General features: G+C 48.8%; 1 protein-coding gene and 1 pseudogene across 1 annotated transcript; one reads left to right on the top strand and one right to left on the bottom strand.

Annotated features, from left to right (window-relative positions):
• The first annotated feature begins 57,347 nt into the window (after positions 1 to 57,347).
• LOC128046288 (ferritin light chain-like) lies at positions 57,348 to 65,933 on the top strand (annotated as a pseudogene).
• A 16,626-nt stretch (positions 65,934 to 82,559) lies between these two features.
• Positions 82,560 to 267,931, bottom strand: TNS3 (tensin 3). The gene is made up of 32 exons (XM_052638481.1): positions 267,854 to 267,931; positions 260,574 to 260,685; positions 248,969 to 249,006; positions 228,655 to 228,693; positions 204,034 to 204,086; positions 201,942 to 202,113; positions 199,524 to 199,574; positions 197,904 to 198,026; positions 194,385 to 194,449; positions 191,254 to 191,337; positions 181,712 to 181,824; positions 181,557 to 181,617; positions 180,656 to 180,731; positions 169,323 to 169,452; positions 168,917 to 168,982; positions 167,874 to 167,978; positions 147,447 to 148,706; positions 145,961 to 145,969; positions 131,196 to 131,359; positions 130,167 to 130,293; positions 129,996 to 130,079; positions 105,446 to 105,617; positions 103,445 to 104,046; positions 102,252 to 102,338; positions 97,820 to 97,951; positions 94,598 to 94,693; positions 93,662 to 93,739; positions 92,826 to 92,903; positions 88,938 to 89,106; positions 86,770 to 86,838; positions 86,643 to 86,669; positions 82,560 to 85,320 (listed from the first exon to the last, which is right to left on the bottom strand). The coding sequence occupies exons 1-32, from the start codon at positions 267,929 to 267,931 to the stop codon at positions 85,176 to 85,178; spliced, it is 4,665 nt and encodes a 1,554-aa protein (XP_052494441.1). The 3' UTR covers positions 82,560 to 85,175.
• Positions 267,932 to 288,358: the final 20,427 nt, after the last annotated feature.

Raw genomic sequence — 288,358 nt, 5'->3', positions numbered from 1 at the left:
CAATCCCTGGTCAAGGAACTAAGATCCCACAAGCCAAAGTGAAGTGAAAGTCGCTCAGTCATGTCCAAACCTTTGCAACCCCATGGACTATATAGTCCATGGAATTCTCCAGGCCAGAATACTGGAGAGGGTAGCCGTTCCCTTCTCCAGGGGATCTTCCCAACCCAGGGATTGAACCAGATCTCCTGCATTGCAGGCGGATTCTTTACTAGCTGAGCCACCAGGGAAGCCCCACAAGCCAAGCATCAGAGCAAAAAAAAAAAGAAGATTGAAAATAGGTCAAATGCGATGAGGTCTGGGAATTCATCATAAAATAAATGCAGCAGGGGTAGGAGAAGTTGAGGTAGAGATGGGACAAGACTGGTTCTGCAGATAATTGCTAAGTTAGGTAAAGGAAACCAAATTTAATTTGTTAGAATTCTACAACAGTCTCAAAACTTGAAAACTATCATGACTATTTAAATGCATGTTAAAAATATTTTACTTAAATAATACATGCTGTGATAAAATGCAATAATCAAATGGATATATAGTGAATAATACACCCATTTCCCTCCAGTGCCTATGAACATTCTCTTGGTAACAGACAGGACTGTATTCTTTCAGAAAAATTTTGTACATACACAGGCAGGTACATGACAGGTGGGCTTCCCTGGTGGGTCAGTGGTAAAGAATTCATCTGCCAATGAGGGAGACACAGGCTCTATCCCTGGGTGCGGAAGATCCCCTGAAGAAGGAAATGGCAACTTGCTCCAGTATTCTTGCCTGGGAAATCCCATGGACAGAGGAGCCTGGTGGGCTACAGTCCATGGGGTTGCAAAGAGTTGGACACCACTTAGCAACTTAACAACATGTATCAGTTCAGTTCAGTTCAGTCGCTCAGTCGTGTCTGACTCTTTGCAACCCCATGAATCGCAGCACGCCAGGCCTCCCTGTCCATCACCAACGCACTCAGACTTGCGTCCACCAAATCAGTGATGCCATCCAGCCATCTCATCCTCTGTCGTCCCCTTCTCCTCCTGCCCCCAATCCCTCCCAGCATCAGAGTCTGTTCCAATGAGTCAACTCTTCCCATGAGGTGGCCAAAGTACTGGAGTTTCAGCTTTAGCATCATTCCTTCCAAAGAAATCCCAGGGCTGATCTCCTTCAGAATGGACTGGTTGGATCTCCTTCCAGTCCAAGGGACTCTCAAGAGTCTTCTCCAATACCACAATTCAAAAGCATCAATTCTTCGGTGCTCAGCCTTCTTCACAGTCCAACTCTCACATCCATACATGACTACTGGAAAAACCATAGCCTTAGGTAGCTCCATTTTACACAGATCTTTTTATGTTATCCACTGTTCTGTGCCTTGTGTTATTTTTAAATTAATATGTTTGGAGGTTACACTATTTCTGTATTCTTTATTTTCTTTTCAATAGTTCATAGTATAAGGATGATCTATGAATTATTTACCTTCTCTGCGAGCTGTGAAACTCTAAGTTTTCTCCACTCTTCTGCTATTTCCGAAATGTGGTCAACATTTTTGTGAATAAGTACTTGCACATATGTATATCTGTAGGAAGATTTTAAATAAAGAAATAAAAATATACGTATGTAGATTGTTGTTGTTCAGTTGCTAAGTTGTTTCCAACTCTTTGCAACGCCATGGACTTGTAGCCCACCAGGCTCCTCTGTTCATGGGATTTCCCAGGCAAGAATACTGGAATGGGTTGCCATTTCCTTCTCCAGGGGATCTTCCCAGACCAGGGATCAAACCTGCGTCTCCTGCATTGGCAGGTAGATTCTTTATCACTGAGCCACCACGGAAGCCCTTTAATTTAAATTCATACTGTCTAACCACTCTTCAATGATTCCGTACTGATTTATTATCTCACCAACACAAACTCAGATAGCTACGTGTGAGCAAAGTGAATGCTGACATGGCCTAGAAAACAGTAGTGCACAGAACAGCTGACTCAATATTTGATATATGTGTTAAAAGTCACATTCTAGTAATTAAACTTTATATGTTTTGTGTGTGTGTGAGAGAGAGTGCTTGCCTAATATTTCAGCCATTCTCATGACTTCTGGGAAAGAAGAAAGATCCATAAATCTTCCATGAAAATAACCACAGGAAACATTTCAAAAAATATTGCAAAGATTATGATGTGAATAAAAGGACAATCCAAATTTTAAAGTTGGCGAAGGATCTGAATAGAATTTCTCCAAAGAAGATTTGTATATGGCCAATAAGTACATGAAAAGATGTTAAACAACGTTAGCCATTGAGAAGATGAAAATTAAAACCACAAAAGATGCTACTTTGCATTCTCCAAGACGGCCAGCATCAAAAAGTCAGTGTCAGGTTGGCAAGAGAACACTCATACACTGCTGGTGGGAATGTAAACTGGTAGAGTCACTTTGGAAAACAGTCCAGAAGTTCCTCAAAAGGTTAAGCATAGAGATATCATGTGAACAACCATTTCTGCTCCTTGGTATATAGATCCAAGAGAAATGAAAACGTGTCCACCCCAAAATTTGTATATGAATATTATAGCATCATTATTCAGAACAGGCAAAAAGTGGGAACAACTTAAATGTTTGTTAAAGCATGAACAGATGGACAAAAAGTGATATATCCATAAAATAGAATATTACTTGACCATAAAAAGAAACACCTTTCTGACACAGGCTATTGCATGGCTGACCCTTGAAAACATACCAAGTGAAAGAAACCAGTCACAGAAAACATACACAGTACAATTCCATTTACATAAAATATGCCGAGTTGGCAGTAAAGACAGACTATAAATGAGTGGTTGCCAAAGGCTGAGGATTGGTGAGTCAGAGGTGGAGGGTGAGGATGGAGTTGCTGGGGAGGTGCAATGTTGGCATAAAAGTGGAAGCACAGCTAAAGGGTACAGGTTTCTTTTTGGAGTGACCAAAATGTTGTAAAATTGATCTCCATGGATGCACTACTTTGTGAATACACTAAAAACCATCAGACTATAAGATTTAAGTGGGTGAATGGTATGTAAATTGTATCTGAAGATGCTGTGACAATTAAAAAGGTAGGGTTTTATTTTGCTCTTCTAATCTTGTGAAGGTAAATCATCTAAAAGTTTTCCCCAACTTTAAACTTCATTATAAATAAGAAAAGGAATATTATTTTCTAGATGAACAATGTAAATATACATTCTATGCCAAGTCCCCAGGGCAGAGTCTGAAATGCAAGCGTTTGTCTCTGACAATCAGAAGTCGTAAGTACTTGTCAGAAACAAATTGAATGTAGCAACACATGCCCGAGGCCACGGTCTTTACCACAGTTTGCACACACCAATCATGGTTCCATGTACATGACGCCAAAAGCTGCCCACGTCTGTCTCCCAGTAGCGGTGCTTTGCAGCACTGACTAGCATGGCTCAGGTGTGGAGGCCTAACCAGACGAGAGGGACCTGCGTTGGTGGTGTTTCAGTAAATAATCCACTTATTTAGACTCACTGCAACAGAACCATGAAATCCAGCCAAGCAGCTGCTGGTGGCTGCTGTGGCCACGGGAGAGCCCCCCCTCTAGCAGGGCAGGTTAGCCTGTGTCCAGCGTCGGAGACAACAGACCTCGGGTCAGTGATTGGCCTCGCAGGGTATTTTTCATTCTGAACAGGTGGGTCTTCTAGAATGAGGGCAGTGCAGAAACGTGCTTTCCTTCTGCCTGACTCTTCCATCTGGCTCTTCCACTCTGCCAGAACTTTCCATCTTTCACAGCTAAAAACCCACTCTAGTTTCACTCTAGTTATATGGAGAGTTTTCAGTGCCAGTGATGGACAGTTACACTACCTGCCTTTACAAGGCACTCTTGTGTCCATTTGCCTCTCCCTGGTGGCAGGGGATGGTGTGGACTTGTCCCAGACACACATCCCTCGTAGTCGGTGACTCTCCTGAACATGCCTCTTCTGGTCTCTTCCCCTGAAGAGAGATGGCCTCAGCAGTAAAAAAAATAAGTTAAATGAATTGTGGCATTTAAGGTTACACTGGAACTAATTTATTCTAAAACACAAATGCAAATATGCATGAAAATTTAGCCATAATAATGCCTATATCTAAGTTCTTTGTACTAGGAAAAAAAAAAAGATGAGAATACTTAAGTGGCCAAGCAGACTGCTTAAAATAAAACTATGATGTAATACAACTGGATTTGTGTAGCTGTTTAAAGTTCTCCTGTAGAGCGACATTTAGTAACCTGGGGATCTCACATCCCATGAGAGCACACAAGTGGCATCAGCCCCTGCCATGTCACCAGGCCAAGGGGACGCTCTTCCTTTGATCACATTCTATATCCCAGCTCTCTCTTAGTCATCCTTGAGAACTTCACTCAAGGATGGACAAGAGAGATAGGAAGGTTTGAAGTCTTCTATCACTTCCAAGAGCCCCTCTTCCCTGAATCAAAATCTCCTTCTCCTCCTGCTGGTGGTAATTTCCAGCACTTACTGCCTCGAGCTGTGATTATATCTTATGTAGGCGGATCCCTCATACACTGAGAACTCACAGTCAAGGTCATTCACAAAACACAGCACATTCATCTGCTGGAGCTACCATAACAGAAGACCACAGCCTGGGTGGCTTAAACAGGAGACATATACTGTCTCGCTGTTTCAGAGACCAGAAGTCTGAAGTTAGGCACAGTCACCCTTCTTCAAACACCAGGGAAGGATCAGTTCCAAGCTTCTCTCCTTGTCTTTCAGAAGGCCAAGTTCTCCCTGTGTCCCTTTATCATCTCCTTTTTATAAGGAAACAGTCACATTGGATTAATGACCCACCCTAATAACCTCATCTTAACTTGATCCAGAACCCAGTGCTTTTGCATCTGTCTGCTGCTTTCAACAGGAATAACTGGGGCCACATTGAAGTTTACACATACAATCCTACTCAGCCAAGTACCACACAACTGAGATGTGTAATTTTAGTTGTGTGTGTGTGTGTGTGTGTGTGTGTGTGTGTGCGCGCGCGCGTGCACGCGCACGCACTAAGTCACTTCAGGCATGTCTGACTCTTTGAGACCTTATGGACTGTAGCCCTCCAGTCTCTTCTGTCCATGGGATTCTCCAGGCAAGAATACTGGAGTGGGTTGCCATGACCTCCTCCAGGGGATCTTCCCAACCCAGAGATCAAACCCACATCGCTTATGTCTCCTGCTTTGGCAGGTGGATTTTTTAGCACTAGCACCACTGGGGAAGGCTCAATTTTAGATATACCTCAAACCAAAAATTGTGGGCCCCTGTATTTCCTATAATTTCTGTTTCATTGTAAGTGCACAGGTGGAAGTCCCATCCTCTAGAGCACCTCCCAGTCAGTCTGATGGTGGATGAGGAGCTTCATCTGATGGTGCTGCAAAAATTTAAGGAGGGAAGTTGTATGATGTTTTGATGTGTGTTTCTATGTTGCAGACTCAGATGCACTGCTCTGATCCACACATGCCTTTGTAAAACATGCATGATTCTGCCCACTTTACGCATGAAGCCTGAGGATCCCCAAGGAAGCAGCTTTCCCTCAGGGTAGCCCAACCTCCAAAGCCCGCTCCACGGGGCCACTGTGCAGACATCCAGGTTCTGGACCACAGGACCACACACAGCAGTGTCAGGGCAGCCTGGACTCTGTGAGGATGCAGCCTAGGCCTGCATGTCAGCTGGACTCTTGTCCAGCGCTCATCTAGACCCGAGCAAGTGCCCCTCATAAACACAGGGAGCGGGGAGGGCAAAGCAGAAGCAGCTTTCTCTCTCATTCCCTATTCCTGCTCAACTTCTCCGCATGGGCTTTGTCTGGGGGTGGGAGGTCTGTGCTTTTTTGCTGATTTAGGGTCACTGACTGTTTAGGCTATGGCTTTTCCAGTAGTCATGTATGGATGTGAAAGTTGGACTATAAAGAAAGCTGAGAGCCGAAGAATTGATGCTTTTGAACTGTGGTGCTGGAGAAGACTCTTGAGAGTCCCTTGGACTGCAAGGAGATCCAACCTGCCCATCCTAAAGGAGATCAGTCCTGGGTGTTCATTAGAAGGACTGATGTTGAAACTGAAACTCCAATACTTTGGCCACCTGATGCAAAGAGCTGACTCATTTGAAAAGACCCTGATGCTGGGAAAGATTGATGGCGGGAGACAAAGGGGACAACAGAGGATGAGATGGTTGGATGGCATCACCGACTCAATGGACGTGAGTTTGAGTAAACTCCAGGAGTTGGTGATGGACAGGGAGGCCTGGCATGCTGTGGTCCATGGGGTCACAAATAGTTGGACACGACTAAGTAACTGAACTGAACTGAAGGCTCACTGACTACTGATAGGGACCACAAGAGAGGCAGAGCCAGTGCTCCCCTCCCATCCAGGGAAGCCCAGGCCAAACCAGAGCTACTGCAGTTGGGGATCTCAAAGGCAGAGACACCCCTGCCCTGAGGAAGTGTTCATCCAGGGAGGGAAACCAGTTAAACAGCACAAAACAAAACAGAGACATTCCAGAGACCAAGACAAGGAAAATGTGCATAATGTGACAGTAGCTGAGCAGAAGAAAAACAATGATGAGAGAGAGAGAGAAATGGGCTGATTTGGGAGCAGACCTCGTTTTGCATCCTTGCACAAGAAGCAAGGTGCCTGTCGTGAAATTGGAACAGGGACACCAGGGTCCTGCGGATAAGGAAGACCTCTAGTTGTGTTTCTCATGGGGAATATTTGAAAATCAGGACTGGACAATGGGAGCAGAGTGGGTGCTGAGTGAGTGTGCTGCTTGGATCAGACGATTTTAGTTAAGAGGTTTGAGTTGACGGGGGTGCTAAGAACCAAGACGGAGGGCCTCTTGCTGTTGTTGTTTAGTTGCTAAGACATGTGCAACTCTTTCATGACCCCATGGACTGTACCCCACCAGGTTCCTCTGTCCATGGGATTTCCCAGGCAAGAATACTGGAGTAGGTTGCCATTTGCTTCTCCAGGGGATCTTCCAGACACAGGGATTGAACCGGCATCTCCTGTACTGGCAGGTGGATTCTTTACCGCTGAGCCACCTGAGAAGCCCTGAGAATATCTTACTGTCTAAAAAACTTGACCTATTCTTTTGAGGGTGGAGAGAGCCTGTGGGGCTTCTGAGGCTCTCTCTGGGATTTGAGAAATCCTGCTACTACATACATTTCCCAGCTTGGAAGCAAGACAGGCCAGTCACGGCTTCCCTAGACCGTGGGTCTCGGGTGAAATAAACAGGCTGTTTCCTTTCCTTTAAACAAGTGTTTCCAGGGCTGGTGCTACCACACTCACTTCGTCAGAGGGTGCCCCTCACTCAGCACAGACACCAGGACATTTAAACCCCAGCCATGGGGAGAATGGGCTTCCCAGGTGGTGAGAGGAGTAAAGCACCCGCCTGCCAGTGCAGGAGACTTAAGAGATGCAGGTTCAATCCCTGAGTCAGAAAGACCCCCTGGAGGAGGCCATGGCAACCCACTCCAGTATTCTTGCCTGGAAAATCCCATGGACACAGAAGTCTGGTGGGCTACAGTCCATGGGGTCATAAAGAGTCAGACAGGACTGAAGCCATTCAGGACGCACTCACATAGGGAGAATGAATGATGTGAACCCACCGTTCTTACTAAGGCACATCCTCATGGCACCAGTCCTTCCCTCCTGCTACTGCAGAATCACAGAGCCTGGCTCCCACTGCAGCCCCACAAAAAAGTGCAAATAGAACATGAGTGAAATTGGGGTGGAGAAGGGGACAGAGAGGAGGGAGAGGGCAGGAGGGGTGAGGAGGGATCTTCCCTAAGATCCACGGAAGAGCCTGGTAGGTGGAGAAAGAAGACCTTTACTCTCTTCCTTCCTCCCTTCCTTCCTCCCAGCCAAGGAAACCAGTGAAAGCTGGTTCTCACAGCTCCCTCATCCCGTCCCTCCCTCTCCCACCCCTATGCTACCCCCACCCCTACTCCCAAGATTCTGCAGCAGCTGAGAGCGTATTCACTGCAGGTCTTTGTTAGCGTATTCACTGCAGGTCTTTGTTTTCTCTCAGGAAAGTAACCCAATCCACTCCCCACCTGGCAGACCCAGTCAGAGCTGTCCCAGTAACCAAAGACACAGTGCCTTTTTCTATTTTCTTAGAAAATGACAAGACAAAAATCAAGGTAAACCAGGAGAAGACATGCCTTAGATAACTTTATCACCTAGGTGACCTTGAATAAAATGTTCCTGAGATGATCTTTGAGAGTAGACGTGCGTGCCCTGAGACTCTGCATGAATTAAGGGAATCATGAGGAATTTGACATCAAAGGTCATCATGTTCATTTGGCAGAAACCAAAGAAAAGTATCCACATTCAATTGTGTGAGAGAAAATATTTCCTCTTCATTAGACAAGTTGTCCTTAGGGGATAATATAGAATGTTGTCTAATTTGGGTTTTCTTGGACATTCCCAGGAAAACTTCTTTTGAGGAAGCAGTTTCCCATGGTGGCTGGTCCATGAGATTCCTGGTCAGAGACCGCCATCTGCTGGACAGAGGATGTTGCCAGAAACTAGCAGGTTTTTTTCTGTTTGGGGCTCAGAGAAGCCAGTGATAGAAAACAGCCGCAAATTAGTTAATCTGGAGAAGGATTTAGGTAAATGAGGTTCGGACATCTGGCACCCAGCTGGGAGTTCCAAAATACCTGAGCTTCCCCACGGCAATGTTGTAGAGCATAAGCCTTCACGATGTCCCAACCACAAGCAGGTTGTTAAAATGAAGGTTCCCAAGCCCCTTCCTGAACAGTCCATTTCGAGACATCTGGCGGGGGCCTGAGATTCAGCATTTTGAGCACACTCCCTGGGTAATTCCATCATTGCCCAAGAAAGGAAAAGGGGTCCTGAAAGGGACAAGATATGGTGGGATCCATCTGAATTCCTGCCCCTGCTCTGGGATCTTGAACAAGCTAACCACCCCACCCCACCCCCCACCGCCGCCCCACCCCGCACCGACCCAGGACAAGGACAGAGATCCAGTCCCATCAGTCCTCTGCTTTTCTGCCCATTGCAGAAGGTCCGAGTTCCTCAGTGGGACAGACAGACTCATCTGATCCATTCCACCAACTCTGCCCACTCCCCTCTCCAGTTAGCCCCTGTTCCTTCCCCCACATGTCCATTTGGAAGACCAAGCCAGGGTATATATATGCAGCCAAGGTGGTGGCATGGATCTTCTCACAAAACTCGAATTAGGGAAACAGGTGGAGGCTGGATACAGCCCAGGGATTCAGGGTTCAGTTCAGTTCAGTTCAGTCGCTCAGTTGTGTCCGACTCTTTGCGACCTCATGAATCACAGAATGCCAGGCCTCCCTGTCCATCACCAACTCCTAGAGTTCACTCAAACTCACATCCATCGAATCAATGATGCCATCCAGCCATCTCATCCTCTGTCGTCCCCTTCTCCTCCTGCTCCCAATCCCTCCCAGCATCAGAGTCTTTTCCAATGAGTCAACTCTTCGCATGAGGTGGCCAAAGTACTGGAGCTTCAGCTTTAGCATCATTCTTTCCAAAGAACACCCAGGGCTGATCTCCTTCAGAATGGACTGGTTGGATCTCCTTGCAGTCCAAGGGACTCTCAAGAGTCTTCTCCAACACCACAGTTCAAAAGCATCAATTCTTTGGCACTCAGCTTTCTTCACAGTCCAACTCTCACATCCATACATGACCACTGGGAAAACCATAGCCTTGACTAGACGGATCTTTGTTGGCAAAGTAATGTCTCTGCTTTTCAATATGCTATCTAGGTTGGTCATAACTTTCCTTCCAAGGAGTAAGCGTCTTGTAATTTCATGGCTGCAATCACCATCTGCAGTGATTTTGGAGCCCCCAAATATAAAGTCTGACACTGTTTCCACTGTTTCCCCATCTATTTCCCATGAAGTGATGGGGCCAGATGCCATGATCTTCATTTTCTGAATGTTGAGCTTTAAGCCAACTTTTCACTCTCCACTTTCACTTTCATCAAGAGGCTTTTGAGTTCCTCTTCACTTTCTGCCATAAGGGTGGTGTCATCTGCATATCTGAGGTTATTGATATTTCTGCCGGCAATCTTGATTCCAGCTTGTGCTTCTTCCAGTCCAGCGTTTCTCATGATGTACTCTGCATATAAGTTAAATAAGCGGGGTGACAATATACAGCCTTGACGTCCTCCTTTTCCTCTTTGGACCCAGTCTGTTGTCCCATGTCCAGTTCTAACTGCTGCTTCCTGACCTGCATACTGACCCCCAATTTGAGGAAACTGAGCACACGTTGCCTCCTCCCTGCCTCTGTCTCCTTTCATGCCTGCTAGCTGTGTGTGTGATATCCTCTGAGGTGCAGGCTGAATGAATGGAGCAGTGTGGCTGGGTGGCCTGGTGCAGACGGGGCATGAGCAGGGGTTCTGGTTACTGCAGAAGGGGATGGTCTTGGCACTGATGGACAAGGACACTGGCATTACCGGGACGACCGTGAGGGATCCAGCGTGGGGGTTACTGCCTCCGCCTGTGCTCACACACCCTCTGGTTAAGTCAGACATGTTGAACCGATGAGGCTCCGAGAGTCTAAGCTACAAAGGACTTGCATGTGTGACTTCACAGTGTGTGTCCCCCTGAGCCCCTCCTCCCGTCTGAATTCTTCCTGAAGGGAGGATACCTGCCCTGGAAAGAGCACTCGGTCCACTCCCCCTCCACTCCAGCTCCCCCAGCTCAGCATTCCCATGACTCATGGGGGCCTGTCCACACAGACCTGATTTATAGCTTCCAAATGTTGGCTCTGGAGCTGCCTCCAGCGTGCCAGGTACTTTCTGAGGGAGAACACAGCTCAGTGTGCTCTTTCTTCCTCTCTCCCTCTCTCTCCTTCGCCCTCTCTGTCTCTCTGTCTCTCTCTATTTCTCTCCTTGTCCAAAGGCTGTTTCTCAGTCACCAGCCCTTTGCCGAGGGGAAGCCGGGACCACCAAGACCAACGCCAGTAATGTCTTCAGGTTTCCACCATTCTGAATTGAAGGGCACCACCATCCATGCAGGGTGTGGGATGGTTTGACAAACTCAGCATCTTTAAAAATCTTGCAATCAAGGACTACACGTTCAGGGAGAGCATTTCACTGACCCTCATGCAGGTGCTGGGATACCACCCAAAGGTGGACAGACTTGGTGGAGTCTTCTTACTTTTCCATGGGCATGGACAGCCCTCATGTTATGCAGGACTCACAGAGCCCAGCCCAGGCATGGACCACAGCCTGGGAGCTGCTGGATCCCTCATTTCCCCCCGGTCAGGAACTGAACTAAAAGACATGTTCCCAATGGGCCTGGTTTCCCGCCTGCACACTCATCACTGTGAATCCCCCCGTGCAGTCATTCAGTTTGAATCATCAAGTGGGATCTCAGCTCATTCATAAACCCAGGGCCTCATCTGTCCCTCCCTACCTATGTGTGTTCCAGGGCCACAGCCCATCTCTGGATCCTGGAGGGGCCTGTGTGATGACTGGACTCCCGTCCAACCCCAGGGCCAACCCACGGCCAGCATTTCCAGAACAGTACAGCCCACTATGTGTATAAAGGACTAGCCACTTCTCTCGGGCAATCTTCCAGTCTTTGCCCTCAGCAATAGGGATGCCTCCTAAATAGTAGTATGTTATGTCTAAATTGTATCCTCTGTTATGTCTCCATCTCAGAAGTAATGGCCTAGTCCTTTTCTCTCTGGTTGCCATCCTGCCTTCTCTCAAGTTGGAAACCTTCAGAGAATTCATTCTCTTACTACCAAAGGTAATATGCTGCTGCCGCTGCTAAGTTGCTTCAGTCATGTCCAACTCTGTGCAACGCCATAGACGGCAGCCCACCAGGCTCCCCCATCCCTGGGATTCTCCCAGCAAGAACACTGGAGTGGATTGCCATTGCCTTCTCCAAAGGTAATATGGTAGAGTAGAAAAACAAAGCCACTAGAGGTCAGTGGACTGGGTTTAAATTTCTACACTGCCACCAAGTGGCCGTGTAACATCAGCCAAGTCTAAGTGAATTCATGGACTTCAGGAAATAAATTACAAAATTTACTCTCAATTTCTTTTACATTCAGGGTGGCCGAATAGCCCCTAAAGACTGCAGGTTCCCACCAAACCAGAGAATCTACACCATGTTCCTACAAAAGTTATTGTCCATGAAAGCTAAGTTGCAGTTTCTTTACTCACATATGCTGAAAGAGAAGGAACAGCCCTGGCTTTCAGCTGTCTAGACGAACAGATGTGACCAGGCCCTTAGTCCCCATTTAGACCATATCAGATGGCCTGGAAGCTCCCTGGGAAAGAGAGGAGTCCTATAGTGTCTGATGGATGCAGACACTCAGCCAAGCAGCCCTGGGGCAGGGGCCATGCCTTCCAAATGCCTCGGAACCGATTCTGAGTAGAATGGGACTCAGAATGACCCATTCTTCAATGACCCTGTCCTCACGCCTCCCTCTAACAGTGATATACTGGGGTGGAGAACAGTGGGAATTAGATTAGCCTTCTTCCTGTAGCGTGAAAGGTTTCCCCTGAATTCAAGGCAGGCGGGAAAGGAAGATTCACCCCGTGTTGGCAGTGCAGGAGTCCCTTAAGCAAATCTCTGATGATGAGACAGGAAGGAGATCTCAGCAAGCGAAAATCACATGTCACACACTCACTGGAAAACAGCTCCATGGAGTCACTGCCACCTGAGTCTTGCCACTTCTTCTTTCTGAAAATAAATGAAATGCTGCATGCCTGGAAATTACAAATATGGATGCCCAGACGCCTCCAAATTTCTTTTTCATTTCTCCAGTCTGGAATTCCGCAGTCTGCATCACTGATTTGATGGAAACACGATGATGTGGTAAGACAGTAACAACAGACAGTAGACAGACGTGTCTCCCAACCAGAGAGGAGGTCTTCTAATATTCCATGGCGGAAGGGCTGCCTGCAAGGGCCACCTATGCAAAGCAGTTAAATTTTATCACCATGTCAGAGGGCAACAAGGAAGAAAGTTTTCCTCATGTTTGGACTTTCAGATCACATTTCAATAGTATTAGAGCTCAGACAATTATTCATATGATTTCTCAAAGCACATGTGTATTACAGAGCTCACTGCGTCACATGGTGACTTATTTTCTATGTCAGAGTTGCTGGGTCTGAGACACATGGGTCACCCCCGGCTACTTCCTATTTAGGCAATTAATTTATAAAAAGTCTTTCAAAAAGAGGAAGTCACTTGCAAAGTTGTCACAGATGAGGGCCACCCACATGAGATACCCTCCCACCCCATCTGACCTCCCTGATCAGGAGTCCTGTTCTCATCCATGCCTTCTCTCCTCTCTTTTCTCCAGGGAAAAAGGACCCTGGTTTCCAATGCCAACGTCACCTGTGTCGTTGGTATGATTTCCTCCCACATCACTCAGGATGTTCCTTTCAATCAATCACTTGTTGAGACAATCTACACAAATCAAGTGAATTGGATGGCATTATGGATTGAACTGTGTCCCTCCGAAATTCATGTTTTGCAGCCTTAGCCCTCAATGTGACAACATGTTGAGATAGGGTTAAATGAAGTCATCAAGGGGTCCATAACTGATAGGACTGATGTCCTTTAAAAAAGAGGAAGAGACCCTAGAGCTCCCTTGATCTCTCTGTCCACACACCCACAGAGGAAAGGCCAGGTGAGGACACAAGGGGACAGTGGCCATCCGCAAGCCGGGAAGAGAGGTCTCACCAGAAACCAGCCTAGCTCGCACCTCAGTCTGGGACTCCCAGCCTCCAAAACTGAGGGGAAATGTCTTGTTGAAGCTTCCAGGTCTGTGATGCTCTGCTGCGGCAACCTGAACTGAGCAGTATAGAGGGGGAGCATGAGAAGATGTTAAGAGAGAAATGCTGTCTAACTGAAGAGGAGGACTGTACTGCAGCACGTGAGAGCCTCGTGCTGACAGGACCTCCTGCATCCTCTGATTTCTCCTAAGACTTTCTTTCTATCTATCTATCTATACATTTGTCTGTCTACCTACCTGTCTAGTCACCTATTTGATCAATTATGGTTCTCCATAGTGAAGACTATGAGGAAATACTGGAAAAGATCAGTTTTCATTCCAATCCCAGAGAAAGGCAATGCCAAAGAATGCTCAAACTACCACACAGTTGCACTCATCTCCCACACTAGCAAAGTAATGCTCAAACTTCTCTAAGCCAGGCTTCAATAGTACATGAACCGTGAACTTCCTGATGTTCAAGCTGGATTTGGAAAAGGCAGAGGAACCAGAGATCAAATTGTCAACATCGGTTGGATCATCTAAAAAGCAAGAGTTCCAGAAAACATCTACTTCTGCTTTATTGACTATGCCAAAGCCTTTGACTTTACAGATTACAACAAACTGTGGAAAATTCTGAAAGAGATGTGAATACCAGACCACCTGACCTGCCTCCTGAGAAATCTGTATGCAGGTCAAAAAGCAACAGTTAGAACCAGACATGGAACAACAGACTGGTTCCAAATCGGGAAAAGACTACATCAAGGCTGTATGTTGTCACCTTGCTTATTTAACTTATATGCAGAGTACATCATGAGAAATGCTGGGCTGAATGAAGCACAAGCTGGAATCAAGAGTGCCAGGAGAAATATCAATAACCTCAGATATGCAGATGACACCACCCTTATGGCAAGAAGCAAAGAAGAACTAAAGAGCCTCTTGATGAAAGTGAAAGAGGAGAGTGAAAAAGTTGGCTTAGAACTCAACATTCAGAAAACTAAGATCATGGCATCTGGTCCCATCACTTCATGGTAAATAGATGGGGAAACAATGGAAACAGTGAGAGATTTTATTCTGAGGGGCTCCAAAATCACTGCAGATGACTATAGCCATGAAATTAAAAGATACTTGCTCCTTGGAAGGAAAGTTATGACCAACCTAGACAGCATATTAAAAAGCAGAGACATTGCTTTGCCAACAAAAGTCCATCTAGTCAAAGTTATGGTTTTTCCAGTAAGTCATGTGTGGGTGGATGTGAGAGTTGGACTATAAAGAAAGCCAAGCACCAAAGAACTGATGCTTTAGAACTGTGGTGTTGGAGAAGACTCAAGAGTCCCTTGGACTACAAAGAGATCCAACCAGTCCATCCTAAAGGAAATCAGTCCTGAATATTCATTGGAAGGACAGATGTTGAAGCTGAAACTCCAATACTTTGGCCACCTGATCCGAAGAACTGACTCATTTGAAAAGACCCTGATGCTAGGAAAGATTGAAGGCAGGAGGAGAAGGGGACGACAGAGGATGAGGTGGCTGGATGGCCTTACCGACTCGACGGACATGAGTTTGTGTAAGCTCTAGGAGTTGATGATCGACAGGGAGGCCTGGCATGCTGCAGTCCATGGGGTTGCAAAGAGTTGCACACAACTGAGAGACTGAACTGAACTGATACTCAAGACGCTCTCCAGATGGTGAAACTGATTAAAAGTCAGTACATTTATAGCATAAAAGACTAAGTGGTGGGGACTGGTGTTATTGGGCTGAATCTAAGCTTAGAGTTCTGATGATGCACTCAAAATGTCCCTGTGTTAAAGACCACCTTTGAGGATTCATCTGTTTCGACTGTTCCTGTCTCTCTTCTCTCAACCTCTTGGATTGACTGACTAAAGTGGCACAAGCCTCCTTCTCTATGGAAGGTGTCATGCTTTCTTAGATGTACTGGGCTATGAAGAACAGAACCAGTGATTTCAAAATCTTAAGGAGAGGTGCTATTCTCTTTGCTGCCTTGGGTTTACTATTTTTCAAAATCATAGTGTTGGACTCTCTAATGCTGTAAAACTGGATGGTAAGTAAGCACAGGGCGAGTAGGTGCACTGAGAGTCATGGCACTTGGTTTCTCCCATGGTGTCCATAGACTCTTCTGTTTCCTGACCACCAGGATAGCCTTAGCCCCACGTGGCTCACAGGGTTAAAATCAGAGAACTCTATCGGGGTTTGGGGCCAAAGCCTCACAAGTAATACAAAGTGCATATGTGTCTGACCTTGTCCACAGGGAATATATCCACTCTGAAAAGCTGAGTGGCAGTAGTTGGAAATTAAAAACCAAAGTCATTCTGAGTCATGAAATAAAAATCTGGATGACTTCAGTGTAAGAGCTGTAAATCAGAAAGATCAGCAGCACATCTTCTGATGGGACTCTGCATGAAATGTGTGGATCAGCCCTGTGCCTGGAGATGGCCCGTGACTCAGAGACCAGCAAGCCTGCCATTGCCTGGTCAACCCTAGCTGTGACGAAGCCTCCCGGACTCCTCCCTACTTCATTTCCTGGTGCCAGTAAGTGCATTTTTCTAATTCTTTGCCTTTCTACCAAGCCTCCCTGACTTGATCCCATGAAAAGGTTCTCCTTTTGCATTATGTTCTCTGGACTCTTTCTTGGTATGAACATGATATATTTCACATTCCATTCAGCCAAATAAAATGTAGCTGAGTGACACAGAGAAAATCCCTCACATTCCCTAGTCTAGATCAATTCGATAAATGTAGGCATTGAAATGTGCCCAGAATTTTTTTTTTTTTAGGCTGTGTCTGGCCTTAGTTGCGGCATGCAGGCTTCAGGAGTTGTGGTGCATGGGTTTAGTTGCCCCACGGCATGTAGGGTTCGGTTCCCTGACCGGGGATCAAGCCCATGTCCCCTTCGTTGGAGGGCAGATTCTTAACCACTGGACCACCAAGGAAGTCCTGCACACAATTTTTAAAAATAAAAAATAGTATAACATTAAAAAAAAAAAAACAGAGAAAGTAGGTGAGTGAGAAACAAAATTAAAAATTTTTGTTGAAGAGTTGATTTACAATATTGTGATAGTTTCATGTGGACAGCATGGTGCTGTTGTTGAGTCACTCAGTTGCGTCTGACTCTTTGACACCCCATGGACTGAGGTATGCCAGGCTTCCCTGTCCTTCACCATCTCTCCAGAGCTTGCTCAGACCTATGTCCATAGAGTCAGTGATGCCATCCAACCATCTCATCCTCTTCTCCTCATGCCTTCAATCTTTTCCAGCATCAGGGTCTTTTCTATACATAGTAATTCAGTAATTTTGCAGGTTACATTTCATTATAGGTTATTATAATGAATATAGGCATTATATTTCCCTGAGCTATACAGTAAATCCTTGTTGCTTATCTATTTTACATATAGTAGTGTGTACCTGTTACCCATATCCCTAATTTGTCCCTCTCCCACTTCCCTTGGTAACTACAAGTTTGTTTTCTATATCTGTGAATCTATTTTTTCGGAGAGGCATATATATCCCTTTATATTATTTTTTAAATTCTATGTGTGATATCATACAGTATTTGTCTTTGTCTCACTTATTTCACTAAGCATAATATTCCCTAGGTTCATCCACATTGTTGCAAATGACAGACTTTAATTCTGTTCAATGACTGAATACTATTCCATTATATGGAAAGACCCTGATGCTGGAAAAGATTGAAAGCAGGAGGAGAAGGGGACGACAGAGGATGAGATGGTTGTATGGCATCACCAACTTAATGGAGATGAGTTTAAGTAAATTCCGGGAGTTGGTGATGGACAGGGAGGCCTGGCATGCTGTGGTCCATGGGGTGACAAAGAGTCAGACATGACTGAGCGACTGAACTGAGCTGATATATATTGATGGGCATACATTGTCTTCGTGTTTTTGCTATTGTAAACAGTGTTGCTATGAACATTGGAGTGCATATATCTTTTCAAATTAAGGTTTTAACTTTTCCAAATATATACCCAAAAAGGGGGTTCCTGGGTCATATGATAGCTCTATTTTTAGATTTTTAAGGAACCCTCATACAATTCTCCATAGTGGCTGCCTCAGTTGACATTCCCACCAACAGCAGACAAGGATTCCCTTTTCTCTACATCCTTGCCAACATTTGCCATTTGTAGACTTGATGAAATATTGTACGTACTTTGAAAGCATTGTTGAATTATTTTCACTGTGTATGTGGTGTTTCAGTTTGACAGAGAAACTGGTTTTAGAGAATGTGTCACAGTGTCTTGTGACAATGCCCTAATTATACAACAAGAAAATAATCTGTATGAGATGCCTGGTGAGAGCACAGCATTTCTGGAAGAGTCTCGGGACTGTTCAGAGACAGGCTTCCCAGTGGGTGGGTTTGGGTTTTCAACCACAGCACAGCCAACACTGAAGTCTATCTTAGCAGAATAGATTATCACTCCTGTGCTGGTTCCAGATTTGATTAGATTAAATTTTGTGACAGAAAGGATATCAATACATGGAAAAGTGGAAAACAGCAGCTCTAATCCTGGGCAGGGTGTGTGGTAAAGAAATCAACTTCCAGCAATTGTACAGCATTCCATCTTTCCACACAGACCTAAGTCCCCAGGTTCTTTTTCAGATTAAGGTAGGGTTAAGGATCACAGGATTAAGATAATTTGTCTAATATAGATCACCAACAGGCACAGGAAAATGCGCTCTACATTGCTAATTATTGGAGAAATGCAAATCAAAACCACAAGGAGGTACCGCCTCACTCTGGTCAGAATGGCCATCACTAAAAAGCCTACAAATAAATACTGGAGCAGGTGTGGAGAAAAGGGAAAGTTCTTATGGGTGGTAGGAATGTAAGTTGGTGCAGCCACTATGGAAAATGGTATGGAGGTTCTTCAAAAACTAAAGAAAGAGTTACCATATGATCTAGCAACTCTACTTCTAGGCATATATCCAGACAAAATTATGCTTAGAAAAGATACATGCATCCCTGTGTTCACAGCAGCACTACTCACAGTAGCCAAGATATGGAAACAATCTTAATGTCCATTAACAGATGAATCGCTCCAAAAGATGTGGTGCATATATACGATAAAATACTACTCAGTTATTAAAGAAACAGAATGAAATAATGCCATTTGTAACTACATGGATGGACTTGGAGATTATTGTACTGTGAAGTAAATCAGAAAGAGAAAGACAAATACCATATGACATCATATATCTATATACATGTATATATACATCATATATATGATATATACATGTATGTTTATATAATATATATATACATGTATATATGGAATCTAATACATGACACAAATGAACTTAACTGTGAAACAGAAACAAACTCAGACATAAAGAACAGACTTGTGGTTACCAAGGGGAAGGAGAGTTAGGGAAGGATGGATCAGTAGTGGGATTAGCAGATGCAAATTATTATATATAGAATGGGTAAACAAGGTCCTACTGTATAACACTGGGAATTATATTCAATATCCTATGATAAATCATGATGGAAAAGAATATGGTATATATATATTTGAATCACTTTGCTGTATACCAGAAACTAACACATTGTAAATTTAAAAAAAAAAAAAAACTTCAAATTTTTTTTAAAGTGTGATTTGTCTGGTTACTTCCATTTAGAATTTTTTTCATATAGAATAAATAGAACTTAATAGATAATGACAAGGTAAAAAAGTTAGTGTTCATTTTCTCCAATTTTTCTCCTCTTAATCTTTTCCTCTCTCCCTCTTTTTCTCCCTCCCTTCTTATCTCCCCTCTCCCTTCCTCCCTATTTCACTCTCTCATGTTATTTTTTATGGAGACTTAACATGAAGTGAACTAATCTTAGTGCAGCTCTGTGAAATTTTACATATATCAATGTATGCAACTGTGGGTACGTCTACCCAGATCAAAATTTAGCAGAACACCCAGAAATTTGCTGTATGCATCATCCCAGTCAGTAATTAACCTTCCCCCACCCTACCAATGGGTAACTATTTTTCTAACATCTATCACCATGTCTTTTAAATATTGAAATCATGGAATAGTTTTTCTGCCTTTTCTTTTTCTCACTCAACATAAAGACTGCAAGATTCATCCATGTGTGAGACATATCATCAGTGGTATATACCATGAGTATATCAGTACTTACTACTTCTCCATTCTTGATGACCATGTAAGTTGTCTTCAGCTTTTGGTTATGATGAATAAAGCACATATGAACATTTATGTTCATGACTTTTGGAGGAAATATTTATCATCTTTCTTGGGTAAGAAGAAATGAACTTTCAAGGCAATAACTTTCCACTTTTTCTAAGAAAGTAAACAAGAAACAATGACCAAAAACAGTACTACATCCAGGGAGCCACAGACACTAATGCATATATGCAGTGCTGGAAGGAACTGGGAGAGCTTCCTATCAGCCCCGCCATCCCCAGTTTCACTCACCAGTTAGACCTTGCAGATTCCCAAGGACCCTGGAGGATGAGCATCATCAAAACATAACCAGGTGGTGACTCCAGCTGCACCTGCCCAGGTGTGTTTTGGAAGAATCTACTGAGACCTTGATCCTCTTGTCTTCCCACAAAACAACACTCAGATCCCTTTCCAAGATGAAATTCTAATCACTGCATCTCATACCGCTACCATGAAAAGAGAGGCACAGTCTAAGGCAGCAAACTTGCTATAGTATTGCAGTCAGAGATCAGTTCAGTTCAGTTCAGTTCAGACACTCAGTTGTGTCCCACTCTTCACGACCCCATGGACCACAGCACGTCAGGCCTCCCTGTCTATTACCAATTCCTGGAGTTTACTCAAACTCATGTCCATTGAGTTGGTGATGCCATCCAACCATCTCATCCTCTGTCATCCCTTCTCCTCCTGCCCTCAATCTTTCCCAGCATCAGGGTCTTTTCAAATGAGTCAGTTCTTTGCATCAGGTGGCCAAAGTATTGGAGTTTCAGCTTCAGCATCAGTCCTTCCAATGAACATTCAGGACTGATCTCCTTTAGGGTGGACTGGTTGGATCTCCTTGCAGTCCAAGGGACTTTCAAGAGTCTTTTCCAACACCACAGTTCAAAAGCATCAATTCTTTGGCGCTCAGCTTTCTTTATAGTCCAACTCTCACATCTATACATGACTACTGGAAAAACCATAGCCTTGACTAGACAGACCTTTGTTGATAAAGTAATATCTCTGCTTTTTAATATGCTATCTAGGTTGGTCATAACTTTCCTTCCAAGGAGTAAGTGTCTTTTAATTTCATGGCTGCAATCACCATCTGCAGTGGTTCTGGAGCCCCAAAAAGTAAAGTCAGCCACTGTTTCCACTGTTTTCCCATCTCTTTGCCATGAAGTGATGGGGACCGGATGCCATGATCTTAGTTTTCTGAATGTTGAGTTTTAAGCCAACTTTTTCACTCTCCTCTTTCACTTTCATTAAGAGGCTCTTTAGTTCTTCTTTGCTTCCTGCCATAAGGGAGGTGTCATCTGCATATCTGAGGTTATTGATATTTCTCCTGGAACTCTTGATTCCAGCTTGTGCTTCATCAAAGATGCTAGTCACAATTCAGTTCAGTTCAGTTCAGTCACTCAGTTGTGTCCAACTCTTTTCAACCCCATGAATCGCAGCATGCCAAGCCTCCCTGTCCATCACCAACTCCCGGAGTTCACTCAGACTCACCTCCATCATAAATCTATGCCATGCCAGGCCTTGTATTAGAGATAGGACAGAATTTACCTTTACAATGACAACATTATTAGCCCTATTTACCCCATTCTGAGGGGTTAAAACCATGTTCATATAAAGCCATCAAGGTCTCATAGCTAAACACTGTTTTGATTGACTCAGCCTGAACTCCCAACACTGACTTGAGATCTTTAAGGGCCAGAAGGATGTCTAACAATAATTGTAACAACTGTGACTATCACATTTCTACAAAGAAGAAAAGAAAAGAAAAACTTTAAACCTAATAATCTTTCAATATCTCATGGGTCAAGCATGAGACTATACATCTCTGCATTCCTATTTTATTTGAAAAATTCAGAATAGAGTTGAAAAGACAGAGGCCACTAGCTGACCACCATGGAGCATGATTAACCCCAGAATGAAAGTGTAACTCAACAGCTCAGAGGGTGTAGAGAATCAGCCCTCAGTCCCTGAGAGCCGTGTGGGCTTCAAAAGAGAAATCTTTGAACTTGGCTTTGAAGGGGACTATTCTTTCAGCAAAGAACGTAACATGTATTGACAAATTCAAAGGTTCAGCATGAGCAAGAATGTAGAGGTGCAGGAGAAAGCCTACAGAGATCATATTCAAAGACTAGTAAGAACAGCTTTCATAGTTAGTAAGTGAGAGAGGTAGTAAAAATAATGCAGAAAGTAAAGCCAGGTGAAAACTGCTGGCTTGTTAACCACTATGTGTTCTGCTTTTAAAAATATTCCATAATACAATATCCCATATTACAGCTGACCTGATTTTTATATTAAAATTTCACATCAATTATTCTCTTTAAGAATATTATTTAAATGTAAGTGAATTTTTGGAAGCATTGGATAAGTTTATTGTTGGAATGTACAATACTATAGAGAAAAGACATGCTATGTAATTTACAAATAAGGGCTTGTTTTTTAATAAGTGACTGATAATGGGAAATTTTACATTTATTAATTTAAAAAATGTTTTTAAAAGTCTGGCAAGCAGAGCATGTGTGGCCAAGTGGAACTGGGATGTATTTGTGTTGGGAGCGACAAAAGGAAAAGCAGGTTGGGAAGAAACTACAAAGTATCCTGAATGTCTTGCTAAGTAGTGAGTTTATTCAATAAAGAGATGAAGAATAAGGCAAGCAAACAGAGAATTTCCGTTAAGGGGTTATAGAGTTGCTTATACATACCCCTGACATTCCAACAAACACTGGATTAGTCAAGATAGGCTACTTTGTAATTGATAACAAAGAAGCTGAAAATGTCTGTGGCTTTACAGATCATGGATCTGAGCCACCACCTTCTAAGCAGTGGCTCTGAACTCCAAGCAGCTTCCAAAATGTGGGTCTGTCACCCCAGCAAGGACTTCCACAGGTGACATAGCCAGCAAGAGCTCTCAACTGCCACAGGTAGGAAGTGACACCTGGTAATTCTGCTTGCAGCCTGTGGGCTAGAAGCAGGAGCGGGGCACCACCTACCAGCGGAGGAGCTGAGAGGTAGTGTTTTCCTGTGCCCAGCAAGGAGTGGAGAATGGGATGTAAGTGGCATTAGCAATCTCTACAGCAAACACTGAGGAGTTAAACTTTTGTTTGACTTAGTCAACTGCTGACACGAATATCAATGTCAAACATTTCTCTAACACTTCTTTCCTCATAATTTTAATTTGTGGTTTTGGTTTCAGAACAAATCCTGCCTTTCACATATTTTGCAATTTAGTTATTTGGGTTAGAGAGTGACCTTCATTTACTGTTCACTTGGAAGGAAAGAAGTATTTTTGAACTGTAATTATGTTGATTTAGTAGCCACACTGTCAAATTAAAAACAAATTAAAACATTCTAAAAAAGATCTGGCCATGGGGTGCAGAGTGCAGATTCCAGCTGGCTTTGCACAATCTCAACACACAGAATCCAGCTCCCATGCATCTACAGCCTCTACCTTTCATTAAGCCCACATGGCCCTGCACCATATACTCACCCGCTGTAAGGTGAGCAGTGAACTCTCCAGATGCTTTCTTCCTCCTCCAGCTGATGTTTCTGTCCCTTGGTGCCCAACTCAACTGCCACCCGGAAGGTCTCTTAGTTGCTGAGTCCACCCCTGCTTCCATGGCTGCCTCTCCAAGCCTTCAGCTTGGCTTTGCTCAAGCTCGATACCAAATTTTGGAAGGCTCTGCCAATAACCCCTAGGATTCTACCCCAGCTGGTCACCTAAACTAAGTACATTTGGAAGCCAGATTTTCTTGCATTCATCAATAGACTCCAGGTCACTGTGGGAGTTCAGAGTAACAGTCAATACTCCTGGGAGACTGGAGGAGAATGTGGACTTCCACATTCATGACCAGGGCTGGGAGGGCTCCCAGTGCCTGACTCATCCCTGTTGTTCTAAAGAAACCCAGCCCTGAGCTCCCCTTTAAGAAAATTGGCCAGAACACCCATGTTATTCATTCCATCTCCCTTGAGATTCCCACTGGGTTGTTGAAAAACCAAGCCCAGAGCTCATATGCTTCTGAATGGGTGTGGTTCTTCACTCTTGATCACGTATCTTTAAAGGCCACATGACCTTGTTCAAAGTCAGCCTTTCCTCCTGCCCAGATGAGAGGAGACCCAATGGGATGCACCACCACCACCCCAGAGTCCCTCTGCTCAGTGACAGATGCCATAAGCATTTTCTGCAAAGCTCAGGACTGGGAGGTGGATGTCAGGAATGTGGAACCCTCTTTGTCATTTCCTTTCCTGCCCAGGAGAGTCCACATGCCAAATGTCTGGCTATGCCCTCTTATTTGAAAACCACCAAAGCCTCCTCTGATTGGATCTTTCTTAATTCTTCAATTCTTAAAGGGTCTGATAGCCCCAGAAAACAAATGAGTGGAGGGGTAGTTTTCACTTCCACCAAGGGCTGCTTCTAAACAGATGGACCATGAGAAGAAGAGTTGAGTTTGTGCATTCTGCTTTTTTTTTTTAAGATTTATTTATTAATTTTGCCTACACTAGGTCTTCATTGCTTTGCACGGGCTTTCTCTAGCTGCAGCGAATGGGGCTACTCTTGGTTGCAGCATGAGGGCTTTTCACTGCAGTGGCTTTTCTTGTTTGGGATCACAAGCTCTAGGCTTGCAGACTTCCGTGGTTGCAGCCTGTGGGTTCAGTAGCTGTGGTTCAAGGGCTCTAGAGTGCTGGCTCAATAGTTGTGGCACACGGGCTTCGTTGCCCCACAACATGTGGGATTTTCCTGGACCAGGGATCAAACCGGTGTCCCTTGCATTGCTAGGAGGATTCTTAACCACTGGACCACCAGGGAAGCCCCTCCCTGCTTCTTTAGTTCCTGCTCATCTCATCTCATTACTCTGCACCAGGAAAGAACTCACAATGACAAGACTCAGCACTTTTTCTTGATATATCCAACATATTCATCAGCATAGTATCTGGAATCATCACAAATGCCCTACAAGCATTCTCAGCTCACAGAGAGGAAAAAAGCTGCTGAACCAGTCCTGAGTCAGGGCCCACAGTCAGATGTCCCCACTACACAAGGTCTCAGGGCCTGGGACATTGGGACCCACTGCCTGTCTGCACCTACAAAAAACAAGAGGCCTTAGCACTTCTCATGTGCAGAGAGTCTCAGCTTCTATAGAGATAAGATGCAGAAAATAATTCTTATTGGTTCTCCAGAGAAACAGAACCCAATAGGAGAAAGAGAGACTGTAAGGAATTGGTTCATTACGACTGTGGGGTCTGGGAAGCCTAAAGTCTGCAGGGCAAGCCTTAGGTTGCAAATTCAGAGTTGAAGCTGCAGCAATGAATCTGAGAAACTGAAGCAGGGTTTTTCTCTCACAGTCTTGAAGAAGAACTCCTTCTTTGGGAAACTTTGCTCTGATGATCTTCAAACTGATTGATGAGGCCTACTCATATTATGGGGGCTTCCCAGGTGGTGCTAGTGGTAAAGAACCCGCCTGCCAATGCAGGAGACATAAGAGACGTGGGTTTGATCCCTGGGTTGGAAAGATGCCCTGGAGGAGGACATGGCAACCCACTCTAGTATTCTTGCCTGGAGAATCCCATGGACAGAAGAGCCTGGTAGGCTACAGTCCATAGGGTCTCCACCACAGTCTGACACAACTAAAGTGACTCAGCACACACACACACACATGCACACACGCACGCACCCACTTTATGAAGGGTTATTTGCTTTACTTTAATGTCAATGGATTGATATTTCAATCACATCTGGAAATATCTTTCCAGCAACATCTAGACAGGAGTCTGAGCAAATTATTGGGCACTGTGGCCTGGCCAAGGTGACATGTAAACTATCACCATCCCTATACAGTGCAATACAGTTGAAAGTGTTTTTCTGCCCCAGGTGGCTTCCCCCTGACAAATGTAGGAACCGCCTGGAGTGTCACTGAGGCCCAGGTACCAGGTGAAGTCTGAGGCAAGGACCATCTAGGCAGCTCCAGCCCCATGCCGGGCCCAGCCAGCTGTCCCTGCTCAAGGACAAGCTGTGGACACCTTCCGCTTGCTGGCTTTCAACTCTGGGATATTTTTCTTTCAGTGTGTTTGTTTTTGTTTACTAATCTTTGAGGATGTATTTATCCAGGTTGTTTTGTTTTGTTTTGTTTTGTTTTAGTATTAAGTTTTTTATTTTTTTAATTTTAAAATCTTTAATTCTTACATGTGTTCCCAAACATGAACCCCCCTCCCACCGCCCTCCCCATAACATCTCTGTGGGTCATCCCCATGCACCAGCCCCAAGCATGCTGTATCCTGCGTCAGACATAGACTAGCGATAAAATTCTTACATGATAGTATACATGAAAAGCTCTTTAACCCTTCTGACTCTGCCATGTTTCATAAATTCCGTGTTTCTGATTTATGCTGCTTCTGCTTTCCTTTTGCAGTCTTATCGTTTTACCATCCATCTTCCTAATTGTCAAGTTTGCTGATTTTACTTTTCTCCATTTTTTCCTCCTATCTCAAAAGGAGAGTAAAAGAGCAGTCTTTTCATGTTTATCAGTTTTTCTTTGTAATTATTTTGTATTCATTTAGTTCTTTTTTAGCCCCCACCACGCCCCAGGTATTTTTCCTTCCCTCAATCTCCTAATACTTTTTCTTTCATGATGGACTTCTAGGCTAATTTTCCATTTCCCTAGTTTTAGCAATATGTCTTCGCTTTTGTTGTTTATTTAGCTGATTCTTATTATAATTTTGCTAACTATTCCTCTTTTTCATCATTTGTTTTAGAGTTATCATTTTACCCACTCCAGTTTTAAAACATGTTCCCTTCAACGACTCTTCACCTTTCATTGCTTTGTTGGCAGTTCCTTTCACTATTTTCACGCATCTATCATCTGTCTCTGCCCCATGAGCATTGGGACTGGAGGCTGACAAACCTCTGGGCCTGGCAAGAGTCAAGGCACAGGCACTGGTACAACTTGCATTTCTTCATCTGTGCTTTTCAACTTAGATCTGCTCTGTATTTTGTTCTTATTTATTTACTTCATTTACTTATTTCACTTTTGGCTACACTGGGTCCTTGTTGCTGCACGCCGGTTTTCTCTGGTTACAAAGCACAGGCTTCTCATTGTAGTGACTGCCCTTGTTGCTGAACATGGGAGCTAGGCATGCAGGCTTCAGTAGTTATGGCACGCGGGTTCAGCCACCCCGAGGCGTGTTAGATGCTCTCAGACAAGGGATCAAACCCATGTCCCCTGCATCACAAGAAGGATTCCCAACCATTGGACCACCAGGGAAGTCCTGCTCTGTATTTTATACTTCGTATTCTCCTTAAGTCGCAAATATATATCCTCATGGAAATAAGCAAAGAGTGGTCATGAAGATTCTGCCCATGAAGAAATCACAACAGTGGACTAGCTTGGGCAATGTTTCTCAAAAGGGGTTTAGGGAGCACCTGCCTCAGGACCGCTTGGGGAGGATACCAACATGGCTATTCCTGCACCAGGACCTTTTTCAGAAAGTCCTCAGATGGTCTGCATGGAGACAGAGCTTGAGCCGCAGACTCAAGGTCCCTAGTTTAAAGGCCTCTTCTTCCCTCCCCCTGGCCTTCGGTCTTCCCATCTGCCTGCACCCAGAGGCCCCCAACCCACTTGGCCCCACTTCAGCAAGGGTATCTCTCTTCCAGGACATTCCAGGTCCTGGCCAAGCAGAGGGATTCCTGGACCATGAAAATGTACTGTTTGCTGATAGGGTGTCCTTTGGTCTGGTGGCTCAGACAGTTAAGAATCTGTCTGCAATGCAGAAGACCCAGATTTGATCCCTGGGTCAGGAAGATCCCATGGAGAAGGGAATGGCAATCCCCTCCAGTATTCTTGGCTGGAGAATTCCATGGACAGAGGAGCCTGGTGGGCTATAGTCCATGGGGTCACAAAGAGTCGGGCATGACTGAGCAACTTTGACTCACCACCCCTAGAAGGAGCTGACACCTGAACTCCCATCCATCTGAGTCCATGGCCCAGGATGATGAGCAGGCAGAAGTAGCAAAGAACCCCCCAGAGCAGAGAGTCTGAGGGCAATTACAGAGGTGGGGGGAGGGGCTGGCTACTTGCCAAGAGCTGTGCCATGTTATCAAGTCCCAGTGAACAAGGCGGGCAAGTAAAAGTGTGGCCAGGATGACCCCAGAACTTAGGGAGATACAGGGGCCCCCCAAACCCTGACCCAGGCTGAAGAGCTTCCAGAGCTGTGAGCAGACTCTGCTCCAACTGCAGAGGCACCTGGGCCTGGGAAAAAGCAGCGTCTTGGAGCTTTCAACACAACCTGGGTCGGGATCCATACCGGGGGCCTCATGGGGAGCCAAATGGTATAAAATGCATGTCTAGAATATACTATTCAGTAAAAACGAAGAGGAGGTGAGACAAACTGCCCAGAAAGAGATCTTTCTTCCTCAAATTTAACCATGAAGTGAGGAATCTCCCTAATTCCCCTAATCTTCTTGTCACTTCCCAGCCCCAACAACAGTAGACCTCTCTCAATGGTTATTAGCAGTCTTATATCCCTTATAAGAGGAGAAGGCAATGGCAACCCACTCCAGTACTCTTGCCTGGAAAGTCCCATGGACGGAGGAGCCTGGTAGGCAACAGTCCATGGGGTCTCGAAGAGTTGGACACGACTGAGCAACTTCACTTTCACTTTTCACTTTCATGCATTGGAGAAGGAAATGGCAACCCACTCCAGTATTCTTGCCTGGAGAATCCCAGGGACAGAGGAGCCTGGTAGGCTGCCATCTATGGGGTCGCACAGAGTCAGACACCACTGAAGCGACTTAGCAGCAGCAGCAGCAGCAGCAGCAGCAGCAGCCCTTATAAGATATGGCTACCACGGCCATAACAAACACCACAGAGAAATGTGCTCTCTCACAGTCCTGGAGGCTCAAAGTTTGAGATCAAGGTGTAGGTTTCTCAAGAGGTCTCTTCTCTTGGCAGATAGATGGCTGTCTTCTCCCCATATCCTCACATGGTCGTCCTGCTCTGCATGTCTGGATCTTGATCTCACTTTTTTTTTTTTTAAAGTCTGTATTGATTATGTTACAGTATTGTTTCTGTTTCACATTTTGGTCCTTTGACCATGAGGCAAGGAATCTTAGCTCCCTGACCAGAGATCAACCTGCACCCCCTGCATTGGAAGGTGACGTCTTAACCACCGCACCACCATGGAGGTCCCCTGATCTCCTCTTCTTATAAGGACACCAGTCCTATGGGGTTAGGACTCCTCTTCATCTTAATCACCTCTTTAATGACCCTGTCCCCAAACACAGTCACATTCTGAGGTCCTAGAGATTATGATTTCAGCATACAAATTTGGAGGTAGCATGATTTGGCCCGTAACAATTGCCAAATGCAAACTCATGGTGTTCATTCTCTGCCAGCTCAGGCTGATTGCAGGTCCATGAGAGTCTGGAGCACTGCTGTGAGTGGGCACTACACTCGGTCCAGGACCTCTGCCCACCTGTCCTGTAGGTGCTCTGCTTCCTTTTCCATCTCCCTTTCCTCTGCTGCTCCACACATGGCCTTCTCTGCAGCTCTGGTCTTGCCTCTCCTTATCTCAAAAGTGTGCTTATCTGAGGACTGTTTCTGCTTTCATGCTTTCTTCAGTCTTCTACTACAAAATTCCAGGCCAAGAATCTACAGGGAAAATAAATGATCCCTAAAAAAAAAAAAAAAAATCCCTAACCAGAAACCCTGTAGAAACAGCATATACTATTCAGTTGTCCTGGGAATGAGTGATCATTACATGAAAAGTAACTTTCAAGTAAAACTCAGGTTGAGTTTCTCACTCAGTTTGGTTCGACTCTGAGATCTTATGGACTGCAGCATGCCAGGCTTCCTTGTCCATCATCAACTCCTGGAGCTTGCTCAAACTCATGTCTATCAAGTCAGTGATGCCATCCAACCATCTCATCCTCTGTTGTCCCCTTCTCCTCCCGCCTTCAGTCTTTCCCGGAATCAGGGTCTTTTCCAATGAGCCAGTTCTTCGAATCAGGTGGCCAAAATATTGGAGTTTCAGCTTCAGCATCAGTCCTCCCAACAAATATTCTGGACTGATTGCCTTTAGGATAGACTAGTTGGATCTCCTTGCAGTCCAAGGGACTCTCAAGAGTCTTCTCCAACACCACAGTTCAAAAGCATCAATTTTTCAGCTCTTAGCTTTCTTTATAATCCAACTCTCATATCCATATGTGACTACTGGAAAAACCAAGCTTTGACTAGACGGACATTTGCTGGCAAAGCAATGTCTCAGATTTTTAATATGCTGTCTAGGTTGGTCATAGCTTTTCTTCCAAACACCAAGGGTCTTTTAATTTCATGGCTGCAGTCACCATCTGCAGTGATTTTGGAGCCCCAAAAAATAAAGTCTGACACTGTTTCCACTGTTTCCCCATTTATTTTCCATGAAGTGACAGGACCAGGTGCCTGATCTTTTTTTTCTGAATGTTGAGTTTTAAGCAAACATTTTCACTCTCCTCTTTCGCTTTCATCAAGAGGCTCTTTAGTTCTTCTTCACTTTCTGCCATAAGGGTGATGTCATCTGCATATCTGAGGTCATTGATATTTCTCCCAGCAATCTTGATTCCAGCTTGTGTTTCATCCAGCCCAGCATTTTACGTGATGTACTCTGCATATAAGTTAAATAAGTAGGGTGATAATATACAGCCTGGACGTACTCTTTTCCCAATTTGGAACCAGTTTGTTGTTCCATATCCAGTTCTAACTGTTGCTTCCTGACCTCCATACAGATTTCTCAGGAGGCACGTAAGGTGGTCTAGTATATCCATCTCTTTAAGAATTTTCCAGATTGTTGTGATCCATACAGTCAAAGGCTTTGGCATAATCAGTAAAGCAGAAGTAGATGTTTTTCTGGAACTCTCTTGCTTTTTCAATGATACAACGGATGTTGGCAATTTGATCTCTGGTTCCTCTGCCTTTTCTAAATCCAGCTTGAACATCTGGAAGTTCACGGTTCATGAACTGCTGAAGCTTGGCTTGGAGAATTTTGAGCATTACTTTGCTAGTGTGTGAGATGAGTGCAATTGTGCGGTAGTTTAAACACAGTTTGGCATTGCCTTTCTTTGGAATTGGATGAAAACTAATCTTTTCCAGTCCTGTGACCACTGTTGAGTTTTCCAAATTTGCTGGCATATTGAGTGTGGCACTTTAACAGAATCATCTTTCAGGATTTGAAATAGCTCAACTGGAATTCCATCACCTCCACTAGCTTTGTTCATAGTGATGCTTCCTAAGGCCCACTTGACTTTGCATTCCAGGATGTCTGGCTCTAGGTGAGTGATCACACCATCATGATTATCTGGGTCATGAAGATCATTTTTGTATAGTTCTTCTGTGTATTCTTGCCATTTTTTCTTAATAACTTCCGCTTCTGTTAGGTCCATACCATTTCTGTCCTTTATTGTGCCCATCTTTGCATGAAATGTTCCCTTGGTATCTATAATTTTGTTGAAGAGATCACTAGTCTTTCCCATTCTATTGTTTTCCTCTGTTTCTTTGCATTGATCAATGAGGAAGGCTTTCTTATCTCTCCTTGCTATTCTTTGGAACTTTGCGTTCAAATGGGTATATCTTTCCTTTCCTCCTTTGCTTTCACTTCTCTTCTTTTCACAGCTATTTGTAAGGCCTCCCCAGACAGCCATTTTGCTTTCTTGCATTTCTTTTCCATGGGGATGGTCTTCATCCCTGTCTCCTGTACAATGTCACATACCTCCGTCCATAGTTCTTCAGGCACTCTGTCTATCAGATCTAATCCCTTGAATCTATTTGTCACTTTCAATGTATAATCAATCGTAAGGGATTTGATTTAGGTCATACCCGAATGGTCTAGTGGTTTCCCCTACTTTCTTCAATTTAAGTCTGAATTTGGCAATAAAGAGTTCATGATCTGAGCCACAGTCAGCTCCCTGTCTTGTTTTTGCAACTGTATAGAGCTTCTCCATCTTTGGCTGCAAAGAATATAATCAACCTGATTTCACTATTGACCATCTAGTGATGTCCATGTGTAGAGTTTTCTCTTGTGTTGTTGGAAGAGGGTGTTTGCTATGACCAGTGCGTTCTCTTGGCAAAACTCTATTAACCTTTATCCAGCTTCATTTTGTACTCCAAGGCCAAATTTGCCTGTTACTCCAGGTGTTTCTTGGCTTCCTACTTTGCATTCCAGCCCCCTGTAATGAAAAGGACATCTTTTTTGGGTGTTAGTTCTAAAAGGTCTTGTAGGTCTTCATAGAACCGTTCTACTTCAACTTCTTCAGCATTACTGGTCGGGGCATAGACTTGGATTACCGTAATAATGAATGGTTTGTCTTGGAAATGAACAGAGATCATTGTGTAGTTTTTGAAACTGCATCCAAGTACTGCCTTTCAAACTCTTCTGTTGACTATGATGGCTACTCCATTTCTTCTAAGGGATTGTTGCCCACAATAGTAGATATAATGGTCATCTGAGTTAAATTCACTCATTCCTGTCCATTTTAGTTCACCAATTCCTAAAATATCAATGTTCATTCTTGCCATCTCCTGTTTGACTACTTCCAATTTGCCTTGATTCATGGACTTAACAATCCAGGTTCCTATGCAATATTGTTCTTTACAGCTTCGGACTTTAATTCCATCACTAGTCACATCCACAGCTGGATGTTGTTTTTGCTTTGGCTCGATCTCTTCAATCTTTCTGAAGTTATTTCTCCGCTGATCTCCAGTAGCATATTGGGCATCTAACTGACCTGGGGAGTTCATCTTTCAGTGTCCTATCTTTTTGCCTTTTCATACTGTTCATGGGGTTCTCAAGGCAAGAATACTGAAGTGGTTTGCCATTTCCTTCTCCAGTGGACCACATCTTGCCAGAACTCTCCACCATGACCCATCCGTCTTGGGTCACCCTACAAGGCATGACTCATAGTTTCACTGAGTTAGACAAGGCTGTGGTCCATGTGATTAGTTTGATTAGTTTTCTGTGATTGTGGTTTTCATTCTGTCTGCCTTCTGATGGAGAAGGATAAAGGCTTTTTGAAGCTTCCTGATGGAAGAGACTGAGGGGGAAACTGGGTCTTTTTCTGCTGGGTCGGGCCATGCTCAGTAAATCTTTAACTGAATTTTCTGTTCATGGACTGTTGCTTCCCTGTTATTTGATCTGAGGCCAAACTATGATGGAGGTAATGAAGATAATGGCGACCTCCTTCAAAAGGTCCTGGGCATGCACTTCTGCACTCAGTGCCCCCTACCCTGAAGCAGGCCACCGCCAACCCACACCTCTGCCAGGGACTCCTGGACACTCACGGGCAAGTCTGGGTCGGTCTCTTATGGAATCACTGCTCCTTTCTCCTGGATCCTGGTGCAAACAAGGTTTTGTTTGTGCCCTCCAAGAGTCTGTTTTCCTAGTCCTATGTAAGTTCTAGTGGCTCTTTGGTGGGGTTAATGGCAACCTCCTCCAAGAGGGCTTATGCCATACCCAGGTCTACAGCACCCAGAGCCCCTGCCCTTGCGGCAGGCCACTGCTGACCCGTACCTCCACAGGAGACACTCAAACACTCAAAGACAGGTCTGGCTCCGTCTCTGTGGAGTCTCCTGGGGCACACAAGGTTTTGTTTGAGCCCTCCAAGTGTCTCTGGTGGGTATGGGGTTTGATTCTAAATGCAATTTTGCCCCTCCTATTGTCTTGCTGGGGCTTCTCCTTTGCCCTTGGATGTAGGGTATCTTTTTCTGGTGGAATCCAACATTCTCCTGTCGATGGTTGTTCAGAAGTGAGTTGTAAATTTAGAGTTCTCTCAGGAGAAGATGAGCACACGTGCTTCTACTCCGCCATCTTGATTTTCTCACTAGCTGAACATAAATGAAAATAAGACAAAAATGACAGGGTCACATTTCCCAAATGAACAGAATAACTTTGCATCAGGAAACATTTGAACACATGCAACTGAAACGGACAGGAGTTTGAAGTCCAGCACCAGGTAATATAGGGAGTAACTGAGAATGTCACATCAAGCCTGTGGTCCCAAGACATTTTTGCTTAGTTGTGGAAATTCATTCTCTCCAACCTTTTCTAAAGACATCAAAAATAATGTTGCTATTTCAGAAATTCTGTATTAGTGCTTGTCCTCAGAACTTTCTTATTTCTGGACAGGTGGACAATGTCTTCCATTTTTGTCTTCCCTCTCCTCCCCCACTCCCCGCCCTGTGGTTCCCCAGAAACCCTGTGATTTCACTGGTTTTCAGTACTTGTCCTGAGGCTTCCCAGGTGGTGCTCGTGGTAAAGAACCCAAAGAACATTTCCTGCCAATGAAGGAGATGTAAGAGATGTGGGTTCAATCCCTGGATCAGGAAGATCTCCTGGAAGAGGCCATGGCAACCCACTCCAGTTTTCTTACCTGGAGAATACCACAGACAGAGAAGCCTAGCAGGCTATGATCCATAGGGTCGCAAAGAGTCAGACAGGACTGAAGTGACATAGCTTGTGGTATTTGTCCTAACCCCTGGGTTAGTCATGATTCAAACTCAGATCAAACATTGTATTCTTACAGTACACATGTAACATTGAAGTACATGTGGCAAAGAAAAGTAACTACTTGCTCAGATCAAATATTTTGTAAGCATGGTTGGGAGGGAAGTTGCAAGGCAGTTGTGAAGGAACTGGAGTGGTAGAGCTGACATGATCCAGATAACGTGGCCTTCCAGATCCGGTAACAGATGCCCAGAAGGAGCATCGTTCCCTCCCTTTTTTCTGTGTTACTAGTGCAACACCTCTCAGCCTTCCAAAAGAAGCTAATTCTGCCATATACAACCACAGACACAGATATGAACCTGGAGGACATGACACTAAGTGAAATAAACCAGCTACAAAGACAAATACTGCCTGATTCACTCCTCTGAGGAAGCTAAAATAGTCAAAGTCATAGGATGGAAGAGGAGAGTAGTGACTGCCAGGAAGGAGGGGGAGATGGGGAGCTATTAGTCATCAGGCATGAAGTTTCAGTCAAGTAAGATGACTGGCTGCAGAGCATCATGCCTATAGTCTACTGGACCATACTACTCACACAAATGTTTGTTAATGGGGAAAGTCTCAGGTTGAGTTCTTACCACAATAAATTAAAGTTTGAGAGAGAGAGAAAAATGGCCATGTGTTTCCAGGCTATGGGCTTGCTTCTCCCAGGGGCTTTCTCTCTAACTAGGTCAGTCTCCCTGCTTCTTCCCACTCCTATTCCCTGTTCCACCAGGGTTGCCAATATCCCAGCCTGCTTAACTACCATGCCTGACCCAGTTACAGCACTTAGCCATCAACGCCAGCCTTGGCCCCAGGGGCTTACATTGCCTGAGCCACCATTCTTGGCCCACAGCCCCTCAGCTCCTTACATGACAGTGTAGAGTCACAGTGTGGCACTCTGTGCCACTCATCTCCACCCCTGCCCCTCAACCCTGACATCCATGAGGCGCCTTGACCACAGGCAGCTGTGACACATCATGGTTATTTTCAGCAAAACGGAAGCCTGCCCCAAACCACTGATTTCTAGGAACCTCCGTTTAGATTCCAAGAATAATATTTGTGGCAGACATTATGACGATGCCATGATTGCTGGAAGCTGCAAGGCTTTGCAGCTCACAAGGCAGTGATGTGGTTTCTTCTTGCTGTCCCTAATTAGGTTCAGCCCCTTCTAACATTTAGTAAATTATTTTTATGGTGAGTGTCAGAGCTAACTGTACTCTGGAAAAGCATTGCTTCTCTAATTCTGGCTCTCCCTCCAGCATAAGCAAGAAGCTCAGCAGAGATCTCCCAGCCTTCACCTTCTATGAACCACTTTAGGAAAGACAGATGGTCCAGGAATGAGAAAGTAAATCTGCTTCTGTTCATGATGGGTCATTTCTATAGGACTGGAACAAAGGAGAACATATCCATGGACTTACTATCTCAGAATCACAGAACAGGCTCCATTATTTGAGCCGTCTTTAGGAAGTCTTGTCATCAAGAACAAGCATATTAACACATTATTCAATAAATACGTCTTATGTACTGCCTATGTTCCAGGTTTCACGCTGGCTCTTCAGACTTAAAGACCCTTCCCTTGCTCTAGCAGATTTTAATAGAATAAAATAATGAGCAGAGTAGACTTTAATGTATGTAAGAATTTAGTATATCTTAAAGGATCCATTAGAAAAAAAAAATGGGATATGGGCTATTTTACATTAGGAAAATGACTTGCAGTTTGTAACCAAAAAGATAATAAGTTCTTATCCCATATACCTATCAAAATAAATTCCTACCAGAGTTAAGAATTCAATCTAAATATAAAAGATTTCTGGTGGGCAAAGGACTTGCTAATATAAAACATTAAAATAAAGTGGAAATGAAATGATAGATTGGACATTGAGTTTTAAGCATCTTTATATGCTGTACGTGAAATACAAAAATCTTTTTTGAAAAATATGTATGCTATTGATAGATCATATAGAAAAATCTCAAATAAAGTTTATCACAGGCTTATATCCCAAAAAATAGCCATTCAGGGATTGGATATGAAGCAACAGTCAGCAGGAGAGAAAACATGGAAAGTAATAAAAATATGGATAAGCTATCCTGCAATTATTTCCTCTGCATGTGACACCACCCTGCCTTTCTCCACTGAGTTTCTACTCACCTTCAAGGTCTCTGTGATCACTATCTTTCCTGTGAGGATTTCTCTGACTCCCTCTGGGCCCCATCTTATGAGGTGAATGGTTTAAGTTTGATGGGGCAACTCTTCAGTCCTCAACATGGGGCTTCTGTTTGGGTCCATTTATCACCATTTTCCACTTAATGAGAAAAATAGGAAAAAAAAAAAGATTGAAATAAAAATAGTTGTCTTATCAAAAAAATTAAGCTAAAATTGTCAGTATCTGAATATGATACAATCATTTACATAGAAAATATTACTCATTAAATTAATTGAGAAAAGTAAGCAAGTTTAACAAGTTTCTGGATATAAGATTAATACCCAAAATGTAGCAACATTTCTCCACATTCTAATATTTAATGCAGAAAATATAATGGCAGATACACTACAGATTCAGAACACCAGCTAAAATGTATTAAAGTGGATTATTTTAATTCAATCAAGTGTTTTCTCATCAAGTTTTATCAACATAATGATAGAACTCAAACTTTGAAGACACTCTGCTGCCAGCCTGAAAACTACTGCAAAACTGTGCCAGCTGTGAACAGAAGTGTCTGCTCCAGGTGGAGACAGATTCCAGGTTGCTGTCTTGAACTTCTCCCACAAGATCGCTTCTAGGCTTCCCCAGACCTCACAGGAAGCTGCACGTCTGTTCCTTGGGCAGTAGTGAAACACTGGGTGTGTTTGCAACTGGCAGTTGCAAAGCTTAGCCTGATGTAGTGGATCAGCTAGTGCTAGGGGCCCTCAAGTTACCCATGACCTACAGGGACCATGAATGAGCACACCACATAAACCACCCTCTTAACCTCCTTCTGAGCAGCCAAAGATGGGGCTACCTGGGGCCAGAGGCTAGGAGTCCTGGGATTCCGGCCACACCAATCTCTGCTCTGCTCTGCTCTGCCATTCTGAGGACAGATGAACACCGCCCCCTCAACCCATGTGCTGTGATACCCATCAGGACACTGCTGAACCTCAACTTTACCCTTCTCACCAGTTCCCACATTGGCTCTGAACACCCTTCTAGACACTAGGCAGATAGAACACGTTTTTTAAAATCTGATCAGGTGACTGTTCTAAACACTCGAGCAGTTTCAAATCTCTCTTGAGTAAACACAAACATCCATGAAGTAGATGGCACTGTGTGAATGAAGCCAACCTTGCAGCATCCTCTGGGGCCCCACCCCCAGTCACTGTCTGCATTCAGGCTGCACTGCTCTTGTCCAGTCCCTTGGACACTCTTCTCTCCTTCCCATCACTGAACTTGCCCAAGAGGGTCTTCCCATGGGCACCACCCCATACCACCACCTTGGGCAAGGAAACCTCCTCTTCTTTCTGGGCTCAGCCCAGTCTCAATCCCCCAGGGCCGCTTCCCTGATCTCTCCACGAGACATCCTTTGTAGTACTTGTTGCAGTTATAACTTGAAACTCATATTGTGACTCCAAGAGTAACATTCATCCTCTTTGCTAGAATATGGTCCCATGCCTTAGCCAGCCAGGATTGTCATAACAAACTACAAAAGACTGGGTGGCTTAAATTATAAACATTTGTTTCACACAGTTCTGGAGGCTGGAAGACGAGGGTGCCAGCAGGGTTAGTGTCTGGTGACTGCACTTTTCATGGCTTGCAGACCATCTCCTTCTAGCTATTTCCTCACAAGGCACATACAAACACAGAGAGAAAACACACTTCGGTGTCCCTTCTTATTAGGATACTAATTATATCAGATCAGGGCCCCATCCTCATTACTTTATCTTAAATACTTCCTTAGAGGCCCATCTCCAAATCCAGCCATAGTGGATTTGGACCTCATAATCCACTATGAGGTCCTCATAATCCTACTGAGAGAGTCATTTCCTAGGCAGGTTGATAAGAAGTCTAGGGGTCCCCAAGGAGAGAGAGGTCTGGAATTCTCAAGGAGGAATAAAGGACAAACAATTTTTCCCTCTACATTCCTTAGGATTATATAACAATAATGTATCCTGCTTGAGGAGAAGGTGATGGCACCCCACTCCAGTACTCTTGCCTGGAGAATCCGACGGATGGAGGAGCCTGGTGGGCTGCAGTCCATGGGGTCGCGAAGAGTCGGAAACGACTGAGTGACTTCCCTTTCACTTTTCACTTTCATGCATTGGAGAAGGAAATGGCAACCCACGCCAGTGATCTTGCCTGGAGAATCCCAGGGATGGGGGAGTCTGGTGGGCTGCCATCTGTGGGGTCTCACAGAGTCGGACACAACTGAAGTGACTTAGCAGCATCCTGCCTGCGGACAGTCTCTGGAAAAAACCTTCTGGCTAATCCTATTATCTTAAAATGTAAATTATGGGAGTAGGTCTAGTGAGGTCTTAACAACCTCCAGACATTCTTTCGATTCACTGCAATGTCCTCAGTCCAGTAGAATATTTGTGACCCCATGAATTGCAGCATGCCACGCCTCCCTGTCCATCACCAACTCCCAGAGTTCACTCAAACTCATGTCCATCGAGTCGGAGATGCCATCCAGCCATCTCATCCTCTGTCGTCCCCTTCTCCTCCTGCCCACAATCCCTCCCAGCTTCAGAGTCTTTTCCAATGAGTCAGCTCTTCCCATGAGGTGGCCAAAGTACTGGAGCTTCAGCTTTAGCATCATTCCTTCCATAGAATATCCAGGACTGATCTCCTTTAGAATGGACTGGTTGGATCTCATTGCAGTCCAAGGGACGCTCAAGAGTCTTCTCCAACACCACAGTTCAAAAGCATCAATTCTTCGGTGCTCAGCTTTCTTCACAGTCCAACTCTCACATCCATACATGACCACTGGAAAAACCATAGCCTTGACTAGACGGACCTTTGTTGGCAAAGTCATGTCTCTGCTTTTCAATATGCTATCTAGGTTAGTCATAACTTTCCTTCCAAGGAGTAAGCATCTTTTAATTTCATGGTTGCAATCACCATCTGCAGTGATTTTGGAGCCCCCCAAAATAAAGTCTGACACTGTTTCCACTGTTTCCCAATATATTTCCCATGAAGTAATGGGACCACATGCCATGATCTTCGTTTTCTGAATGTTGAACTTTAAGCCAACTTTTCCACTCTCCTCTTTCACTTTCATCAAGAGGCTTTTTAGTTCCTCTTCACTTTCTGCCATAAGGGTGGTGTCATCTGCATATCTGAGGTGATTGATATTTCTCCTGGCATTCTTGATTCCAGCCTGTGCTTCTTCCAGTCCAGCATTTCTCATGATGTACTCTGCATATAAATTAAATAAGCAGGGTGACAATATACAGCCTTGACATACTCCTTTTCCTATTTGGAACCAGTCTGTTGTTCCATGTCCAGTTCTAACTGTTGCTTCCTGACCTGCATATCGGTTTCTCAAGAGGCAGGTCAGGTGGTCTGGTATTCCCATCTCTTTCAGAATTTTCCACAGTTTATTGTGATCCACACAGTCAAAGGCTTTGGCATTGCCAATAAAGCAGAAATAGATGTTTTTCTGGAACTCTCTTGCTTTTTCCATGATCCAGTGGATGTTGGCAATTTGATCTCTGGTTCCTCTATCTTTTCTAAAACCAGCTTGAATATCTGGAAGTTCACAGTTCATGTAACTGAAGCCTGGCTTGGAGAATTTTGAGCATTACTTTACTAGCATGTGAGATGAGTGCAATTATGTGGTAGTTTGAGCATTCTTTGGCATTGCCTTTCTTTGGTATTGGAATGAAAACTGACTTTTTCCAGTCTAGTGGCCACTGCTGAGTTTTCCAAATTTGCTGGCATATTGAATGCATCACTTTCACAACATCATCTTCCAGGATTTGAAATAGCTCAACTGGAATTCCATCACCTCCACTAGCTTTCTTTGTAGTGATGCTTTCTAAGGCCCACTTGACTTCACATTCCAGGATGTCTGGCTCTACGTGAGTGATCACACCATCGTGATTATCTAGGTTGTGAAGATCTTTTTTGTACAGTTCTTCTGTGTATTCTTGCCACCTCTTCTTAATATCTTCTGCTTCTGTTAGATGCATACCATTTCTGTCCTTTATCGAGCCCATTTTTGCATGAAATGTTCCCTTGGTATCTCTAATTTTCTTGAAGAGATCTCTACTCTTTCCCATTCTGTTGTTTTCCTCTATTTCTTTGCATTGATCGCTGAGAAAGGCTTTCTTATCTCTCCTTGCTGTTCTTTGGAACTCTGCATTCAGATACTTATATCTTTCCTCTTCTCCTTTGCTTTTCGCTTCTCTTCTTTTCACAGCTATTTATAAGGCCTCCTCAGACAGCCATTTTGCTTTTTTGCATTTCTTTTCCATGGGGATGGTCTTGATCTCTGTCTCCTGTACAGTGTCATGAACTTCAGTCCATAGTTCATCAGGCACTCTATCTATCAGATCTAGTCCCTTAAATCTATTTCTCACTTCCACTGTATAACCATAAAGGATTTGATTTAGGTCATACCTGAATCGTCTAGTGGTTTTCCCTATTTTCTTCAATTTACGTCTGAATTTGGCAATAAGGAGTTCATGATCTGAGCCACAGTCAGCTCCAGGTCTTGTTTTTGTTGTCTGTATAGAGCTTCTCCATCTTTGGCTGCATAGAATATAATCAGTCTGATTTTGGTGTTGACCATCTGGTGATGTCCATGTGTAGAGTCTTCTCTTGTGTTGTTGGAAGAGGGTGTTTTCTGTGCTCAGTGCGTTCTCTTGGCAAAACTCTATTAGCCTTTGCCCTGTTTCACTGCATATTCTAAGGCCAAATTTTCCTGTTACCTCAGGTGTTTCTTGACTTCCTACTTTTGCATTCCAGTCCCCTGTAATGAAAAGGACGTCTTTTTTGAGTGTTACTTCTAAAAGGTCTTGAGGTCTTCATAGTACTGTTCAACTTCAGCTTCTTCAGCATTACTGGTTGGGGCATAGACTTGGATTACTGTGATATTGAATGGTTTGCCTTGAAAATGAACAGAGATCATTCTGTCATGTTTGAGATTGAATCCAAGTACTGCATTTTGGACTCTTTTGTTGACCGTGATGGCTACTCCATTTCTTCTGAGGGATTCCTGCCCATAGTAGTAGATATAATGGTCATTTGAGTTAAATTCACCCATTCCAGTCCATTTTAGTTCACTGATTCCTCGAATGTCAACGTTCACTCTTGCCATCTCCTGTTTGACTACTTCCAATTTGCCTTGATTCATGGACCTAACATTCCAGGTTCCGATGCAATATTGCTCTTTACAGCATCAGACCTTGCTTCTATCACCAGTCACATTCACAACTGGGTATTGTTTTTGCTTTGGCTCCATCCCTTCATTCTTTCTGGAGTTATTTCTCTGATCTCCAGTAGCAATTTGGGCACCTACTGACCTGGGGAGTTCCTCTTTCAGTATCCTATCATTTTGCCTTTTCATACTGTTCATGGGGTTCTCAAGGCAAAGATACTGGAGTGGTTTGCCATTCCCTTCTCCAGTGGACCACATTCTGTCAGACCTCTCCACCTTGACTCGCCCCTCTTGGGTGGCCCCACACGGCATGGCTTAGTTTCATGATAACTCCATTGCTAACACTAGCAGGAGGGTACTCTTTCTGCCCCCTTCTGATGCCTATGTCTGAAGCTTTCTCTCTCTCCTTTATACTTTAATAAAACTTTATTACACAAAAGCTCTAAGCAATCAAGCCTCGTCTCTGGACCTGGATTGAATTCTTCTCCTCCGGTGGCAAGAACCCCAGTGTCTTTTCATGGTTCAGCAACAACCTTTCACTATGAGTTCCTCATAGGTTAGGACCTCAGTGTTATGAATATGAAAGCTGAGGGGACACTAACATTCATTTCAGAGGGTCCATGGGAGCAGAAATGATGTCTTGCCTTCTTTTGCTCATCATTTTGTCCTCAGCACCTAGCAGAGACCTGGCATTAGGTAATTAGTAAACATGTTGACTAAATACACCAATTAAGCAATACTTTTTCTAGATGACCCATAGATTATGTAATTTCCGTATTTGGCTCATCTGTTAAACCTGACATGGGGAAAGACCTAAGAAATATCTTAGATATTTATAGTTTCTGAAGGCAACCATCTAAATTTAGAGCAGAAGTCACAGGGGCAGACTTGCACCTTCCTATAATGTCTCCATGCTTTGTTATGGGCTGTGAGTTATCATAAGATTGATGAGAAAAGAATTGAATTAGAAAGATGGTATAGAACCTTGCAATGAGGGAAAGGAATTTTCTCTTACAAAAGCTTTAGTCAAATAAATATATTTTTTTGACTTATAATTAAGTTTCACATATGCTGCTCCATTGATGCTTTCATTATAATATGAAAAACTTTCCCAATGTTACATTGGGAATATTGAAGCAGAAAAATCTCCCACATTTACTGCTCACACAGCTACTTATTACAACAGGTAGCATGGGGTGAGGGGAGAGGGCAGGGGATTGTTCTGATGGCTCTAACTTTAATGTATAAAATATCTAAAATTTTGAACTGAACTGAGACAAAAAACGGGTCTGGTCTTGACTCATCCACAAACAAGCTTTGTAACTTTGAACAAAACACTTTACCTTTTCATCCAGCTTCAATGTTTTATAAATTTATGATTTTGTTTCTCTATAACATTTACAATGGTAAGCCAAAGCACGCATTTGTTTTCCTGAGAAAGCTCCAAATAGCAAAACAATGACATTCCAAGAGGAGGCCATTGAGAGAATGAGAAATTACTTAAAGTCACACTCTAGGATGAGTGATGATCAAATTGCTAAATACTGAAACTCTGTCTTCTCACCCTGCCCAATCTGCTCAATAAAGTCAGAGTCAGTTGTAGCAAAAGGCACCCTAAGCGGCAAGAAAAGATCAGCATGATCATTTGACCTTTGTTCTCTGCTCATCCACTCATCCAAGAGTCCAAAGAACGAAGTAAGAGGTGTCAAGGGAATTGGGGGAGTTTATTTTTCTGTAAACCAAGGGATTATTGTGATGGGAGGTGTTGAAATTTCAAGGGAGGCTATATTTTTAGTATTTCCTTCCAGAATAACAAGTGCCAACTCCTGAGAAAGAGAGAAATCTGCACAAATTCCGAGCCTATTCTGATATACTCAAAATTGAGATTATCGTGGGCAGATTAGAACTATTCTAGGTAGAACATGCGTTCTGGGGCAGTCAGACATTCATAGGACTTCTGTCCTAACGTGGTAAACAAAAATTCCCCTGGAAGGCTCTCTATCATCCCTTCAGATATATTTATATCCAAGAATCAATGGCTTGAAAACAAGAACTGAATGTACTGATTACAACAGAAGTGAATCTGCTCACTTAGGAATAAACAAGACTACCAGGTGCCTTGAAGAAACAAAAGCAAATACATTGTTTAGTCCACACCAGGTGCCAAGCAAATGGTACTAGATGCTTCATACATGTTATCTAATTTAACACTCATGAGAGTGGAGGGAGCTAAGACTGTAACTTTTATTTGATAGAGAAGAAGGAAGGACTCAGAACATCCATTGGCTCAGAGAGCACATCTATTATTAGCCCCACTGTGAATGTGTGACTTTGGCTGCTGGGAGACCTGAGAGGGCATAGATGAGATCAACCTGAAACTGACTGGTGTCATTTCAGGGCGTCTCCGAAGATCTCTGATACCATAGCCCTTTATGTCAGCACTGAGAAGAATTCAGTGAGAGCAAAGTAGTAGATAAGAAGTGATTTATTAGAATAGGACACTGATGAGGCTTACAAGCAGGTGGGTGAGAAATGCTGCTCCCCAAGAACTTAGTGGGCTTTAGTTTTATAAGGAAAGCAAAAGCAGGGTGCAGGAGGACTTTCTTTGTCTTTCTCAAGTAGACATCATTCTCCATCATCCCCCAGATAGGGTAGGGATGTTTATTTGTCTCTCCCTATATGGTTAGGCCAGGACTGTCAAAGCATTTTGGAAAAATATTTTCAGGTCTCAGTACAATGAGGGTTTTTCATTTTGAAAAGTCGTCTTCCCATCAGTGATTGTTTTTTGTGTGCACAGAGCCTGTTTTGAGGGTCATTAACTTATTGAGTCACTGGGCAGGATGTGGGTCTCATGCCACCATTGTTTCACTGTTTGGGGGCATGTCCCATGCTTCTGTTGCATGTTCTGTTGCTAAGCAAGCCTGCTTGGTTGTGTGGTTCAATAAACCTGCTTTCTTGAGTAATCATTAACTTATCAGAGTTTCCCATATTTTTCTACTTATAATCCCCTAGTGGGATTAACTATTTAATCACCTATTTTGCCCCTTCATCTTGTCCCTTTCAAACCCAATTGCATTACTTGGGAGAAGAAAAGCTAGCTGCCATCACTTATTTATTAACTCATTGAACACAAAGTTAGTGAAGCATTGATAGCATCAGCAGTTCCCAAAGGGTGGTTTCCATGTGAATCGCCTGGGCAAGTAACTACAGCAACCACCCCAGGGCAGCCAGCCTGGGTACGGCCTAATTATCTTCATTCAGTGAACTTCTGTGGGGGTGTGTGTATGTATGTGTGTGTGTGTGTTAGTCACTCAGTCGTGTCCAACTCTTTGTGACCCCATGGACTGTAGCGTGCCAGGCTCCCCCATCCATGGGATTCCCCAGGCAAGAATACTGGAGTGGATAGACATTTCCTTTCCCAAATGAACTTCTAGATGATGCCAATGTTTAGGGTCCATGGGTCACATTTTGAGTAGTAAGTACTAGCTGGCCAGTCTCTGGAAAGCCAGAGAGAACATAAAAATCAATAAGACATAGTTCTTAACCTTGAGGTGCTCACAAGTCTAACAGAGACAGACACATGTGACAAATAGGCCCACTGAAATACCAGACTCTTCAGGAAACCCCCAGCCTTCTGGAGTGAGAGGTAGAGAAAACCTCATCAAGGAGGCTTTGAGGCTGAGCTTGAGACAAGAGGAGCAGTCTTCTCAGAGACAAGCTGGGGTGAAGTTCATTCTGGCAAAGCAGCCGGATTAGGGACAGCAAGTTTAAAAGTTAAGGGACAGCAAGTTTCACGGAAACCTATTTCAAATGCAGTGTTAAAAACAGCACAAATCACAAGAAGGTCTGAATCCATGATCCAGATTAACAATGAGAAAAATATCAGACAAATTTAAAATTCAGGGACAGTCCACAAAACATCTAACCAGGGCTCCTCAAACTATCAGGATCTTGGAAAAGAAGAAGAGATTGAGATGCTGTCAGAGACCAGGGCAGACCAGGGAGGGAGCATGACCGAAGGCAATGTGGTATCTTGGATTAGATTCTGGAGCAATAAAAAAGGATATTAGTAGTAAAACTAGTGAGTGCCAAGTAATCAACTTTTCCATAGGTCTAAAATTATTTGAAAACTAAATGTTTAGTTTAAAAAATGTAACACTGCATGAACCATATTAATATCAGGAAAACCAGACTCAGAACAAAGAAAATGACCAGAAATGAATATGGATCCAACTCAATGAAAATAATGAATTCACCAAGAAGATATAATCATCCTAAATACAGAGATGTACCTAAAAACATGCTCCAAATACATAGGAGTGAAAATTGATATGTGAAAAGAAAAATAAACAAATTCACAATTATACTTGGAAATTTCCACACTCTAGCCTTAGTTCTCACTACAAAAAGGAAACAGAAATGCAGCAAGGATATAAAAGATTTAAAAACATTGTGACAACCTGGGTGGGATGAGGTGGGAGGTGGGAAGGAGGTTCAAGAAGGAGGGGACATATGTTATACCTATGGCTGATTCATGTTGATGTATGGCAGAAACCAACACAACATTGTAAAGCAATTATCCTCCAACTAGGAATAAATCATTTTAAAAAATAATTTTAAAAAACACTATAAAATAAAACTTGACTTAACTGAAATATATAAAACAATTCATTCCACAAAGCAGAAGACGCCTTTTAAAGCACAAGACACATGCACCAAGATGAAGTATATGCAGTCTCATAAAATCAACACTAACAAATGTAAAAGATTTGAATCATACATATTATGTTTCCTTGGTGGCTCAGAGGCTAAAGCGTCTACCTGCAATGCGGGAGACCTGGGTTCGATCCCTGGGTCTGGAAGATCCCCTGGAGAAGGCAATGGCACCCCATTGCAGTACTCTTGCCTGGAGAATCCCACGGACAGAGGAGCCTGGTGGGCTACAGTCCATGGGGTCGCAAAGAGTCAGACACCACTGAACGACTTCAGTTTCACTTTCACAACAAAGACAGAATTAACCTAATGTCAACTTTAAAAATATTTACAACCTAAAAGTTGAGAGTTGTTTTTTATTCAGCGGTAATTTCAGAACTTCAAGCCCGGGAGGCAGCATTTCAAGGAACCCTGAGAGAACAGCACTGAGGAGGCAAGGGGAGGAGCCAGCTTATATAGATGTTTTGCAATAATAAGGGGCAGGTAATCTGAACATCAAAAGATGATTGTTAATTAAAGAAAACCAGATATCCCAAGTAAAGGAATTTAAATTTATGGGAAGAGGCAAGAGTCTGGGCTCACTGAAAGCATTCCTTTCATATGCACCTCACCCATCTGGGACCAGTATCTGATTTTCAGGTCCTGAGCTTCCTTTCCTCAGGGCTTACAGTAGGCAGTGGCTGTAGTCTGATGGCTGTTAGATGGCAGGTATCCTTCTTCCTGCATTCCCGTAGGGCTCACCAGCTCAAATTGGTGGTGGTAGTCACTAAGTTGTGTCCAGCTGTTATGACTTGCACGGACTGTAGCCTGCCAGGCTCCTCTGTCTATGGGGTTCTCCAGGCAAGAATATTGGAGTAGGTGGCCATTTCCTTCTCCAGGGGATCTTCCTAAACCAGGAATCAAACCCAGGTCTTCTGCACTGCAGGCAGATTCTTTAAGCTACCAGGGAAGCCCCACAATCACTGACGACTGTAACATCCTTCTTTACTGATAGTAATTTCTCACTAGAAATCAAAAACAAAAAGAAATCTGGAAAAATTTCCCAAATACATAGCAACTAAATTACACACTTCTAAATTGTACGTGACCAACCTAGACAGCATATTAAAAAGCAGAGACATTACTTTACCAACAAAGGTCAGTCTAGTCAAAGCTATGGTTTTTCCAGTAGTCATATACGGATGTGAGAGTTGGCCCATAAAGAAAGTTGAGTGCTAAAGAATTGATGCTATTGAACTGTGATGTTGGAGAAAACTCTTGAGAGTCCCTTGGACTGCAAGGAGATCAAACAAGTCAATCCTAAAAGAAATCAGTCCTAAATATTCACTGGAAGGACTGATGCTGAAGGTCCAATACTTTGGCCACATGATACGAAGAACTGACTTATTGGAAAAGACCCTGATGATGGGAAAGACTGAAGGCAGGATGAGAAGGGGATGACAGAGGATGAGATTGTTGGATGGCATCACCAACTCCATAGACATGAGTTTGAGCAAGCTCCGGGAACTGGTCATGGACACGGAAGCCTGACATGCTGCAGTCCAAGGGGTCGCAAAGAGTCGGACACGACTGAGCAACTGAAATGAACTGAACTGAATTGAACTGAGCCAAGGGGAGAACATAGCAGGCTACTGCCTCAAGAACTGTGTGCTGCCCCACAAGGGGAGCTGAGAGACTTTATAGATAGGGCTCTCAGTGGGGAAGAGGAGGTGATAAGGAGCAAAGTAATAAGAATCTTGAATATTCTTCTTGCATTGTTTCCAAACAGTCATAGCTGGCATCAGGTAGTCCAGTAATTGCGTCCATTCATCTCTGGTTTATTACACTGCGGCCTTATTTCTGAGATGCAAAAAGCTTCAAGGGGTGGTCTGAAGAGATTGGTGAAGGACAGGACATAATTAACAGAGTTAAAGGGTAATTCTTAGTGGCTCAGACAATAAAGAATCTGCTTGCAACGCAGGAGACCTGGGTTTGATCTCAGAGTTGGGAAGATCCCCTGGAGAAGAGCATGGCAACCCACTCCACAGTCTTGTCTGGGAAATCCCATGGACAGAGGAGCTTGGCAGGCTATAGTCCATGGGGTTGCAAAGAGTCGGACAGGACTGGGTGACCAACACTTTCACTTTCACACTTTAAAGGATAGTAGGTGTGGATATAACTTACATAGAGTCAGGTTAGTTTTGAGGACCAAAAACTTAAGTTATAGACTACAGATGAGGAAGAGCTGAAGTAAAAACAAGGACTGATCAGGCCTGTTCACTGTTCTCTTTATCGTCTTTGTTCTCAGGAAAGGGAAAGAAAAGAAAGAAAGGATCATTCCTGAAAGAAAACTCATCCCCCTTTTATCCAGTTTCACTACAACAGTCCAGGGTCCAATTAATCTGTGCTCAGAGCATTGTGTCGAAACAGAGGCCCGATGGAACAGTCTCAAACTGGACACTGTCCATGCTGACTGCTCTGATCATTCCTCTGAGGTCCTAAGCCCAAAGTTTTTAAATATACAAGAGAAAAATGCTTTAAATTTAGGAATGAAAGTGTTGTCTACCCACACACAAACGAGCACACACAGGTATACGTGTATGTGGGTGTGTGCGGGGGTGTGTGTGTGTATAGTAGGATTTAAAGAATTTTCTAGGTCTCAGGTGATTCTGGGATTACCTTGGTCAAAGTCTTAGGTAAGAACCCAAAACTGCCGTGGAGAGTGGCCTCAAAGAGAAACAGATGTTGCAAGAAAGCAAAGCCGTGGGCCCAGTGAAGGGAGAGTGCGGCACGGAGCCGGCCGGCCCTCCTGCCTGAGTTGCTGTGGAGCGTGTTGCAGAAGGGTTTATGTATTCTGCACTGTTTTCGTTTGTTTTTTTGTTTTTTTGCTTTAGTTCTAAGGCCATCAGATTTTATTACAGGGGTTGCATGCCCCTCTGAAAAATATTTTTTCCTAGGTAGCAGTGAAGCTGATCCTCCCAAAATCTGAATTATGTACACAGTAGATGAGATTTCGGTTTTTCTTTCTTATTTATAATCCCCCAGGCATCAGTTAACTATATTTCTCCAAATCCCCAGAGAAGGAAATAGTAACCCACTCTAGTGCTCTTGCCTGGGAAATCCCATAGACAGAGGATCCTGGGGGGCTACAGTCCATGGAGTCAGAGAGTCAGACATGACTTAGTGACTAAAACACCACCACCATCCCTGTAGGGACACACTCCTTGAGCACTGAAGTGCAAATGACTCAATGTCCAGTATCCCATCTTCATTGCGAAACTCTGTCTGTCCCTTCCCCACCACCCACCTTCAGACCTGGGGTCACTCCCTGCTCCTGATATCCTCTGCTCTGCTCCTGTCAACTCACACCCTTTAGTTCTACAACAGGATGAGGCTGCCTCCTGGGACATGGGTTTCCCAAACGGAGTGGCCTCGTGGAGAACTACCCTCTCAGAGCATCATAGACAACGCCAGCTGAACTTCAGCAAGGTGCTGCCAGGAGCTGCCCCCAGGACACCTTTCCTGCAGGGCCTCTCTCCCAGCCAGCTCCAGCTTTCTGTGTCCCAGAAGCTGGCCATTTCACAAGAACAACTCACACCCGAGCCTCTGCAGGGCTCACGCTGTGCAGCCTTCCAAAGCCTCTTGTTATTGCCTCCAACTCCCCAGCACTCTTTTCTACATAAAAGGTGGAATACAATTGACATTCACCCTTGCCAAGCCATTTACATTTTACAGACAGTAAAGAATCCGCCTGCAATGAAGGAGACACAGTTCATCTCTGGGTGGGGAAGGTACCCTGGAGAAGGGAATGGCAATCCACTCCAGTATTCTTGCCTGGATAATTCCATGGACAGAGGATCCTGGTGGGCTACAGTCCACGGGGCTGTAAAGAGTTGAACACAACTGAACAACTAACAGTTTAACACTTCTATTTTACTTCCATCAGAAAATGTGCATCCCCCTTGATGAGAACATGTTCTGGTGTTTTGATGATGCTGTAAAGAGTTGAATTGCCATTCCTCACCTCTCCGAGAGAAGCTAATATTCTAAAACAGTACATACCTAGAGAAATGCATTAAGAGGAACAACTATAGGAAATATGCATCACACCTGTAATCTCATTTAGACATTCCCCATCACAACAGATAGCCCCAGGGGACAAGCAGTGGGTGGATGTCCCTACCTTGGACTGAACTCCACTTCTGAGCAAGCCTACAGGGAGGAGCAGCACCGCGCCAAAAGCATCCCCTTTCACAAGTCAGTTCAGTTCAGTTCTGTCACTCAGTCACGTCTGACTCTTTGCGACCCCATGGACTGCAGCATGCCAGGCCTCCCTGTCCATCACCAACTCCTGGAGTTTACTCAAACTCATGTCCATTGAGTCAGTGATACCATCCAACCACCTCATCCTCTGTCATCCCCTTCTACTCCCACCTTCAATCTTTCCCAGCATCAGGGTCTTTTCAAATGAGTCAGCTCTTTGCATCAGGTAGCCAAAGTACTGGAGTTTCAGTTTCAACATCAGTCCTTCCAATGAATATTCAGGACTGATTTCCTTTAGGATAGACTGGTTGGATCTCCTTGCAGTCCAAGGGATTCTCAAGAGTCTTCTCCAACACCACAGTTCAAAAGCATCAATTCTTCGGTGCTCAGCTTTCTTCGTAGAAAGGTAAAGCTTTCTTTGTTTACCTCCACCATAGTTTGGCCCCAGGTAAATAGCAGGGAGGGAACACAGCTTCACCCATCCACAGAAAATTGGGTTAAAGATTTACTGAGCATGGCCCTGCCCATCAGAACAAGACCTAGTTTCCCCCTCAGTCAGTCTCTCCCATCAGGAAGCTTCCATAAGCCTCTTATCCTTCTCTATCAAAGGGCAGACAGACTGAAAACTACAATCACAGAAAACTAACCAAACTGATCACATGGACCACAGCCTTGTCTAACTCAGTGAAACTATGAACCAGGCCTTGTAGGGCCACCCAAGACGGACGGGTCATGGTGGAGAGTTCTGACAAGATGTGGTCCACTGGAGAAGGAAATGGCAAACCGCTTCAGTATTCTTACCTTGAGAACCCCATGAACAGTACGAAAAGGCAAAAAGATAGGACACTGAAAGATGAACTCCCCAGGTCGGTAGGTGCCCAATATGCTACTGGAGATCAATGGAGAAATAACTTCAGAAAGTTATTAAAATTCTTAATATTCTGTTTTAAAATTTGGCACAAATGAGTAAACAGGAGAGTTTGTGACTGAGTGTTTGTATTTACTCATCAGTCACGTCTATAAAATGATCCTCATGCAGATTGTCATATCTTATTCATCATCTCCAGATGTTTTCCTTTGTTTGGTTTCTAATGGTTATTCTGAAATTGCTATCACAATTGACCTCTTTCAGCTGATTTTCAGATCAGTGATTTTTAAAAAGTCTAGGCAAGTTGCAAGTGTCCCAAACTGAGATGATCTGTTATTTCCAAATGTGTTATTTGTAAATGTGGTTTTTTCTTCCTTTCCTAAACTTTTCTCAAGGGGTTACATTGTTCCAGATTGTTCTACATTTGGAATAGAGTTGAGTTACACACTTAACATTCTTCTTTAATTATGAAGTTGAAATAAACATCAGTAGATGCCAGATCCAGTTGTTGATGGGGACAAAAGTGCATGGGCCAATGAGAAAAAAGAGTGTCGATCTTTTTGAAATAAAAATGATGAATAGTTCACGTTATCACCCTTTGAAGGAAGGACAAGGGGGAAAGCATTTCCATTTTGGCAGTTTCTTTGTTTACAAAAAAGGGAAGGTAGGAGAGGCCTGGGCTCCCACAAGCCCTCACAGTGTTTTGCAACTTCTTTGAAAGGCCACTAGGGAACCAAGGCCTCTGCTCCCCACTGACAATTGATGAGGAGATGGCACCCTCGTGCCACAGAAGACCCCAGAGCTGGCTCTGGGCTCCCTCTCGGGTGCTCCTTGGCAGAAGCATATGGGTGGCTAGGCACCAGAGAAACCTCAGTTGTCGTCAGACTGACTTTCTTCAACCATGAATCTTACCAAGTCTGTTCTCCCAGACTCTGGAGAGTCCCCACGCTCCACAGGTGAGATTCCAGGCCCTCCTCTTTCTCCAGTTTCATCCCATCTCAGCCACTGCCCTGCAACCTTGACTTTTGTGTTTTAACACCCATTCCTGTTCTATCAAAATAATCTCCCCTCCCTCGATCTTCCCTTTGGTCACCTCCTCAAGGGCCCATGGAGCTCTATGTCCCTGCCTTCTGGCAGTCTCCCCACTGCTGGATAATCATTACGGGCAGAATTGTGTCTCCTCCCAAATTCACAGGCAAATCCCTAAACTTCAATGTAACTATATTTGGATAGGGGACTTTTAAGGAAGTAATTAGGGTTCAATGAGGTCAAAAGGGTGGGGCCTTAACACAATAGGACTGGTGTCCTTATAAAAAGAGAGAGAGAGCAGAAAAATGAAAACACAGAATGCATTTTGGGTCTTGCTGCTGCTGCTGCTGCGGCTAAGTCGCATCAGTCGTGTCCGACTCTGTGCGACCCCATAGATGGAAGCCCACCAGGTTCCCCCGTCCCTTTTGGGTCTTAGTAGAGCACAGATTCTTCTGTCTTGGTGCGGAGAGAATTCAGCAAAAAGCAGAGAGATGGGTAAGGAAAGAGTTTATTAGTACAGGACATTTGTGAGAGATACAAGTTAGCAGGTAAGGGAGTGCCATCCCCTGAAAGCTAGGTGGGCTACATTTTTATTATCAAATAAAATTAGGGAGAGGAAGAAGACCACATTCTTCCTCATATTTGATGTCAAGTTTTTGTCATCTGACTTCCCCAGTGGCTCAGACGGTAAAAGCATCTGCCTACAATGCGGGAGACCTAGGTTCAATCCCTGGGTTTGTCATCAGCTCCTCCTCCACCTCATGCAGTGGAGTTTTCTTGTCCCTACATGGTCTAACCAGGACTGTCATGAAGCTATGGAAATGAGAAAAAAATGTGATCAGTTCAGTTCAGTTCAGTCCCTCAGTCGTGTCTGACTCTTTGCAACCACATGAATGGCAGCACTCCAGGCCTCCCTGTCCATCACCAACTCCCAGAGTTCACTCAAACCATGTTCATCGAGTTGGTGATGCCATCCAGCCATCTCATCCTCTGTCGTCCCCTTTTCCTCCTGACCCCAATCCCTCCCAGCATCAGGGTCTTTTCCAATGAGTCAACTCTTCCCATGAGGTGGCCAAAGTACTGGAGCTTCAGCTTTAGCATCATTCTTTCCAAAGAGATCCCAGGGCTGATCTCCTTTAGAATGGACTGGTTGGATCTCCTTGTAGTCCAAGGGACGCTCAAGAGTCTTCTCCAACACCACAGTTCAAAAGCATCAATTTTTCGGCACTCAGCTTTCTTCACAGTCCAACTCTCACATCCATACATGACCACTGGATAAACCATAGCCTTGACTAGATGGACCTTTGTTGTCAAAGTAATGTCTCTGCTTTTCAATATGCTATCTAGGTTGGTCATAACTTTCCTTCCAAGGGGTAAGTGTCTTTTAATTTCATGGCTGCAATCACCATCTGCAGTGATTTTGGAGCCCCCAAAAATAAAGTCTGACACTGTTTCCACTATTTCCCCATCTACTTCCCATGAAGTGATGGGACCGGATGCCATGATCTTCGTTTTCTGAATGTTGAGCTTTAAGCCAACTTTTTCACTCTTCTCTTTCACTTTCATCAAGAGGCTTTTGAGTTCCTCTTCACTTTCTGCCATAAGGGTGGTGTCATCTGCATATCTGAGGTTATTGGTATTTCTCCTGGCAATCTTGATTCCAGCTTGTGCTTCTTCCAGCCCAGCATTTCTCATGATAACATACACTAAAATATGGTAAATCATCTCAGGTTTCAGTAAAAAGTCACCTTTCCGTATATTTCTGCTCTTAGTACAAGCAGAGAAAGCCCCTTCTCAAGGAACATTCATTTGCTGACTTCAGTGAACAGGATGCAGGCTTCATTCCATTGTTTATGCTTGGGGGCATGTCTCATGCTTCCTTTGCATGGTTTCATTGCCAAGCAAGTCTGCATGGTCTGTTTCTAAGCAAGCCTGCTTTCTTGATAGATCATTAATCTACAGACGTCTCCATACTTTTTCTCTATTTATGAACCCCTAGTGAGAGTAGCTATTTAATCTCCCAAATTGTCCCTTTACTCTGTCCCTATCACAAACACACAGAGAGGAAAGGTCTCAAGAGAACACAGCAAGAGGACAGCCATCTGCAAGAAAAGAAGCTGTGGGAGAAACCAACCCTCTCAGTACCCTGATCTCAGACTTCCAGCTCTGTGACCCACGAGAAGACAAATGTCTATTGTTTTAAGCCCCTCAGCCTGTGGTGCTCTGTGCTGGCAGCTAGCACAAAACTGTCTGCCTCTCACATCCATGGTGGCCCCTCCTGACCATCATTCCAAATAATTAATAGAGCATTTGATCTTCCATAAGTACTTCTTCCCCAAGGTTTCCCAGGTGGCACTAGTGGTAAAGAATCCACCTGCCAATGCAGGAATATAAGAGACCAGGTTCAATCCCTGGATTGGGAAGGTCCCCTGGAGGAGAGCATGGCAACCCACTCCAGTGTTCTTGCCTGGAAAATCCCAAAGAGAGAAGAGCCTCATGGGCTACAGTCCCTGGGGTCACAAAGAGTTACACGAGTAAGCGACTGAGCGCTAGCACTAATCACCTCCTCCCTAGTGACAGAATATACTTGCTATCTTTCTTATAAGTGCCATCAAGCAGGAAAAAATCTTCCTGTCCCCAGTAAGAAATGAGCTTCCCTTAACACCTGACATCTTAGCTCTGTGCCACATAAGAACAGAAGTGGATTTAATGGAACGAATGGGTTAGAGGAAACCAGGTTGGTGTGAGGATTCAATAACCATGATGATGTGAAAAAGCACACAGTTGGTCATAGAGTGGGTGCTCCATGAATGTAAACGCTACCCCTCGAAGAACACACAACCCACCATGCCCACTGAGAGGACATCTACAGAGGAAGGACACATTTCTCACTTTGTCCATTTGGTCATCAGATATTAACAGAAGCCCAGTGTGGGTCAGCCTTGTGCAAACTGGAGGGAAACCAGTAAGAAGCAAAGCCAACTCCACCCTCAGGAGTTTACTTTCTTCTGGAGAAAACAGATGACCAACAAGGAGTATAATCAGGGTCTTAGCGACTGATAAGCACCAGACAGGGAAATGAGGTGGAGTTGGGGTGGGGTGATACTGGTGCTAGATTAGTAACATTTATTCCAACATTTGCCTGACACCCACTGTGTACCAGGGATCATACCGGGTGTTGGGAAAATAAAGGTGAACAAACAGCTTCTCTCAGAGGAATGGCCGTCGAGGGCAGGGGAACCCCTGCCTGCCTTCCTCAGTTGCTCCAGAAGCTCTGGTGGTAACCACCAGGGTCTGTCTGAGACTCCTATTGATACTCACAGACCTTGGTTACACTGACAGCACTGTTGGGTATGATTTTTTATTTTCCTTTTCCTTTCTTCCTCCACAATTAAATCTTGTTATTCGAGTGGCCTCAGACCTCTGTTCTCCACAGACAATATTCAAGATTAGGACTAGAGCAACTGTGGAAGAACTGTCAATTTCCCCATGAGACTTTAGAAGTCCAAAATAAAGAATTCTCTATATCCTAGTGGACACTTCTTTCTTTTATTCTTTTAAAGGGGACAAAACTAACTTAAGAAAATATCCTTTGCTTATGGTCAAAGGAAGAAAACGAAAGCATTTCCAGTGTACAATCATCTGACTTAATTTTCAAAGCACCAGTATCTTTATGGGGTCCCAGATGGTGGGTGAGCACTGGGCAGTGTTCAGAAGGACATCAGAAGGGACGGCTGGGATGACTGATGGACATGAGCAGTGATCACATGGGACTGAGCTCCATGAGGCTTGCACAATTCAAAATAAAATTGGAGGGAAAAGATTAATTCTGAGCCTTTTAGTCGCCAATGCAAATATATACTATTTATATTGGCTATAAAATTCACCAGGAGTGATCTGCCTGGTCTCAAAGTGGTCACTGACTCCAGGGACTAAGAAGAAAGTTTGGGTTCTGGACTCATCCTCCCCTCTTCCTGTCCCTCTGATTCTAACAGTGTGGCCTCAGACCTGGCTAATCAGAACATTCCTCTGACCCCAGGGGGAATCCAGGAAGGGTGACCCTGAATTGACTCAACATGAAGCAAAAAGACTTTGGGCTCCTGGGGAAAACGATTCTGATTTGGAGAAAGCTCGATTCTGAGAAGATGTGGGCTGGGCTGGTGGCCGTCAGCTCAAGAGGGGACAGGGTCAGTGCAGTGAAGGCGAGACCTCCTTTAGACACCCAATGTGGAGGCTGGGTCATTAACTCTTGGTCAGACCTGCAAAAGCAGAGCAACTTTGGAGTGCTCTGACCCTTTGCGGCGACCCTCTGCTTTTCTTTCTGTACCTCTGGCTTTCTTTTGTGTTCCTTTCTCAGCCTGGTTGAGGTTGGGGTTTTGCCATCAGCACCTGAAAGACCACATGAGAGTCTGTATCCTGGTCCCAGTTAGTAGGCCCTGGTCGTGCAAGGAAACTGCAACCCACGGCCCATGGCCACGCACGGGTCAGTGTCTGCCCTCTTAGATGCCCCTTGCTTCCAGGCCCAGCGGTGCTCTCCTCCTGTGATTTGCCAGGAATGCTGGGATGGGAGCAGGTGTGATAGGGGACCAGATTCAAGCTGATGTTGTCGGAAGCATTCAACTTGATGTTTGGTGCCTTCTTTTCCCTCTGCTATGAGAAGGGGATGTTCCAGATCCAAGTAAAGAGGGAGGCCCTGTCCTTGACCGAGGATGCAGAATAGTCATGGACTGGGGCCAGGAGGATCAAGCCACCATCACGGCCGACCTGCAGCTGGCAGGACAGAGCATTAGGACCCCCGGGAATGTGGAATGTGAGAAGGCAGCTTCTGTTGAGCAGCAGTCTCCCTGGCTTCTATCGCATCCAGTGGTAGTGGCGGAGGAACACAGCATCCTAACCCGATCCCACCGAACCCCGACTCCGAGCTGCCCTCGTGATGTGGTCCACTTGGGCACCCCTCACAGCTGCTCAGAAAGCCAGGCAGCCTGGCTGTCCCTGGAAGGTGCCTTGTCTTGGCAGGTTCCCCTCACCCTGGAAGAAGTGATCATAACTGACTCCATGGACTGCATCGCCAGCCTCAGAAACAGCTTGTAAAAACCAGATCCCGAAATGGGTTAAACATTTTCCCTTGCTACCGCCAATTCTAGGTTTTTATCCCATGATAGAAAGTTCTACCATCTTATAACATATACTTGTTTAGGAAAATACCACAGAGTGGTGGCTTTTAAGAAATACCTGTTTTCTGAGTAAGAGAAGAAAAGGCAGAAAACATGAAAAAAAAAGTCTATTACCGTACGGTAAGAAAAAGTAGGATTTATCTTTTTTGATGGCTCACTGGGGAGTGACATGATTTTATAGAACTGTACATTTCCACAGAGCCAAGCAATCATATTTTACAGAATTTGGTTCATTATGAGAAATATGCATAAAAGAGAGAAACAATTTGCCCTAAAATGGAATTGACTACATGGAGAAACTCAGAGATTTGTGGACAATCCATTCCAGGACTTCTCTACTCATGGCCCTGGAGTTGTGTGACACTGTGATTATATATTGTACATATATGTATGTATGTATGTGTATATATATGTATATATATGATTATATATGTATAATCATATATATATATGCATGGGCTTCCCTGGTAGGTCAGCTGGTAAAGAATCCACCTGCCATGCAGGAGACCCCAGTTTGGTTACTGGGTCAGGAAGATCCTCTGGAGAAGGGATAGGCTACCCACTCCAATATTCTTGGGCTCCCCTGGTGGCTCAGATGGTGAAGAATCAGCTTGCAGTGAGAGAGACCTGGGTTGGGAAGATCCCCTGGAGGAGGGCATGACAACCCACTCCAATATTCTTGCCTGAAGAATCCCCATGGATAGCCTGGCGGGGTCGCAAAGAGTCGGACACGGCTGAGTGGCTGAACACAGCACACAGCACATGCGTATGCCAGCGTGCTAAGTCACTTCAGCCGTGCCTGACCCTTTGCGGCCCAATGGACTATAGCCCGCCAGGCTTCTCTGTCCATGGGACTCTCCAGGCAAGCATACTGGAGTGGGCTGCTAAGCCCTCTTCATATATATATATATATATATTCGGGTTTTGTCCCCATCTCTGGCACATAGCTCCTAGAAACTTTGAGATTTCCTAAGTGAAGAAAGCAATAGGTGTTTCATTTTACATTAATGGAGTGATTTTGGAAAGCTTCTGGGAATGGGAGATGGCTGTCAATGGAGCCAGTCCTGTGATTAGAAGGTTCAAATTTTCAATTCCATCTCCCTTGACCTCTGGGGAATCAATCAGTTGGAAATAGCCAATGATTTAATCAATCCTGTGTATATAATGAACCCTCCAGAAAAATCCAGAAAGGCAGGGTTCAGGGAGCTCCCCAGTATATGACAACGTGGAGATTTGGGGAGAGTAGGCTCTTTGGAGAGAATATGGAAGTTCCATGTCCTTCCCCATGCCTTGCCCCCTGCATCTCTCCATTCTGGTTGTTCCTGAGTTACATCCTCTTACAATAAACTGGTGCCCTCTGAGCCACTCTAGCTAATTAATCAAACCTGAGGAGGGGATCATCGGGACCTCCCTGGAGCAGGTTGGTCAGAAGCACAGGTGACAACCTGAAGTTTCCACTGGAGTCTGAGCTAGGGGATGGGGCAGTCTTGGGGGATCTGATGCTGTCTGTGGGGACAGGGTGTTAGAACTGAATTGCTTGTTGGTGTGTATCCCCTCAGCTCTACCTGCTCCCCCCACACACACAGCAACTGGGGGCAAAGCTTTAAATTGCTGCGCACACCTTCACATCAATTCTCCCTACACATTGAGGGGTATGAGAACACACAACCCAGATCAAATAGTCCAGACTTCATCTTCTACAGACAAGGACTGAGGGAACCCACGCCGAAGCCTCCAGGGCAGGTCAGTGGTCCAACTGAGGTGTAATACTTCACAGGCAACAACGCTCAAAAACCCCATTGTTCTCCCCCCAGACGGCCAGTGAGCAGCACTCCCCAGGACTGATGCTGCGCCCACAGAAGAGGTGAGCAACTTGCTCACTTTGGGGGGTTTGAGTCCCAGGTGCAGCCTCTGGGTAGAGAATGCACAGGGGAAGCAACTGAGATATACAGCAGCCCCAAAGGAGGGGCTTTGCTACTAAAAGTACTAGCTTCTTTCAGAAACAGTTGGTGAAATAAAATTCATGTTTTATGGCAAGATGAAAAAAATCTAAACGAATTTTTCTTTGCCCCTTTGGGCCTCCTCCCTAACCTCTGGTGTGTGTGGTGCATCTGCGCTGATCAGACCCCTTAGGAGAGAACCTTCCTTCTTACCCTTGTAAAGCGCCATGGTGACCCATGACCCTCCATCACTTTGTTCATGGAGATCTGGACTGTTCAAATTGTCAATAATGCATCATGTAGTTTACAGCCCTCTGTCTCAAAAACTTACATAACTGTGCTTTGACCTCTAACAGGCAGAAGAGTTCCTGGAGCTTTCCTGAGAGGCTGTTCCCAGGTTATAATCCTCAGTCTGGCTCAGATAAAATTTTCCATTTCTGTCTTAGATCTACTGATTTTTTTCATTGACACAAGAAACGACAATGTCCCATGAAAGTAATGAAGAGAAAACCCTGGCAGCCAGCAGGGCCCAACCCCCAAGGCCAGGGGACAAGGGATCATCCCTGGTGCAGGAGGGATGGCCCAGCCCAGGAGCCAGGAGGACCTGCTGTCTGGACGTCACCCAACTCAGTCCATCGGGGAGAGACACCCTCCCAAGGCCTGGATGCAGTTGGGTTGGCAGGACCCAAATTCTCACCTTTGACACAGCACACAACTCCCTCCCCAAAAATACCAAAGGAAAATCTGATTTGGAGTCAATGAGTGCCACACCATCCCAGTGGAGGCCCCATGGCGTGGCCCCACAGGGAGATGGCCAAGTCCAGACACAGCTGAAGGGGCCTCCACCAGAAGAAGGACTCTGAGACGGCATTCAGGTTATCAAAGGCCATGAAACACAGCCTGGGCTCCGGGGGCTGGGAGAGATGACACTCAGGGAAGCAGAGATTATAGAACCATGGAGCGAGTGCGTTTGAAAAGAGCCAGGATTTTAGCGGAAAGAATAGCATCCATAGAACGGGGCCACAGAATCCAAGGGAGTTGCAGGTTGTCAGACACAGTCATTGGATAAAAGCAGAGCAGACAGCGTGAAATACAGACATGGACCAGACGCCGGAGAAGGTGGGAGGGTGGTAGCGTGAGAAGCCAGCTCCAAGTCACGACTGATCTAGGAGAGAACAGCGCGTCTCACAGAGTCGCTGGTGTCTGGAAAGAGGGAACCTGATTTAGTTCTCCCCTAACGCTGAGTGGCCCATCTCATCCCCCAGGCCGGGCCCCCTTGGAGCTGGAAAGGACACCACTAACCCTCAGCTGGGACCAGAGGCGTGCAGCAGGCACCCCCTGAGATCCATGACCTTCGTTTCAAGGGTGCCCGGGTGCCTATGTGGGCTCTTCACATGCCTGCCCGGCAGCCTCTTGTGCTAACACCCAAAACGCACCTGCCTCTACTGACCCACAGCTAAAATAAATTCCAGACTCTCTATCTATCTGAAGAAGACCCCTCTTAACTTTCTTGCAGGTGACAGTGTCCGGCTTCAGACACCCCAGCCCCACCTCCTCTCAGAGCCCGGAAGCCACGACGCAGGCAGTGGGGCAGCTGGTGCCAACAGGGTGCCTGGCTCTGGGGCCAACATGGGCAGCACAGATAGAAGCAGCAGGAACCCCACTTGGGCGACTTTGCTGGTGGTTAGGACTCCATGCTTCCACAGCATGGAGTTCAGTCCCCGGTTGGGGAACTGAGATCTTTAAGCCATGCAGTGCAGCAAAAAAAAAAAAAAAACTTAGGAAACACTGCCTTCCTCAAAGCCTTGCTCCTTCCACGGCCACCCACAGAAGGCACCTGGCTCACCAGGACAGCTGGCAGGGTCTCAGGATCCCCCAGCTCCATGTTCACAAACTTGAGCATTTCAGTCCCACATCCCACCAGGAATCAAATGCCTGCTTCCTGTGAGTTCAGCAAGCCTCTACAAAGGTGACCTGCCATGTGGTTCCTTTTCTTGGATGCCAACTCTCTCACTAGCACGCTCTTAACGATGGTCCCCAAAGGACATGAGTCTGGAACCTGTGACCCTGTCTCCCAGCTAACGGATGCTCTGAGAGCGCAGAAGGGTCTGTTCTCTCCCTCTCTCCTTCCCACTTCCCTTCTTTCTTCCCTTGCTTGCTCCCCTCCTCCCTTCCTTCCTCCCTCCTTCCTTCATTCTCCTGTCCTCTTTTTTTTTGGTCTCGATACTCTAAATGCCAGGGGCTCTGCTGATTCTTCAACATTTAATTTGCATCAAGCCGTGGCCCCTGGGCTCAGGAAATTCAGAGGTGGGAAGGCCAAGTCAGCCTGCCCCCCTAGGAGTTCCTGTGTGTGGACCTGGAATCGGGCCCAAAACAGCAGCTGCCTTTTAACCTAGGCCTACCCATGCCAACCTCAGCTCCAGCCCATTAGGGTCGCCAGAGTCAGCAAGGGAGAGTCCAAGAGGGCCCATTAAACTTGAATTTAAATGAGCCACAGGAGGTGTGGTCCTAGGGATTTGTCTCTTGCTTCAGCAGTGCTTGGATGAAACAGACCCAGGGATGCCCCTTGCTCCAGCCTCCGACCATGCCCCAACATTTATTCCAGTGGCAACTTTTGGCATCAGCTACTCTGCTGTCCGTGATTACTGGGACCAGCCACAATTTTTTGAGCTTCAGTTCAGTTCAGTTCAGTTCAGTCGCTCAGTCATGTCCGACTCGTTGCAACACCATGAATTGCAGCATGCCAGGCCTCCCTGTCCATCACCAACTCAGACTCACGTCCATCAAGTCAGTGATGCCATCCAGCCATCTCATCCTCTGTCATCCCCTTCTCCTCCTGCCCTCAATCTCTCCCAGCATCAGAATCTTTTCCAATGAGTCAACTCTTCGCATGAGGTGGCCAAAGTACTGGAGTTTCAGCTTTAGCATCATTCCTTCCAAAGAAATCCCAGGGCTGATCTCCTTCAGAATGGACTGGTTGGATCTCCTTGCAATCCAGGGGACTCTCAAGAGTCTTCTCCAACACCACAGTTCAAAAGCATCAATTCTTCGGCACTCAGCCTTCTTCACAGTTCAACTCTCACATCCAAACATGACCACAGGAAAAACCATAGCCTTGACTAGACGGACGTTAGTCGGCAAAGTAATATCTCTGCTTTTTAATATGCTATCTAGGTTGGTCATAACTTTTCTTCCAAAGAGTAAGCGTCTTTTAATTTCATGGCTGCAATCACCATCTGCAGTGATTTTGGAGCCCGCCCCCCCCCACAAAAAGTCTGACACTGTTTCCGCTGTTTCCCCATCTATTTCCCATGAAGTGATGGGACCAGATGCCATGATCTTCATTTTCTGAATATTGAACTTTAAGTCAACTTTTCATTCTCCTCTTTTACTTTCATCAAGAGGCTTTTTAGTTCCTCTTCACTTTCTGCCATAAGGGTGGTGTCATCTGCATATCTGAGGTTATTGATATTTCTGCTGGCAACCTTGATTCCAGCTTGTTTTTCTTCCAGTCCAGCGTTTCTCATGATGTACTCTGCATGTAAGTTAAATAAGCAAGGTGACATACAGCCTTGACTTCTCCTTTTCCTTCTGTTCCATGTCCAGTTCTAACTGTTGCTTCCTGACCTGCATACAGATTTCTCAAGAGGCAGGTCAGGTGGTCTGGTATTCCTATCTCTTTCAGAATTTTCCACAGTTTGTTGTGATCCACACAGTCAAAGGCTTTGGCATAGTCAATAAAGCAGAAATAGGTGTTTTTCTGGAACTCTCTTGCTTTTTCCATGATCCAGCGGATGTTGGCAATTTGATCTCTGGTTCCTCTGCCTTTTCTAAAACCAGCTCGAACATCAGGAAGTTCACGGTTCATGTATTGCTGAAGCCTGGCTGGGAGAATTTTGAGCATTAATTTATTAGCATGTGAGATGAGTGCAATTGTGCAGTAGTTTGAGCATTCTTTGGCATTGCCTTTCTTTGGGACTGGAATGAAAAGTGACCTTTTCCAGTCTTGTGGCCACTGCTGAGTTTTCCAAATTTGCTGACATATTGAGTGCAGCACTTTCACAGCATCATCTTCCAGGATTTGAAATAGCTCAACTGGAATTCCATCACCTCCACTAGCTTTCTTTGTAGTGATGCTTTCTAAGGCCCACTTGACTTCACATTCCAGGATGTCTGGCTCTACGTGAGTGATCACACCATCTGATTATCTGGGTCGTGAAGATCTTTTTTGCACAGTTCTTCTGTGTATTCTTGCCACCTCTTCTTAATATCTTCTGCTTCTGTTAGATGCATACCATTTCTGTCCTTTATCGAGCCCATCTTTGCTTGAAATGTTCCCTTGGTATCTCTAATTTTCTTGAAGAGATCTCTACTCTTTCCCATTCTGTTGTTTTCCTCTATTTCTTTGCACTGATTGCTGAAGAAGGCTTTCTTATCTCTTCTTGCTATTCTTTGGAACTGCATTCAGATGCTTATATCTTTCCTTTTCTCCTTTGCTTTTCGCTTCTCTTCTTTTCACAGCTATTTGTAAGGCCTCCTCAGACAGCCATTTTGCTTTTTTGCATTTCTTTTCCATAGGGATGGTCTTGATCCCTGTCTCCTGTGCAATGAAAGGAACCTCTGTCTATAGTTCATCAGGCACTCTATCTATCAGATCTAGGCCCTTAAATCTATTTCTCACTTCCACTGTATAATCATAAGGGATTTTATTTAAGTCATACCTGAATGGGCTAGTCGTTTTCCCTACTTTCTTCAATTTAAGTCTGAATTTGATAATAAGGAGTTCATGATCTGAGCCACAGTCAGCTCCTGGTCTTGCTTTGGTGACTGTATAGAGCTTCTCCATCTTTGGCTGCATAGAATATAATCAGTCTGATTTTGGTGTTGACCATCTGGTGATGTCCATGTGTAGAGTCTTCTCTTGTGTTGTTGGAAGAGGGTGTTTGCTATGACCAGTGCATTTTCTTGGCAAAACTCTATTAGTCTTTGCCTTGCTTCACTCCGCATTCCAAGGCCAAATTTGCCTGTTACTCCAGGTGTTTCTTGACTTCCTACTTTTGCATTCCAGTCCCCTATAATGAAAAGGACATCTTTTTTGGTTGTTAGTTCTAAAAGGTCTTGTAGGTCTTCATAGTACTGTTCAACTTCAGCTTCTTCAGCGTTACTGGGGCATAGACTTGGATTACTGTGATATTGAATGGTTTGCCTTGGAAACGAACAGAGATCATTCTGTTGTTTTTGAGATTGCATCCAAGTACTGCATTTTGGACTCTTTTGTTGACCATGATGGCTACTCCATTTCTTTTGAGGGATTCCTGCCCACAGTAGTAGATATAATGGTTATCTGAGTTAAATTCACCCATTTCAGTCCATTTTAGTTCACTGATTCATAGAATGTTGACGTTCACTCTTGCCATCTCCTGTTTGACCACTTCCAGTTTGCCTTGATTCATGGACCTGACATTTCAGGTTCCTATGCAATATTGCTCTTTACAGCATTGGACCTTGTTTCTATCACCAGACACATCCACAGCTGGGTATTGTTTTTGCTTTGGCTCCATCCCTTCATTCTTTCTGGAGTTATTTCTCCACTGATCTCCAGTAGCATAATGGGCACCTACTGACCTGGGGAGTTCCTCTTTCAGTATCCTTATTACTGATCAACCACTAGTCCCAGATTCCTCAGAATTATTCCACTGAGGCGGAGGCCGCCGTCAACCACCTGGTCAACAAGCATCTGGGGACTCCTACACCTAGCTGTCTCTGGGTTTCTGTTTTGACCAAGACAATGTGACTCAGGAAGGGTGTGGGCCACTTTTTTCCACAATCTGGCCAAGGAGAAACGCACGGGCAGCAAGCATCTCTTGCAAATGCAAACCCAGTGCAGCAGCCATGCCCTCTTCCTGGACGTGTGGAAGCCATCTCAAGATGAGTGGGGCAAAACCCAGGATGCTATGGAAGTTGCCCTTCTCATAGAGAAGAATCTGAACCAGGCCTTTTTGGATCTGCATGGCCTGGGTTCTGCCAGCGCAGACCCCCACCTCTGTGACTTCCTGGAGAACCACTTCCTAGGTGAGGAGGTGAAACTCATCAAGAAGCTGGGTGACCACCTGACCAACCTCTGCAGGCTGGCTGGTCCCCATGCTGGGTTGGGTGAATATCTCTTCAAATGGTTCACCCTCAAGCATGACTAGGAGCCTCTGAGACCAGTGGCCTTTGAGGAGCCCCCTGCTGATGTCAGGGCTTCCTGAAGCCCATCTCTGCAGCCACTAGGCAGCTTTTTAACACCCCAAGACCTCTCTCAAGCCTTGGACAAAATGGAAACAATAAAGGTTTTTGCAGCAAAAAAATAAGTAAGTAAATGAGCAACAAATACTGTTTGGTATAAGTACGTCCCACACACTGCATGGGACATTCTCACTCCACCCTAGTACAATGCCATGGCAGCCTGCCAAGAATCTCCTCCTTTACTTGGAGGGATCTGAGGTCCAAAACTGGTGGAGCCCAAACTTGTAACCTGCAGATTAATGTTCTGTGTTCCCTTCCAGGTCTGTGTCAGACAGTCACTGAGACCACAGTCTGGGTGAATCCTCACAACACCATCCTGAGGGCAGGTGGCTCTTTAATGGTGTCCAAAAGGGCTCTGTGAGCTCTGAGCTCTTCCAAAGAGATCAGTGACCACCAACCAGCGTATAATTCTAAAATGTTACAGAAAAGTTTAATCACAGTTTGAAAAATGAAAAGAAAAAAAAAAACCCACCCCCAGAGATTATCAAGTTTACAACCATGTTCCATCTTTCCTTATTGAAGACAAGCACACCAGGAATTAATAACACTAGCACTGCCTAGCCAGTCTTCATTCATCATTATAATTTTAGTCCTTAGAAAACTCAGACAGAGAAATTAAGCAACTTGTCTAAAGTAACACAGCTGGGGATGAGGGTGATGGAAGTGAGGGGCGGGCCCAGCACTTGGTGGCTGTGAGATACATAATCACTGAGAACACCTATCTGTCTTGCTCTTTTCATTGTACACTCTTCAGGGTCCTTCTTTCTTCTCCTCCTTTCCCTCTCCTCCCCCAAAAAACCAGTGTTACTCATCATCTTAAAGTAAACCAAGCATCTGTGCTTACATTTCAGTGGTGTCATCTCCTTTCATCCACCCAGAAACACTGACTTGCCATATATTTCAGGTAAGGAAACCAGTTCCAAGAGGTTTGCCCAAAGTCACAGAGAGAGGAAGTGGCAGAGTGGTAGTCAAATTATCCTACATCTAAAATCTTAGATCTTTCCACTGTACCACTCTATTTCTCAAAAGCCTAGCAAACGCCATTCATTTATGGCTATTGTCTTTTATTGTGGTAAAATTAACATGTTTAACCATTTTTAAGTGTACAGTTCAGTGGCATTAACACCTTTACAACATTGTGTAAGAAGAGCCCCTCTCTAGTTTCAGAACTCTTTATATCACCGAGAAAGGAAAGGTTGTGCCCGGAAGCAGTGACTTCCTGCTTCCCCTCTCTCAGCCCTCAGCAGCACAGACCCCATTTCTGTCCTGTGGATTTGCCCATTCTACACACTTCCTATGAATACAGTTCTATAATATGTGATTTCTTACATCTGGCTTCTTTTATCCACATAATGTTGTGAAGCTCAGGCACATTGCTTCATGTGCTGGTACTTCATGCATTTTTAGGGCTGAATGATATTCCACTGTGTGAACATATGACAGTTTTCACCCATTCTTCAGCTGATGGACATCTGAGTTATTTCCACATCTTCACTGCTGTAAACAGTGCTGCTGTGACCCTTCACGAACAAGTTTTTTCTTCAGTATCTGTTCTCGTGTCCTTGGTGTATAGACCCAGGAGAGGAGCAGTTGGGTCATGAGGGAATTTGAGGGCAATGGGAACCCACACTGGACTGTGATACTTGCACAACTGCTATGCATGTGTTAGAAGTTACTCTACACCTTTAGGGCTTCCCCAGTCCTTAGTGGCTGAGAATCTTCCTGACAATGCAGGAGACATGGGTCTGATCCCTGTTCAGAGAAGAGTCCACATGCTACACAGCAACTAAGCCCATGCGTCACAGCTACTGGGCCCACACGCCCTAGAGCTCATGTTCCACAACAAGCAGCCCCCACTCGCCGCAGGGAGCAGCCCCCACTCGCCGCAGGGAGCAGCCCCCACTTGCCGCAGGGAGCAGCCCCACTCGCCGCAACTAGAAAAAGCCGACACGCAGCAACGAAGACCCAGCTCAGCCATAAATAAACAAATAAGTCTTTTTTATTTTTATTTTTTTATTTATTATTATTATTTTTTTTAATTTTAAAATCTTTAATTCTTACATGTGTTCCCAAACATGAACCCCCCTCCCACCTCCTTCCCCATAACATCTCTGTGGGTCATCCCCATGTACCAGCCCCCAAAATAAGTCTTTTTTAAAAAGTTACTGAATACATTTAAATTGGGTGAATATTGTTGTATGTATATTATATATTTCCATAAAGGTTCTAACGCTGTTATGCAGTTTTAAGAATGACCATTTTAATCAGATAATATATTATAATATTTAGTATATTATATATTTAATATGTAATATTTAGTATATAGTATAATATTTCATCAAATGGATGTGCCCTGTTTTACTAGATAACTATTGAACTTTAGAATGAGAATATTTTCAATCTTTCATTTTTTAAAATACTTCAACCAACATCTTTGTTCATAAAGCTTTCACTCAAAGCTGTTTTTTAATGATTTCGTTAGAGCTGGATTCCAGAAATGGAACATGGGACAATTGGAATGCCCATTGTCATGGCCCTTGCTGTGTATTAAGGCTTCCCTGGGAGCTCAGCTGGTTAAGAATCTGCCAGGAATGCAGGAGACTCCGATTTGATTCCTAGGTCGGGAAGATCCCCTGGAGAAAGGATCAGTTACCCACTCCAGTAATCTGGCCTGGAGAATTCCATGGACTATACAGTCCATGGGGTCGCAAAGAGTCAGACACAAGTGATCGACTTTCACTTTCACTTTGCTGTGTATTCACACTTCTTGTTCTTTAACATGAAAGGCGAAAAGCAGTCATAGAGGTGGTTGGAAGCATATCGCATGTGTTAAAAACTGAGGAATTCAGAAAGGTAATAAAACAAACAAAACTCTACTTGTTCACCATGGGAGGATTCTAAGAAATAAACTCATCCTGAAAACTGTAAGTAAAAAGGGAAGGAGGAATCAAGTATTTATCCTGATTTTCCTGTAAAAACTGTACTTTAGAGTCATAATGTGATTGCAGTGAGTAAATGCCTAAGGTAAATAGAGTCCTTGTAGGCAATACACACAGAAGAGATAAATAGAATATTTCCATTTTGTGACCATTTTGGTCACTGTAATGCAAGGTCTTTACTTGTCATAAAAGGAATGATCCCAAGTGTTCCTTTTTAACACCAGAGACAGAAGACAGGAGGAAGGGCGACACCTGGAGGACTCTGGGTGGGGTTCTTGGCAAACAGAAGCAGCTCAGAGGAGCCTTCAGAACTCAGCTGGATGACTCAAGACAAGCCATCTGATTTAGAAGTCCTCGTGGGGGCCTGTCAGACCCCCAGAGACTACAGCATGGGTATCATCTCACACACAAAGCCATCCACCATGAGATGGGGGAGGAACGGGTGATGTCCCAAAGGAGAGCCATGCCAGGGCCAGGTCACAGGACTCCTGTGCCCGCGGGAAACAGTCTTTACTCAAGTTGTTGTTGTTTAGTCTCTCAGTATTATCCAGCTCTTTGGGACCCCAAGGACTGTAGCCCACCAGGTTCCTCTGTCCATGGGATCTCCCAAGCAAGAATGCAAGAATACTGGAGTGGGTTGCCATTTCTTTCTCCAGGGGATCTTGGCAACCCAGGGATCCAACCTGCGTCTCCTGCATTGGCAGGCAGATTCTTTTACCTGAGCCACCAGGGAAGCCAAATTACTCACAAGAAGGGGAATCAAGGAGCTGATCGCCCTGCTCTCCGGACCGGCGCCCTCTGGGGTTAGTTCTTACAAAGGACCTTACAGGGAAAGGAAGACTTAGATGCTCAGCAAACCCTACAGCTTCACAACCACAGTCATTGCGCACAGAACGCCCCCTTCTGTTTCTGTACTTAAAACTCACGACACGTCTAGGAAATTGCTTTTCTTCCTCGTTTCTGCAGAGCTGAGGATGGGGGAGGTGGAGAATGTATGCCGTCCCCCGACCCAGGCCCCTGGACGGCGAAGGGCCCCCAGCTGCCGGGCCTCCCCTGTGGAATGGAGACGCCATGTGCAATCCCGCGAGCTAAACCTGCAAAGCACCGACACGTGCCCTGCCCGAGAAGGCTCTGAGAGGACCCACCACCTTCTCTCCTCGCTGAGCGGGTCCCTGCTGGGTTCGGGCGAGTATGAGGACTCCTTAGGGCTCCCGACTATTCTGAATGCCGGTCTCCTTGCCACACCAAGCATCCCGTTTCCCAAGCCCTGAGGTCTCAGCTGGAGCCCCCTCTCCTCCCCAGAAGGCTCTTCTCAAGGCTGGGCTACTGCCGATACAGTGCTCAGGACCGAGTGGGCTGTCCACAGATTCCCCACCCCTCCCCCGCCTCCGCTCGAGATCCTCGCTCCCTACTCCTAGCCCCGGTCCGGGTCCCGCGTGCGAACCTCCCCGTAGCCCCACTGCCCCACGCGAGTCCCCGATGGCGCGCGCCCCCTACCGGCCACTCCGGGACCCTACGCAGCATAGAGGATTTTCCTTAATAGAAAGCATTTTATCGTTGTGTTTAGTCGTTCACTCGTGTCTGACTCTGAGATCCAATGGACTGTAGCCCACAAGGTTCTTCTGTCCATGGGATTTCCCAGGCAAGAATACTGGAATGGGTACCTATTCCCTTCTCCAGGGGATCTTCCCGACCCAGGGATCAAACCCAGGTCTCCTGCATTGAAGGCAGAGTCTTTATCTGCTGAGCGACCATTCTGAAAATACTCCCCCACACACAAAAAAAGAAACAAAGAAAGAACAGAAAAAAAGGGGAACCCTCCCACTCTAGCACAACTACAGGTACCATTTTGTGTTTTTTTCTGAAGCCTTTCTTCCACGGTGTTTGTGCTTCCACATCCTCCAGCAATGACAGGAAAGCACACACAGCCAGCCAGCCCGCAGGCGTCGATGGTGGACAGCAGTTTACCAACCCTCAGGAGCCTGCAAAGGTACTGCACACTTTCTCTAAATCAATGTTAATATGTCTCCAACCCCCAGCCTCCTCCTGGTGGTTGTGAAGTGCAGGCTGTGTGAGCATTTCCTTACCCAGCTGCCAGCAGCAATGAACGTCCTGGGGTCCCAGGTGACCCTCCCAGCCTGGTCCCTGCTGACCGCTGAGGAGCAGGAGGCCCTGAAACTCTGTAGTCAGTGTCACTCCTGGCCCACCTTGGTCACTCACCTGTAGGTTTGCGGGTGATAAGGAAGAGCTCAGATGCACAAGCACAACCACACATACAAGCAAACACGCACACATTCACAGCTGCTCTATAGAGCAGAACCCCTCCTCCAGAATCCTTGGACCCAGTGGTGGCCAGGGGAACACTAGGGGCCAGGATGCAACCCTCTGAGCCGGGGGCACGGTCCCCTCCAGGAGCAGAAGCTCCCACAAAGCCAGGAAGAGAAGGGTCTTCCCACAGCAGTGCTTGCAGCCCTGCTCAGCGTCGCTTCTGGGAGCGCAAAAGACCCTCCAAGTCACAGAGAGCTAAGATCTGCGATTGCCGTGACTTCCTTCCTCCTTCTCACCCCAGTAAACTGTCTGTGCTTGTACAGAGTGTATGCAGCCCTTGTCTGATACCCTGGCCTGAAGAAGTACACCTCTGTCACCTCCCAGGTGAGGGGGTCCCTTAAAGCCGGAGGGAGAGGAGGGGAGGGAGCATGCAGACAGCAGCATAGGGAGCGCTGCTCAGGCTTAAGCTCAATGGGTTGTTTTGAGGCTTCTAGGAGTTAATGTCTGACACAGAGTAAATGCTAAATAAATTTAAAGACTAATACTGCTCAGATAGCTCATGGGCCTCCGTCCAGAAATGAGGCCTTCCTTTCTGCTGCGTAAGCTCCTAAGAGCAGGTTTGGTGGGTTATACGGTAAGTGCATGTTTAACCTTGTAAGAAATGTTTCCTAAGTGCTCACACACTTCTTGCATTCCTTCCAGCAATGGGTTGGAGTTCCTCTTTGGCATTTTTAAAAAAATTTAACCGCCTAAGAGTGATGGAATGATATCTCACTGTAGTTTTAATTTGCATGTTTCTAGTGCCTAATGAGGGCTTCCCTGGTGGCTCAGTAGTAAAGAATCCACCTGCCAATGCAAAACACCCGGGTTCAGTCCTTGGGCTGGGAAGATCCCCTGGAGAAGGAAATGGCAACCCACTCCAGTATTCTTGCCTGGGAAATCCCATGGACAGAGAAGCCTGGTGGGCTACAGTCCATGGGATCACAAATGCCTATTGATGTTGAGATGATTTTCATGTGCTGATTTGCCATTTGTGTCTCTTCTTTGGTAAAGTTTCTATTCAAATCTTTTGCCCATTTTTTTTTCAACCTTCACTTTTACAGTATCTGTAACGATGTCCATTCCCACGTATCTTTTCCTACTTTTCTTTGGATAACTAGGTGGATAATAGGCCGATCTAAGAGGCTAAGCACATGTAAAATGCAAACACAGGTTTGATTACATGCCACGACATCCAGTAATTCTGCGTCCTTGCCAGCAGAGCAAGCAGACACCCTGGAACTACACTCACACCGTGTCAGGACTCCTCAGATACTTCAGTTTGGTTCTCTTTCTCTTTCCATTCAACTGGGCCTAACAGAGGAGGAAACCAAGTGCTCCCAATCTGACCCCCACACTCCAACTCTTAGGAAGCAGGTTTGGGGGCTTGTCACACCTGACACCTAGTAACAGGAAAGATGACGACAATAACGCTGATGTTGATGGCGATGACGGTGAAGATGCTGGTGGTGGTGGTAATGGTGACGATGGGGATGATCACCATGTTCCAGGCTTTGCACTGGTTCTTCTTATACAGAACCTCATTCCATCTTCATTGCAACCTTTTGAAGACATGGAGTCTGATGCCCACAATCACAGAATGAGGACTGATCAGCCCAAACCCACCCGTGTACAGAGCACTGGAAAAGGGGGAGACTCATCAGTGCATGCCTCCAAAATACGTGTCCACGCTCTGCCAAGCACAGTCACCTTTCTTTTTAAACGTGTGTTAAAATACTTTTGTTGGTGTCTCCTTGGCTTGTTTCCTCTCTGCTCTTAAATGCAGTGTGATCTGCAGCTGTGCCTCCATAGCTGTTGCTTGGTTGGCTCCACCATCCAGAGAGGTGAGCTTCTTGGTACTTTCACCTTACAGAGGAGGAAAGTCTTCCTTACAGAGGAGGAAAGTCTTCCCCTCCGAAACTCTTCTCCTCAGCCTCTGGCAGGTCCCGAGCTCTGTATGTACAGCACACCCGCTGGGATAGACACATATTCCTGCCTGTCACCTGCCCACCAAGGTAAAACAGAAGTGGAGAAGGCAAGACTCATGGAATCATGCCACAAGTGGCCTTGCTTTTTTCTTTTTCCTTCATGTCCGCTCAGGGGGAACAGGTGCTAGTTGACATCTCAAGCAGGCCCAGTAACTGCTCGTGTTTATATAGAAAATGCCACTCTTGCTTATGGAAAAAGCCAATTGGTGTTGAAGACATGCAGGGCCTCCTGAGAATTCACTTTTCCAAGCTAACTCAGAGTTGTTCACCTCCCCTCGGGTTTTGTTGCTGGAGCCTCAGGCGGGGTCTTGGGAGAGAAGAGCAAGGCAGAAAGGTGCTCATAGCTGGACTCTGAGCTCCCCGTGTCTTTCTGCAGGGTCTTCACAGCCTGGATGATCCCACTGCCCTACACTTCCATGGACATGGGCAAAAGTCCTCCCTTTCGGAAATCACTTCCTCCCTCCTCAGCCCTGATAAATCCTGACCGCTTTTTCCTGGCTCGGACCCATCCATCCTGCTGGGTGGTTGCTGAGGTAGGTGCGAGGTTGAAGGTTCTCTCCCGGCTACAGGTCTCCCCCTGCAGCAGAGCCTGCAGCCCAGGCCTGAGCCACACACACCATCTGGTCAAGCCTGAGCCTCTGCCAAATTTTCCCAGTCTCCTCTTCACTGTGCTCGAGCTCTCCCACCCCCAGTTTTCCAACGACAGAAGAATGGCTGAAAACACACCAGGCTCCTCCCTGCCTGACTTGAGGCAGTAAAGTGCATGCATGCTCACTCGTGTCCAACTCTTTGAGATCTCATGGACCATAGTCTGCCAAGCTCCCCTGTCCATGGACTTCTCCAGGCAAGAATACTGGAGGGATGTTGCTATTTCCTACTCCAGGGGATCTTCCCAATCCAGGGATCAAACCCACATCTCTTGAGTCTCTTGCATTGGCAGACGGATTCTTTTTGAGCCACGTAGGAAGCCCCATGTGAAGCAGTAGTCCCCACCTGTGTGCCCCTGGGAAGCTCCACCTGCTGGTGCTGGGATTTTTAATCAAAGGTAAAGTTTGAAAACTCAACCCAGGTCTTTTGAAGAACTGGTCACCCCACTGAGAGTCCCCACACACTGCACTGTGGGAGGCCTGCCTTTCTCCAGATTCCCTTCCTGTCTCTCAGCTTCCCTTTTCCCACCCTAGGGGTTCCCTGGTTCACTTCCCTGCACAGGCCACCCCAGGGATCCCACGTTACAGAGGAGGAGGCCACCGCCGTGGTTATAGATTCATCCTCTGCAGGCATTCTGTATTTCCCAGTTGGAGCATGTTTGTAAGAGGAAGCACAATTCTGCTTGGTCAGCAAGCCTGGGAGGTAGCTGCTTTGGGTGGTGTGGCAGTGCCACAGAGGTTCCCATGCTGTCAGGCCGATTTCCCTTGTTCTCTCCACGTAGAGATGTTGGCTTGCTGTCCATACCACTCAGGACTCACGTTTGTCTTTAGTCTTTTCGATTCTTTCCACTTTTACCTCTATAACCGCTCTCTGGAAATACAACACACACATTACACCCTTCACCCATTCAAAGTGTAAATGGTTTCCCTATCTTCCCTACCATTCACTGTCAACACAATCAATTTTAGAACATTTTCAACACCTCATAAAGGAGGTTTCTTTTGTTTTCATTCCTGGTATCTCTTTGTATCTATGATCAGATAACAAGGATGACTGGGACACTGAGGCAAGGTGTGGGGGAAGCAGAAAGGTTGGCTGCTGGGGCAAGGAGGTGTAGGAGGGAAGGGAGTGAGGCATATATGCCCTCTCCTTCCTGTGGAAGCTTTGCTGGGCTGGCTCCTATTCAGGCTGACAGGGAGACCACCAGACCACCGCCTTAGTCACTCAGGGATGCAAAGTCACTCAGGGATGCAAACCTTCTCAACCCCAGCAGTTTGAGGCCAATCCTGACCATCTCACTTTAAGCCAGTGCAGGACCTTAATTTGGAAGTTTTCCCACTCTTATTCTAGGGAGTCACCGCTATGAAGGATGAAAGTGAAAGTGTTAGTCGCTCAGTTGTGTCTGACTCTTTGCAACCCCATGGTCTAGAGCCCGCCAGATTCCTCTGTCCATGGGATCCTCCAGGCAAGAATGCTGGAGCGGATTGCCATTCCCTCTCCAGGGGATCTTCCCCACCTAGGGATCAAACCCAGATCTCCTACATTGTGGGCAGGTTCTTTACCCTCTGAGCCACCAGGGAAATTCCTCACTTTTTGTACAGTGGGTCTCAACATTAATCTGCAAATACCATCAACTGGTCTATCAAGGATTAAAGACTAATAATATTTTTTAAAGATAATTATAGGTATGATTACATGCCAGTTCCCTACAGATGCTGTTCTAACCTGTTCACTCATTTAATTCTCAGGACATCAGTATCACATAAGCACTACTACTGTTCCCATCTGACAAAGGAGAAAAGTTGGTCTGGTCAAGTAGCCTATCAAAGTCACAGAGTGAATAGGCAGGAGAGCCAAAATTTGAAGCCAGACAACTAGGCTTTAGCATCCAAACTCCTCATATTAAGACAACTCAATCTATTTTTAATTTTACATGCTCTCCATCTGTAGGTTAACAGCTAACAGACACCACACTGGTCTTTGCGGTTGTGTCTGCTATAGTACCTGGAGAAGGAAACGGCAGCCCACTCCAGTACTCTTGCCTGGAAAATCCCATGGACGGAGGAGCCTGGTAGGCTGTAGAGGGGGTCGCGGAGTCTGTACGACTGAGTGACTTCACACTCACACACTACTGTAGTAAGCTATGCTGCCACTAGGGGGCGACGGTGTCCACTATGTTCTCAGCCACCGCCAGATTCAGCATATCCTGGGAGACTGCAGGTATGGCTTCAGCTAGATTCTTCCAGTTCAAATGGAAGGCAAAGTGCAGAAGGAGGGAACCAGTTTACAGGAGATTGCTCACTGGGGAGAGTGTGCAGGGATGTCTTTTCAGGGCCACAGGGAGGACACAGGCTCTGGAATTGCTGACTGGGTTCTTGCAGCGTCCCATGCTGCCTGGCTGGGGCTTTGACACAGGAAGAAATTAGAGTAAAAAAAAAAAAAAGATAACCAGGACTGTGTCCAGACTGTAGTCAAGTCAATGCATTTTTCTGACCCTGAGCTTCATTCTCAGTAAATGGGCCCAGACCCCTGCTGGCAGTTGTCTGCAGCTGTTCCTTTGTAGCAGCTAAGATCACCTGGTGGTTCAGATGGTAAAGCGTCTGCCTACAGTTGTGAGAGACCTGGGTTCAATCTCTGGGTTGGGAAGATTCCCTGGAGAAGGAAATGGCAACCCACTCCAGTACTCTTGCCTTGAAAATCCCATGGACAGAGGAGCTTGGGGCAGGCTACTATCCATAGGGTCGCAAAGAGTCGGGCACGACTGAGCGACTTTTTCTTCCTTCCTTCCTTCCTTCCCTCCTTCCCTCCCTCCCTCCTTCCCTCCTTCCCTCCCTCCCTCCTTCCCTCCTTCCTTCCTTCCTCTCTCTCTCTCTTTCTTTCTTTAGATCACCCGACTTGTGGGTGCCCCATTTGGGAGCTGTTGTGTAACCATAAGCCAGTTTCAGTGGCTCCTGGCCAAGGTTGTTGGCAGACTCAACCTGTGACACTGGGGGGATCTGTATGGGGCCCACATCCAGGCCCAGATGGCAGGAAGCATGCTCCCACCAGGCCCACTCAGGTTTGTGCTGTGTGGATTCCTTGACTTTTCTGCAGCGGGGAGCTTGAACCCATAAACCAAGCCAACTGACAAGGGTTTGCACTGCACCTAGCAAACAGTAGCTGCTTAACCAATGTCTGTTTTATTGTCCTAACCAACTCTCCAGGATCTAGGCAACTTGAGATGGTCTTAGAAACCCTAAGGGCCCAGAGAAGACCTACGCCCTTTCCCAGGATTCCCTCTGCTTTCAGTTCAGTTCAGTCACTCAGTCGTGTCCCACTCTTAGCGACCCCATGGACTGCAGCACGCCAGGCTTCCCTGTCACCAACTCCCAGAGCTTACTCAAACTCATGTGCAGAGTCAGTGATGCCATCCAACCATCTCATCCTCTGTTGTCCCCTTCTCCTCTGCTTTAGGGCTCAATTTATGGTCTATTTGGTGAAAGGTCCACAGGTGCTCAAAAAAATGTGTATATTACTGCTGAGTGTGGTTCAGGATTTGTCAGTTCGATCCTGTGGTTGCTTATGTTGTGTAGGCTTTCCATATCTTTCTTGATTTTCTTTCCATACTATGCTATTATATAGTGAATGCTGCTAAGTCACTTCAGTCATGTCCGACTCTGTGTGACCCCATAGACAGCAGCCCACCAGGCTCCCCCATCCCTGAAATTCTCCAGACAAGAACACTGGAGTGGGTTGCCATTTCCTTCTCCAATACATGAAAATGAAAAGTGAAAGTGAAGTCGCTCAGTTGTGTCCAACTCTTCGCGACCCCATGGACTGTAGCCTACCAGTTTCCTCTATCCATGGGATTCTCCAGGCAAGAGTACTGGAGTGGGGTGCCATTGCCTTCTCCTATATAGTGAATGGTTCTAGGTGGGAACTCAACATGCCCTTCTCAGCATCTGATAGAACTATTATACTAGAATACAGTGAATAGTTCTAGTATAATAGTTCTATCCGATGCTGAGAAGAGCATCTTGAGTTCCCACCTATACTGTGGATTTGTCTGTTTCCTTTCAGCTCAACCAGCTTTGGACTCATGTGTTGAGCTTCTGATGAGTGTCCATTTAGGACCCTCATGTCTTTCTGGTGGACTGGTCCTTTTATAATTGTATAATGTCCATCCTTGTCTCTAGTAATATTCTTTACCCTAAAGTGTACTTTCTCAGGTATTAGTACAGTGGTTCCTATATTTTTTAAATTAATGTTGGTATGGTATATATTTTTACATCTTTGTAACTTCAGCTTACGTCTGTCACTGAATTTGAACTGTCTTGTTTCATTCTGCAATGTTTTTCTTCAGACATTTACATCAAAGGTAATTACTGATAAAAAGTGAAGTCGCTCAGTCGTGTTCGACTCTTTGCGATCTCATGGACTGTAGTCTACCAGGCTTCTCTGTCCATGGGATTCTCCAGGCAAGAGTACTGGAGTGGGTTGCCATTTCCTTCTCCAATTACTGATAAGCTAGGACTAAATTCTGATATGCGATTGTTTTGTTTTTGTTTCCTTGTTTCTGTTTTCTTGCCTTCCTATTAGTTTTCATTTAAGATTTCATTTTGATGTATTTAGTATTATGAAGTATATCTTTTTGCATAGTTTCTATGCTTGTTAAATTACTAATTTAATCAATGTAATCTATGACTACATATGTGTGTATGTGATTTGTCATTATCTGCTGGTGTCAGCATTTCACCACTTGGTCTGATGTGTGGAAATGTCACCTCCATTGAGGTCCCTTTACCTTCCTCACTTTGAAATATCACTGTCTTGAGTATCGGGTGGTGGAATAATTTTTGTTTCAATCATCAATCATTTTTTATTTATAATACTTGTGAGGAAAAGCAGGGCCTGTCATTCTTTCCACTGTTCTATTTTCTTTCCTGATGCTCCAAGTTCCTTTCATCATTTGTACTTCTGTTCAAAGAACTTCCTCTAGCCAGATCGTTACGAAGAGCTCTACTAAATACTAATTCTTTTAGTTCCTTCACCTGAGAAAGCCTGTTTTCCCTTTATTCCTGAAGGTAGTTTCCCTGAATATAGAATTCACAGCTGGTATTTCTTTTCTTTCAGCCTTGAAGACTGTGTCACTTCCTTCTGGCCTCTGTGGTTTAAAATGAGAAATCCACCATTGTCATTCAGCATACATGATCTGACATCACTTCTGTCTGGCTGCTTTCAAGATTGTTTCTTTGTCTTTGGTTTTCATAAAGGTCACGATGAAAAGTCTTGCATGGATTTTTGTTGTTGCTGTTTTAGGCTCCTGTTTGGGGTTCACACAGCTTCTTGAATCTACATGTTCGTGTCTTTTGCTGGATTTGGAGAGTTTAGCTCATTGCTTCAAATTCTCCTTAGCCCCATTCTCCTTCCCCTCACCATCTAAGACTCAGCGATAACAAACAGTTGTCCCGTAGGTCCCCTCATGTATTCAAGTGTCTGCCAATCAGATTGAACTCATCATTGCTCAGTCAGGTTCCCAGATTCACTCCTCCATCATCTCCACTCTGCTCCTGAGCTCCCAGTGGATCTTTAATTTGCTTTATACATTTTTGTAATGTCATCTGTTTGGCTTTTTTCATGACTTCTAGTTCTTTGCTATGGCTCTGTTTCTGTTTCTCCATTTGTTTGAGTAGAATTTTGACTTGCTTGTTGAAGCATTGTTGCAGCGGTTGCTTTAAATCCTGGCCAGATACTGTAATCCCAAAACCTGATTCATCTGGATGCTGGCCTCAGTCAATTGTGTTTTCTCATTCAGGCTGTAAATTTCTTGGTTCCTGGTACAAGAGGTAATTTCCTATTGTATCCTGGATATTTTGGCTGTTATGTTAGGAGACCCTGGATCTGGATTAAGTCTCATGGGTCGGCAGGGGTGGACCTGCGCGGGGGCAGCACCAGGCCCCAGACCACCGTGGGCTGCACTCCTATTGACTATTCAGGCTTTTGGTGAATAGTGCCCTGAGGCTCTCACTGGCCCCTGTAGGGTTGCCTGAGGGGCAGAGAGGGTCTCACTAAGGGAGAAGGTGGCAGGCCCAAGGCTCAGAGAGCCTTCCCTGGCCTGGCATTTACTGTGGGGGATCACTTGCCTGTGGGAGACATAGAGTGCTTCCAGGAGGGGGCAGGACCCCTGCCTGTGCCCCCAGCACCCCAGTGTCTCTGGGATGAGGAAGGAAGTCTCAGATCCCCAGGGACAAAAGGCTTTCGGAACCAGGTCAGTTGTGGCAGAATCCCTTTTGCTGGGACCCTCACAGGTGACAGGCTTTTGAGGAGCCCACCACAACCCTACTGTTGCCCCAGCCCAGGCTTGGGCTGTAATTGGGCTGTGGTCTGATTCCTCAAGAACTTTAATGTCATTTGTTCTTGGGCCATTTTTCTTGTTACAAATTCAACAACGCTGCAGCTCAAATGTGTCCAGAGTCCATTCCCAGGTCGTGCAATGTCCCTTCCCTATACCCCAGGTCCACCTGGAAACCAGTTCAGTCTTGAGCCGGGCTCCAGTGCCCCTGCTTTATGAAACGTGACCTCTGGGCCACGGTTGGGGGCAGTTCATCCCACCAGCTTGGAGACCACACACAAACCTCTAGGAGACAAAAAAGCCAGGACCATGAAGGGTCATAACTGATGACCCCCAGAAGACTGGTGAGCGGGGCCATAACTAATGGATCCAGGATGAGTGGGCAGGGCGAGACGGGGACAGTCACTGATAGGTCCAAGACCCAAGTGGGTAGGGCAAGGGGGTCTGTCACCGATAGGTCCAGGACCCAAGTGGGCGGGGCAAGGAGGGTCTGTCACTGATAGGTCCAGGACCCTAGTTGGCAGGGCAAGGGGGTCTGTCACTGATAGGTCCAGGACCCAAGTGGGTGGGGCAAAGGGGCGGTCACGGATAGGTGGCTGAGTGATGAACAGGGAGTGGTGAAGCTCCCCGTAAGGCAAAGACTGTCCAGCGAGGCCTGGGGGCATTGGGTCTCGGACAGTTCTCTCTGTAGTCTAGGGCCGTGGTGACAAATCCAGACTGTGTCCTTGAAAGCGCACCTATAAGATGGGTAGAACCAGAGCCCCTCTGCTTTTTTGTCCCTGCTGTGACACTGGTCAAGGGTCCAGGGCCTAGTGAGAACCTTCTGTTGGAAAAGATTCAACCTACCTCCACCTGCTCTCCCTTCCACTCTCAGCACCAACCATGGGGCCACTACAGGTCCTCCGTCACAGCACAGCCCCCTGGGCATGTCAGCAGAGCAAAAAGCAGAAGGCTGCACAGGTATACCCAGCTGTGAGGAAACTTTGAGGTTTGGGGGGGGACTAGCTCCTTATCAGTCCATAATCAAAATGGGCCCAGGGTCTGTTTCTTTTCTGACCTGGAGCAGAAGCAGCCCTGGGGGTTTAGCCACATGGATGGTCACCTTAGTCCTGAGCCTGGTCATGCCTTGGCCCCAGTGTGCATCACAGCCAGGACCCAAATCTCACACGTACTGGTCATACCCAGCTTCATCTTCCTTTCTCGTTGCAGGCTCTGGCATAGTCAGTGGAACTGAAGCCACCATGCTGCTGCTGCTAAGTCGCTTCAGTCGTGTCTGACTCTATGCGACCCCATAGACGGCAGCCCACCAGGCTCCCCCGTCCCCGGGATTCTCCAGGCAAGAACACTGGAGTGGGTTGCCATTTCCTTCTCCAGTGCATGAAAGTGAAAAGTGAAAGTGAAGTTTCTCAGTTGTGTCCAACTCTTAGCGACCCCATGGACTGCGGCCCACAAGGTTCCTCCATCCATGGGATTTTCCAGGCAAGAGTGCTGGAGTGGGGTGCCATTGCCTTCTCCATCCAAGTGGCTTAATCCCCATGGCGTCTTCCACTCCAGCTGAGGAAAGAAACCAACCCTAGAGGGCAGAAAGCCAGCACAGTGGGGCTCCACCTAGCTGGGGGATGAGCCCCACAAGCCCACGAGAGCCTGCAGAACTGTGCTGGGACTGTAACCAGCATCTATTGAAAACAAATAAGTGAACCCACCAGACTTTTGGGGCTTATCTGGTGGGTCATATAGTAAAGAATCCGCCTGCAACGTGGGAGACCTGGGTTTGACCCTGGGGTTAGGAAGATCCCTTGGAGAAGGGAACAGCTACCCACTCCAGTATTCTGGCCTGGAGAATTCCATGGACAGAGGAGCCTGGCAGGCTACAGTCCATGGGTCACAAAGAGTTGGACAGGACTGGACTTTTTATATTCAGGTTCAACACCCACTCTGATTAAACACCTGGGAAGTCCCATTAGAGGCTGACCTACACTAGGAGCTTCCTCCTATAGCTACTGGATTAGGGGCTTTGTATCAATATCAAAAACGTAGCAGCACCTATGATCAATACCACATGTCATTATTAAATTCTTAAAATCTCTGAATACAATTTTCAAGTCTCTGGGCAAAAATCAAACTATATTCCTGAAGGAAAAATATACAATAAGTTTGTAAGTGAATCCACTCATTCATACACAATCCCCTTCAAACTCCCAGATAAACACGCACACAGGCATATTCAGACATGTACACACACCCATCCACACTTCCACACACCCTGTGGGGCACTTCCATCTAACACCAAAAATGCTTGCCTCACTGAGGCTTATCAAGTTTATACTTTTATTATACTCTGAATAGAGGTGATATTTAAAGAGCAGAGAAAATGACTATACAAAGGATTTATAGAACATTCATTTACATACTGGATATATTCTTTACAATATAAGAAAAGTAAAAATATCCACTACTAGGTAAGGCAGAGAAGGAGACACAGTGAGGTCTCTGATGCCGAGAATACACACGGAGACCCTTAAATGCGGTGTGACTTAACACGTTTACAGGTTAACACTGGAGGAATACAGCATAGGTTAATGAGCAGGTTAACAGGCTCTGGCTATGAGGCTATGATGCAAGTGGGGTGCAGTCCTGTACACAATCCAGCACAGTACCCCTGTGCCCATGGGCACCCCAGATGCCTGGGGATGTTTCTTTCCTGCCTGCCCAGAGCCAGTGTTGGTGGTGGGGCTGCCCAAGGTCTGAGCACAAAGTTCATGGACTTGTCTTGTTCCATTTTATGCTTATGTAACACACTGTTGTTCCAGCTCCTCAGAAACCAGGAAACTCGATTCCTTTCATTCCTTACTCCAGAGGGAGCCGGTTGCTGGGAGGAACTTTCCTTGACCACTGAGAGTGAAAGGCTCAGCTGCCAGTCAGTTTAAAAACCAAATGTCATGGCTTGCATGATCTGGACAGGGACAGCCAGGGGTGGGAGAAGGTCCCTCTGTGGCTGGGGCAGCTGATGCTCCTAAGTCCAGAACCCCTCGTGAGCCCTTTCTTCCTCCGTCAGAAGGGTAAGGGACCTGGCCTGCAGTCTCTGGGTCAGACTTGTGGACCAGCATCTCAGGAGAAGGCTCCTCTGGGGGCCAGCACAAACCTCTGCTCCTCTTCGCTGAGTTCTGCTGTGAATGAAAAACTGAAATGCTGGAGGCCCCGGCACATTCTCCTTGGCCGTGCCGCCACGTGTCAGAGAAGAGGGCCCACAAGGACCAAGGCAAACATCTGGCACAGAAACGAGGCACTTGTGTTGGTGCATCAATAGGAGCTAAACAGTGGACTCACCCACCTGCTTTCACACACACACACTCACACACACAAACAGTGCCCACTGGATTCGGTGGATCCCACCTCTGCTATTGCTAACTGTCTCTGCCCCACTTTAGAAACAAAGAATCCACAGAGCACATTTTCAAACACTAGCGTGATGACTGCCGCGGTGATTCCTGGTGTTTGAAGAGCTGGTACTTGATTTGGGAAGCGGAGGAGATGGACAGTTCTTCGGGGATGGAGAGCCACGGCGTGAACGTCTGGGGCGATGGGAAGGAGATGAGGGCTTTATGACGACGTTGCCCAGCTCTGTCTCTTGCTCTGGGGAGCCTGCAAGACCACTGGCTTCTCCCAAACCTCTGACCACTGACAGATTCAGGTGGACAGACCTCCACTTAGCAACATGCACATCAGCATAAACAGCATGCCTGATTTGGTGCCCAAGATGATACAGAAGAGCTGGGAACCAGTGTAGAGCAACCTCCCCTTGCTCAGGTGCCAGAACACATGGATGCCAACGGGAGACGATAGGCGGGGTGGAGACAGACGAGCACTCCCGCAGGTCAACAGTTCTGGGCCCCAAGACGGCCGAGGACAGCGATACAGAGCAAGCCTGAGTCTCAAACTAATCATGTCCCACCCCTCAAGGCCTTCCTCCCTAGAAAGGCTGTATGTGCAGCCAGGAAACCACACGTGGATGGTCAAGTGTTTGGAAGGCTGCTTGTGGAAACCAAATATGGATGGTCAAGCGTTTAGAAGGCTGCTTGAGGCAAAGCCAGTTTTGGCAGCCACCCTCGGGCAATGACAGCTGAGAGCATGGCCAAGAGTCCATACTGCACTCCTGGTACATCTGCCGGGGTAGACGCTTGTCTTAGAACCCTGACCTTGGCAGACGGCAGCACGTAGACACCAGTACAGCATAACAAAGGTAAGCTGTTATCATAAATAACTTGGCAAAAGTAAAATATAAATTATATGGAAACGGGGCTTTTCTCCTATCTTCTCACTTTTCCCTCTCATGGCCCAGTGTGCCATTCAGACCTGGTATGTGAGCGGAGGTGGGGAGCTGTCCCCACGCTTGGGCTCTGGCCTCGCCGTGACCAATGTGACCTTTCTTGTCCTCGCCGCCCATCACATCATCCCCTCGCCCACGATGCCATAGTGCTCCAGGAGGGCCTGACCTGCACGAACCTTCAACCAACATGCATCCCCTTCTCAGGTTAATCAATATCTCCACTGTGGGAGGACAGAGGCCCTGGCGTGTCCACTGGCCAGGAACACTCTGACATGGCAGTGACGAGGCACTCAGGGCCACGGGGAGCAGGCTGGGCTCCCCTCCTTCCCATAAATAAACACCAGAGTGCGAGGAACAGGGGTCCCCACGTCTCCTTGAATAGTTCTTTCCCGAGCAGGGACTGGATGGGCATACCTGATGTCCAACTTCCTCTGCCCAGAAAGCACTGGGCTACAGAAGTGCATCCATGAGCTGTGCCCCTCAACTGAGGCCACAGGCGGCAAGGTTGTTTGTTCTCATGTTTCAAAAATCGGAGGAGCCCCTTTCCCTCCTAATGCTGGACTACCAGGGTCACATCGGCCCCTCTGGAGTCTCTGGGCTGTGAGGGCTCATATCTTCTTAGGGGAGCCGATCATGACCTTTGACACGAAGTTGACAATGGCGCTGGCCGGCTGCTCAGGGTCATGCTCTGCAAACAGGTGGCACACGTTGTCCGTGGCACTGCCCTGCTTCCGGGCCACAAATCCAAAGACTCTGCAACAGGAAAGGTGGGTTAGCATGCCAGCCGAGGCCCATCCCTCCCACAGGGTGCACGCCTCTGCTTCTTCCCTCACCATCGTTGCCTCTAACCACCACCTCTCCAAAATCTTGGGGCAATATCCCCTGCCAGACACCTGCCCGTATATCCCCTCCACGCCGGCAGGAAGATGCTGTGCCCAGACTTCACAGGGGAGGAACCTAAGGAGCAGGGCTGGGAGGGCAATGAGACTGGGACCTGAACTTAAGACTTGGGTCTAGCCTGGCTGGAACCCTCCAGACCCGTCAGCTCCTGGGCACCAGTCCCGAGAATCTGGGGAGGACCCTTGCTTCACCACAGGAGCTGCCTGTTCCCTCCTCACACCATCAGAGCAGACGAGCGCAGACAGGCACAGACACCTGCAGACGCCAGCACCCCAGCCTCGGTTCCTGGGGTTGGGGGGGGCTCTGCCTAGATGCCCACACTCCCAGCCACTGGGGCTGGAGGATGAAGGGTGCTAAAAACACACCAGGGGCTCCCTCCCCATGCCACATATGTGCAGGAGAGGAAACTGTTTAAAAGAACAGCACAATCTATTTTTTCTGAATAAGCTTTCGTGAGCCCCAAACAACACAATAACTACCATTATCCAAACCCAAATCCCTGGATTATCCCTTATCTAAGGTCCTTCTTTTCCTTCTCAGAGAAATGAAGGATGTTTTTATCTGAGCTGAGTGGTTTCCACCCCACAGGAGGGACAGGCCAATGGCACTCAAGTGACCCTCCGGGGCAGCAAACCCCATGTATGGGGAGCGCATTTGGTCCTAAGAGCCAGAGCTGGGGTGGCCTGGGGGTACTGCCCCTTCTGGGGAACTGGGCAGGGGGCCTAGCACTTTATCAGATGCCAAGACAAAGCTACAAACACAAACTTGGAATCCCAGGAGAGGGCTCCTGCAGTGAGACATTTGTGGTCATCAAATTTAGGTGACACAGACATGGCCACCTGTGGGGGTGTAGACAGCTCTGGGGGATCTGAGGTTACATGGGCAGCAGGGCTGGGGTCTCCCTCTGGTCTGGGAAGCACTGACACCTACTGCACCCACGTGGCCCTCCCTCCTAACACACCAACCCCCTCCTCAACTGCCGGAAACGCCATGCAATCTGCTTCATGCTATTTATACCCTATTTTATGGGTCAAATGGAAGTTTTGCTCATTCAGAGAAGAGTAAACAAAAAAGTTAACCCTTGGCAGGCCCTTTCTGCATAAAAAGAACACTTTGGAGATCTGCAGTGGAGTGAGTGTCAACTGAGAGAGGACAAAGGCAGGCTGGCAACGTACCTCGAGCAAGGGCCGTCTGTGACCCACCTTGCAAATCAGAACAAGAGAAGAGTCACGTTAATTTCTTTATTAACTTAAAAAGCCAAAGAAGCACATGCATCGCTTAGTAGGGATACGGGCATCTTACTTTCTGTCCTGTGGATCCAGTGCACAGAAGATCACGCTGCTCACAGGGTAGTGTCTCCGGAAGAAGAGCCTGCAGGGACACAGGGGAGCACAAGCCCGTCACTGGGGTCTTGCAGTGACAGTGCTGCCCTAGGAGGGCCCCCCCATGAGGTTTAGCAGGGGCAGAAGTCTATTTTATGCTTTTACTGGTCATCTGGAGAAAAGAGTAGAGTGTACATTTGCTAGAAATCAGCCGACATATGAAGCTGGGCGCTTGGGAAGGAGCAAGTTTTGGGGTGAACGCAAGTACCGTGAAGAGCAAAACGGAGAAATTGCATCAAACTGAGTGAGTCCTGGCCTTCCTGCCTTCATCCCAGGAAACCACCAACTATCTACAGCCTTAGATGACTGCCTGTGAAAAGGGCTTCAGTATATAGCCCGCCATTCTCCTGCAAGAGGAGCCCAGTCACCCCCATAAGGGATCTACTGGCCTGCTGTAAACTGTGCACATTAAATTCACTGGGAGGTGCTGCTAACACCAGGCCAGTACAGCCTCTGGGGGAACCATCAGAGGACCCTTCTGTACTGGTCCCAGCCCCTGTCACTCGTCCTTTGCTTCGTGGCCAGCCCTCCCTGCTCCTCTGAGCTGGCCAGCCCTGTGTTCCCCACTCCAGCTGGACAAGTGCCCCCTCCTCCTGAGGGAGGTGGTGTCCCCAGAGGCCAGCATAAGAGAAAGGCATGAGCGGAGCCAGGCACCTTTCCATGGGGGATCCTGAGGACACAGGATCAGGATCAGCTGTACAGGCATGTTCCATCTGGCAAAAAGCAAGCTCCTGAGCGCTGCAGGCACAGCCCATCCTCAGGGTTTTGTAAGCACATGGGGAAACCAGAGGTACACAAAGAGCACACCAGTAGCAGACGAAAATAGAGGCTGCAAAGGAAGAAGCCATGCTGTCCCGCCTGATCCTGTGTCCACACTTCGGCCGAGCCAGGCTCACAGATTGTGTCTATTTCATTCGAGTTGCAAACATTCCGAGACGGTTACCTTAGTGCAGCTTGAAATGTGAGGGAACTGAGTGCAAGGCATGCGGAGCCCGCTGCGCGGACCACTTGGGTCAAGAGGGAAGCGAGGACCCCAATTTGAGCGGCAGAACTCACACCCCACCCCATACTTCCCGCCTATTTTATCCTGAGAGCAGTGGTTCAGAGCCCCTCCCAAGCCTGGGGCTAGCTCTGGAGCAGGGGCCATGCTGGGAAGAGCTCCTCGGGCACTGGTGTGGGCGCTGCCCTTCCAGCTGGCATGGAGACTGGTGGCACCCTACCCCTCGAAGCTCCTGCCACCACTCTGCTTTCAGCTGATTGGGCTCCTTCATTAACTACAGCAGGCTGTTTCCATTGCAAATAAAAAACTGCCTCTGTAATGCCTTTCATCCTGAGGTCAAAGGCTCTGTCCAGGCACCTAACCCTGCTCTGTGCTCAGGCTGGAGGTCCACAAGTGCCCCCTCTCCCTGAACCTCCGCTCACTTGGAACCCACTGAGCGACAGCTTGGCGGGAAGTCCCTGGAAACTGAAACAGCATCTACTGCCTAGATGTTCAAATGTTGCTAACTAAGATACAGTGCTATACAGTATCTAAATAATAGTTAATAATTATTAACATTTATTACTCTTTCATATTATATATATTATATAATTAACATGAACTGAATACTGAAATAATATCTAACAAGGTTACCCTCTTACCTGAAACAGGATAATAGTTATAACTTCTGTCATAACTGTTAGAAGTAATGACACTAAAGCAAAGATGAACAGAGTCTATCATAGCCACAGAGTGTTTTCACAGAAATGACTTAAAAGATGTTTGCATTTGCAGATTACACACACACTGTGTGTTTATCTAAGAGATACTCAAAGATCTATGTATCTTTCAAAAAATTTTACTGATTCTTTAAAAAAACAGCACGTGGGCCAAATGTTGATAGTTTATATACGTCTCTGGGGACATACCGAACATCAGGACAAAGCACAGACTGACCGGATCACTGATTCGTTCCTGAACCACAGAGCTCTGCCTGGGTGACCACCACACGTCCAGGGGCCTGAGCAGAGCCGGAGGAGGTCTAACCCCAGGTGAGGCCAGAAGCCTTGCCCGCCCACCCTGGCAGCCCAGCCGCTGTGCACACTCACTTCCTCTGGTTGTCCGTCAGGGTGATGCCCTGGGCCGACACCTTGAAGTGCACGACTGTGGACACAGGAGGTGGCTCCTGGACTAGGGTCATGCTCAGGGCCTTCTGGATGGCTTGGTGGCCCGTGAGGGACTCCATCTCCACGGAGTTCAGGTACCACACATTGCAGGCTGGAAGACACAGAGGAAAGCGGCGTTAATGCATCTGCTAGACTCAAGGGCCCTGGGGCTTATGAATGACGTGCATAAATTCGTGGCCAGGTGTATCTGAGGCAAGCGCCCTTTATTTCTAATTCCAAAGGTGTGGAGAGTGAGTGACTCAGAGACACACACACACCCAGCACTGGAGTCAAGGAGACTTTGCCCACTGGTCAGGATGCGTTTCCACCTCTGCTGAGTTATTTATATCTGGCATCCCTGGGGCGGTAGGGGCACTGGAGGCACCTCCTCAGTCTCAGTGTGGGCCTAGGTGGGACGAGAGCCCAACCACACCTGCAGTTAAGGAAACATCCCAAGAGGGGAGCGTGCCGTCTGGACCCTAAATATCCACCCTGCACGGAGTTCTAAAAGCACAGGCATCCAGAAAGAGCCGCTGAGAACAAATGACTTGCAGTGACTCAGAATACAGTGTGCAGGCAAAGAGCTGGGACAGCCTGTCCCATCCACACACTGCAGGGCACTGGGGGCTTGTCCACTGCCATCACCCCGTGGAGAGGCAAAGAGCTGATTGTGAATGAGGCTTTGTAAACAGCCTGAAGGCCTTTTGAGCCTAGCTCCCTGCATAAGTTAATGGGTTGTTGTGACCATGGGACATTCAGACTCTGCTTGAAGTTCAGTTGTGTAGGAGCCGTGACCTCGCCTGGCCACTCCCCAAGGATGTGTCCTCTCCAGGAACAGAGCCGCTCTCATTCCCCACTCTGCCAGATGTAGCTCTGAGAGTAAGTAGGGGTATCTCCACTCCATCTCTAAAGGCCTCTAGATATTCACTAAACAGAGGCAAAAGTGCTTTCCTGTGACTGGAACGATTAACCGGGCTGTGTCTTCCTTTGGGAGAGTCTCCCTGGAGGCCTGGCCACGAACTGGCTCCGCCTCCATCCCAACTTCTGAGACAGAGCAGCAGTCACACCTGTTGGCAGGTGTGCCGCCACGTGACCACAAAGGTGGGTAAAGAACAGAAATAAAGTACAGTGTCCCTGCTGTCAAGATGTAGGGCACCCACAAGAACCCTGTGGCTTGTCCACAGCCCTCTTAAGCTGGGGTTGCTAGGACTGCTTCTAATGCCGCAATAACGGCCTGGCCTGAAACTAATAAGCAATTACAGCAAGGCTGCAGGAATAAGGTGAATATACAAGTTAATCACTTCCCTAAGAACAAAAGGAATTTGGAATTAAAAACACAACCCTGATTTATATTAGCACCCCAAAAATGAAATAGGTATAAGTCTAATAAAATATTGTATGTACAAGATCTATATGAGGAAAAGTACAAAACGCCCACTAATAAAATCAAAGAACTAAACTAAATATTCCACATTCATGAATGGGAAAACTCAATATATAATTAAGATGTCAGTTCTCCCTCATTGTGATCTGCAGAGGCAATGAAATCCCCATCTAAATTGCAGCAACTTACTCTGTGGGTATGAACAAACCTACTCTAACGCTTATATGGAGAATGAAAGACCCAGGGAAGTCAACACAATATTGAAGAAGAACCAAATGAGAGGACTGATAATATTAATACTTGACTTTAAGACTTACTGTAAAATGTCAGTAATCAAGACAGTGTGGTATTGGTGAAATAATAAGACAAACAGATGAACAGAGGAATGAATAGAGAGTTCAGAAATAGACCCACATAAATATAGGCAGTTGATCTTTGATAAAGGAACAAAGGAGATACAATGCAGCAAAGACAGTCTTTTCCCACAAATGGTGCTGGAACAACTGGACACCCACATGCAAAAACAATCAATCTAGACACGGACCTTAAACCCACCACAAAAATTAACTCAAAATAGAAGGGACATAAGCGTACAGTGTAAGCTATAAAACTGTTATAAGACAGGAGAAAACTGAGACGACTTTGGTGATAACTTTCTAGACACAAAAGACACGATCCACGAAAAGAAGCATTGATAAACCGGGCTTCATTAAAATAAAAACCTTTTGCGCTGAGAGACACTGTCAAGAGGTTGAGAAGACAAGCTGCCTTCTAGGAGAAAGTATCTGCAAAAGACAAATCTCACAAAGAACCAAAATATACAAAGGACTCTTAAAATCTAACAATAAGAAAACAAATAACCCTATTGAAAAATGGACAAACAACCTTTACAGACACCTTACCAAAGAAGATATGAAGATGGCAGACAAGTACATGAAAGATGCTCCACGTCATAAGTCATTGGGAAGATGCAAATTCAAATGACAGTGAGATACCACTAACCACCTATTCTGAATGACCAAAATCCAGGACACTGACAACACCAACTGTTGGGAGGGTGTGGAGCAGGAGGGAGTCTCATGCATTGATGTGAGAATGCAAAATGGTGCAGCCACTTGGGAAGGCAGTTTGGTGGTTTCTCACAAAATAAACATACTCTTACCATATGATCCAGCAACTGTGCTCCTGGATACTTATCCAAAGGAGTTGACAATTACGTCCACATGAAAACCTGCATGTGGATGTTTATAGCAGTTTTATTCACAATTACCAAAATATATAAGCATTCAAGATGTCCTTCAGTGGGTGAATGGATAAAGTGTGGTATATCCAGACAATGGAATATTATTCAGCACTAAAAGCAAACAGCTCTCAGGCCCTAAAAGGACATGGAGGAATCTTAAATGCATACTACTAAGTGAAAGAATCCAACCTGAAAAGGCCCCACATACTGTATGATTCTAATCATATGACATTCTGAAAACGTGAAGCCACAGAGACAATAAAAGGATTGGTCTGCCAGGATTTGGGGAGGAGGGATGAGCAGGTGGGACACAGAGGATGTTTCGGGCAGTGAAACTATTCTGTGTGATACTACAATGGTGGATACATGTCATTAAACATTTGTCCAAATCCACGGGCTTCCCAGGTGGCGCTACTGGTAAAGAACCCATAGCCAATGCAGACATAAGAGACTCAGGTTCGAACCCCGGGTCCAAAAGATCCCCTGGAGGAGGGCATGACAACCACTCCAGTATTCTTGCCAGGGAGATCTCCATTGACAGGGGAGCCTGGCAGGCTAGAGTCCATGGGGTCTCAAGGAGTAGGGCACGAATGAAGCAACTCAGCACGCACGCATGGAACGTACACCAGGAGTGAACAGTAATGTTAACTATGGACTCCAGGTGACTGAGATGGGTCAACATAGGTTCATCAGCTCTAATAAATGTCCCACCTGCTGGAGGATGTTGTTAATTGAGAGAGGCTATGCATGTGTGTGGGGACGGGGGATATAAGAGAAACCTCTGCAGCACCTTCTATGAACCCAAAACTGTGCTGAAAAATAAAATCTATTAATAAGAAAAGAGTGCCCCCAGTAGCTCGCTGTCTGGGGGTTGGTGTCACCCTGGGTCAAACTGTGGACTCATTGATCACTTTACTATGTATCTGCTGGAGGGGCATGTTACCCACAGTCTATCTGACCATTTCCCCAAATGAAACACAGGTTATGACATTTATACCACTAAATTTGGTCTTGTTCAGCCTGTGGAGTCCTGGCCCTCCCGCCAGGACACTTGCCCCGTCACCCCCAGCCCAGTCCTCTGGTGGCTTCTACAGAAGGAAGCCTCCCCTGACACAGCAAGGAAAGGAACCCAGACTGCAGGCAAGAAAGGAATCCCATCTCTGCCCAGGAGCCAGTAGGAGAGGAAAACACAGCGAGGACTGACCTGCCCCTTGCTTCAGCAGCTCGGCCGCAGAGTTGGCCGCCGTTTGCTGAGGATTTTCGGCTATTTCCTCCAACGGATCTGCAGGAAGAAGGAGCGAGAAAATGCATGACAATGTGGATGCTCATGACCGCATCCCGGAGGGTGACAGGCAGGCTCTGCAGAGCTGGGCCTTCCTCCTGGCAACAACAGCTGCATCCAGAGAAGCCATCATCACACTTCAGGCAAAATCTGGGATGGGACAGGCCAGAAAATTACCCTTCTCATCTATGAATTAATTCATATGAACAATTACATTTTGAAACTAAGTCACATCTGCCTATATTTAAAATTAATCATCTTTCTGGAACATAATGCAATTATGTGAACTTGAGATGGCCTAGGAAAGCAGGGATATGTCTGATCATATGCTGTGGGTACTATTTTTAAAAACTCTTTTCCCGTGGATAGTTTGAAACAAATACAAAGGTAAAGAGAATAGTTCATCTAGCACCTAAAGTCAACAATATCAACAGTTTTCTGATTTTGTAGAATTATAAAAATGAAATGTAAATGACCTTACAGGTCTCTGAGTCCAAGCATTTTATACTTCTGAGCTATAGAATCTTTGCTCCACAAAAGCTTTTCACAAAGCCATGATATAAAGATATGAGCGGAGGCTGTAGGGGCAGTGGGCCACCTCTTCTTACCTGACCTGACTTATTCAGGGTTTACCCACAGACATGTGATAGAAAGGAAGTTTTGGTCTGATTTTTCTCACTGAATCTCTGTGGGTTCCAGCACCTTGTGAATGACCCCACACAGACAGCCAGAGCAGCCCTGGGGCCGCGGCAGCATACCTCTATCCGGAATGAGCAGTTTGCAGGGCAAAGCCAAGGGCGTAATGGAATGCTGACACACCAAAGCCGTCAGGCTCCCTGTGAATGGATGAACAGCAAACAGGAGTGAGCACAGCCCTAAATACTGCATTGCTCAGCCAATTCATCTACTGAAAGGAGGCTGCTGTAAAGCATGACATCTTATATTTTTAGCAACCTACATACTCAGTAACTGTGGGAATTTGTGCAAAGCTTCAATGAAGCAGCAAGTTCAGCAGACGGCGAAGGGGCAAGTAACAGGACTACAGATGATTCTCACCAAAGATATGCCATTGCCAATTTATAAAGAACAAGTCACACAGTCTGCTGATTCTGAGACTGCTCCCACTGGCACCACCGAATTGTCTCTGTAAGGTGATGCTTTGGTTTGCTCAAGCTCTGCCTGTGAGTGCATGCCATCTTTTGGACACGCCTGTAGGGTCAAGCATTGGAGAAGGAAATGGCAACCCACTCCAGTGTTCTTGCCTGGAGAATCCCAGGGACGGCGAAGCCTGGTGGGCTGCCATCTATGGGGTCGCAGAGAGTCGGACATGACTGAAGTGACTTAGCAGTAGCAACAGCAGTAGGTCAAAAATTATCCTTCTCACAGGGAATCTGGGCTTTTCTTGTGCCTGGTGGACTGCCAACCTTGTGCATACTTCTCTGCTCGCTTGCATGGACCATACCTAATGGAACCTGCATTTCCAATCCTAGCACGGTGCCTTTTATTTGCCTAGTTTTAAGAATGCTTTTAAGAACAATTTCATATCCAGTTTATTTTCGAAATGATAATTGAAGGATCTAAAAATGGGAATGAAAAGTAGATGATCTGAGTGAAACCCCAGCAGAGTGGTGGACCAACCAGAGGGAGCTCATGCTCATGGGTTCAGACACCATGTCAGGCGCTCAGCCACTTACCGAAATATGGTTCATTGGAGCACCCTTTCAACCTCACTCCTTTTGGGGTACACTCAATCAAAAAATGCCGAACAAGTTCATTGGCCAAATCTCCAGCTGTGGGGAGAGATTTGAAAGAGAGAAGAGCATTTTTAAAAATGAGAGCATGGGAGGATGAGGGAGCATGAAGGGGAATCTGGCCCCTGCAACAGGTAGGCTGCCAACAACCACTTCAGGAATAGCAGCTGGATTGCAGGACAGTGGCTGAGCACTGCCTGGATGGGCAGCTAGAACTCCCTCCAGTGACCATGGCCGGAGGTGGAGGGATCCTTGGGAAAGAGCCTCAGACATTCTGCAGAATTCCCAGTTATGGGAATGAGCAGCTAAGAACTGAGAACATGGACCTCCAGCTCCTTCACCTCCTAAGAAGCAGCATGATGTCCAAGAATGAATCACTGGAAAGAGCTGGAAGGGTGCCAGTCTTCTGAGTAAGATTTAGCCAGGAGTCAGGTACCCAAGCCCCTCCTGAAAGCAAGCCCTCTAGTCATATTGCTACTACACTGTGTTCGTGCCAGGCCACAAGCTCAAAAACAAAGTGCATCTTGAAAAACCACAGAATGGCAAACTGTCTGGTGGTGGAAAAGTACAAATAACAAACAGAAGAAAAAAGAAGTCACTGCTGTGCTAATGAACCCCGCAGACCTTCATGCTTGCTGTGTCTCTGTCCTACCTCCTTCAGCACCCTCCCTGAGAATGTGTCTCCATGGGAACGCATTTCCATGGGAATGTGTCTGCTGTAACTTCTAACATTTCTGATGGCCAGGTCTGCTAGAGGCAGGTTTGGGCCCCACACCTGGCCCACAGCAGGTTCCCTAATAATGCTTATTATAAACAACAGTGACAAAATATCAACATCAGTGTCAGCATTTCACAGGAGCAGTATAGCTGGTAGGAAAGGAAATGATCAGATTCCATAAAAGGCAGTACTGAATAAAAACGGGGAAACGAACATTTTGCCATTCAGCTGTGGGAGGAAAATGATCCATGGCTTCTAAACTGAAGGGAGACCCAGAGTGTGGTCTGGATGACGGTGGTGAGAAGTGACTCAGTGGGAAACCAGCTGTATAAGGGTTTGGAGAACAGCCCCCGCCACACGTCTGTCGCTGTTCTGTCTCCAGGGTACCAGGGGTGGCTGGTGACTTGCTGGGCTTTTTCCTGGTTTATTCAACTCTCCTCTCAGATCTGTCCTTACACTGTGAAATCCAAATGCCAGATCCCAGGGCTGGATGAAGACTTGGCAGCCAGATAAAATTTCACCAAGAGGATGCCAGCAACGCTGCATGTCCAGAAATCTGCTATTCTAAAATCCTCTATTTTCTTGCCTTCGCCTGAAGAGTGAGTCGATATTGACCTTAGAGGAGGATGTACACCTGGAGGTTAAGGATTATACACCACCACCTGTATTTCCAAAAAGATAACACATGCAGGAAGAAAAAGTTTTGGCCTAGTTTTGAAAGCTCCAGCTGAACACCAAGGGGGCAGAATCTGTGCTCATTCTGGTCACCCTTCCCTCACCCAGATGAGCCCAGGTACCCCAGCAAGAGTTATGTGACCTGCTCACATTCCAGCCCACAATCTCCATTTAGGGGAAAAGAATCTTTTCCCTTTCCTTAGAGTTTGTGGCATAGTTGGTAAAAAAAAAAAAAAAAGGCACAGAGGGCAGGATGAGATTAAAAAAAAAAGAATAAACCAGAAGCCATATATTAGGGGACAGAGGAAGGGAGAAAGTCCGTTGTTTTGTTGGGAACCGAGCTTGTCCCTGAGGCAGCAGTGAGAAAAGACCTGTTGATATTTTATTTGAATGGGTGGTTATCAGCATGAGCTCAGGAATTTTTTTAGACGGGTTTCCCAGGTGGCGTTAGTTAGATGAAGAACCTGCTTGCTAATGTAGGAAACATGTAAGAAACATGAGTTCTATCCTGGGTTGGGAAGATCCCCTGGAGGAGGAAATGGCAACCGACTCCAGTATTCTTGCTGGGAGAATTCCATGGACAGAGGAGCCTGGTGGGCTGCAGCCCACAGGGTTGCAGAGTCGGATACAACTGAGTGACTAACACTTTCACTTTCCACATTCCCTAGCTCAGGTCCTAGAGAAGAGTGATACTCTGATACCAAACAGCAAACCTAGAGATGAGATTTTGGTTTCTAGATACTATTGCCCAATATAAAAAACCAAGGATCTTTAGAGAAATGGCAGGAGCAGGAGAAGTACAAGGTAAGCCTAAAACACGCTTGCTTTCAGAAAGCTGGAGCACTCACGGGCTAATGGGGGTATGTCAGAAGGACAAGGGGTCACTGGAAGGGCCTTAACTAGTTGAAAAGGCCTTAGTAGTTAAATCCAGTATCCTTGAGAACCAAAAAGCCATGGTGGTGATGGATTATGAAACACAGCAAAGGGCACGTAGGGGCTTCCCCACAAGGCTGTCACCTGTGGTTGCATACATGCACGTCTGCTTCATAATAATGTTTACCTCTGCATGTAGGCATCGCAAACTCTTTTGTACCTGGTTATGTTCACGACTGAAAACATTAAAAAGGTCAGAAGAAGCCCTGCCTGCACTACACATTATTCAGCTAGAATCTGCCACCAGTGCAATGTTGGACAAGAGACGGAGGCAGTCTTTGTCCTTGTCCCTGAGAAGGGAGAGTCTCAAGACTTCAGGCTTGCACTGGCCTCATCTTCAATGCATCAAAATACTCTACAGGGTGTAGGAACAAGAACCGTGTATACTGTATGCCACCTTCTATGTAAGAGAAAAGAAAAATGCCTATTTGTGTACACCGAACAGATAGTGAGAAGACACAGGAATTTATTACAGATGTTTACCCACAGGAAGCAAGAGGGGACTGAGGTAGACAGGGCTGAAAATGGAAACCAAGACTCCTGATCAGAGGCCTTGCTTTATTGTTCTGTTATCTGAACAACGGGATGGGTCACCCATCAAAACAAGTTAAAAAAAGAAAAAGGAAATTTATAAATAATTAACCTTCCCTCTTGAGCTAGGACAGTACTTACTAAAATACACCCTAAAATACACACTAAAATTTAATAAATAAAAATTTATTTATTAAAAAAATACATACTAAGAAAAAAACCTATGAGTGCTGTTGCAAGTCATCCACCACCTCATGAGAACGAAGGGAACTGACAGGCGAGGCCCCGCTGAGCAGAGCAGGACCCACCTTTCTTATTCATCTGCAGGACAGAGGGCGGAGGTGTGGCCACCTTCATGGCCAGGCCGTAGGCGCCTCGGAAGGAGTGGCTGTCCCTGACGATGAATGATCCGGGCTCCTTGTCCTTCAGCATGGCGATGGCTGCAGAGGGGAACAGACAGACGTGAGTGTCTGCGGGGGACGCCACGGCCTGACTCCACTTACAGCCGTGACAAGGGTAAGGGAAACTGCAATGACCAGAAGTTCCGTGGGGGCCTGTTTTATTTTACAGGGTGGCCCATCTGTTCAGATCACAAAGGTGCTGCCTTCACACGCAATTCCCATTAACCTCACAGCATCTTAGAAGCCCAAATGAGGACCCCACCTGACAGCCCAGGAAACCAAGGACCACTGGTTCCAGCCAGACCAGGTCTCCGCACACAGTGGGCGGAGCAGGAAGTCGGGCAGGGCTGCCACTTGGTCCCCAGCGTGGCCCTGCCCTACAGCTCCCTGCGTGGCATTTTTCTTAGAGATTTTAGAACGTGCTCTTTCAACTTTCCATAGGAGGAAAGAAATTTCCAGTCATACCTTCTGAAGACTGTGGATGTACTCCCAAAGTTACTGAATATTTAATAAAGTCCCAAGGTTTGGCCCAGGGGATAGCCGTAGATGGCCCTCCGTCCCGTGGCTCTGAGGCAGCGGTGGCAACTGTGGCCAGCTGTTTCCAGTCTGGACGAGGCTGTGAACCCCTATTTGATGTGGCCAGTGAGGGCCATGAAATGCACCTGGCGCTGCACCTGCCATCTGCCCCAGGGAGGCTGGAGCACAGGTAGCCCTAATATCGCTCCCCTTGAAGCTCAAAGTCCGGCCTCCCAGGTCCTGGGCTCAGGATACAGGAAGAAAGAGGCATGGGTTAGCATCACAGTATCCTCAAGTTGATGCGGCCCAGACACCAGTGAGAATTTTCTCCAGTAACCAGAACACCTCTCAAGATTTCTTTTGTACATTTTACAAAAAGAAAACTAGGGATTTAAAGTATAAAGCACTGCACAATTATAGCCATGGAATTGCCACCTTTCTGTAGAGCCCAGGGCCCTGTCTGGAGTAGAGTGGGCCGGACATTAACCCAGGAGAGGCTGGAAGCACCGTCAGCAACAGGAAATAACCCCAGAGAGCCCCCTGTTCCAGGCCCTCTGTGTTCCCTGACTCCAGCCCCACCCCTACAACATGGCATTTGCTTGGCTGCAGACAAAACAGGCAGTTTCTTCTACACCTTCTTCCATGCACTGCCCCAGCCCGTGGCAGGACAGGCCCCAAGCACGAGCTTATGCGCATGGTGGGGAAGAAGCGGAGGAAAGCACACCTTCTCTAAGGGGACCCCAGGGGTGCAAGCCTGACACGTGGAGCCACAGCCCACCTGCTGCTCTGGTACCCATCCCCCCTCCCAAGACGGGTGGGGAACAGACACCAGGGACCCAGGCCGATGCAGCAGGTCTTGTCTCATAGCATGTTTTCTGATTATGGGGGCTGAACACATGTTATTTTTTTAAAGTAGGGGAAAGATCACTTACAGAAGTTATATTTTTCAATTGTGATAACCTCACCAGAGGCTTTTCTTTGTCATGATTTTACTTCACTGTGGTACAAAGAAGTGCCCTAGCCTCGTGGGCAGCAGACTTCTGGGTGGCGGAGAGAAGGCTGGCTCCTCTCTGGCCCATTCTACCCTCTCAGGCCTCCCCTCTCCACCCATCACCAGGCCACCTGGGCACAAGAGAGCCTGAGGGCCATGCTGGACTCATTGTTTCTGAAACAGAAATGAACCCTTGCTGAGGCTGTGAGAACGAGCTAGTGTACCTCCAGGGGCAAGGCCAGGTCTGCCATGTGGCTGCAGGGGCAGCAGCCACATCCTTACCACCTCTCTCCCTGCAGCTGGAGCTTTCAAGGATGCTGGAGCAGAGACCAGAGAGCACAGCTGGTACAGTCATACTTCATTTCTACTTTAGGCTTTCCCTGGTGGTACAGTGGATACAAATCCGCCTGCTGATGCAGGGGACATGGGTTCGACCCTGGTCTGGGAAGTTTCCACATGTCGCACTTGGAGCAACTAAGCCTGTGAACCCACAACTACCGAGCCCAAGTACTGCAAGTACTGAAGCCTGAGCACCCAGAGTCTGTACTCTGCAATAAGAGAAGCCACCACAATGAGAAGCCCATGCACCACCACAATGAAAAGTTGCCCTGGCTCGCTGTAACGAGAGAAAGCCTACAGAAAGCAACGAAGACCCAGTGCAGACAGATATAAATAAATTTAAAAAATTTTTTCTGCTTTACTTTGGAGCCCCTTTTCTCCTGAGGTTTTTATGTTCACTTTTAAAAAAACTCCCAAGGAACTAACCTTTCCATAGTAATATGTGAACAGTTGTGCCCCAAAACAGGCAATAGGTTTTCTGCCCCTCCTGCATCTCCCTGAAATTTCATCACAGTTTTGCCAGAAAATGGCACATCCCAGCAGTTACAACAAAACCCACAAGAGGCTCTCTTCCATTTGGAGAAGTTGGCACACCCACCAGAGCATACATTTGTGTAGGTGTTGTCCGCACAAAATATCCAGAAAATAGAAGAGGTTCCACTTTTGGAGTTCAACTGGAAAAATCAATGCCCCATGTACATATTAGCTATTTTGAGATGGGGTCCACCCCAAAGAAATATTTTTAAATGTGTGGCTAAGGTGGCTTAGACAGTAAAGAATCCACCTGCAGTGCGGGAGACCTGGGTTGGATCTCTGGGTTGGGAAGATCCCCTGGAGGAGGGCATGGCAACCCATTCCAGTAGTCTTGCCTGGAGAATCCCATGGACAGAGGAGCCTGGCGGGCTACAGTCCATGGGGTCGCAAAGAGTCGGACATAACTGAGCAACTAAGCACAGCAAGATTAGTCCAATGACAACAATAACTCCTACTGCCTAGCAGATGCCAACAAGGGAGGTTCCCTCCACCCAGAGTCTCTCCCCCACAACCTATGAGGCAGGTTGTGCCATGCCTGTCTTGCAGGACCCACCAGGCACACTCCAACCAAGCCTGCCTCTTCATTCAGAGAAGCAGACAGTCCAGCCCAGCCTCCACCCTGGTCTGAAAGACTGAGCCGCTGGAGTAGGATGGTCTGTTTAGAATTCTCTAGAACAAGGTCCTCAACAAGCACTCTCAGGGTCTGTTGGGCTGGACGAGACACTGAGCACCAGCGCTAAGGCCCACAGTCAGGGGGGTTCTTGCAACCAGAGCAGGGAGGGGCCGGGAACGGAGCATCTGGCCACGCTAGAGCCTGAAACGTGGTGAGTGCACACAGCACAAAGGCCAGTTCTGGGACTCAGAAGCCTCTCGGGCCAAGAGGGCTCCCCCCACACGACACGACAATGGGTCCATTGAGCTCATGGGAAGAAAGGCACATTCTTACCATTTTTACTATCTGCCTAATTGAGTATAAGAATTTCTATGAAAAAGCTGGACAGCGCTGTTTTCCAGGCATTTAACTATTCACATCCAGGCATTTCTGAGGAATTCCCCAGGAGAGCAGTTCTTAGTTTCTTCCCCAAGTTGAGATCCCAGCACAGAGTGGCAATTCACCATGCGTTTAGCACGCCTGGCCGCTGGAACACCCGCCATCCCCTTTCTCAGTCCAGCACCCCCAGCCACCCATCCCAGGGAACCTCCTTCCTGGGCATCCTGATCAGCGTCTGCCAGCCCCCCTAGCCAGTTCCATGTCATCCTCTCCGAGAGAGGCCTGGGAGTGATGAGCCCACAGGCGGCTGTGTCATCACCTCAGGGAGGGCAACAGCACCTTGCAGGGACTTCAGGAATTTCTGCTGAAGGAGTGAGTGCTGTTTGCCGAAGGGCCTGTCCCAGAGGGACCACCACCAATGGCATGCCAGCTTCCTTCTGGGACATCTCTTACATTCATGTTCTAGTAAAAAGTGACATGCAACTTAGCTGCTCAAGAGTATTAACAATTTCTCATATTCGCCAGCTGTCTTAAGACTGAATTGCACACCCAGAGTCACTGCTGTGTGTGTGAGAGCTGGGCTAAGGCTGCTGGCAGTTCTGTCCTTCCGATGTGGCACAGGCAGGTATGCCCATTAATAGGAAAGACAATTCTTCCCCGTGACTTCCCCGAGGCTGGGGCCCGTGACATCTCATCACAATCTGCGGCCACTGCGGGCAACACCGGCCAGACCTTGGCTGGTGGAAGCCACCAGAAATTACACCCCAACACTGGAATGATCATGGCTGGTGCCCTTCCTGGCTGGCTCCCTCCCTAGGAATGATGTTTTACAATAAAAACTAAAAGGTTGCAGCCTTTCCACCAAAGTGGGTAATGAAGTGCAGACCTTGCTCTAACTCATCCATCCCCAGGTGATGCCTCCCTGATGCTCCCACCCCAGACACAGGGTCCTCATCCGGCCCACGCACCTTGCTCTCTGGAGATGTCCGCCTTGTACCAGAACTTGGATGTGTCCTGAACAAAGTTAACAGACACGTGCTTATCACCTGGATTATCTGCAAAACAAAATTTAAAAACAGTAACTATGAAGGGCGTTTTTTTATTGCAACCTCTCACCGCAAGGGGACCTAGAAGTTCAAAGTCCCACCCCAGGTGAGAGCGCTCTATTTAACTACAGGGGAGAAGCCTGACATGGAGCAGGGAGTGCCTGTTTGATAACAGAAAACACGACAGCAGGATGCCTCCACGATCGGGCACCCCATTTCACCCACACCTAGTCACAAAAGACAGGAAGCACGCAGAGCAAGGCTGACGTCCCTTACTCCTATCAGTGTCTAATTCTTTCTTCTACACTTGAAACATGAGATAATTAAATTGCAAATGTATGTTTAATTTTTTTTTTAATTACTATTACAGAACACTGACTCCAAGTGAAAGGGAAAAAAATAGAACCACCGTGGATGTCGGCATTTTTTGCTGTTGAACAAAATCTAACGTGAATAATGCAGAAGCACGTGCGTGCTCAATCATGTCTGACCCTGCGACTCTATGGACAATAGTCCACCAAGTTCTTCTGTCCATGGGATTCTCCAGGCAAGGATACTGGAGCAGGTTGCCATTTCCTCTTCCAGGGAATCTTTCCAACTCAGGGATCGAACCCACGTCTCTTATGTCGCCTGCACTGGGAAGAGGGTTCTTTACCACTAAGGTCACCTGGCAAGCCCAGGTGAATTAAGAGGCAGCTCTAGATTGGAATTTTCCTTTGGGCTAGGCTGAGATTCCCTGGGGGCTCAGTCAGTAAAGAATCTGCCTGCAATGTGGGACATGTAGGTTTGATCCCTGGGTTGGAAAGATCTCCTAGAGGAAGGCATGGCAACCCATGCCAGTATTTTTGCCTGGAGAATTCCATGGACAGAGGGGCCTGGCAGGCTACAGTCCACGGGGTCACAAAATCGGACACGACTGAGTAACTAACTTTATGTTTATTGCAGTGAGATAGAAAAGCCCCCTTGAAGGCTATGGATTCTTCTCTCAAGGCGCTCAGCCCAGTAACAGCACTGGTGCTCACTGGGCAGGCCAAGCCATAACCCCAGGGTGCTTCCCTGTCCGAGTGCAGGCTTGAACACAAGGATGGGCCCCCTACCCATGGAGATGCACCTACCTGGGGAAGGTGCTGCCCCCTCGGCAGCCTTGGAAAAGTCCGGGATGATGTTTGGAAAAGGGATGCTCATGGTACTCCCGCTGTGAGGACTGGAGAAGCCGCTGGAGGATGGCGAGACGGAGCCAAAAGACCGATCTCCCTCTGAGGTCCGCTTCTTCTCGGGAAGGGGCGGCTGCCCGGGCAGAGTCAGTCCTGGGCCCTGCAGGACCGGACTGTGGTGGCCACTGTGTCCAGGCGCCACCGTGAGAAAGCTGTGGGACAGGAAGCTGTTGTCGGCAGCCTCAGCTGCTGTCAGTGGATTGCCAGGGGCCTGGGCTGCTCCATGGGAATTGGCCAGCAAGGCCCCAGGGTCCTCCCCGGCGGGGAGCCCACCTCCCGCCATGGAGGCAGTGCTGAAGCTCAGGAAGGCCTGGCTGCTCGGGGGACCCAGAGCTTCCGGCGGCTCCGCCAGGGACAGGTCAGGGCTGTGGAAGGATGTCTGGAGGTCGGCAGGTGCGAAGTGGGGCCGCACGGGGCCATCCTTGCCAGGCCGGCTGCCTCCCAGGAGGGTCAGCGTGGACTTGGGGCTGGTCTCCACCCACTGGTGCTCAGCTGAGGAAGGGCTGTTCAAAAGACAAACGGCGAGACAATGACATATCCAGAGAGAATTAGCATTGGTTAATTAGGGGAATTAGTCTAATTAGCCTGGGAATTAGCATCAGTTCCTACATGACAGGGATGAGAGGCGGGGTACTGAGGTTCCCCTTGCAGCAGCGTGGGGATTCCCAAACATCAGAACTCAGGCCCTGCTTCTCCAGCCTCCCACCTGACCATTCACCCCAGATGCTCAGTCCACAACCTCGGGGAGGGGAGGTGGCCCTCCCTGCCTCTACAGCCTGCGTGCCTCTTCCTTCCCACTCTGACCTGGCAAAGTCCCCTCTTCTCTTTAGTTCAAGCTGGAGCTCCACTGTGTCCTGACTTTGAAGCCCTCCCTGCCAGTGTCCCTGTGAGCACAGGGATTAGCGGTGTCCTTCCTCTGGTCCCACCACACAGGCACCACCCATGTATCTGCTTAAACCCCCTCCCCCTGGGTTCCTCTTCCCCATGCCCAACATCCTCACACAGTCAATTTTCAATAAGTGCTTGCAGGACCACCGGCCAATTAAGGATATCAGTAAGAACACAAGAGATTACCATATCAGAAATGGGAAATTCCAACAGTAAGAATACTGGGGGAGGTTCAAGAAGGAGGGGACATAGGTATATCTACAGCTTATTCATGTTGATGTTTGGCAGAAACCAACACAATACTGTAAAGCAATTATCCTTCAATTAAAAATGAATAAGCTTAATTGTAAAAAATATTGGAAACTATATTTAGAAATATAGAAAGACAAGTAACATGTATATCTCACTAGCAAACACATATTTGCTGTGTGTGTAATGTTAAGTCCTGATACACAATGTGCCCCTTTTTCTGTAGAGAAATGAGGTGGGATTCAGGATGGTAACTGTAGAGCAATGTGCCCACAAGTAAAACACTAAGAAATGATTCCTACCCTGAGCATGTGAATTTGCACAAGGGCAGTCCTTTGTGAAGCAGAAATAGGACATTTCTCTTTGTCCATGCGCCCCCACACCCCAGGCTTTCCCAAACACTAACACAAATTCCTTTTTTTTCCCCTGAGAGCAGTGCATTCTGCCTGCCCTCCCCACCCCCAACCTGCAGCCCTGGGCAGGCCCGCTCCTAGCCTGACCGCTGCACCCCTTTTTCCAGCCTCAGCTCAGACAGTGCCTTCACAGTCCTTAACTGGCTGCTGCTCCTTGAGCACCCCACCTGCTAAAGTGAAGGTGGACAGAGGAGTTTTTATTTTGACTGCATTTTTGAAGACTGATGGCTGTCAGTGCACAAGGCGGCCCGGTGTTGTGTGGAGGACGAGACCCCTGCCCCTCTCTTCCCTCTGTGGTGTTCAGGCTGGGGTCTGTAAGAGCAGCCTGTGTTTGGTTCAATGGCCACCTTACCTCCCTCTCCGCTGGCTGGGGCTGTTCCCGGAAATGGTGCAGGAGGACGTGAATGCCCGCTGGAAGGAGGGCGCCGTGGGCATGTCGGCCCGGAGCATCGTGGGTTTGGGTCCAACAGGGCTCTCTGACATCCCCACAGAATGACTGAGAATCTCAGGGCAGCCTCGGGGTTCTGGAGCAAGGAAACATGAGAGACTATAAGCAGCAGTGCCACTTGCGACGCTTTCTGCTGCAGAAGGAGGCGACCTGACTCCACCAAGTGCAGCCTCCTCTTTCCCAGCACATTTCCAAAGGAGAAATAGCTGGCTGGCCCCTGCAGCTGTCAACACATACTCATGAGTATCATCAGTGAGTAAGCTGAGGGCCAGTTAGTCTGATACACTTACCGCCCCGTTGAGATAAACCATTTCTCACTCTAGAAACAGCAAGGTCTCCCTGCAAACCAAAGAAAGTGCAAACCAGCGGCTGTGGGGTGGGTGGGCAACTGATGTCTTGTGCTTTCAGCTAACACTTTCCTCTGCTAACAGAGCCCTGCCTGCAGTGTCTTCACTCCCAGGAGGTGCAAAGACCACCTGGCCTGACTCTTTTCAAGGGGGATGAGAAGCCAAACACCAGGAAACCCTGCCTGACACCTACAAACCCCAGGCAACTTCACATGTTCCACTGACAAGATGTCCACCCTGCTTACAGTCTAGCATCATTACTATTTCAGGGTATTTTAAAAAATCTGCAAAATATCATCCATCATAGTCCATCCACCTATCTATCCATTCATCCATCCGTTCAGCCATCCATTCATCCAACCATCTAACATCTATCTATCAATTTATCTATAATTTCTGGACACAATATAAAATATTTATTTAAAAAAACTGAACAGGCATTCCAGGTAACAAAACAAAAACATAAAAAACACAACAAAAAATAAAAGAAAAAAAAGGAAAAGAAAACACACCCACAGGTAATACAAACATTGGCGTTAAAAGGCACAGATTTTAAATGGGAAGCTCCAGTGGCTTAGTGGTAAAGAATTCACTTGCCAATGCAAGAGATGCCAGAGACACAGGTTCAGTCCCCGGGTTGGGAAGATCCCCTGGAGGAGGAAATAGCAGCCCACTCCAGTATTTTTGCCTAGAGAATCCCATGGACAGAGGAGCCTTGTGGGCTACAGTCCATGAAGTCACTAAGAGTCTGATACGACCGACTAAGCAACCCAGCACCAAACTGAAAATGTTTCAGAAAATATAAGACAAGAGAGAATTTCACCAGAGACCTGGAGTCCATTAAGAATAATCAAACGGAAAACCTAAAACTTAAAAACACCATTAATACAATTAAGCCTTACTTAGGTCAATGATTGTATCAGCAGACTAGAGACAGCAGAAATGATGACTGGTCCAGAGGAAAATATCCAGCCTGAAGCCATGAGAGGAAAAGAATGGAAAATACAGAAAAGAGGAGAAAGACATGTGAGATATGATGAAAAATTCTAACACATATAATTGGAATTTAAGAAGGGGTGGAGAAATTCAAGAAGGCAGAATCAATACTGGAAAATATATTTACTGAGAATTTCCCAAAACAGACTAAAGAAATCTAAATCCACAAGCTAAAAAAAAAAAAAATCATGAAATCTAAGCAGGATAAGGATAAGTAAAAAGACAAGTAACTTATTCACTTAATAGTAAAACTTTGGAAAATCAATGACAAACTTAAACAGAGCACTTGTCCCATTTTGGGAGGAGGGTGGTATTCAAATTTTGTGTTAATTCTTTTAAACCTTTAGTAAACTTTTGATTACAGAAAAGTCAAGTGCTACTGTTCTATTGGTACAAAATACACTATAAGCCCCTGGATGGACGCTGCCTTCTGCACCCAGCTGCAAATGCTCCATGATCACTCAGAGCTGGGTGTGCTAACGTCAGTGACACACACAGGGATAGTGTGTCTCCTGCTATGACTCACCTATAAATTCCTAGAGCAGATGCAGTCATCCTATTTATGCTGTTTAACTGTCCCTCATGCCAGCACAACATCCTACAGCAAATGTTCTAAAACAAATGTTTGTTGAATTAATTAACCAAGAGGATGGTCTCCAAAGCCCATCCTTCAATATTTTTGATTGAAGTGGGACAGAAAAGCAAAGACGCATGGTGTTTCAGATATTCCTCTGCACCCACACTTCTATTCCGGATGATAAAGTTACATCTTCAATTACATCAGCCTGTGTTCATTTTCTACTTCAGAAATGCATTTGCTGAGCACCAGCTAGCTCTTAGCACTCAAATCAGCACTGCATCAGGGAGCATGTGAATTGCAGCCTGTGAGCTCCAGAAAGACCTGCAGGAGGAAATGTTTCTATCTAGAGAGAGTTCGATTTCTGGAGGAAGTAGTATCTGACAGTATCTTGGAAGACTGGTGGGATACTGATAGATCAAAGGGTATGTGTATAACGGTGCACTGGGCACCATCCAGGGGCTCCATGCCCACAGGGTAAGAGGAGCCTCCACTGTTCACTGCTGGCCCCTCCATTGGACTGGCAGCTGGTGGGAGCTTCAGGTCAGTCATGCTATGAATGAGTTAGCAGAAGTGCTGAGGGAAGAGTACAGGGCAGGAGAAAGGATGCAGATATGGTTCAGGAGACTGGTGAGAAGCGAGAGGACACTGTGCCCATCAGCCCTACAGTCCCACGTCAAGGCGCAGCACAGATCCAGCTCGTCAAGGATCGGAAAAATGGTTTGGGACTTCCCCGGTGGTCCAGTGGTTAAGAATCCACCTGCCAGTGCAGGAGACATGGGTTCGATCCCTGGTCCAGGAAGATTCCACAGGCCGTTGGGCAGCCAAGCCAGTGTGCTACAATTACTAAGTTCACATGCCCTGGAGCTAAGGTGCTGCAACTAGAGAGTAGCCCCCGCTTGCTGCCAACAGAGAAAGCCCACACACAGCAGTGAAGACTCAGCTCAGTCAAAAATGGATAAACAAAACATTCTTCAAAGAAAAGAAAAACGATGTATCCATTAAGTCTAGCACATCTGCTTCAGGGCTGCTTGAGTATGTCATGGGCCGTGAGCAAATGGCGCGAGCATGCACACAGTACCTACTCACAGGGTCAGTTCCTCTGCTACCAAGGTTGCTCTCGGTGGTCCCCATGCAGTGACGGGCTGCGTGTCAGCAAGTCCAGGGGCCATAGGAATCCTAGCTACCTCAGGAATCCTACACCACCCTCAAGTGGTGCACAGGAGTCCCACCAAAGGAGAAGCCAAAGGAAAACGAGATCCCACTCTGTGCTGTTATCACGCTGCCTGTTCCAGAAAACAAGCACAGTGCTTCCCATGAAAGTGGCTTTGTTCCTAACTCAGCTAGAGCCAGCTCTGGGGCACGTGGCTGGGTTTGGTGCCTTCTGCTCAGATCAGCCCCTGCCAGGGCAACAGGATTTAACCCCTAAGGGGGTAGCCCAGCACCTCAGAGTGGAAGTCCCGGCTTCCTGGTCCCTCCGCGTGCTCAGAGATGCAAAGGGTACTACGAGTGGGTCCTCGTGGGAGGTAAGGAGACACCCTTCATTCTCCAAGCAGTGGGGCACTGCCCCCTAGCCCCACTGGGAATCTAGAGACATGAGAAGAGGGGTCCCACACGGCTGGAGAAGGACCCTGAAATCTGAGTTCAAGTACAGATGGAGACACCCGTCGCATGAGTCAAGCCTGCAGACCCTTCTGCAAAAATCTGCCTCATTTCTCAAAGTGCGCGTGCACCAAGAGCAGGAAGGATGTGTCCTGACTGGTTTTTGTTCAACTTGTACATTTGCCATTCACAGTTGAATACATGAAATTTCTGAAAGGAGAACCGTCCATGGGCCCTGCTGCCTACTGGGGACTCAGGGTCAGGGCTCTTATCTTCTCAGCTCTGGACCCAGGAGGCTCAGGGGTGCAGTGACAGCCATTCGAGATGAGGGCAGAGAAGCAGGCATCAGTCCCGGCTGCCTCTTCTCCACTCTGGACACCACAGACAGCAGGCCCGTTTGTCCTAAACCAACTACATGAGGGGCTCCGGGACAGCGAGACTTCCAGGGCCACAGCTGCCATTAGGGCGTGTCCACAGGTGCAGGGGCACTACGGCCTACACGGACACTGCTGGACACCCCCTGCACGTCGGATCTCTGGTGCCCAAGTTTATCTGGGTGCTTTTTGGTCATCCTCCTGGCAAAGCCATAGGTCTGTTCCTCCTCACCACATTGCCTCATTTTCTCCTCCCTACTGATACCCAAAGGAGCGCACATAATGCCTTCAGTGTTTGGAAATCAACCCCCTCACTTCCTGGTTTTCTCTGAGCAGATGTTCCCAGGCTGAGGGCTGAGAGGAGGGCGCCTGCCTCTCCCTCTGGGCTCCCAGGATGTCCGGTGTCCTCTCCCCTCGGCTTCCCCTTCCTGCACTTCCTCTACCCAGAGAACAGGGTGAGAGAGGGTCACAGGCTCTTTCCCAAAAGGTCTATTTTTATGCTCTCATTCAGGCCACGGCAGGAGGTTCTGTGGGAAGCTGGGGAACATTTGCTCTCCGGTCACCATTATTTACATCACATGGTGTCAGTTAACAAGAAGAAAGGGGACCTGCGCTGCTCTTAGCTCCCGGTCCTCCAGAGCCTGGTGCCGCCTGACCCAGAAGCTGAGGCCTTCACAGGAGGGAATGGCCAGGCATAAAAGGTAAAGAGGGACCCAAACAGCAAGGTTCATCCCTGTACGACTGTTCTCTTCGATGCAGGTACCACTACTAACTAATGCATGTAACATTACCGAAAAGAAAATCAACATTTCCTGTCTTCCTAGTTACATTAAAGAAAATCATAAACTATAAAACATTATTCACTCATATATCACTTACTCCTAGTAAGTATAAATTGCCATTACATCTTTCATATGAACTTTAATACCTATCTTTCATATCTATAATCTATTTATCTCCATCCCCCCATCCCTCCTTCCTGGGATGATGTAGTTAATCAGGAAGTTCCCTTCCCTAACATTTGAGAGTTCTGCAAAATGAAACATTAACAAATCCTTCTTTCCTTTCACTCTACTTCTGGGTTTGAAACTGGGGCTGCCAGGGAAGGAGAGCAGAGACCCCCAAGTTCTAGTCTGGGTTCTGCCATGAGTCATAGGCCACGGACTATACTCTCAACCTCCGGGACCTCAGGTTCTTCATCCACAGAATTCCATCAGTTAGGATCAAAGAGGATGGTTTCTAGGGTCTCTTTAGCTCTAGATCTACTTCTCCGTTGTTTCTTTTCCTTCTGCTTCTGTTTCCCTCTGTAAACTGGTGGTTTCCATCCGTGGTGATTTGCTCAGTCCCAGGTGGCTCAGTGGTAAAGAACCTGCCTGCCAATGCAGGAGACACAAGAGACATGGGTTCAATTGCTGGGTTGGGAAGATCCCTTGGAGGAGGAAATGGTAACCCAGTCCAATATTCTTGCCTGGAGAATTCTATGCATAGAGGAGCCTGGTGGGCTACAGTCTACGGGGTCACAAAGAGTAGGACCCAACTAAGCATACATGCCCTTTTTCATGTTTCCAGTCTCAGCTCTTGACTTTTGCTTTATGCTTACCATGAGGTTTACAGAAAACATTTCATAGGTAAAATAGTCCTTTTTCTGTTGTCTAGCTCTAAACTTAAAATATTATTTTTAAATGCAAGATTGTATGGGAAGTTCAATAGTAGTAACTTTTAAAGGGAGCCCTTATCTTGTAGTTTTTTTTTTTATATTTGTCTATGAACAACAGACCATTTACTTAACCAGTCTTCTTGAGAGCAAGGGAAAGATGAGCAGACAGCCAGATATAATGACAATCAAACAGAGAAAAACCCCGGAAGACTAAAAACACAGCGCTGCATAGAAGATTTTTCTTTTTTTGTCAAAAATCAAAATCTTGCATCTCTAGCCTCATCAATACACTACAAACACAGAGGGAAGTGATCAACAGCCCCAAAATGGATAAACACATACTTTCTAGATCTTGAGTGTTTTTTTCTTTTGTAAATCTTTATGTCAGAATCACATCATATGAATGTGTTCTATGGGTTAAGGTCACCATTTCCAGTAAGTGCTAGGAGTGCTCTCCCAAGAATGAAATCTTTCTTCTAGAAGCATCAACATTCTCATGCTTCCAGCAGAGCTGAAGTGCCCCGACCACTACTGCAGTCATGGCCCCTGTCTGTTAACAGATGGGAGAGCCTTCCACGAAGATCCCATCCAAACTGGAATTATTCCCACAGTTTTCCTTCTACTCAATAACACAGAAGAATCAGAAAATGCAGATAAAAGAGCTCATTACAATCGGGATCTTGTTTCTTCTTCTTCTTTGAAGATGTCTTGTTTCTATTCAGAGGTTTTGAGTCAAACATGCTGGAAAGAAAACACATTTGCCCCTATTCCATTGGTGCTGTGCAGGGAATTCTAATGTGGCAACGTTAGAAACTGTTTTTGCTTCACAATGAGTCTTTCCAAGCAGTTTCTACTCTGATGATGCACTAAGCGAGGCCAGTTTCTCAAGTGACTAACCAGGACTCTTAGCAACCTGTAAAGAATGAGCATCTTTCAAAAATGGGCTTTGCAGTAAGCTCTCAGGAAACAAACTCCCTCCTTCCTGCTAGACTTTAACAGCACTGGGGCTGGAGGTCCTGGGGATACCGGAGACCCCCACTCCCAGAGTCCAAGGGAGTTTCCACAAGGACTGAGAAATGAGGAATGAGGCTTCACGACACCAAACTGAGGCCAGAACTGCTCTCCGAGACTCACTTATATCTCCATTAAAAAAAACTACTGAGGTGAAACAGACACAACACGGTTTACCAGTTCTAAGTGCACAGCTCACAGGCGTTAGGCGCAACTCACATGTTGTGCCGCCAACACCACTGCCCATCTCCAGAACTTGTCATCCTGCTAAACTGAAACTCTGTCACCATTAAACACTGCCTCTGCACCCCCTCCTCCCCCTAACCTGGCACCTGCCTTTGTACTTTCTGTCTCTATAAATCTGACTTCTCGAAGTACTTCACACAAGTGGAATCACACAGTGTGTGTACTTTTGTGTCTGGCTGTGTCTTACAGGTGCATCTGTTAAAAAAAAAAAGTGCATCCATGTGGTAGCATGTGTAAGAATTTCCTTTCTTTTCAAGGCTGAATAACATTCCATTGTATGGATGAATCACGATATGTTTATCCTTTGCCCGTGGAGGGACACTTGGGTTGCTCCAAGTGTGACGTGTGAATAATCACATGTCCTCCTTTCTTGTTCCTTTACTCACGTTTGAGTTGGGACTGGATACTTGCAACAGAAACCGGCCTCAGTGATACAAGATCCTTGCCTCACAGCTACTTCCAGTGGTTTAGCAATTTACTTGCCAATGCAAGGAACACAAGTTCAATCCCTGGTCTGGGAAAATTCCACATGCTGTGGGGCAACTAAGCCCATGTACCACAGCTACTGAGCCCACACACCCTAAAGCCCATGCTCCCCGACAAGAGAAGCCTTCAACGAGGAAACCCGCTTGCCAGAACTAGAGAGTAGTCCCCGCTAGCCACAACTAGAGAAAGCCAGTGTGCAACAACAAAGACCCAGCCAAGTCAAAAATTTAAAAATTTAAATAAATAAGATTCTATTAAAAAAAAAAAAAAAAAGCTACTTCCAATCCAGCAGGAATCCAGGTAGACAAGAATGTTTACAGCAGCTGTCAGGCTATGGGGAGAAATGGCGCCAGAGGGAAGAAAAGAGGCATTGAAACAGGGACGCTTTCCTTGAACTGAGCCAAAAAAAAAAAATCCAGAGAAAGTGTTTCCAAGCAGAGGGAGAATCTGTATAACTCACTTGCAGAGGAAGAGGGTGGTGAGGATGACAGAGAGGGAGTCACCCTAACAGGCCACTAGATTTACCCAGAAACAGGTAAGCTGTCAGCAGAAGGCAGAGATGAGGCCCCATCTATGTTGGTGAAGATGCTGCACCCATGACTCCCTATTGGATTAGAAGTCTTAGATTCTCAGAAAAACTGCTTGCTTCCTTCCTTCAGGCAGAAGCCCCAGAGGCTCTGGCCCTCCTCTGGAAACCAGAAGTGGCATTCACGCAAAGGTCTTCCCCCGTGACTCAGCTGGTAAAAGAATCTGCCTGCAATGCAGGAGACCACCTCCCACGCAGGAGACCCAGGTTCGATCCCTGGGTTGCGAAGATCCACTGGAGAAGGAAATGGCAACCCACTCCAGTATTCTTGCCTGGGAAATCTCTTGGACAGAGGAGCTTGGTGGACTACAGTCCATGAGGTTCCAAGAGTCAGACACAACTTAGCAACTAAACCATCACCATTCATGCTAAAGTGTCCTGGACCTTCTCCGGAAAGAGCCATCAGCTTGGTGAAGACTGCTGGCATAGGAGCCCTGAGGTGCCTTCATCTGCCGTGAGATCATCCTCTCACCAGGACTGCACCATGGAGATTCAAAATCATATTCCAAAAGAGGGCCAGGGCTTAAAACCCTCCTGTGGAGTCAGAGAGTGTCTGGTTGTGACCAGCAAACCCTATTTCCTGTGTAGGATTTAAGGACAAAACTCTAAGATATCCTCATAGGAACTTTACCTCTCAAAACCCCTGCAGGACCTGGAGACCCACATTGGTTAAACACCACGCCCACATAGTAACTGGGGCCCTAGGCAGCCGATTTCTCCCCACATTTCAGAAGCCCGAAGTCTGCTATTTTCCAGAGATTATCACCGCTCAGGGTCTAAAACCAGGACTTGAATCAGGCAGCCGTATCTCACCTGGTCCTTCTAAATCACCCTGATGACAGACCGAGCGCAGCACCATGAACCCTCATTAAGTCGCACCAGCCCGGGCAGAAGTCCTGGGTGAACACAGGTGGCTCACTGCAGTGCCAGGCGCTGCGGCATAATTTAAGTTGGAGTTTCACCATGTGAGCCGAAAAAGCAAGCTTTCTTCATAAATTATCAACACACTACCAATAATTATTACCTGTGTGGTACCTAACAGGCTTCCTTGGGCCTCAAAACAAACCCTGGGGGTATGAAGTCCTGGGCAGACCCAGGAAGCTGAGGCCCAGGGCCTGCTCTCACTTCCTCCAGGAACACAGAGTTTCCTCTTTCTGTGGTACAGAGAAAAGGATGGCGATCTGACAATCCATTTGCCTTGGGTTATATGCGCGAGATCATCTCTCATTCCCAGGGGGGGCCCGGTGTCTGCCCACAAGGACAAGGGTGTCTCCCAGAGGTGACAGTGCTGAGGACTGGGTACACAGGGGCCAGGGGGTCTCCATGGCCTGGTGAAATCGGGTCCGTGCTGCCTCTGACTCTGCAGGAATGTGAATTGACGGTGCCCCTTCCAAAGGGCTGGGGCACGCTCTGGGGAGGTGATCACCAGGGGTCTCGGTCTCCCCACCAGATGAACTTGGAGCCACTCCCATTTCCTGCTCAGGAGATTTCTGAGACTATGGCCTTGGGATTGAGCCTTCCCTTCTTCCCTCTCAGCGGTGAGGTGGCAACAGGTATTCTGTTTTTATCTTTTTATTACAAAACTGCCCACGTGCTACCTCAACCCCATCTACTCTAGGAAAGAGGACTCTGTCTCAAGCTAACGGCTTCACATTCCACACAAGGATTTGATGGCTGGAAGGCCTTCTACTAAATCCCTCTTCCTCACTAACTTTGTTATGTATCTCTTGTCCTTTCGTTGGATATTTCAGGTTCCTGTGCATCCCTTCTGCAACCCGCCAGTGAAGTGCCTGCCACGGGTCTTGTGCCTGCTCCACCTTGGTGTCCACAGTTACCCAGCACATGGGAGGTGTTTGTGTAGGGAGTGTTTACTGAATTAGCAGTGCTGAAAATAATAATGTTGGGAACTTGCGCTTCTGGCCAAGACGGAGTAGTCCCACTTCTCTCTGGTTCTTGTGTTTACAACTACAGTCCCATACATCACACAACCACTCATACAGGGAACTCTGACAGATGGAAAGAAGGACCCGAACGCTTTGGGGCGGGGGGTGGGGATGGGGTGGGCAGGGTAGGGGGTGTGGAGGGGAGGGGAGGAAGGACACCATCCAGGCTGAGTTTCCTGACTTCCTTATTGCCTCAGGTAGATCCCAGAACTACCAGCAAAAATAGCTCCAGAAAAGCCTGCTCATCTAACCAAAGAAGCAAAACTGATCAAAGGAAAATGAGTGGACTAATAGTAGAAAATCTTTTCCGCAACACCGGCCGGCCCTATTCCTACCTAACACCCACAGGACTCCACCCCCACCTCAGGTTTAGCAAGGCCCAGTGGAAAGCTGACCTTCCATATCAACCCCACCTCACAGGAGGAGGAAGCCGGACTTCTCCACCAGGGTGGAGTCAGCTGGGTGCAGGGTGAGCCGGCCTTCTCCCCGACCCAGCCTCAGGCCCCAGAGCAGAGGTTAGGGCAGAGCAGGAGAGCCACACGAGCTCCTCCTCCAAGTGAGCAAGGTCTTTGGAAAGTGCATCTAAACATCCAATAATCCACGCAGCCTTGGAACTGCACTCGGGTAGGAGCAGTGCCTCAAACAAGACCAGCTGAGACAGAACTGATAGCTCACAACATAATATCAAGAAAGTCCAGGATAAATCCTAAAACTCACTCATCACACCAAGAACTAGAAAGTGAACAGGCAGTGGAACCTACAGGACAGTCAGAAAACTATGGGAGCGCCTCAGAGCGTCTGTTCTGAGGCAGGGGGATAGCTGGGTGACATCAGGTCTGTTCCCACCCACAGACACACCAGATGGGGACCCTGAGACCCATACCATCCAGGATCAAATCTTGTCCTAGGGGAGACTCTGCTCTGTCACCTTCTCAGAGCTGTTGAGGAGTCCCATGGCATTCTAGAAGCTTCTCTATGTGCACTCAAATCACCCAGGAAAGCTAGCAGTCCCATGCATGCCTGGGTCCTCCACCCAGTTGAATCCTAATCATATCCTAACCCCAGTCCCTCCAACTCATTCTGTTGTTTCTCATTCCAAGTTTATAAGATCCTACCTGGATTTCATTTATTTACCTGGAGTGGCTGGTCCCTGCCCACGTTTTCCACTACGTGCCCGCCCTGAGGCTACTAAGCACTATCAGATATCAGAGGATGCTTTCTCAGGCCAAAAGTCCCCAGGTGTTTAGTGGGAGGACTAGAAGTTGAACTGGTTCCCCGATTTCTCTGTCCAGTGTCCTCAAATCTACAGGATAAAGTGGGTGGTGGCACTGAAGGAGGGAGCAGGAGTGCAGTCTCTGGAAGGGGGTCTTCTGGACCCCAGCTCCTCTGTAAACTATGATTCTGTTACCTTTAAGTCACAGGAGAATGCCTGGAGTAAAGATTGTCAAGGGGAGTCTTCTGTAGAGCGACTGGGACTCAGAACCAACTCTGGACACGCCACTGACGGCTGCAGACCAGCTTCCAGGGCACTTAACAACACCCTTCAGTCACAAACACAAAACCACCACCACCACCCAATCTAGCTGATTCCAACTCACCTGACCTGAGCAGTGTTATGCCTTTGGACGTTATTTTATTGCTTTCTTAAAATATAGGGAGGGGAAACTGAAGGGTAGGAGAGAGAAAAGACAAAGTATGCAACAGTTAGGACGTCAATTAACAGTTTGTAATGTGTAAACTGCTTGCCTAGAACTTACGCAGATCATCAAACCCAAGTCCCACTTTATGCTTTCAGAGCAATGCTGTGGTGGCTACAGGTGCAGATCTGAATGTTCACGACTTCTCACAAAGACGTTTTAAAATCCTGATGATTTCACACACAACAACTTTTCAGAGATCAGAATAATAGCTGCTTTTTGCTGGGTGCCTACTACTACCTGCCAGGCACTGTGCTAAGCCAGATACAGCCGATTTATCCTCAGAAAAAGGTTTCCATGTGCAGACTTATTAGCCTTATGGATGAGGAAAGAGATGCTGAACGGTGAGGTTAAGGAACTTTTTCAAAGGCAGTCACCTCATCCCTATGACTGGGAAGCTATGTTCTTTCCACAAGAGTCCTTTGCACCCCCACAAAGATCTCAAAGTCAGCAGCTTTAATGTAACAGAACAACTACGCTATAGTATCCGCCTCTTTCCTCCAAATACAGCATAACACTATCTCAGAGAGCCTGCTGTGCGAGTTCCCCTGATGTGGGAAAGCTCAGGGTCTCTGGGAGTCGCCTGCAGCCCTAGGACCTTGACTTCCACTTAGAAAGAACGTCCATAGGAGGCCCCACCTGAGGCTGGCTCCCCAGATCCTACCAGCCACCATCACCAACAGAAGGAGAGAAAGACCTCACTGTCCTGATATAAATGGACCACAACGTTCTTAAATTACCTTTGGAGTTAGAAAAATATTTCCATCCTAACCAGGTAAGTTCTGATTTATTGTCATTCATACGGAATTCATCGAAACCTACTATCATGTATATACTGTATTAAAATGACGTCTCTGTCATTTTCTGTTCAAATGTCTCTGTTTGAACGACATCATCATCCATTAAAATAGCGGGAAATCCTCCCAGTCCTCAAACAGAGAACACACAAGACTTTCAGGCTGGCAAGAGTGAGAAGGAGGACCACTCACTGACCTGGGCTTGCCTTGCTTAGAGGGAGTGTTTCTCTCTCCTCTTGATCACCCCCATCCTTCCAGCTAATATACACACACAGCGCTGTGTCAGCCCAGAGTCAGGACACAGAACAGTAAGGGGTCCTCAGGCACAGATGCCCCAGGGTGGCCCCTTGATCCAAGTATGTCCTGTACCTATGCTGCCCTCAGAGCCTGGGCCCACGGTGCTGCCTGGCTCACCTCGGAGGTTCCAGAGGTTAAGACACAAGGAAGGACCCAGACACTCTACCCTCCAGAAGCTCTGCTAATATTGCAGACAGGTTATTTCAGTGACTGTGTCTTATTTTCCAATCTTGGACTCTAAAATCTTCCCTCTGATTGCTCCAACAGTGGGCAAGACAGTAAAACTCATTGTGAAAGCCCAACTTTGCTCTTCAGGCAGGCTGTCTGCATTCCGTAAAAGCACTGCTTCTCCTAAGAAACAGGAACACCTGGGTGCAGCCTGGGGGCCCTCTGCCCTCGGGGCAGCCCGAGATCCCTCAGGGGCTCTGGGGGTGGAGGACAGCCCTGGAACTGGGCAGGCGGGCTTTCTCAGTTGCAGCAAAAGAATGTGCTGTGCTGGGAAGCAGCCCCGGCTCCTCCGGAAAGCCGCACATCTGTAAACCAGGCTTTCCTCTGCCCCAGTGAGTCTCAGCAAAGACAAAGCATGGCTTTCTTCTAGAAGGAGGAGCCTTTCAAGCTCTGGGGCTGGGGCATTTTGTCCCATAGCCTTTGGACCTGAGGGCTGTCCTCAAGTGACAGGGGACGCTGGGAAGAGTCACCCTCCTCCCCAGTCCTGACTTCCCTGCCCTTCCTGGCCCTGGGAATTGGCATCCCACCTCCTCCCACTCCCACGCCTCCCCTCCCCCACTGCCCCAGAGCTCAGGTTTCAGCATCAGCGGAGACGTGGCCAGAGGCTGCAGAGAGCAGGGACTGGGCGCGGCACTTACCTGGGCACCTCGGGGCACCGGTCAGTCCACAGACAGCCAGGGAGGTTGGGGGGCCAGGCGAAGGCGCTCCCAGGACTGTCCCCAGCGGAGTCCCCCACCCACCGGGGCAGGGCGACTCTGGGTTCCGGTGTCCCGGGGGAGTCGGGGCGGGACGCGGGGCGGCCACCTCTGAGGAGGCCCATTCAGAGGGCGGCAGGGAGAGCTCGTCCGAGGAAAGAATCTGGGCTTGCTGGGCGGCCGCTGGCTCTGTCGGGCGGCCTGCCCATTCAATGCCTCAGACGGCAGTGGCCCCGCCTCGCTCCACTGCGCGGTTTGCTTCCTTTTCATTTCTTTCCCCTTTTTTTTCCCTTTCCCTCCCTTTAATCTCCTGCAAACTCTCCGCTGAAGCCCTCCACAGCTTAGCTGCAGCCCCAGAGTGAGTGCCATTCAAGGGACAAGCAGCTAGTGCACGTGCGGCTGGCGACCCTGGGGAGACAGACACCCCAAACCGCACCCCCAAGGCCAGCCTCCTGTCCACGACTGAGCCTCAAGAGTCACCTCCCCCAAAGGCAGACGGGCTCCCCTGGGATCCGATGCTCACAAAGGAGAAGCTTCTGGAAACCACTACAGTCCCTGGTGAGCTTTGCATCCCACCCGCCAGCCAGGCTCCACACCCCCAGTCCCTTCCCCCTAGGTGGGGCCATTGCCTCTCATCCGCCCCAGTCACCAGCCCTAAGCAGACCTTCACTTCATCCCCTGCCCAAGGTAGCCTGGGGGACCGTCCTCTTGTTTTCTTCCTGGCCACAGTCACTCCCACACCCTACCACACCCAGTCTGCAGAGTCTCATTTCCAACCACTTAGCCTGTTTCACCTGGCTGGTAGCTTAGTCCACCAACAGCCTGTTGGTGGACCTAAACACATTCTATCCCTTTCTTCCCTCTTCTCTGCTCAAGTTCTTCCCTCTAGCTGAAAGGCCTACTACCCAGTAATCTGGTGAACTCCCATATACTCTTCAAAGCCCATTTCAAGTGCCCCCCACCCTGTTACAAGACTTGGGACATTATCCCCCTCAGTCAGGTAAGTTGACGCTCCATATCTCAGGGCCTGAGATCTAACAGTAACAAGTTCATAAAGCATGGTAGAGAGGCTCTGTCCTGTGTATGGCCTTTGAGACTGAAGCTCCAGGCAGCAGATACCTGCCTAACCAGGTTTATATCCACCAAGCACAGAGGGGAGTGGGCACTCACGCCTCGCCTCTCCTCTGCCTTTCAGATCCGGCATGATCCACTTCATCTGTTAAAGCCTAGTGCTGATGCCACTTACCCTAAAGTCCTCCCTGAGACAGAAGGTCCCATATCACTCCTGGGAGGCCCCTTTCTTGCTGGCGGGCCGGCACTGGCAATGCCTTCAGCACATCACAATGGGACGAGGCGCCTACACACGCAAGCAGGCTTCCAGAACACGCTCCAACCACCCTGGGCTGAGTCACACCTGCCCAGCCCCGGCATGACCCTCTGACCCACTCATCATCCTGGTGAAAGTTGACAGGTACACGCCTCTCATCAGGAGAGACAGGTACACCTGTGACCCTTGGGTCACCTCCCTAAGTTACAGGTCAAGAAGATCCCAAGGACCCGACGCCCCAAGGTCTGAGCAGGGTACTTCCTCTGGCTTGTTTATGTGCCTGCAGGGCAGCAGCTCCTGCACAGGATCTGTAGGAAATGCCTGAGCACAGCCCAGGCCAGGCCCAGCCAGCGGATGGACGGGCCTTTCCCGTGGCCCACAGCTCCCTGGACAGAGAGGAAGGCGGCCGTCCGGCAGTCAGGCCCAGGAAGGGCAGTGATGCAATGGCACTCCCCAGGGTGGGTCCTTCCCCTGGGGCCAGCTGACCCTGTGGGCCTGGTAGGTCTGGGGCAGTCCACGGGCTGGGTGGAGGGGAAGGATGCTGTGTGTGTGCTGCTGCGTCTGTGACCGGGACAACTCGGGTGGGGATCTAGGAGACTTTATAACCTTCCGGAGATCTGTCTGTCCTTTTCCTTTCTTCTGCTTAGCTGGGGCAACGGGGACTAAGGTGATGTGGCTATGCTGTGAGTGGCAGCGATTCTGATGCCAAGTCACACTCAGAAAACTCATCCTCTGTAACTGTGCTGTCCCCACCCAGCACCTAGGATCTGGCTCAGTGTGAGGTGGGGTACCCATGGGTGCTCACACCCACAGGGTCACCCACTTACCCCCAGTGGAATCACGGATCAAGTGTACACAGACTGTCCACTGTTGGCAATACCAATCCTCCCCTGCACACATCAGGCTAGCCACCATGCTGCCAGCCCCCGCCGCCTCCCTCCACACTCCTAGCAGCAAACTGCATGCCTGGCTCCCTTTAAGTAAAAGGCGCCTCCCCCCTACTCACTCACTTATTTACTACTTATTAGAAAACAACACATAACACAAAACCAGAACCTTCTCTACGTCAGATGCCGGGATGTACCGATGAGTGAAACATAGGCAGATAATGGTTTGGAAGCTACAGAGGGAGAAGGACATAACCCCAAACCAGGCTCCTGTTTCCTGCAGGCTGGCCCCCAACCCTGCTCACCCCACTGGGAACCACATTCCAGGGAAGATGAGAGCTGGGCAGGCTGTTCTGGAGACAGTGGGGACCCCCTTCACCCTGATGAGGAGGTGAGAGCCAGGCGGGCTGTTCCAGGGACAGTGAGGACCTCCTTCACATGACAAGGCAAGGCTGGCTGTCCCTCCAATACGCTGCACGGTCACAGCCACATCAGGAGAGGTGACTGCGGAACTGTGAAATGTCGCTATGGGCATGGGGTCAGCAACTGTGAGAATGGAGGGTGAGGCCTGAGCTGCCATGAGATGAGCAAGGCAGAGGGCGGACAGAGGCAACCCGAGTTTTTCTTCCAGAGGAAGACTCAGAAAGGCTGAGCTGTCTGGGAGGTAAGAGAGGGCAGAGAACTGTGAGGGGAGGCAAGGGTGCTAATCTGGTGGCTAAGGCACCTGAACGAGCACAGGGGAGGGTCCCCCTCAGCAGCCCCATCTTACGCCTCGAGCAGAGCAAGTGCCGTCTGAAGGCACCATCTGGTCGGTCTCTTCCAGGCACCCACCAGCCCCTGACATGCCCACCAGCCTGCCAGGTCCTTAGGGGGGCTGTGCTGTCAGCTCTCAGCACTCTGTCCTGCCCAGCATTAATTTAATGAAATGGAATCCAGGGCCTCTGCTCCACCCAACAATGGGGCATCTGCTGGATCGCCCTTAAAACTCAGTATATGACATGGCAAAGGAAGTTCAGAAGCCTTACGAAGAAGCTGCTTCAGAGAAAGGGGGCCATTAAGACCCATGCGGGCTTCTCCCATGTACACAGAAGGGGAGGGCAGAGACCACAGAGGGGAGACTTTCAAGGACCCGCAGGTCTTCAGCATGGGCTCTGCCCTAGTGAAACAGAACTAGGAGGGATCTCAGAAAGACTCCAAATGATGGTACATCACATAGGAGTCCTCAGAGCCACTCTGACACCCGCCTGCTGCTTTCCCAGGGATCGCCTGCCCACCAGCACCTGGGGAGGCACTGCCCTATGCATTCTAGGATCCAATTCAATGGTCTGCTTCTGCAGAGAAGGAATTAAAGACAAACACAAAAAGTCAACCCCAGGACCTCAGTTACACACTGACTTCACAGCAGTCCAACCTCATGCTCCTCCAGGAAATCTAACTCCAACATCACTAGGTCCCTCTGTCCCAGGCTGTGACCCACTGAGACCTGAGGGCATGTGACATTCACCCCAAGATGTCCAACAAGAGCGTGCCAGGCCCCGCAGCACAGGAAAGGTTTTCCTTATTTTCAGACTAGGCAATTCTCATTTCCCCTGGCTTTTGTGTTTTTTAGACTTGCTCTTTCTCTTCACAGGTATATATTTAAGTGCACAGCATGTAACAAGTGCTCAAAAGGCAACAAAGCCTTGGTCTGGGCATAACCATGAATATGTGAATATATACATCCTCAGTGCATATGTGTGCTACGCAATATATATATGCAGACATACTAACACATGACAGCATTTCAACCACACACAAAGCTTCTTTACCTCATCAGGGTGGTTTGTCCAGTGTCCCTCTCTGTAAAGGAGGCACTAAAATGAGGGCACCAGGTTCCAAAAGCACCAAGCCGGGTGGACCACAGCCAGTAACCAAGGGTGAGAGGCAGATGCCAGACTTAAATCGTCACCCTTCTCAGGCCTCATAAACCCAAAATCTCCCGAAGTGTATCCCGCAGAATGCAGGGTTTTCACCAAGACAGCCACCCCCATGTTACACCATGCTAGGAATCTGCAGTCCCTGCAGGGCAGGGAGCGCCTCTAAACGAAAGGAAAAACTGCCAGAGGCATGCGGGCGCATGCTTCTAGTAAGAAAACATCTCAGCTGTTACAGGCCAGGGCTCCACGTGCATTTTCTTTCAAGTCATTCCCAGTTCTCAGAGGCATCCTATCCCCATTCAGAGAGGTGAAGAGAAAACAACACACAGGCCGAAGCAGTGGCCATGTCTGTAGAGGGATTCCAGACTCCACACTCACCGCAGGCCATGGGAGAGGGTCAGCAGCCTGCAATTCACTCCACGGCTGAGACCGACCCATGTCTGTCTCCCTGGGGCAAAGCAAAATTGTGATAGATGATGGGGCTTTGGAAATGCCTTCACGACCAAGTGTATTTGGAACTTAAAAACCATATTGTAAGGCAAGTTTGGGGTACTTGTCCAACGTCATGCACGTGTGTGTGTGTGTGTGTGTGTGTGTGTGTATGTGTGTGTGTGTGTGTGTGTGTGTGTGTGTGTGTGTGCATGATAAGTCATTTCAGACTCTTTGTAACCCTATGGACCATAGCCCGCCAGGCTCCTCTGTCCATGGGATTCTCCAGGCAAGAATACTGGAGTGGGTTGCGACTTCCTTCTCCAGGGGATCTTCCCCACCCGGGAATCAAACCCGTGTCTCTGACATCTCCTGCATGGGCAGGCGGGTTCTTCCCCCTCTAGAGCCACCTAGGAAGCCCAATATTACGTACAATACAGCTGCTATTATTTTTGCTTCAGTTTTAAAACTGTCTTAAGAGGTTTGCAACTGGTACAAGAACTGTATAGTAGTGACTGAGGACCCACATGTGTCTGTCACCAACCCCAGGGCCTGCTCCCAGACCACTGGCCTGTGAGGCTGAGCACTAAGAGAGAGCAGCAAAAACCCATTGGCGGCACATCAGAATAAGTCTTATAGGCTGAGATTCAAGAGCAGTCCACCAGATGGAGGATGACATGAGCTGATAAAATAAATTTAGAGAAACAAAGACTCCTCTAAACTCAAAGGAAGCACACAAAAGATGGCATTCATCATGATCGGGAAATCATCGGCTCATGTGGGGACCCTTCCAAGCCGGCCTGTTTGGTGGATGAGGTGTCAGCACAGGATGCCAGCATCTTGTATGTTTTGAGCTTCATTCCACTCAAGCGAATGAGTGTTCTCATCTCTGCAGACTGCTGACCACACATTTACAGGCCAGTGCTGCAGGCTGACCTCCAGCCAGCCAACACCGCTGTTTATTTTTAAATATTTTGAAGCAGTCAAGTTTCCTTTTTTCATTTTCTAAATCTGGGGTGGCGGTGGGGGGAGAAACAGTGACTAACCCTGGCAGTCACACTGGGTCACAATGACCAGCAAGTGTCTTTTTGCATAGAATGCAAAGTATACCACATGTGTATACAGATGTGGACCTTCCTATACATAGCTACATACACATATGTACCTCAATGTAAACATGTTATATATACATATATATACACACACGTATCACTTTTTAGGTTCTGCAAAATTCAAAGTCATCGGGACTTGCATAAATGTCACACATGTTCACATTCAGCACATGTTTTTATTCCTATTATAAACATTCTCATTAAAAGTTCATAAAATTTCTAAACAAAACAGAGCTGGGTACAGAAAGAAAGCGGAGGTCTGGGAAAAGTATTTTACAGTTTGTCAAGCTTTGAAGAATGACAACTTTTTTTTAAAACAAAAATAAAGCACTGCCTCAAACTAATCTCTCTCAAGACATTCTGAATATTCCTTTCCTTCCTTCCTTCAGCAAATGTCACCCATTTTTGCCCTTTGAAACCAGCTCCAAGAGATTTCATCAGCAAACCCCATACCCTGCAGGCCAGGGCCTCCTTCCTGCAGGCTCAGAGCAGTCCAGGGTCAAAGCCCCTCCGCCACATTCACATCACCACCCACAGCCCCAGGCAGGGCCCCGAAAACACCAGCCCTCCTCGCAGAAACAGGGGTATGCAAACTATAAGTTGCAAAATGCATAAAGGCCTTTCCTTTCAGTAAACTAATGCTGTTAATTGTGTTCATTGAAAGCAAAAGCCCCCAAATGTCCCCTAAATCCCACTTGTAAAGCCATCAGGTGAAGATAATGTTCTGTAACTAAAGATGATGGTCCTCCGCGTTGTGAATGCACAGAATGCCACTGAACTGTGCACTGCAAATGATTCACTTATGTGAATTTTATCTCAATTAAAAAAAACCTATTATGAACTAAGTTAGAAGCTGAGCTATATCAGAATCATACACTTTTAATGAGGCCTTTCTTCATTTTTTTTCATCATTTATTTCGAAAATGTCTATCTTTCAGACAGGAATAACAGTTCATAACACTTCATAATTCTCTCTTTTGCCTTCACAAGGATTGATAGTAAATGACCTCTTTACCTAATCTCTTACTAATATTTTTGTTTTCAAGAAACACATTTGCTTCTGGGGCTCTAAAATGTTCTAGACCCAACTCCAATGCTCGGGGGTTCCCTACACCAACTAGCAATGCTCCGGAACCAGCCTGGGGTGCTACAGTTCAGTTCAACTCTGATCATCTGTGCAGACAGCATCAAACTCCATAGGCTAAGGGTTCAGTCCCACAAGGCTGTGCTCCCTCAGACCAACCAGCTATGATCAGAGGCTCTCACAACCGCTTTCTCAGGCTGCAATAATTTGTTATAGTGGCTCACAGAACTCAAGAGGAACATTTCACTCATCAGTTTATCATAAGAGGATATAACTAAGAACAGCCAGACTGGAGAGATAGGGAAGGGCATGGAGCTTCCATGCTGTCTTGAAGCACCTCACTCTCCCTAAATCTCCAGGCGATCAGCACTGAGGAGCTCCCTGAACTCTGTCCTTTGGCGTTTTTCTAGAGGCTTCATTACATAGGCAGGGCTGATTAAATCATTGGCCATTGGCAACTGGTTCAACTTCCAGCCCTCTCCCCTCCTTGGAGGTTGTGGGGAGGGGGAAACTGAGAGTTCCAACTCTCTAATCACAAGGTCGGTTCCCTTGGCAACATGGCCCCCAACTTTTCCAAAAGTCATCTCATTAACATGACAAAAATCACCTTTATGTTCTCATCACTTAAGAAATTCCAAAGGCTTTAGGAGTTTGGTGGCAGAAATAAAACTAAATATATATTTCTTATCAAAAATCACAATATCACAGACTCATATCTGGGATTTCTAAGATAGCATTCCCAGAGATGTATGTCTCCCAGGGAGTAATACAGGCTGTGTCAGGGATGCACTGAAGAGACAGTCCCAAGGGGAGCCACTCCAGGCTCCTGCTTGAGGGTCCTAGGTGGGTAGGACCTGTTGGTCTACTCGTGGAGCTCACAGTATTCTGTCAGACCCTGTGACGTTCCAGCCCCTGCTGCCAGCTGTCCTCCCAGTGCCTACAATGGCCCTGCCATCTCCCGCTACCTGGCCCCAGTCCTTGAAGCTATCATCTCCTCTTCGAGTTAAAGCACACTGCTAGGATAATTCAACAATATCTGAATTCATATTTAATGAATTCATATGGACAGGGAGGCCTGGCATGCTGCAATTCATGGGGTCGCAAAGAGTAGGACACGACTGAGCGACTGAACTGATTCATTATTTGAGTAACTATTTAAATATCCCTCACTTTGCTGGAGTGAGTACTGTAATTTCAAAGAGGAGTTGTCTTAACACAGGCACAGGCAGGAACACAACAGGGGAAGGGCAGGCTACACTGGGTTCTGACCCAACCATCTATCATCAATAAACTTCAGCTTGCTTTCTGTTTCCTTGTTCACTGCAGAGGTGGGGGACGGGAATGAGGTGTGTGTGACATGGAGGCTCCTGAGACCCCTTGCACTGGAGTCTAGGGGCTTAAACTTAGTGCCACAGGACATGGAGGGAAACAGAAGAGAATGTGTGCTACCCCGAGCAGAGGGCAGAGATGCCAGGTGAGAGGGGATACCATGGGGCTCTCCCATGACCAAACTCTCCCTCCCTGACCTACCTGAGAGAGGGTCCTGGAGCTTCTCTACAAGGCCTCAACCTTGGCCTTTGATGTCTGTCCTTGGAGGGCCCAGTCTTGGCAAGGATTCTGCTGAGTCATCTCCTCCGCTTGCTCCCTAATCAAGTTCCTCATCCCCACCCTTGATGCTCAAGCCTATCTTCAGTAGGATCCTACTGGGCCAGTTTGGCAATAATCTTCCTTTCCTTGATGTTCCTCTTAGTAACTTTTCATCCCCTGACCCTGTCACAGCTCTTGGGCTATCTTTGCAGCATGAGGAGTTGAGCTCAGCTCCTTACCCTGCTGCAACAGTACCAAATAAAACGTGTTTCTACCACCTTTAATTGGTGTCCTGCTGTTTCTCCCTGATACTTGTTTGCTGGCTGTCTGGGAAATAAGTTGACACATTTAGGTTTATGCTGACTAGTGCTGGTTGCTCAGTCATGTCCGACTCCTTGTGACCCATGGACTGCAGCCTGCCAGGCTCCTCTGTCCATGGAATTCTCCAGACAAGAATATTGGGGTGAGTAGCCATTCCTTTCTCCAGGGAGTCTTCCCAACCCAGGGATTGAACTCAGGTCTCCAGCATTTCAGGTAGATTCTTTGCCATTGTGCCACCCGGGAAGCCTTTATACTGACTAACCTGGTACCAAGTTCAGGCTGATGGAATAACACACACAGAGGAATTTTATGTAGTTAGTGTTACACTAGCTGCATACTAACAAAGAAGCCAGAACATAACTGACATCTTAATAGCAACAAAATCAGAAATAGTCATCAAAGCTCAAATCCATTCTGATAGGGTCAGATGATTACACTCCCTGACCTGTGAATCACCCACAAATCCAACACACTTTTCCCCATCATTTCTGAAAGCATTTTTGTCAAAACTGCTCCACCCCACTGCCTATTCCAACTGCTGCTCTGCATATAGCAGATGGATCAATATGTGAAAACAGAAGCCTGAGCAGTTGCCTCCCTGTCTCGAGCCTTGTTAATGACCTAGCACTGCTTGCCAACGGCCATACCACTACCCTCCATAGCTACAGAGAACAGCTGTAGCTGGGCCTCTGCTCATATCTCCATTGCCCTGCAGACCCCTGGTCTCCATCCTCTCCTGGTCTGAAGGACCCTCTGCCACAGGGCCTATGCCTGCTATTTCTCCATTCCAAATGCCCCTCTCCATTCACCTAGTTAACTCCTATTTATCCTACTCACCCTTCAAACCCTCAGACCTCCTCACCAGGTAAACAACCAATAAAAATTGGCAGAGTGCCACCATTCTGTCCAGGGCTCTTCCCCATCACAGGTCACTACAAGACTGAAAAAGAAACCCTGTTGTAAAGAAGAGGGTTGAATACAGTCCCTACATGGGAGCCACCACCACCATCGCTGTGTCTCAGGGGTTAGCCATACCCCTCATACACTGCAGAGCACATGGGACCCCCAGTCAGCACTGTGTGTTTGTCTCTGAGCTCCTCCTGGGCAAACGTCCTCAAGGATTGCCAACATGAAAATATGGATGACTCAGAAGGTGTTCTTAAGATTAAATAGCTCCTCAACCATGTGACCCTGCAATCCCACTCCTAAGCATGTATCCAGAAGAAAAACAAGATCCAAAAGGACACATGCCCCACAATGTTCACTGCAGCACTGTTTACAATAGCCAAGACTACATGTAAGCAACCTAAAACCATAAAGGAAACTTTGGAAGAAAAGTGGCCCTCCTATTAAATGATATATAGATCTTGTTTTCTCTGGAGAAAGAGGGAAAATGGAGCTAGCTGTCATTACAACTTCCTCTGCCTAAAAGATGGTATTTAAATACAAAGTCTGCTTCCTCCTCCCACCAAAGTGCATCTGATGAGCAGCAAAGGGAACCCTCACTCACCTTCCCCAGGGCAGAACAGCAGGAATCCCCAATTACAGAGAACAGCGATTCTAAAATGTAAGTTCAGCTTGGGCTACATCCCCCCTCCACCTGCCCAGGTACATGAAGTCCTGGACTCTCAAGGGAGCTGGAGAACATCCATACCAGGAAGGGGTGCTGAGCAACCCACCACCACTGTGTTAATGCTCCCTTCCCAGGGCCGGTGCACAGGCTAACTAGACCCCACAAGTATGTAAAGTGCTGGGCAGAGTGGGGGCAGGGTGCAGCAGACAAATCAGAAGTGGCCACTCAACTGGGGAGATTCAGGATGGTGGCCAAGGATGTAAGGAGTCAGGACAGGGCTCTGTGAACATAAAAGACAGGATACCTCCCAACAGGCAAGGGGCGAGGGCAGCCGTGTCTTTCAGAGTGGGGAGCTCACTGCTCTCTGAAAGCAACCCTGACTTTCTCTGAAAAGGGTGGGTCGGGTGTTTCAGTTTCTTCTTTCAACTCTAAGTAATGCTACAAGCTGAAAAGCATTGATGTTCGGCTGCTGAGAACACCATGACCCTACCCATCAACAGCTGTAAGTGCTGAGTGAACAGAAGGGAACAGAGTCAACACCACTCCTGCCCCCAGCAGGCTGCATGCTATGTCCCTGCATCTTCCCCGGCCACGACCACATTTCTTAGGTGTGACACATGTAGAAATATTTCTGCATGAGTGGACGTCCACAGCAGAGGAAAGGAGGTGGGTGTCTTACCATGAGCTCCTTTATACAGAGCACTGGGGCTGCCCATCTGTGGCGCGGATGGGCTGAACGGAGAGTAACGTGGGCTTGTTGTCCCTGGAAAAGAAGGCAGAGTGAGGAGCTGTCCCCCTCTCCACCCTGAAGGGGTGGGATTGCACACAGGGAGCTCTGCTGCTTTCTTACCATACGGTGTTTCTGGAGACACAGGAAATGCAGGGGTGGGAGAGATGGATTCACTGCCACTGTTGGTTGGAGAGAAGATCCTGCCATCGATCACATCCAGGTCTGGGGGATACGTGGTGATCACTGCCTGAAATTGGCAAAGTGGAAGTCAGGTGAAGGCCACCTCCAGACAGCTGGGGTTCCTGGCCCTCACTGAGCCAGCCCTCTTCTAAGACTGGCAACAGGAGGCAGCCGTGGACAACTGGAAGAAGCTTCAGTAACAGTCAAGGCAGAGCGAAGTGTTTTGTGCTCAACATTACATAGTTCATAAGTGGAGATGGCAGAGAGTTTATTTAGCAGAGGGAAATGAGTGTTAAGTAAAAAAAGCAGGATAAAAGAATCGTCACCTGTAATGTGTTTACAGATACATAAAATACCCAATGAATTAAACACAAGGGCATAGAAAAGAGGCTGGAAGGATACATTCCAGATATTAACACTGCAACTTTCTTTCCTTGTCTATTCTGGGTTCCAACTTGTCCACTTCTGAGAATAAATGAAACCCTAATTTCAAAAGGTTCATCTTTGGGGGTTTGCCAACCTGTCTTACTTCAATTCTGATTAAAAACCTTAAGTACGGCTCCTCAAAAACACTCTGTAGATCTCCCCGAAGGACACATATCCACAGTGACCATACTTCTTCCTCCTCCCTCCCAGGGACCCCAGGAGGCTTTGGGTCAGGCACTCGGGTTCCTTTAAGATGACTTCCGTTTGCCCTTTGCCACTGTTGTTCACTCATGGAGTTCTGAGACCTCTACCCTCACGACTCATCGCATACTTGACCCTTCAATCCCCATTCTACAGATCAGAACACAGATGACCAAGTGCATGCCAGCACAGCTCTCTTGGGAGAGGCGGGATCCCACCCAGCCGGCAGGCCTGCCTTCAGGGAGGAACCATGTTTGTGAGATAGGGATGAAGCTGGGTGGGGAACTGAACTGGCGACTTGGGACAGGGCTCAGGCCAGGCTCTGGGTAGCAGAGTGTATACCTCTTTGGCGTTGTCTGGGGAGAGAAAAGGCACCAGGCCTGGAGTCTGTTCTGAACTGGTGGTCTTTCCCCAGCTGCATTTGGAGAAGGTGGGCTGCTCCCCAGCTTCGTTATCATACTGCTCAAGGCTCAGCTTCCGGAATCTTCCCCCGAGTGGTTCATCCCCTGTTAGGAGAGAGACAAGTGGGCTGCAGGCGCTTTCATTATGGAGAACACTCACCTTCAATTAAAACTGACTTTAAAACTTCTCAGAGGCACTCTGTATTTTGAATTTTTTTAGTTCCAGAACATCTTCATCACCCAAGTCATACTCCATACCCATTAAGCATTCACTCCCCATCCCCCACCTCAAACCCCTGGCAACCATTCATCTACTTTCTGTGTCTATGGATTTGCCTACTTTGGACACTTCACGTACATGGAATCGTACACTCCACGTTCTTCGGTGTCTGACTTCTTTCACCCCGCATGACCCTTTCGAAGCCCATCCTCTTACTGGGTGAAATGACCACTGTCCATGTCCCATCTGTTTTTCTCAATGTCAGCTCCAGCAGGGAGCCGTGCCTTGCTAGTTCCCCAAGGTCAAGAACACTGCCCGGCCCACCAGAGGTGCTCAGGAAGCATATGGAACAAAGAAAGGCTGGGACCCAGGATCAAAGCTTCTTCCCCATCACTGAGTGAGCAAGAAAGAATAAGACTGAAAGAAGCCAGGCTGCCTAACAGCCGCAGGGACTTGGTCTGAGGCCTCTGCCCTAGTAATCCATCTTCTTCTCAAGGCATCGGTGGTTAACTTTGGGGTCAGAGTGCTTGCACCTTGCTCTAGTCTGAGGAAGTAACAGCCACTCAAACCAGAGACACAGAAACCTTTTCTTGAGTCACAAACAGGAATACATATTCACTTGTCTACACAAATGGTCACCTTCTTTATATGTTGTGCTGCACCTTTAAGAAAGAAACTTTGTCCTATGAATCATCTAAGTGCTTATTTGCTCAATCCCACTGTACAGGTATAGTGATATCAGAATTGTAACCGGTACAACTTTTTATTTCAAAGTGTCAAAAAATACTTTGTGTTTTATCGGAGGTCCACACTGTTGCTCAGGGGAGCCACAGGGGCTGCTGTGCATGGACATGCAACCCAGGGGGCATCCTCAGACTCACAGGGATGCAAGGAAGCAGCCCAGGCAACCAGCAGCTCTGACAGCCTGCCTACTCCTTTCGAAAACAGCTTCTGGGGAGGACCAGGCCATGGACGGTGCCCGGGGCTCTGGGATAGGACTGGGCTGGGTGTGACCTATGGTGGCTGAGAACATGCCAGAGGTGTGTGCGAGCCCTGTGTGCTCATCCCCAGTCAGGGCCAGAGTGCCCTGAAGGCCACACCACCTGCAGAGGTGCATGGTCGAGTGAGGCCCCTGAGCATGACCGCTCGACTCAACAGTGAGGAATTCTGGGCAGGGGAAAGCTAAACTCAAGCACTAACACTCAACATCCACTGCCCACTGTCCAGTGCAAGAAACATCATAGATCCTTCAGCCGTGCCCCAACCAACAAAGACTCACTTTATAGGGGATAGGCGAGAGGGTCTGGGGAATCTCAGCAGAGGTGGTTTGGGAGACTTGCTGCAGGCTATTAGGATGGCAGTGTTTCTTTCTATCGATGACGCGTGTGTGTGCTAAGTCACTTAGTCGTGTCTGACCCTCTGCAACCCCGTGGGCTATCATGCGCCAGGCTCCTCTGTCCATGGGATTCTCCAAGCAAGAATAACCTGGTGTGGGTTGCCATGCCCTCCTCCAGGGGATATTCCAACCCAGGGATCAAACCCACACCTTTTATGTCTCCTGCGTTGCAGGCAGATTCTTTACCACTAGCGCCACCTGGGAAGCCCTGCACAGAGGCATCGCTCTCCCGGCAGAGTGTGTCTGCCCTTCCTAAAGAGGCAAAGATATAGGCACCAGAGTTATCAGAGGCCAGGCCTCCCCAGACGACAGACTGCGCCCTCCTCTCAGACTGCAGTGCAGATAGGAGGGACCCCAGCACCACTTCCAGCCCACTGTGACATCCTTGGAGAAACAAGGAGGCGGGGGGGGGGGGGGGGGGGGCATGATGCTGCTGTGGCACTGGGATGTGCCCACGTGCACCCACCTCTGCTGGGGGAATGACAAACAACAACCCAGGCTCCCCACAGCAGCCAGGCCTGGGCACACAGGCTCACAGAGGAAATCCCATAATCACAAGATGAAGGTGGTGTACTGCATCTTTTTGCAGACGAGGAAAATGGGGTCTTGGGTTGACCTCTGCCCTTCCACACACAGCACGCTCCAGACTTTTACTGCACTTGACACTATTTTTTTTACAAATGGAAGGTTTGTGTCAATTCTGCATTCAGCACATTTACTGCATCATTTCCCACAGCACTGGTTCACTTTGCATCTCTGTGTCACATTTTGGTAATTCTCACAATACTTGAAACTTTTTCATTATTATATTTGTGATGGTAATTTGTACTCAGTGGTCTTTGATATTACTATTGTAATTACTTTTTTGTTTTGTATTTTTAAATTAAGGTATGATCACTGTCTTTTCTTTTTTTTTTAGACATAACACTCTTGTATACTTAACAGACTACAAAGACGCTTGCTCCTTGGAAGAAAAGCTATGACCAACCTAGACAGCATATTAAAAAGCAGAGACGTTACTTTGCCAACAAAGGTCCATCTAGCCAAAGCTATGGTTTTTCCAGTAGTCACGTATGGATGTGAGAGTTGAACTGTGATGAAAGCTGAACATCCAAGAATTGATGCTTTTGAACTGTGGTGTTGGAGAAGACTCTTGAGAGTCCCTTGGACTGCAAGGAGATCCAACCAGTCCGTTCTAAAGGAGATCAGCCCTGGGATTTCTTTGGAAGGAATGATGCTAAAGCTGAAACTCCAATACTTTGGCCACCTGATGTGAAGAACTGACTCACTAGAAAAGACCCTGATGCTAGGAAAGATTAAAGGAAAGAGGAGAAGGGGAAGACAGAGGATGACATGGTTGGATGGCATCACTGACTCAACAGACATGAATTTGAGAAAGCTCTGAGAGTTGGTGATCAACAGGGAAGCCTGGCATGCTGCAGTCCATGGGGTCACAAAGAGTCGGACACGACTGAGTGACTGAACTGAACTCAATAGTATAAATATAACTTTCAGATGCACTTGGAAACCAAAAACATATCTGAGTCACTTTATTGAGGCGATATTTGCTTCATGACAATGGTCTGAAGCCCAGCCTTCAATGTCCCTGAGGTCTGTACCTGTGTTTAGTTTCTATGTGAAGATCCACAAACACAAACAGTGCCTGGCGTCTGATTAACAAACATCATTCTGACAAGTCCGCTGGACCCTCCCATTAGATACAGAGACAGTCCCGTGGGAGGTGGCTTTCTGCACCAATACGCTCACAGGAGTTGTACAAGTTACCCTAATTTACAGACAGCAGGACTAGAGTGTCCTCGAGGTTCAGATGGGAGTGCCTCTTGGGATCACACCCTTTGAGTCATCCAACAGCGGCTGGAGGCAGGCTGCCCACCCTCTCCAGGGAGTGCCTTGATTCCATTTCACTTAGTCAGTTAAATAAGAAATGCTTCAAACCCATACTCAGAACTGTAGTAAAGAAGCCACTCATAAATCTGGCTATGACCAAATTTTTCCTCTTCAGTCGAGAAGTCCAAAGAATCTGTCTGACAATTCAGGAGACGTGGGTTCAGTCCCTGGGTTGGGAAGGTCCCTTGGAGAAGGAAATGGCAACCCACTCCAGTATTCTTGCCTGGAAAATCCCATGGACAGAGGAGCCTGGTGGGCTACAGTCTATGGGGTCGCAAAGAGCTGGACATGACTGAGTGACTGAGCATGGCCTCAGAGAAGTCAAATCCGGAAAAAGAGGGAGGAGGAGATATGGCAAGCAGGATAGAATTGCTGCACTGAGCCCTGTGCCCACGCCGGCTGGGTCCCTGCAGATGGCTCAGCAAACCGCCCCCTCCTGGGGCCTTCCTCAGGCAAAGGGCATCCGGGGCCACCCCCTGCCCTGCTCAGCCCTGGTGCAGCCAGTAGAAAAGGCCCCAGGAGCCCACTGCCCTCCAAGTCACAAAAGCGATAGGAATCAGCATAGAAACCATGGAAACCTAGGATGACAGGGTTACCAACAATCCCAGTGACCTGCGAGTCCCCGTACAAGCCCTGCCCACATTCTCAGCCAGGGGTCTGTGTGGGGGATCTGGTGGGGAGCAGCTCTTCCTGAACAAAACACTGCCTGCCGGTCTCATCCTCGGGATTTTCACTTTCCCACCAACACGTAGCACCGCGATATGGTCTGCAGTGGCCGTACAACCAGAGGCGGCCCACTCCAGCCAGTCCCTACGCTGGGCAGTCAGATGTCTTCAGATCCTTCTCCTCTCCTCCTGACACAGGACATGATACACACCAGGCCTCAAGACCCACCTATCCAGGCTGGAAAGGGGGCAGGTGTTCTCAGGTGCCCCCCTCATCACTACTCCCAAAGGCCTGAGAATCTCAGTGTTTCAGTGATTCACCTTATTCATGGGTGGAGCTGGGGTCAAAGACAGAGAAATAACACGTGCTGAGCCTGAGTGCATCTGTATGCGAGGCATCGCCTCAGTCCAAGCCAGGCTGAGGGGTAGGGCTCAGCTTCACTATGGGATGTTGGACCTTGCTGAGTATGAGAGACAAGCAAGGCTTGCCCATTCGGTCATTCAGGCCACTCACAGGGACGGAGCCCTGCCAGGATCAGAGCAGTGCAGCCTTACACCGGCCACCACAAGAAAGTGGCATGGAGTGAGCACAGGAAAATTTGGGGGTGCTGAAGACAGAACAGGAGAGCCAGTCCTCATATGGGGGCACCCAGACATACCCACTGAGCCCTGGAGAAGTAGGGGTCTGGGGCCAAGAAGTGGGGTGCCCACCAAGCACTTAGCACCTGGGACTGATTACAGCCTAACTAGGAAGGTGGCACAATGGTCGCCAATCTACCACTGAACCAATGGAGGTTCAAGAGGTGACATTCTCAGATAACTCACTAGAAAACTGTATTTTTAGAAGCCAGGAGCCCCTTGGCTACTCTTCACCTAAATACAGAGAACTCCCAGTTATGCAACAGAGTGAAATCTCATGGTCATAGGTAACTCAGAGCACACAGATTTTCCCTGCACTGTGCTAGGGCAGATTCAGATTTATCTGGGTAACTATCTGATCCTATTTAAAAATGAACTTGAGAACCAGCGAGGTGAGGTGACCCACTCTACCTGCTCAAATAAAGCCTGGACCTGCGTAGGGGCCAGCACAGGGAGTCACCACCCAGCACCCTGGCACAGAACACCCACCCATGCTCGGAGTCCTACAGCAAGCAGAATTTCTCCTGCCTCACCGAACAGTGGGACAGCCTCCGGAAGGTTAGACCACAGCCCCAAGATGAACCATGAATGTGAAACAGTGATTCTCAAATGTGACTGAACATTAAAATCACACTAAAAATCCTGACTCTAGGGCCTCACCCCTTACCTGTGAAGTCACAACCCTCAGGAGTGAGGTCCAGGTGTCAGCACTTTTTTTAAACGCTCATGTTTCCAACACACAAACAAGCTCGAGATCCAGGGCTCATCTCAATCCTGGATTCACACTGGAGTTTCACAAGTGGGTAACATTTAAGATAATTCTGACCCCTGAGACATGACCCAGGCCAATCCAACCGAACCTCCTGGAGGCGGAAGCTACACGGGCACTTTCATCACCTGCATTTTGTCCAGTTCCTAGGTGAGTGTGCTGTGCAGCCAGGTGGCAAATGCCGGCTCTGATGAGTGAATGAAAACTCATGACCTCCTAGAACATGACCTTCGTCTTCTATCTGGGGCACTTCGAGGTAAAGCGCCCTTAATCTATTTATTTATCTCTATACGATCATATAAGAATGAAGCCTGCGTCATCAAGGCTTGCACGGTGGGTTCTGGAAACTCCCTTGCCTTCCTAGAAGCAAAAACAATCACCAAGGATTCGTCTGGATTATTTGGCTCCCAAGTTAAGTTTGAGGCCTCCTGATTTCAGCTCATTCAAATAAACATCCTCTAAAGAGAGAGTGGCAAAGGGAAAGTGACGACGAGAAACCCAAACACTCCTCCCAGCTTAAATGTTCCCAGAATGACTTAACAATGACGTAAGGAGCTTTTCCCTCCTTAAACTGAAATAGGAATTGATTCAGCTGCAGGGTATATTCTTAAAGGGTTGGGTGATGCCTTTTAGAAATTCCTAGTCTGAGTGCAGAATAATGTTGAAGAGCTCAGGGAGCAGCCTCACCTCCTGGGATCCCTCTCTGACCCAACGGACCCCAGAGCCTTAGGAGCATGTATAGGAATGCGACCAGCGGACTCCAGCCAAACAACGCTAAGAGGCTGAGGAAAGGACGCCTACCATTTGGATTACAAAAGTGGAAATCCTTTCCACTGGGGAACAGCAAAGTGCTTGGTTAGGTGGTAGCATTTCCTCTAAAATGACAGATTTAAAAGGGAAACTGATTGTGTCCAAAAAGCTAGGAAGCATTCCCTTCTACTATAAGAAATTTCAGCAATACGCTCATGTTTTACCCAGAGTAAGCTTGTAATTTACAGCACAGATGTAAAAAGTCACACAGCAACCAAAAGGCAAGACCACTACTGGCCCCCTGCATGACCCCTACCCGTTAAGACACCATCAGCAGAGGCTGGTGCCAAGTTTGAGTTCCTTTTTGCTTATTTGAATTTATTTTATTCTTACCTTCTCCTTCCACCCACTACCATCACTCATCTTACTGGCCTCTCCTCACATACTTCATCTTTCAGCAACTGTGATGATTCCACAGTGCACCTCAGGACGGTCACTAGGACTGTCCACTTTTGGGGCCACCTTCAGTGGAAGGTGACGCAAGCAGACGAGGCCTGAGGCCCGAGGCCCAAGTGGCTGATGGGCTGTGAGAAGAAACAACACACAAGACTTGCAGAGAGCAGCCAGAGAGCTGTGACTCCCAGGCCTGTCTCGGCTGGAGCTGTCATAGCCTCTTTATCCTGAGCAAGAGTGGGGTCTTGGTGCTGTCTACCCAAGGATGACATAAGTTAACACTTCTCCGCAGTGAAGGCATATGTGAGCGTCAGTCACACCTGTACTGACCAGCTTATTTCTACCACACACAAGGCAGAACCTCTGGAAACAAGCCATCCATACCAGAGGCCAGGGGGTCACCAAAGCAGACTTTCAAACATCAGAGGGGGCGTCTTCTGGGTACCTTAGCCAAAGAACTGCCACATAGTCCAGCAGTTCCACTCCTGGGTATTACCCCCAAAGAATGAAAAGTGTCAGTTGCTCAGTCATGTCCAACTCTGCGATCCCAAGGACTGTAGCCTACCAGGCTCCGCTCTTCATGGAATTTTCCAGGCAAGAATACTGGAGTGGGTTGCCACTTCCTTCTCCAGGGGATCTTCCTAACCCAGGGATTGAACCTGGGTCTCCTGAATTGTAGGCTGATTCTTTACCGTCTAAGCCACCAGGGAAGCCAGGGGTTCAAACGCATACTTATACGTGAACATTTACAGCAGCTCTATTCACAGTCACCAAAAGGTCACCCTCCACAGATGACTGGATAAGCACAGCATGGGCTGTCCATCACTCAGCTGAACATCACTCAGCCTTATGCCACAACACGAGTGAGCCTGCGAAACCTTATGCTGAATCAAAGAGGCCTGACTGCAAAGGCAACACATATCCTAGGACCTCACTTATGTGAAATGCCCAGAGGAGGGGACTCTCCAGAGACAGGAAACAGACTGGGGCTCCCAGGGGCTGGGAGAGCGGGGAATGGGGGTGCCTGCCACTGAGTACAGATTTCCTTTTGAAATTTTAGAAGTGCTCTGGAGCTAGATAGAGGGGATGGTTATACAACATTGTGAAGTTACTTAATCCCATTTAATTGTACATTTTAAATGCTTAAATGGTGAATTTTACAATAGGTGCATTTTTCCCCAATAAAAAAAAACTGAGGGGATGACTTCTGTTCCCTAGGCTGGCCTGCCTGAGGGTTTTCACCTTAGGATGAACACTAAATTAAATAAATTGCTTTTTTAAAAAAATTTATACTTTAACATGAGTGTTAGGGTGTTACATATATTTTAAAAAATTGTGTTTAAGTAGTTTATATAAGCTGTGACTTTGATTTCAGGGTAGTAAAGTTGGCATCAGATAACAGATGTTCTAAACACAGAATGGTGGGTCTGAGGGGTTGAGAATCACTGCTGCAGGCCGGCCCAGGTGGTGCAGAGCAGGTAGAAGAGGCCACACCTGCAGGCCTCTCAGGAACGTGGGGAGACGCCCGTCAGGGTGACCGCCTGGGGCACTCAAATCCGCCTGTTGGTACAGTGAGGGTCGCTGGAGCAAAAGGAACTGATTCATCAACTCTCAAATTTATAACATGCTTTTTATGCAATGAAAGGAAGTAGTTGAATCAACAGCTTCCAGCAATGACCATGCATTTCTCTCTCTAAAATCTTTCCCAAATTAGAAGCATGCAGAGCTCCCTGCAACATGGCAGGCCAACTCCATCACCAAATGTGCGCTTGTGAGCATCTGTTTGTCCACCGCTCTTCATGGTCCTAAAGCATCAGTTTGACAGGGCATGGCTTGTCCTAACCCCAGGCGGGACCCTCCTTTTGGACTGCTGATGGCACCTGAATACCCCACCTACCACTCGTCTCCAGTGATAGGATCTCATAGGTGGAGAAAGTGCAGTTTCCCCTGTGGCAACAAATAGAGAACAAGAGTCCTTCCCAGAAACATCACCAGAAGCCCTCGGCCTGGGTTCACTGGCCACCGCTCCACAATCTCTTTTACCCTGGTTCCCTCCCTGGTAAGCTTGGGTAGGAGGAAGTTCCTCCCCCGCCACCAAAATTCTTGGTTCCTCCTGCTTTCCAGGAGCTCATGATTGGCGTGGGGTGGCTGGGGGGCGGCGGTGGTGATAGAAGAGCAAAGGGACAGTCACAGGCCAGTGTCTTCCATGGAGATGGGTGGTGAGCCTGGACACGTGGGGAAGAGATGGGGGTCGGGAAAGCATTTCAGAGAGAATGTGACCCTAGGCTGACCTAAGACCACCAAGACAGTCCCTGACAGGTGGAGGCCACTGAATGGAGCTCCAGGCCTCCTCAGGCTCCCTGAGGGAAGCATCGTGCCAGGTGGCTCCCTGCTCCTGTGTGTCCTGAGGTCCAGGGCGGCCTGCAGCTGTACTGAGACTGGTCAGTATGACACACAGCCTGAAAACATATGCTCCAGCTGAGGTTGAAAACAACATCCAGAGCGGTCATGAGGACACCGATGGTACCCAGTAAGCCTTCACTGACCCAAGGACGCTCACCACCTTGTTCAGTGGGGACAGCTCTAGAGGACAGCTAAAGGTACAGGGGGTTTCAGTGTGCAATGAGAGGGCAGGTTTGAAGGTGGAGTTGGATTAACTGGGTCCAGGGACTGTGATCACAGCAGGCAGCCAGACACTCTAACCACAAGCCCCTTCCAGACTTATGTGATCAGGACCTTGTGCATGGAAGGAAGGAAGAAAAGAGGCAAGTGGAGGGGGAGACAGCGTCAGGCAGACACCCACGTCGGAGCCATGACTTTGACGGACTCCAAGGGATGCAAATATGCATACACAGAGCAGGTCAATTAAGAAATTACTGTAGCCTTTAAAATGTACTCACCTTTTCTTGTGTGTTAAAAACACATAACACTCCATTTACCACCTTGACCATTTTTAAGTGCACAGTTCAGTGTTAAGCATATTCAGACTGTTCTGCAACAGATCTCTGACTTTCTCATCTTGCAATACTAAATAAAAGTGACTCAGCTGAAGATGCTGAAGAGGTATGGAGGTATAGACACATTAAGCTCTACTCTGCTAGAGCTCTTCAGATAACATGAGTGAACCCGAATCCAGACTGCATTAGACCCGTGAGCATAGCACCCACCATCTAAACCCGCCCAAAAAGAACCAAATCCTAGTTTCAATGAGTTAGCGCTTCGCTTTGTGTTTCCCAGAGGAAACCAGAGGAACTCATCCTTCACCCTCTTATTCCTGAGATTGCCTGCAGCTGCCAGGGTGGGCCCTACCAAGTCCTATCCGCCCAAGGACACAGAACTGCAGCCAGCTTCTGCAGGGATGCCAGGTCCTGCCCCCTGGATACAGGACCACCCCTGACCGGCCAATGGTCATCCTGTCTTGGAAGGTGATGAGAAAAGGCCTAAGGGTGGAGAGACAAGCGCTGAGCCCTCCTTCTCTGCTCAATACATCCCCAGATCACACAGTCTGCAGCAGGTTCTGATCCTGATCCGGTACCCTCTTCCCGGAAATGCCTAAGAACTAACACAGGAAGGGCCCATGGGCCAACTCTGAGTCTGAGTCACCCGCCCTCTCTGACCTCAGGCTTCCTCTTTGTGACAGGACGTCATCTTCCACCTCGTTCAACCAGAGGAACCAGGAGTGCCTTGAAAGCAGGCAATCCTGGAGGAGGCTTCTTAGCTCTGAGAAGCCCGGCTTCCCTGGAAGCACAGGGGCTGCCCCCAAAGCCTTGCAGCAGCTCGCTGGGGTCCACGGTAGGCCTGGGTCCTGCTGCCCCAGGTGATGCTGGGGTCAGCCCAAGAAACTTTTCCCCAACTCAGGGTCTGTGACCTCGGGGAACAGAGGAAATACTGAAGGCAGGCATTCTGTCTCAGATGTGTTCTGTGTCCACACTCACCCCTTCTTCCCTCTTCTCCTCCCTCTCCGTGCACCTGGATTCCTGATCCATGAACACACCTGCACTTCCGCGCACCTGGGCCCGGCCCCTCCCCAGTGTCTGCACAGCCCGCACCCACCTTTCCCCCAGAAAGGCCTTGCTCTCTACTCCCCGATGCCCCTAGATCTCCTGTCACACCCCTGTGGGCTCCTGCCACCACAGCTCCCACCCGTGCTCAGGAGGTCCCACACTCATGGTGCGGACCCACGGCTGAGGACCTTGGGTTCTCATACTGGTTCCCTTTGGCTGGAGTTTAATGCATAATTTAAATTGATGGGCTTTCCACTATCAAGGACTGGAAGTTGATACTTGTTACTGTGACTCTCCTTCAGCATAAATCAGACCTTTGACGTGGACAGGCACTCCTGCAGGGATGACTGTGCCCACAGAAGCACAAGAGGGGCGCTGGCACAATGTCCTAGTGCCAGCTGTGAACTGAACATGAGGCCGGCCAGGAGCTGACAGTTGTGGGTGGGGGAGTTGATGTGCCACGAATAAAGTATCTCGACAATAGGAAACAAGGAGCCCGTAGGTATGAGCAAAGAGAGCTGACCTCCTGCCATCCGTGGAATCATAAACTTCACATATTGAGTCATTCCTTTTGTTACTTGGTATTATCAGTTGAAATCTCCCCTCACTTAAAGGATGTGATCTAAGAAACCCACTTTTGAGCAGGGATACAATGCAGCTGGGTGGCCTCGGGGGTGGGGCAGCACAAGGCCCCAGCAGTGCCCAGACAGGCTGTGGCTGAAGCACAGTCTGATGTCCGCTCAGAGCAGGGGAGCCGCAGAGGTGCTGAGCACCTGCACGGAGTGAAACGCCTCCACACCTCACCCCATTTTACAAGGCCTCCCAAGGCTTTCTGAGATTCCACCACTGTAGGGCCTTTCTCTTGTCTCATGAGCCAGGACTGCCTTCCTACACAGCCCATGATGAACCTCGCCAAGTTCTCCAAGCCAATTCAGCAAAGACACATGAGTTCTTGGAGGGTCACCTGCACTTCCACCAGCACATCTGCTCTATTTACGAACATTACTATGTGACAGGAAACAAAAGAAGTCACTGGTACTGCCCTCCAGGGGATTTTTGATCTGGGAGCAGAATTTGAGTGGAATTAGGTCTCAGCCACAGGATGCAGAGTGAGACAGATGGAGGCTGTTTATACACTATGAAAGTGAAAGGCGCTCAGTGGTGTCTAACTCTTTGCAACCTCATGGACTGTAGCCTGCCAGACTCCTCTGTCTGTGGAATTCTCCAGGCCAGAATACTGGAGTGGGTAGCCTAACCCTTCTTCAGGGGATCTTCCTGACCCAGGAATCAAACTGGGGTCTCCTGCATTGCAGGCGGGTTCTTTACCAGCTGAGCTTCTAGGGAAGCTTGTTTATTCATTGGGAATGAACATCAGGGGTGATGCAGACATAGCGCCAAGAACAGGGAAGGTGCTGAGTGGCAGTGCTCACTATCACCTACCATCACCACCCCCACCACCGTCATCATCATCACCCTCACCACCATCACTATCATTACCATCACCATCACCACCACCATCACTATCATCATTTACCCTACCACCACCACCATCCTCACCATTATTATTATTGTGCTGACTGCAGGTAGACTTTCTCAGAAAATGCTTAGCCTTAGCATGTAATTGTCATCTCAGAAATAACCAGAGCCATGGTAGACATGCTGCTGCCTGAAGAGCTGGTGCAGTGTGAGCTGTGCAGGACATGCAGCAATCCCCAGGAGGAGTTCCAGGTAACACCAACCCCAACTCCCTACCACCAGGTAACTTGTGGTCTTCCTCATAATCAGGACACAATCTGCAAACAGTGAAGGATTTCACTAACTTCAGGATGCTAAAGTTTCTGTGACAAACCTTTTTCTACACTCAGAATTAAGACACACTATGCGGCAGTCAGCATCTGGGGGCAAGATGCAAGGCAGGCTAAGGAGGGTCTCATGCAGAAAATACAGCTTCATAGAACTTTCCAGCCTATTTGCTATTTGTGTGCAAGACATGAGGCCACTCTGGTCAGATACTGACCCACATCAATAGGGTGAGCCTCAGGCACACAGACATGGGACGACGCATCTGTGGGCTGAGAGCCATTGTCCTGCAAATATCATGGAGCCTTTCAGACTCATCGTCCCCTTCCTACTCAGTATGGCAGAGTCAAGAACCACATGTGGACCAGTGCCGCTTGGCAGCCCTGGCTTCCCCCATCCAGAGGATGGATGTGTGCACTGGGGATCTGAACATATTCAAAGCACAGGGATCCAGCATCCCCGAACCTTCTGAAAGGTTCCACAACTCAGCATCAGTTGGTTAGCTGACTCTCCTTGCCATCTAGTGATTTCTTTCTATTGCTGGCTGATCTAGCTTTTCTGCAATTGAAAGATGTAAATACTCAGATGACATTTTGATATTAAAATGGACACTGGGTTCCAGTGTCCTCTACACCAGCCAGGGAGAGAAGGAAGTTCTCTCTCCACCTCAATTCAAAGGGCTGAAAGCTAGAGACAAGCACATTCTTTAGATGGGATTTCTAACAAGACAAGACGTCCCAGAACGAGAGCCAGAAGTCCACCTGCAGACTGTTCCAAGAACCCTCTACACTGTCCAGATCCTTTTCATCAGCGTGGTGTGAGTCTCCAAGGCTCTGCACTTCCCGGCTCGGCACTGTTCTCAAACAGGAGCTCACTCTGAAACTGAAAGCCGAACTCCGAGTTAGAAGGCCAGTCCTCACGCTGTGAGCTGCCAGCTGCCCAGCTGGCGGGTATTCATCGCTGCTCAGGGGTCCTACCAGAAGCTCATGCCCAAATTTCAGGAGTCTCTGAAGATTAGTGCCCATGTTTATTTATACCTCATCCCCTGACGTCACCATAGTTTTACAAGTATGGAAGAAAACTGACAAATACCCAAGATTCCTAACAAACATGAATGGATTAATAAACACTCTTAACTGAATTTGCATAATTAATAACCTAACATTCACAGAAATTTTACAGGTCTGTTGAAGTATTCAAGTCCCTTCATTTTAAAAATGTCACTACTTTATAAGACCAGGAAACAGAAAAGATCTAAAATCAAAATTAAAATTCCAGTAATTACAGTGATGAGTTTATCAAGTAATTTAAGTATAGCTAACTAAAGGTTGGAGGAGATGAAGGGACTTTCTAAAACCCCAGGCTCTATGTTCTACTGTTACAAGACAGAAGAATCATTCGGGACTATGTTCCATCCACTGGAAAACAAATGAAGCTGTCAGACGGTAACCTGAGCTTAGAATCCTTCCCTCTTCCATACACTCAGCCACCTCCAACCTCTTCCAAATCTCAAAGGAGGTTTTAATCCAAGAAAGAAAGAAAAGATTTCTGGTTTTAATTTTTCCAAGAAATTCTTTATAAGTAGGTTTGGCGAGGTAAGAGACAGGATGCGGATAGCTTTGTTCCCACTGAAACTTTTTTTAAACTCAGAATCTCCTGAACGTATCTGACTAAATGAGTTCATATATCCAAATCCTTCCATCCGTTTTGTTGCTACAATTAACTACTGTTGTCTGACAGCTACATATTCAAGTCTGATAACCTACTCCCAGAAGGCTCTCTCAGTTCTTCCCAACTCCCAAACTTCTGATATCCAAGGGCCCAGGTACTCAGGGAAAGGAAATGAATGTCACAGAGTGCTTGCGAACTCAGTGGCTTCAGTCGTGTCCCACTCTTTGTGATCCCATGGACTTAGCCCACCAGGCTCCTCTGTCCACAGGGTTCTCCAGGCAAGAATACTGGAGTGGGTTCTTGCCGACCCAGGGATCGAACCTGCATCTCCTGCACTGCAGGCAGATTCTTTAGCATCGAGCCACCAGGAAGCCCGGATGTCACAGCATCATCACACTTAGGATCCAGGTACCCTTCAGAGGCTTGTGGACCAGCACTGCCTGTACTTTTCCACTAGCCGGGTATGTGATAGGGATTAATAGATGGAGCGAAGAGAAATTCAGAAACTACACCCTTAACCCAAAGCACACAGTCAGCCAACGCACAGTTAGACAGGCCCGAGGTCTGCAAAGCTCAGGTTCCCCAAGCCGTCTGGGACCTGGCTGGGTCTGAAATCCACCCTGTATGACTGCAAAGCAGGCAGGGCCTCTGTGTGCAGCCACAGGGCTGAGTCCTGCTCTACTGCAAACCACCTATGAGACCTTGCAAGGCCATGTCCTGACACCTCTGGAAACTCAACTGTAAGACGGGATCTGTCCTTGCAGCTGAAGGGCCTGAGAAGATGAAAGGGCCCAGAACAATGCCAGCGGCAAGAGCAGCACTCCTGCCCCATCAGTGACCCTGGCTCAGGCCTCGGGGTCAGACTCAGGACTAGGAGGAAGCCACGGAATCCTTCCTTCATCCCGCCTCCCATCTTCACTCTTAGAGGCAGCATCCTTAGGGAACCAACTGACACCAAAGACGTGGGTGCGCACCTCCACGCCAACACAGGGACGCCTGTCTCACTGGTCAGCACACTCTCGACCCCACGGTGACCCCTGGGTCCTTGCAGCTCCACCCCTCCCTAAACCTCCCCAGACTTCAGCAGCACTCAGGTCTGGATACCTGATTTGGCCCTTCTCCTCTGTGTGGAAGCTTCTAGACTTGGCCCCATCTCCTCTGTGTGGAAGTTTCTATACACACACTCCCCCGATGGCCTCACATACTATTCCTCGACCCACTCTGTCCCAGTGCCCACAGCCTGCGGGGCATCCGCCCTGGTCCCACAGCCTGGGCCTCTCCAACATGGAGAGCCTATCACAGGCTAGAACCCAACGCTTGCTCCCACATCCACTCAGCCATACACCCAGAGGTCACCTCTCTCCACTACAGCCACCTGCAGCCTTCCCAGGTCTTGCAGCTGGGCAGGAAGGCCTGGCCCTGACTCCACACAAGCCACGTTCCAAGAGCCTGCACAGTGCCCGCCTCCTGCGCAGCAGAGCCCTGAAGGCTGCAGGGTGCACACAGGGACACCCTCAGGGCCCACATCCCTGCTGTGCTGGGGCTGCCGCTGGACCCTGCAGCCTGCTGTGGTGGCTGGGATCCTTACCAAGCCTCTAGGCCCCGACTCCCCAGAACCTACCCCTCCATCACTCCTCCCACTCCCCACCTCCATCCACCCCATGACCCTCTCTCTCTAGCTTGAGCTTGCTGCCCCATGAACAGCCTCCCCACTCCCTGGGTGGCCAGCTCGTGGCTACCGTCCACACCCGAATGGTGTGGTCACTTGCTGTCCTCACAAGACTGTGCCCAAGGCCCCAACTGTCCTCCTCATTCCCCTCTTTCAGACTCTGTGACAAGCCCAGAGCTCTTCCATAAAACCTTATTCTATAAAACACAGACACAGGCAAGTGTGCCTCCCATGAAACCCCAGCTCACCTTGCCTCACTGGGGCCCTGCCAGGGCCATCTCCTGTGTCCTGCAGGCGGCCACTGGCCCGCAGCCCGCCTCCCATGCCGTCTGGGGGCATGGGGCCGTTGGCCTGGCTGCCTGACATGTTCATGTGGGTGGGGATGGGCTCAAAGGTGGGGTCCAGCTCCAAGATCAGCCTGTTGAGCTGTTCGATTGACTGGTCGATGTCCAGGGTGGGTGAGCCTGGGGAAGGGTCTGCCCCCAGCTCCGGACCAGTACCATTCACGACTTTGACATCTGGAATCCTGGGTCTGAAGGCTACTTTGCCAGGAGGGGGTCTCTGTATATCGGGAGGATGTGGTCCAGGGCCTATGCCCCTCTGGACGGCCACTCTGCTGCTGGCCCCCCGAGTGGGGGTGAGCGGGACCCTAGGCTGCGTCTGCAGCAGGCCAGAACTGTCGGCTGCACCACGGCCGCTGAGCCTGGCCTCCCCATCAGGGGCAAAGCTGTACTGGTGAGCGGCCACCATCTGCTGCTGGCGCACCCAGGTCTGCGTGGAGTAGCTGCTCGGCCCGTAGGCCTGTGTCTGGGCGGGCACAGAGGGCTTCCTGAGCACAGGCTGCGGCTGCTTCGGCTCGCGGCTCCCAAAAGCCCGCTCTCGCTCGAACAGGGGCTCCGCGGCGAGTCCCAGATCCGGGGCCAGAGCACCATGCTGATCTTCGCCGGCGGTGCTGCCGAATCCATCAGACAGGAGGGAGTTCTGGCTGCTCTGGTGGCAGGTAAAGGGGCTCAGGTGGGCTGACTGGTGGCCCTCAGAGGAGGACAGGGTCCCGATGCTGTCCACGCTGTGCAGGTCGTGGCTGGGCATCTCGTCATCCAGGATGTCCGTCTCTCGGTCCTTGGGGGTGGTGTCTCCGTTCACGTGGACCTGCGCCGGTACAACGTGGCGGGTCCCGCTGTACTTGCTGCGAGCATCACTCATATCCTTCAGGGGGCTTCCAGAATCCTCGAGGCCAAAGCCACTGAGCAACTGATCCAGCTCGGCCTTTTCCTGGGGGCTCAGGCCCCTCTTGGGTCCTGGAGTTAGGTGCTCCTCGGTCCTGTCGGTCCTCACCGAGGCTGTGGAGTGGCCCGAGTCACTGCTGACAGACAGGGTGTGGTCGCTATGGTCTGGGCTGCTGGTGGCCGGTACAGCAGGGGACCCGCCTGGGACACTGGGATCTGAAGCACTCTTCTTTCTCACCTTGGCGTAAAGACTGCCGTCCACAGGGCCCTGCGTATGCAGCACTAGTGGGGAGAAAACGAGAGACAGACTGTAAGTCAAAGATGAAAGGGGGCTTTGGGCTCTTAGAACACATCTATATTTTGTCTGAATAAACAAATTCATAACTTAGAATGCTCAGGGCCAAAGACTCTTCTAGAATCCAAAAATTCTACATATACTCCCGCATAGCAAATACCCACAAAGAAATCTGAATAACCAAACATCTTCAGGCCCTACCTTTTTATGCAAAGAGAAGGGTCATTTAGAGAATCTTTGGGCTTCCTCACACTCAGAGTTACCTTGCCTCGAGGGCTCACTGTTCATTTCATCTGTAGCATGAATGGTGAGCACAGCTCCACTCACGAGTCTCCAAGACTCGAGAATGGACGGTGCATATAAGACAGGAGAGAGCTTCTGTCGGCACCTACAAGGCATCTTCCAGCGGCCTGGGTAACAAGTCCTTAGTAAACTGAACATCTAACACAGGTGCCTGCTGTTCTCAACCTGAGATCTGCTAGAATCCAAATATGTAGCTCAACAAAAAGAGAAAGCACAGGAACTGGTCTCCGGCCTGCCTTCCTGGAAGTGCAGCATCTTTGGGTCAAGAAGGTGCCCACGAAGGCACAGCAGGACCTCGAAACACAGAGGGGTAAGCACTGATCTCCATGCACAGGGACGGCCAAGGAAAACAAAATTAGGTCTCCAATGCAGATGGGGAGAGTGGAACCCTCTGCCACTATAATTAATTACAGCCTTGGCGGCGGCAGTCAACCACTCACTGGCTTACAACAAAGAGCTGGGAGGGCACTCAATAGCACAAGAGAGCTCACGGTCAGCACCTCGCCACTGCATCCTCCTCTGCCTCCCTGTATTCCCAACTGTGAAACTGCAGGCAGACCACAATAACGGAGCCGCAGAGGGCTTGACCCGTGTCTGCGGCCCCGGGAGCCACTGCATTCCAGCGGCGACTGGGCCTGGAGCCGCTCTGAAGGACCCAGCTCTAGCCCTGATGCACTTCACCATCGACAGGTTTCAGCTTTTTTCAAAAACACAGGGTTGACACTCCAGGACAGAGACCTGTGGGGTATCTTGGGCTGCAATGCTGAGAGCACATGAGACTCCAGCTTCCTTCTTATCTCAAATGTGCACAAGAGGAAGAAGCAGAGCGAGAAGTGATGGGGGACACTGGACACAGAGATACAGGCTGGTATGAACCTAGGGACCCTCCTTTCAATGCAGTGCCTGGTGGGAAGGCTGGGGGGAGCAATGATACACAAAATACAGTAAATAAACCAAGCCTGCAAGACAGACAACTGGATGTGAGCGTCTAAGGAAGACGCAGGAACTAGATGCAGCCATAGGGTCGTTAGGGAATGGCATCAGTGACAGCTGGTGGTCACAGAGCACCAATCACGGGGTGTGCACTCAAGTGTATTTTCTCTGACTTTCTAGCATATTCCCTTTGTAAAGATGAAGAATTGAGGCTGAAAGAGCATGAGTAACTTTCCCAGGTTGCGGAGCTGCTGCAAAGTGCAGATGGGACCAAAACCCAGGTTCTCTGGCTCCACAGGCTGGCACTCCTGCTGCCCGTGCCCCGTCCACAGAGACGCGGCAGCCGGTCATGATGCCATGCATGGCGGCAGCGAGTGACCTGAAGGTGCCAGGGGGAGGAGATGCTGGACCCAGCTCCGCACATGAGGACCCCAGAATGAGCGCCCCAAGTTAGGGGACACCTGCAAACATTACCCTTCCCACTGTGAAAGGGAAAAACTGACCCATGTGTGAGCCACTAGGTCACTGTGTTTAGGATGCTCTGGGCTCATGCAGAACAGCCCGTGGGTGAAGTGGGAGCTGGAGCATAAGACAGACACCAGTTCAAGTCCTCTGCCCCAACCATGAACAAGCAGGGGGTGCCTGTGCCCTACATGAAACTCGAACACAGACACTGAAAGTCAGAGTACACAGATAAGCATCTTTCATCTCATTTCTTCACCAGCTATGGCCAGGAAAATAAGGCAAGACCTGGGGAATCAGGTATTCCCTTCTGCTTTGCTGAGCAAGCAGCAGAAGACACTCTCCTCCATGAGAATCTCAATCCCCCCAGAGCAAAGGAGTGGACAGTGCCGGGCCCAGGGGTGGCCAGGGTAGACCACTAGCCTCACAGCTGGCAGGGAGTTGGCAGTGTCTAGAAACAGATGTCCATGCGCCCATGACTCCAGTCCTCCTCCCTCAATCTGAATGAGAACGGACTGGCACAATGAATTAAGGGAAAAAGGGAAGCCAAGAATGAGCTGCACAAAAATCCTTCTGATTTAAATTCAGGCACTACCCCAAAGTGCCCGTTAATTATTTCGAGTAGAGCCCCGTGGCCAGCCCCACATGGAGAACAGTCCACAAGGGCCTGCAGGAAGTGGAACAGGGCAGGATATTCCCTTGACTGCAGAGTTATGAGTAATCCCAATCTTACTGTTTTTATTAGTATTAGAAATCTTAAAATAATAATAAACACATTAAAAACAACTCGACTGCTGCTGACAAAACACCAGCTCTGTGTGAGGCTGGGCACGGAACATTTAGGCCTTGGTCTCACGGACCCTCAGAGCGTCTCAGGGTTTGCAGTGAGGGATGGAGCCAAACCCCACCACAGACTCCTTTCTAAACTTCCTACCATGTGTGCAGGTTCCTTTTTATGGTGGAAAATGTCCAGTACATTTTCTATCTATAGGAAAAGTATACAAACCAAATCAGTGAGCCCTCAAAGTCAGACCCGCCAAAACTTCTAAATCACTCTGTAGGAGCTTCAATCTTCCCAAAGGCAGCACAGGGCCTCTGGGGGGGGCTGTCCAGGGGCCTCCCCGCTGCACCCACGCTTTGTGATCCCGGGCTATGGGGGGCAAGAGGGAAGAGGGGCCTCTGGCACCCACTGCCCCTGCCCTGCATTCTCCACAGAAGGACTCGGGCTGAGTTTCCCTGAATCTGCAGGTGGGATTCTTGCTCTGCGTTTACTCTGTGCATTCCTGGTCTTGACATTTAGACTGTCCAAGCCCCCGATTTATAAAAGGGAATAATCAGTATTATCTTTCAAGACACTTGTCAGAATTAGAGAACATATGCAAAGAACACAGGCCCAGGGCTCCTAATACATGAGTCCCCGGGTGCTGTCGCTCAGCCGTGCCCAATTCTTTGCGACCCCTGGACTGTAGCCTGCCAGGCTCTCCTGTCCATGGGATTCTCCGGGCATACTGGAGTCGGTTGCTGTGTCCTCCTCCAGCGGATCTTCCCGATCCAGGGATCTTCCCGATCCAGGGATCTTCCCGATCCAGGGATCTTCCCGATCCAGGGATCCAACCCACATCTCCTGCATCTCCCGCATTGGCAGGCAGATTCTTTACCACTGAGTCACCAGGGAGGCCTAGACGCATGTGAGTAGCCACAATTATTAAAAGCCCCTTCCATGGTGGACCAGGCCTGGCATCCCCTGACTATGCTGCTTCACTTCTCTCCTGTTCACCACGCAGACCACAGCAGGCGCACACCTGCCCCTGGGCCTTTGCTCCACCTGCAGCGCTATCTTGGCTTGCTTTCTCACCTCCTCAGTGTGGGTTCTCCTGACCTTCCTTTCTGTCCCTGCAGGGTGTTTGTCTGCAGCACGCACCTACAGCCAGATATACTGCAGACTTACCGATGTCTCCCCAACAAGAACATGGGCTCCTGGAGGGAAGGGATCTTTTTTTTGTATCTGGGGATACCTGTGGTATCCCCAGCATCAGGGACCCCCCCGTGGGCCCCGAGTACTGAGAGACTGAATGTTCTGGCTGCTTCTTACATGACAAAACCTAGGGAACTATTTTGGAAAGATGCTCTGCTGTCTTAGCAGGTAAAAAAAAAAACTAACAACAGCCAAACAAATAAACAAAAGTCTGATGGCAGAAGTGCCCACAGCCCTTGACCACCTGCAGCCCCAGGGTCTCCACTCCCCAGACACCGAAACAACCTCTCCCCCAAGTAGACTGCACAGACCCACTTAGCAGGCCTTCAAATGCCACCCAATAAGACTGGGAAGGTGCTGAAGTCAATGTGAGGGTTTCAAAATATCAATGAAAACAAGAGTTGTGAACCTAAACATGACTCAATGTACCTATCAGATAGGCAGAGGTCCGAGGGACGTCTGAACGCTATCTGTGCAGCCGCAGGAACTGCGGGTATGATAGGGTCCTGACATACAGTAGGTGCATAACAGTGACACAGAATCTTTGCCATTCCCCGTCTCCTTCATCCTCCTGCCACCTGTGAGGTGGACTTTTCCGAGTCGGTTAGTTCCCACAGCGGCAGGGTGGGCAGGGTGCCCCCACCTATGTATGGCCCCTCTAAACCACACCTGGAGAAGAGTGACCTTGCCTACACTGGGCTGGAATTTTGTTTTCTGAGACCCCATGTGAAAACTGCAGGGTGAGAGCAATGAAAACAGAATCACCAGGGACAAAAGTTATCTGGGAGGCTTGGGGGAGGAAGTCATTGCATGACTGACTGCCAAACCCTCCATGGAAAATGAGACATAAGCCCTAACCCGTTCTGTGAAGCCCCCAAAACTCTGGTCAGTTTTCAAGGACATGCTGACATAACTGATGGCAAAGTAGCCCTTTTAATGAGATTTGGAAAAGTGATGCAACAAGTAATTTTCAGAGAACTGATGAAGCCAAACTCACTTCTGTAATGCTTGGCAGGGCTGGGGCTGGGGTCCCACCACCGCCACCATCGCCAGCCCCCAGCGGAAGGGAGGGTGCGGCCCCTCAGGTGAAGGAGGCTTGGGGCTGTGAAGCTCTGCTCCATCACAGAATGCAGAGTGCTATCACAGCCACTGGGTGGGTGAAGGGTGGAAGTCGGAGTCGTTCACTTCATCTACCCCTTGCATCCTTTCGTATATTTAAATGACATGTTATAATTTTGTGCTTCCAGCTCATGGGGATTTTGAAAGAACTTAATCCTCATTCTGCAAATGCAGACCCCAATCTCCAGACTGGGATGTGAGCCGCCCAGGACCCCCAGCATTTCTGCTGCAGATGCAGGACAAGAAAGAGCCTCTACCTGTCCCAGTGCAGATCAACCATTCGCTGTGCCTCGTCCCTTCCCACTGTTCCCACCCCGCTGAACAAAAGCCAGAGCCCCTTCCAAAAGGTGGCCTGTGAGTTATCTGGTAATGTTTTCCCTGCAGCCAGGGCCTGGTTAAAAATCAAACGTACTACAGCTCCGATTGCTCCCACTGAAAGACACACCAGGGAGGTTCTCATCTGGAAAAAAAAAAAAAAGAGCCAGAGGACATTCTCTGCCTCATTAAAGGGCAGAGGCTGCAGGACAGACTCGCCACTCCACGCCTGCTATCCTGTGACGATTCCCTGCCCACTCCCACTTGACTTTTGAGTGGGGGCTATCTCACAAGGAGGGAAAGAGACACCCCCAAAATATTTCAAAAGAAAGTGAAGAAGACAGGAAGAAAAATGAAAACATTCCTTCCCATCCTGGCTGAACACAGATTAACCAATGCCCACCTGTGCTCAAAGGTATGTGCTCACAGGTATGTGAAGAATTGGCCAAAGGGAAGGCAACATCTCAACTTCACCTCCATTCAAGTACCAACCACTCGGCCCCCAAAAAGGTGTAGAACTGATCTGTACTAAGTTCAACTGTCTCCTAGCCCTGCTTCCAACAAAAAATCAATTTTAAACGAAACAGCAAACCTGATAGATACACTGAGCTGCTGAAATCTTTCTTTCTTTCAAATACTGAATCTATGACTCTTATGTTTTACCTTTGTGAAAGGTTTGCTTTGAAAAGTAACTTTTCATTTCAAAAGCGCTAACAGTATCTTCCCTGCAAGTCTTCACTGGAGAAAAGCAGAAAACTCCTCTCCAGGAAATGTCCATGAGAGTTTTCTAGGCACTGGCCCCACGGCTGCTAGTCAGTTGTTAATGGAGACTGAAATGGAATATTCAGCAAAGTCCGATGACATGCTGGGACGAACCAGCCTGGGGAATACGGAGAGGAACAAGAGACGGAGGGCGTCAGGCACATCTCATGGCATCAGATGGGTCAGCAGAGACAGAAAGAAAGAGCATGACTGCAGGAAGGGATGTTTCCAGGAGCCGGGGCTCTCAGGTGTGGCTGCATCCAGGTGAGGTTACAAAGAATCGTGATTTTTCTCATCAGAGGAGGGCAGAACACAAGAAATAGCCCTCTCCTGCAATAGGGCTGACATTCCAAAGACAGAGGTTCTTTTTAAGAATCTCCTCTGTGCCAGGACGGGCTTTCCAGGTGGCCCAGTGGTAAAGAATCCTCTATAAGATGAGAAAACAGAAGCTCAGAGAGGTTATGCTAACATTTAATATAATAAAAAGTTACTGGAATCATCTGGAATGCAACCCTACCTCTGTTTCACTCCCAAATCCATGCTTTCTGTTTTTTTAAAAACACTGGAATTCTAAACCTGACAAACCACTTTAATGTGAAATTAACAATTTAATTTTGGAAAGGAATTTGCCTAAATATTTTCTTTTCAATTCCCTCTCTCCCTCTCACACACACTCCTTAGAAACTACTTAATCACTCTGCTTTCCTCCCTAACTCCCAAAACGGTCCGTTGTCGGGACAGGAGCCTATGTTCTGAGGCTGCTGGGTTGATGATGGCAGTGTTATGTCTGTTTCCTAGGCTGCAGTAGCGGGAGCTCATGGCAGGCTGTGTGCATTTCTGTCCTGAAAATTAAGGAACTGTTCCTGGGTAGACCACTCAGTACCCACCCACTGTGCCCACCGCGCCCACCACACCCACCACACCCACAGCCACTTGGAGCCCTGATAAAGGAAAGGCTCCCCACCCACCCTGACTCACCAGGAGACAGGCTGTGTCTCTGGGCACAGCCTGCTGGCCACTGTCAGTCACTTCTACTTCCTGCAGCAACCCCACATGCACCATCTCCAGCTCGTTCTAAACGACTCTCTTACTTGAGGCCACTCAGCTAAACCAATTCACTCTATCAAAAAGACCCAATACCAGAACCTATACATCCCCATAGAAGTCTTCTAATCGCAGTCATCCCTGGAACAGTGCCTGAGAAGAAAGAAAGAAATGATGCCATTGTCTGCATCCACATCCAAGGTACTGAGAGAGCAACCAGACTCCAAACACTTGAACTGACATCCCGGGGAGAGATCAGGGTGGGAAACGGGCTCACGGAGAGCAGGCTGCGGGCGATCAGGGAAGAGTGGGGTGACAGAAATGTTCTTATTGTGGCTGGGACGGGAGTTTCAGGACAGGAAGTTAAACTCCTGGAACTGGGCAGTAAAGAGAGTGAACTTCACTGTATGTAAATTATACCTCAATGATTCAAAAGATCATGAATTCAAGACAGAAATGAGGCTCACAGGGCAACAGGCCCCCGCTGTGTCCACCTTTCCCCCCTCCCCCCTCCCCTCCTCATCTCCCCTTCTGACTCCACTCCCCGCCTCTCCACCCCCTGCTCCTTGAATTCCTCCACCTTCTCCCTCTCTTCCAGGATCTTCCTTCCTTTTCCTAGATTCCGTGAGATCGTGGAGAGTTCTCTCATCTTCAGTATAGCTGTCAGGGTCCCTTTGTGCCCCACCCCCCAACCCCCCGCCTTGTGACATAAAGCTTGTTTTAACTTTTTCACTGGAGCAATTTATGTGCACATCCTCAGTCCCCCTCTAGACTTTCTGGCATAATCAACCTGGGTGTGAATCCTAATTAAAAATCCTGCCCACAGCTGTGTGACCCTGGGTGAGTTACTCAACCTCTCTGAGCTCCACTTCCCTTACTGAAGAAGTTGGCTGGCAATGGGGTGCTTGACGAGGTTTGCCCAGGATCATCCTGGTGATTCAGGGAGACCAACGTAAAGGGAAGAGAATAGGTAGGCACCGAGTGGACACTGTCTCTGCAAGTCCCCACATCTGTCCTCCAGCCTAGAGCCTGAGGAATAAGAGTGTCTCATGGGGTCCCGTAAAAGAGTATTCTTAACTCAGCCTAACTGACCTCACACTTTGGAATTATGTTGAAGAATTGCTTTTTAACAGAGATCTAAAATAAAAGACGGATTTTTAAAAATACTATTTGAAGATTCTATAAGTCATCTCGTGTGGGGCACAGTAGGGCCCTCCAGCTGCCGAAGCAGCCCACCTCCAGCTCTCACCAGCTGTGCAACACTGCTCAAGCCACCTAATCTGCTCTGCTTCTCAGCCTCCTCTGGGACTAATAACCACAAAGACAAAAGCAGTTAGCAGTAAGCTAGCTAAGTGACGCCAAGGGCCTCTGCCGTTGTCTTGGTGGATTCATCACAAACTCGCTTCTGCTGAATCCAGGCAGTTGTGGGGGCCTCATCCCATTCCACAGGGCCTAGCAGCAGGATGAGCAACACTTTGGCAGATCTTTCAAAGCGTTCCCAGGGCCCTTCCTCACCTCTGTACCTCTCGGGCCCCTCACCCTGTTAGAGACCATCTCTCCCAAACATGCTGCATCAGCTCTGACTGACCAGTGTGGGAACCCGTGATAAATTGCCCAGCTTTAAATTCTGAGGACGGGCCCTGGAGCATTGGCCCAGCACTGCAAGACACCCAGAAGCAGGGGAGCATCTCAGTGCCTGCTGTGTGGCGTTCGGGCAGAGGGGGCACTGGGGCTCCAGTGTCTGAGGCATGGGGACGAGCGCCAGAGAGCAGGGCCCCTGAAAGGGGGATGGGCCCAGAGCAGGAGGCCGGGATGAGTGGGGTCAGTGACCCTCCGCGACCTCTGGCCAGGAAGGGAAGGCTCTGGGAGTGTCCCAGGGACGCCTCCTCTCTCAGGGCCTGTGGGAGCCGCAGGACCTTCAGGATCAGGAGAAACACCCAGGCTTGGCCGGTGTCCCTCACAGGAGGGTCCCTGTTAACTCACTGAGTCACTCACGCTGAGATCTCTCTTTTTCCACTTGGACATTTATAACTGCAGCATTTATAACCTCTCAGGAAACACAGCACGCTTTTATTTTACTGCAGTGGGGTTCTGCCTCTGGGCTAATTAAAGGCTCCCTTGCATGTATATTGAACTAGTTCCTATTCCAAACAAATCGAGAGCTAAGAAAAGACGGCCACACTGGGACCTCTCAGAATTCGACCTTTAGTCCACAACAGCACAGATGGGTGATTGCGCTGTCCCAGGTGAGATGAAACGTGCCCCTCTTCTAAACAAAAGACAGACAATGCTATGAGCAGCTCAGAACCCCAGGGCTGTGAAAGCCTGGCCCGAGCTCTCCTCAGGCCAAGTTCCAGAAATAACTCCATGTAGCATGGAACTTCTCTGGACATGCCATCTCACACCTTGAGAGCAAACACCTGCCCAAACCCCCAAACCCAATACCATCCCCCTGAATGCCAGGCGGGGAGACACCTAAAGTAGAAAGGAGGCACCTGGCCTGCCAAGGGGAACGGATGGAATCGCTCCATTGGGAGCCAAGTCAGGCTCTGTGTAAATGTTTTCTGAAATCGAGGCAGGCTATAAATTCTTGGAAAAAAATAGAGCAGGGGGAGCAGGGTGTTCCAGGCAGAGAACCACATGGCTTGTGGAAAGGGACGTGCCAACAGCAGGGCCCACGTCTGGGACGCTGGAGCCACACAGATTCCAAGCGCTCCTGGCAGTCCTCTGGGTGAGGCCCGGAATGCGGCGATAACAGAGGCCAGGCTTCACGGTGGGGCTGTGGCAGGCGTGTCCCAGCCACGGCGACCGTGCCCCAGACAGCAGGCACAAACAACGCCGGCAGGACACTCCCATGGGGGGCCCCCCTCTCCTGTCCAACCAACACCCCAGCCTGGACCATCCCATCAAGGGCACTTATCTTGGCACCTGGTTCCCTCCCAGGTACTCGTCACTGTGGAAACACGCCTGAGCCCCAGCTGGCCAAGGAAACAGGAGGCCCTGTGGCCCACTCAGAAGTCACCTGAGCGAGCCAGCCACGGAGCGGACCGTGAGCTTCTACATATAAACTTCACCTCAAACCATTGCTGACCCTCCAAAGGCAGAAGCAGCTAAAACTCCTCTCACCTGCAAATAAACAGTCTTCTGCCTGGCCTTTCTTCTTGCCAGGTTAAAGCTGCTGTTCTGCTCATCACTTACCACCGGACATCCTCTCCCCTAGCAGAAGCCACACACACAGACACACACACATAGACACACACAGACACAGACACACACACACTCCCTGCTTACCTTGCTTCCAAAGAGCCCTGTAGCTTGTTTAGCCCACAACCGTTGGACCCCTGAAGGAAGCCTTCAACCCCAGAACATAGCATCCCGGGGTGGGGGTGTGTCTCCTCTGCCAACGACCCAGTCTTGCTCTCCAGGCAGTACAGAAGGTAGAAGATCTTGTTAGCTAAGAGAGGGACTTTGGTTCCACCAAAAAAAGGCCAGTGCAATGTAAACACATGGGTGGGGTTTCCTGCAATCAGGTTTAATGAAATTTGAACCCTGGAGGCTGAGGAGGCGGGGAAAAGGCTTCAACTGGAGAGCCACCCAGCTAGACCTGTGTTCACTCCCAAGACTTCTCAGCTGACAAACTGACGGGTGGAGCCAGCACCAACCTGCTCCGGTTTAGAAATCAGTTTCAGCATCATTTGTGTCCTTCAGCTACAGTCTTCACTTGTGAAGTCTTTACCTTACTGTCTCCATGTCCTGGGACTGTGTCTCTCTTTCAAGCTCGACGTGGCCAAGTTCACTGTCAGTGTTAACTGCACATGGCCCATCTTTCAGTGTTTACTTGCACACCCAGACTTCCACGTTCTGCCCAGCAAGTGCCTCTGCACCTCAGGTCTCTTTGCATGCAATTTAGGTGGGCTTCAGCCAACAGTTTACCCCTCTGCTTTGACTGCTTGTTGGTCAAAGCACAGCAACACGCTCTGAGCCTTAAATGAATGTAACACACCAGAGCAAACAAGCAAAGCTGTTTGGACGCCTTCATGTTTCCACAGCACAACTGGAACCCTCACAAATGTCGCCACTCAGCCTGAGATGGAATATAGTCAGCACATCACAGACACAGATGTCTCCAGCAAACCCCCAATGGCCACTAAGGCACAGGTTATGTCTGTGCTCAGGAGAAAACGTCTGTTTTACTGTGGGACATAAAGCACTTCTTGTGCAAGAAGGTCTACTCAGTTTAGTGCTCAGTAAGGGTCCTAACCCGGAGAAGGAGATGGCACCCCACTCCAGCATTCTAGCCTGGAAAATCCCATGGACAGAGGAGCCTGGTAGGCTGCAGTCCATGGGGTCACGAAGAGTCGGACACGACTGAGTGACTTCACTTTCACTTTTCACTTTCATGCATTGGAGAAGGAAACGGCAACCCACTCCAGTGTTCTTGTCTGGAGAATCCCAGGGACAGAGGAGCCTGATAGGAGGGCGTCTATGGGATCGCATAGAGTCAGACACGACTGAAGCGACTTAGCAGCAGCAGCAGCAGCAAGGGTCCTAACCAATCCCCATTCCTATCAAGGGAACTGACAGGACTGTGCCCACTCTGCAAATAACACTGTCACTGCAATCAAGCAACTAAGTTGAAAGAGAGTGAAAGTTGCTCAGTCACGTCCAACTCTTTGTGACCCCATGGAATTCTCCAGGCCAGAACCCTGGAGTGGGTAGCCAGTCCCTTCTCCAGGGGATCTTCCCAACCCAGGGACTGAACCCAGGTCTCCTGCATTACAGGCGGATTCTTTACCAGCTTAGCCACCAGGGAAGCCCAAGAACACTAGAGTGAGTAGCCTATCCCTTCTCTAGCAGATTTCCCGATCCAGGAATTAAACCGGGGTCTCCTGCATTATAGGCGGATTCTTCACCAGCTGAGCTACCAGCGAAGTACAGGAAGCAGCTAATTGATCACTTAACACTTTTCTTCAAAGAATTCACATCAAAAGAAAAAAATTAGAAACCGAAATCTGAAAGATCTGGTTTGAGGACTGAGATCAATGGGCCCTGCCATGTTATAGCCAAGGCTGTGCCCAGAGGGCGTCCCAGTCTCCTACAGGACAGAGTCTTAAAATCAGACCTTTGCACCCCAAAGCTGACAACTGTATGAAAAAATAACAGAATAAGGTGCCAACAAAGAGGAAAACAAATCTGTACACTGGCCAGTGGTCTCTTTTCTCCATTTCTAACACAGAGAAGCTGCATGACTAGTTGTGTGTCAAAAGGAGGCTGGCCTTTCATGAGGCTCATTTCCCACTGTGGGGGGTGGAAGGTGAGTTTTCCTCATCCTGGCAGCAGCTTCACAAAGGAGCTGCGACAGCCTTCATGAATGCACAGCAACTGGCACCAGCGAGGCCTTCAGATCTTGGCAGTCATGCTCTTGCCAGCCTCTAACACTTGTGCCCAAAACACTGTCATATTCCCTGCACTCCTACCTGTGGGTTTCAATCACACAGAGCCCATTCAGGCTGTTCCTGTCAACTTCTCCTGAAACAACGTGGTCTTGTGAGGCTCTGCTGATGTGTGGCCAAAAGGCAGTTCTGCAGCTCAGTGTTTTGACAGGCTTCAGAACTTTCCACTGTACCGAAATGGAATTTTGTGCATGAGGTTACATAGCTAACACAGAAAAGACTTGATGGGTTTCCTGAATATTCCTGGGAGTAGTTGGCAAAGTGGGACAGGAGACCCTCAGAAGGTTCACTGTGATTCCAATGTGAGACCCATAAAGACAGAAGAGATAACCAGAAAAGGAAACCAACTAGGACTAAAAGAAGTGGAAATTTCACAAAGTAGTAGAAAAGATGGGCAATAAAAGAACAGCCTTAGGCCAAAACGTGTACAGGAAGGTTCACTGCAGCATTAACCACAAGAGGAAAAAAGGTGGAAAAAACCCAGATGCTCACCTGCTGGTGAATGGATCAGCACACTGAGGTCTAGTCACACTCTGGAACATTATTCGGCCATAAAAAAAGGAGTGACATACCGAAAATGAATGAACCCTCAAGTCATCACGCAGCGTGAAAGACGCCTGTCATGAAAAGCCACACACTGCAGGATTCCACTTGCATGAAATGTCCAGATGAGGGAAATTCACAGAGAAGGAAGATGGGTGGTCTCCTGGGGCTGGGAGAGGGAGGGCTGGGGAGTGACTGCCAGGGGGTTTCATTTGGAACTGACAGACATGTTCTTTAGTTAGAAAGTGGTAACAGTTGCCTGGCCAGACCCAGCCCCAGGACCGTGGAGCGGCAGCAGCCCACCACAAGGCTGGGAGAGGTACCTCTGTCCTCACCCCACAGCAGGCCATCTTCACCTCCATCCAAATCTCTTTTCCCTCTAGAAGACCACGCTTTCCCTCCAGCCCCTCCTGAGGTGCCTGCTTGGACTCCCAGAGCTACAGGAGATATAGTCCGACCCCAGAACACCCCTCATTGCCACAATTCACAACACTGCCAAGAGAGCATCACAGTAAATGACAGAGACCCCCCTTTTTTTTAATATAAAGCATAGGCACATGATAACTGTCTCTAAAGAGACAAAATACAGGATGTTCCCAGTTGCCCCCTTCTACAAAACACCTCCCTTTTCCTTTAATTCACAGGGAACTTTTCTCTCCGGTTTGCAGCATTTTCCAAAGGTAGCATGTGATAAAGTCACAAACATGGGATCTGAAACCTCTCCTCCCTGCCCTACATTTGTTGAGTCTGAAGAGATGGGAGGCAGGGTGATAGTGAGACCACATCAGGCAAGAGGTGGAAGGAGGAGCGAGATGCGTGCGTGTGCTGCAGAGGAGGGGACTCGCGAGCATGCGCATCCCGGGCCTCTCCTCCTCAGGCTTTTGGTTCTAGTTGCTAATATGAAGCTTGTAATCTTTCCTGAACTGGGGATGTCGCCAAGTGTCAGAGCCCTGACTTGGCAGAAAGGCACCTGCAGGTTCTGCAGGGAATACTGCAACCCTGCCTGCTATTGAGAAAGTTCTCCACATGGAGGGCACAGAAGGAAATTCACCAGGTTTGGTCTGAGCTTAATCCACGCAGCCAATGTGCAAGCGTCCAGGCTGGGAGGGAGGTGGAGGAGCAAGCCAGGGGAGGTGGGGGGCATGACTGAGACGCAATTCGGTAAAAGTGAGTCTGTGAGACCTTTCAAAGAAGGGAACAGGAACAAACTCTTTGCCATGCCATATTTACACACTCTCTGAGCTCACACTAGTGTAGAAGTTGTGTGACTTGGGGTCTTAGGGAGACCGGGGGGGTCAGGTCCACTTCTAGTTTCATCTTTCGGAGAACCCACTGGCAGTCAGAACTCAGGTGCTGGTCCCCAAGGCAGAATGCCAGTGACGGGGTCCAGAGATGTGCACTCCAGAGCCAGGATGCAGGGCACGGGCAGGCCGCCCAGGGAGCCACTGCTAAAGCAGGTGCAGCATCGAGGGGCAGAAGCAATGCCGACACTGGCCATCAAGGAGGAAAGTGAGAGCCGGATAAGCATGCCCTTGGCTGAAGCTGAGGGCATGTCCACAGCCACCTGCCTTTCATACCCCTACCCCAGAGCACAGGACATGCTCACCCCCAGGGTGGGTCCCCCCCAGGGTGGGTCCCACAGTTCGAGGGATGTGGGCAGGCTGAGAGCCAAGGACCCCAGTGAAATCAAGCCAACTCTCAGTGCTTCTGTCCACTAGCTGTCCTGGGATAATGCTTCTTAAGGCCTCCAGCCGTCGCTGGCAGGCTGTGTGTGTGTATATTAGTCTTTCAGTTATGTCCAAGTCTTTGCAACCCCAGGGACTGTGGCTCACTAGGCTCCTCTGTCCATGGAATTCTCCAGGCAAGAATACTGGAGTGAGTGGGTTGCCATTCCCTTCTCCACCCTCTCAGGTAGGAAGGCTAAGGGTCCCCAAGAGGAGGAAATAAACTCCAAGTAGGTCACGGCCTGCAGCTGCAACCTTTCACTGGGAGGCTGACGTGGGCTAATTCGTGCAAACTTGTCCAGATGACATGAATTTCAAGTCAATTTCTCTGACACCACTGAGATGGCAGCTCAGGGCCAGTTATGACTCATTAATAGGCTCCAACATCGCACTCGCTCTTCTGACAGGATCCAATCCCCTTCAAAAAGTTAACACCCAAAGGACTTTATGGTTCCCAGCACAAAGGTGAGACTCTTGTATTTCAGGTTGAAAGTGAAAGTGAAAGTGAAGTCATGTCAGACTCTTTGCAACCCCAAGGACTGTAGTCTACCAGGCTCCTCCGTCCATGGGATTTTCCAGGCAAGAGTACTGGAGTGGGTTGCCATTTCCTTCTCCAGGGGATCTTCCCAATCCAGGGATTGAACCTGGGTATCCCACATTGTAAGCAGATGCTTTACCATATTTCAGATTAGATGAAGCCATTGCTCTCCATCCCAATCACTGCCCGAAATCCCTTATCAAAACAGGATTAACTCCAGGTCACGGGTTCACATCTGGAAGGGGACCTGCAAGGCCAGAGCTGGAGGCTTAAAATCAAGAGAGCACAGGAGGGCGCTTCCTGAGATCTGAGCAAGGTGCCATCGGCATTTAACAGGTGGGCTGCATTAAAGCAATTACTCTGCTCTGAACTGTCAAAGCAAGCAATGTGAAGGAAAGTTTTGCAGGATGCAGGATCTAAAGCAATTCCCAGCCTGGGTACAGAGTGGAAGGGTTCAGTGAGTGGCTACAGTGGCCAGACACTGATGATGCAGCCACTACATTCTGGAAGCTCAGCCAGCAGCATTCCCATTCTGCCAGGGAGGAGCTTGACCTTGGACAGAGAGCAGAGCCAGGACCTAAGGTCTGATCTGCCGGATTCCAGTGGACCCTCTTTTGGATAAGTCACCAAGGTATGCTTTGCTTTTCCAAATCTCAACACCTGACAACAGTTTCTGGGGAGAAATACTTTCAAATGCATTTTCAAAGTGTGCATCCATGCTAAGTCACTTCATTCATGTCTGACTCTTTCTGACTCTATGGACTGTAGCCCACCAGTCTCCTCTTTCCATGGAATTCTCCAGGCAAGAATACCAGAGTGGGTTGCCATGTCCTCCTCCAGGGGATCTTCCTGACCCAAGGTTCGAATTCACATCTCTTGTGTCTCCTGCATTGGCAGGCGGGTTCTTTACCACTGCTGCTGCGGCTGCTGCTAAGTCACTTCAGTTGTGTCCAACTCTGTGTGACCCCATAGACGGCAGCCCACCAGGCTCCCCCATCCCTGGGATTCTCCAGGCAAAAACACTGGAGTGGGTTTCTTTACCACTAGCGCCACCAAATGGCAACATCTAAATGTCACAGCTTGATCCAGAACTTGTAACTGCACACACCTGTGGCCAGTTCTTCCGGACCCAACTTGTCCTCACCAGCGGCCTGACTGCCAGCGGCTCGGTAGAGCGTCCTGCATGGGACAGTGACAGGACTGGGTCTTACTGTAAAAGTGATAAGAAATCAGAGGCCCCCTTTCTGCAGCCCACCCCCATGGAGCTCTGGGGCCACTGTGGTTGCCTGGAGGCCAACTCTGATTGGCCAATGTTTATTGGGCGGTGACCTGAAGTATCAGAGCCCTAACCTGGGGGACAGCGGCCCCTGTCTATGCAACCTTGGATCCACAAGCTTTACCTGCGGCCAGAAACACACTCGTTGGTTAAAGCCAGGAACAGAGGAAAGGAGGGGCACAACAAGGCTTCATGCCCAACCATGGGCTGTGCTGCAGGCCTCACTCTGGTCCAGGGACCAGCAGGTCTTCAGCTGGAAGGATGAGGTTTGCACCAAATAGCACTGGGGTCAAACAGGCCCAGACTTACTTGTGTCCCACTTCCACAGTCTCCATCCTGCATGATCTCAAACACACGACAACTCACTCAGCTTCACCTGTGACCACCAACAGTGCACAGCCCCAGAAAGCTACCAGGACCCCTCACCAAAGTCCAGCTTTTGATTTCTCTTGGGTATTTCCCCCTTTATCTCTAAAATGGGTCACAGGGTCTTACGTGGATCAAATAAATAGCACGTGAGAGGCTCCTGTAGGCTGCCCCACTGTCCACCCCCACCCTCCGTTTCTCTCCTTGAGACAGCGAGAGTCCCATGAAATACTGATGAGGCAGTGGGAGCCCCAGATCCCCTCTGGGCCACAGAGCTGGGAGCAGAGAACTGAGTCTCCGTGATGAAGACAGGACATCTGGAATCAAGTGTCCACGCGTGAACGAGTTCACGGCTGGTGGAAGAGGCACACTTTGCCTGGACATAACAAGGGGTCAAGGTCCTTGACTGCAGGACTGCAGAGGGTCCACTCCAGGACAGCAGAGATAAACACAGTTTAGGTCGGTGTGTGTGTGTGTGTGTGTGTGTGTGTGTTAACCAGCAGGGACTAGAAATGGAAGCACACATAGTGTGTGTGTGTGTATGTGTGTTTTAACCAGTAGGTACTAGAAATGGAAGCGCACATAGAAGGGAGGGCCAAAAGACATCATTTTCTAGCCAAAAACATAGGCTGCCAAACCTTCCTTAACCCCGGAAAGTTTTGCCCTGAGGGAAGCATGGCTGAGACTGCTTCCCGCCAGCCAACGCCCCCCGCCTTCACAGGAGGGCGGTGCGGGGGGGGGGGGGGGGGGGGGGCGGCGGCACTGGTGTCCTCCTCCAGGAACGCAAGCCAGGGACTGAGGCTCCAAGTGAGAGCTAAGGGCACTGGGAATGAGGAATGAGCTCACCAATGCAGGTCAACCCCACAGAGGAGCCTGGAGAGCTGGGAGACGGAGGGAACCTCAGGAAGGGTAATGATTCCACATGAGGGGAACTGCATGTTTTGTGCAAGGTGGCTGTGTAAGAGTCTGCAGGGCCTTGGCAGCAGGGGCCATCCACGCAGCACCTACAACAGTGAGAACTCAGAACCCTCCATGAGCTCCACTGGGAGCAACTGTAACTGACGAGGGGTCAGATAGGGGTAGGAAATTAAGAGGTACAAACTATTACGTATAAAATAAATGTGACATGAGGATATATTGCACAGCATAGGGAAAACTGCCAATATTCTATCATAACTATAAATGGAGTATAATCTTTAAAAATTGTGAATCATGATGTTGTATATCTGTAACTTGTATAATATTGTAAATCAACTATACTTCAATTTTGAAAAAAAAAAAAGTAGATGTGCAAGGTCTTAAAAAAACATCAAGAGCAACTGAGACCCTCAATGGAATGCAGTGTGGTGAATGAACCGGGCATGGGAATGGCGCCTCAAGGTGTGTACAAAGGCTTGATACACACAGCACTTAGAGACCGTGCCTGAAGTACAGGAGGGATGAGGGCTTCACCTCTAGACAGCAGGACGCTCTGTATCACAGAAGTACTGACATGACCCCAGACTCTCCAAGTGGACAAGCTGAGGAGCCTCGTGCCCGCCCTGACGCCCTGAGTAGACACAGACATCCCCGGCCAGTCCCTTCAATCCCAGCGATGCACAAAGATGGGTACATGTGGAGTTATCACCACAACACTTGCTTTTGGCTATTTAATGTCTGGATGGAACTAATTGGACAAAATTGTTTTCACTCTCTCCCCCAAATCAGGTCTGTTCACAATTTGGTGCTTGAAAAAGATGAAAGGCCGTGTTCTCAAGCACCTAGAAGAAGTCTGATCCCTCCTCTTTGACACTGACCTCCAGAGGCTTCTTTCTATAAACCTGGCAGGTGCCACCCTTCATTCCTTTTCTCTTTCATGATACTTGTGACTCAAACTGCAGATCCCGTGGCAAACAGAGAATATGTTTGGGAGAGACGGACTCACAAAACAGAGACTAAATGACGCAGCCATACAACCTGGACACCAGTGTAATGAGCAAACAGAAATAGAACCCACATACCTATTGCCCATGGGGCTCCCCAACAGTAGGAAGCCTGCCAGTGCTCAGACACCAGGCATTCCCCTTCCGCAATCAGGAGGGCAAGGGAGAGACAGACATACAGCTTCAGGTGAGGAAGCTTCTAGATGACAAATTCACTAACTGACCATCACTATGCAGCTTTGTCAAAGCTCAACCCAATTCACCAAGCCTGATTCTCACAAGTGCCCTCAGACTCACAATGGTGTGGACTCTTGACAGCCTCCAAGCAGGCTGCAAGGAGATTTTCGATCTAAAGGTGAACAAACTGCTTGTTCCGGGTTCTATTCTCCAGGAACTGATAGCAAGGTAACAAGACTCACCTTCACCGTCTGCACTCAGGTTCTCGTATGAGTCCCAGCGGATTAGCGGGTCTGCTGTGTTGAAGTCCACAATCACCCTGTGGTCATTCTGCAAATGTTCACATCCTGCAGGGTGGTGGAGGGGACAGGGGTGGACAAAGGGTGTTAGTCCCAGTCAAGGCGGCATCTGCCAGCAACGCAGAGAGGAGCCTCTGGATCTGAGTGCCAGCACAGAGTCCAGATCCACACCCTCCCCCACAAGCCTGCCAGTAATCTGAGCTGGAACTGAACAACAGTGCAAACCACTTGGCAGGAAGGAAAGGTGAACACTCGTCCTCTGTCTACCAGGTGGGAGGCTCTATGCTCTGGATGCGTTTCTGCACAAGGGGATCACCTGGATGGCTCTGCAGGTCAAGGACCCAGCAGAACCCTGAGGAGCAGCCTCAGGGCTGGGGACGGGAGGGGTGGGTTTGGGCTCTTGCCTTTCAGAGGCTTCCAGGAGGATTCTTATCCCCACAGCCTTGCATTTAACTATTCATGCCTCAGTCTATGGCACTGGGCACAGAAATAGGGTGCTTCTTTTCCACAGCTATTAAAAACTGAATTAAAACATTCACAAATATGCATCTCGGTGATGGAAATGAGCCATTTGTCTTCACAGTAAAGAGACTGCTTTCTCTTTCAATGTATTTTTAGAAGAAAGGAGTCTATTTTGCACACAAATCATTGCAGTCTTTCTACTATATTTCTAGTCCTCTTTAAAAATATGTGGTTGCTTTTTAAGGGGAGAAGTAAACAGGGCATCAAGACATGGTCCCAATCCTGAAGTTCTGGGCCCTTCTTTGGGCAAGTCACACCATCTCTGGGGTCTTTACCTGGGCCCTATTGTCTCTAGGCTAACACCTTCCCATTGTCTAATATTCTATTTTTAATGTATTATAAATCTTTCCAATTATGTGCAAAGGTGGGAGGTTCTACAGAGACTCCAGCATACACATCACCCAACCAGGTCAGCATCTTGCAGCCCCCTCCACCCCTCTGCCAGCATTCTGCATTCTACCCACCTTGAATCTTCTCAGGAGTGGCTGAGAAGACTAACTCAATCTTCCCATTATCAGGAAAACGGTCATCTAAAAAAGAAATCCTATTTCAACAAATTTGGAGACAAGACAACAAATGAATTTTGTCCTTATATTCCTACCAGGGCAACACCACTCCCAAATCTCCAACAGCACACCAATGACAGAGAAAAATGTTAGCATTTTTACTGCTTCTCCAGATTTTTTCCTTTGTTGGAACAATCATCAGTCTTTTGTGAGACTGGAAGTAATTTTGTCAATCTGCTGGTTTGTGGTGTGGGGGTGGGGCCAGTAGTGGAGAACAATGACAGGAACACATAAGGCTCCCGGGGGCCACCCACTGAGGGCCCATTCTCCCTACACTCAGTCTGGACCCAGGGAGGGACCTCACCTTTGCTCGCATTGTCCAAATCCTCCTTCGCAAACACAAGTCTGTAGCCCTGAACAGCCCCGGTGTGAAACTGCAGGCGGAAAATGACATCGCGGGTGGCCGAGCGGTACTTCTTATGGTAGCACTTCACCTGGGATAAAAAGGGGTGTGTTTCCCAGGGAGCCCCACCTGCGAGGAAGGCTCCTGTGGGAGTGCACAAAGAAGACATCTGAAGAATGAAACTGCGCAGCCTCTTTTTCCTAATTTCATCTAAATACTCCACATTTTACCTTAAAGCCTTTCTGCTCTCGTGAAAGGAGCAGGCAGTCACTACTTTTTGTACTCGGCTCAATACTTACATTGTGTGCCATAACTGAGAGAGAAAAAGATGGCAAGAAGGGAGAAGGGAGAGAAAGGGAAAAGGCCTTGGAATATAAATTCCACGGCTGGGCTGTCAAGACGTGCTGAATGACAGTTTGAGACCAGTCTCCAGAATCACCAGGGATGTAACTTGGATTCAGGCTGTGGCTCCGAGGCGCAAGGTCTCTGGGAGCAGCTCAGGCCTCTGGGGTGACGGTGCCAATACACAGGGTAAAAGCGCCCCTTCCGGGCACTTGGCAGGGAAGGGTGGGTGGAGGAGGGGCCCTGGCACCATTTCTCACCTTTCCACGGGGGGCCCCCTGCCTGAGGGGTCTGAGAGCAGGGCTGCCCGTGAGGAGCGCAGGAAGGCCACGGCAGAGTGGTGTACTGCAGCAGAGAGGGCCCTTCCTCCCTCCTAAGTAGGGCAGAGGCTCCTTTCCAGGGTCCCCAGGGGTTCAAGCTCACAAGCATCCTAGATTCTGCCCTCAGACACTCAGAGTGGAGGAGGCCACGCCCTGCACTGAGCATGCCCAGGAGGAAGGGAGGCTGGAGGTGCAGGGATCTCACAGGCAGCCATGCTCACAAAAGACTCAGGTCGGAAAGAGATGGGCTTCAGATATCTTGTGCCAGGTCAATGAGAAGCAGTCGCAGCAAGTATGGTCCAGACCAATGATTCGAGAGATGCTGTAGGTGACTGATCTGTGTGTATGTTCAGTCACTCACTCATGTCTAACTCTTTGCAACCCCATGGATTGCAGCACGCCAGGCTTCCCTCTCCTTCACTATCTCCCGGAGTTTGCTCAAACTCATGTCCATTGAATCAATGATGGCATTCAATCATGTCATCCTCTGTCCTCCCCTTCTCCTCTTGCCTTCAATCTTTTCCAGCATCACAGTCTTTCTTTTCCAGTGAGTGGGCTCTTTGCATCAGGTGGCCAAAGTATTGGAACTTCAGCTTCAGCATCAGTCCTTCCAATGAATATTCAAGGTTGATTTCCTTTACGATTGTCTGGTTTGATCTCCTTGCTGTCCAAGGGACTCTCAAGAGTGTTCTCCAGCACTACAGTTCAAAGGCATCAATTCTTTGGCACTCAGTCTTCCTTATGGTTCAACTTTCATATCTATACATCACTACTGAAAAAACCATAGCTTTGATTATGCCAAACTAAGCAAACTTTTATTGGCAAAGTGATGTCTCTTTTTTAATATGCTGTCTAGGTTTGCCATTGCTTTTTTTCCAAGGAGCAAGTGTCTTTTAATTTCATGGCTGCGGTCACCATCCACAGTGATTCTGAAGTCCAAGAAAATAAAGGCTGTCACTGTTCCCACTATTTCTCCATCTATTTGCCATGAAGTGATGGGACCAGGCCTTCAGTAACCAGAGAACCATCACTCAAGAGAAAAAATAAAGATCCAAGGAGCTTCAGCCCCTTAGGGCAAACCCCAAAGTCATATACCTCTGTGCTATCTACAAGGAAACAGTCTGATAAATAAATGAAGAAATGTACACAGACCGTCAGGGGAGCGATTCATGTTGACAAACACAAGCCCCACATTCACTATGCGGGAGGCACCAGGTGGCCTGTGCACACTCCTGGTGGGAATCCAGACTCAGGCCTGGCCTCCACGCCCCTGTCCAGGGCTGGCATATGGAACCAGCCCACGAGAACTCTTCAGAAATGTAACAACGTCCATTTACTCTCCAACAGCAAATGATCTCCAGTCGCCAAGTCCTCTCTCATTTCATCCAGGGTCTCTGGCTCCTCAGCAGGGTCCAACCAAAGGCTGCGCCCCTAGCCTTCCTTCCCGAGATGCTGCTTACGTTCTCACCCCTCCAAGGCCCCTGCACCACACTGACTGCTGAGCAGAGGGCCTCATCCCACACATGCTGCAGCAAGACCCCCACGGTGAGGACATGCTCCCACACACCTATCTCTGCTGGATGATGGACCCACCCTCTCTGTTTGCCTTTCTCCACTGCTACCCTGGAAGTGAGAGGGAAAGGGGGAGAAGACTTGGAGAAAAGGCAAGAGAGTTTCAGGGACATGCCAGTCTGACTCTGAAGTCTTTATCAATACTGAGGGGAAACAAGGCTGCAGGATAACAACAAGGCCTCCCTCCAGAAGCTGACAGCCCCTGACGGAAGTGGCCCCAAGCCAGCCCACAGGGTCACGCCTCACGGTAGCTCCCCTCCCTCAATTTGGCACCAGGTTCTGTGGGCAGGTAGAGCCCCTGGTGGACACAGGGCATCACAGGTGCTCATAAAGAAGCATAGACAGCCTAAGGGCAGGGGAGGATGCCCCTCAAGCACAGCTCCCTTTGGGAGAATCTTTCTCCTGCTCTGAGTTAAAGGGTTCATCCTGCAGCCAGCTCCTGATGTACACAGCTCATCCCAACCAGAAGCCCGCAGGCCTGCCCCCACCTTTCCCAGAACCCAAGGTACTCGATGGTCTCCCCGCCTCTGGTCTCACCATCGCTCATCACAGCAGCTATACACAAATACACACACACACACAAACAGAGGGTGACTCATCAGACATGAATCCCAGCCCACTCCAGGAACCAGGAGGGGGGAGGCAGAGGTCACCATGTGCCTTGGAGCAGGGGAGGAACAGCAGATGGGTTCGCCCTCCTCTCCCCGCCCCCTGGCTGCTTGCTCTCAATTGTCCTGGGGCGCAGACACCTTCCCAGGCCCTGCATGACTAGTGTCTAAAGACTAGTTTTTCACAGGACAAGGGTTCAGGGTGGAAGGAAGAGCAGGGTATCCCACTGCCACAGAGCACCCGCCTTCTGCACACACGTGCCCTGCCTGAGGAGCTTCCGGGGACTCCTGACAAGCGGCACTGGCAGAGCCCTGAGCCTTTCCCACAGCCTGCCCGCTGTTTGACCACGTTCTCTTCCCACAGCTCACGGCTGCACTTGCCACCCGCTCCAGTCCTCCTGGCCACCTCAGGAATGAGCCCAGCTATCTCCTGAAGGCGCAGAAAGCCACAGGCGTCTCCCTCGCATGGGGACCCACAGCTCCAACCAGAGAGGAGATGAACTCACCTCCACCCAGTGGAGCCCCACCTCTGGCACCTCCCGCAGAGTCAGTAATGATTCATCATCCAAGCCAATAAATGTTAGTAGTGTCAGTGAGGAGACCAGAATCATACGCTTAACACTCCATGGAAAGAATAAGCAGCATTTTGCTTGACAGAAGTGCCAAAAATGCTTCTTTTAAGGTACAAAGTATCAGTAGCATTTTATAAAGATTAGAGTGATGAAGGTTGTAATACCCACTTCATCCCTTCAGCATTAGCAGTTTTATTTACCTATGTCTCCCCAGCAAGTTTCTAAGAACACATCAATCCCCTGCCTTCAGATTTTAGAGTATCTGCACTAGAAACAATTTCTCTCCACTTTGCTGGTGGGCCTGGTGGCTGTTTACACAGGCATCAAAGAGCCACAACCAAACACCCTTAAAGGTTTAGCAAGCCTAGTAGCTGCCGTCCTAAGTCACAGCACCTACATCATCCAGGGCCAACACTAACCATGATTTCACTTGGAGGTAAAAATGATTTCAGAGGGTGGCAAGACTGTAACTCACTCCCTAAACCATTAGGAGGGCAGAGGTAAAGCTGTGAATAGAAAATACAAGATCTACTGAGGGCTTCCCGGGCGGCTCAGCAGTAAAGAATCTGCCTGCGATGGCGGAGACATGGGTTCAATCCCTGGGTGAGGGAGATCCTCTGAAGGAGGGCACACTGATCCACTCCAGTAGTCTTGCCTGGAGAATCCCAGGGACAGAAGAGCCTGGCGGTCTACAATCCATAGGGTCGCAAAGAGTCAGGCAACTGAGACAACTGAGCACGCATACACAGATCCACTGGGCTGAGATACAGATGGATCGGGCCGACCCAGGTCTAGGAGACTCACGGCAGAGGGAGAAGGACGCATGCACAGCAAGTCACAGGGCGATCACAGACAGCCCATAACTACGCCCAACAGGAGGCTGAGGATGCATTCATGCCCAGAGGGGCCGAGGACGCATTCATTTTCCCTCTTCTTACTTAAGTGCCCTTAGCAAGAAACAATAAACTAAGGTGTTGTTTGCTTGTGACAGCTCCTTGAGAAGGGTCCCCTCTGTTTAGAAGTCAGGTTGCTGGAGCCAGGCAACGCAGCCCCACAACTACGAGGACGAAATGTAAGTGGCCATGGGGTTGCACAAGCAGGGGCAGCAAGACGAGGCATGTGGATGGGAAAGTGTTTACAAGCCCACTGGGGCCCTGGACCACGGCCAGTTCTTGACAGGGCTGCAGCCCACGTGAATTCCTTAGCAAGGTTACATAACAACACGGCTGTGCTTGCAAACACTCTGCCCTCCCACTTAACAGAAGTGTTTACTGAATATCTGAGGCTCTGCCCTTTAGGAGACAGCGTCCGAACCTCAGTATAAGCACATGGCAAAGATGGGCAGGTCAGGTGTGCAATGGGAGGGTGTGTGGGGACAGGCCGGCCATGTTTAGGTAAAGCTGGACGATGGGTGGGTGTCACCCTGGCTTCACCAGTAATGGGCCCCTCAACAGCCCGCAAGTCAAAGGAATGACAGATGGAGTCCACTCCACTTTTCCCCACAGTGTCCCCAACCCAAAGAGATCACAGGGCCTTACTTCTTGCAAACTTGACCCCTATAACCTTTGCTGACCTGTCTCAAAAGAGAATCAATCCCCATGAGGAAAGAGGCAGGTTTATCTGTGCACAGGGCTGACATTTACCAAAATCAAAGCAGGAAAAAAAAGCAAAAGACAGCATGCTGTCTCAAAGGATGGTGACCATGGTGTCGCCTTGGGACACCTTCCCTGGGAGCTCCCCTTCCACCTTCCGAAGCAGAGGCAGGCTTTGCAGACGCCAGACAGCCCGGCCGAACCCTCTGCGGCTGTGGGTGGGAAACCCATAAAAGCATTCTCTGCAATGCAGGATTCGGTCCAACTCATGACGGCTGCCAAATTCTTGATGAGAAATGAAAATGCCTCCATACTTGAACTTTAACACAGAAAGGCCCTGACATATTCTCCATGTCCTCCGTTCTCCACTGAAGGCAGGCCCATGAATGCGCACTGGTGCACACCAAGCGGTAACTGACTACAATTGAAGGACAGGACAAACTGAAATGAGCAGGTCTCCCACAGTTAGGCTGAGACTGTGTACTTCTCCTGCCTCAGAGATGTGGGAAACCAGAGCTGATCTGCACAGTAGGAGGGGACACGGCTCCCCGCTCTCCAGATGCTCAGCCAACACCATGGAATGTTCTGCCACCGTCTACCCCCCTGTGCTGAGCCTTGAGGTCATTTTCAGGTTGAACCAACAGTCCTGGGATTTGGAGGTGCAGCGTGTACAGATCACACAATGCAGTGTGTCCCCCAGATTATGTTCTGAGCGTGGGGATACCTGGGGCTGATCCTCCAGGCCGGCCGGTGCTGTCAGCATCCTTTGAGAGTCTCTCCTCCTCAGACACACGGTAATCATGTGAGCCTTCAACTCCTGTGAACCTTCAACTCCTGCCTCTATGCATGTGTGAACACTCCAAATTCTCCTGGCACGAGAGTGATCACCAGCGCATCTCACTCAACGTTCACAACCACCATGTTACCTGGTTCAGGACATATGCTATGGGGAATGAATGAGGGCATGAGTGAACACTGGTAACAAGTCATAGCCAAGGGTGCTGGATAACCCATGGTACCTGACTCCACTCTTAACCTTATTCAGTTCAGTTCAGTTCAGTTCAATTCAGTCACTCAGTCATGTCTGACTCTGCGACTCCACAGACTGCAGCATGCCAGGCTTCCCTGTCCATCACCAACTCCTGGAGCTTACTCAAACTCATGTCCATTGAGTCGGTGATGCCATCCAACCATCTCATCCTCCGTCCTTCCCTTCTCCTCCTGCCCTCAATCCTTCCCAGCATCAGGTTTTTTCAAATGAGTCAGTTCTTCGCATCAGGTGGCCAAAGCATTGGAATTTCATCTTTAGCATCAGTCCTTCCAATGAATATTCAGGACTGACTGGTTGGATCTCCTTGCAGTCCAAGGGACTCTCAAGAGTCTTCTCCAACACCACAGTTCAAAAGCATCAATTCTCGGCATTCGGCTTTCTTTATAGTCCAACTCTCACATCCATACATGACTACTGGAAAAACCATGGCTCTGGCTAGACAGACCTTTGACTAGACGGTTTATTCTAGAATGGGTTTACTCAATGGACACAAATACTATGGGCTGAATTCTGTGACCCCAAGATTCACCTGTTGAAGTCTTAAAGGTGGTGAGGGTAGTCAGGTTATACAGGTGAGCCCTAATTCAATCTGACTGGGGTCCTTTTAAGAAGAGACCAGGACCCAGACACACGCAGAGGGAAGATGACGTGAGGGCCTGGGGAGAAGAGAGCCGTCTGCACGCCAAGGAGAAGACCCCCGGAGAAATCACCGCTGCTGACAGACACCTCGATCTCTGCCTTTCAGCCTCCAGCACTGTGAGGGAATTCATGTCTAATGTTTGAGCCCCCAGTCTGTGGCACTTTGTCATGACAGCCCTGGGAAACTAATACAAGAGGCTAGCGCCACTGTGGGGCTTCATAGAGATCAACAACTAAACTAAACCTCCTGGGTGATCATTTCTACAAATGAAGCAAGGAAAAATTACCCCGTGGGATGGAAAATTACCCACTTCCAGCTGTAAGCTGTCTCACCCTTCCCCCGTCTGATAATGCTGCAAAAAAATAAGTGCAGAGTGTACAAAAATGAACTGTAAACACAGGAAGTATAAATCAAATAATAATTCAATCCAAAAATACTCCATGTTAAGAATGGACAGAGGTGCAGGAAGGGGCTGGTTTTATCAAGTTAAGCATTTCCTGTGATGAGATCTGGGAGATCCTATTTGCCCTCATTGCCAATGGAAACAAAACTTCATGGAAAGGGTGCCTTCAGGGCAGGAAACATTCCCCTCAAGAGAGCTCCAGGCAACAGAACACCTGAATGCCAGACCTCTTAGCTTCCTGCAGCATCCCTCAGGCTGTCCCCTCACACAAGCAGCAGCCTTCAGGGCATGCTAGAAGGTGAACTTGCCCAAGGACTCCCACCCTTCGGGCGGGCTCTAGGCAATAAGGTGGGGACAACGGCACTCTGGGCTCACAGCCAGGGTGAGCTGCCACCCCTGAGAAGCACAGCAACTGGCCCGGGGAGGCTGGGACAAGTCAACCACCCACCTCAAGGGCTCGGCATCCACCTATGAGAGATCATCAAATGTGGCCTAAGCGAGGCACAGCCATGTGTCCAATGTGGATGACATGGGTGGGCGGCATCTGCAAGACCTGCAGAAAAGGGCCGTGGGGCCGTGTGCAGAACAAGACGGATAATCCAGCATCTGTGGGGCTAAGTGATCGAAGAGCAGTAAAACAAGGGGCTCCTAGGCCACCTACAGGAGCCTGGACCCTCTCTTGCCACTGTGGGGAGGATGCTGGGCCCAGGCAGTGGAACACCATGCTCAGATGGGGTCACGCTGTGAGGCACGGGGCTCAGGGACACAAGCAGTCCTGGGATTTAGGACATATCTGGGTAAAGGAGCTGAATGACTGATGAGATGTGGGGCAAGAAGATGCTGAGAGGAAGCTCCCATTTGGGGTCTGGGGAACAGGGGGGGATGGTCCTAGGAAGCATCGAATGGATTCCAGGGGAGCTGGACCCAAGACAGAAGCAAGTAAGAGGCAGCCTGGACCCCTCAGAGCAATTGCTCCTGCCAGAAGGAGCAGCACTTGCGAAAGGGAAGCTGCCCAGAGGACAGTAGACCAGTCAGGAGCCGGGGACCACCCGGAGAGGAGGGGCTGCAGGCGGAGCTGAGGGAAGAGGAGGCCCCATGAAGAGCAAGCAGCCAAATGATGGCGAACACCAGGGAGATGGCCACTGAGGGGTGGGGGAGGGAGGAGAGCAGACGGCAGGGGCCACTGAGCGTGACCTGTCCTTTCCTAAAACCCAGACTAGAAAGCAGGCGGCAGAGGCAGGGTGCTCACAGGGAATGAGGCGTCCGACCCAGGGGAGAGGCGCCAGGTCTTCCTCCCCAGCTCCTGGGAGCAGGGTGCGGCCCACGTGCTCTGAGGACCATGCCAGGCCTCTTGCCATTCCTCCCACTCGGGCCGGTGCTGCACCCACCTCTGTTCTCCCACAACTGGCGGGGGGGGCGGGGGGGGGAGGTCCCCCTCCCTTTGAAGACCCTGCTTGCAGGCCATGAGCTTCCAGCACTGTAAGAGGAAGGCTCCAGTCTGACAGCTCTAAACTGACCATGCCCGGCCACACCAGTGGCCACCCTACATCCCCACCCAGGCCTCGCTTGGGCCCAGAGGTCTCAGGCAGGTGCTCCCCAAACCCTTGCTGGCCCAACACCTTCACCTAGAGCTGGTGCTTCAGAAGGCCCCACTGGGCACTGAGCAGACTCATCAGTGTGCAATGGAAATGAAACTTCTTGAGAGGGGCCTAATAATCACACTTTGGGACTTCTTGCAAAGAGGAAGCAAAAGCACAGGGAAGGGCAAGTTGGCGAGTCCCCGCAGCCACTGGATGGAAGCGACTTACCAATGTACCTGAAAAGAGCCGTGGGCCAAGCGCACGCGGTGACAGGCACCTTTCATGTGGCCGTGTGTGTGCCCCAGGCACCACCTTTCATCTGAAGACAGTGCAGGAGACAGTGTCCCAAACTCACAGGCAGGAGCCTTCCTGCTGCGGCTTCAACAAGTACGCCGCGTGCCCAGGGATGGCTCCTGGCACCATACCCGCGCCAGCTCACGGAAGCCAAGTCCAAGCATGTCTGCCACCACCTCCTTCACCCACCTGCTCCCCTTTCCCACCCTGCCCATTCCCAGATCTGCCTCCCAGAAACCAAGGGCCAAACCACAACCTCCCACCCAGGTCCCCTCAGAAAGACCCCACCCGCCTGCTGAGACTGCATTCCAGCACGTGATGTTTTCTCAGACACCTTGCTCCGGGGTGGCGGGCTGGCTGCAGTGCCCCCATTGCCCTAGGACAGCAGGGAGACTCGTGGGGGTGAGGTCTGCTGAGGAGGGGGTCTTCCAGGAGTGCAGGTGGTGGCCCCACCAGCGGGCACTCGATTATACTATGCAGCCTTCACACCCTGCCAGCTGCCGCAGTTCAATCTCATCCCCATGAAGCCCACTTACGGGCCTCAGGCAGCAAAAGGGGGTGCAAGCTTGGATAAGGACCCATCTGAGGCCACCCAGCCCCATTAAGCTGTAGATCTGGTGGGAGCCCAGGCATGGGACTCAGGCCCATCTTCTGCTTGATGCTCTCGGGCCGTATCGATCTGCTGTTCTCATATAGAGCTGCAGGGCTTCCTTCCTTCCGCTGGAGACTAGGCACGTTCTCCTCCCATCCTTGCTACTCCTCTAAGTCCTAGAAGGCTTACCCTTAAGAGGTGATTCGGTGCATTTTCAGGACACACAAAAGAGCACAACCTGGCTTCAAACTCCCAGGACAACTAACTTCCACAAGGGTATCCTCAAGGCCTGGGGACTGCTGCACCCCCAAGCCAGGGCCTCACACCCAACTCCGAGGGCACTTCCACCTGAACCTCCCGGTCGGCCGGCCTCAGCCATCAGGACCCATTCTGCGGTACTACTGGATCCCCCTCCTGATATCCATTCACCCAACCAGGCTCCTCCAGGGCAAAGATGTCCCTCTGTCCCACCCTTCCTTCCGGTGCTAGGGCCCAACTTGGAAAGCTCAGAATACTCAAAAAAGGATCGCTGGACAAATAAATTGATGGTGCAAAAGGAAGGGGGAAGGCAAGAGACAGTGGGAGGGAGAGGAGGAGGAAGACAGAAAGATAGAGGAAGGAAGGAGGTGGGAGGAAGAGTAGAGAGAAGGGGCTGATGCAGTGAATCCCCCACTGGCTTCTGGACTGGTTGCCTCAGGAAGACCTGCAGCCAGCAGCCCACATCAGGTGCTCTTTCTGGGAGGCGGAGCCCCACAACCAGGCATGCGAAAACTAATGAGAATCCTATGGGCCTCCCAGGCAGTGCAGTGTTAAAGAAGTCACCTGCCAATGCAGGAGACACAGACTGATCTCCTGGGTCGGGAAGATCCCCTAGAGGAGGGCATGGAAACCCACTCCAGTATTCTTGCCTGGAAAGTTTCATGGAGAGAGGAGCCTGGCTGGCTAGAGTTCAGGGGGTCACAAAGAATTGGACACAACTGAGGGGCTGAGTGCACACAAACACACACACACACAACATACACACACACACAATGAAAATCCTAGAAAACTCTGATTGAGCCACTTAAATAAAAAGTCAATTTGTAAACACTCTTCTCTTCTTGTCATAGGGTATCCTCCTAGGCCTCAAATAGATTACAGGAGAGCTAGTCTATGCATGTGGGAAGCACACACATGCCTCAAAGTTGTTCATTATTTCAGACAATTTTCTCTTAAATTATTTTAGACTTATGCGTTTTTTTTAATACTTAGGATAGATAAAAGGCGAAGGTGGAAAAGCTAGTCTCCCCCAAGAAGCAGCAGACCCAAGAATCAAAACTACCTGGAGAAATCACTATTTCACTCATAAGCCAAGCTGCAAGACGCTAGCTCTATCTCCCACTTAGACACTAACAATGAATATTTTATGTCTGCACCTGCCCCTGGAAGGCCTAGTCATTTTAAGACTGCACATTATACTCGGGGAACTGGAATCCTGGGAAGAGCGGTGGTTGAGTTAGGACTTTAATTTCAAGGGTGCACATAGCAAGTAGCTCTAACAATTTGTTCTGTTCCTTTTATTAAAACAGGTTTATTCAGAAAATCAACTGATTTCCTTAAGGTAAAGGCTACTTCCATTCTTCTTACAGGTTTTCGGGGGGCGGGGTCTGATGCTACTGCTTTAGGATGAGCTTGTTTTTCCCTTTCCATTGATTCCTGGGAGAGCAGGGGCAAGGCCATGACACTCACCATGATGTCCCCTTTCAGGAGCTGGGCCGGCTCGATGGCGATGTAGATCCTGCTTTGGTTCTCTGGGCCAACATTGCTTTGGAATAAAGAAGAAGGCACATCATGATACAATTTCATGATTTAATGGAAAGAATACCTTCTGAGAAAAGGAACCCTACAATTGAAATTAGACAAAATATCCTGCTTGGCCCAGGCATCTCAATTCCTTAGACTCTCTCCTATGAAAATGAGTCTAAAAGGTACAAAAAAGCAATGGGCCAGGCAAGGTCCTGAGGGCAATGTCAGTGCCAGTGGTCGCAGCCTCACCCCAGGCCCAGGCACAGCAGGGCACGCAGCGTGGAGTACTGGGGTTCTGCCGGCACAGCCTCTGTGGTTAGCAGAGGGTGACATGGCCCAAGTGTCACCGATGCCAGGGTCCAACAGGAGTCCAGACATATGATAACAGTTCGTTTTGAGTGATGACAACACATTTTTTTCCTTTACTCATTTTCCATTAATGTGTATAAAATGCTAAACCAAACTCCCAAAAAGGCAAATCAAGTAAGTCTAGAATTAGTACATATTCTGGAAACATCTGCCTGCCCTTTATCTAAACTGCCAAGGGGAGAGAAAGGCAAAACACCATGGCCCTGTCGCAGGCTCTGACATGATTACTTCCACACAGTGCGGGACCCTCTCCCGCCCCCGGGTCCCTGTGTCCCTGCGTCTTCGCACAGCCAGCTGGGTGACCGTGGCGGACACCCACCAGGCAGGGTGATGGGGCAGCCGCCCATGGCTCCCGTTATGACCCCTCCTCTGGGCTCCCCAGATGTCATGCCTCCCACACCTCCCAAGGGAGAAGCAGGCTGGAGCAGGCCCCTCCCTGGCTCTCCCGCGGTCCCAGGAGAGCAGCCGCACTTACTAGATCCCCGACGTGTACACGGGCTGCATGGCCTGGTAGAGCTTGAGAAAGGGCCGGCACACTGAAACACAGGCAGAGTCGGCTATAAACACGCGGAACTGCGGGCCAGTGCCAGGCGGCACACCTCCAGACCCCACCCTGCGGGAGACACTCACCTCCACCCGAGTCAAAGTTGGGGGTTCCGTGCAGGATGACGAAATGCAGGAACAGGGGCGAGGCATTCATCTTCACCGTTCCTGACAGGAGCCCACTGAGAAACTGCACATACCTGCAAAGGGCAGCAGCTTAGAGCTCCCCCGACAGCTCGGAGCGCAGGTGGGCTCAGAGGGAAAGGAGGAAACACACCTGCTTTTTCAGGAGTTTCGGGAGAGGACCCATCCTAACTGCTCACAGCAAGGAGGGGTGTCTGCAAGCCAGGGCTTGGCCCATGCCCTGCAGAGCACGGCTAAGCCCACAACCCCACCGAGAGTCTCTGGGCCTCCCACACTGATGCGGCCAGTAATCTGGAAGCACAAGCAAGGGTGCCTCCTGGGCGTGAGCCCCCACACATGGCACCTCCTGCTCTGCACCCCAAGTGCAGGTGGCAACACCTCTGTCCACGGAATCCAGAGTCGGGCAGGGCTAGGCCACGGGACTGTCACAGCCCCCCACCCAGAATGGGAAAGCAAGAGGCCTGCAGTCACGTGAGCATGCTCTCTGAACCAAACTATACATCAAGGTCCCTGAGTCTACCTCTCAGTCCCACCCACTGCGCACTCTGCTCACACCAGGAAACCTACAGAAGGCTGGAGTCCACATGGCGAGCCCACAGGAAGCCTGTGGATGCCCCATCTCACTGAGAGGCCCCCCGCCACCTGAGCCACCTCGCCCTCCTGTCTTCCGTCTCCTCTCTGCCCTTCCTCCTCACCGCCCATCTCAGCGGCAGGATGAGCACGTGTGCGGTGAGCTGGGAGACCTGTCTTCTCTCTCAATACCACGCACAGCCTTGTGTGCCATGCTGACGCCCGCACCCTGTGTGGGTGCTTGACAGTCTAGGGAGAAGATTCTACCCAATAAGTGCTTCCTCACTGGTTTCTCCCAAGGCACAAGGTGGTAGGGCACACCTACCCAAGAGGGCACAGACCTGCCAACCTCGCAGATGCTGCCCGGCCTCAGCCCCTCTCTCTATCCATTGTGCATGATTTCTGAGCAAACGCAAACCCCACGACATCCAACATCTCTGTACATCTCTAATGCCAACACAGAGCCAAGCAGGCGCAGGAGGGAAGCAATCACTGAATCACCGGGCTGTGTGGCCAGCACAATTTCCTCCATACCCTTCACTCAGCTCACTCTAGTCCACTCCCCACAGAGCAGGGACATCCCCCACATAAACACCCTAGGACCGAATGCTACTCAGGCTCGGCCCACTTAAGTTAAACACATTCTGGTTTCTCTGACTTATATCACTGAGAATAATGACCTCAAGGTCCATCCACGTTGTTGCAGATGGCAGAATCTCATTATATTTTGTGGCTGAGTAATACTCCATCATACATTTTTACCACATACTCTTTATTCATTCACCCATTGAGGGATATCTAAATTGTTTCCACATCTTGGCTATTGTGAATAAGAAACATGGGAGTGAAGAGATCTCTTCGAGAGCCTCTCTTCATTTCCTTCAGAAATATACCCAGAAGTGCAACTGCTGAATCATATGGCAGTTCTATTTTTAATTTTTTGAGCAACTTCCACATTCTTTTCAACAGTGGCTGCACCAGTTTACATTCTCACCAACAATGCACAAAGGCTCCCTTTTCTCCACATTCTTGTAAACACTTGTTTTTTCTTGTCTTTCGACCACTGCCTTTTCTAACAGTTGTGAGGTAATATCTCCCCATGGTATAACAGCACTCATATATGGAATCTTAAAAAGCCATACATACAAAAACAGAGTAAAATGGTGGTTACCAGGGGTTGGGCTTTGGGGACAGAACAGAATTTTTAAAGGGTACACGCTTACAATGAGCAGTAAATATGCCCTAGAAATATAATGCACAGTATGGTAAGTATGGGCTTCCCCATTGCTTAGCCATAAAGAATCCGCCTGCAATGCAGGAGACAAGAGATGCGGGTTCCCTGGAGGAGGCTGTGGCAGCTCACTCCAGTGTTGTTGCTTGGAGAATCCCATGGACAGAGGAGCCTAGTGAGCCACAGTCCATGGGGTCACAAAAGAGTTGGACATGACTGAAGTGACACAACACCAGCATGAGCATAGTAAATACAGACACTGTATATTATATTTATCAAATATATTTGATAAATATATTTGTATATTTATATATAAATATATTTGTATATTATGTATAATATGTATAATGTATATATGTATAATATATTTATATATTTGTATATATTTATATATATAAACACCAGCATGAGCATAGTAAATACAGACACTGTATATTATATTTATCAAATATATTTGATAAATACATTTGTATAATATACCTGTATATATTTATATATATAAACACCAGCATGAGCATAGTAAATACAGACACTGTATATTTATCAAATATATTATATTTGATAAATATATTTATATAATATACTTGTATATATTTATATATATAAACACCAGCATGAGCATAGTAAATATAGACACTGTATATTATATTTATAAAATGTATTTATATTTATCAAATTTATTATGTATACGTATAATGTATATATGCATATTTATATATTTGTATATTTATATTTATCAAATATATTATGTATAATATGTATAATGTATATATGTATATTTATATATTTGTATATTATAATTATCAAACTTGCTAAGAGATAGAACTTAATTGTTCCAACCACTAAAAATAAATTATAATTATGTAATATGACAGAGGTGCTAATTATGGCTACAGTAGCTATCATACTACAATATATGAATGCATCAAACTAACACGTCATACAACTTAGGACTTCCCTGGTAGTGCAGTGGTTAAGAACCCACCTGCCAATACAAAGGACATGGGTTGGATTCCCGGTCCCAGAAGAGTCCACCTGCCACAGAGCAACTAAGCCTGTGTGCCACAACTGAAGCCGTGCATTGCAACAAAGAGTAGTCCCCACTTGCTGCAACCAGAGAAAGCTTGCACAAAGCAATCAAGATTCCAGGCAGTCAAAAAATAAAATGAATAGGTTGTCACAGACTACCAGGCTGAGCTCCTCAGAGGGATGGGATGGGGTAGGAGGCAGAAGGGAGGTTCAAGAGGGAGGAGACATGTGCATATCTATGGCTGATTCATGCTGATATATGGCAGAAACCAACACAATATTGTAAAGCAATTACCCTCTGATTAAAATCAAATTTCAAAATAAATTTTAAAAAACATGTCATACACCTTAAATTTACACAATGTCATTAGTCAAGTACATCTAAATTTTTTAAAATATCTAATTTATACCAGCAACTCAGATGCAGTCCGTCATCTCAAGCAGTTGAATTTGCATACAAAGCAAACTGAACAAAAGGAAATACCCAGTAAATTTTAAAAATAAAGTTTAAAACTCTACTTAAAAGCCATCCTTCTATAAAAAAAAAAAATGCTAGCTTCAACTTAGGTGCCCTTGATGGTATTCACATTTTCCTGGTGGCAAAACACTCTCCCCTTTCAAAAGAGGACAAAACCTCACTCATCCAAGCACAGAGACCAGATGGAAGCCCTAGGGGTCCTGAGGCCGCGAAGCCAGGCCATGGCTGCAGGGCTCTGACCACCAGATGGCTCCACAGGCCTTTTCGTTTTATCTTCCATTTGAACAACAGATGCCTCGATTCCACTGCGGGCAGACACGGGAATGTTCAGGTGACCTGTGCACCTATATTTAATCACCTGAATGCCATGCACTGCAGATTTCTGGGTTCGCCAGCCCCCTGCTTGTGAGCATATGAAAAGGGATGTTGAACTGGGGTTGGGAATCCCTGCCCACTCTGGACAGCAGTCTCCCCTCTTCCAGTGCTGGGCAGCCCTGGTCACCACGCAATCCGCTTCCTTGGCCTTGTCAGTGGCCCAGCCTCTGTGTTTACTCCACGGGCACCTGGCCGTTTGCTCAGTGTGCACTGACCACTCCAGGCAAGGTGGCCCTTCAGTCTGGACATCTCAGGGATCCACCAAAACACAGACCAGGCATCACGGAAGGCAGGGGGTGGTCAGTTTCTGTTTCACCCTTTTTCCTTCTTTGTGCTGAAACTTCGTTGCTGTGCGCGGGCTTTCTCAGTGGCGTTGAGCAGGGGCTGTTCTTCATTGCGGTCTGTGGGCTTCTCGGTGTGGTGGTCTCTCCTGCTGAAGAGCACAGGCTCTAGGCTCGGGGGCTTTAGTACACACAGGCTCAGTAGTTTTGGCTCACGGGCTCTAGAGCATGGGCTCAGCAGTTGTGGCACACGGGCTCTCTAACGGTGGCACACAGGCTCAGTTGCCCCGCAGCATGTGGAATCTTCCCAGACCAGGGATTAAACCGGTGTCCCTGAATTGGCATGTGAATTTTCATCCACTGCGTCCCCAGGGAAGTCCCCGATTCACTTTTGGATGCAAACATGGAGGGTCTGCCCCTTGCACTGACACAGCCTGGCCAGCACTGCCGCCCAGTGGCCAGAGGGAGCGTGAGAAGGTGCTTCTTTGAGGAGCAGTGTCAACATCACCAGAGAAGTAGGAGCTGGAAGACCAGGGCTCACACTCACACAGGGTTAGAGACAGAGGGGAGGAAGGCGATCCTGGACATCTGCCCTTCTGACCAGTTCATCACTGAACCACTGCAATCAAGCTCCTGGTCTACAGTTCTCATCTGCCCTTTATAAAAATCTGCTTTACATGGATTCATAGTTAGGTAAATCAAAGACAAAAATATTGTACAATGCAACTTAAGCCTTCCTTCACATGCTTTCTTAATAAGGAAAAAATATAAAATTATTTTATCCATTTCAGGGTATTTTCTGTTCGTTAGAGCAGTCCACGGGGTGGCTAAGAAGAGTCGGACAAGACTGAGCGACTTCACTTTCACTTTTCACTTTCATGCACTGGAGAAGGAAAGGGCAACCCATTCCAGTGTTCTTGCCTGAAGAATCCCAGGGACGGGGGAGCCTGGTGGGCTGCCGTCCTTGGGGTCACCCAGAGACGGACACGACTGAAGCGACTTAGCAGCAGAACCAGCAGGAGTAGTGCTACTTTTCAGCAACTTTATTGCCTAACTTTGTGGAACTGAAGTCATCTTTGGTTACTTGTTCATGGGATACAGTGCATAACTTCTGAGTACAAGTTCTGGGTTTTGTGATATTGCAAAAGTTAGCATAACGTTTGTTAGCAGCCCGACTGCCATCAGAACGGCCTTTAAAGAAAACCTGACACCAACTCATGTCACTATGTACCTCCTAAGAGAGGGACGAGTGACAAGGTCATTTGTATATTTACTTTTGTAAAGTGTATGGACAGCGTGGAGACAGCACCCTTGCCTGTGCCCCCTAGCCGTGGCTGATGGCTGACGTAAATGAGCTGATGTAAGCCTAGGGGCCTTGCCTGTCACCCCAGCCTACCACCCAGAACCCAGACAGGTTGACATGGCCAAGGAGGACAGCACAGGCTCCTTGCCCTTCTTGGGGGCCTTCCTCCAGGCAACTCTAATTGGCAAATCTGAAACTCCAGATCCCACAGTGACTGTGGCCTCAGTCCAGGGAGGCACTCTTGGCTGTGTGCAATGGGACACTCGACACCATGAATCAAGCCCACCTCCCCTCTGTGCACCACCCATCTGTGTGTGTGGTGCGGGAGGGGTAAAGAAAACCTCTGTACAGTAAAATGAACTTTTCATAAATTTTTCTTCAGGGGGGCCTCATCCTGCTGTCCCAGAACTCTTTCATACCCTTATCAGTCTCTCAGATGAGTGGCTGAGAAGCTCCGCTCTAGGCCACCTGAGTGTGACCTGGAAAAAAGAGGACTGTGGGGGTTCTGAGGCTGTTGTTCAGTCCCTGAGTCGTGTCCGACTCTTTGCAACCCCACGGACTGCAGCATGCCAGGCTTCCCTGTCCTCCATTATCTCCCAGAGTTTGCTTAAACTCATGTCCACTGAGTCGGTGATGCCATCAACCATTTCATCCTCTGTCACCCCCTTCTCCGCTTGCCCTCAATCTTTCCCAGCATCAGGGTCTTTTCCAATGAGTCAGCTCTTCACATCAGGGGGCCAAAGTATTGGAGCTTCAGCTTCAGCATCAATCCTTCCGATGAATATTCAGGACTGATTTCCTTTAAGATTGACTGGTTTAATCTCCTGGCTGTCCAAGGAACTTAAGTATCAAAGGACGCTGCAATGTTGGGGAACTTTTCAGGCTATGAGAAACACCTAGGAATCCAATCTTGCTTTCTGCACGCCCAGACTTCTGGCTTCTCTTCCTCTACCTCAGGGGACACAGGAACAACCCTCACCCAGGACTTCCGGGGTGTCTCTTCTTCCCCGAACTCTCAGGAGATATTTGCTGTCCCAAAGAGCAAGCCAGTCACCTGTCATTCTCCCCGCTAAACAAACCCAAAGTAATGGGATTCACTCCCAACTCCTTCACAGAAGGAAAGGAAAAGGGGAGAAGAAAAGGAAGTCAGAAAATTTCATCATTTAAGTCATGACTTCCATGATGCTGTTGATAACTAAGGCTGTAGGAGGGTTTTCCTTAATTACTTGTCAAAGTGAAAGGGCCTCCAAGGTCATGGGTGCCTCTCTGAAGCAGAAGGTTCATCATCCTCATAGGAGGTTACTTGGGGGTGACCTCAAGCTGCTCCTGAGGCTTGCTCAAGGCAAAAGGTGCAGGGAGAGATAAGTGCTCTTGCCTGAGGAATCCTGCTGGGAGCACACAGCCTCCAACAGCCGCTGCTGGCCGAGCTGCTGGTCAACTGCTCAGTGGTTTTTAGGAGTGAGGCACAAAGTGACAGAAAATCCGCCACCCGTCAAATGGGCTCCAGCCTCTCCAGCTCATAAACCCATTATTTATTTTTAATTGAAGGATAACTGTTTTACAGAATTTTGTTTTCTGTCAAACATCAACAAGAATCAGCTGTAAGTGCACCCGTGTCCCCTCCCTCCCGAACCTCCCGCCTATCTCCCTCCAGATCCCATCCTTCTAGATTGTCATAGAGCCCCTGTTTGAGCTCCCTAAGTCATACAACAAGTTTCCACTGGCTATCTATTTTACACATGGTATTGTAAGTTTCCATGTTACTCTCACCATACATTTCACCCTCTCCCTCCCCCCCTCCCCCCATGTCCATAAATCTGTTCTCTAATCCACGCTCATCCCAAGATTGCTTTCAAAAAGGTTTCTTGAGCACAGTCCTAAAATAGCCTGCAGAGCTCCTCTTCGGGCTTTGGGACCACAATGGTGGTCCCACCATCGCTGAATCTGTCCCCACATGAGCGGTCATCGCACATCCTCCGGGTCTCAAATATTCCTCCAGACGGACCTATTCTTTCACTCAGTCATGAACCCGCTCCGTTATGAGGTGGCGAGCATCTTCTGAGGCAAGTGCTATCAGGAAAAGATCCCCTATTCTGAGGGAGCAGGAAGATCAGCCTCGAAATTCTAGGTTTAACCCACACCACCCTCATCAATGTCAATATTACAGCTTTTGCTGTGTAATCATGTGGGAGAACCATGGGCAAGTTAAAGTGAGAAGATACTTCCCTTTTTCCACACTCCCTCAATGGTATTAAAAAGCTGCAGCAGAAACATCGCATGATATCCCTTATATTAATATGTGGAATCTGAAAAGGCTTGATACAAATGAACTTATGTACAAAACAGAAACAGATTCACAGACTTAGAGAATGAACTTACAGGTTGCCGGGGTGGGGAGGGGTAGGGAGGATAGGGGAAGGGATAGTTAGGGAGTTTGGAATGGACAGGTACACACTGTTTATTTAAAATGGATAACCAACAAGGAACTATGGTACAGCACAGAGAACTCTGCTCAATGTTATGTGGCAGCCTGGCTGGGAGGGGAATTTGGGGGAGAATGGATACATGCATATTTATGGATGAGTCCCTCTGCCGTCCACCTGAAACTATCATAACATTGTTAAATTAGCTATCCTGTGCTGTGCTTAGGCATTCAGCTGTGTCCGACTCTTTGCGACTCCATGAACTGTAGCCCACCAGGCTTCTCTGTCCGTGGAGATTCTCTAGGCAAGAATACTAGAGTGGGTTGCCATGACCTCCTCTAGGGGATCTTCCCAACCCAGGACTTAAACCGGGATCTCCCTCATTGCAGGCTGATTCTTTACCAGCTGAGCTGCCAGGGAAGCCCAAATTAGCTATACTCCAAAACATAATAATTTTTTTTTTAAGCTGTAGTAATAAGAATAAAAAGAAGAAAATAAGACAAATATCCTTCCCTGGTGTGTGCTGAGTTTTGAGGTGGGTCACCCCCTGTTTTCCCTCACATCTCACACAGGGGCTCACATGAATGTAACCATTCTGGAAACTGCTCAACCAAGAAATGACACTCAATGGTTCAAAATAGATCAAGGGGCTGTTTAACTGTAGTACTAATGAAATGCTGGTTTTTCCAAGGCAACTCACATGCCCTGTGGGGCCTCTGCTCAGAGCAGGGCACAGCCAGGCTCCAACCCACCATCTCACACCCACAACACATTCTGGTCCACAAACAGACCTGCCATGGGGAACAGCCAGGAAGAAGCAGGCAGTGCCTCTGGTGACCCTGGAAATCCCTTTCCCAAATGGAAATACCTCAAATCGGCTCTGGACAAAAACCCCCTGTGCCTATGCCCCCTGGATAGCAATGAAGCTTTCAGTCCTCCCAAGTCCACTGACCCAGCCCGCTGGCCCTGGTGGGAAGAGATGCGAGGGGCAGGAAAACCATCTTGGCGATAGCCCTGGCAATTCTTGAGCAAATGCCCTGCCATTTGCTTTGAAGTAAAAACGGTGTTCTTGGCGCCATGTCCCCATCTGCAGAGGAAGTAGGTCTGGAAGACAAGTGGCTGAGGCCCCTCTCAGGCCACGCACCTGACCCTCCTCCGATTCTTCTCCACCTGGGCCTGGCGACAGCATGGATTCACCTGGGGGCCAGAAGCCAAAGTAAATCTGCTCCCCAGGGTCCCACCGCAGCATGTGCCAGGGGCCATGCCGAGCAGGAGACACAGGGACGTGGGCCGAGGAGACCAAGGAGAAGGACTCCTGGTCCTCTGAAGCTGGCCGACTAGGAACCTGAGTGTGTCAACAGCTTTGTTGGTGATAAGCTGCTTTCACTGGCTTCTACCACCCACAGCCCCTCTGTTTACAGGGGCCATGCCAGAGACCACTTGGCCTGCAAAGCCCAGCACATCCACCATCCAGCCCCTTTCAGACACAGTTCACAGACCCCTGCTCAGGAGAAAGAAACCACTTCCAACACAGTAACAGCATCAGCACCAGCTGGGAGCGCAGGAGACTTGATGGCCGAGCGTGTGGGGAGGGAGCCCTGAGACCACACCGGAGTCAGCCAGGGTGAGGGGCTCCCTGCATCCCCACGCAGGGTGGCTCGTCACTCACCACTGGACACCAACAATCCCCGCTTCCTAATCACGGCTGGTCAGAGGGGGTGTATCTTCCGTCCCTACATTTTTTAATGTAAGATCTCATTCCACCTTTCCCTCTGGCTGTGGGACAGATACATACCGTTTCTGGGATGGCTGCATTAAAGCTGCAAGTTTATCATCATAAAACTTCTTCATTGCGAATCTGTCAAGGGCCTGGTCAGCACTGGGGAAGCAGAGACAGAGAGAGATTTAACTCCACAGCCATGGAGGGGTGGGAGGCGGGGTGTAACAAGGGACAGGCCCTGAGGTTGTTCTGAGTAGCCTAGCACTCACTAAGAGCTCCATTTCGCTACATTCCCTCTGCAGGCACACCCACTTGAGCATCTCTTCTCAGTCCTCATCTCCTCCAGGAAGATGTTCCAGGCCAAGTGGAAGCCCGGCCTGCAGGGGAAGCCAGGCCTGAAGGCCCCCGTTTAAACAGCAGCACCTGATCCTAGCATGTGGCACTTTCTGTGCTGCATGTACAACCCAGAATAATCACAGGATACTGTCCTGACAGGATAACCACCCATCTGCCATTGCTCGCAGGTGGGCTCAGACCTGGTGTCCTAACTACCGAAACAACCATCTAAAATAACAACTTTGTCTAAATAAGGGGCCGGTTGGTGGGGCTGCACAAAAACAAGGGTCACTTGAGCACTGCATGTTTAACATACCGGATGCACGTGTTTTTTAGAGTGAAAAGTACAATTACATATTCACCTATACATTTTTAAGTGTTCCTTTTTCTGGAATTCACTTGTTTTATTAAATGCTGACAATGCATTTTGGCCACTGTTTATGTTCAGCGTTAATATCACTGCTTAGTGACACAGTCCGGAGAAGGCGATAGCACCCCACTCCAGTACTTTTGCCTAGAAAATCCCAGGGACGGGGGAGCGCGGTGGGCTGCCGTCTATGGGGTCGCACAGAGTCGGACACAACTAAGCGACTTCTTTCACTTTTCACTTTCATGCATTGGAGAAGAAAACGGCAACCCACTCCAGTGTTCTTGCCTGGAGAATCCCTGGGACGGGGGAGTCTGGTGGGCTGCCGTCTATGGGGTCGCACAGAGTCGGACACGACTAAAGCGACTTAGCAGCGGCAGCAGCAGCAGTGACTCAAGTCATGTTCAATTTTTTGCGACCCATGGACTGTAGCCCACCAGGGTCCTCTGTCCATGGGATTCCCCAGAATACTGGACTAGGTAGCCATTCCCTTCTCCAGGGGATCTTCCTACCCCAGAGCTTGAACCTGGGTCTCCTGCAACACAGGCAGATCCGTTACCATCTGAGCCACCAGGGAAGCTTGTTAATGTCAGTACCAGTATTCATAATACTAGCACTGACTCTATCTTTATGAACTCTTATCTTCCTCGTGCTGGTACCAGAATGCTTTTCTTCCTTCACTTTGCGACTTGGAAGTGTCTGTTCTGATCTGGACACACTGTGTGACAAAGGCCTTCAATAGTCCCTATGATTACACTACTTGAGGGAATACTATCTAAGGGGAAAATAAAAATAGTAGGAATGATCAAAGATGTAACTATGAGACTCTGTTATCAGGGCATACTTCAGTGTACAAAATCATTAGAAAGAAGCAACTGAAATTCTAAGGAAAAACTGCAAACAACCTGGATAGGCAATACTGGTAAATGCTTAAATACGTAATATTCTATTCACCAAGTAGCAAACCATGCAGCCGCCAATTAGGAAGGTGTCAATTCAGAAAATCGTGTTACAAAAATCTTGGTAGTGTCACTTCACTTTAGCGAAGAGCACTTAATACTATCTTATCTACTAGTGCCAGCAGGATTGACATCAGCCCATACCAGCACTGATGCTGCAAGCGCCTTTCATGCAACAACACATGGAATTGTCAAAAAACCCTGTGAGGAACAGCCATCAGCCCTGCTTCCCAGGTGAGGACCCCAAAGTTTAGAGCCTTTCATGTGAATTGCCTAACACGTGCAGCTGAGACACACTTCAGTTATTCAGAAAAAAAGTGGGGCATTTAGAGAGAGTATCAGTGATAAGCTTATAGTGGAAAAAAGCCCAGTCTCCATGCTTTCCAAAAATGCCAGGACCGTCCATGGCACATGAAACTCTGGTTCTAGACAGAGCTGTGCTGTTGTGGGCACAAATGCGAGGTGGCCTCTGTCCAGATCCCGCCAGGTGAATGAAATCTGCTCTCTGACCAGAGGGATGTGATGTGAGCGGGAATCTCAATTTGTCTGGCACACACACACACAAGTGCTTATTATCACCACGAAAGGATCTGACTTTCACTGGAGGGTTGGGTTTCCTGCCTGGCAGGCATGAGCTCTCCAATTTGTTTCCACAGAAAACATTTGGAAAGTCAAATTTCATTCCTTAATGCTAGAAAGGAAAGGGTTTATCGGCTCATATGAATAGGCTTATATTTCCTCAGAACGGAGTAGTTCATACTTCACAAAGTGGCCATTGAACAGAGAGGGCCAGCGCAGATGCAACACCCAGAAAGAACGACATTTCTGAACTGGATCTCTGTGAGTGGAGACGTGTGCTCGGGGTGCCTCTGGGTCTACCAGTGTACCCAGCGCCAGGAGGCCTGGCACGCAGCTGGGGCCTCACTCACGGGCCTCACAGTGCCTGTCATCCCCAGTGGACGGGACCCACCTCCTGCGCGCAGCAACCCCATGCCCATGGCAGCACCTCCCGGGAACCGGACCAGATCTGGCTTCCTGCTCATTGAGATCCCTAGCAGTCTTAAGTCCGCCAAGTCTCAGTGTCCTCATCTGTAAAATGGGAGTGATGACTACCCCTCCTGGACTACTTGGGAGGACTGAGCAAGAAAAAGGAAATATGCAAAGTACTTCCCAGAGGCCCAGTACATGTACACCACAGCAGCCGTGGCCATCGCCATGGATACGTGCAGAATGTGAGGTGTCCAGTGAGAAGCATTGCTTTGGTTTTACTAATACTAATGTCTGTCCCCATCAGCCTTGTCACAGATTGACAGTATACTTGCTTTATCGATGATGCCTCCCTGAAGCTTTCAGTGTGAATCACACATAGCTGCTCACTGAGGAAAGTGTCTTTCTCACGAGCTTACACCCTCAGCTGCGGCTAGGTTTCTAGGCACCAGGGACATGAGCCTTGGTCTCCAAGTCAGCTCCGAGGGGTCCGCCTCCTGCCCACCCAGCCTCAGAGCATCCCAATGCCCATGGCAGCAAGGACACTTCCCTCCTACCTGGCCGAGACATTGGTGAAGTGCATGTAAGATGATATGACCACGCCGATGCGTCCCTTTCCACCCTGCAGGAGAGGGAAGAGAGGTCATTAGAACAGGAAAGCACTGCTTCCTTCACAGGATGACAAAGAGCCTGCTTTGACAGAGAAGCCAGCATTACCCTCCTCTGGTCCCTGTTCTGAGGGACGGCATCACCCAACTCAGCAGAGAACACACGCATGGGGTACTAACAGCAGGAGCAGGTGCTAACCAGGCCATCTGAGGATGTGCCCAAGGCCAGGTCTGCACAGAGGTGGCCAGTCAGTTCCTCATTTCCCAGTGAGGCCAGAAAAAAACTGTTGGGTGGAAGCCATTGGTGCGACTTAATCACCCAGGTGAGAGAGACCCGAATGCCCCACTTATAAGCTGAGGGCTTTGAGGGCTGCACACAGAGCCCAGAGAAGTCCACAGGAGTAGGACGGCCAATCTCAGGGTGCTGCCCCCTCACAGCATCATGGGCACCAGCGCTGCACCACCACAGGGGGCACCCCTCCGAGGCAGCCTTATGGAAAATGCATCACTCAGCCCATAACCACAGACACGCACTGTCCAGACAAGGCAGCCCAGCAGGACCTCAGACCAACATCACCAACAGAGGGTTCTGGAAGCACCCCAGCTCTGTGATAAGCCACCTCAACCAGAACTGTGGACTGCCACCTTCTGAAACACACTGTCATGGCCCAGGACAGTGATCAGCAAACCACAGCCCACCGGCCGCTTCTGCCCACCAGCTGTACCCCTTGGAGTTAAGAGCTGTCTTAACATTTCTAAACCTTTGAAGAAAAATCAGAAGAACAGTATTTCAGTGACACACGAAAATCATATCAAGTTCAAATGTCAGTGTCCACAAATGAACGAGACTGGGACATGTTAGTCTCGGTGCCTCCGGGGCGACTTCCATGTGCAGTGCCAGTGGGCTAGTCCGTGGGGCCCCGAAGCCTGGAAAGCCCTGTTCGGGCTCCTTCAAGAAGAGTCAGAAGCCCGTGATCTAGAATCACATGGGCCACAATGGCTGCGTCACCAATATGCAGATCTTTTGTCTAGTCTTAAAAAGGAACGAGAAAGGAAATTCAGGTCAAAATCCTGGCGTGTGACTATCCCCTAGGAGGGTTTTCCTCTCTGTCTCGTGAACATTGAGTACGTGCCTCAGAAACTCAGTGCAGACGCACCATCAGTCCTGAACCCTGGCACCTGTGGTTATAACTGCACAGTTACAAGTATGTTTCTTATATAAATTCACTAGCAGGGAACAACACCTCCGCCAAGTCAGGCACATGGAGGACTTCACTGCCACTGTCTCTAATGCTGCTCATTATGGACAGAACGTCTTTAAGCACAGGAAACGTTCTTTAGGACCTGAACAGCTTTTATCTGTTCTTAAGAGAAATCACTGATGACACAAGGCCCAGTGAGTATCCTCCACCGACAACTCAAGACTAAACCACGTGGAGGGGGGCAACCATCCAGGAGAATCACAGGATATTTCTGCTGAAAATTAGTGTGGGTAGGGTGAGGACAAGCACACACAGAGACCACTGTTTACATCCAGTGGGAAGACAGAGTCGCACAGTCTGGTCCTTGCTTGCCCTCCCCAGGCCAGGATGCCATTCCTGGCACTCGTGGGCAGGAAGGGCCCATTCTGCAGGGCTGGCAGGTTTGGGGGAAGTAAGCAATCTCAACCCCCCAGCAACCACGGTGAATTTCCCTTGAAGTCAACCTCTATAAATTCAAATTAAGAGGGCTTCTCTCTCATGGTGTGTTTCCTGAATCATCTTCAGAAGGGTTCACAGGCCACCAGAATAGGGCAAGAGATGAGCAAATGGTTTCCAGGAAGTTTCAACATATTCCCAGTTAATCCCACTACCAAGACTTGTCTCAAAAGGCAAGCGTAGTTTAGGAAAAGGATGCTTTAGGGGACCCTAAGTGGTAAGTTCATCACTTGTGGCCCAGATATTGTAAATAGTTTTATAATTCAGTTCATTAAAAAAGTGAACTGTTGAAATGGAATGATGGTGAAGGGGGTGCACTTCAAGGTCTAAGAGCCAGAATCCCTGGGAGACATAGCTGGCAGCAGGTCTGGGTGCCCCAAGAGGGCATTTCTCCCCAGCGCTGGGCACTGCAGTGCCCTGGGTGGTTTAAAGACCACTGCTTCACAGGCCTATGAAGGGATCTTGGGCAAAAGCGGCCTACCAGCAGTATCCTAACATGTAAAAATCAATAGGCCATACACAGTAAAAAAAATAAAAATAAAAATAAAAAAATACAGAGCTCATTTTAATTGACAAGAATTGTTTAAAGAAAAAGAAAAAAAAAAAAGAGTCTCTTTCTTTAAGCTTGCACCAAAATACAAATATGGAGAGAAGCACCTTAATATAACATAATCCTTGAATAAAAGCCCTGGTTAACTTAATTTAGTAAGAGAACTAGTGGGGCTCCCTGGCTGTTTGTGGGAGAATGTAATCGAATCTGACGTGAGAGTAAGCAACAGAAGCAGAGAGCAGCAAACGCCGTGTGTGCACCCAGGGACTTTTCCTCGCAGCCGAGTGACCATCGAATTCACTGAGTGTGGGAGCTCTGAACACCATCAGCCGCTGTCTGCCCTCCTCATTCAGTACCCTTGCAGGAAACTCACCTGGAAAGTCTGATAACTCAAAAGGAAGGTTCTTTTACACTAAGGTCCATAATGCAAAGGGCTTTTGTGCAGCTTTTGAGTATGAAAAGTCTGAAGGAAGAAACATTTCAAGGTGGAATCTTCGAGATGTCCTGATGGTGTAAAGTAAGTGCAGGGGGCAGATCCCTTCTTCTGGGACGGAGCCCCACCCCTCAACCCCCAACCCTCTCTGAGCATTCCTCTCACATGCTGCATGAGCTCAAGGTGTCTGGGAAAATGCATCAGATTTGAGGAATCCAGAGCAGTGCAGGAAGAGGCTACAAACAAGCCAAGGCAGTTGAGAAACCAGAGAAGTAAGAGGGGAGGCAGTTCCAGGAGGCTGGAAAAGGGCGCCGAGCAGGTCACGAAGCCAGGACAAGGCACCGACATCCCCACAGCCACCCTGCAAGCACGGACATGTCACGTCCACCCCACCAGGCTGGCCTGCTCGGAAAGGACCATATGACTCCTATAGCAGCATCCTGCCCACAGTCTCATGCCAATCAACTGGCATCACTCAGGTGGCACAGAGTCTAATGTCGTATACCTTAATAGTACCCTTTGCTTTTTAAACAGGAGTTTTCCATGAAAAGCAAAAAACATATGAAAATGAAAGGATTACCTCCCAGGGGCCCCCACCTTAGCTTCACCATGTACAACTGTGCATTTAGGAACCTCAATCCTATACATTCTGAAGCCAGACTCCAGGAGGCTGGATGACTATTTCCCTCCCCTTAGGATACGTATGAAAACCTAACCACAAAACCCTAAAGAAGCAGGCAATCAGGGTGAAGAGGCAGTCCCCCCTGGGCCCCCGAGTGGGTGCTCACCCTGCAGTGAATGACGACAACGTGTTGGGGGTCGCTGTTCAGCCAGGCCTCCTGCGCCTTGCAGATGGTGCACACCTTATCCAGGGGTGGCGCGTGCAGCTCCGGCCAGCCCACGTCCAGAATCTACGGGAAAGAAAGGAGGCTTTCTGGTGTCCATCTTCAAGGAGCCCTATGAAGCCATCTCAAGACCTTTTTAATTTAGCAAAATATTTCATTTTATAACATAGAACAACATTGTGTGTTCCTTTTCTAAAACTTAGTGGGAACTGTGGCTCCTTTACTGGAAAGAAAAATATGAAGGGTTATATTTTCCCCATGAGACATCTACTCCCCGGTCTTATCTGCTTTTGTGCAGCTGGAATGACAACTCTAGAAAGGGCTTTCAGGAGCTGCTAATGGTGAATGGCTCATGGGGAGAGGCCCAGGCCTGGCGAGATCTGAAACAGGAGTTCTTGGCATGAGCTGCTGCCAAAATTCCTCTCTTCAGACTCAAATCGCAGTTTGGGAAAATGCGGTGAGCCATTCCCCCACACAAGGGGCAGACAACTATGGGGAGGGAGATGCCTATCACACGTGACACTCCTCAAAAGAAAGGAATGTGCCCAGGAGGAAGGGAGGAGGCCTTCAAACCTTGGTTACAATTCAGGAACAAAGAAAGTCTGTGCCCCAAAACACAAACTCTCACCCACTTGACACACATCCCCACCTCTAAGCCTGCAGGCCACGCAAGGCTGTTATTTTTGCTTTCCTTTCCTTTTTTAAGAAGTGGGGGAGGCAGAGCTCGGTCTTACTATAAAAGCAATAGAAACTGTGTATTGACGGAAAAATTCAGAAAAATGCTGGAAGCAGGCAAAGGCACACACCCCTTTTGCCATGCAGAGTGATCAGCTATAACATTCTGATGAATCCCTTATTCTTTTTCTATGTAGCTGAAATGCTATATTCTATAAATTCTATATTCTGCCCTTGTTAACAAGCAGGCAATTTACCATACTATTTTCTTATCCTAATAGCTGCAAAATACTCCAACATATGAAATATAGTATGTGTATATATATATCATATATACCACAACTTACACTTACACAGTCGTAAAATTTCCCCCCTAAATCTTTGTTATTAAGAATAATAATGTATGGAAGGGGAGAGTGTGCTGTACAGACAGGGCAGGAAGGAGATCTTTGAGGTAAAAATGTCTGGATTTGATTGTGGTAGTGGTGACGTAAATCTACATAGAATGAGACGGCAGAGAAAGACACACACACACACCCCCCACATGTAAACCCAGTGGAAGTTGCACGCAGTCTGTGGGTTGTACCAACGTCAACTTCCTGCCATCAGTATTTTACTACAAGTCGTGCAAGACAGTACTACTGGGGACAGCTGGGTCAGGGGTGTGTGGGATCACCCTGTATTATTTTTGCAGTTTCCTGTGACATTGCAACTACTTCAAACTAAAAAAATTTAAGGAAAAAAATAAGCCATGGATATGAACAGTTCCTAATAGCCCTCATTAAGTCATATTCCACAGAGACTCACTACATAACCTTTTTGCACGAGCAGGATAAGCATCACAGACACTTAACAAAACTCAGACTATACAAAGGGCTAAGGTCCTACCTTTGGGTTAAGCTTCGTAAGGTCGTATCTCTTTTCCGAGAGGTTTAACACCTACAAAGGGGAAATAAGAAGCTATTAGACTAATCATTGTCCTCAGACCAAAGGGAACAACTGCATTCTCACAGGCTCTTTGCCTTCAAGAGATTCGGCAGATTATGAAAAAGACTGAAATGTATAGATATGGACAAAACAGATAATAAGGACAGTCACCTCTTGGTGGCTCAGATGGTACAGGATCTGCCTATAATGCAGAAGACTCAGGTTGGATCCCTAGATCAGGAAGACTCCCTGGAAAAGGGAATGGCAATCCACTCCAGGATTCTTGCCTGGAGAATCCCATGGACAGAGGAGCCTGGTGGGCTACAGTCCGTGGGGTCTCACAGAGTCGGACATGACTGAGCAACTAACACTTTTGAGGAGAGCATACACATCCTATGGGACTGGCCTTGGTTCCGCAGGGGAACAAGCTACGGGGTGGAGGGCCCTGGGCCTGCAGGGGGCCTGGTCTCAGGAAGCCCCAGCCAGCCCAGAGCCCCAGGCTGCGCTCACAGAGAAGCAGAGCTGCTTGTGGAACCTGATCACACCTCAAGCAAAGGAAAAACTAAGGACAGCATTGGAGCAGAAGGGGCTCCACATACTTCTCTCTTCAGAGATGGAGGATATAGAGACATGAGAGGAAGGGGCTCCAGGGATGGGGTCCACGGCTCCTTTACCCCAGAACAAGCTACACCCTGGACCATGGGCTCCATTAAAACCTGCCTCAGAGAGCCGATGTCTGTGGCTTGACCAGGCAGTTGTGTGTATGTGTTGGGGAGCAGGGGGTGATCAGCCTCCACATGTGCTTGTCAGAGCACACCAGTTCAGATATACAGTGGGGAAGAAGTGTGTCCGGCCCAGGGTTCTCAACTCAGGCTCCATGGAAAACAAACACATCTTTCCTCCGACTCTCCAAAAAGGTCCTTATCCTCGAATGAGGTGAGGACCCACAGCCTCACCATTTTGCAAGGTGGACTCAGGCTCTGACAAGGCACCACCACTGTGAGGGGAAGTGCCCCAGCCCCCAGCCCCCTGACCCCTGACCCCAGGCCTCAGGTCCCAGGCCCTCACCCTCGGTGAGCAGCAAGTGGGGGAGGAGGGAGGAGGCATCCCATCCCCTGGGCTGGGTGTCAGGAGGAGGAGACCATTCCTGCAGCTGCGATCAAGGACAGGGTGGGACGATCTCATGGGCTGGACCCCACCCTCCCCGCCTGGCCACGCAGAGGACAGTGGGAAAGCTACAGGCTGAGCATGGGCTGCTGGAAGACACTGGGCGGTCACCTCCCTCTCTCTGCCTCCAGGGCCACCCGCCCAGCCGTTTAGACATCTGAGGAGACTGATAAGGATGACAATAACTGCCTTGTCAGTTTAGGGTGAAGATTAGCTACCCTATGGAGATAAAGAGGCCTTCTAGCAGCAGGTCTGGAGAAAGGAGAGGAGCTGTCATCTAACTCAAGCAGTGGAAGACGGAGCCACAAAGCCACCTGCCGGACTGGGGTCTCAAGAACAAGAAAGGGTAGGTGGAAAGAGAGGACGTTCAGGAAGACTGGTCCTCTTCATCCTCCTCAAATGGCCGGTTAGCTCAGTTGATTAGAGTGTGGTGCTAATAACGCTAAGGTCACGGGTTCGATCCCTATATGGGCCAGAAACTTACAGTGGACTTCCCAGGTAGCTCAGCTGGTAAAGAATCCGCCTGCAATGCAGGAGACCCCGATTTGATTCCTGGGTTGGGAAGATCCCCTGGAGGAGGGCATGGCAACCCACTCCAGTATCCTTGCCTAGAGAATGCTCATGGGCAGAGGAACCTGGTGGCTACAGTCCATGGGGCCACAAAGAGTCAGACACGACTGAGTGACTAAGCACACCACAGCGCCTTCCTCAGACATGCGCTCTGTTCAGCAGCCTCATATCTGTTTGAAAGGGAGCTAGGGTGGAAGATAGTTCTGGATGCCCACCCTCCAGTCCCGGCTTCACTTCAGAGGGAGGGGTGCTAACCCCAGCAGCAGGGAAGGAAGCTGGCAGCCCTCGGGGTGCACGCAGGCCACGAGCTGGGGGGGGCCGCGCTTTCATGAGGAGCCCAGATGCTCCACTGCACAGCGGGCTATGTGGCAGGACAGCCTCCCTGGGGTGGGCCCCCCTCCCCGCACCACCGCCGGTCAAGCCAACTGCAGAGGAACCGGCCTGTATTCCAACCCGCAGGCTCCTCAGTCCCCACACATGGGGACCTTCGCTCATCGAGTTTCAGCAAACTCAGCGGCCCCCAGTCCCGCAGCCCCCCACCCCGCCGCACCCCCTGGCCATCCTCATGCTCAATGCCCCCCCACCTCACGGTCCCCACCCTCAGCGCCCCTCGCCTCCCTCAGGCCCAGTGTCCCCACTCACCAAGTAGTTGTCCCCATGCTTGGAGCGCAGCATGCGCGTCACCTCCTGCAGATTGTGCAGGTAAGACTCCTCGGAGCAGCCCGCAGGGAAGGACACAGCGATGATGCGCTCCGTGATGTAGGTGAGATCCAGTTCGCGGCCGTCCTCCATGGCGGGGCTCAGCCCTGCAGGCCTGGGAGACACACGGGCAGCTGTCAGGAAAGGGGCCAAGCGCCAGGAGGGACGTTCGCTCACTGTTCAGACCCGGACCAGATGACAGGCTTCTGGGAATTTGCTGATTCTCATCACAGGAGGGCACAAAGCTAAAACTTCCTTAACGGTTATGACTGGGGCACTGCTAGCTACAACCAGGGAACACACTGAGGCTCCTGGTAGGGGGCAGGCCTGATGGAAAGCCAGCAGAGAGAGGGCCTCCATGGCTGGGCATGAATTCAGAGAGCCCAGATCTTGGAAGGAGGGGCATTCCTTACTCTGAGTGTCAAGTCAGGTGTAGGCAGCAGGGAAGAAGCCATTAGGCAGACGAAAGGCAGAGCAAGAGGCCAAGGCTGGGAGACATCAACAAGTGTCTAGCCACATCTGCAGGTCCCATGCTCGGGGAGATGTGGAGGCCCACTGCCCAGGGAGGAGGCTGGCCTGTGCTGCAGAGGAGGAGCTGCGAGGGAATTCCAGCAGCTGGGAGGCAAGGGCTGGCGTCTATGAGAAGAGCTGTGTGCCGGCTCTGCTGAGACTGCACCTGGGTTAACCTAGAGGGCAGGCATCAGGAGGATGGGGTCTGGAAGAGGATATAAATGCCATGCAATGAAGCCAGCAGAGGGGAGGACTTAGTGAGGGCCACTGGGTGGGGAGAGTCTGTAGCCTGGTGAGCCCAGGATAATGCTTCCAGCAAGCAGCATCCAGGTTCTGCTTCCTCATCACTAGGACTGTGCAATGGAGACCACAGGCCCCAGAGCCCCTCCCAGGAAGAGCCTTCTAGGTGCAGGTGCTGTCAGGAATAGAAGGTGAAAAATCCAGGTGAGAGGTGATGGGGTCAACCCCAAAGACTGGTGAATCCAGGGAGCAGTGCAGGACAGTCATGGGAGGGTGGTTTTAATCTATCAAATCCCCCACCACCAGCTTTAGGGGCTCGTAGCTGCTGTTTGTGTACTACTCCTATTACATGAGTCTCTCTCCTAATTCTGAAAAAAATTCAAAAGTATACTAAATAGTTCAAACACACTTCTGAGTATTCATCATCCAATTTCAAAATGGACACACAGCCAAGCTTTTTCCATCCATACTCCCTGTTACCCCCTTCCTCACTGTGATTGCCCTGAAAAAACCCAAGACATTATATGTCATTTCTATAAGTATTTTTGCATTCATTTCTAAAAGACAAAGATATATTTATAACTATCTACAATGCAATTATGATGCCCAAAAGAAATAATATCCTCAAATATCCAGTATCTTAAATCTATTTTTTTAAATTGGTTTATTCAAATACAAACAATCACCAAGATATTTTTCTCTACCTTATGCACCAGACATGAATGTAAAAGAGTTCTGTTTACTTTAAAAAATCAAATCACATCTTTTGACACTGGAACTCCCCTGGTGGCTCAGACGGTAAAGAATCTGCCTGCAATGCAGGAGACTCAGGTTCGCTCCCTGGGTCGGAAAGATCCCCTGAAGAAGGGCACAGCAACCCACTCCAGTATTCTTGCTGAAGAATTTCGTAGACAAAGGAGCCTGATAGGCTATAGTCCATGGAGTCGCAAAGAGTAGACTGAGCAACAGTGACCTATTAAAAAATAATGAGCTTTTCATGTGCTGAAGTCAATTCTAGAACTCTCCCCAAGGCTACATTTCACAGTCAAATCACAGCAACGTAATTACTGATTGGACATTTCCACAACCAGGATTTCTAATGCTGGGACATTACATTCCAGAAAGAGACACACATATGATATTTATCAGCTTTGAGCATTTCTATTTAAAACTGAAAAAGACATTAAGATTACTACAGAATAAAATAACACCGTGCCCAGGCTTCCTCTGCGAGAGCTGACCCAAGGCCAGAGGCACAGAAGTGGCTTCAGTAACGGACACTCACCTGAACGGTCTGTCACAGCACAGAGAAGCAGGTGTTGATGATGCCCCTGGAGCCTGCAAATGACAAGACAAGGGTCATTCTCAAATCTCCTGTGCTGCCAGCCCACACACTGCAAACCCCACTGGGAAGAAAGGATGGCAGTTGTTTCACATGATCATAAATGCTGTCAGACCCCTCACTATTGGCTCATCTTATCACCTGGGAGGGTCGCCAGCTTATCAGGATATCTCAGCCCTAAGACCTCAGATCCCAAGTGACACAATTCCACTAATCAACAGCAGGGCGGGTTGCCATGACCCCTGATCAGGGCAAGGTAAGCAGTCCTTGGTCATGGCCTATCTGTCCCAGTATACAGGAAGCCCTCAATCAACGTTGGCACTATTACATCATTATAGTTATATCTGCTCAAAAGAACCAGTTACTGATTTTCAGAGAATTCTCCATTTTTACCACCCTATTTTTGAAAAGCTTATCTGACAGGGAAAAAAACTTCAGGTTATAATTACTTTCCAGTCTACACAACCCTTGTGTATGTGTGTGAGTATGTGTGTTAAACTCCAAGGCGTGTGTGCAAATTAAAGTCGCTTCAGTCATGTCCACCTCTTTGTGATCCTATGGACTGTAGCCCACCAGGCTCCTCTATATCCACTATTTCAGGAGATGAGTCCAATAACTTTGTGAGAGAAATTACCTCCCCATTTGAGAAGTGGGGAAACCAAGGCACAGAGAGGTGTAAGGTCTCATGGAAAATAGCAGAGAGAGAGGAGAACCCCGATGTCCCTGTCTCAGCTCCCCCGAATGCCTTCCTCTCAAGAGGCTCCTTTCTCGGCTGCCTTCTGTGTGCTCCTCCCTGCCTGCTGTGTCTCATGGATAGGGCTCTGTGGACCAGCCCAGGACATGCTCTGAGTAGATGACACAGGGTAACCCTGTAGCAGGCTAGAGCTGGCCAAGGTGGACAGAGCCCCAGCACCCCCTTCTGCTCCTGCCCACCCTGGCCCTGGGGAACCCTTCTCAGACAGGATCTGACATCCCCCCTTGCCTGGTGTCCCACCTGGGCACCTGGCTCACAGTGGCTCCCCCAGTGTGAAGCGAAGGGATGAGTGAATGCCAAGTTTATTTCAGGGATCCATGAGAGATGACCTCCTGAAATTACACAACCTGTGGCCAAGCCAACCCTAAACTGCAGAGGTCGTGACCTGGGCCCCAGACAAAAGCAGGGCCTGGAAGGCACTCTCCTCCATGCTCAGATGTGAGAGTGGGCTCCGGGCGTCCACACGCAGTGGCTGATCTTCCCTAGCCAGGACACATGCCTCTAGTTCATCTCCTCCTCTCACAGAGGCGTCTGGGGACCAACTGAGATGGTCCCCATGGGTGCCAGGTACCAGAACTTGCCCTCCACCGTTCCCGTGTCCCAGCCTCCGAGACCACCTCCCAGTGGGCGACAGGCCTCACACCCCACGTCTATACTGTTTTGGGCTCCACACCGGTCCTGCCCATCTTCCCAACACCCCAGACTTCTGATGGCTCAGGCCATATGGACTCCAAACAATGAGATTTGGGGGCAGGGGGGCGGGGGGAGGGTCCATTAGAAAGTAAAGATTAAAATCTAAAAATATATTTTTTTAAAGTATTGCTAAAATGTAAATGAAATGTAAACTAATTCATCATTTTAGAAAACAGCTTGTCCATAAATATAAAAAGCCCTTAAAAGGTCTGAAACACGTGACAGCAATGTGAGGAGTGACTCAAGAAATAACTGGGAAAGTCCATAAGTCTCTATGGACCAGGGTGCTCGCTGTGTTATGTGTGTAACAGTGAAAAATACACAGCCTAAGAGCTCAACCCTGCGACTTAGTGACATTAGATAAATCGTGGGGCTCACAGATGGGGACACACTTGTGGGCCTGGAGAGACGCCGTGATGTGTGACAGCAATGGCACTGACAGTCACGTGGCCGCTCCCTGGCGCAGGGTGCGTGACTCACACACTCACTCACACCTACACACGCACACCTGGTCTATCAGTGTGCAGGCTGCCTGGGCAGCAGCATGTTTCTGGAATGTCTCACTACATATTTTTTCTTATTTTTCCCTCTACGTGCATTTTTTTTTTCCTTTTCTACTGAGAACACAGTTTACTTCTGTATACTGGAGAAAGTGCCAACCCCAGGGTCAGCTCAGACGAGGTGCCAGCTCCTGGTGTGGCATTCAGGTCTTCCCACCAGTGACAGAACTCGGACACTCCTGGAGAGAAGACAGTGAGGGAGCCTCTGAGGGTGGACACTGAGTACCTGGGAACTGGAACATTCTCGGCCTACCTAGAGTTACTGCATGACAGCTGCAGGGGCCTAAAAGTGACCCCACCCTCTCCATGGCCAGGTCACAGGCCCTGAACACTGTGCACAGGGCCATCCAGCCTGTCCTTCCTCCCAAGGGCTTCATCTCCCTTAGGACTCAGCTACTAGTCTTGGCAGATCATCAAGATTCCAGAAGAGCTCGTTTTAAGCTAACCTGACTCCAAACATCCCCATGTCTGAGAACCACTGTCCCAGTCGAGGGCACACAGCACCGTCTCCTGTTCCTCCAGTTCATGCGCTTTCCATTTTGCTTTATACTGTGAGTGTGTATAAGCAAGGCACACAATACCTCTGCAATGTGGGACATGTACATAATTTACACATAAATGAACATAATGTAGTGCATTCACACTCCATTACAATTAAACATACGTAGGTCCCAGCCCTGGGGGTGAGTACATAAACCTGTCAGGAGACCTCTGCTCCCAATCAACCAGCAAAAGGGACTGATTATGTCTTCTGATATTTGCAAACATCTCTGCATTTTCACTAAGAAGCTGCAAACCCTGGTAAGCAGACTGTGCAAACCTCTGTGACAAAGCAAAGCAGGAGAGCAGACAACACTCTGAAGGGAGGGGAAGCCACGGGGGTCCTGCGGCCCAGACCCACCTGCGGATGTCCGAGCACTGACATGACCAGGCCAAGCTGCCCGCCCCCAGGCCGACCCCGCCTCACTGCTTAGCCTGTGACGGTCATTCCTGAACACTGTGGGGAATTCCCTCATCATTCCTGACACGCAGGCGCTGAGTTTCAAGGGGGCTACAAAGCCTTCTCCAAAAGCCCCCATCATCCCTTACTCTGCCGTGGTGCGGCTTCAAGGTCCAAGAGAACAGACTTAGTTTTGCTCTGTAATTCCCCAAATCAGCACATGAGCAAGAGATACCTCCTGTTCCAGAAGCCACCAAGCTGAGCAGCTTCTGGGCCTCAAGTCCCAGGAGGGCAGGGAGGGTGGGCCTGGAGGGGCAGTACCCACAATCCCTGCAGCAGCCTCAAAGCCTCGCGGCTCCACAGAGGGTCCGAGCCAGCCCTCACCCACAGCAAGTCCGGAACGCCACTGCCCTTCACGTGACAGATGTGTTAGATGATAAATGACAGCTAGATGGTACAACAGATGATAAATGCATAGCTAGATGGTACAACAGACAGATGATAAACAGGTTGGAGAGCTGATAGATACACAGATAGAGGATACGCAGACACACACATAAACACATGAAAAATAAGTAAATACAAACCCACATACAAGCAATATAATCAGAAAGCTAGGCCTCAGCCTACCCTCACAGTATTTCTCAGTTTCACCTGCAGCCTGAGCTGTTAGAACAAGTTAGACTGAGGTAACACACAGCGACTCAAGACAATCTGACACCCACCATAAGTTTGTAAACAGAGAGCGAACTCCTTGAAGGCCAGCCCTCTATGCTTCCAGCAGCCCCCCATGACCTAAGTGGACGACAGCAGCTGGAACCCCCACATACTGACTATCCACCCCAGCCTGCCAGCAAGGCGCCTGACAACCCTCCGGGGAGGAGCATGCAGGGAGGCAGGCTCAGCCGCAGCCTAGTGTGGAGAGGCTGTGGGAGGTCACGTGAGGGGGATAGGACTCGGGGGGTGTGGCCAGTGCCAAGGCCCTGCAGTGGGGCCAGCGAGGGAACCAGTGCAGCCAGAACACGTGCAGGAGGGAAAGAGTGAGGAGCGAGATCTCGAGCAAGAATAAGGCAGGCCCTCTGGCCAGCCCAGAGCCTGCAAGAGGCTGGAGAGAAAGCCTCCTGCCTTACTGCACCCCTCAGCAGCCAGCTGTGGCTGGGGTGACAGGGCTCGTGTCCACAGACCATGCAGCCCCCGACCCCGACCCCCTGTAGAAGACAGCAACATTCCACCAGCACCGTCCTGTAAGAGGCAACAGGTGGCCAGGTAAGGAAGCAGACCCGTTCGTGGCCAGCCACCTGGTTCTCAGCAGGAACCCCAGTAAGACATGACTGTCCTCACTTCACAGCTGGGGAAATGGCATTCAGGACTCTTAGGTGTGTAGAATCACACAGTTAAGAGGCAGCAGCAACTTCTGACACCAACACTATGGACTCTTTCGATCCCCCGGCCCTCCATGGTCCACAGCCCATCCTGCCCAGCCTGTCCTTGGGTCAGACTGAAACCAGTGAAGCTAGAGGAGCTTTTCCTGGGGAAAGCGAGTCTAGCCCTAAGCCTGGAAGGACAGAGGAAGCATGAGTGAGTCACCACTTTCAAGCCAGGTTCTGAGATCTGATGGGCATGAAATCCTGCAGCAAGGGAGAACCCCATTCTGGGGCTGTATTTGGAACCAAGCAGATGATGAGCAGCGGGTGGGACCTGGATACACTGGGGAGAAGCCCCGTGGCTGCTCAGGGAGCTCACACCTCACGCCAACTGGAAGCAGCCCAACTTGTCCAAACACCACACTTGTCAGGAAGGTGACACATGACATCTCTATTTGTCTTTACTTGGAAGCAAAGAATTTATCTACTCTTGGGGCTAAAAAGCTGAAGCCCTCATTTATCACCACAGTACAGGTCATGCCTTAAGAATGTCTGATTTATTTTAATGCACATATATATATGGAATCTAGAAAAATGGCACTAATGGAACTATTTGCAGGGTGGGAAGAGAGACACAGATGTAGACAACAGACTTATGACACAGGGGGTAAGGAGAGGGTGGGATGAATTGGGAGAGTAGCACTGACATACATACATTGTGCTTTGCTAAGTCACTCAGCCGTGTCTGACTCTGCAACTCCATGGACTGTAGCCCGCCAGGCTCCTCTGTCCATAGGACTCTCCAGACAGGAATATTGGAGTGGGCTGCCATGCCCTCCTCCAGGGGATCTTCCTGACCCAAGGATCAAACCCATGTCTCTTATGTCTCCTGCACTGGCAGGTGGGTTCTTTACCACCTGTGCCACCTAGGAAGCCCATATATACACTAACATGTGTAATATAGATAGCTGGTGAGAAGCTACTGTATAACACAGGAAGCTCAGATCGGTGCTCTCTGATGACCTAAAGGGGTGGGACAGGAGGAAGGGAGGGAGGCTCCAGAGGGAGGGGATATATGTATACATACGGCTGATTCACAATGTTTTACAGCAGAAATTAAAACATTATAAAGCAATTACAATAAAAGAAAAATGGCTGAGAACTACCTTGCTGAAGTCTCTTGAAGACAGTTCCTTGCTCATAAGTAATCCTGCATCCTGACCTTGGAAAAGGCTAAGGAAACCTCTCTACTTGTAGACCCCGGGCCCGTAGATCTGTGCTGCAAACTCCTTTTCTCTTGTTACTTTGCAAGAAGAAGGCTGCCCGCCTGCCTTTCTGGAGAGCCTTTGGAGTCTGAGCCCTGCAGGCCACCACCGCCCTCTAGGGATCAGTGCCAGTGTCCTGGGTGAAAGCAACTCGGGCACCTCCCAGTTCCTCCCAGTCTCCCTGTCTCCAGGGCAATGCAGCACCCGCCTCCACCCTGCCCAGCCTCCTTCACCTGTGTCCCCTTTGGCACGTGCTAATCACAGCTTGCAGCTTCTAAAGGTACCAAGAAAAAGAAGGAAAAAGGAAAGGTGGGATCCATGGTAAAGGTTAACCTATGAAAGGTAACCCAACGAGGCCCATGCTTCTCCTTAAAGGTGCTGCTTGAGGCCCAAAGCTCATCTGCTTGGACTAGTATGTGGTCCTGGGACTCCGATGAAGCCGCTGGCCTCCCTGGGCATCAGTCTCTTCTGATAAAATGACACCTTTTGTATCTAGTGCTCAGAAGGCCCGGCCCAGCCCTGAAATCCCCGAGTCTATGGTTCCGAGGCAGAGACTAGCAAGCCGCCCACCCGATTAAGAATCAGATGACCTGCCTGGGGGCTCTTTTGTTCAACATATTTTTCAAATTATTAAAACTCTTTTGTTTTCCAAACGGGGTTATTTTCATATTTGAAATAGACAACTGCAATTTTGCTGCCAGGTGCCCATCTTTCAACTGAGGACAGTAACCAACACGACATCTGCATGCCGATGCAGACTTCTTTTATTAACAGAGGACAGAGATGGGTGCGCCACTGGCCGAGACCAGCAGAGGCTCAGTCCAGAGCACTTGGTGACTCTGGCCCAAGCACCTCTGGGAGGGAACTGCTTTGCCCCTGATAACTGCCCCTCTCTAAGAAGGAAGGGATGGAGTTCGGACAGGCCAGCCACATACTTCTAAACAACAGAGGGAGAAAACAGGGTGCCTTGGGGTCCTGGCAGGGACCATGGGGGTGAAAAGGCAGCTGGAAGCTCACTGGGGATGAAGGCCAAAGCACATGTCCAAAGTGGGAGCGCTGATGCTCCCCAGGCACACGCCCTGCCAGCCCCGTCTGGGCTGAATAAACATAGGTCTCCACAGTGCCTGGGGGGCCCCTGGCTCACAGACATGGGGGGCGGTGTCTGGAAGAGAGGGGGAGGCAGGATCCTCATCCAATGGGCAACATCTCCTAAGAGCCACGTACTCCCCAGGGTGGGTAGGATTCCAGGACCCTGGGTTCCCAGCTGACCTGAGGTTTACTTGGTTCTGTCAAATATCCCTGCACCGCCAAATCAAGACTTAAATCTCTGCTATCTTGACAGGATGCCAAGTATCTTATACTTTTCCAAGGAAAAGATGTAGTCGATGTATCACAGGAAACACTCTGAAAGCCTTACTCTGGATGCAAAAAGTGCCATCAAAGGCTTTGGACGAGGGAGCTGTTGTCACAGCCAGCAACCGTGTCCAAACCAAAAGACCCTGTGTCGCCAGTAATGAGTGCCAATAACAGTCTGCCAGTGTGAGAGGCAGATCACCTGCTTCCTATAGGAAAGGAAAGTCGCTCAGTCATGTCCCACTCTTTGCAACCCCATGGACTGTAGCCTACCAGGCTTCTCAGTCCATGGGATTTTCCAGGCAAGAGTACTAGAGTGGGTTGCCATTTCCTTCTCCAGGGGATCTTCCCGACCCAGGAATCAAACCCGGGTCTCCCGCATTGTAGGCAGACACTTTACCCACTGAGCCACCCGGGAAGCCCTGGTTTCCTATAGGCTTCTACAAAAAAATAGTGCTCAACAAACCCGACACAGGAGTGACACAGCACATACGCCACATCACTGAGGGCCTCAGTGGAGCCTAGGGGACCACCTGAAAGGCTTACAAGAGGGATCTGCTTTGGACTGCAGGGATGGGTGGAGACAACAGGGGCTATGGGCTATGCGCTCTGTCACCCTCCAATCCCCAGGGCAAGAAAGTGGAGGAAAAGACAAAGCAAGACTGGCCACACAGGAGTAAGCAGTGGGGCCAGGGCCAGACCCACGCCCGCACTCCTCGCCTTGGCCATCCTCTGGGCTTCTCCAGGAGTCCCTTCCTGCCCCAGGAAGCTGTGACTACAGGGCCACATAGGGACAGCCAACTGACACAAAGCCAGGGTTAGCCACACAAGGTGTCCCTGCATTACCAGGTTTCACTCTCCCTTAGTTTTAAAAGCCTCTAAGAACAGGTAATGGAGAAGGCAATGGCACCCCACTCCAGTACTCTTGCCTAGAAAATCCCATGGACGGAGGAGCCTGGTGGGCTGCAGTCCATGGGGTCGCGAAGAGTCAGGCACGACTGAACGACTACACTTTCACTTTTCACTTTCATGCATTGGAGAAGGAAATGGCAACCCACTCCAGTGTTCTTGCCTGGAAAATCCCAGGGCCAGGGGAGCCTGGTGGGCTGCCGTCTATGGGGTCGCACAGAGTCAGACACGACTGAAGCGACTTAGCGACTTAGCAGCTTAGCAGCAAGAACAGGTAACAGAACTCCAAATGCTCCAGCTATGTGGCCTTGAGCAGGCACCTTGCCCTCTCTGTGCTTCATGCTCCTTACCCAGAAAATGGGCTGATAGCTACAGCAAACTCTCTGCAAGGTGGCTGTGGGGTTAAAGCAGCAAAGGCCAGTCAGACACCCAGAACAGGGCTCAGCAGAGAGTAAATGCATTATTAACATTTACAGCAACATATGTGTTTTCTGGGAAACCATGAGATGAGGTAAGGGGAAAATGAGAACAGAAGAAGAAGTGCCTTAATAAGAACCACTCGGAGGACTTCCCTCGCGGTCCAGTGACTAAGATTCTGAGTTCCCAATGCAGGAGGCCTGGGTTCAATCCCTGCTCAGGGAACTAGACTCCACATGCTGCAACTAAGACCCAGCACGGCCAAATAAAAAAATAATTTTTTAAAAAGAACCACTTGGTAGGGAGTGCACACATGTCAGCAGAGGAGGGGAGGCCACGGATGCTTCCCTGTGAAGATGCAACAGCACCTGTTTCTGTCACAAGCACACACACACATACTGCGGGCCTGGCACGCACACGCACACACACACACACACACACACACACACACACTGCGGGCCTGGCGCACACACACACACACACAGAGCGGGCCTGGCACAAGCACACACACACACACTGCGGGCCTGGCACACACACACATACACACACACACACACACACACACACACACACACACACTGCAGGCCTGGCACACACACACACACAGAGCGGGCCTGGCACACACACACACACACACAGCAGGCCTGGTATGCACGCACGCACGCACGCACACACACACACTGCGGGCCTGGCACACTGGCACACACACACACACACACACTCTCTCACACACACACACACACACACACGGGCGCGGGCGCTCTCTCTCTCTCTCTCTCTCTCTCTCTCTCTCTGCGGGCCTGGCACAGGGGAGAATCAAGCCTATGTTGGGGGGATGATGCTCCCATGTCCCCTTGCCATACAGTGCAGCAGGCAGCAAACCACTGGGATCTGCAGGATGAGGGAAGGAATAAACCCAGCAGTCATTTCAAAGCAACAGAGGGCTGACCTGGCCATTTTAAGGGGCAGGAGGATACTGTTTTACATTCCAGTAATGAATATCTAGTTAGCTTTATTTTCAGGCTAATATAACTAAATGGGGTATATTTATTTATAATTTAAGTGGCTTAAATGGACTCATCATCTAAAAGAATAACGGCTGAAGAGTAGCAACTCTCTACACCGTCACAAGTTTGTACCATATGGAATCAACAAAATAGGGGGTGGCTGGCTATTAGGAAGAAATTGTCCATCAAACAGCTAGGCAGTGAAGCACCAATTCAGACAACCCAGTGACAGTGAAGGACAGTCTGTTCCCACAGACCATAAAAGGTGGGTTCTGCTCACTGGCTAGCTGGGCCAACAGGCTGCACCCGCCCAGGTACAGGCTTCGGTAACACATGTTCTCACCCACGGGACCCCTCAGATCACCCTGTGGAAGTATCTAATGAGATTCCCCCCACCCCTCGCAAAGTGAGGAACCCAAAGCGGAGGCCTCCCTCCCAGGCTCACCGCCCCCAACTCTAGTGGTGAAGGGTGGCACTGGGATCCCTGGCCTGCGCCCCTGTCTCCCACTTCCCCTCGCCCCCTCCACCTTTTGGGTAAAGAGCAGAGAAAGACCTTTCGCAGCTGCCATACCAGGAACTTGGCAGGGCCCGAGGACACTTCATGGCCCCTAGCTTCCCAGAGTCGCCGGACCTGTGTGCTGCTTCCAGCCATGCTGACCAGCCCTGAAACTGGCGCTGTGAAAAGGTCCCGTAAAAAGGAACAAAAGAAACGTTGCATAACCAGAGCCAGATTCACAAGGAAGCACAGGGCCTGGTGGCAGTGCATAAATGTCATCACCCAGCTGGGGACCGGGGCGGGGGTTCCCTTAAGGAGACCAACTGAAACAGCTCTGCACGTTCTGTTTGTTTCTCCAGGAAAACAGAGTTAAAAATACATTTTAAAACTTTCTGAGGGACTTGCGTGGTGGTCCAGTGGTTAAGACGCCATGCTTCCACTGCAGGGGGCACATGTTTGATCACTGGTTGGGGAACTAAGATCCTGCAAGCCACATGGCGTAACCACAAAAATAAAAAAATAAATTAAAACCTTTTAAAAGGCAACAACTAGCCACATCCAGTTCAAACACAAAGGCCTTCATGTGTTCACTCATTCATTCACCTACTCACCACCTGGCTGGTAGGGTGCCGGGGTGAAGTGTACCTGCTTTGGAACCTTAATGCCTGGGTGAGACCCCTGCTGCCTGACCTTTGGAAATTACTTCTCTGTGACTCTGTTTTCTCATCTGGAAAGTGGGGGGGTGGTATTGGGAGGATTAAATAAGGAAACATGCAGAGCTAAGAGTGGCATCTAGCAGATAATAAAAGCTAAATAAATCTCAGCTTCGCGTTCAATCCTTGTGTTTGGGTGTCACGGAGGGATTGGCCCATGGAAGTGAAACTTCCCCACAAGCCCACACTAAATGCAGTAACCTCCCAAGACCACAGCTCCATTCAAAGAAATAAGACTTGGGCAAAGAAACTTTCCCAACATCAGACAGCCAGCAAGGCATTGTTCCCTTCCAGAACGAGAAGACCAGAAACAGATTCATTATCGGGATTGCCCACCTTGACAATTTTTTTTTTTTTTGAGAATTTTCTTAACACTCCTACAAGTGAGCAACAATTACCATGAATTACTAGAAAAATACACACCCCTCTGAAGTTAGGAAACTAAAAGTGTGTGAAAGTCGCTCAGTCATGTCTGATTCTTTGCGACCCCATGGACTATACGGTTCATGGAGTTCTCCAGGCCAGAATATTGAAGTGGGCAAGCCTTTCCTTTCTCCAGGGGATCTTCCCAACCCAGGGATTGAACCAGGGTCTCCTCCATTGCAGGCAGATGCTTTACCAACTGAGCTAAGGTAACGTCACTCTGCCCCCAAGCTCAGCTATGAGAAGCAAGGTTTTGTTCATGCTAAGATTTGTTGTTGTTCGGTCACTAAGTCATGTTCTGAAACTATGTCTATGCTTATTTGTCACCAAATACTCAGATTTCTGAATTGCGTAGGCTGGTCTGAACCATGTGGAACTTGGAGGCTGATGAAGGGAGAGAGGGAGGCCCAGGACAGGCAGCAGAAACGGTGCTTTCACAACCAAGCCTGATGTCCCAGAGGGGCTGGTGGGCAGAGGTCTGCAGGGCAGGCAGTGGCCACCCCCAGGAAGCAAAGCGTGGGAGCCAGGGTCAGGACTCAACGCTCCATGTAACTTTCACAGTCCCATTAAAGCAGAGTGAGGACAGGAGCAAACAGGAGAGGCGCCAGGGACAGACTCAGTGCCAAGCGCAAGTGGAGGCCCTGCAGATGCCTCTAGGGAGGAACTCACTGCACTGGGGAGCACGGCCAGCTTCTCCTTCCAGAAGCAGTTCCTTCCTCCCATCTTGCTCCCTCCAAGCCCCTGGCCTGAGGTTCAGCAGGAGAGGGGAGGCTGGGAGCACAGGAGCCAGGCGGGCTGGTCCCACAGGGGAGCCGAGGGCTCGGTGGCAGCACATACATGGGCTCCAGCTGAGGGCCTCCTGCCAGGACCCTGCAGGAACCAGAGACGGGTCAGGAAGCACCGCACAGAGCAGGGGTTGCGTCATGCTGGCACCAACAAGTCCCCTCTCCATGGGGATCAGAAAGGACAGAGCCAGAGCTGCCCCACCTCCCCCACCCCTGTCCTCCTAAATTCCCCCAGGAAACCTACTGGGATTCTTGGGAAGGCAGGTGTCCCAGAACCTAACAGGTGTCTGCCCACCCACCCACCTGCCTGCCTTCCGTCCTTTTGAATTAGCACAAAACCAAGAAACAAACACAAAATCAAAGTCAGAGAGCACGGTGGGACCAGAAAGAAGTAGGCATCTGATACCTCCATCGGCTCCTGAAATGTCATGTTCCTTAGGTGCCAAGTTTCCAGGAGGCCAAAAGGATAAGGGAGGTAGTGGCTGGACACACGTCAGGCTGTGGGGACACTGCGACTTTACAGGTGACCCAGCCTGTCTGAGGCTGCATTCAACTCACTCCCTTGACACCCAAAGTCACAAGAGGAAGGACCACGAGCCGCCCAGAACCGGAGCCCCATCCCCTATTCCCCACTGTCAGAACCTCCCCTCCAGCTGTCTACACTAGAGGCTGTCCAGTAGATTTCATTTTATGAAATAGTCTGGTACGTCCCTTAAATTAAGAGGGAGATTCACAATGGGACCATTTTATAATTACATCTAAACAGGCAGTCTTTTTTTTTTTAATCAATTATTTCATAACAAGAACCTTTCATTTCTTCTCACAGAATAGCACAGGGAAGGGTATGGGCGGCCCTCACAGCCCTGTCCCTGATGGGATGGCCTCCAGAAGAAATCAGCTGGGGTCTCCTTCCAGACCAGACACAATGGAGACCCCGAGCTGGGGAGCTGGAGTGTCTGTCTTAGGTCAGCTCAGTCCTCACAGGACAGTAGGGGGTTCCTGAGAGGGACCACGGGGGCGAGGGTTAATCGAGCCATTGTCAGCAGAATATTGAACCCTTCTAAGCTCCAAAATCACTGCAGATGGTGACTGCAGCCATGAAATTAAAAGACACTTACTCTCTGGAAGAAAAGCTATGACCAACCTAGACAGCATATTAAAAAGCAGAGACATTACTTTGCCAACAAAGGTCTGTCTAGTCAAAGCTGTGGTTTTTCCAGTAGTCATGTATGGAGTGAGAGTTGGACTATAAAGAAAGCTGAGAGCCAAAGAATTGATGCTTTTGAACTGTGGTGTTGGAGAAGACTCTTGAGTGTCCCTTGGACTGCAAGGAGATCCAACCAGTCCATCCTACAGGAAATCGGCCCTGAATATTCACTGGAAGGACTGATGCTGAAACTGAAACTCTAATACTTTGGCCACCTGATGCGAAGAACTGACTCATTTGAAAAGACCCTGATTCTGGGAAAGATTGAAGGTGGGAGGAGAAGGGGACGACAGAGGATGAGATGGTTGGATGGCATCACCAACTCAATGGACATGAGTTTGGGTCAACTCCGGGAGTTGGTGATGGACAGGGAGGCCTGGTGTGCAGCAGTCCATGGGATCACAAAGAGTCACACACGACTGAGAGACTGAACTGAACTGAAGCACCAGCTCTCACCTCTGTGCAATGGGTCAAGGGTGACAGCCTCTAGGCTTCCCGAGGATTGGAGAAGTCAAGAGGCACCTGTCCCCATGGCTCCTGGCGATATCAGCTCAAAGCCAGACTCTTCACCATCTGAGGGCCCTGATGGAGAGAAGGTCTAAGTCCAACTCCTGTATATCACAAGAGAGGAACACAATGGGGAGGGGCAGTGAGTTCTGGTGGGGAAGTAGACGGGGTCAGGTGTGGTGCCCCAAGGACAAGCTGTTTACTCCTTACTCCATGGTGATGGAGAACACCCCGAGCCTGGGGAATCAGGTCTCAAAGACACCATCAAATTCCCAACAGGAGCATTCTCAGCCCCAGCCAGGGATGTGAACAATGCAGGAAGGAGCAGCCCAGGAGTGACCAGCAGCCTCGGAAGAGACCGGATGTGTCTCTAGAAGGTGAGGACCTGTGTCATTAGCCCTGGGGTAGGGTCACTCAGCCTGGGCAGGGGAGAGCTCTCTGCAGAGACAGGGTTTCAGCAGTAGAGATGTGGGTTTATTCTGGGGTGCCCAGTGGGGCAGCGTCCTGTACGGAAGGCCCATTGCCCCAGTGCCCAGACCACTCAGCCCTCCACCATGGCCTCTCCTCCGGCCCACTTCTCAGGTTTGTACATGAACTGTGCACCACAGGTTCAGGGGGAGGCAGTTGCAAATCAGTTAGGGTCTCTTCTTTCTGATGGGTAAGTCAGGGGAAAAGGTCTGAGGACCCCTAATCAATAATGGATCGACTATAGTTCATTCAAGGTTGTCATGTTCTTAAAAAGTCACCATGACACTGGCCAGGCTTCTGGTGCCTCGAAGTACCAGCTAGCACTTCAGGACTATAGCTGGGTGCCACTGTAAATAGAAATCACAAACAAAAAGCACGAAAATTCCCAAAATGTGGCACTAAATATAAATACACCTTTAGAAGGACCCTTGTTTACTCTGTCTGAGGGCTGAAACAAGAGGAACCTTGTACAACACAGCTGGTGAGTGCCCGCATGCAGCTCAAATTTTCTGCCCTCTGCACATGTCCCTGGATGGCCACAAAATCACAGTAAGTGTTGATTTGGGGATTACAAATAAGTTTTCATAAATAGGCAAGCTTGCAAATATATGATCCACAAATAATGAGGAGTGACTGTGACTGAACCTGTTATTTGCAGATGATTCAGTCTTTGATTCACCTAAGAAATACCTGGAAAACTTCCCAATTCTAATGTCCCCACATAATAAATTTGTCCCAATAATATCATGAAAAGAATCCTAATCACAGTCTAACCCAGTCACGTTTGTAACTCTACGGGATGTCATTTCTTTATCCTGAGGATGCTTTACGCTCCTTAGGAAGCTAAGCCCCGGAGTCCTCTTGCCTCCTTGGATGGCAGGCTGAGCGGTGAATGCCACCACGCTTCCTTCTAAAGACACATCACTACCTCTGCCAGAGCTCTGTTCTCACCTGAGGATTTAGGATGCCACACGCTGAGCTGCTTGGAGCATTTTTTAGACAGAGACTCTGAAGAAGCTGGCTCTGTGTTCTAGAACACAGACAAAAGGACCACGATGTTGTCTACACAACGCTGGGGGAGGAGAAGGGCTTCAGGAGGTGACTGTTCCCAGGAGGAAGGGATCTCAGTAAGGCAGCCCAGCACCCTTGCCCACCCCCTAGGCTGCAGAGTCCTCAGTCATCCCCACGTTCAGCTCCCACAACCTGCCAGCCTTGCTCAGAGTGGGCCCTCCCCTGGAACACATCTCCTTCTAGACCAGGTGCCCAAATTTCAGCTGGCAGCACAACCACCCAGAAGGCTTAGGAAAAGACATCTGGGGACAGGGGTGGGGTCAGAGAACGTGTGCTTCTGAGTTCCCAGGTTTCTGCTGCTGCTGCTGCTGCTGCTGCTGGGCTGAGATCACACTTTGAGAACCACTGACTAAACTACCTGTGCATTGCTTGGTTTGTACTAAAACCTTGTTCCCACATACTAAGATGACTTTATTAAAGCGCCTCTCACTGTCACTTCCACTCACTGTGAAACCCCAATCTCCCAGTCACTTTTGGAATGAGCAATGCCGTCAGCTTTTACTTGAATATTCCCAAGGACAGGGAGCTGATTTCCTCATAAACCCCCAAGTCCATTTTAACTCTTAATTTTCCAAAGTTGTTTGTTACATTGAGTTTAACTCATTCGACATCAACCCCTTTGGAAAGGAAGCTGTATATATTTCTCAAAGAATAAGAATGCCCTTGGCTAGTTTGACGCTCACTTTTATGTAGAATGTTTTTAAAAAGCTTTATGAAGCAAACATTGCCATTTTTGAAAACAATATATCAATTACCTCTGTGTCCTGGGCTGATGAACACCGCAGGACTTCAATGAAGCATTTCATCAAGCAGACATAGTGTCCTTCCAGAGGCCAGCCGGTCACGAGGCCACACTGGCCACTGCAGGCAAGCCTTGAGCCCTCACATATGGGAAATGAGTGCAGGGTGGGGAGCTGGCAGTGTATCTCAGACATGGTGGGTGACGTGTATGATAAACAACAGTTATTGGCCACTGGGCCTCAGTCGCCTGCTCAGCTTGAGCTCTGTGCCTACACTACGCGCATCCTGCATAATAACCCTGGGAGCAGGAGACGAGGGTGCGGAGCTTCAGGTGCCCCAGCTTCCAATACCCCCAGATGAACTGCATCCACACACCCACCCTGACAGCCCCTCAATGAACCACTGTAAAGCCAGCCCCAGACATTACACCACTTCATCTAATAAGTATTTCGATATCTTTAGAATAGAGACTTAAAAAACAACAACAACAACAAAATACCAGTATCATTAGCAATCATTCCTTAATATAAACCAAATACATCATCATATTTGTACACAAACATGTAATCAATGTTCCAACGTCCCTGTCTTACAAGTATTGTTTTGGTTTTGTTTTTTCACAGTCTGACACTTTGACTGGATCCACATCAAGTCTTACCATGTTTATTGAACCTGTCTCTTCAGTTCCTTTACAACGCAAGTTCCTCCTCCTCCACCTCCTCCTCTTCCTGCAGCATATTTGAAAACCACTGGGGTTCTCTTTTCCCAGTAGAATTTCCCCCTTCTGGATTTTGCTGACCTCTCTGGAATTATTTTTCAGATCGCTCTGGCCCTGTATTTCCTGTACGTTGTGGGTGAGTCTGGCTTAATTTGATTCTAGTTTGATTTCTGGTAGGGGCAAATATGTAATCAATGTTCCAACATCCTTCACATGAGGCCCACATGACCCCACCAGCTTCCCTTTGTGACCAAGGCAGTTACAGAAGGTCACGTCCTGAAGCCAGCTGCTTCACCCTTATTAGTGGTCTGAAACATGGCTATTCTATCACTTTCTCAACATTTGTCAGCCGGAATTCCTCACCAAATAAGACTTTCTCCCTTCATCTATATTTAACTCTGAGGTATAGATCAAACGTGAAAAGAAGGTTGAACGCTTGAGTGCTTTTCTTTACCAGTTTCACGAGTTGGTTCCTTAGCACCCCAGCAAAAGTCTCAAAGGCACAAAGCTGAAAGCTGTGACAGCTCCAATCCAGGCAACACTCAGAGGTCCCAGTCCTGGGCTCCACACCTGCTCTCCAGAGCCAGTTCTGGAGACAGGCCCCTGGATCCCCACACTCCCTGGCTCCCAGGAGAGGGCCAGGTGGAGGGCCCAAGGCCATGTACAATTTGGGGGAGAATCGGACTCCCCAAACTGGGATCCCAAACTGACAGCCAGAGTCACTCCACCCCTTGGCCACTGCTCCCCAGCAGAGACTTCTATATAGGGGAGTTCGCTGTTGCGCTTTTTTAAAGGAATACTCTCCTTACAGGTAAAAATACAGGCAGGTAATTCAAGTGCTATGGTAATATGACGCTTCTCCTCCATCCCAATTCAAGGCATTGAAAAAATAAGCAGTCGGTTTTCCCTTTCAGTAGTCACTGCTATTTCTACCACCAATCACACAAAACCACTGTCTTCAGGCGTCCCTCCCACACTTAAAAACCTGTGACAGCTATGGACTCAGGGCCATAAAAGAAAATAAATACCACTCAACCTGAGTTTTCTTATCCACTGCAGGCTTCCAGCCTTTGGACCTGGGGACACCCCTGTCATTCCTTGGAAACATTTCCAAAGGCCCGTCCCTGGGAGAGGAGCTGTCACTCTGGAAGCTGCTGGCCCTAGTGACCTGACCGCCATCACCCCAGAGCACAGGGCATGGGGACCCAGGATGAGGGTGGACAGGGACACCGAGCTGCATGTGCCACACCTGGGTGGACGTGCAGAGGCCACTGACGTCTCACAGGCAGACAGGAACAGACACAGGGAAGCAATTGCTGGTGTGACTGCAGGCGGCTGGTGCGGGTTTTAATCATTAGCTGGGCCCCATGCTGCCATGGGTTAATGTGTTTCCTGCAGCCTTCTCCTCACACCCGCAGGCAGGCCTGGCAACAGCAGGGAGCCACCAGCTCTCAAACCCCAGCTCCAAAAGGGGTGGCTTTCCCTTAATCTGTGGAGGGTTGTCCCTCTTTCTCAAAGGTCCCTGAACTGAGACTTGAGGAAAGCCTCCTCGTGGCTGACCTGGAGTTCCCACTAAAGAACTGCAAACACCATCAGGGCATCTTCACCAGGCCACCTTCCCAGAAATCCTGGCAATTCTACCCCCAAAGGTGAAAAAAAGCCAAAGCCTAGGTGTTATTTCAGGTGTGGAAGGGAATGGTGAAATCAAAGTTAGAGTAGACCAAAGTCTGGCCTGGGGTTAGAAAAGGTTGGAGGCAGGTGCCTGGTCCCTGGAGATCTACTGGAACCCACGCCCAGGTGCAGGGATAGCTCAGGGCAGCATTTAGGGGAGGTGCTGAGGGCAGCTGCAGGCAGAGGCCAGGCAAAGGTCAGGGGCCCCTTCCATAACGGGAACTGGCTGGCCCTGACCAGTCTGGCTTGGGTCCTGCCGATTCCCGAAAGGAATGGAAGAGGTCTTCCCATCCCAGTGTGGACTCACACTGACTTCATGCCAGTCCAGCTCCCCAGCCTTCAAAAAGGACTCTGAAGTGAGAAAAAAAATACAACAAACAAGCAACTGAGAAATGAAGTAACAAAGTCATCAACCCAGTCCAGGAGCCTGGCATGCTCTGAGCTGCCCTGGAGGGGCTAGTGGACATCTGGGTCCCCAGGGCACATGAATCTCAAAAACAGGGAGCTCCCAGACTGCATCTCAACTCTAGCACTTTCTCACTGCTCCCCCAAGCTGTAAATCCCTGGGCACTCCTGTCCATCCATACTTCTTGAGAATACGCAGAAGCAACCAGCGTGTACACCCCCTGGGATGCAGCACCTGGGGAAATAGGGCCTGGGGCTCCCCAGAGCAAACACAGACCTGCAGCAGCACCGCAGGGCTAGAGCACCCTGCCTTTCCAGTGGAGATACTGCCACAAGCTCTGGCCTCAGCCCTGTTCCCCATTTCTAGTTACGTGACCTTGGGCATGTCCCAGGCCCCTGAATCTAGGTATACTCGCCATGCTTCTCTCATCCTAACTGGGCCTTTCAGTCTCCAAATACCCCTTCAAGGGTCTTCCACAGGGCTCCTCGTATGACTCATTCCTGTATAGACAGGCTACCTGGTGCAGAGCAATCAGATGACTTAGTTTCAAGGTTGAACTCTGGGAATACAGCATCATGTATAGTTTATTTGAGTCTCACCTGGCTTTTTACCAAAAACATAGATATTAAGTTGGTTCCACTGACCAAGTGGAAGACTTGGCCTTTGATCTGACATGATTCTTGAGACTTTTCTCTATTTCTAAGATCAGAGGGATTAAAGAACAAGGAAGTTTGCAAGTGTATTTTGGCCTGAAACAAATTAATCTCATCATGGTGGTGGTTTAGTTGCTAAGTTGTGTGAGACTCTTGCGATCCCATGGACTGTACCCCACCAGGCTCTTCTGTCCACAGGGTTTTCCATGCAAGAACACTGGAGTGGTTTGCCACTTCCTTCTCCAGGGGATCTTCCCAACCCGGGTCTCCTGCACTGCAGGCAGATTCTCTACTCACTGAGCTACCGATTCTGGTCAAATATGTTCTAATGAGACAGACAGCCTCTGAAGGGGCAGCTGTGCATCCCCACATGTGTGTAGGCACATGTATACACGTGTTTTTGACTTTCAGAAAATAGCATTTATCACTCAGCTAAGACCCTGCTGTGGTATGCAGACCCATGTCTGTGCCTCTGAAGTTCACTACACAAATAGAAACAACCTACGAGCAGGGATAAGCAGCATCAAATCAAATACCTGCGCTTATAGATAAGGACAAGAAATTCCTACAGAGAGCCTGCTATGGATGGGAGCCAGCAGGAGGGACAAGGTTCCATGAGCTTCAGTAATACTTCTTCACAAATCAGTACCAACAGAAAGCCTGTAATCTGTCGTTGTCACCTAATTTTGCAGTAAAATAAAGGGAATATCATCAGAGTATCTTTTTTTTCTCTTATCTCAAACTCCTAATTATCCTTACTGAAATAATTCAGTACTTTTGAGAGAACCTGTCTCAGGTCACTCGTGGGCACTGTGGCAATGACAGCACATGCTCATGGGCACGTGTCCTCAACAGTCCAGGAGCCCCCCTGTCAGCGCCATTTCATGACCACTTCCTCTGACTTTGTGAGTTTAAGTCAACTTTATTGAACAAGGGGCTCCCCGGTGGCTCAGACGGTAAAGAATCAGCCTGCCAATGCAGGAGGTGTGGGAGACACGGGTTCGATCCCTGGGACAGGAAGATTCCCTGGAGGAGGAAACGGCAACCCACTCCAGTATTCTTGCCTGGAGAATCCCACGGACAGAGGAGCCTGGCAGGCTAGAGGGCCGCACAGAGTCGGACACGACTGAGGGACTAAGCATGCACGCACAGACACACAAATACAAAGGTGTAGCTGTCACAGGCAGGTTGGAAACTATAGCCTGAGACAGTGTAATGTGACTCCTAATGTCACCTTTGGCAGAAACTACCCATTGTCTTCACTTTAATTAAACAAGGAGAAATAAAGCCGCCCGAGTTCAGTAAACAGCTGGCTCAAATTTCAGAAGCTATTCTTATACAACCTCTCCTCCAGTTGGAGAAACCACAGTGGCCAAGCAAAACAATGGGCTGTGTGCGTGCCAGCCGCCAGGTGAAGGCCTGCACCTGCGCCCTCCGCTGGGCCTGACACTGCCCTGACCGCCGCCCGCACGTGGCCCCGGGAGGCGGGGGCACGGCCTCTTTCAAGGACGGCAGCTGCTCTGAAGAGAATGAACTCAGACACCAAGCAGCGAGGGGCTTCCCCAGGACTGGCTTCTCCGGGGCCTCTCCAGCCGGGAGAGAGGCCCATGCGTGCTTCCCGTGGGTGTGGCTGCGTGGGTGGCTCACACACATGGACTCCCAGGGTCCCCGTGAAAGCTACACCTGCACCCAGGAATGAGTTTCCGTTGGTGCACTGATACGAATGCACCCCCTCGGGCAGCGCTGGAAGGGCAAAGATAACGTGGAAAAACAAACACCACTGCCTCGCACGTCAGTAAAAAGCTGTCAGGCCAAGTTCAGAGCTTCGTGAGGCCTGTGTCGCGAGAAGATCCTGTAATCGGTCCGCCTGCCACCACCTGGAGGCTTTCACGCCACCTGCATCCCGACCACAGGCGCTTTCCCGCGGGCTTCCTGAGTCCCTCTGCGTCTCTAAATGAGAGACGGCAAGAGCCAAGGTCTCAGAAGAGCCTGTCAAGGTGCCCTCACCCTCCCGCAGCAGGCGAGCACGCGACGAAACCGACCAAACTGGGTCTCCCCGGCTGACGGCGAGAGAGCACGGACCAAAAACAAAACACAAACAGCAAAGGCGGCGCGAGCCTTTATCGCCCTCCTGACTTCACTGAACAACAAATAAGGGTTTCCCCCACTCACTGTGTACGTTCCTTATACCAGAGCCGGTGCTAAGAATCGTCATACGTTACTTCATCCCATCATCCTTACAATGACCCGCGAGGAAGGTGGTAGCATCCCCCCTCTACAGAAGACGAAAGCAGATCCCAGAAGTAAGAGGGCTCAGTTCAAGGTCACGCAGCTCTCTACTGTCACAGCCTGGTGGGGGGACTCCAGCCCACGCTTGGAATCACTGCTATACTCTGTGCTGGATGCGCCCGTGAGCGTGCACGTAGATCTACAGAAACGGCTAGAGCATACAAGTGACTCCGTTTTGAAGAGCCTGGCTACCTCTCCCATCGCTAATGATCGTGGACACCTAGAGAAACAGTGATGCATCCACTGTACAGCCCAGCAGAACACAGGCCACGGAGTCCACAACGTGAGCCAGACAGACAGAGAAGCAGTCGTTATCCTTTTCCATTTCTAAACGCCGTGCCCACGGCCACAGCCACAGCAGTGCCTAAGGATCTGATAAGATGCACTTCAAAGCTCGTATCTGATATTCCTCTAAAACAGTAATTCATCTCCATCTGGGACGAGGGGGGAGCATTTCTGGGCAGCTGTGGTTCAGCACCTGTCCCATACACACAGTCAACACCCTGCACAATTTTCCACATGACACTTTCTCCACTGATTTGCCTTTTCCCCTCCTTGCTGATAAGGCACGTGCCGATAACGTGGTTTCCTTTTTACACTGGCTTCCAAGAAACGTGGAGCCTGTCTGCACGGTTTCATCAGCTAAGTTAACATTTATAAAAGGAGGTTTGCCTCCCAGATCTTTTTCTCAGCCCCACTGCCTGCCATTTTTAGCCAAACTTCACACCCACCTTTTAAACCATCACAATAAACTAAAGATCTACAACCAGAAGGGAAAAAAAGCTAGAAAAATGAGCATCAACGCAAATAGCCAAGGGTTCAAAGTGTGACAAACACATGAAGGATCCCTGAGTCCCTTGTCCCAAACACCCCAGGCAGTCACAAATGTGCCTTGTCCAGCAAAGACGCTCACACACCGTAACTTCATCAAGTGCAGGGGCCCCTGCAGCAGTCATGGGAGGCTGTCACATCCTGCTGGTATGGCCCATCACCGACCTCTCTCTAGTGAGGACAGTGAATTATGCCCGAGTGTGTTCACGGAAACATGCCCCAGGCTGCTGTGGCCCCAGGAATGCAGGCAGACCTGGTGGCTCAGAGTTAAAGAGAGCTGAGATGCAGCTATTCCTCCACTGCCCAGAAGGACTCCCTGCTCTCAGGTGACATCTGCATAGCAGGCGATCGCCAGGTGAAGGGTCCCAGGCACAAAAGTGGTCAGAGGGCCGGGCACAGATGGGTGGGAAGAGGCATTCACACCCTAGAGCTGACCACCACCACAGCTTCAAGTGAATAAAGACACAGCTCCCTCTCCCAAACCTAAAAGGCTGATGAGTCCCCACGACCACTGATAACCCAAGAGGATGAAGCTGGAGGGATAAGGGGACCTGTATAAGTTCAAGCAGCGCTGGGACGAGAGGTGGGATCGCCTGGCCATTGGGCACCTGAGATCCACATCTCCTCTGACCATTTTCCCACAGGTGCCAAATTACCACCAATTTCCTCTTGAGCTCCCCTGACAGAATATGAGTTTTTCCCTGCGCAGTTATCCTTGATTTTAAAATGCGGTATATCCTTGATTTTAAACTCTGACTGTTTATGCCAATGAACCTGTCTCACCTCTCACTGTCAGGTGCCAGCAAAAGAAGCCAAGATCAGAGGCGAAGGCCTATCAATGCCTGTGGCTTTGGAAAGCTACTTAACTTTTCCCAGGTTCTTCGTGTCTCGGGTGGGTGAGCCAAGGTGACCTCTGGGCAAACATGTCTAAGAGCAGGTACTCAATCACTATAACAAAGGGAGAAATAGAACCAGGATCTCAGTGGCCTGGTGAGGACCCACACAGCCCTCTGGTTCCCAAGGTGACATGGGGACAGTTGCTGTAATCTGGAGGTCCACCCTTGCCAATCCAAAATGCCAAGTCATGGTGCTAGAGAAGGTTCTTGACTGATGCAGGGCCAGGAGACAAAAAGTTGCTTTTGTGCTTTCTGCCCTGAGAAGTCACACTGTATCAGAAAGCCCTTCACTAAATCTCCACCAAAGCTGGTGCATTTACACCACCCTGCCCAGCACAGGCAGATGGAGCGGCACAGGCCAGGCTGGGCTGCCTACCTTTCCGCTACAATTTATTTATTTCTCCAGCAGCCTGGGGGACATAGCACTTCCTGAGTTTTAGGAGAGAAAATCACATGCAGAACTCAGGGCTGAGCCCTTTGGAGGGTGTCTACTGTTGCTCCAGGGAAAAACCAGCTCTGGCTCTAGAAGCCACTGGGCTCTCAACCAACAGAGGCCCCGGAAGCAGGAAGATGGGCAAAACCCATAGCAGGACTTTGGAATCTGTATATGGCAAAACCGGGATTGAGGGCATGGTGCCACATCCAGACTGGAAAGCACAGAGAACACCTAATATCATCCTGGAGGAGGCGCCAGGGCACACCTGTTTCCTCTCCTCACAGGTGAGGCTGGGAAAGGCCCACACTCCCCCAGGGAGCCGCTTCCAATTTGCAATAAGAGAAGAGGGTTGTCGGCCTCCTGTTGTCCTGGAAGTGCACTGAGCCAGGTGTCCTACAAACGGCTACTAAGTTATTAACAAAAGGCTGACCTCCCCCGCCCCTACCCCTGCCTCACAACGGCGGCAGGGGGGGGGGCAGTAAGGAAGTGGGAGGTGGCAAAGAAAACACCCAGAGGCACAATAACATTCAAAGAACATTTCCATTTGGAAAGCAGACAAGGATAAAGATTTGCCAAAGTGAAAGTGTTATCATTGTTTACCTCCAATCTGATAGAAAGATGGTCAGAGCTTCCTGTTCCAAAGCCAACACATTGTGCGCTCTGCAGACACCTGGGACACAAGTGCTCTGCCCACATCGTTATCACTAAGAAAATGCACAAGCAGCATCTCTGTGTTACAGCAGGGGAAACTCCGGCTCAGGGAAATGAATTCCTGAAGTAACTAACTGATCAGAAAGGTAGTTCTTACAAAGGAGTGCATGCTTCACCCATCTTTAGGCAAGTATGCAAACAGCTAGTGCAAGGTGGTCCAGGGTCCCCAGAGACCTCTGTGAACAAAAGCCACAGCTCAAACAGAGGGAGAGGATCCTGGCGGAAGACTCCACAAAGAGGGCACAGCAGGAAGAGTCTCAAGGAAATGCCAGTGACTTACCTGTTCCAGGTGGACTTGCGCACAGTGGGGACTCACCACCTAAAGGGAGAAGAAACATGATAAACGGTGGTGCTCTCAAGAAGAAACCTGGCATCACAATCAGGTGAGGCTCCCAAGCCTGAAAGCACCTCTGACCACATTCACAGTCACAGTTTCAGGATCTCAAGACAAGAAAGACCTAGAGTTTACAGAGTCCAGATTTTTGTTCGTTTTCATAAAGTCCTAATCCTTTTCAGAGAATGTCATTAAAACCATGGACCTCTCTCCTCAAGAGAAATGCCCAGTGCTCATAAATACAGGACCTTCATGTTTAATTTGGAAGGCCTAGGGGACTCCCAGGCCAGGAACTTCTGAGCTAGTGCAAAGCATTTCTCACCTGGGAGCACAGGGAGCAGGGCCAGGAGAGGGAGGGGAGGGAGGTCTGCCTGGGGGTCTTCCAGCTGCCCCAGCATCTCACAAACACACTCAGAGCCTGCATTCTCTATAAAACAGAATGCCTCTTCCAGAACTATTTCCACAAGTGGAACTAAAATCAGAGTCTAAATGTGGACATTTCACTCTAGGCTGGAGTTTACTACGTGAGACAGTGGGAAAGGAGTCCCTCTTACTCCACCGAGGCCCCTGCAGATGTGAACACATTAAGAAAGACACACAGACCAATATGATAAGGCCACAGCTGCAAAGAGGTCAGAAGAAACACAGTTACTGGCGCCCAGGACGACAGACCCAGTGGGATAAATACCCCAGCTCTCAAGTCTGTCTTGTAGGGGGTGGCGTCTTCTGCTCCACAGCTTCCTGGCCATGGGACTTTGGGCTCCAACCACTCTGGGCTTTGGTTCCCTCATCAGAGAACTGGAGGCAGTAAGAGCTTGTGGTGCTCAGAACAGAAGCTGACACAGGGCAGCATCTCCTCTCAGGAACATAGAGCCCTCCCTGAACAGAAAGGGCTATCAGCAAGTGAGGAAATCGGGTTTGCTTCCTGCAGTTCTGAATGGCCAGGATTCTAGCACCTGCAAGCCGGACTCAGCTCCTCCTGACTTTCTTCCCCCCAGACCCCTTGTGGCTCAATCCTCAAAGAGTTTTCTAAAAATGTGCAATGGTAGCAGAAATTCCAGGGATCTGACTAATTGTCCTTGTGAGCTGGAGTGGGCAGCAGTGCACCCTTGGTTCTTGCCATGACAACTATTTATAGTTCTCTTGCTTATCTTACAAAGTTCCTCAAGGAACATGATACACAGTCATTCATTTGTCTGGGACACATCATAACTCCACCAGGGTTCTGACTCATGCTCTTGTCTGGGACAGGGGCCCTCTCTCCTGGCACCCCCTCTTCTTCCTCTCTACCTGGCAGCCCCCCTCTCCACAGTACAGAATCACTGAGCTGAGGGTTGCTTCACTCCACACTGAGAATTCCAGGGAAGCACGAACAATGTTTGGGAACACATGCACAGATGCTTACAGGATGGATGTGCTGGCGGTCAGACAAGGAGCTGCATGGTCATGGAACACGGTGATTAATTTATCCTGTGTACAGTTCTCACTTGGTGCAGGCTCGTGCCCTGGTGCTTCACTAAATGCTTGGCACACTGGTGAGAACTGTGCAAGCAATCAGAGCTCCTACCTTTGACAAAGCACTACCCATATTTCATGCAGTGGAATACCAATTCTACTGATGAAATGAGCTGTCAAGCTATGAAAACATATACAAGAACCTTAAATACTTATTTACTAAATGAAAGAAGCCAGTCTGAAAAGGCTGCGTACCATATGATTCCAACTTTGTGACATTCTGGAAAAAGCAAACTAGGGGGACAGTAAAAAGATCAGTGGATGCCAGGGACTAGGGGACACATGAGAAGGTGGAGCTTTAGGTTAGGAAAATGGTTCTTTGTGCTACTGTAGTGGTAAATATATATCATTATGTGGCATGTGTGCTAAGTTGCTTCAGTCATGTCCAACTCTTTGCAACCCCATGGACTGTAGCCTGCCAGGATCCTCTGTCCATGGGATTCTCCAGGCAGGCATACTGAAGTGGGTTGCCATGCCCTCCTCCAGGGGATCTTCCAAACCCAGGGATCAAACCCACATCTCTTATATCTTCTGCACTGGCAGGAAGGTTTTTTTATCACTAGCGCCACCTGGGAAGCTGCACATGTCATTATACATTTGTTCAAATCCTAGAATGTATAACACCATGTAAATTATAAACTATGGTTAACAGTGATAGTGTTAGTCGCTCAGTCGTGTCTGACTCTTTGTGACCCCGTGAACTGTAGCCCGCCAGGCTTCTCTGTCCATGGAATTATCAAAGCAAGAATACTGGAGTGGGTTGCCATTCCCTTCTCCAAGAAATCTTTCTGACCCAGGGATCGAATCCGGGTCTCCCACATTGCAGGCAGAGTCTTTACCATCTGAGCCACCAGGGAAGCCACTAGGGTTAATAATGTCTCAGTACTGTCTCATCAAATATAACAAGTGTACCACACTAATGCAAGGTATTAATCATAGGGGAAATTGGGGAGAAAAGTGGGCACAGGTTAACTCACTTGTTTAATTTTTCTGTAAGTCTAACACTGGCCTGAAAAATAAAGTACAGTAATTATCTGGAAGATGTGTTTGTTAAGAGAACAAAAGCAAAAGCCCTGTGTAATATCAGAAGTTCGAGTTTTAAAAACAGCAACCCAGGACCATCCAGAAGTCAAGCATGTCCTGCGTCTCCCACATCCCCTGCAGCCACATGAAATGCAGTGACACCTACCACCTGGCCTGGCCCCAGGGTGTCTTCCAGAAAACGAAAGAGGGCTCCGTGCAGTGGGGCTCCCCAAATCCCACCTCCCGGGGCCATCACAGTAAGCCCCATCGAAGGCTGACATCACTTAGGAGCTATGCATTCAACACCCCCATCTTATTTATACTAAGTACCTTCTCTTGTCAGGCACTCACTGTCCTTCACAGAAAACAACAGTTAAAAAAGACAAGTCCTCAGGGAGGAGACACCCACTAACACAAACTGCATAAACTGTATTCTTCATTAGAAAGTGAGCATGGGGCTCCCCATTTCAGGGGAGCAAGCACCTCAGTTCAGGGGAGTAAACGTCAAGCAACAGCGCTGTATTCCAGAGAAAAGAGCCTCTGGTCCAGGGAATTGATTACCAGCCCTACTGTCTGTTTTAACACACACTGCTGTGAAATGCAGACTGTAACACGTCTGCAGAAGGACCTGGAGTTAGAATGAACTTGCAAACAAAAATGCACAAGAAGTACCAACTGAGAGAAAAGAAGATGGTCTGGGAGGAAGGCAACCTTTCCATACAGAGAAAGCTAATGTTTACATCAAGAACTATAAACACCTACGGTAGTAAAGACCTTCATCAAGTGGACACACTGACACATGTCCCTTCAATGTGGCTCAAACCAAATCCCAGGATGGGAACCACATGGAAATCACATACATTTCCTTAGAATAAGAAAGAGGGAGGCAGCTGACCACAGTCTGGCAGAACCGTGAAGCAATCAACGGGGAGGACACAGCATGTTCTCACATGGGCTGCCCTGCTCCGCATCAGGGACACGAGCAGCCTACAGCCTGACCAGAGAGAGAAACCAGGGCTTCTCTGAGGGGCCACATCCAGCACTGGAGCCCCCATGGCTGCAGGCTCTGCCTGCCTCCCCCTCAGGATGAAGACACCAGGGAACCGTGCCGAGGGCGGCCGTCCTGGGTTCAGGTCGGGTCAGTGACGGTGGGACAGGCTCACCTGCTTTCTCCCCTCATCTCTTCTGATCACAGGCCTCACCATGCCGTCAGGGTCTTCTGCTATTTTCATTTGACAACAGGAAATGCCATGGTGCTCGTTCATTTGCAGGTGGCCTTGGCCATCCTCAGCAGGAAGGAGCCGGTGCTGCCTTAGCATTTGGCCTCTGCAGGGCCAGTTCCAGCTCACAGAAGGAGCTGAAAACTGAGCAGGCCCACAGCTCCCGGAGTGCATGGTCTCCACGTTCAGAGGGACTGGGCGGCTCCCCCCTCACTGAGCCCCTTGCCTGATGTGTGAGGTGGCCTGAACCAGCGGCAGCAGACGAAAACAGGGTTGCGTCACCTCCAGCAGGGCAACCTCACGGGGATGCCAGTGGCTCAATCACAGCAGGGCCAGGGCACCTGCAGGTCCTCCTCCCCAGCCCTCACCGGCCCGCACAACCCCGGTAGCTGGTGAGCGTCCTGTCGGTGCCCAGAGCACTGAATCCCAAGGAGGCCGGGCCACACAGGCACAATCTTCTAGTTTGGTGGCCACGGGGGCCAAATTCCACATTCCTCTCCTAATAGAAACGTCTCCCCTTTCTCGCCAGGAGGAGCCTGGGAGTGCAGTTGACACATCATGTGGGAGGGACAGGGCAGGAGGCTGAGCCAGCGCCCACTAGTGACTAAGGAAGCCCTAGAGACCGGACTTAATGGCCTGTCGCTCTGTGCGGGGCCAAGTCACCGTTACCAAGGGCAACCACAAACAAACAGGGCTGCACCCGGCACACCTGGCGACGTGGCGCCGGCTGCCTGCTGGTATCAGCACCCTGTCCCAAAGCCAGCGGGTGGGCAGGTGAGCAGGACAGAGGTGGGAAGCGGGGCCCTTGCACCCAAAGTGACTGTGCAGCAGGAAATGGGAGTGCAGGTGAGTATACGAGGGTGAGGGAGGGTAGAGGAGGGCTGTAAGAGTGTGCGGAGTGTGTGAGAGCGAGGGTGTAAAGAAGAGTGTGTGAGAACACATGAGTGTCTGTGAATGAGTGTGTAAGGATGAGAATGTGGGTGAGAGTTGTGTGTGTGTCCCTATGTGACTGTGTGTCTGTCTGTGTGAGTGTGCATGTGTGTACACACTACAAAAGCCCAGCCCAGCACTACCCTGAAGAACCGTGGTACTCAGTGGACGCCCCAGGGCCAAGCCCAGGTCTGTGGCAAGGCACTTTCTCCGGAGGCATAAGGCCACCTCTGACAGCCCACAGGCACCTCTGCTCCTGTCTGGAGATGAATCCTGGAGGGAGATCACACTTCAGGTCTCCATGTACCTCACAGAGATTTCCTTCTCACACGTTTTCCTCCTCAGGGGTACCACGAAACAATGAGTTCAGCTCTATTGGCATTGTTTCTTCTTAAATTTTACTTTGGACAAAGCCACAGAAAGAGTGACATTTTTCTCACCAGCTTCTCCAAAGGCATCACTGATGCTCTGCACATCACTGTGTGCATGAAGGAGAGTTTAACCCCCAGAACCATTGAGAATCCCAACTGTGCTGAGTCCCATGAACGAGCTCCCCAGAAGCCCACAGACGCACGTGCCCTAGAGCGTCTGGCACATACCATGTTTTCAGATGCCACCACCAAAGTCTCCAGCATGGTCTCTCCTCCTGCCATTTATTCCCACTCGTTTCCCAGATAATTCTGCCAGATGAATCTCTCCAGGTCGGCATCAAGCCAGCCTGAGCAGATCCAACCCGTGCCAGGATCTTGGAAATACAGATCGGTTCAACAGCCAACAATGATCAAAATGCATTCAGAAACTGAACACCTGTGCAGAGACAGACCCATTCTCCATCACAAAAGTGCAACACGAGCAAACAGGGTGAACCGATTGGCTCGTGGGATTGAAGGCAGTCTGCTGAGCTGCACCAAGTACAAAAGGCCTCGCTCTAGGCACACATTGCATCATTAAATAAAATTAGTTTAGCACAGTTATTTGAATTCCAACCCAGGTTATGCAAAATCTGGAGTAAAGTTTTCCTCTGTTTTATCTTTGCAAAGATAAAGACTCTGCAAAGGAAACTCACAATGAAATCAAGATTGAAGCAATTTCTTTTCCATGTCAACCTATTAAGTCACAGGCCACCTTCTCCCCCTTGCACTCTAGACCAGGAGCTGGAAGAAATGGACATGGATACGCTGGCTGAGGGGACTTTACAGTAATGGTGGATATACCACCCGAGGCGACTTTACAGTTATGGCGGAAACACTGGCCGAGGTGACTTTAGAGTAACGGTGGATCACTGGCTGAGGGGACTTCACAATAATAGGGTGGGGGTGACACCTCCCTTGTCTCTGCACAGGGCAGCAGTCTGGTGGGAGGAGGAGCAGAAACTTCATTATCATCTTTATTTTGTATGACTGCACACCTTCTACTTCTTTAATTTCATGTTACTGATCAATAAAGTAGCAAGATGTTTTCTATGCCCATTACAGATGACTGAGAAAAGATAAAAGTCCAATTATCTCTATTTCCATTACTACCATTTATTATAACTAGGGGATAGAATGATGAGAAGAGGAAAGCTGCCCTCCCCTAGAGCTCACAGTCCGAGAAGGAGCATGTCTGCTGTCTTAGTGGGCTCAGGACGCCATAAGTAATACCACAGCCTGAGTATACCACAACAGAAATGTGTCATCACAGTCCCAGAGATGGGGTCAGAGGCCAACGTGCCAGCAGGGCCGATTTCTCCTGAGCCCTCTCTCATTGGCGTGCAGAAGCTCCTCGCCCTGTCTTCCCTCGTGCAATTTCCTCTTGCAATTTCCTCTTGCAAGGACACCAGTTGTATGAGGACAGGACCACCCATAGGATCCCATTATACCTTCACCACCTCTTTAAACCTAGACAGCATATTAAAAAGCAGAGGCAATTACTTTGCTGACCAACGTCCATCTAGTCAAAGCTATGGTTTTTCCAGCAGTCATGTACAGATGTGACAGTTGGACCATATAGAAGGCAGAGCATTAAAGAATTGATGCTTTTGAACTGGGGTGCTGGAGAAGACTCTTGAGAGTCCCTTGGACTGCAAGGAGAGCAAACCAGTCCATCCTAAAGGAAATCAACCTTGAATATTCATTGGAAGGACTGATGCTGAAGCTGAAGCTCCAATACTTTAGCCACCTGATGTGAAGAGCTGACTCACTGGAAGAGACCCTAATGCTGGGGAAAATTGAGGGCATGAGAAGGGGCAGAGGATGAGATGGTTGGATGGCATGATCAACTTAATGGACATGAGTTTGAGCAAACTCCAGGAGATAGTGAAGGACAGGGACGCATGGTGTACTCCAGTCTATGGGGTCACAAAGAGTCAGACAGGACTGAGGGACTGAAGGAAAACAACAAAACCTCTTAAAAGACCCTATTTCCAAGTCCATTCACGTTCTGAAGTCCTGGGGGTTGAGGTAACTACCTATGCATTTGGGTATGGGGCCACATTCAGTCCACTGCACCCACCATCAAAGGGCCTGAGAGGGCCAATGGGGAATGAAGGCCATTCTCACAATGTCATCCAGGCAGATTTGGGAAGGTGGTCCGTAAAAATGCTCCTCTGGGGTGGGGGAACTCCAGTGAGGGGTCCAACACAAACCTCCAAAGAATCACAGACTCCATGCAAAGGGATGGCTCCCAAAATGCCAATCTTCAAGGCTTTATTAACTTATTTGCCTCCTTCAAGCACTTTTCCTTAACTTTATCAAGCATGACCCTGGAATCCCTAATTAGGTTCACATTCCTTAGGAAACTGTTCTCCCACTGAGAGTTAAAGCTCAATTTAGCCTGTCTAATCCGCATGAGAACACACCGCCCTACAAATACAATTAAGCCTTATTGGTCCCGCCTGTCCCCCACAGCCCCTGGATGCAGGGGGCGGGTGGAAGAGAGAGAAGGAAAATCACTGGGATCATTTCACTATAGTTTCCCTTAGATAAGTCTTCTAAAAACTATTTTTATTTTTCTTGCAATAATTTCTTGCAAGAAGCCCACGCATGGCAGAACACCCCCCTCTTTCACTGTGTCCCAACAGGCAAGGCACTTTAAAAAACACTGGGTGCACCACGAGGTGACAGAGGAGGGGCTCAGATGTCAGTGGCAGAATGAGGAAGATGGGGGAGAGAGTGTGTACTCTGGGAGTCCTCTGCTTCGGGTGCAAAGGCCAGCAAACTCAAGCTGCGTGCAAGCAAGTGGAGGGCCCCAGAGGCACAGAAGGACTGCAAAGCGCCGAGCAGACACCAACTCCCCACGTGTGATGTGACCACACAGATGCACCCACCATCAAAACACATCAAGCTGGACATTTATGATCAGTGACCTTTCTGAATGCATGCTTCAGTGTTAAAAGTTTATTTTAAACTATATATCTTAGTTTCAAGTGCCACAGAGTCAGCTATGGAAGAACACAAAAAGCTTAGGACTCTGCTTCAGAGACTGACATTCAGTTACTAGAATGCCCTCTGCTCTCTCCCAATTGGCCTGAGAGACTCAGGTGGCCCCCTGCTATCTGAACTCAGTCTTCCTCGACTGTGAAATGGATACTATCACCTCACAAGAGGGATATCAGGAAAGGCTGTCAAGATACACGCCATCAGACTGTGATGGAAACTCCCATCCCTCCAAGAGGACCATCCTGTCGGGCTGGGAGGATTCTATCTGTCTCTCCCGACACAGACACCCCACAGCAGTGGTCAGACAGCATTTCCTGAGGATGCAGCTGCAGCAGCAAGACTGCCTCTGTCATCACATTCAAGGCGGAGGAACAGGAGCGCACCTCCCTGACCCCCTGTTCACCAAGACGGGCCTGGGAGGACCAAGGAAATCTGAGAAGTGCTGTCCCACAGTGTGGCCTGTGACCAAGGGGACACACACGGCTCCCCAGAACTCCACGTGCTTCTGGGAAGGATATGTTTAGATGGCATGTCTGGCAGTTAATGCAGAGAATACAACTCAACCGGTGGTCTTAGCAAGTTAAGGACCACATTAAGCAAAATGTTTTGCTTTGTTTCTGCTCAAAATAAATGTGAAGATCCTGAATGATGAGAAGGCGCATGGGGATGACTGGATGGGACCCAAGCACCGGTGGCAGGACATTCCCAAGGACCCCCAACAGGAGGGCAGAAACGGCACCTCCACACAGCTGCCTTGGCTTGCTCCGGTGTCGCTGGGCCTGCAGGCCCGCACCGGTCAGTACTCCACAGGACAGCTGCATGCATCCTTCTAGGGGGCTGCTCCTGTCACCCTCAGAAAGGCAGGAGAGCGTCCCATCACACAGGCACCCCAAGAAGGAAGCAGCCCCACCCCAGGGTGCACGCTGGCCCAAGGTGGGCAGGCCACACACAGGGCCTTGCCCTCCCTGGAGCGCAGGGATCCAGCACAGTGTCAGACTCCGCACTGCAGCTCCACGCTCCCCCTCACCTTGCCTCTCCATCCACAGAGGCCCAGGGTCATCTCTCCCCTCGGAGCCCCTTTGGCTGGTTCCTCCGCTGAGAAAGCCCATCTTTCCCTTCCTACCGACTCATGCCCCTACTTCAAGGCTGGACTACAGGCTCCTTCTTCAGGAGACACACAGATGAGATAGACGTGCTTGCTCCCTAACTGAGCCCTTCCTCCCATCAAGACTTCTCCTTCCCTCTCTTCCCACTAAGCCTCTCCCCCTCCCCCAGCAAGCCCTTCCCCTCTCCCCCAGCAAGCCCCTCCCCTTCTCCACTTAGCCCCTCCCCTCCCCTTTCCGGGACAGCAAGTCCCTCTCCCTCCCTTCTTCCCCAACTCATCCCCTCCCTCCCCTCCCCTCTCCCCTGCACCAGGCACCAAGCTCTTTCCTTGTCTCTCATTCTACAAGGACACCTGCAAGGCTGAGAAGTCTTTGCAGACAGCAACACAGGAAAAAGGACCCTTCCTTCAGGCTTAAACATCTCAACCAGAACAGCCTAAATAACAACACTTTGTAGTACAAGCTGGGTGGAGCCAGGAGAAACAGAGTCAGGAGCCGCACCAAAAATTCAGGACAAAAACTGTGTGTGCTTTTGCTTTTTTTGAGAGAAGAGCTTAGAAATGCTATGACACCACCCCCATGACTTTTTAACACTCTCCTTCTTGTTACAAAGAGGAAAGGAAGAAAAGGCACCTACAGAAGCAGCCGTTTTTAAGGACGGACATGGTACGTGCCACAAAGGGGGAATACCAAAGAAATTTCTCAAAAAATACTTTGTCAGAATTATCTAAGAATAGTACAATGAATAACCTGGTTTTTGCCAACTGTCCTTTGATCCAGGGAAGGACTGACAAGAAAAGGGAGAAAAAAAAATGACAAATTTTAATAGATCATAACTTATCATCAACTCTCACAAGAAAATCTTAAAACTTTAGCATTAGGCTGCACAGGGCCAGCTAGCTCATTCTGAATGTCCACATAAACATGTCCCACTAAACCCACAGGAGTTCACCATGATGAAGCTAAACCTCCATCCACATTTGCAAAATCCTGCTAATGGTGTCACTCTCCACCAAGAATCCCAAAAGGAAAGCCTAAGAACTGTCAGCAACCCTGTCCCCATCTGGCCAGGACACCAATCCTATCTGCCAGTTCTTCCCCCAAATGCCCACGAATTCCTTCCAGTAGCCTCCTCTGCCAGAACAGGATTCTACCCTTGTTGGGCACCACTAAGCTTCCAGAAGGCCTCCTACAGCCAGGCAACTCCCCCCCAAAAAACACTTATTAAAAGTAAAGAAGAAAACCTCTACAAGGACAGAATCTCTGACTTCATAGCTTGTGGGAGCCACTCACACAGTCTACCTCCCATCCTCCAAAAAAGAAGCTCTTATGAGTTTATTCTAATGATGGTCTAAGCAGGAGAAGGGGAGGCCGACAGCCCAGAGCCCAATGCCCAGCTTTGCTAGGACAGAAGAGAGGCCAGCTGGCTCTGGAAGTTCCTGGGGGACTAAGGAGTTGAAAGGTGCAGAGATACACAGGACACATGAGAAGGCCAGAGTCAAAACACCTAGAGACACACAAAAATGAACGGTGCCAGCTGTACCCAGAGGTGACCAGAGGGCATCCCAGGAGCTATTTCTGTGCTTGAAGGAAGATGGGAGGCAGGCACTTCCTGAATCTTGGCTCAAAATAAATAGCTTTCCTAGAGAAAAAACAAAGCACAGAGTGCAACTGGAGTTTAATTTTACAGATTAAAATGTGAAGGCAGGGACTCAAATGCTTAGTTGATTATTTCTATCCTGTTGCTAAAAAAGGAGAAATGGATTTTTAAAATATGACACCTATCCTCTAGAAGTAGCTACACAAATGTAAAACCAGCAACTTGATTAGAAATGTCCTTCCCTGTGTACGACTGTAAGCAATTCTGGACAAGAGGCCTGAAGATGCCAACACAGATCCCCATGAAACGCCCACAGACACACTCTGGTCATCACCAGGGCTGAGTAAGCCACATTTTGGGTTGTGACCTCAGTGCTGGCCCTCTGTTCTCGGAGGCCCTCACCCTCAAGATGCGGTCCATAGACACACATGCTAGGAGGTGGCCTGCAGTGGGGGTGGGGGTAGGGGAGCTGCCACAAGGCACAGGGTGTCCAGATATGAGGGGAACAGGTCCAAAGCCAGCACCCTGAGCATGGGACCTGCAGAGATCCCTGAGGCCCACCCACAGGGGATAGGGGGCAATGAAGTCATGCAGGTTCTGTCACCTCCCCCAGCCTGAACCTAGTGCTTAGGACACAACAGACAGAAAAGAAGCAAAGAGAGGATCTCAGAGAACAAGAGCTGGCTTGAACCTGCTCTACTGGATGGCTCGTGTCACTGGCCAGAGTTGGAGCTCACCCCTAAAACCACCAGGGAAGTCCCAGGAACCTGCCTCTTTGTAGACCACATGCTAGGACCCAGAACAGACAGCATGGAGATGAAGGAGGGCACCATGAGGACCATCTACTGATGCACAGAGGACACCCTGGGCATCTAGGGCACACTGCCTTACTCCTTTTTGTAGGAGGAGACACCCACACCCACAGAGCTGCCATGGGGCCATCAGAACCCAGCCCCAGGTCCAAGGGCCCCTTCCCCTGTGGGTCTCATGGCTTTAGGAGATGTTTCTGACAGCTACATGTGGAAATTTCCATTTTCTACTTCTGTTCTCCCCCAAAAGAAGTGCAGGTTACGGGGAAATATCAGTACATAATCATCTATTACGGAATCTCATGAACCAGTGAATCCAGTCACACCCATAAAGGAGGGAAATATTCACTGAGTGTTCTTCCTTGTTTTTGTTTACATTTGAGTGACAGGTACCCACAGCAGCCTGGCCCCAGGACAGCATGTCCCAGGCCGCACAAGACACACTCCACAGCCAGACTCCCGCCCTGCTGTCTGATCCAGGACGAGCACACACTCCACTGTTACTCTCCTCACAAAGGGTGACGTCTGCTTTGAACTGAGGAGTCCTGGGTGCCCTTGCTCCATCAGCAGAGCCCAGCTGCACCCACATCCTGATGCTTTGCAGGCAAGGCACCTGTCCTCTCCCATCTCCGACCTCAGCAAGCAAGCTTGCTTGACTGCATTTGATCGTCTGTTGTGTAACTAAGTTCCCCTTTGCGGTTCTAATAATTAACTGGGAGCAATTTGCTAAAAAAATTTTTTTTCAAAACATTACTGCTATCATTCCTCCCATTCCCCCAAATGCTACAGATGTGGGGGACACAGGGCAATGGCTAATTTGTCACAGGGCCCTCACCCAAGTGGTCTCTCTATGAAGGACTATCAGTTGTACTGGCTGAAGATGATGGGGAGGGAAGGGCTGTTTTTGAACAAACCTTCCCAGATATATACATTTAAATGACTGCGGCTCTTCAAAAGTCACCTTGAGACACTTTACACATATTCCAGTTATTATCAATTAACACTGACGAAACTAAAACCCTGTTGCAACCGCCTTCTGGTCTGAGTCAGGTCCTGGGGAAGAGGCATGACAACAGGCAGGGGTGACCAGCACAGCGTTCCAGTGCCAGGATCCACCCTGGGATACACCAAACATCAAGTTCTCCCCTAAAGCATGGAGCCAAGCCACTAATGAAGTCACAAAACACATGCTCCCAAGATTTCAAAAGGTATTCTGGGAAACTTGAGCAACGCCCAGGCTCAGGCACCCCTCCCCTCACAGATGAAGCTGCCAACAAAGAATCTGTGACAACTGACCCCAAAGGATCCCCTACCCAAGGGTCTGGCTTCCAGGCTGGAGTGAGAAGGATGTGGTTCAAAAGTAGGCTCCCAGGGTGCCCCCAATGTCTTAGGCTAAATAACAAAGTACATTAGGACCCACAGCACCCCAGGCTTCCTCCTGCTGCCCTCGCCACCCCCAGAGGACCCCAGTCCATTAGGTAACTAGCCAAAAGGCTGAATGTGCAGCCGGGGAGTACAGGTTCACATTAGGTATGTGTGGAAGCCGCCTTCTTAGTCACTATGCCATGTGGAATGAAAAATGATGATTTAGAGAAAGCAGAAGAGCATATTTGTATATCACATGATTTATGTAAAATAAATCTGTTTCAAAATAAGATTATAATTTCCTCCTGGGCTTTTCTAGAGAAGGACTAGTTAATTCTACATAAATATAGCTTTATAGCTTAAACTTGGGAGAAGGCAATGGCACCCCATTCCAGTACTCTTGCCTGGAAAATCCCATGGATGGAGGAGCCTGGTGGGCTGCAGTCCATGGGGTCGCTAAGAGTCAGACACGACTGAGCGACTTCACTTTCACTTTTCACTTTCATGCATTGGAGAAGGAAATGGCAACCCACTCCAGTATTCTTGCTTGGAGAATCCCAGGGACGCGGGAGCCTGGTGGGCTGCTGTCTATGGGGTCGCACAGAGTCGGACATGACTGAAGTGACTTAGCAGCAGCAGAGAACAAATCAGTCATGGAGGAGTGAGACAGTCAACTACACAGCCACGTGAATGTATCACCTGGCCACATACCACTACCAGCTTCAACAGCCTGCTTCCTCTCGTGTAATGTCTGCCAGTCTGTCCAGTGCCCAGCAGGGTCTGGTAAGGCTCACACACACAAGTGGAAATGAAAGGTGGCACCAGAACCACCAATAGCAGTGTTGTTAATGGGACGAGCTTCTCCAGATTACAGTGATTGCATCCTGCTGGCCACTTTCTATACCCTGGAGGAGAGCTCCATGACCCCACAATCAGATTATTTGGGATTTAAAAATGTGAATTTTTCATATAGAGGAAACTGCCATGCTTATATAGAACAGCACTCTCCTAGCACAGCTGCATGGGCATCCCTAGTGGCTCAGTGGTAAAGAATCTGCCTGCAGTGCAGGAGACCCAGGTTCGATCCTTGGGTCAGGAAGATCCCCTGGAGGAGGGCATGGCAACCCACTCCAGTATTCTCGCCTGGAGAATCCCATGGACAGAGGAGCCTGGCAGGCTACAGTCCATGGGGTCACAAAGAGTTGGACACGACTGAAGTGACTAGCAGCAGCAGCACAGCTGCATATGGCTTGTTGACAGAAGAGCAGATCCAGAACCATCCAGTAGGAATTCACACATGGGGCTGTTCCCCAAACTCTGGCCTTAGAGTAACAGTTTCCAGTGGGACAACAGCCGCAGCCAGGAACATACCTTTAGCAAAATGAAATGTGTCAAGTGACTTTTCTACTAATTATAATGAGTCAAAAAAAATCAGTGAGGACAGTCTAACAGGAAAGGGATCTTTCCAGGAAAAGAAACAAAATTGCCCAGAAGAAGAGCAGAACTCCCAGTAACAATGTGCAAAAAATAAAAAACAAGACAGGGAAGCAACAAAGATGTCCTCCACCGGGCGAACAGATAAATAAACCACGCTACATCCAGACAATGTAATGTTACTCAACACTAAAAAGAAATGAGCTATCAGACCATAAAAAGACATGGAGAAACCTAAATATATACGACTCAGTGAAAGAAGCCAGTCTGAAAAGGCTATATACTGTATGCCTCCACTTAGTTTTTCAGCCATATCCGACTCTCTGCAGCCGCTTGGACTGTAGCCCACCAGGCTCCTCAGTTCACGGAATTTTCCAGGCAAGAATACTGGAGTGGGTTGCTATTTCCTCCTCCAGGGGATCTTCCTGACCCAGAGACCGAACCTACGTCTCTTACATTCTTCTACACTGGCAGGCAGATTCTTTACCTCTAGCGCCACCTAGTAAGGCCATATGTACTGTACGCTTCCAAATATATAATGTTCTGGAAAAGGTAATGGCACCCCACTCCAGTACTCTTGCCTGGAAAATCCCATGGATGGAGGAGCCTGGTAGGCTGCAGTCCATGCTAAGGGTCGGACACGACTGAGCGACTTCACTTTCACTTTTCACTTTCATGCACTGGAGAAAGAAATGGCAACCCACTCCAGTGTTCTTGCCTGGAGAATCCCAGGACCGGGGGAGCCTGGTGGGCTGCCGTCTATGGGGTCGCCCAGAGTCAGACACGACTGAAGTGACTTAGCAGCAGCAGCATGGAGACTGTAAAAAGATCAGCACTTTCCTGGGATTATGGCGGAGGAGGGATGAGCAGGTGGAATACAGAGGATTTTTAGAGCAGTGAAACTACTCTAATGATACTGTAAAGATGGAAACATGTCATTATATGTTTGTTCAAGTCCACAGAATGAACAACACCGAAAGTGAACCCTAAATAAACTATGGACTTCAGTTAATAACAATGCACTGATACTGGCACATCCATTGTAACAAGTGCACCATACCTGGCTGTGTGGATGTTGATGCTAAGAGGGATATATGAATTCTTCATACTTACCACTCAATTTTATTATTTTACTATCAATTTTTTAAAAATCAAAACACAGGCACCAAAGGTGGACAAGTGAAATCCTCTACCTGAACTGGCCCCGCCCCCTGGTCAGTCCTGGACAGGCGGCAGGCCGAAATGGACCTGAGGTCAGCAAGCTACATCTAGGCACCCAGCTCGGGGGCCTGACTGACAGCAAATCAGGAAACGTTTGCTGAATTGGGCAGTTTAAAAATTAACCACCTTTTTCCTTAGTGCAAGGAGTGGGAGGAGGAGAGAAGGGAAGTGTAAACATTCAACGAGAGGCCAGGTCAGGGTTTGCAGGTAGGACATGGCTCAGGTCTTGTTTCCCGGTGGGCAGTGTGACTCTTTCAAGGCTCAGGGTCACCTGTAAGGCTGGGATGAGGACACAATGACCTCCGAGGGAGGCTGTGACAATCAAAGTTAGAAAAGCCACAGCTCAGCACGTTGCTGACAATCCCTCAACACCGTAGCTGGTTTTCATTCCTTCTGAGCACCCATTAGGAGCCAGTCACTGGTTAGGTACTTCGTTATTGATCTCATGTCACCCAAAACCACCCTGTTGGATTACAACCACCCATCATGTTTCAGATGAGACTGTTAAGCTGCCTGTGTACGTGAGGACTTGGGGTGATGAACACACAGACCGTCACAGGCTCTGTGCTCGACCAACCAGGACTTTTATGAAAAAATTCTCGCTCTTTCCTTTCTGCCAACACACAGCTCAGCCCCTATATGGGGCCTTACATTTGCAGAAACCTAGTGGAGGTGGTGTTCACACCCACTCACCAAAGCTCCAGGAACCCATCTCTGCCACGTCTAGGGTTGTGCCCGACTAGTGACCCCATCCCCCACGTGTCTCTTCACCATCGTCTGCCTTCCTGAAACAGCTTTATTTCTTTTCTCCTACTTCCTTTTTTCTCTTACCAATGAGTCAGCCAGAGGCCAGGAAAAAAACAAGATACAATGCCCAAACAGCTCACGTGGCACCCATGAACAAGCACAGCCTCCCAGGGAGCAAGATATTTGGAATTCCGAACTTCTCAGTAATTATACATAACTCATTCAGCTTCCTTAAAATTTAAATAATTACCATAATTAATAGCTAAAAGCAAGCTGATTCAAGTGGATTGTAGATGTATTATTCACCCATTTTACACATGAAGAAACTGAGGCTCCAGGGAACTGGACTTGCTCCAGCAGACAAGAAGGATAAAAGCCCAGGTCTCTGCCTCCATGTGCCCTTGGACTGCAGGGCCTCGCCTGAGGGGACATACTGCCCAACAGCCAAGAAGAAAGAGACCCTGGTCCTGGCTCAAGGCTCCATTTCCCTGCCTGAGCACCCAGTCCGTGATTCAGTCCCTTTTTTGCAGAGTGGCTCTCTCCTTCCGCACCTCTGACTCTACTAAGGGGACATCCTGGGCCCGGCTGGGAGCCTCTGATGGACAGCAGCATGACGATGCCAGCAGGACTCACCACACAGTAACACATCACACAGTGACATGCGTGCTGTGCCCTCTCCTCCCGTGTTCCCAGCACACAGGGGCCCCATGGACCACACCATCCCCAAGTCAGTCATTACAGCAAAGCCTGTGTTTTCAACCAGAGCTTCACCTAAGTTTTCTCAGTCTCAAAGAAATCTGGACACTCACAGTTAGGCACAGACCTGGAGTGACTAAGGACCCAGCCGTGTGGGGGAGCCGTGGCTCAGCTCCTGGGAGACTGAACTGCCTACCCCCCACCCCACACCGTGCTTATCTTCAGGGGCAGCTGAGAATTTATGATCTGCTCAGCAGTACCGCCATTATAGTTCTGGAATAAGAAGAGTCTTTGTTATTGCCAGTGGCATTCTCTCCTGCCATTCAAAGCTGCGTTATCCAAAAAAATAAAAAAGAATACAGATACATTTCCCCCTCCACCACGATCTAATAAGAATAAAAGCTTAACCATCCCGAGCAAACTGCCAATTACTGTGGCTAGAAATGCCACAATCAGTGATAGTTAAGGCTTTTGGAATATTCTTTGAACCAAAGAATTCAATCCCCTAAGTGGGCGGCACCAGGTCTCCTTGGAGAATCGGTGCCAAGGGCAGTGGGGCTCAGGCTGCAGCGGTGGGTCAAGAGTGGCCAGCCAGAGTGTCACATGAGAAAGTGCACACAGGCATACACACACGATGTATGCTCACACACGTGCACACATGCCTGATGACACAGGACAAACAGGGTTCTGGGCATGGCTCTCTCCTCTGTCTGCCCTATGTAGTGATGTGGATTATACATAACTCATTCCATTTCCTTAAAATTTAAATAATTACCCTAACTAATAGCTAAAAGCAAGCTGATTCAAGTGGATTGTAGATGTATTATTCACCCATTTTCAGTTCAGTTCAGCCGCTCAGTCGTGTCCGACTCTTTGCAACCCCATGGAACTGTTGCACACCAGGCTTCCCGGTCCATCACCAACTCCCGAAGTTCATTTTACACATGAAGAAACTGAGGCTCTGGGGAACAAGCTCCGAAGTACAAAGTTCACTGTAACTGGGACTCTCAGGGGCTGGGGTTCCGTCCAAACCCTCACCAGGTAGATGGGAGAAAACCCGCTTGGAAATCTGAAATGTACCCCCAGGGTGGCATCGTCCACACCTCCACTGCTTACAGGAATCTCTGCTCTGACACAGTTCCTTGGGTTGAAAGCACATAGCACGATGGAGGGTGGCAAAGCAGACCTAAAATAACCAAGGTTAGAAATCAGTCACGCCCAGTGGTAAGAGTGAGCAAGAATGCTTGGCCTTGGACAGAAAGGGGAAGCCTTCTCCACAGCGAGATCGGAAGTGACAGAAGTGCCCCAAAGCCCCACCATGGGGGCCTGATCTTGAACCAACTAAAGCACGTATCATGTGACATCTCGGAAGAGAATGGGATTCGGGTGGGGTTGCGGGGATGGTTGGCCAGTTTGGGGGCTGGATAACAGAGCAGTACTACACTCTATCCGAGCTTTGCCACTTCCCCATAAGTCCCGAATGCGCCATAACAAAAAGTTAAATAAGAAAGTTCGTTCTGTTAATCTCTTTCTTGAAAAAAAGCAGGGCTAGAGCCACCTGTAACTTCCCTAGCTTTATGTGTGTGCACGTGCCCGTGTGAGTAAACTGCAGGCATGTGTGTGAAGTGTGTGCATGTACGGGGCATGGGCGAGTGTGCACCGTGTATGACTGCATGTGCACGCCTGTGTGTATGGTGAGGAGAGTGGAGGAAACCAGGATCCTCACATGGAAAGCACACATGTGAAACCAGCCCACAGGTCCACAAAGCTGGCCTCCAGCACACATTCCTTCCACTCAGAGACCAAGGACCAGGAAACGTTGACCCATGAGGTTCAGAGACCCAAGACTCTCTAAACCCCATCTCCCTGGACCTCCAGCCACAGGGCAACCTGCAGGGCATTTGAGGAGGTCCCAGAAAGGAGAGGCGATGCATGGGCCCTGGCCCCACTGAAGGTAACATCATACCTGGAATGCATGAGAGAGGCAGACACCGGGACCCAAGTGGAAAATCAAGGCTTTATCTAGGGGTGCCTGCAGCTTCCATAGGCCATTTCCAGGCCTCCTCCTGCTGCTGCTGCTGCTGCTAAGTCGCTTCAGTCGTGTCTGACTCTATGCGACCCCGTAGATGGCAGCCCACCAGGCTCCTCTGTCCCTGGGATTCTCCAGACAAGAATCCTGGAGTGGGTTGCCAGTTTCTTCTCCAATGCATGAAAGTGAAAAGTAAAAGTGAAGTCTCTCAGTCGTGCCCGACTCTTAGCGACCCCATGGACTGAAGCCTACCAGGCTCCTCCGTCTATGGGATTTTCCAGGCAAGAGTACTGGAATGGGGTCCCATTGCCTTCTCCTCCAGGCTTCCACATTCCCCACTAATCAAAGCTCTGCACCCAACCCAGCACACCAGACCTCAAGTGCTTCATGGGGCCACCCAGCAATTTAACCCTTCCAAGGAATGCACAAATGCAGGACAACTTCCCTGATTCAGGGTCCCCATACTTCTGTGACTGCCTGAAAATCCCAACCCATCCATGTATGTGCATGCTGAGTCGCTTCAGTCATGTCCGACTCTGTGCGACCCCATAGACGGCAGCCCACCAGACTCCTCTGTCCATGAGACTCTCCAGGCAAGAATACTGGAGTGGGTTGTCCCTTCCTCCTCCAGGGATCTCCCCAACCCAGGAATCGAACCCACATCTCTTACCTCTCCTGCATTGGCAGGCAGGTTCTTTACCACTAGTACCACCAGGGAAGCCCTCCAAACCCCATCTATGAACTACACTCAAAAATGAAACCAGAAATATCCCCAAGGCCAGCCATGGGCCCCAGACCCTACCCAGCCCCTCTCCCTACCCTACAATAGCAGCACGTCGATGTAATTAGAAAGAAGGGATCATGTGATGTGGAGAAAGGGTTGACATGGCCAGGACAAAATTACCAAATTCTTTCCTGAAACCAAATTCTTAAGAGTTATTTTTCTACAATTAAAAACATGGATTTCATAGCTCCTCAGTTTTTTCTTGAGATGAAAACTATACACCCTATCAGAAAGCATCTAGCAGCCATTTCTTAAAGAGTTTCATTTCTGTGGCTACCATCCAAGGCAGTCTCCTCCCATACACATCATTCAACACAGGCCAATTTGGCTCCAGAAGCCCCACGGGAGAGTGATGTAACACTTACCTTGGCTTCACATTTCTTGTGACAGGAATACTTGCAGGCTGCAAGAGAAGGAAAAAGAAGGTGTGTTGAGCAGTCTCTCCATACTTTTTACATTTCCATCTCTAAATTCTTGAGAAAGCCCAGACAGAGGGAGGTTGTTTTTCCCTTAGGACACAACACTGAGTTCAACAGAGCATGGAGTGGATGGACATGGTGTCCAAGAACCCAGCCACCTCTGCAGTGTCAGCAGTGGCCCAGATGGCGCAGGGAACTCTGGAGAGGAGTTACAAACACACTGTCTCTTCCAGAGGTTCAGGCCACCAGATCAGCACCTTGGGAGGAGAAAGGCAGTGAAGCTGAGCGGTACAAAGTATCAGTGTTTGCCTGGAAATTATAGCTTTTCCCTGAAGAAAGGAGAGAAACTTGAAAATGCCCCAGAAGACTCAGGACTGGCGCCTTTAAATTAGTGAGAAATTGGACATTTGCGTTCCACGCTTCTTCCACTTCCGGATGACCTAAGAACTGACTGTCAGAACAAATCCACATCTAAATTCCTGCGGGGGATCCTTCAACCCAGGCCATTGTGAGGACTGAGAGAGGCATGTGCTGGTTCGGAGGCCCCAACAATGCAGAGAGAGCCGGAACCAATGCGGATTTCACAGGCCCGCCCTCCGTGGTCTGCAGCTGTGCCTGCGGGACGTGAAAGCCTCCCCCACCAAAGCAGCTCAGGGCACTGGGGCCTGTCTGCCGATGCTCCCATGCAGAGACAGAAGGACGGGGAGACAGCGAGGAATGAAGCAACTGCACCAAATAAGTGCAGTGCAGGCGCCCCTGTGGGCTCCAAGCAGGCATCTATCCAATAAACCCATGGGGTGAATGTGGGATAGGGGACAGGGATCTAGGCTTGGGGGCACAGGATCTGGGGGCTTTCTGGCCCAGCCTGGCTGGGCTGTCCTAGGTGGAACCAGGCCTCTTTCCTCTTCTAGGGTTATGGTGATGCCAAAATGCCATCATTCAAGGGACCCTGCTTTGAAACTGCAAAGCACAGCATCAATGTATAGAAGTGTGGGGTCCTGGAAGAACAAGGCCTGAGGTCAGGAGATAGGTCCCAAATTGCAGTCAGCACTTCAAGGCCCAAACTTTTCATCCCCTATGTCTTCTGAAAGCCCTAACTCACAGCCCACCTGGGACTGAATGAGGGTGAAGCAAACTAATAAAGAAAAAGAGCCCGTGGCTGGGGATCCCTGGAACTCCAGCAGGGAACAGCCAGGGGTATTATCTTTGCAAGATCTAGTTTTTGAGCTCTTTCTATGCATCCAAGATTTGTAAAATTATTCACAAAGACAAATATTTATTCTACATCTTCTAATGGGTCCACCCAGCAAAGGTGATGAGTGATTTTCTAACCAAGATAGGCTAGCCATTGGAATAAAGGGGCTTTCACACCAGATTAAAATCTCAGACAGAAGGACAGCCAGGGCCAGAGGCCAGCAGGAAGAACAGAGATACAGAAAAGGCAGTTGAGGGGCCCTCTGGCCTTTAGGGAAGATGAGAATTAGCGGAAATGCAGTGAAGACTTCCCCGGCTCCAGAGGAAGCTCTGTCTGCACACACTGAATGGGGCGGGCTGGACCACTCAGCAGCCAGGACAGGAGCACAGCTTCCTGTGGCAGTCAGCCCCCGAGATGGCCTCAGGGCTCCTCCGGGAGCCCATGTCCCCGTGCGGTCCCCTCAGAGTGACAGACCGGGTCGTGTGACAAGGCAGGACGGTGGAGGGTGTGGCGAGTGACCTCTGCTCTGGGCTTCTGGACCCCCGCCCACATGTGAGGCGCTGAGGCAGCCCTGGGGAGGAGGCCCATGGGAAGGAACTGAGGCCTGCCGCCAGCAGCCAGCTGGGAAGCCACCTGGGAAGCGGGTGCTCCAGCCCCAGGAGAGCCTTCAGATGATGCAGCCTCCTAAGAGACGCTGAGCCAGCACTGCCCGGCCATGTGACTCCCAAATTCCTGATCCGCAGGAGTAGTGAGAACAGAAGCTACTGCCACAGTAAGTCACTAACTTTGGGAGTAACTGGTTATGCAGCAGATCAACAAACCGATTCAACCCAGAAGGGAACTCTGGTGTGCGGAACCATGATGGCGGTGTGACATATTCACGAAGGATGGCGCACTGGGCTACGGCAAGAGCCTCAGGCCATTACAGAGCAAAGCATCACATTCACAAAGGTTAACTGATCAGACTGAGTTGCATAAACTACCCGAGTGCTGCGGCGAGGATCCTGAGAGGCGGACCCACTGTTCCGGGGGTGTGAGCAGGTGGCCCAAGTATTACGAACTTTCCACCCAAAAGCCCAGCACCACAGATGGTCCCTCAGACTCAGATTTCAGTTTCCACATGTAAGTGATGCCGTACAGTATTTATCTTTCTCTGACTTAGCACCCTGCCGATTCATGATGGTGAATGGCAGGATTTCCTTCTTTCTTCTGCCTGAATAATGTTTTATCACATTTTCTTCATTCAGTCATCCACTGATGGACACTTGGGTTGTTTCCATGTCTTGGCTACTGTAAATAATACTGCAACCAACATGGCATCTATTGAAGATACTGATTTTGTTTCCTTTCGCTATAGACCCAAAAGTGGAACTGCTGGATCATATGATAACTCTATCTTTCACTTTTTGAGGAAATTACATACTGTTTTCCACAATAGCTGAACCAGTTTATATTCCCACCAACAGTGTACAAGAGTTCTCCTTTTTACGCTACCCTAACCAAAGCATGTTTTCCCTTGTGTTTTTGATGACAGCCATTCTGACAGGTGTGAGGTCGTATCTCACTGTGGTTTTGATTTGCATTTCCCTCAAGAGAACGGGGCGAGAGAGGATGAGATGATTGGATGGCATCACTGACTCAATGAGTATGAGTCTGAGCAAACTCCGGGAGACAGTGAAGGACAGGGGAGCCTGGCGTTGCAGTCCACAACTGGGCAACTGAGCAACAGCAGCAACAGGGCTGGCGATGCTGAGCACCTCTGCGTGCATCTATTGGCCACTTCTATGTCTTCTTTGGAAACTGGGACACTATCATTTGAGTTTTGGTGTAACATCAAAAAAGAATATGCTTTCCTTTCCAAATATCTATCTGTATAGAGCTGGATTTTCTTCAAAGACTATAACCAAAACAACATATTTGGGGTGGTTAATTTTATGTGTCAAGTTCACTGAGCCACAAGATGCCCAGATATTTGGTTACACAGTATTCTGGGTGTGTCTGGGAGGGTGTTTCTGAATGGGAAAAATATTTGAAACTGCAGACTGAGTGAAGCAGACTGTCCTCTCCAGTGTGGTGGGCTTCATCCAATTCACTGAGGGCTTGAATAGAATAAATGGTGAAGTAAGAAAGAATCGGTTCTCCCTTCCCAACGGTCTCCAAGCTGGCACATCGGTCGTCTCTTGCTTCTGGATTAGAACTCAGACAGGAACTACACACTGGCTCTTCTGGATCACAGCTTGCCAACTACAGACAAGACTTAGCCTCCATACCGTATGGACCAATTATCTGCAGTAAATTTCTTTCTCTATATACATCCTATTGGTTCTGTTTTGCTAAAGAACCTTAACTGATACCATGCTGAAACAGACTAATTGCAGAAGCAACTGGGGGGATCCAGCCAACTAAGTCACATATAACATGCACTCAATTTATGTGCATAAAATACTGCCATTCTTCTCATTCCATGTAATGAGGAATAAAAGTGATATCAAAGACCCATTTCTGCCACAGAAAAAGAAGTTACTGAAGCAATAAAGAAGAAAAAAATTTATATCCACAAATGACATGCAGAATGGCTACTGAGAAATCAGGACTTCTAAAAAGCTAACCTGTGACCATGCTTATAATGTTGCTCGTATGTGTTCAGTGATGTGCGACTCTTTGCTACCCCAGGGACTGCAGCCCGTCAGGTTCCTCTGTCCATGGAGTTTTCCAAGGCAAGAATACTGGAGTGGGTTGCCATTTCCTACTCCAGGGGATCTTCCCAACCCTTCCTGCACTGGCAGGCTGGTTATATATGTACAATACAAACTCTATAAAATCAGACATGTGCAATGGACAGGTCCACACGTGGGAATTCGGCATAGGGGAGAAACACTGTCATATTCAATTACAAAAGGATGAGCCACACAACAAATCATGCTGGGAAAACCAGCTCACTCATGAAAAATAACCTAAATAACATGAATTCCAGATGAATCAACCATGAAATTGGAACAGAATTGGAAAAGCAGAAATGAATATTAGAATAAAGTATTGTAGAACATCATTAAGACCCCAGAGAAGGGAAAGCATTCTTAAATAGAAACAAAAACAGAAATGAAATGAAATGATGGGTAAATGTGAACTAGCCAAACCTTACACTTTTCAAATGACAACCAATCCATGAGCAAAATTAGTCAAGCAACTGCTCACAATGTTTGCAACATGTAAGTAGGAATGGTAAGGAACTGACATTTCTGTAGGTCAAAATCCATCAAAAATTGGCATGAATTCTACCTAATTTAATGATAGAAACATTAATATTATAATCTATATTATGATTTCTTAGAAATCAAGAAGAAAAAATAATCTAACTTTTTAAATGAGCCAAAGATTTGAAAGGCCAGTTTACTAAGTAGAACATTACAGGGACCTCTCCAGTGACGCAGTGGATAGGAATCCACCTGCCAGTGCAGGGGACATGGATTCAATCCCTGGTCTGGGAAGATTTCACACGCCAGGGAGCAACTAAACAACTATTGAGTTTGTGCTCTAAGGCCCATGAGCCTCAACTACTGAGCCCGCATGCTGCACCTTCTGAAGCCCACACACCTAGAGCCCGTTCTCCACAAGAGAAGCCACCACAAGGGAAGCCTGGGCACCACAGCAAAGAGGAGCCCCCACCTGCCATAACCAGAGAAAGCCTGTGCAAAGCAACAAAGACCCAGTGTAGCCAAGAGTAAATAAGTAAGAGAATCCGTCAGTCCATGTGAAGGTTGCAGGTTTGATCTCTGGTCCAGGAACTAAGACCTCACAGGCCGTGGGGCAATTAAGCCTGTGTGCCACAACCACTGAGCTTGTGTTCTAGACCCCACGCACCGCAACTCCTGAGCCCACATGCTGCGACTGCTGAAGCCCCCGTGCCCTAAAGCCCATGCTCTGCAACAAAAGAAGCCACCACGATGAGAAACCCATGCACTGCAACTAGAGAGTAGCCCCTGCTCATCACAGCTAGAGAAAGCCACGCACAGGAATGAAAATCCAGTACAGCCAAAAATGAATGAATAATACACAACAGACGTCTTTTCAGTATCTTTTTAGATGCTCAGCCTCAGTGATAACCAGAGGAATGTAAAAAACATAATAGAGCAAGACACCACTTTTCATCCACTGACTTGCAAAAATGAAAAGCAGAGAAGCACCAAGTGAAAGACTGAGTTAAGTTCAAGGCCAAGGTCCACGGTCAGCTCCCTAAGGCTCCCTCAGCAGTTCCCATTAGGGGCCTTTCTCCACCCGGGAAGGGGTATGTGGCCAGCGCATGTCTCACAAGTTTCTAGGAATTAATGACACATGGAATCCTCACCTCCACAAGCCTGGGGACTGCACTGCATTCCTTGGTCAAAAGGGTTTCCAAAGTCCCAGGCAGGAATCCACTCTTAACAGCAGCAGCAACTGTCCAGAGCATCTGGCTCTGAAAGGCCCCACATTGTTCCTTGTTGTCTTGGAACTACTCTCCCGAAGTCTCTGAGAGCCTTGGAAATCCAGGCCACTGTTTTAGGCTTGTCATACAACACTCTACACATATTTACCCAGAGAGAGACGAGCCCTGGGTCTCACCTCTGCTTCTCTGCCTCTGCCCTCAAGCTCACCCCAACCTGCCCTCAACCTCTGCCCCAGTTTAACCACACCCACAGTCACCAGCCGCATGAGACGGGTGGCCAGATGCCCTCAGCAGAGGGCCCAACGCCACACTCAGTGCTTGGTCACCTGCCCCTTTTTCTTGCCTTGGTGGTCCTAACTGGCACCATATCCTGGGGTTCTAATTCAGCACCTGGCACAAAGCAAGTGCTGACTTGCTGATCAGCCTATCCAGCCCTAAGCTTTGTCTGTAATCCCCTAGCATACTGTAGACTGTGACAGTCTCACACACAGGGACAGAACTACCCCCCTCCCCAGACTGTAAGCTTCCCACCGACAGGATTACCCGCTCCATCTCTGAGTCCCCCACTGACAGGGCTCCCCCCTCAGACTCTGAACTCCTCACAAACAGGTCACAGCTTTCTCATATTTTTATTCCAGCAGGCAGTTAATACGTGTTCAGTTAACCAAAGGGGAAAAGTCATTCTCAAATATTCCTTACAAAACCCCCCGCCACCCCATTTTCCCTCCGTCCTCTTTTTTGCTCCCTTTCCCAACCTTCATTTCCCTCAGGTTCCTCCCTACAGTTGTCTCTTTAGCAGCATTTCTTTTTTTTCCATTCCAGTCTGTTCTCTCCTATTCCATTATTAAATTCAGGCAAACCATCTCTCCCAAGGCCATCACTGTCTGATCTAACACTGCATTCTCTCTGAATCCATCTCCTCCACAGGGCCAAGTTCTGCAGAGCTTACAACTTTCAACACCCAGGAAAAGACTCACCCACTCAGGACTAGAACATCATGATCAACCACGCCAGTACCCTCAAGTGTGGGTTTGTAGAAGGATTGTCAGTGGAAGCTGGGCCATTTAACCCACCCAAGAGACCTCAGTGGAGCAGTGAGAACAGGCTACCTGTTCAAAGCCCTGGCAGGTGGGGAGGGCAAAGTAGGAACTGCTTCAGTGGGTTTCTGAGCAGCAGGAGGCAAACCACAACCAGACACTTAACCCCATCGCTCACCAGCCATCTGTGTGGCTTTGCCTGTAGTTACAGTTTGAGAAATAGGGGTTGAAGAGCCTCTATGTACAAACAACAGCCTCTTAAAAATGAAATTTTTCTTCTAAGTTAGCCACATAAAAATAACCTGTGGCAAATAGGCTAAAATGTGAAAATACGTGACTTGAAGGTCAAGAACAAGCTAGAAAAAGAATAGTAAAAATATTAGCCGAAGTCACAGAATACACACCTAACCCTTCTCCATCATCACCACCATCAGCAATGTGACACCATAACCAACAGGAATAACACCGAACACTACCAGACACTTCCTTGAGCCAACCAGTGTTCTCTGTGTTCCTCGTGCATTTAATCAGTTCCTCACAATGATTCTAAAACAAAACTCAGGCACAGAGAGGCAGGGCAGGAATTCGAGCAGCCTGTCTCCAGGGTCCATGCTTCCCTACTGCTCCAGAAACAAGTCAAAGGAAAGGCCCCCTCCAGTAAGACCTCACACAGCTTGCGTGTGATCACTGAGAGAAGACACGTAATGTCTACAGGCAGCACATACACACTGGCTCAGTGTGAAAAAGGGGAACAACATACATCTGAGTTATTAGGAGGGAAAACTACTAAATTGTCTGAGATTTTTATGATATCTATATAGCTTACTGACAAAGGAAGAGATCCTAGAGATTAACAACTCAACAGGCAAATTGTAATGGTTACAAGTTGAAGGCCAGGAAAGGCACCTGTCCAGGGCCACAACTTCTGCAGGAGCCAACCACTGACCCTGCCAGGCACCGTCTGCACACCCAGTGACTGTGCCAGGCTCCCAACCCAGCGGTACCCCCACATCTTGCCCCTGCCCGTCCAGAGGGATGCAGTGCAGAAGGGGAAAAAGCCCAGCCTTCAGATGAGGACAAAAAGCACAGCTAAGAAGAAGATGGCCACACAGCAACAACACATATAAACACCCAGCTCTCACATTTCTATCCCTATGGTCACTGCCATAGGCCTTTTTTCCCTTGACAGTGTCAAGGGCTATGTCGCTGATGATGGCATTTTTGAGAAGGAGACTGTCACAATCACAATTCTTGGATCTCCCACACACATCAATTTAAGAATATAATGTCTAAAAGACTCCTGGCACAGCATCCTTTCCTTTTCAAAAAAGAGTAGCTATTGTTTATCAACACAATTATTAGTTAGGTACATAAATATGATAATCTATTGAGTATTCTCATAGGTGTTTACATTCCACCATATGCCAGTGCCAGTGCCAAGCTGCTTCAGTTGTATCTGATTCTTTGTGACACTATGGACAGTAGCCCTGCCAGGCTCCTCTGTCCAGGATTCTCCAGGAAAGAATACTGGAGTGGATTGCCATGCCCTCTTCCAGGGGATATTCCTGACCTAGGGATTGAACATGTGTCTCTTATGACTCCTGCCTTAGCAGGCAGGTTCTTTACCACTAGCACCACCTGGGAAGCCCGTCCCCACCATATGAGGGAGTTCTAAAACACCTTTTCCTGTAGAGAACTCAGTAGATACCTCACGAACAATGATACAGGTGAGTCCCCAGACCCTCAAAGACCGAGGGCTGACATTCACCACATTATGAACACACCCTGTGCTGGACCCAAAAACAGGGCATGATGCCTCCATGGGCACCTGTCACTGTGGCCTCCTTCCATGCCACCCGCTGCCTGTCCTGCCACTCACGTGGGGCCCCAGGCGTGCAGGCATCCCTGATGTCAGCAGGCCTCTTTCCGCCAGACCTGGGCCTTGGCCTTCAGGAGGACCTGCTCCTGTTCACTTCTCCCAGCAGCAAAGCCTCCAGTGCCCATAGCCAGGTAGCTGATTCCTCTGGCCAAGGATGTGGCTTCCCTGAGCAGTACACGCCCCCAAGGTGGCCTCTGCCAGCCCAGTGCTCCTGGCCACGTGCTTCAAGGGCGACAAGTGCCACCACCCGGCCACGAGGGATGGATCCAGGGCCTCTCAGGGAGAGTCCATACACTTCCCTCAGCTGGAGGGCTCAGAGCAGAGGAGCGTGGCCTTAAGACGAAACAAGGAGGCCAAGTGAGAATGGGGACTGTGGCATGTCTGCTGGGGTGTGCACACAGGGAAGGGGAACATGAGTGCAGAGCGGCCCCAGGAACCGTGCCCAACCCCAGATCTCTTCTTACTGCCTCCAAACCAGGCAAAGCATCCCAGCCAAGGGGTGGGGTGACAGCGTGTGCGCCATGGTTTCCCCACATGAGAACACCGTAGCAGTGTTCCTATGGGGAAATGACACGTGGAGATGAACCCCCGGAGGCAGAGGGCACCTATGGGACAGTCGCTACTGAAGGATTTTCTTCAAGGAAAAAAGAACTAGGTGGCTCCAAAAAGTGATTTCCACAGGGCTAGACTATGAGATAAAACAGAACCACAGTGATTCTTAGACCAGAAAAGCATAAGCCAGACAGATCAAGAGTTAGCACTGCACAAGTCCACCCTGTTGCCACCCTTCTGCTCTCCCACCCTTTTGTGTTGGTCCTGCACAGGGTCCTTGGGGCTGAGTTGGCCTTGGGCAATGCTGCACCCAGTGGGATCCTGAGATCTCACTGCCTCCCCCATAGAATTCTAGAGGACGCACAGCCACGCGCCCGCACAGCCACGCGCCCACACAGCCACGCGCCCGCACAGCCACGCACACGCCACCCACACCACTCTGCCAGGCCTCTTAGTCCTCCTTGACATCTCACACATCACAGGCTACAAATGCCACAAGACAGATCATTAAGAACCAAAGAATATTCTGGGCCCCTTCCTGGCCCCTACAAGCCTGGGAAGCTGCAGGACAGGGAAGGAGGCATGAGCCTGGAATGTGTGCCCTCATGCCAAGCCCTGGACGATACTGGGGGCTGTCAGCATCCTTGAGGAGCTCTGGCCTGATGGGAAAGCCTGGCTGCTGGGGACCGTTGTCTCCAATCTGGTCAGATCTCATTGCTTCCATTTACTTTGAAGAGAATAACTGTTATCTTATAGGCAGTTAAAAAAGAAGTACTGAGAGTTTTAAAAGGATATTTGGGATAGCTCCTTAGCCAACTCAGGCCTCAGCTGTACAGAGACGAGAAGGAAACTGACTCTCCCAAGAGCCAATCTGTTTGTCGCCACCAGGCCATCATTAACTGTATCTGGTAAACAGAGCCCTTGGGCCTAAGGAGCTAAACCAGCTTGGTTTGTGTTCATGACCTGCACATGTGGACAGCAGCCAGCTAAGGTCCCCCATGTCACCCACGTGGGGATCACCATGGCACATTCATGTGGGGTCATCGAGGAAAAATTATTATCACAGCAGCTGCAAAGCAAAGTGCCAGAAAGTGAGCTCAGCACCTCACACCCATCCCAGTCAGGCCTTGTGCCAGCCATCCAGAGAACAATGTTGCAACCCACATCAGGGACTCAGAGAGGATCCTAACAGACTCAGAGCACCAGCCTGCACTCCTGGCCCAGCCCTGTCTTGGCCACGCTCTTCTCTGCATCTCCATGTGTGTGTATGCTCCTGTGAGCATGTATGTGTGTGCATGTGTGTACATGTGTACCTGCACACCCATGCAAGCCTGCTGATGTGGGGAGAGGGCCTGTGCCGAGAGGCCTGGTGCTGGATCCATGCCCCACGTGCACCCCCACAGGTGACGCCTCAGCCCCCAGGGCCTGGCTCACCTTTTCTAGGTGGAGAGGAGCCTGCAGCCAAGGACAAGGTGAGAGCGCCATGCACTCTGAGAAGCAGGTGCGTCAACTTTAAAACAGAGACCCGTGTGGGGTGAGGGAGGGAGGGAACTTGGGGCACTTCCAGGAGGCCGCAGAGGGGGAAGGAGAGGCGGGAGCTGGCTCCAAGGCACCGTCAGCACTGACAGTGGAGGGGCACTTCAGAGGAGGGGACACACCTGCCTCCCACCCCCTCTAAGGTTCCACTGCAGTGTGGCCATCATGCATCTTCCCTTGAGGCTGCCTAACCCCAAAGCAGCCCTCAGGGACCATGTGCCAGGGAGTCCACTGGGAGGATGGGGAGCCTAGAGGCAACCCTGGAACTATTCTACAGAGAAAATCCCAAACCCACCAGTGATAACAAGCCCAGAGCAGCCCAAAGCCTTCTCCCAGGTAACCCCACCTGCTTCTGCTCTGTGACACAGAACCACGATTCCAGGGTTCAATGGAAACAAGAGAAGTCCTCCTCACATGTCTGTTATACGGATTTACTACCGTGAAAACACAAAAAATAGCAAGCTGCATTGATTACCTGGGGTTTAAACACCAAATACTGAAGCTGGTGGCTCTGTTTACGAATTGGCGCAATGCCTGACAACAGGCTAAAAGGACAGTAACGCAATGAACTATCTCACTCAAAAGAACAGAAAATTTTCATTTGTAAACTCTGGTAAGAGACCAGAAAACAAAAGGGGATGACTCAGGCTACTGACACTACAGGACAGAAAGAAAATAAGTCAGGAGCCACTCACAGCTGCCCCCCTCCCATAAGACTAACTTTGCTCTTTCTGGAAAAATTTCTCATGAGCATATATCTGTATAAATACGTTCCATCCCAGTCCAGTGAGGGTAAGGGGAAACTCAGGTTAAGATGGGGAATTCCATGATTTAACTTTGGAAACTCCCGAAAGAAGGTTTCATTTTGGGTTTCTGTTGTTTGCTTTGCTTCAGTTTAATTGGCATGAGAAGGATCAACGTGGACTCACCTCGGCATGAAATCCCTCGACCTTCAATAATCTGTTTGCAAACCCCACAGACTCTGGCTTTTTTAAAGGCCTTGTTCTTAAAACTGTGAAGACTCGCAGTTACTTCTTCTGGCTGAAAAAGTAAAGGGAGAAAGTGTTAGCACTTCCATTGACAGTCCGTTTGCTCTCCCTTTTCCCTTTCAAGAGATAATAAATCCAGCCGAGTTGGTGAACAGCTGAAACAGGAACTTGACCAGGCAAACAGAGCAGTACAAGACAGCATCTTGCCAAGGCAGGGATCCCGGGAGCCTGGGATACCCCATCGGCACGCTTAGTGCCAGGGCCCTAGTGATGGCCCACACACGCCCAGCTCATAATCCCCTGGGTGAAGGGCTTCTGTGTAGTCTATCAGCTTCCAGACTGCAGGCTTACAGCCACCACTTCTGTGACAAAAGAATCTATGTGCACGCCTAGTCTTAGCGATGTTTTCTAGGGAAGAAACAATCAGCAAACAGCATGATTATAGCAGAGGGCACTAGCTCACTTCCCGGCCCCTTAGCCTCTCTGAACTCAGGTACTGGCAGAGAAGCTGTCATCAGACCAGGGTGACAGCACAGGTAGCTCCTCTTCAAACCTGTTACAGCCCTGACTCCATTACACACATAGGCACTGCAAAGACATGGACCACTCAGCCACCAAATCCACGTTTGCAGTGTCAAGCAAGGCTCACAGCTATGGCTGAGGATCTTATAAAAATTCAATTTGCCTTTGAAACTAAACACCAATCATATTCCTATTTTCTGATATGTGACAGAGCATCCTAACATAACGGATATCCGCATGGACTCATAGAGGCCATTACTCACACCAGAATAGCTGAAATTCACTGAGAAGATGAAGTGTTACCAAGGATGGAGACAAATGGGACAGCTACTTTGGAAAGCAGCTTGACAATTTCTTTCACATATTTTTAAATCTACACCAATCTTATGACTCAGCAATTCCAGTTCTGCTGCTGCTGCTGAGTCGCTCAGTCGTGTCTGACTCTGTGCGACCCCATGGACTGCAGCCTACCAGGCTGCTCCATCCATGGGATTTTCCAGGCAAGAGTACTGGAGTGGGGTGCCATTGCCTTCTCCGAATTCCACTTCTACAGACACTCAAAAAGTATGTCCGCAAAGACATATATTTGAGAATGATCAGAGCTACCTTTTTAAAAAGTGCCCCTAACAGGAGATAACCCAGATGCCCATCACAAGGAATCTGGACAAACAAACCATGGTATATTCATAAAATGGATACATATCATACATCCAAATATTCGCTTAGGTATACACAAGAGTAAGCTACTAATACATGCAACATCATGGTTGAACATCAAAAGCATTATCAGGCTGAATGAAAGAAGTCAGATATGAGCACACAGTGACTGATTCTCTTTATAGGATGTTCATGAAAAGGCAAATGAACCTATCTAGTTCCTCAGAGGCAGGAAAAAATGAGGTGAGCTCTATGACTGTCTCCAAATTCCTACACGGAGAAAGATTTCCCGATGCAGAGAGGGAAGGGGGAACCAGTATGCCACATGGGTTGAAGGAAAGGAGTTAAGAATTCAAGCTGAATAAGCCAGCAAGAAAGAGTTCACTAAGCAGAGCACTGGAGAAGAGAGAGCTGCAAAGAACTCCTAAGATCTTCAGGAGGGCCCTCGGAAGCATTCAGCACAGTACTGAAGAGCATGTGTGCACACACACCTGTTTGAGGAAGATACTCAAGGCTGGGGAAAGAACCACTATTTTAGGAAACAGTGCTCACACAGAGCCGAAAACAGTCCTTCTTCCCACAACCAGACCAGAAAAACCCAAGATTCAGGGAATATTGCATAGAAAACAGGAGGATCTTGCCTCAAAAGGGAGGAATGATTAACTGTAAACTGAGCACTGCTCCTGGTCTCTCCAAGTAATTTTACTGCATTTCAGAACAAAGCTCAAGAATATCTGTAGAAATAAAAAAATACCCAACACCCAGTAAGGTAAAATTCACCATGCCTGGTGCCCAATCAAAAATTATCAGGCATGGGACTTCCCTAGTGGTTCAGCAGCTATGATTCCACGCTCCTAGCGCAGGGGGCCCTGGCTGGACCCCTGGTCAGAGAACTAGATCCCACATGCTGCAACTGAGGATCCCAACACCACAACTAAGGATCCCACATGCCACAACTAGGCCCTGGTGCAGCTGAATAAAACCAAATAAACACTTTTTTTTAAATTATCAGGCATGCAAAGCAACAGGAAAACATAACGCATAATGAGAATAATCAGTCAATTGAAAGTGACTCTGAACTGACAAGAATAAGCACACAGGTATTAACAGAGTATGATAACTATATTCCATTTGTTCACAAAGGAGGGTAAGAAAAGATCCAGAACAAACATTTACAGAAGCAAATGTAAACAGCTGAGATGAAAAATATTGAAACACTGGATAAAATTATTAACAGATCAGACACTGCAGTAGAGCAGATTAGTAAATTTGAAGACATCACCACGGAAACTTGCCAAAATAAAGCACAGAAAGAAAAGGCAACCTATGTAAATAAACAGATAGATAAACAAACAAAAAGAGTATCAGTGAACTGTGGGACAACTTTTAGCAGCTTATAAGACCCTGAAAGAAAATGGGTGGGTGGAGGGAAATTTGAGGAGATAATGGCTAAAACTTTTCCAAAACATGAGGAAAACGATAAACCCATAGATCCATGAAACTCAAAAAAATCTCAAGCACAAAAAAATGTGACAGAAACTACATAAGGCACATGAAAACCAAATTGCTCAGATCCAGTTATAAAGAGACAATCTTAAATGAATCTATATACAAAACTGAAACAGACTCATAAATATAGAAAACAAACTTACAGTTACCAAAGAAGTATGGAGGAAAGGGAGGAATGAATTAGGAGTAGGGATTAACAAACTATTATAAATAAAACAGATAGGCAACAAGGATTTACTGTACAGCACACAGAAGTATATTCGATATCTTACATTAACCTACAATGGAAAATAATCTAGAAATATATATATATAAATTAATCACTTGCTGTACACCTGAAACTAACAGAACACTCTAAATCAACTATACTTCAACTGAAAAAAAAGAGATCTTAAAAGCAGCCAGGGAGGCAGGGGAGCACAAATTACACTCACGGGATTAAGCATTAAAATAACAGTAGACTTCTCATTCAAAAAAAAGCAAGTGAGAACACAGTGTAGCAATATAAAGTACTAAGAAAAAACTGACCAATCCAGCAAAAACACACTTCAAAAATGACAATGAATTAAAACCTTCCTAGAATATACAAAAGCTGCAATAATTTATCACTAACTGACACATACTACAAGACATGTTAAAGATAGTCTGAGCAAAAGGAAAATAATATTAGATGGAAATATAGCTTTACACAAAAGAATGAAGACCACTAGAAATGATTAATTACATGGACAAATATGTAAGGTCTTTTACTTGTTACTTACAACTCATCCGAAGATAACTATTTAAATAAAAACTAATAATGATACAATGTGAGGTTTAACATAAGTAGAAGTAAAATTTATGATAAAAGCACAAAGCTCAGGAAAGGAGAAATGGTAGTATACCACTGGGAGGCTCTCATAATATACACGAAGTAATACACTATCACTTGAAGGCAGACTGTGAGAAGCTAAAAAGGCATAACATAAACTTAAAGCAGCAACTAAAATAACGAGCTGCAGGTAATAAATACAACAAAGAAGAGAAAACAAAATTATGTTCAAATGGCAAGAAAAGAGAAAAAGCAGTAATAAAGAACACGTAAGAGAAATGGAAAACAAGCAGCACGATGATAGATTTAAACCTCAATATATTAGGAATCACATTAATGTAAACAGTTTAAACATCTCATTAAAAGGCAGGGATTGTCAAATTATATTTTTTAAAAAAAGAATAGAAAAATATACAATGTTAGTGTTAATCAAAGAAAAGCTGAAATGACTGTACTAATAACAAAATAGATTCCAGATTAAAGAATATTCCCAATGATATCCATCTGAGCCGCCAGGGAAGCCCCAATGACATAGGAAAGCACTACAGAATGATAAAAGGGTAAAAACATCAAGAGAATATAACAAAGTTATGCATTTAATGACAAAATTCTCAAAATATATGAAACAAGAACTGACAGAATTGCAATGAGAAATAGGCAAACACAGATAGTCAGATATTTCATTACCCCACACTGAATTGTGTCCCCACAAAATTCATATATTGAAGCTTTAACCTCCAATGTAACTATGTTTGAAGTTAGGGCCTTTAAAGAGATAATCAAGGTAAAACGAGGCCATAAGGGTAGGGACCTAATCCAACAGGGCTGGTGTCCTTATATAAAGAAAAGGGGACCCTAGGGAAACTTGGCACACAGAGGGAAGTCCATGTGAGGACATGGGGACCATACAAACTAAGCAAAGAGGGAGGCCTTAGGAAAATCCAAACTCGTCAATACCTTGATCTTGGACTTCCAACCTCCTGAACTATAAAAAAATAAACTTATGCTGTTTAAGACACCTAGTCTGTGTTATTTCATTATGGCAGTCCTAGCAAACTAATATAGCCTTTCTCAATAATTAATATTATTTTATAAATAATTGATAATTATTGCAGAAAATAAGCAAGCATACATAAGCTTTGAACAATATTATCAATATCTTGACCTAACTGACATTATAGAACATTTGACCTAACAGCGGCAGAATACACATTCTTTTCAAATGCATATGGAATGTTTAATAGACAAGTCTAAGAAAATTTTAAATTATTCCAGTTGTACTAAATATGTTCTCTGACCACAATGGGATTAAATTAGGAATCAGAAACAGAAAGATCTTAGTAAAATCCCCTAAGTATTTGGACATCAAATAACACACTTCTAAATAGTGTATAGATTACTACACCGTGGCAAGGCACTGCTATTACAAACTTATTTACATGTTTGTTTCTTTTTTCAAGAGACCATATACTTTTTGATAGTAGGTAGGGCTCTTGAACTCAGTGCTTACAAAAGAGGAATGAAGGTGCTACTATCATGAAGTCCATGACATTGGCAGGGCCCTTCTGTGCTATAAATAACCAGCACTGTTCTACAAATGGAGTAGTAGGGTGCAAGCTCAAGACCCCGCAGCCAACGGATAAGGAATATGGGCTCAGACCCAGTCTCCACCCAGGCCTCATGCTCAGACAGGAGTAGATTCAAGTAGCTGACACACACAGCCCTCTGTCATAATCCCCCAGCTGGCACACACTTTTCCTCCCTAATATTTCAGTTATTTGTTTACAGCCGTCTCTTTTGTGTAATTTCCTACAGGCAGGACACCAGGCTCTTATCTATTTTTCTTCCAAGGCCCTGCACAGTGCCTGGCACCCTCAATTAATACTTGTCGACTGAATGAATTGGCTGTATTCTGTGAGCCAACAGGGGATACTGTGACGTTTTATTCCTTACAAATACCTTTATTACAACCAGGGAGAAAGAGGCACTGTGTTCCTGTGGTTTTTCTGCCGGCTGGGCCACAGTTAGAAACCTGGAGGAAGGAAACAGCAGAGGTGCTGTGTAGAGGCCGAAGCCATTTCAATGGCTGGATGGTGGAGGAATTCATTTCAGATAGTGTAATAACATCTGCTCACGCTTCATCTGTACATAACATCTCCATTGTGAAGTGAGCCTAGACGGGATTAGGCTGCCTTTGTTTTCACCTGATACTGTCCTTTCATTTCTCCCAAAGAGGCGGGCCCAATGAGTGCACGGGGAACAGGGGAGGCCGAAATGCTGAAGCATTTAGCAGGCTCAGTTCAGGAATCTAAATTGCATTTAATTGTTAGGAGCAGACAGTGGGAAGGGTAGAGAGCAAGGCTGCCAGTTCCACAAGGACTCCCTGAGGGGTTCAGGGTAATTAGTGCTGGTCTTGATGGTGAGGTCTCTTTTTAGAAAGAAAAATCTCTGCAAAACTGAGCGAGGAAGTGCTCCACAGGCGTGCAGCAGGGTAACCTTTCGCTCTGCTCTGCGAAAATGCAAAACCTCACAGTCCTCTCGGCTCAGTTCTCTAGGCTAACGTTGCAGTAGCAACAGTTACCCCCACACAGCCTAAACCAGCACAACCCAAGCCTCTTTTCCTTTCAGGAGAGAGGATTTAGGAGTGTGTTTTCTTACCTAAGAAACCTTCAGTAGCATTTGAGGGCGGCTGATGCACTCAGCAAAATCACCCAGCAACTTGATTCTGAAGTTAAACACCACAAATTCCCGCGTGAGGAGAGCGCACCCCAAACCTCTGGAGTGATCCTGCCCAGAGATGCCTCCAACCACCAACAGCCGAAGGACCCAGAGCACAGGGACATCCTCTGCCTTCCACACACGGTCCCCAAGCTTCTCAGGAGCAGCGTTTGATTGTTAAACTAAAAATCAGAATGAGCACAACTCAAAGTGATGTCAGGTGGCTGACATTCTGACAACTTCTCACTCCTCAGAACCTTCATAAGTTTCCAGTAAAACGAATGCAATAAATGCCTAATTATTCGACCCAGAGAGGGGACTGCTGAACCTAGTAGGGAGCGGCCTGTGCATCTGCTCAGTTTAAGTCAAGCGCCATGGAAGACAGTCCCAGGACCAAGCGCTGTAACACGGCCCTGGGGAACCTGCACTTCTGCAACAACGCTAGAGCATCCTCACACACCCAGAGTTACAGCATCCTTTTCCTTCGCAAAGAAACACAAGCTAGAAGGGAGTCCGTGAAACTGCCAATGTCCTGCTTCCATTCCAGTAAAGGAGTCCAAGGAAGTGTGTCCAAGACGGAGCTGGATTCGAAAATTAAGAGCAAAGCTGTCTCCCACTTCACGTGGGCTCACCAGGGCGCCGGCCTCCCACCAGGCAAAGCTCTGCTTTCCCTCGCTCGTTCTTTCCTGCTCAAGTAGCACGCGCACAGACGGACACACACGAGACACGCGTACATAAACAAGGACACACGCGCACTCGTGGACATACGGGCACGCGCAGTGACCCGGGCAAAAGCGCGAACATGCACGCGCAGACAAGAGTGCAAGGGCACCCGTACACACTGGCGCGCAGACAGGGGTACGTGGGCACACACAAGCACGCGCGTGCACCAACCCAAAAGTGCTTCCACTCCCAGGGCTTCCACCCTGTCCCAGCTCCCAGTTCCCGCCGCGCCGGGGTCCCCGTTCCCTGCGCCCCTCCCCCTCGCAGAACGCCCACTCACCTGGCGCCGGTGCCGGCGAGCCCGCGCCCCGCGCGCGCACCCTCCAGGCGGCCCCGGGGTCAGGGCGCGCAGCCGCATGGCCGTGCGGGCCACCGCCGCGGGCCGGGCCGGGCGAGGAGGGCCGAAGCAGGCGCGGACCCCTCCCGGGCGGCGATGCCCGGCAGGTATGCCTCCTGGGCCCCTGTGTCTGGGAGTCCCAGAAGTTCGACCCCGGGAGCCCTGAAATGAAGCGGTCGCCAATTCCAAGTCCACTGGGTCGTCAGGAGTCAGAAGCCGCGAACAAAAGCCCAGACGAATGAGCGCACGGCCCCCCGGCGCCCCTCCATCTGACACGAATTAGCGCTCCCTTCCCCCCGCCCCAGACCGCAGCTCCGGAGAAGAGGAAAAAGGTTTCTCAGCCAAACCCAGGAAAAGTGGCGAGGAAACGCCTCCTAGGACAGGGGTGGGGGGCTAACCCTCCATCGCCCTCCAACGCCCTTGGCCCTCCCACTGGATTACCCCCGCCTTTGGCTTGAGTACAGCGTTACTAAGATTTCAGACCTCTCCAAGAATGCAGACCCAGGGACTTAAAATCAAAAGCGGCAGGCTCTCCGGCTTTCGGGACTTTAAATCTTGTATACTGTCCAGTAAACTTGCATCTGTACTGGTCAGTCTCACCGGTAATCTGTACTGCTAGCAAACAGTGGCTTTGAAGTGGAAAGAAGGAAAACTCTAATACAGAAAGGCTGTCTTTCCAATTCGCCTCTTCAACTAAGAAAAACAAGGAGCAGCCTTGCCAAAGTGGGATGAGAAGCAGGTAGAGGTTCCAGCAAGCTCAAAGGAAATGACCATGGGGCCTTGCGTAGGAACCTAGGGTCTGGGATCCACGGCACCCCTCCCTCTCCTTACTATCCAGAGAGCCATCCAGCTCCCAGCAAATCACATCCGAGTTCCCTCTCTGGGTCTGTGATTTTAGAAGGAAATTAAAGAACTTTTTAATTTATTTTAAGAAGATAAAGGTGACTGGGATGGTGGGGACAGGGTCTCACATGAAGAGGAAGCCAGACACCTGGAAAGGGGAAGGGTCCCTTAGCCTGAAGCACAGCCCAGAGGGGGAAGGTGGGCCAGATCCACAGACAGAATGGCCCTTTGCCTGTCAGACCCCACAAGACTGAGTCGTCTTGGGCAGGGGTCCTGGACCAGTGGCTCTTAGCTCTCCACCATGAGGAGCTCTAGCGACATTGCTGGAAAGGGGTCCCTTGACAGTGGACTTGTTCAGCTGAGGCCACCTCCTCCCTTCTGTGGCGTCCCGTAGAGGAGGCCGATGCAGAGGAGCACATGGCCTAGGGAGCTGGATGCTCTCAGACCTGTCGGCTCTCTGTGTGCATAGCAGCACCGTGTGGCTCGGCCTGCCTCTGTGCCCAGCCCAGGGTGCAGCAGCAGTAATGCCCTGTGTTGGTCTAGTGCTCTGACTTCAGATCTTCAGTTCCGCTTGCAACTCCAAATGTCTTAGCTTTGGAGAGCAGTCTGGGTGGGCTAGACCCCAGGCCTTTATGGTTAACACATGTGCAAATTCCAGCCATCAATTCAAACGCCGACATTAACCTCTCAGGTTCTGGCACCAAATACCCATCTTTCCATTTCTGGGGGTGGAATAGCAAAGCTGCTCTTTGACTTTCAACCACACACCAAAAAAAAAAAACCAGAAACACATCATTCTGGCTTCTCACCTGGCAGCCACCCATTCATTTTCATTTTGCCTTCATCCTTCAAATAAGAGTATATTCATCTGTCTCTACAGTCATTCATTCGTTTGTTAATTTATTTTCTAGATTTATTTATTATTCACTTTTTCTATAAAGAAATCAAACTTCAGTTTTTATAAACACCTCTCAGTTCTATTTCTTCATACACATCCCTCACCCCCATGTGACTGCAGGATCCCTAAGAACACATGTCTGTATTGGATTTGAGTCCCCACCATCGAGAACAAGACGGAGCCCAGAGCTATGTCTACAGGCTCAGCTAGAAGCACACTCTTCTGCTGTCTGAGGGCACACAAGGCAAACATTTTCCCAGGAATCAGCTGGATCTGTCACCAGTCTCACCCATGGAACCAGCAGGAGGAACCTCAGTCCTAGCAAAAAGGTAACTTTCAACATGATAAAGCTCCTTGAACGCATGGACGAGGCTGCACATGCTATGGGGCCCTTGGAAATGATGGTCCTGAGCACCAGCACACCTAGGCCCATGGTTGCCAGGGTGGAAGACAAACGGGTGTTTTCATAGGGACACCTGAATCTCCTCTGATTCGATTAAAAAATACATCATTCAGAAAATTCCCACACTTTATTATTAATAATAAATACATGCATGCAATCACACCTCACAGATGATAGCACAGTGGGCTATCACAACTCAGTGAGAATCAGGGATCCCAGATAGTCCACTGAAGTCCGGAACACCAGAGCCCAAGTGAACTTCCCAAACACACACCTGCCCCGCTTTGCCTCTGGGCCCCCTCTCCAGTCCCTTTTCCCTCTAGCTTCCCACACCACCACTTGAGGCAAGCTCAGCCTAGGGACCAAGCCAGCCACTCCAGCCTTGCCAGACTCACCCCACTATTGTGCTGCAAGCCTAGCCTGCCCCTGGCAAAGTGACAATCCTCCTTGCTTCTTGCTGTCCTGACATCTGCTTCTGAATTCTGGCGGCACTGAGTCCCCAAAAACAAAGGAGGTTCTTCCTGCACAAGATGGACTTCAGGGAGCCCAGGTCCAGACTTTGAGGGTAAAGCTCCAACACCAGGCCTCGGGACTGTATCACCAACACAGACTGGGAACCCAGACTGGACTGGGGACACGAGCTCAGTAGTGAGTCCAACTCTAAGACAAGATGCGAGGTTGGCCCATCCAGGATCTCATCTAACTGAATGGAGGCTACTCCCATAGGCCATCCCAGAGCGCTGATGAGCAGCCTGTGTACCTGGCAACACAGGGACTACAGTGACACCCTTTACCCAGCGGTGGGAATGTCTGTATGTGGCATTATGAGGGGGGCACTGAGCCCACTCATGGGACTTCAGGAAAAACAGATGACAGGTGGGCTGAGACCTAGAAGAGAGAGGGACATTTTTGAGACAGAAAAAGAACCAGGGGACCATAAGGCAGGGTGTTTGTGTGAACGGAAGCACAGCATGCATTTGGGGCATGGATGGCAGGCAGGCAGAGTCTGTGTCCTAAGAGCAGGCGTGGAGAGGAAGGGGGCCCCACAAAGCAAGCCAGGGCCCAACCCTGAGGGCAGCGGGAGTCTCTGGAAGTGAGAGAGGAGAAACCACATGGACATACTGTGTCCTGGGACCACCTGGCGAAGAAGTTTACTAACACAGAAAGGGAGAACATTTCAGTGACAGCTGTGCTGTGGGACTGGAATCAGATGCTGGTGTAACTCATGTTTTCAATGCAGAGACACAGATACAGAAATGAAAATTAATGCAGATGTGCACATGCACGCACACACTCATGCACAGGCATGCACCCATGCACACAGAGGCACATATAAACTCCCTACATTCCCCAGCTCTGTCTGTGGTGGGGGAGGGGCGCCTAAAGAAGCCCCCAAGAGTAGCGGTTACATGCAGCACCCACGTCTGTTTCCCAGTAAAAGAAATCAGGGCTCCCCGGAGACGTGGGTGATTTCAGATGAGTCAGGGATGGTACAAATGCCAAAAGGTAAAGGAATGCTTCCAGAATGGTAGGGCTGCATGACCAGGGGGCTGAGTCGGCCTGCAGAGGCTGTCTTGGCCAGACCTGGGACAACTTGAATATCGAAATAGTGATAATACTGGATTGTGTGTGTGTGTGTGTGTGTGTGTGTGTGTGAGTGTGAGTCACTCAGTCGTGTCCGACTCTGCAACTCCATGAACTGAAGCCCGCTAGGCTCCTCTGTCCATGGGATTCTCCAGGCAAGAATACTGGAGTGGGTTGCTGCTCCAAGGGATCATCCCGACCCAGGGATCGAACTCAGGTCTCTGGCATTGCAGGCAGATTTTTTATCATCTGAGCCACCAGGGAAGCCCTTAGCCCCTCCAGAAATCCCTGTTCTGCAGAGATGTCATCCCCAGCTGTTGGCAACCAGCAGAGGCTTTGGGAAGTTTAACCTAGCGAGCAATGCTCCACTGTCACAGCAGAGCCGACTTCCTACGGGTAGTCCCAAACCCAAGTTATTTCCCCAGGTCGGGTGTGAGGATAGAGGCGTCTCATCTGGCCTGTCCCTTCTGCTAGAGCATCCAGACAGCCCTCCTGTGTGCCTGGGAACTGGCCCCTACAGGGAGGGTGTGGTTGGAAAGGAAACACTGACAGAGCACCCTCTGAGTCACCAAGCTTCATCTCTGGATTGAACCCCAGTCTTTTCATTCCTCCGTAGTTCTGTGAACCCAAGATGCCCAATATTCTCTAGTTTTCACCAAACCTGGCTAGACCACATCAGGAACTCTGGGTAGGGATTCTGCCCATAAGGGTCCAGTGTTGCCTCCTCCGAGAGGCAGGGTTGAGATGGGCTGCAGAGGCTGCAGAAGAGACAGCGCCTCGGGGCACCCTGGACCTGCTCTACTGTGTTTTGTCTGCTGGTTTATAGTCATCACCCTGGGCCTCCCATTTCTTCATCGGCTAACAAGAAGCAGCAGCTCACTGCCGACCTCAAACAGTCCCTGTGCACTTCACCCCAAAGCAGAGGGGCTTTGGTGTGATGCCCACTGAATATTCTTCCTCCCCTGCTAAGTCAAACCAGTCAGTCCTAAAGGAAATCAACCCTGAATATTCATTGGAAGGACTGATGCTGAAGCTCCAATACTTTGGCCCCTTGATGTGAAGAGCCAACTCATTGGAAAAGACCTTGATGCTGGGAAAGATTGAGCGCAAGAGAAGGGGGCAACAGAGGATGAGATGGTTGGATGGCGTCACTGAATCAATGGACATGAGTTTGAGGAAGCTCTGGGAGATAGCGAAGGACTGGGAAGCCTGGTGTGCTGCAGTCCATGGGGTCGAGAAGAGTTGGACACAATTATCAGCTGAACAATGACTCCTGCTAAGAAGGGTCCCTGCACAGCCAGAAGAGTTTGGAGGACTAAGGGGAGAGGCCCCAAGTAGATAATGAGGAGAAAAATCAGTTTCTGAGAAAGATGGGGTATTTTCAACAATATGAAGTGAAGTGAAGTGAAAGTCACTCAGTCGTGTCTGACTCTTTGCAACTTCAAGGATTATACATTCGATGGAATTCTTTAGGCCAGAATACTGGAGTGGTTAGCCTTTCCCTTCTCCAGGGGAGCTTCCCAACCCAGGGATCGAACATAGGTCTCCTGCATTGCAGGCAGATTCTTTACCAGCTGACACTGGGGAAACCCAGGAATACTGGAGTGGTTAACCTATCCCTTCTCCAGCCAGTCTTCCTGACCCAGGAATTGAACTGGGGTCTCCTGCATTGCAGGTGGATTCTTTACCAACTGAGCTATCAGGGAAGCCCTCAATATGAACAAGTTTTAACTATTTCTGAATTTTTTTTAAAAAAGCAGACATTGTTTCTATTTATCATCACCACTATGAATCTATATCTGTAGTCCCAGGACGGGTGTGAGGCAGGCACGACTGGGTCTCATCTTGCTGTGTGGAAGGTAGGACTTTGGGGTGACTCCCCTATACCTGGGTCACCCTCAAACTCAGTGAGGCCACGATGGAGCTGGGATTGCACCCAACCCCATCAACGTGTTCTCAAAGAGAGTTTAATAATTAAAATCTCCGATTTAAATTCCAACAAAAGCAAGTTTCCCAGCCTGGTATGATGCTCCTGACTTGAAGTAATCTCTCCTTCACCCAGATCATGCCCCAGGATGCTTCCAGCACGTGAAAAGAGCATTTCCTGTAAATAACAATGCTTGTTGCAACTCAGAAAAAAGACAGCAAAATCTCCATCTAGGCCCAGAGAGCAGGAATCAGCGTCCGCCGGAGGAAGACACTGTCTGTCCTGGTCAGACAGAAGCCACACTGCCTGGGCACTGCCCCATCACAGGCTTTCTCTATGTGTCCCCAGGCCCCACCCCCACACACAGTAAACTGTGTGTGTCCTCCAGGAACCCAGGCTGTGCTGGATACACATTACTAGAGGAATGAATGACTATAAATCAATAAAGACAGATGCCAGGTTTTAAGGCAGTGGTCACTAGAGGCCACACCCCATGGTCACACCTGGGTTGGGCCTTGGAACTTGTGGCCTCATGTCTGCTGCCCTTTGATTTCTGATTAGCTGATTGACAATGATTCACAGCACCATTGACCCACCTTCCATTCTTTCCCCATAGTTCACTGTGTGGGAGGGACAGAGAGTTGATAAAGCCTGAAGAAAGTGGTCCCAGTGATGAGAAAGCTTGGGGTGGGGGGCACTGGGAGCCAGACTCAAGATCAGACTTGACTGTGGAGAAAATGGGGAGTCAGAGGTTTACTAGCAAAGGGGCAGGAGGGAGCAGAGGGTGGGGGATGAGAGGGGGCAGACCACCTGCAAAACAGGCTAGCAGAGTGGGGACGGGTGTTTCAACTAGGACCTTAGTGGTGGTGGCAACAGGAAGAATGGGAGCTGACTCCAGGGGAGTCACGACCACCAAAGATGGGCTGGGAATTAAGGGAGAAAGATCTGGTTTGGTAGACCAGACTGAGACCAGGACTTTCAGAGACTGTCAGCACTCGCTGGAGGAAGGGGGCTTCGGATTTTTCATTACTGGCGTGATTTTGCTACAGTCTCAGGTGGGGTAGGTGGGGGTGGACCCCTGGAAGCGCAGGTGCGGGGCTCTGCTCACTAGCTCTCCAGTCTCCTCTATCACAAGTGCAGGGGCTCAGGGGCCACCTACTGTTCAATCAGCTGACCAAGTCCACTGTACACCAACTGTGCATGAGTTTGGGATGGCCAAGGTCAAGGACACATGCAAAGGTGACCACCCGCAAGAAGCACTCAGTCTGGCCTCCAGGAAACCTCTGTAAGGGGTGCTGCCACCCACGCTCCTCTACTGTGGGCTCCTACCAGTGCTTAGCCACCCTGTGCACACCAACACTCAGTCTGTTGCCCTTAGCAAACGAAATGCATAACAATGTCTTGACCCTTCTCCCAGCTGGCAGGGTGTAAACCTGGATGACAGCAGGTGCTTGTAGCAGCCTTGACTCTCACTCCCCTACAGTCCAGCCTCACCAACTTTTCTTCCTGTGCTAACTCCCCGGCAGACACAGAGGCTGCAAGGCACCCATCTTTAAAGATGGGCCCCCTGCAGGCTTCCCTGGGGGCTCAGTGGTAAAGAATCTGCCTGAAAATGCAGGAGACACAGAATGGATCCCTGGTCCAGGAAGATCCCGCATGTCTTGGAACAGTTAAGCCCGTGCACCACAACCATTGAGCCAGCACTTCAGAGCCCAGGAGTCACAACTTCTGAGCCCACGCACCACAACTACAGAAGCCCGGGCACCCTAGAGCTTGTGTTCCACAAGAGAAGACGCTGTGATGAGAGCCTGCACGCCTCAACCAGAGAGTAGCCTCTGCTCGCCACAACTAGAGAGATGCCTGTGTAACATGAAGACCCAGCACAGCCAAAAATAAAACTATTTTTTAAAAATTATTTAAAAGCAGAGGCATCACTATGCTGACAAAGGACTGTATAGTCAAAGCTATGATTTTTCCAGTAGTCATGTATGCACATGAGAGTTGGACCATAAAGAAGGCTGAATGCTGAAGAATTGATGCTTTGGAACTGTGGTGCTGAAGAGGACTTTTGAGAGTCCTTTGGACTGCAAGGAGATGAAACCAGTCAACCTTAAAGGAAATCAACCCTGAATACTCATTGGAAGGACTGATGCTAAAGCTGCGGCTCCAATACTTTGGCCACCAGATGTGAAGAGCTGACTCGTTGGAAAAGATCCTGATGCTGGGAAAGACTGAAGGCAGGAGAAGGGGATGACAGAGGATGAGATGGTTACATAGCATCACCAATTCAATGAATATGAATTTGAGCTAATTCTGGGAGACAGTGAAGGACAGAGGAGCCTTGTGTGCTGCAGTCCATGGGGTCACAAAGAGTCAGAAACAATTTAGTGACTAACAACAACAAAAATTTTTTAAAAAGGAAAGAAAAAAAGGTGGCCCTTGTGTGACCTCCAACCCCTGCCACCATCATGGCTCATTTCATAATCCTCTTCCAGGGAAACTCCTTCAGGGGTTGGCTAGAGTCCACGTCCACTGCCCAGGTTCCACGCCTGGGACTGACAACCAGAATTTCCTCTCCATCCTCCCAAACTGCCCACCAGTCCCCACCTATCTCATCACACCCAGCTGCTCCTCACCCACCCCAGCTGCCAGCTCACCTGGCAGCCACCCACGTGCCACCTTTCCCTCCCCTAGTTCCCAGGCCCCCACCTCCTTCTCTTTCTTTCTTGGGTCCTGCTCTCATCTCCCTTGGACAGTCCTTGTCCCCTGAGCACCTCTTAAGTGTCCTGGACTGTCCTCTGTGCCCACTCCGCCCAGCTGTCCCCTCCAGCCTATCCTGTCATCATTGATGACACGCCATGTCCCCTCCAGCCCTTCCCTTCTGACCTGCTGAGTCCCGGGTATCACTGGCTCCACACCTCCACTGAGCATCATTAACCTCAGCCCTCCAAGTCAGAACTCTGGGTTGTCTCCTCCCAAGTACCATATGGCCACCCTGCCAGCAAGCCCTTCAAAACGAATCCCCAAAAGACCTTTCTCTGGCCTCCATCCCACCACACCTGGCCCCTATCAGCAAGCTAACCGGCTCTCTGCATCCACAGGCCCTGCCTCAAGAGGAATCACGACTTAATGAAGCACAGCACACTCCCCAGCTTTCACAAGCACACTTCAACCAGAAAATCCCAAACTTCTGACCTTGGGCCCATAGGCCATTTGCGCCAGCCCGTGACCACCTTGGACCTGTTCAACTCCCCTGCTCTTTTCCCACCCACTCAGTAAGCTGCTGTCTCAGAACGCTTGCACCTGCTATTCCTGCCACCTGCAACTCACCCGTGCGGCTTCCTCTTCACTTCCTTCAAATCTCTGCCAAAACGTTACCCTCTCTGAGAGGCCTTGCATGACACCCTGTGGAGATGGCCCTCCCACCTCTGCCCATGCTCACTCTCCTCCTGTGGCCTGGTTATCCTTCAGTGTCCTTGTGGCTACCTAACTTCCTGTCCTGGGGGCATTGTGGACGGGTTTACTGCCTGTCCGTCCAACAGGGCAGGGACCCCATGTGCCTGGCTGGTGTGGGATCCCCCACGCCTGAATCAGCACTAGGCACAGACTAAGTGATGAATGAATGAATGTGCTCCTCACGGCCCTTGGCAGGCCCCTCACTGACCCCTTCAGGCCTCCCCGCTGCTCAGAGCCCAGTTGCTGCATCTGACCCGTCTCGCAAGGCAGGGCGCCTACCTGGTCTCCTCTCTCCCCTCCTGCTTTCCACCTGGAGGCCCTTCATCCCAAATGCCAAAACACATCTCCCTTCAGGGCCCTCTCAAGGTGACATGGGTGAGGTCCACTGGCCCCCAGCCCATTGAGCACATACAGTATCCCATGCTCGCCTCTCCAAGCCTGTCACACCTCATCACAGGAAGACCCGTGCCTGTTTGCTGCATAAATGAAGGCTGGAAACGGAATCAGGGATGCTACCCCGGGCTCCCGCCCAGCAGCACCCGCAGGACAGCTCAGCATACTGCCCTTTGCAAAGTGAAGCACACAAAGCAAGACAGTAGCAGCCAGACCACAGGGACCCTGTCCCAAAGCAGGAGAAGCACAAGTCATGCTTATACAGCATCTCAATCGGCAAAGCACACGCAAACAAAATCTGCATCTCTTCATGGAAACCATGCATGGTGTGTGCAATTCCACACAGGAACACGTTCTAAAGCACTGAGCACACAGGGAGATCAAGATTCAGATGGCAGGCCATTCCTCACAGAAGTATGCACAGCAGGAGAAACTGGACGCAGCTTCAGTATCCAATGAAGAGCCAACTCATTAGAAAAGACCCCGATGCTGGGGAAAATTGAAGGCAGACGGAGGAGGAGATGACAGAGGATGAGACGGTTGGATGGCATCACTGACTCAATGGACATGAGTTTGGGCAAGCTCTGGGAGATGGTGACGGACAGGGAAGCCTGGCGTGCTGCAGTCCATGGGGTCGCAAAGAGTCGGATGTGACTGAGTGACTGAACAACAACAAAACTGCCTGAGACAGTTTGATGGCACTAACACACAGGAATCTTTAAGAGTACACCGCCATAAAAAGCAGCGATCAGATCCATACTCACTGACGTGGAAATACCTATGATAGACTGAGAGAGGCACAGAAGAATCTACGTGTTGATCGTTCCCACCAGTCTTTCCCCACTCCGGGGGCATCTTGCCACCCCGAAGGAGAACTGGTTCTGGGGTGACTGAGATCCTCCTCCAGGTTCACTCCCAGCCCGAGTGTGAACTCACTCTGCAGAGGGGCAGCCAGGGCTCAGCCTCCTTGGCCGCCAGGTAAACACCAGGAGCACTCCCTGGAACACCTGGCCCCCAAAGGAGTCAACCCTTTGCAGTGCCCCCACTGCCTCTTTCTTGACAGGCAAACAGGGCCCCCTGCCACCCAGCAGACAGACAAGCCTGGGGCCCAAGCCTGGGCCCCTCTGGGTCCCTCCCCACATGCGTATCCCCCTCAGGACCCTGGCCACGTGTCCATGTGCCGGCGCTGGACGCCAGCAACGGAGCATGAAAGAAATAGGGACTTTGTCCTCACAGGGCCTACATTCCAGGAGGCAGCCAGGCAGGCACCAGAGGCAGCATACGGCACACACCGAATGCTCTGGAAGAAATTAAGCCAAGTGGAAAAGACAGAAAACCATGCCAGGGACATGTAAGAGCAGGGTGCTTCTTCATCAAGGGCGATTTGATATTTTATAGGCAGGTGACTGAGGGGCTTCCCAGGTACTGCTGGTGGTAAAGAACCTGCCTGCCAACCCAGGAGACATAATAAGAGACACAGGTGTGATCCCTGGGTTGGGAAGATCCCCTGGAGGAAGGCATGGCAACCCACTGGGGTATTCTCACCTGGAGAAGCCCAGGGACAGAGGAGCCTGGTATTAGAGTCCATAGGTTGCAAAGAGTCGGACAGACTGAAGAGACTTGGCATGCATGCATGCAGAGGACGGAGAAGAGGCCACGGACACAGAAGCCTAAGGAACACCAGGCCCGTAGGTGGAGAGGAGGCACTGCAGGCCTCCTCCAGGGCAGGGGTGGCGGACAGAACGGGCTCCGAGGTGGGAAGGGGACCAGGCCAATGCAAGGACTTGACTTGTGAGAAACAGAGCTAGCCAGAGTGCTGTGAGCACAGGAGGGCTGTGATGTGACAGGGACTGGAGGGAGGGAGAGGTGGCAGCAATGTGACAAAGAGCCCCCAGCAAGGGACAGTGGCAGCTGATAGCTGGCACCAGGTGGTTGCAGGGGCCAGGACCGAGGTTCTGCAGCCCAAACCCACTCTGACGTGGAGGGTGGCAGGGTTCTGTCTTGCTTAGTGCTGATGAAAGTAGAGAGGAGACCACAGAGTGAGGGGACATAGAGACTTTGGCCCAAAACTCCAATGAGGAGACTTCCTGAACAAGACAGTTCATTATCCAGGGAGGCACTCTGGAAAGTGATGTGACCATATAGATCAAAAACTACAAAAATGGTCATGCTCCTGGCCTTGCTCACTCAATCCCTGTGAATTCCAGTTAAAGAGGTGTTAGAATACAGAGGTGCCAAGCAGGAAGGGGCGATGTCTTCATCGTCAGTCACAGCGAGGGGGAAACAAAATCCATAAAGGGACGGAGCCATGCGGTAACCCCAGCACCTAGGAAGAATATGTCAGTGAGCAAATCCATAACCAGAAATATTACATAGACAGGAGTCCTCACATTGCAGAGACAATGTAATAACAAAGAATATTTCTGCTAAGGCACATTAAGAGGCATTGTGCAAAGAGCTTCAACAATGTATCTTCATCCAGAAAGACAGGTGGGCGGGCAAAGTAGAAGGAAGCAGGCTTTCTTCCCTTCCTCTCTGCATACCCACGTTACAGTGTTGTAGTTGTATCTCTTGTGGTTGTGTCTTTATCATTTTCTTTTTTTTTAAAGGAAACATTTAAATAGACATTGAAAAGGAGCAGCGAGCTTATTTATTTGCATACACCCCATTCCAGTCACATTCTTCTGAAACATCTCATTCATTTCTTTTTTTCATTATTTTTCCCCTGAGGTTATTTTGGCTGCAAGATGAATTCTCACAAAATAACAGGGGCTTGACAAATAAAAGAACTGCTCAAAGCATTCATGTTAACCTTGCCAAGCCAGGAAGCAGTCTGGAGTTCAGCATGTGAGTGAGCTCCAGAAATGATTTGCCTGAGGAACGAAAACAATAGCAACAACAATATCCGCCCAAAGGCTCTCTGCTTCCACTTCAGAAATCGACAGGGACTTCCACGGCGGTCCAGACTTCGCACTTCCACTGAAGGGAACACAGGATCGATTCCTGTTCAGGAAACTAAGGTCCCACATGCTGCCAGGTGCAGCCAAAGGAAAAAAAAGAGAGAGGGAAACCGACAATGACGTGTGCATATACCTATACACATGTATGCATTACACACACATGCTTTGCATATGAGAATACATATGATATGTATATATGTATACACATGCACACACGCGTACACATAAGATACTCACCACACAGATGTGTGTGTGCATATATGTGTGAGCATGAGCATGCAACATGTGTGCATAGAAATGTTCACAGATGCACACGTGCAGACATACAGCACGTGTATATGCCTGCATGCATGCCTGTGTGCACATACACGCACATCCACAAAGGGGGAGGCAAGCAGGTGGGGCTTTTTTGTGAGGGGCACATTCGGATCCTCCTGAACCCTGTTACCTTCTTTTGTAAAATAAACCCCACTAACTCCTGGACAGTGAGACATTCCACTCAAAACATGGTCAACTGCAGGGGCTTCTGGAGAAACTTTTAAGTCAAAATGTGATCTTTTAAAGATTCCTTTTATTTAATCAAACAGAAGTTGGCTACCCTGAGGCAGACCCAGAATGTTTTCAATTCCCTGGTCCCAGAGCCCAGAGTCTGTCCCGGCTCTCCACAGCCACTGCTCACCCCACCTGCTCACAACCCATTCTGGAGCATCAGGGGTCACCACAGGGATGTTCTGTGCAACCTGAGAGAACAAAATGACTTCGCTCATCACTTGCTTGAATTTCTTTTTTAACCCAATAACTGTGCCCTGCTATGAGCTTCTCTCGTTGGTGGGAGGACCTCTAAGCCACACTTCCTAAGCAGAGTGAAATAAGGCTTCAGCCTACTTCCCAGACTGGAGAAGGCAATGGCACCCCACTCCAGTACTCTTGCCTGGAAAATCCCATGGACGGAGGAGCCTGATGGGCTGCAGTCCATGGGGTCACTAAGAGTAGGACACAACTGAGCAACTTCACTTTCACTTTTCACTTCCATGCATTGGAGAAGGAAATGGCAACCCACTCCAGTGTTCTTGCCTGGAGAATCCCAGGGACGGGGGACCCTGGTGGGCTGCCGTCTACGGGGTCGCACAGAGTCAGACACGACTGACGTGACTTAGCAGCAGCTACTTCCCAGACCAAGGCTGAGGGGATGAGATGAGATTTCTGAGGTGGGCATGCAGCGCAGACCCCTGGCCGGCCACCCACACCTTCTTGCATGCCTGGCATGAACGCCAGACCCCAGTGGTAAGGCTCCTTCCACAAGTGAGCTCATCGGGGTTCGACTCCCGTGGGTCTTGGTGTGGAGGGTGCTGCCCCTACTCCCTCGCCTGAAAAGGAGCAGGCTCTGTGCCCATGCCGAATCGCCAGGAAGGCTGCCAAGGCAGGAGAGGGAGCAAGAGCAGGAGGGAGCCATGGGGACACCCTGAGCCAGAGGCGCCGGCCTTCCTGGGAGCGCCCACCAATCTGAACAATGCTTGAGCCAACCGTGGGCTCCACTGTGTGTGGGAAACTTCTTAGGCAGCTTATTCAAAAGGGCTGACTTTGTCTCTCTCTGGTCTTCACACCCATGTACAGACACAGAATGCGAACGCCTCCCCTGAAGGGCCCTGGACAAACGGGCCCTTTACCTCAACCACAACTACCAATCCTGCCTGTGCCAAGCTCACACAAGGACCTTTTTACCCAAACCTGAGTTCTTTTAACCCAGTCCTCCTCCCTACTCTTCTAAGATGTCTGTCTTCTAATCTTTCAAACACAAGAAAAGAATATCCATAAGGTATAATGACCAAAACGCCCCGTCAGTCCACAGTGTTTTCCCAAACTTTTTGACAGCAACACACAGTAAGAAGTAAATTTCAACCAGCATCCTGGTAAAACACACATTGATAGATGTATAAAAAACTGAAAAAAAAATTTTTTTTAATACTTTACAACCTGTAGAGTACTCTGGAATTGTTTTCATCCTAGTTCATTTTTTTTCAAGTACTGAGTGACTTCTCTAGCCACGAATAACTGGAGAGATGTCAACGGCATTTGGAAATAAAAGGAATCTTTTTTCTTTCAGTCGTCACCACAAGTGGGGTGGTCACCAACTTTCACTGGGAGGGGATAGAGATGCTGTGCAATTCCTGGGCCAAACCCTCCAACAAAGAATTACTCCACCAAAATGCAATGAAGCATGTGCTGAGGGGTGGCTCCCACAGTTCAAAAGCATGTATCATGGAATTTTCCAGAGAAAGTCTACAATCTGGAAGGATGTCCTATTTCAGGAGCTCAGGGTAGGAGGTGGGTGGTAAGCAGGCCTCCAGGAGATGTGCCATCTTTCTGTCAGTCAGTCCTGAGCCTCAGGACCATCCCACCCCCATCAACAAGGCCCCAGCAGGTCTTCCCCCTCAGACAGGGCAATGCTTCCTGCAAGCAGAGGAAAGAAGCGCTTCCCATTTCAGAGCCCTGTGTGGGTTCCCAACATAAAAGGGGAAAGAGAATTTGTTGTCCTGATGGTAGCAAGTTGCAGCAAGTCCAGGGCACCGGCGATCAAAGGGGGTGGGCCACCTCCAGGTAATCCCCACCAGGAATGTTTCCTCTGCTCACACTGTTTTCTCTTCTTTTCTTAGCCCAAGGCAAAATGCAAAGCTCCCATCTGTGCCCCCACTTTCAGGCTCACCAGGAACTCCCAGACTCTGGTGCCCCAATTCCTCACAAGTGTCCATAGGCACAGATTTCACAGAGCCTGACCGGGTATACTTCCTGCTACAGCTACATGGTGTGTGGGGCAGGAAAGGGCACCAGGTTTTCATTCTAAGGACACAGGGCTGAGGCCCACCTTTGCCTTCACTCACTTGCAGAATTCAATTGTGTTTCCTCCCTACAAAAATTGGGACAGAATCATCCCAGCCCCACGCAGCAGGAATAGGACAGGGGTGTGACCGGTACAGAGGCACTGGCCTCACTCGTGGTCCCACGCATCTCCACCCCTCAGTGCTCGCTTGGGGGTTCCCCTGGCATGTCCCCCTGTGCAAGCCCAGAGAGAAAATCTAGCTCTGACACCAGATGGAGCCTCCTTACAGGGAAGGAGGGGCCTCTGCAGGACCTCCGGGAGCAAGTCCATGGACCAGGGCATGGGAAAGCCAGATGAAACTTCCTAGAGCCCAAAACCACTCCCCAGCAGGCTGATTACTGCACTCTTCAAGGCGTACGCTAAGTAAATATGAAACACTGAGCAAGCATGCTCAGATATATATAATGAGGGTAGACATTCCCCAGGACGGCTGTCCCCCAGGGACAGTGTTACGACATTCACCACTGGTTAGTCGATAATATTCCTGGTAGCTCAGAGGTTAAAGCGTCTGCCTGCAAGGCGGGAGACCCAAGTTCAAACCCTGGGTCAGGAAGATCCCCTGGAGAAGGAAATGGCAACCCACTCCAGTGAGAATTCCTGAAGAATCCCATGGACGGAGGAGCCTGGTAGGTTACAGTCCACAGGGTCGCAAAGAGTTGGACATGACTGAGCGACTTCACTCACTCACTGGTGAGCCCCCAGGACTTTCTGGCGCACAGAAGTGACTAGGCTGCTCATGCACCAAGAATGGAGACCCAGAGGCCAGGACAGACGAGAGGACATGGGGACATCTTGCCAGCTGAGAGGCGGCACAAGAAACTGACCTCCTCTTTGTACTCACCATGACCCAACCAGCAAGAGAGGACAGGCTTCCTGCTCTCCCAGCTTCAAGGCCTCCATCAAGGTCAAGGGCATGACCCCTAACCCTCCCTTAACACATCACAGGGTGTTGAAGGCTGCTCCCACCCAATCTATCTCTGTCCACCCACCCCTTCCACCCATGCCAGGCCCTCCTGCCCGCCATCTGGCATCTTCTACAGGAGAGGAGGGCTGCAGAGCAGATGGATGAATAAGGACTTAAGAGAGGCTAGTGCAGTGTGGGGCCTTGTTACGATCCTGATTCTAACACACCTACTAGAAAAGTCATTTTGAAGCAATCAGGGAAATCTGAATACAGATTTCCAGCAATGTGTGTTAAGTCGCTTAAGTTGTGTCCAACTCTTTGCAACGCCATGGACTGTAGCCACCAGGATTTTCTGTCCATGGGATTCTCCAGGCAAGAACACTGGAGTGGGTTGCCATGCCCTCCTCCAGGGGTTCTTCCTGACCCAGGGATTGAACCTGTGTCTCTTACATCTCCTGCACTGGCAGGTGGGTTCTTTACTGCTAGCGCCACCACAGAGTAACTACTCAGAAGAGCAAGTACTCTCAAAGCCAACATTCCCAAGAATTTGTGAAATGTCACCTCCCCTTCAAGGGAGTGACGGTAAGGATCAGAGAAATTTAAATAACATCCACACTGACTGAGTAACTACAACAAATGCGTCCCCCCAGGTCCTAGGCACCTATGTCCAAGGGTGCCTTGGGAACACGTCTTTGTCCCTGAGAGGACAGCTGCTGACCTGGCCTCTACCACCTGTCCTCCTCTTCCTTCTAACTCACCAGCAGGAGGGGGCTGCACCATGAGTCCAGTGCACGGACGGACCCCCAGATCCACAAGGTGGCACCCTGTCTGCCCCCAGGTCAAGAAGGCATCAAAACCAGGACATCTGGGCATCCCTGGGCCCGCACTGCCCACTGGAGATGGCATACAAGCCACATTTTATGTAGTTTTCCAATTTCTGGTAGCCACATTTTGAAAAGAAACAGATGATAGCAATTTTAATGATATATTTTACTTAACCCAATATATCCAAATGGTTATTTTTTTCACCATGCAATCAACACGAACATTACTCAGGAGATATTTTACCTTTTTTTTTGGCACTGTCTTCAAAATCTTCTGCACATATTATGCTGTCAGCACATCTCAGTTTAGACACTAAATTTCTGAGTTAAAGTAAAATATAGTCCCAGCAAAACAATAAAGTTATGTTCAGTGGAAAAATAACAGTACTCTGCTAACAGCTTTTAAATTTAAATGATTTAGAATTTAACAAGGAATCTGAAATTCCCCTCCCCAGTCACACCGGCCATGTTTCACGCACGTGGCCAGCATCAGCACACTGGACAAGCACCTTTAGGCTCCAGAGAACACTTACTCAGCACAACCTGTTCACTCCTCAGTTTCAGATGAAGACGATGCAAAGCGCAAAGGAGGCAGCCCAGATGGTCTCTGTGAGGATGTGCTGAGTTAGCAGTGTTGGCGCAGGTTCTATCCAGTCACGGGGAGCCCAGGGCCTCCACGGTGCCCCCAAGGGAAGCCAGGAGGGACAAACATGCCTTGGCAGGCAGAGGGGACTGGAATAGATCTGTCTTTTGGCCCCAAGGGACCCTAGAGTTCAAGGACAACATTCCAGGGTTTTATCTTTGTATCTAAGTGGTGCACTTGGAGCAGCATGCTTATGTTCCTCGGGCTGTTCCTCCTGCAGACCTGAGTTAGTCCCACTGCCCCTGGCCACCACTCAGGCTCTTGGAGACTTGTGCTCCACTTCTCTACTATGTTGGTTGCAGGATGTGACTGAGGACTCTGCAGGGACTCTACAGAGGCATTCCCTCAAGATTCAGATTTGGGAAACCTTGTTTCTGATTCTGTTGTCTGTTTTTCTCCAATTCATTTATTTTTATTCTATAGATACAATGAAACAATTAGAAACACCTGTTTCCCTTACCCAACTGGCTGCCAGGAGGCTCACAGCTAAATCACTGTGGTACACAGAATTTTTTAAATATCCACTGAACAGTGACCTTCCATGGGCTACATGGGCTTCTCAGATTTATATTGTCTCTCTTTCTCTGTATTTCCCTTTGACTAGTTAATCATCTTTATATGCGTGCATGTGTGCTAAGTTGCTTCAATTATGTCTGACTCTGCGACCCTATGGACTGTAGCCCACCAGGCTCCTCTGTCCATGGGATTCTCCGGGCAAGAATATTGGAGTGGGTTACCATGCCTCCTCCAGGGGATCTTCCCAACCCAGGGATCGAACCCATGTCTCTTATGTCTCCTGCATTGGCAGGTGGGTTCTTTACCACTAGCACCACCTGGGAAGACCCCAGTCTTCACACATACATACTTCCACATGCTTTTCAAATCATTTTGGAAATCTGGCAAGGCAGTAAGTCATGGAACTAAAGTTAAAATTCAGTGGGTTTAGAACATGGACTTGGAGGTTTCAAGGATGAAATAACAAGCACATTTATGTCTGTGGTTAAAAGGCCTGTGTCTGGGCATCCAGGAGCTGCCCAGCAGCTTCCCACCCAGGACAGCAGCATGCAAGCACCACACTCCCACACAAACACCAGCAAGATTGTGGACAGCAGACCAGAGGCCCAGCCCTCAGCTGAGCCATGCCAGCTCCAGAAATACTCTTCTTCTAGATCACCATAAACTAAAATCATCTTCACAAACCTCACAGCCTCCTCTCTCAGCTCACAGATGAAACAGACCCTTCCAAAAAGTAACCCCACTGTCCCAGGATCACACAGCAATTCTTCCACATCCTCAGGCTACACATACTTCTGGAGGAAGGTGGCCACTATACAGTCCTGAGCATCTTCCAGGCTCCACACCTGTCCTCACAGGTGGCCACCAGCTCAGAGGAGTGTCAGCTGACAGTTAGAATCAGTGCATCCGGGGAGCAAGTGGCCCACAGGCCTCGGGACACACAGTCAGCCTCCGGACTCATCTTTCAGACATGTGCCCTTAGAGACACCCCTCTTGGAAGTGGTGCTGAGCACATAACCTCACCCCTGGTCTTCTGAGAAGCAAACCTTGACCCAAGATAACTGGGCAACAGCACAGCCGGTCTCCACTGGCGTCAGAAGGATGAAGGAGCAGGAAGAAAGAGCCCAGAGTAGACACAGGAGGACATGGCAAAGGCCTGTCTTCTTGGAGGACTTTCACGGCCACTCAGACGGTTCTTTTCAGGGAGAACTCTAAGAGGTCCCGTGGCCCCAGCGTACACCCACATACTAGGCTCAGAATCAAACGGAGCTGGGTGATTCCTGAGGTGCCTGCACTGCTGGTATCAGCAAGAGGCCAAACAGTAAAACAGAATGTGCTCAGTCACTAAAGGGAGCGGCTAGCGGCATTTCAGAAAGAAACACTGCTCCACACTTTTCACCCTACAGGGACCTTGAATCAGCATAGATCTCGCTGTGTGTGGCCCACAGAAGCTGCTGGCACACAGGCAGGGCTGGCCCCAGCTTATGCCTTTGCCCTCTTCAACCCAAAAGCTCTCTACTGAGGAACACCCAAGACCTGTGGCCCTGAGGAGGGACAGGCTGATGGCCAGACCCCCTGCTGAGCCCAGCCATCACCCCCCACCACCAACCCCAGGCTGTCCCAGACCATGAGAAATAAACCTTGTTGCTTTAATCCTCTGAGTCTGGGGTGGTCTGTGTCACAGGAGACAACTGGCACAGTCACCCACGCCAAACTAAGTGGCTGCTCAAGGCCAACAGGAAACCGGGGCCCAAATGCAATGCACTTTGATAGACTATTTCTCCGTTTTAGTAGTGATGGCAAACGCTCCAGACGCACTCACCTCCAGGGGGCAATGCACTGAGCAGGGCCCAGCTGGTGATCAGTTTGGAAATGGCAGTGAGCCACTTTTCTTCAATGAAGTTCTGCAAAGAACATCTCTGGCACCATTTACAATTATTTTAAAAACTCCAAGAAATGGAATTAGAATTATCTGGTCAGCGGCGGATGGGACAGACACTTGAACATTCACATCCTTCATCATGGTGAGGTGCCTGCTGCTGAAGTGGGTCACTGAGTGAATGAAGGTCTCCGATCTGCTGTGTGGACACCCTTAGAGATGGTGTGACTTTTCAGTGAGATTCTTAACTGCCTGCAGAACAGGTCATCAGTCTCTTAGCTATGTGTAGAGACAAGACTTCTTTTAGATTTGCCTGAAGATGAACAGTGTTAATAAGTTC

Source organism: Budorcas taxicolor, chromosome 4 (assembly GCF_023091745.1).
Source record: "Budorcas taxicolor isolate Tak-1 chromosome 4, Takin1.1, whole genome shotgun sequence".
NCBI lineage: Eukaryota > Metazoa > Chordata > Mammalia > Artiodactyla > Bovidae > Budorcas > Budorcas taxicolor.
This window is presented reverse-complemented; position numbering and strand designations above follow the sequence as displayed.

Excerpts from the sequence above, each read along its gene's own strand:
- TNS3 (XM_052638481.1), bottom strand. The coding sequence starts at position 267,931 with ATGCGGCTGCGCGCCCTGACCCCGGGGCCGCCTGGAGGGTGCGCGCGC. Across the intron at positions 249,007-260,573 it reads TCGAGGGATTTCATGCCGAG|CCTGCAAGTATTCCTGTCAC; the intron begins GTGAGTCCACGT and ends CTTCTCTTGCAG. Across the intron at positions 181,825-191,253 it reads ATGCAGCCATCCCAGAAACG|GTATGTGCAGTTTCTCAGTG; the intron begins GTATGTATCTGT and ends TGCCCTTTGCAG.